General features: G+C 40.2%; 1 protein-coding gene across 1 annotated transcript; it reads left to right on the forward strand.

The window, feature by feature from the left end:
* Positions 1-10,297: 10,297 nt before the first annotated feature.
* Positions 10,298-220,802, forward strand: LOC147230343 (mannosyl-oligosaccharide 1,2-alpha-mannosidase IA). Its single transcript, XM_086153671.1, has 12 exons — positions 10,298-11,895; positions 97,351-97,447; positions 126,404-126,519; positions 150,555-150,635; positions 191,916-192,010; positions 196,590-196,713; positions 197,646-197,739; positions 199,198-199,313; positions 203,911-204,130; positions 217,567-217,739; positions 218,659-218,774; positions 219,394-220,802. Exons 1-12 carry the CDS (start codon positions 11,341-11,343, stop codon positions 219,533-219,535), a joined length of 1,929 nt encoding a protein of 642 aa, XP_086009797.1. The 5' UTR covers positions 10,298-11,340; the 3' UTR covers positions 219,536-220,802.
* Positions 220,803-248,516: the final 27,714 nt, after the last annotated feature.

Consider the following 248,516-nt stretch of genomic DNA (forward strand, 5'->3'; position numbering starts at 1 on the left):
ACATGAGAGCAGGGAGCATGATCTAACTTCCTGGTGGAAGAAGACAAGCTTTGGCTTCTTTCTCATTGGGCTTGTGAGCCAGGACTGCATCACTGGACCTGTAACATGTGCAGCCAAACCAGGAAGGAGGTCCATCCATCCTTCTGGTGCAAACTGACACCGGAGACAAAGCCATGAAAGCAAACATTTCTGGATGCAGGAAGAAGAGAGAGCCTGATGAGGAAGCTTCCCCTCGGCAGGAAGGAAAACCAAAATCATCCGCCAGGCCCAAGTCATAAAAGTGCCACTTTCCAGCTGCAATCTGGCCAGAAAACATGAGGGAGTACCTGGCGATCCAGAAAACATAAACAGACTCAACCCAGTTCCTATTACAAGTGAGTTTTGATATGATTGGATTGACTGACTTGGTGTGTGTTTTAGGACGATGAATTGAAGCCACAATGTCGAGTTTGTCTTATTTGATGATACGTTTGGCCACAAGGGAGAGCCAGTGTGAAGCTTTGCTGAGCACATGGCGTCACAGGTGCATTTTAGAAGTAAGGGAAGCAAACCGATAACACCAAGGATTTGTAAAAATATGCTGTGTTTTTCCTCACTGAAACCATTTGGTCTTAAATGAGAATTTCCATATTTTTTTCTGTGTTGTGAGACATGTGAAGTATTCATATCATAAATAATAATGCTATAAAATATCACAGAGCTATAAAGTGCAACTTTCTGTTTTGCCCACAAAGGGAAGTGCTGCAAACTGATTCAGACCATATACACACTGTAATAGATTTCTGACAACTCGAGAAACACATCTTCAGTGCTGGGCAATTTTATCCTGTGCCACGGTTCTAAAATGCTGAGGTCATAACCCCAAGAATAGGAAATACTGTTGCTGTACGCGTGAGCACGATGTACGTGCAATGTTTGACATCCAGAAGACCCTGTGTTATTGTCTTGTCTGTTTGCATTGTGTTTGATACAAAATCACACAATTGGTGCCTCTGTTCCCAGCTTGACCCGTTAACCTTCTTTTATGTGTTGCGTGTGCTCCATCTAAAATACAAGTCTCTATCTTTACTGGCACTCAGTCAAGAACAACTTCATTTTACATTTAACATATGAGGAATATAATTTCTGGCTTCAATTACAAGAATTGTCGCTGGCTATACATGCATATATATATGTATGTGTATATATATATATATATATATATATATATATAAATTGTTTTTTTTTTTCATTTCAATCATTTAGCTGATACTCATCCATTAGGATTAACAATCAACAGTGAAATAAGCAGAATTACCATAATTAGAGTGCAAACAGTTATTTAGTACAGAGTGTCAGTGCCTCAGTCCATCAAATATTAAATAATTTACATGATATTGGCTGAAGTGATGTGTTGTATGACATATATTTGAAACAAGTACCGTACGTGATGCAACGTTATCCATTCATTAATAATCTACGTTTAGGACTCAGGGTACTTAGACAAAATTTAGATCACTAAATGGGGTGTGAGTTTGCAAAAAATCTCCAGAGGAGATTGAAAATATACCATGAATCAGACAGGGAAAGCACTTTGGTACCAAAATCCACACAAAAAAAAAACAACTAGTTGAATTTTATATTGAACCCTGTCAAAAGACAGATGAGCTTTTGCATCTTGTCGATCGCTATGGTTTGTCTTGTAGTCTCTTTTTGCAACTTCAGCAGCCGGAAGTAAGACATTCAATGGCCTTATATGAAGATTAAGTGTCCCAAGTGGAGAAAGCTGGGCATAAAATGAGCTATTCCCACTTGATGTGGGTGAAGTTCCCTTAATAAGTGTTTTATTGTTATGTTTTATTGTTTGTGTTATTACGGTGTCAACAGTTTCATAGGCGCAGGGAACATCTTTGTGATTTAGAAACACGAGGCAGTGATTTCAGAACCTGGGAAGGGAAAGAAAAGCATTGCAGACAGTTTATAGAAGCATATATTAGAGGGTTTCTGGATATAATAATTATTCAGATCACAGATGGCTTAAGCTCCTCTAATGGTAGTAGATCTTAATTTTTATGAGCATTGCAGAGACGCTTGAAACTCAGTCTCAGTGTTTAAACACACTGTGGGGACCAGGACTTAATGTTCTGCAAAAGACCTTGAATTCTATTATTGTCATCTTGTCGTGACTTCAGACAAGCACAAATGTTCCCGGTCGCTTCCAATAGTTTGTCATCTTTACACTTATGCTTGGTTTTTGAATGTTATCCTCAGTACTATTTATTCATTTTGATAAAAAAACAACAAAGGTGATATTGTTTTATTCATTTTATTTATTTATTCATTCATTCATTTTTCTATCCAACATGAAAATACTCTCATTAAAAGGTTTGTCCACGTTGCCCTGAATACACTAAGCTAATGAGGGGTTTCTGCCACTGATCTGAAGAACTCAAAAATAAGGTCAGCAGTGACAGCCAGTGGTGCAGTGGTTAGTACTCCAGCCCCCAGTTCAGTTCCAACAGGGGTTATTACTTTGTGGAGTTTTGATGCTCTCTCTGTGTCTGTTTGGATTCCCTCCGGGTCCTACGGCTGCTTCCCACGGTCCAAAAACATGCAGTAGGTCATTGGAGACCCTAAATTGCCCAGACGTGTAAATAAGAGGGTGAATGGTTGTTCGTTTCTATATGACACATGACTGGTTGTGTGTCTGTATGACATGTGATTGGAGACTGAATGGTTACTCAGCAATATGACGTGTGAATGAATAATTGGATAAGCAGTATTGACAATGCATGACTGATGGACATCATATCGATATAATACTTCTCTTAACAATGTAAGTTACATTTTTCCAATCAAAATAAGACCAGACATTGTGAACTAGAATGCAGATGAAAAATGAAGTTGAGGTAGCAAGCACACATTACAAAGCTGATAAGGACACACAACTTCCTCACAGTTTAAGTGCACTCGATCAATTCAAGTGGTTGTCGCTGACCTGTGGCTGCAATTCTCCAACCGGCCAGTAGGTGGCGCTGTGACGCCACAAACCTCCGCAACTTGCTCTCCACGCTGACTAATCTTTTCACTTGCAATTCCAGTACAGCAACACCTTGTTGACTGAAAGCATCCTGGCATGTTTAATCAGTGTGTTGGGGAGGGAGTCTCGGTTTCGCTGCTTTCATTCCATCAGCTTAATGGTGTGTTTGCTATTGCATCCACTCTCATTTACATGGCCCATATACCCCATTCTAATGTATGCTAAATTACTATGTTTAGGCAATAAAAAAACCCTACTGAAATACTGCATCACTGTTCCTTGCAAATGGATACTCTGATTTTATGTGTTTGGAAAATATTTTGTCGCACAATGAGAAACTGTTTTTATAATGAATGCGGTCATGTCGAGATGTGTAAAAACAGCAGTCTGTCCTCCTGTCCGGGAAGGCAAAAGGCCAATTTAACTTCCACGGGGCAGTAATGTGGTGATGATCGGTCCGTGTGTTTCTCTTTACACTGAGGTGACAATTAAGCAGTGTAACATACGGCTTTGGTCCCCACGTCTGCGGTGGCATACGCTCACCATAAACCAATTAAAGTGTTGCGTTGCTGTAATCACATTACATTTGTCGAAGACACAGAGACGTATAAATGTTTTGCTCTGAATTCACTAATCACATTTCAGCTACTAGTCGAACAACGATGCGGTTACTGGCATGAGAACAGTTGGACACATAAAGGAAAACCAAACGTGCGCTTCATGAGCACTAATTGTTGACATTATCCTCTTTATTACATTCATTTCATATGTTTATATGTACTAATACTTTAATGTCAAATATACATCCATTTTTTTTAAATATTGAAGACTGTTCTTGCAGTTACACTTCCTTGCCAATGTCACCTGCTCTTGAGATCTTTTTTATCTCCTATGCACGGTGACGCAGCGGTTGACGCTCACACCTCACAGCAAGAGGGTCCGTGATTGGATTCTAACAGGACGCCTTCTGTGCGGTGTTTGCACGTTCTTCCTGTGTTTTTTTGGGGTTTTCCTCCAGTTTCCTCCCACAGTCCAAAAACATGCAGTGGGTCAATTAAAGACCCAACATTGGCAAGCTGTGTGAATGAGAGAGTGTGAATGCTTGTTTGTCTCAATACGCGGCCCTGTGATCGACAGGCAATCGGTCCAGGTTGTATCCCGCCTCACATCCAGTGACAGCTGGTTTAGCTCCAGTCCTCCATGACCCTGAGTGCAGGATAAGCAATACAGATAATGAATCTGAAGTCTCTCCAGACAGATGGTTTTGCAGTGAAAACATTCAAATATATATATATATATATATATATATATATATATATATATATATATGTGTGTGTGTGGGTGTGTTTGTGTGCGCATGTATATATATATATATATATATATATACATACAGGACTGTCTCAGAAAATTAGAATATTGTGATAGTGAAGTGTGAAGTTCTTTTTCTTCTTTAATGCAATTAAAAAAACAAAAATGACTTTTTCATGATATTCTAATATTTTGAGATAGGATTTTTGAGTTTTCTTAAGATGTAAGCCATAGTCAGCAATATTAGAATAATAAAAGGCTTGCAATATTTCAGTTGATTTGTAATGAATCCAGAATGTATGTATTTTTGTTTTTGGAATTGCATGACAGACAATATAAAACTTCATCATAATATCACAATATTCTAATTTTCTGAGATAGTCCTGTGTGTATTTTTTTTCCACCCACCGGGATTAAGCAGGTAAAATTATATAATACAGTATTTGTAAAATACTAGCCAGAATGAAAGGTAAGGTGAAGAAGACGGTGGTGAGACCGGCTATGCTGTCCTGTTTAGAGACCGTGTCACCAAGGGAAAAGACGGGTGGGAAAGTTGGAGGTCGCAGAGATGAAGATATTGAACTTCCCCTTTGGAGGGAGAAGGATGAACAGGATCGGGAATGAGTCCATCAGAGGGACAGCATGTTAGATGTTCTGAAGATAAAATCAGACTGAGATGGGTCGGACAGTGGAGGGATGGTGGGAAAGATCTGGGTTGAAGGATGCTTAGGTAAGGATGGCCGGGAAGAAGGCCAAGAGGAGCTTTATAGACGGAGTGAAGGAAGACATAAAGTTAGTTGGTGTGAGAGAAGAGGGTGCTGAGGAGAGGGTCAGATGGAGAAAGATGATTGGCTGTGGCGACCCCTGAGGGGAGCAGGTGAAAGAAGAGGATTTGTAAAATATCGCTCTTTTTGCAAGTAACAAGCCTGATGCCTGGAGGATGTTTCAAAATAAAAGCACACTACCTACAGCTTTAACATCCTGTCCTAGAATCGGTCAAAAAGCTGTCTGCGGTCTGTAGTATATCTTGACATGGTGGATTTCACACTTGACACATTAGGATAAGCACCTCATCATGTGAAGTTTTCCTTGACTATGTAGGCTCAGCATCATGCATTTTGGTGCCCCGTGATTCTCATAGTCAGCAAAAAAAATTGCAGCGGTGCTTTAAGAAACAAATGGTGGCCAGAGTGACATTATCAATCCGGACACGCAGCGCCAGCCAATACATCTCTGCCTGCTGTTTGATGTATTGGAATAAGCAGAACACAGAGATGGACTTTTTCATTGGCATCTTATTTAATGAATAAAACATCAGGGACTGGATGGGACAGAATTGAATTTTTGAATACAAGAGCAGAAAATTGTTATGGACAACGAGAAGTATTTCAGTTGGTGACAGCAGTGTTTTAAATGTTTTTTTTTTTTCCTGCAAACTTAAGGAGGGAATCACTGTTTGTCGGATTATAATTGTCAGGTTGAGACTGCCTCTTGTCAGTGCAACACAACGTCTTATATTTGGGCTCACTCTCTGATCATTACCACATGCCGATTTCAGTGTGGGAGGAAAAAAGGGCACAAAATAATCGATTCGACAACCTAATGCATTCCGTCTGTAGAAATGTTTCCACAGCTGATAAACTCCAAGTTAGTCTGACAATAAATCTGGGCTAATGGATGCATCCTTATTATCTACATACAGACAACTTTGCATGCCGCGCCACATCTCTCCACTCCATAAATTATTACAGTATACGTTTGTACATGAAGGATCAGAACGGTGGTGTGTACAGCACCAGCGAGTGATGCCGAGGCTGCATTATTAATAGCCGACCCACTGAGGCCAGGCGACGCTGGGGGAAAATGAATGTCACGATCACAACTACGCCTGTTTTTCAGTATTCGGAAATGTTGTGATATTGGAAAATCACATCAGACACATGAATCGGCTGCAACCTTCAAACTTTCCCGCATACATTTCAGATTTTCAAGCGTGTATCAGTTTATTCAAGGTAATTTCTTGCTTGATCCCGGTAAATCTTGATGTCAATATATATTTGATGCTGTTTTAATTGCTATTTTTCTAAAAAGTAATTACCCGGCAATTCACTGATGGCATTTTTTGCAAATTGAGGGGGAAAAATGACTGGCAAGTTGGTAATTAGAATAAGCAAAGCAAAAGCAATTTTTATTCAGAAGACCCTGATCTGCATCTGCACTTAGACGGTCAAATTATGTGAACGAGGGCAGCACGGCGGTGCTTCTGACTCAAAGCAAGAAAGTCCCTGGCTCGATTCCGACAGGAGGGCCTTTCTGTGTTAAGTTCTCCTGCATGTTTTCTTTGTGTCTGTGTGGGTTTCCCTTCGGAATCTGCAGTTCCCTCCACTGTCCAAAAGGATGCAGAAGGTTCACTGAACACCCTAAATTGAGACTGAATGGAAAACATGAATGGTTGTAGAGTGAATGTAGACGCACGCAACACATAGCGTGCAGGATGAGCAGTATATGGAATGAATCAATGTCATCGAGTTTGGCTATTATTATAATATTTGCCTGCATGGTTGCTCTCTAGATTCTCTATCTTCCTCCCACAGTCCACAAAGCAAGCAGAAGATTCATTGAATCGTATAATTCATTTGCACTTGTGAATGGTGGTATGTCCGCCAATTTCGGTAATTGACAGGTGGCCAGTCTGGGTAAAATCTTGTCTCTTAACCAGCGTTAGCTGGAACTGACTGCAGTTCTCCTTCTAACACCATGCGCAGGATAAGTATTGGATTGAATTAATGAATATTACAGGCTATTCATTGTATTCATATATCGTCCAGCTAAACATCCCACGTGACAACTCTGCTTTGCTCTCGTACATCAAATATAGACGGCCGGCGTATGAGCGGTGAAAGGGAAAGTATGCAAAGAAGGTCTTTAGAGGAGCAATTTGTCAACAGAAACCATTAATTCCAGGTGACAAATGCCTGAGCTTGGACTTCCTGCATTCGTGTTGGTAGTGCCGAGACTATAGTGGCTCACTCATCTATCCTGCTGATAAACTGGCTGTCAGTGGGCTCGCGGTTCCATACGAGCTCGCGGACTGGACCCATAACCCGGCCTTCCCCGGAACTACTGTCTTGATGTGTCTGCAGAGTTCTTTCGACGAAACACCCGTTGCTCGTTTTGTGCCGATGGAATTGGCATCAACATATGAATAATGCACGAGCAGTAATGTGTCTGTAACCGGCTGTGTTAATTTATGCTCATCTTCAGAAGACGCACACATGCAGATCCAAATCTCTCTGCATCCAGATGCCGAAGCGTCACAGAGACCCTCTCACTGTCTCCCAACTGTCCTTTTCCAAGTTAAAAAGTTCAAAATGCTCTATAAATGTTCTTGCTCCCAGAAATACTCTTGGATCATAAAATGAGAATTCAACAGTTTTCTCCCTCTGCCTCTCTGTTCCTTAAATTACGGACAGTCAGTCTGACGATTGAAGCGAAGGCAGGAGACGTTCTGTGAGAGCAATTCAAAATTACATTAAAATTGTCTCTCCTTTCCCTAAGCATCAGAACACAGGGACGCTTTACCGGTGGTCCTCATTTAACAATGGGGTCACGTTCCAAGGTGTCTGTCGTTAAGCGAGTTCGTCGTCAAGCGAAACACCGTTACTACCGTACAGTATTTGCGTACATATCGGCCATTTGTACCATGATATTTTACTTTTTTTTTCTTTAATGTTTATATTTGCATGACGATATGCACGTACAGCGAATTCCGCGTGTATTTTGATATTCTCGTAAAGCCCATCCTAACTCCAAGTCATCGTTATCCGAGTACGTCATTAAATGAGGACCAACTGTAATGTTCTTTTTGGCTGGAAAGAATAAAAAGCCGGTTTCTGAGGAAATGATAGTTTTCGCATCAGAGAGAGAAGAAGCGAGGCTGCGGGCAGGAAGATGCGCTCCAGGTTCATCAAGAGTTCATCAGACATCTCTGACATTGTCAGGAATGTCAATAGGATTGATGTTCGGCATCCGCTGCCAGGAAACACAAGGGAAACTTTTGGCCAGGAGAGTGGCGATAACCCAGGGTGTCTCCCAGGACAAGCAGCAGCCTTTAGACAATGGTTGGGGGGCAATTAAAGCGCTAAATTTGAAGTGATGAGACCTTTTTTCCTCATTTGTGCTCTTGGTCACATTAGATAGTGCTGTGCAGGCTATTCACTAATGGCTACCTCCTGCTTCCATCCATCTTATTTAAAGTGTGCATTTACGATATTCAACCATTATGGAAACTAACTTTTCCAAAGTTTTGCTAATCACTCAGGGTCGCTCCAACGTTAAACCTGAAGCATCGCCATGTTTGAGACGTGTCCTCATACGAGGACAAATTGATTTCTACCGTTCACTTTTGTTTTGATTTCCCTGTTCTAATAGGTTTGGTGCCCTCTAGTGGCAATAAATGCAAGTGATGCCAGCAAGAGGTCAATGACTGCAGCAAATGCTGCCACTCAAGTGGATGAGATAGAAAGTTGAATTTTTTTTAGTTTGGTTAAGGCCCTGCTGATTTTCTTTTTTTTTTTTTTTTTTTTTTGATTTTTTTTGGGGCATTATTTCTGGCATTATTAAGGAAACAATTGTTAAGTTTTTTTTCCTTTACTACAATAATTACCTGCCAGTTTTAGCGTTCGTAGTGGTCAGTTTTTCTTCCTTTTCTCGAGCTGTAACACCAGTCTCTAAGAGAAGATTGTGATCTTTGTGATCTATGAGAAAACATCCCGTGATGACAGACTCAGGGACTCAACATGCTGAGCCTGGAGCGGTGTTGCTTCACTTGAATGGAAATCATCACGACTGTTAGTTTTGTTGGCAGATCAACGGTCCTCTGCGAGACAATTCTCTGTTTCCCACAGTGAAGATACGCAAGTGATCTGAGCGGTCGAGGAAATGCAGTCGCTGGTTCCGTTTTATAGAAAGCGAAGTGTGAAGCTATGGCCTGAGGAGGCACATGAAAAATGAACTAGTATTAGGTAACGCCGTGCTGCATGACAGGACTTTTAAACAGTGTCCAGATTTAATTTGCTAATAATATAGCTACATCAGGGCTTTTGACTTTGACCTTTTAAAAACCCCAACTCGGAATTTTTGTGCCTAACAGGATCATATTAGTGTACAATCAATACTTCTATATTGATAGGAGAATGTTTTATATCTTATACTGGTGTGTGGTACCTTTTCAGTTTCACGGCAGCGAATATTAACACCTGTTTAACCCTCTTTGGGTCTTTGTCTTGATGAAGGGTGGCGTTTCCACTACTTTCACAGCTTCAAAGATCTATGAGTAAATATTTTCATGCAGTGGGAAGGATAAACAGGATGCATATTGTGCTCCCTGGTAGGGGTGGGGTGTCACACTGACCCTGAAGGACGACCTATATTAAAATTAAAATCACATTTAAAAAATCTTACTGCCCTCCATGAAAGGGTCCATTGGAGCCACCCAGTGCCTGACCGTCTCTAGCTGCGCCCCTGCGGACAAAGTAGTGTGATGATCTTCATTTTCCTTCAAAAGAATGTTCGGGTCATTTTATTCTTTTGCACGCTCATATCTTTCTTCGTCACGCTTTCAGTGGATTAAACAAGCGCTTTTTATTTTTTTTTTTTCATTTTTTTTCCACCCCCCCCCCCCCCCATCCCCCGTCGGGGGGATGCTTTTTCTAACCATTCAGACCCTCTGCTTTGTCCGCGGGCTCAGCCGGATTAACCGTGTTTCGATAAGCCGCTGTGAATATCCATCAAGAAATCCCGACCAGCCAACTGGATTGTCGAGTAGGGGTCCCCCACCCCACCCCCAGATCCTGCACTATATGTTGCCTCTCTTCTGCCCTTCTTCTCTCGTTGAACGCAAGCGGACGTCCGCAGCGGAGCGACACCAAGTGCGCACCGCGAGGCGGCGGCGGGTACCGGCGCGGCGGCGTATCTTGTTTTTTTTTTAATTTTTTTTTTATGTGCATGTGTGTGTATGCGTGTGCGTGTGTGTGTGGAACCGGGTGAAGGATTAGTTCATTGTTTTTATTTATTTTTTTTTAAGGATCGGATAACTTCGCACGGGACGCGCAGCCTCCTTTCCCCTCCATGCCGCACGCCGATCGGTGCTTTCTCCCGGCGCATTGACGCCAGAGAGGAGGAGGAGGGAGGAAGAGGACGCGTTTGACAGATCGGCGACATGAAAACACACGCGTCCGGAAGCTTCGTGGACGAGACGCCGCCGCGACACGACTTGTGATTTTATTTTATTTTTAAAATCTATATCAATTCAACGCCATTTCCAGCGCGGGATTCGCCCTCGACACAACGTGGCTCGACGAGGGGAAGCGGGAAGAAGATGCTCCTCTAAGGGGAAGGGGAGGGTGGAAGGGGGGGGGTGGACGGTTACTGGCGTTTCCCTGCGCGTCTCTGGAGGATGAATCCACGCGCAACTTTTGCACGCCGACTGACCGCAGGACGTCACGCATCGCTCGCGTGATAGTGGATTCTCGCCGATCGCCCCCCCACCCACCCACCCCCCTCCAGTCAACGGCGGTGCCAACCGCCACCACTCCCCCACCCCTCCCCCCTCCTCTTCCACACGGTTCCCACTTAAAACCACCGCAGATCCCGCGTGGATCCCGCAGTCTTATTGATGCCAGCGATCGCGTTATGTAAATAGAGCCGTAGGCTGCGAAGCCAAACCGTAGCTGGAGGCCCAACCTCCGCGTACGCGCACCCAATCGATGGCCGGATAAAGACTTCTGCTGCTCGCAACTGGAGGAGGAGGTGTTTGTGTGTGTGAGAGAGAGAGAGCGTGCGTGTGAGTACGCACGCGTGTTTTCGGTCATATGTTTGTTTTTTACACACTCCGGACGTAAAAGGAGCGGTGGTTGGGGGGGTGGGGGGGTTGATCGCAGGAGCGCAAACCCCCCGCCGCGGAGACTTGGAGACATTACTGTCAGGCTTGAGGGACCAGAAGAAAAGTTTCAATGGTTTTCCGAAAGTTGCCCGGTGTGTCGGCATCGGGGATGGGTCTGCGCCTGTCCCAGAAATTCGTCTTTCTCCTCTTCCTCTCCGGTCTGGTGACGCTGTGCTTCGGGGCCCTTTTCTTTTTGCCCGACTCGGTGCGACTCAAGCGCATTTTCCTGTCCAAGACGGAGACGCAGCCCGTCACGGTCGGCTCCGGGTCCGAGAACGATGCCCGGGAGCATCTGAAGCGGCCTAAGGAGCAGGACCACCGGCGGGGCATGACCTCCGCCAAGGGGGAGACCAGCACCAAGCTGAAGACCCTCAGCCGCAAACCGCCGGTCTCTCGCGAAGAGACGGAGGAGCGTCTCCCCGCGGGGAGAGCGCAGGAGGTCGACCCGGTCAGGTCGAAGACGGAGCCCGCTTCGGAAAGATCCACCTCGCCCGTCCGCGGGGCCAACTCGGATACTTTGTTGTTCACCAAGTTCAAGAGACGCGTCCCCAAACCGCCGCTTGGGATGGACAACGGCAAGCCCGGCGACCCGAGGACCGACGAGCGGCGGGAGAAAGTCAAAGAGGTGAGGATCACATTCAGAATAATACACTGCTCAAAAAAATAAAGGGAACACTTAAAAAACACATCCTAGATCTAAATGAATGAAATATTCTTATGAAATACTTTGCTCTTTACACAGTTGAATGTGCTGACAACAAAATCACACAAAAATGATCAATGGAAATCAAATGTATTAACCAATGGAGGTCTGGATTAGGAATCACACTCAAAATTAAAGTGTAAAAAGAAACTCCAGGCTGATCCAACTTTGATGTAATGTCCTTAAAACAAGTCAAAATGAATCTGTGTTGCTTCCTGAGTGGACACGATGATTTCACAGAAGTGTGATTGACTTGGAGTTACATTGTGTTGTTCAAGTGTTCCCTTTATTTTTTGAGCAGTATATATTCATTTCTCAGGATGAAATTCCTCTTTGCTCTGCAGCGGCTTCAACCCAGAAAGCATAGATAAAACAATGCAAGGATTAATATGAAAAGAAACAATAATAAAAATGTGAAAATATTTTTTACTTATTTAGTATGCCTTGCGGGGAATTTCTCTGCATTTTACCCATCATGGATGAACCATGAGCTGTAAAAAAATATATAAGAAAAAGTATAGAAAAGTATACACAAAGTACAATTCCGTGGTATTGCACTATTAGTGTTTGGTTGTTGCACTGAAAGAAATGACTGCACATAATGAGTCCAACAACAGCCGACTGACTCAGAGTCTGACACTCATTATACAGTTTGATGGCCACAGGCAGGAAGGAGCAGCCTGGTGCTGGAAGAACCCCTGCATCTGACCAGCAAGTTATAGAATGAGTTGTACAGAACCCAAGATGACTTTAACTTTGAAGTTTTCTCCTTATGCGACGCCACCATCAGAGAGTCCGGCTTCACTCTCACACCGTCACTAGTCTGTTTGCATCCGCTATCGGGGGCTGATAGGACGAGGCCCCTCTTGTAGCCGTGGCACGTTTACTTCTGTAGACAGGAGGTGCAATCATGGAGATCAGCTGTAATGTGCTTGTGATAAACCACTGGGGTCCAAAAGTGCAAACCAGGAAGTTTATCCTCTGCAACAGTGGCTGTGAGACCTGGTTCAGTTTCCTTCTCCGCTTGGTCACACATCTCACATCACTTCTGTTTTCCTCACAGTGCAGCCCCTGAAGCTGTGGTTGATTAATTGCGTCTACTATTGCACAACTCTGAGAATTTTTGAGCTGTCAAAACATGAGCAAACACAACAGAAATAGCATCCTGTCATGTTCAGACATAAAATTAAAAAAAACAAAAAAAAAACCAAAACAAAAGCGGCACGTTTGAAAGGAGTTATTACATTTCCAACGAGGAATTTGATATGTCAGGCAAGACAGGAAATATCTAGAGGCAATAATTTTCATTCAAATGCAGGATGTCTCCGTATAAAAATAACTTGAACATATATGTATGTGTGTATGTATATATATATATATATATATATATATATATATATATATATATATATATATATATATATATATTTTTTTTTTTTTACATTTTTTTTTCTTCTTTTTCTGAAATATATTTAACAGACTAAATGTAAAAGGGTGGCACAGTGGTTACAGCCTCCACCAAACAACAAGAACGTTTCTGGTTTAATTTTGATAGCGGGCATACAGTATCTGTGCAAAGGTTTGCATGTTCTCCCGTGCGTCTGTGAGCGTTTCCTCTGGGTTCTCTGGTTCACGCCCACAGTCCAAAAACATGCAGGGGTCTCCCACTGGAGACCCTCAATTGTCTGGACCTGTGGATGAGAGAGTGAATGGTTGACAGCTTAGATAAGGTCCAGCCTCCGCCCTTTACCGTGATTGCAGGATATGCGGTATAGATATGAAGGAATGTGAAAATGTCGCTTTTACTTTTTATGACGTAATCTTGATAGCCTAAAACAAACATATGCCCTCAAGCGTGTTCATTATCAGAACGTCACAAGACTGCGGCTGATGAACTTGTTTCAGATCCACAGGAGGGATGCAGCTTTATCGCCCGTGCAGGCTGCTGAATTGCTACTCCTCCAACTTACTGCACCCCCATTATCCTAACCCAGTTAGTCGAAGTGCACGAACACTTTGGGCCAGGATCTCTGCAATCTGTGTGTCAGGCTTTGTTGAGCCCTGTGGGTTCAATAAAGGCTCCGGAGTGTGAGCGTCACTGGATCGCACATCTGTACCCACTCAAGGCAGAGCGAGGAGGGTGAGGGAGGAGGGAGATATAGGAGGCAGGCCAGCTAATGGCCAGATGAGTTTAGGCCGCGTGACATGGATAAAGTCTCCCCCGTTTGCCGCTTCCAGCATCCTGTCACCCTCTCAAGCTGCTCACATGCCTTTCATATCTAGAGGTGACGTGCAACATGATCTAACAGAGGTGTCAGTGGATGGAGTGGGTCTCTTTTTGCCCGAGTGAACTGAGCTCCTGACTCATAATTCTGATGCTCTTTCATATAAATGTCAATGTGACTTTGCCCGCCTGGTTCGTCATGCAGAGCCGTGCAAAGTTCCCTGCCTTTGGGGTCAGCCGTCTGAGGAAAAGCTATTTTCCACTGCGCCCTCCAAAGCTAATTATTGTTGCAGAATACTAATTGCCTTTTTTTTTTTTTTTTTTTAAGATGTTGTTGCTCAGATACTCCGCCTACTTACAGAGCACGCTCCAGTGTGTGTCCACAGTAGAGCATGTGTTTTTGTAGTTTGTCATCATTGTTGCTACAGTTTCCACCATCTCAAGTATGCTGGCAGCATTCCAGATGGCTTCTTTTTTTTCTTTCCTAGAGGCGCACATTCATGCTGCCAGCGCAGGCTTGACACATTGCAAGCCTATGATTGTCCAGGTTTTTCTCATCGCAAACATTTGACATTTGCTTTTGCTGTGATGCACGTTTCTGGAAGCACGCAACACCGCGCAACACCGCGCAGAATATAATTTGAGTTTCCAGTCCGTCCCTTAAAACATAAACAAATCCTCTTTTTTTTTTTTTTTTCTCATCACGAGGGAATGCGGAGAACCAGTAACACCCTTGAAAGAATGAAAGTCCAGCATGCTGAGGGTTTAAGTGCATAAACTATGTGGAGCGTTTTTCTCCACAAGCAATTCCAATTTGACCTTCATAAATTGAGAAAATGACTCTGTGTTGCAACAGCTTGATAGCATCATCGACTATTGATCGTGTGTTTTACATATTAATCAATCTTAACATTTCAATTCTATATCGGTGCAACATTCATGGCTGTTGTCTTTATATTTTGTTAATTCCCTTTCGGTTGTATCTTTGCAGCAACTTCCCCAGTAGCCCGTGTTGTGGCACTCACAGGTCTGTTGTATGAAAACAGTGTTTTTTTTTTTTTTTTCCCAATGAGAGGGAATGCGGGGAAAGGTTTGGCCCCCCCAAAGCTAACAGGAATGGTCTGGTTCAGCCCACTGAGTGCCTCAATGCCCAAACTGTGAATGGGGACCGTTTTTCTCAACCGCCAACAACAACACACAAAAAAAAACAGCACCCCACGTTCTTTGTGTGTGCGTGCGTGTGTGTATGTGTGTGTGTGTGCCGGGTGCCAAGACGGTGAAAAAGGGGACAATGTCTGCCTGATCACACAAGGCAAGTGTTTGAGGGTAGCCCGCCCTAGCCAGGGGGCTCCTAGGGATGCCAGTGAACGTTGCCAAAGGCTAAGGTGCTGTTTACCGGTTAAAGCACGTTCCACTGGTGGGCAGGTCGCTCCCTCAGGAGTCATCAGCACCAAGATTAGTGATTCTCAGTCGTTCTCCCGATTGTAATCCCGTGATGTCATTGTTCAGTGAACTGTCCGCCTGGCTACGTCGTTGGCTATTTGGCTCCGAACGCACACGAGGCCAGACACCGGGGATCACACCACAAAAATGTGTGCCTGGGGCTACAGGACTATGTCCTTTTCTGCATGCACACTCTGTTTGTGCTATCCTTTTTTTTTATATATTATTCTTTTGGAGTAGGGAAAGGTTAAACCTCAGAGTGGGGATGAAAAATGCCTGCGGAGGAGCAGAACTGTCGTACATTCGAACGCACCCAGGGAACTATGGAAATTTCTCACACCTCAAAAGAGAAGTGTGTGTGAAAGCGTTTCAAAAAGCTACAGATTTGTGGTCTTCCTCATCCCCTGAATGTTTACCAGATCTGTGTCTTGAGTTAAACTGCAGTATAACAGAACTCCTAATATATGATGTTTTGACAGAAGAGGAGATGGAGCTTTCCAAGTGACGGAACCTGTGTCAGAGGAGCAATACAAATCTTTAGGGCTTCTTTGTCCCTTGTGCGTGAGGTCACTGACTGTGTGAGTGTTTGCACTGCCTTATCTGGATGACAAAGTGCTTAGGTCTGGTTTCAGGGTCTGACCATTGGAAAACTTGTGACTATTTTACGTGTGCGTAGAGCTGGGCAAGACTGATGATTGTTGAACTTCATGTAATTTTGTTGTCTTTTTCTATGCTACACAGTTTCACTTGTTATTTAGGTCTTTTGAAAATATTTAAAAAGCACGAGAAAGTGATTTCACTGATTAGTTTGATCGGAATTGAATATTTGCCAGGTGGGATATTCAGCTTTCAAAGCTACATTTTGCTGTGATAAACAAAGAGAACACAGGTCTATCAGATAAGCTGGTTGTCCTGGAGGACATTGCTTGTTTTCAGATGTAAAGAAATGGCATATTAAGGGAATATAGTAAAAATTTCAATAATATTGAATTGTGGTCCAATTCTAGTAATAATATTGTGTAATTGAGCCGCCTGCTTCTCTTTATAGTGAAATAAAAATACTTTCCTTCTTGCACAATATGATCGTGAGGGGAATATCTAGGCGGTACTATGGCAACTGATTTCCCACACAAAGCAGGAGAGTCAGGTGAGCTCATGGCTGGACCTGAAATCCCAGAGTAACCATAATAACCAGAGAGCTGGATGTCTGTCTGAATAAAATGCTGCCATTTAGCCGGCGCCTTCTGGATGACTCTAAGCACTGTGACCTCCTTTTACCCTCATTCCCCTGCTGCCTCCTGCTGCAAACCAGGTGTGCCAAACAAACTTCAGCCAAAGCCAGGAAAATGGCCACACGCTGAGCGGGGAAAATGAAACGGAAGATGGGCAAGGAAGTCTTAAGAAAAGGCTTAAACCCTCCCCGTGCTCCCGCTGAGCTTGGACATTTGTGCTTTTCCTGTCCTCTGTGGATGCTGTGCAAATGTCACAGGCTGATGTTTGGAATGAGCCCAGCGTTGGATTTGATGTGTTTATGCGGAGGAGTGAGCTGCCTGGCAGGCTTGGATATTGATGTATTTTGTAAGTCAATGGCAGCTGTAGTCGGTGTTATCAACCCGTTGCAACTGAAGTCCATTGATGACCAGTCCAAAGGATATTGATACAGATGTGTTTCCTCAGATGACTGTGTCATTTGCATTTGCACGGGGGGGATTTACCTCAGGCTGTGGAGTTATTAAAAATCATAGATCACATGTTGGGTTAATTTCAGCTTAATATCAATACAAAGAGCCTGGATAATAGTGCTTTTTTGATAGGGAAGGGGTTGTTACATTGATATTAAAGCTCTTATTCAACATATAATTATGCGGTGACAATGGGCTGCACCAGATGACAAATGAATGTCAAAGACTTCAGACAGGCATTTCACTTTTGTTGGAAATGAAAAATGGTAGTTGTTAAAAATCGAGTGTTTGACTGAACATCATGAAAATATGAAATCCACAGACGTGAAGCAGTCATGTTGTGGAGACGATGACATTAGGACAAGATTGGATTTGACAAGTTCAACATCAGTCGACATGAGACCTTGGCATCACAATCTGCATCCAACCAAACCAACAATGTTGAGAATTGAATCCACCCTCCGATTGGAGGGACGCTCGCTCTACCGACTGAACCACAGCCGTCAATTTGTCCCCTGGTTGTAGTCCTCTTATTGAAATTGTTGTCCAATCGCTATCTTTAGTTTCTCTCCAACACTGACTCTAACCTGCCATTATTTTAGTAGCTCTTCATCTGAAAAGAGAAACATACTTGCGTCCCTTTTGCTCTCGGATGGAATAAAACATAAACTCTAATAGAACATGACGTAGTTATATCCGAGAAAACCCATCGAATAGTAAAAATAATGTGCCATGAAAGGATTTTGTGTCGTGTATTAACAAAGTGGAATGTGTTATGGGGTAGATAAAAACACAAAGGGATCTATTTATACAATAACAAATTTCACCCTGCAAGGTCTTAATCCACAACGTGGTTGTTTTCGTTTGTTGAAACTCTACTGGGTTTTTGCACCTGCTTTCAAAGCCATGTAGGACATGAAATTAATCAAGCTCAAAATAAGATTACCCAACTCATGTTTAAATTTGACAATTTTACACATTCTTATCACTATATATATTTATATATCTGGATTTCAACTTTCAATGAAGATCAATGATCTGGGTGTTGCCTCAGCAAAGGAACCTTAGTTTTATTATGCATTTTTCGGATGGTACTTTTGCATTTGCAGTTTATCATTCAGTGTTTTTCAGAGTTCTTTGTAATATCTGATAGACTGTACTTCATTTTTACTTGGCCCTGTTCTTTTAAACTTCGCTGAACTCGATTGCCCAATGAGCATTGACAAAGACAAATACAAATGTGGTGCAAATACAGCAAAATGTTTTTTCCCAGCTGAGTTTGCTTTAAAGCTTAGCTTAGCAGAGGTTGATGGTGGGAGTTAATCTACTTTATGTGTGCAAAAGAATAAACATCGATGTTGTCTGAGGTTGGTTTATTTCAAAACGGTGGAATTGTTCAATATCTATAACCAGACTAAATACGCCTATGTTGTAAAGCTGATGCAGCAGAAAGTGGAATGTACCCTATATCCTTAAAATTCAGAAGGTTAAAGACAAAGATGCTGGGGTTTCAGCTGCAGCTGTACCACGGAAATGTGTCGCGCTGTAACACAGTAAGAGTGCAGTAGCGAAGCTTATTCTAAGAGCCTATTAAGCCATACAGTACCGGGTCTTTTCCCTGAGGCTACGACTGCAGGAAGTAGGTGATCGTGTGAAATGGAGAGAGGAAAAGGAAACGTGTGAGTAAAAAAGAAGAGATGTTTGCTCACATCCTTTTTGCATTCATGGCAGTTTTCTTTTTACTGCATGGTCTTTGCGTGAGCACAAGTTTCAGGATAAGTGACTACTGTGGCAGGATTTATTGAGGTTTAAAGGTGCAACTCATTTTCAATACACTTTGGCCAATTTGTAGATGCATATCTGTTTCTTCTGGCCTCTTTTTATGCCTTGGGTGTGTGTGTGTGTGTGTGTGTGTGTGTGTGTGTGTGTCAGAGAGAGAAGTGGAAGAATAATATGATACCACGAATGAATAAAGCACCTTAAACGCCCTCTTGTCTTGAGAGACCACTAAGATCTCTTCAAAAATTAACAGCAGTTGAGTCGAAGCATGTGAGCCTCGTCGTGAATTGCTTTGTATGACGTGGCCTTGTTGGAAGATTGCAGTTGGGTTCCCTTGCTGTCCGATAAAAAACAGATTTTCTGTGAAGCGCTCATCTTTTAGCACTCACATCTTCTTTCAATCCATTGATTTGGGCCTTGCAGGTCTGTTTGTTTTCTTGTTCCTGTCCAAGAACCCCCCCCCCCCCCCCCCCCTTTACTGTTTACCCAAACTGCAGGGTTACGTCAGTAGCATGTAAGGGGAAGGAAGTCATGTCTTAGATCCTATTTGATCCGCCCTCTTTTCAAAGCATAGGTGAGAGCACAGCTTTGTGTCTTTTCTGAAAATAAATTGTCTTTCTTCTCATATTTCTTAGCTATATTCTCAGAAAGCTCCTTCCGCCCCCCCAAGACTATAGCATTTTCCCGCTGTGCAATACATTCCAAGAAAGACCATTTATCTTTAGTTAGTGGTGCTGGCTGACATAATGGGGTCATTGTGTATTACCTATTAATCCTAGTTTCTCAATGCTTGTGATTTCTGCTAAAATGCGCATTTATTTCAACAGGCACACAGCGTTGTTCTGGCGCATCCTCGGATTTTACTTATGTCTGTGAAAGGGACTTACCTTTTTCAGTTGGGCCTTAAATACATGGAGACCCATGGTCCCGATCCAAGGGGCCACACTGATCTGTTGCTCAGCCCACTGCTGGCAAAAAAATGGTATTGCTGTCTTCTAGTATCTACTCGTATGACTACATCAAGTATTAAATAATTCAACGACTGAAAACTGGTCAGACTACTTCTCAGTTATAAGGCAATTTCACAACAAAGCGTTTTTTTTTTTTTGTCATGTCATTTATTGTGCATCTAAAATGTTATAAAATAAGTCTAACTGACAAGGAACTTGATTTCACTTAATGGTTGGATAAGACAATTTTTACATTTTCTCCGTGTCTCGAAGGTATTTTACTTTGACGCGATGGAAATATTACTTGTGTTTAGAGACTTTTGCAACACCTAGCGCCCAATGTTTCTCAACCACCTAAATCTACCTTGTCGCCTTCATCTCACATGTCATCTATTCTCTCAACAAAACATGGATATAATTCAAACCTTTATTAAAAATAGGCAAGTACCTCCCAGCACTGGCTGATCTCAGCCAATCTGACACCATCTCCTGGGAACTCTTGGTTTTTAGTCAGGAAGGCATATGGGAGTTTTATTCCTCAAAAGTCATTCTAGGACAAATTCCACCGTCCGTCCCTCTAATATCCCAGATTACAGCTACATACGAGGAATCCATCCTTCATGCCAAGAATTTCTTCTCACTCGGGAAACACGTTGCTATAACTTCAGTGGGAATTCTAAGCATTATTGAGTTGATTTTTCACGGAATTCCCAAGTTTGACAGATTTAAAAGCACAGAGAGGGAAAACAAGGAGCCTGAAACATATCATGCCTTTACAAAAACAGCATTAACTCTTTTGTCATCTTTGGATTTGGCGTTTTTATAGTAGAAATGTGAACACGCATCTCCACAGAAGCAGTCACTCGGTCACACGTGGACCCAGTCAGACAGTTTGTGTCGCCGGTTTGTCCTTTTGAAAAGTTCAGGACAAAAGATTTGTGCCAATGTAAAAGCAGCCAAGCTCCCAGTCCTGGCAAGCTTTTTCAACTTGTCTGTATCTATGTTTGTCTGCGCTTTAGATGAAGAAAGGGGTGACGATGAGAGGTCCACGGGTGGCCTTGTTTGCTTCGGGCCCTGCTTGACATCCATTGCTAGGAGCCGCGTGAAACCCCCCCCCACACTCAACAAATAGGAAAAGAGCGGCGGAGGCTGGCCTAGATGTGACCGGCAGACAATCTCAGCCCCCAGCTGAGTTCCAGCCCCCTGCTTTTTTGCCTGCCTAATTGGTCAGAAAAAAAGAAAACATGCATGGCTGTGCTCGCTGGGTAGTGGCAAGGCATTAAAGTGGGCAGGGGGGGGGGAACTGGCACTTCCCTATATATCTTCCTCACCGCTTCGCATTTGTTTTTTAGCGGTTTGCGTCGAGATTTTTCCGTCTCTGCTCTAACTACCTCGCGTCTTCCTCTTTCTCTCTCCCTGGTTACTGGCGAGGTTCGGCCTCGGGCGTGTTTAGTGTCGCTGCCCTGCCAACTATCCCTCTTCTGCATCATCGGGCAGCCAGTGAGAGCTGCTGGGCTGCAGATTGGTCCGTCTGTGTTATTATCATGTTGTGACATGGTTTTTCTCTACTTTCAAGATGGCTGAATAATGTTGTTAAGCATTTGACCTACAACTGAGTCAAATGCCCAGCAGACATCATCTTTTATGGTCTTGTCTTTGTTCGCCAGGGTTGCCCCCACCCGACTACAGATCCTTATGGATCGCTATCTTCGTAATTTTTACGGTCACCACAGTGGAATCCAGTGTCCTGTGGTTTGAAAGGAAAGTGTGTTTAATGACTGATTTTCTCCTCCTTCGACATCACCGGGAAAGTAGCCATTAATTAGCTGAATGCTCGCAAGACCGTTTCATTCGGATTTGGGAGTATCTGCTCATTATAAGAACAATGACATTCCCAATCAGATTGGCCAAAGCATTATTCTGTGCTCATTAGTGAGCCGTATGGATTGTCTGATTTCCGGTACGGTTGCATGACCGGTTGCTTGAATAATGCTAATTTTTTTCCGGTTGCTTCAGTCACTGAAAAAGCCAGATGAACAAAAAAAAAAAAAGGTGGTTTGTTCGCCTAGTGATGGATTTAATGAGTAAAAAGGAATCTGCGAGTGCGATTGAAGATCGAATGGTTTGGTGATTCTTAATTAATTCAATGTGACGGTTACAAACCAAAACAGGATGGGGGTTTATATAGACCAGCAAGGAACTTTTTGCTCGTCATAGCATTTCATCCCTCTCCAGAATAAACACAATGTTGAAAACCTCTCAAAAAGCTTAATATACCAAGTGCCGGTCTTTGGCAAACAACACTCACAAACACCATTTACACAGTGTTATGATTGACTACAGGTTTTTTATGATTTATATTGCTGAAATATGTTGACTCCATTACTTTACAAGATGTTGCTTAAAAGGTCACTACAAATGAATGAAAACAATGATTTATATCAAACACTCAACTTTTGATGCATTTGTTAGTTTAACTAAATTCATTCAAATTCAAGGTTGTTTTTTTTTCAATTCAGTGTAAAGTGTAATTTACATTCCAGTCAGTGCACATATGTAAGTTTTAACAAGTAAACTAAGTGAACAGCTTCTGTTTACAGTTCCAATCAATCACTGAAAAAAAAATTGCCTCGCTAATAAAACCAGCCTGTAGAAAACAGGCAATTGAAATCTATCAAATCGTAATCTAAACTTGTAAACTCAAATATAATTCAGCAGTACAATAGTGCCCACAGCGGGTGTATAGAATTATATTTCCAATGATTTTATTCATTTGGGTTGACTGATATTGCCCAGATATTTAAATCCCAATTCTTCATAATACATATTTCTCAAGTTCTCTTGTGCTGTTTATTATGGTTTGTTTGTTTGTTTTTCTCTGTCAGAAAACTGCTTACCATTGTTTTGCATAGCGCTATGCAGAAGCCCCTGACAGTGGATGTTACTTTAAACTGGGAAAAAAAACATTGCGTCCAATTTCATGTTCTTCCACATCAGTAATATCCTGTCGTACCCTTCTCTATTTATACTGATTCAGTGGGTGGCATGTAACCATTTCCTTCACTGCCTGTCAAGAATAAACTTTTATCATGACTTAGCAATATTGGCAGACAAGATTAGAGAAGTGCAAACAATTGCGAACGGAGATTTGACACGATTGCATTTTGCTGAACATTCTATATTTTGGAGAAAACAACCATGACCTTTTTTAACTTTGTGTACAGAGGATCTTGGCTGGAGAGTCCGGTAATTTGCGGACACATCCTACAGAGCAGGCCTTTTTCCTTTTTTTTTGGGACAGTACTATACCTACATGATTGCGGACGAACCAAAGTAAAAGTAGAGGTGTTCGGGGGTCCAAGTTTAAGACTTCCAGGTATGAACCCCTCGAAAACCTGCTGACACATTCCTGGTGGCTACAGGGGGTCCGGATAACGACTTATAAGCAAGTCATCGTAAGCAGGAAAAAACACACGGAGTAACTTGGATTCTGGAAACATTTACTGGGAGCCATTTTCCTTTCATATTATATTGATAATCCACCCACTGGAAACATTATAAACGGGTCAGTCGCAAGCAAATTACATTAATTTCTCTCTGCAATGAATGACAAGCTCTCAGGAAGTCAGTCATCCAGTCAATCAGCGCACGCAAAGTAGTAGTGCAGACTGTATCATTCGAGAGACCAGTCAGTTTTTATCTTCTTCCCCGGTGTTCAAACCGGGGGCTCCTCTGAGTCATGCAAATGATCTAATTACAGATTTTATGTGCTAACCATACTGAGAGCATGATCTGTCTCTGAGTTAATTTGGCCCACCATTAGAGAGGAAAGCTACTGGAAAAAAAAGAACCCCTCCCCACCCTCAGACATTGTGGTGCTGGTCATCAGCTCTGCGAAATGATGTCCTCTGTGGTCTCCTGGACACGGAGAGCGCCACGGAAATAAGGATGTGTGTGTTTTAATGACATCCCTGGATGATTTCTGTCAAGGATGGCGGCTTTTACCTGCACTTGAAAATTACAGCATCAGCAAAGGACAGTAAGACAGCAGTTTGTCCAATTTATCATCAATATTTATAATGGCAGTTCATTTGAAAATGAAAATGAGGCGATTTCCGCAATATCCCTGATTGGACAGTTATTACCGATTTGATATGGCAGCGTTTCTAAGAACTCTGAGCTTTTGATGCCTAGTTAAAATTCACCACCTATTTTGATCTCTACTTGATTCTATTCTGGTCTGCTACACATCTCTAAATCCTTTTGGCTTAAAATTGAACAGGGATCGCAAGAGTCTTAAATATAATGCAGTCGGTGCAGTTACTGTTTCACTCCCCGTGAAAGAGTTAAATTGGTTTGTGAAATACTACATGTGAAATACTTTGCATTTAAAGTGTCTTAAGACCTCTCTTGAAAAGAAAGAAATCTTGGTTAGGTTCAGGCAGGTCTTGAGTCAAGTTGAAAACACTACGAAGCATCTGTGAGGAGCCGCATGGAGCAGATGACAAAAGTCCAAAGAAAAGCTGTATAGTACCTCACACAGTCCATCATGCTAAAATATGGGTTGCTCTTTGGCTGGTACTTCTGCGTTGAGCTGAAAGCTGTGAATTCTGGTCTTGCGTGCTAAGCGAACCATGACATTAATACCCAAGAGGTGGTCCGGTGATATCAGACAATTAAACCCGCGGATGGAATATCACCTCCCATTCTCACTCAAAAAAAAAAAAAACATAATCAATTTATCCTTCATAACGTCCAGTATTAAGAATGGCCTATTTTTGATATTTTTTATAAACATAACAATAAGAATAAGAATAAGGACAACTTTATTTATCCCGAAGGAAATTGTTGTGCCAGAGTTTCAAGTAAAACATAACAATAATAAATAATAGTAGGATCTGCCTTTGGATAGAGAAAGTCATAAAATTTGCTGTTTGTGTTGTGTGTGTTTGTGAGTGACATTGGGGTAACAGTAAAAGTCTAATTCCTACTGTATTATCCAAATGAAATGGATTGATTAATTCTGCAGCGGCCATAGGCTTAAGAGTCCGGCTCAGCTGAATGATGCAAAGGAGGGTGAAGCAGGTGTACATAATTTAGTGGGCATTTTTTTGTGCATATGTGTGTGTTAATGCATGTACATGTGTTATTTTTGCCACAGTTTGCTTTGGGTGCTCTGAGTCAGGTTTGCACGTCTATATGTATTGGATGTAAAATGTATTGGTTCCTCTCACACAGCTTATATTCTTACCTCATTACATCCTTTCCCCCCATTTTCAGCTGTAAATTAATTCTAAAATTGCCCTTAAATCTCCTTTTAAATAAGTATTTTGCAACGGTGACCCTTCGTTCAGCTCCTTGTTTGCTCTTTGTTGGTTTAATCAAGGTCAGTATTCGTCTACGATGGCCAATCTGCAGATTGTCTATAACGCTCAATTCATTGTTTATCTGTGAAGAAAAGTATCTCCTGTGTTGACAGTTAAATTGGCCAAAAAAAAAAAAATCCTCCCCCAAATTGGCCAGAACAATAAATCGGGTATTATCCCCCAACCTCAGGGCTGAATGAAGACATCACAAAAAGATTGAAAAAGGAACATTAAATATTGAAACCCGAGTTCCTACAAATGCACATACATTGGAAACATAAATGTTTAACTCACCTTCTGAAACTTTGGAATACCTTGTATTATGTATTTATGAGGACGAATGGTGAGTCTGTCCTGATGGACCTGCGTCCATTTCTGCTTGATCTTTGTCAGTGTTTGTGCTTGTCAAAAAGCATTATTGCTTTTTCCTGATAAGATGTTACCCTCTAAGTGCTTTTTCTGTGTGACAGTTGGGTTTTCTCAGCAGGACCATCGTCTCCTGCGTCCATAATTGAATCACATGGAGAGAGATTTATTCCCAGGGCAAAGGACACAGGAATTACTATTTAGTATCTTGCAGGAATCCCGATGGCAAACGGATAACCTGGGCATTTTTCAAATTCAAACTCCAAAGTTGATAGAAAGACAGCTTATATCGAAAGGGGAAAAGATGCAACGTAAAATTGCTGTATTTTAATTAAAAAAGGGAGATTGGGGGGTGATACTGTTCTGACTGGAAAGAGGACGTAATTGTTTTCGGTAATCCACAGAGTAGCTTGGCTCACTGGTTGCAAAAACTTTAATTGACTTTCTAATTTGAGACGAAACTTATCTGATTGTGGCCTGTGTGACGTGAGGTTGGGTGACCTTTGAATGCCGAAACATGCAATGCATACATTATGGAAATCTGTGACCATCCCATTTTAGGAGTCAAACAATGATCGATATCCCAACATCCTTTTTTCTCCCCTTCTTAAAGTAATTTCTCCTAATTTAAAATCGACTAATAAGCAGTTGCAGGATATTTCACGGAGGATAAGCCTCAAGATTTAACCTTGAATCTTTGAATCCTCAAAAGAAAACAAAGATAATGCATAAAACAATGAAGACATCCCTCTTGAATGTATGAAGGCGTGCATTATCATACATTATCAAATGTACATCAAAATCCCAACATTCCCCTTCTGTTCATTCACAAATTATATTAATATAGAACTATTTTCAAAAGTTTGTATCATGTTGGGCACATGATATCTAGCGCCTCCCACAAAGTCAGTGTCCAGTCTTTGCATCACAGGACCATCCATGGTTCTATACCTTCTGTCCGTATATACTTGATAAGAGGTTCTATTTGTGAGGTATCAAAGAATATTTGTAATCCTACCTCTTTAAAGACAGATATTTTTTTTTTCCATGCTTCTATACCTTCTGTCCGTATATGCTTAATTTGAGGTTCTATTTATGAGGTCACAAAGAATATTTGTAATCCTACCTCTTTAAAGACAGATATTCATTTTTTTAGTAGGTCATGTTCCATTGTTGATGTGCATTAAAGAGATTTCAATATTTATTGGAATCAGGGATCAGGAAAGAAAGGTCACTGGAAACAGGGCTTCGCTATGACACAATCAAGTGTAAATGTTCATAATGTAAAGTCTGATTAGTTCTTCTGTGAAGAACTGAGAAGAAAAGAAAGCTGTAAAGCTGAAAAGCAAAAGCTGTAAATGTTAAACACTTAAATCCCATTTAATTCATCATGAGAGCGGCGTTTATAATACGGAAGCTCATCTGTGTCCTGTATTCCTTCCAGATGCTGGCCGAGGTTCGGTTGCACGTGTTTCTTTTCTGCTTCATTCTCAAACAACGCCTTCCAGCAGCGCGATCCCACACACAAGGGTCTGTTTTCCAGGGGGAGGGGGCTGACTTAATCTTGCGGGGAAGTTTAACACATAAGTGAACTTACAATGCTAGCAGATCCAAAACGGCCAACAAGGCAGAAAAGCCTCAGCTAAAACTAAACAGAGGGCTCTTGTTAGAAGCAGGCTGACACAGGCTGGCTGGGCTGGCGATGCGGGAGCTGGCACAGGGAAAGATAACACCTTCCTTATTAATGCAAAATTGTCTTTTCTATGTGTTGGCACCAAAAACCAGCCTGGCAACCGCATGGCAGCTGGTTTAGTTTTATAGTCTGTTGACCAAAACTAACATGAGAGATAAAACTGACCCTGAGATAAAACTTGAAACTTGATCAATAGGAGGGTTTAAGACACAATTTGCCTTTAGTCGTCCCACAGTGGGGAAATTTCAGTGTTTCCTAATAATCTATTGGGGTCTGGTTGACCCTCTCACCCAATGTCAGATGGGATAGACACCCCCTATCGAAAATTGCGAATAATATTTGACACGCCAAATTTCTGAAATAAAAGGAACTCAGAATTGGATGAGAATACTGAAGTGTGTGCCTCTCCGCAGCTGGATACAATAATCACAAGCAACTTATCTGTCCCATTCAAAGCACATAATTTGGCTTTTCTAAGCCAATGACAATGTCTGATATTGGATTACATGGTAATTGCTAATGCTAACACGCATGTACAAACAAATTTCTGGAAGCTGATTCTTAATTTTATATTGAAATTTCAATAGTTTGAAAGAAAGCAGCTTCATTGTGTTTACAGGCTGATAATGTGAGTGTTTCACGCTGATTTTGACAAATAAAATGTTTCATCGTATCACACTTCGACATCCAGATCCTTTCGATGTCAAATGAACTCACAGCCATTCATATGCATCGAAACCCCTTTCATTCATATGGAAGGTAATGATTTAACATTACGTTCAAAGTAAATTCGGTTTAATTTTCATAACACTGGACATATATGTGACAGTAGACCTTCTGCTCTGAAGATTTACATTTTAGAGAACCATTCATGATTTTTGCCTTTTTCATATTCTTATTGCTGTTTCCCAGTGTTCTCCCCACTGCAAAACTAGTTTTTTTTTATGTGCTCTGAATTTTTGTCATTTTTCCATTTTTCCACTTGTTTATCACGCTGTTGGACATCTCTTCTTTGCTTTAACTTTTATTTCTTTTATTCAAGGTTGTTATCATACATCATAGATTATTTTTAGACGGGAACAGTGTGAACTCTGGGCACTGCAGTAAAAAAGCTTAGAGCTCAGTCAATTTTGCCTCAGAACACAATGGATATTTATATACTATTCGTTTGTGCCACTTTTGGACACTTGAAACTTCCTCCTTATGTAGAGGTTATCTTTGTGTTCTCAATTTGGGTGATTCATCTGTCCTTCCGTTCTTGTGTTCTGCAGATATTTGTTTTGAGCTCAAATGAAGATTAATTGTGTGAATGAAGGGCAAATACAGTTTTCTGGTAGTAAAGCTCCTATCCAGCCCCTCCCGTCCTTCAGTGGATTAACTCATTGTTTGTAGTGTGCTGAAGATCCTGTGTTGTTGTGATACTCTACTTTTGCCTGCCATGAATATGATCATTTTCTTTCATGCCTGGTTGAATGCCATCATCCTGCCCTGTAAAACAGATGGATGCTTTTGCAAGCAGTGCTCCTGTAAGGACACACTGTACGCTTTGCAGGTTATAGGCCCTGCTAACTCATTCAGCAACATTAGAATCTGTATTTGAATCATTTTCGGCCTGCCTGCCTGCTCGGTTTCCACTGATGACAAAGACCGTATCTGTGATTCCGCTTCAGCCATCAAAAATATATAACAGAGATCAGAAGAGGATGTTGTTGTGAAGGGTTAGCAGGGTGTGTGTTGCGGCATGCTCTGGCCTGCCAAAGTATGAAGTTCTTGGTGAATATCCTCTCCTCGCCAAACATGGACATAAGGTCGTGCAGTTCAAATTTCTTGCACAGCAAGCCAAGATGGCGACACCCAAAAGCTCAACATTTGGAATGAAAATGAATGCACACATATGTGTGTCATACCAGGAACCATTTTTTTTGTTGCTCTTTTCATCATGCTATAAGTGTACTTTGCCTGCCAATGGGATCCATCTTAATCTTCATTTCAAGTTCACTGGGGATATCAGTGATTAACCAATAAGTGCTCAGTAAATCCAAACTTTGGGGAAAAGGGTAAAAATAAGACTTGATGACAAGTGCTTGTCATCAGTTTTGCATCTAGATTTTATCGTCATATCTAATGTTGTGGTCTGAACATTTCAACCCACAGGAGGTCTCAACTAGTACAAACTGCTGTTTTGTGTTGGCTCAGTCTTTATGTTCTTTATGTATCAACATGCGATCATATTGAAAGGACATATTAAGTTGTATAATCAAACCGGCTGCAAAGTTAAGATGCAACCAAGAGAATCTCAATGGAGACAAAGTTACGCTGATTTCCAACTAAACCACTTAAACCAAGGCTGCTTTTCACTTCAAGACATTCAATGTTGAAATACTATTCAACAAAGAGCAGTATCAACAAAACAAAGATGCTTTTGTTGATAATGCTAAAATCCATGCTGTCCAATGTAATATGATAAACACATTTTGTGCTCTGGTTCTTGAAGTGAAGTTAGAATTCGCTCCATTCTTGCAGGAGGACATGTATTCAGGAACTGTTTTTTCTTTATTTTAATGCTGTGTGCCCTGCCATCTACTCTTGTTTTATGATGCCCCCTCCTTCCTTGCATTGGTAACGTTGTCACTGAATCATCCCCTTTTTCATACACTAGCACTTGGGCATGCATGGTGATGTGCAGTCGCCTCAGGGTACCTCAGGTGTATATTCCACTGACATGTATTTGCATAAACAGCCCTGTCCTTTAATGCTCTTTACACCGTGAAAGCTGCGCCGTTTTTTTCCACTCTTTTATGAGCTCATCTGTCATGTGACTTGGGTGTAACAATTTGGTATGCACAGCACCCTGCTATTACAAGTGAGCTGTTTCTCTGCACAGTCACACACACAAGGGCTGATGAAGTTCATTAGCACCCTCCCTCTTTCTAACTCATAAATACTTGTGGCTTGTGGATGTCCTTTTTCTGCTTGACCTACCATCATGTAGATAATATCTTCATTTTCAGCTTCTCTTTTTTTTTTTTTTTTTTACCAATACATTACCGTGAAACCAAGTGGTTGTCTCGCAGTTTCAACCCTCCTCATGCCTTGCTCTACATTTGCTGGTAATTACAAGGGTATCCAGAGCAGATTTGTATCCTGCTGTGTCTAATCTCAGATCTCATTTCATTGTGTTACATGCAATAGATTTTAGTGACTCATCTCCATAAGCTATACAGACATCAGAGTCTTGGCAGCCCTCAGACAACCCCAGAGTGACAGATAAAGCTTCCCTTGCAAAATGGATGAGCATCTGGAAACACAAAAAAGATACATGTTTTTTTTTTCCAGTTCTGAAGCTGGAAACAGGAAGTTGAGTCAGCAGCGACAGCGTTTCCCCCCGAGATCAACATTATCAGTGTCAGCTGTCATCCTCTGTTCATTCAGATGAACCGGGGTCAGAGGTCGCCTCACATGTATCTACACTAACAAAATAAACACTCAAAGGTACAGGAATATCCTGGATCCTGTTATTGAGACTGCGAAGGTCTAAGGGAGCAGATCCTGGAAAATGTGCTTTCAGCACTTTAGAGTTACAGTACCTGCCCCTGGCGGTTTAGAGTAACTGCCTTATTTCATTGGGTAAAACACAGAGAAAACATTTGAGATAAAGGAGTCCTGTGCCTTTTAAGCCAATGGCAAACTTGTAAGTTCCTCCTTTTTACCCTTTTTTTTATCATTCACACCCTTTCCTCAGTTACTCACTCTACTTAGTGTCTCTGACGGGAGATCTTATGAGTCCCTTTGCCAACTTGGCGCTTGATAGTCGAACACAACACTGTGTGTAAGTTAGTTCAAATTACTGATATATTATATGTCAAAAACATCAGCCAGATAAATTTACTGTCCACTATGAGTCAGATACTGTGGAGTTTTTTATTTTTCAGTATTTGTTCTTTTATTTATGTCAAACAAAGTTCACGGATTTACTACAGTAAAAATATCAGGAGACTCATTTTGAAAATGCTGGCCTGCCAAAGAAAACTGCATAGTTTTGTGTTTATTCAAGTCTGCGGAGAAATTCAACACTTTGGTGACGAAAGATGAACATGGTCTCTTCGTCTGAGGTTGTATTTTAAGTTGTCCTTGCGGGTTTTCAGGTTTGGACTAGAAAACGGTGATCCAACCCAATGTGTTAACTTGACTTTATTCCCTGGCTTGATTTGGAAAAGATGGTTTTGAGTCCGACACGCTTAGGTTTATTTCTAGCACGACTTCAGCTCTAAAAGTGCATGATACCGTTCACTGCTCACACTTACAGTTAGACACAGATGTTTTCTGCGGGCGGCATGAAAGCAGGTGCTTATCTATTTTTACGCAGCCACAGCCACACACACAGGAAGACATTTACATTGCAAAAAATCTGAAACATGGATTGGCGGTTTGTGTGTTTGTGTGTGTGCGTTTGTGTGTGTGTTATATGATAACTTCTCATACCCGGAGGTCAAACTGTATTGTTTGTATTTTTTTTCTTTCTTCTTTTTTCGTTACACATGGTGTCACCCGAGAGATCTCCCGTTGATAAGTATGCAAAGTATACAAAGTGAAAAAAGAAGAAAATCCATGCTTTCGGGTTTCATTGGATGAATATATTCAACACAAAGGCCATACATTTGCATTTCACTTTTTCAGATCAGTCGACACTGAATATTTGAAAAAATAGTTTGTGGAAAATGACTCAGCAAAAGTGTCTAACCTTTATTTTCCATTAAACTTCTTCGCAAATCACACAGATATCCACTGGCCCCCATAGTACCTTTGACAAAAATGCTGCTGCGGGGTCTTGAGAGAAAAGGCCATGCTAGAAAATCGCTGTGGAAATCAATAAGGCAATTTTCTGTCAGGTCAGCGGCTGCCTCTCAGGTTGTTTACACTAAGGGGGCAGGAGCAGCGCCAGAGATGGCTGGTGGCAGGGGCCACATGCTGGTAGACATATTGCCTTGCTTACCTAGTCCCTTTTCGAACACTTTGATCATGACAAACAACTTCTGCTATGTAGGAGAACAGTCAGCAGATAAGCCTCGCCTCACATACACATCAGTGTCTTATCCAGTCCCTTTTTAAAGGTCAGCCAGAATAAATATCCTCTCCATGTGGCAATGACTAGCCTCCAGAGAACCTTGCTTTTGTTTAATATGCATTTTAACTCGTCCTGTTGTGTGTAATCTAAACAAGTATTTAAACAAGGCACTGCTTTTGGATCACAGAACACTTAGCAGAAATGATGGTCTTGATTGATGACAGTGGTTTTAATTCACTGTGTAAGAGTTAGATCCAGTCTGCACTTTCTGGGATGTCCATCGCCATGGGGACCCTCTGACCATATGACTGATTTTCTAATTAGGAACTTTATAGCCTGTTACATTTGGGAATATTGAAATTTAAAATCAGCTGACGTTCAAACATGCATCTTTAGATTCATCTCTTTCCTTCAAGTCTATGTTGCTGTATACACAGTAATAATGCAAATTATTATCATAATTATTTAATTAATATGTTTTTGTATCTTGTCCATTTTTGCTTTTATATCAACAGGCATTATTTTCCATTAATCAGGCAAGGCAATGGAAAGCGACTTATACACACATCCTTAGTAATTTCAGTGACCAAATTACCACAACAGCGTAACATTGGTGGGCATATTCAAAAATGTTTAAATCTCTGGTTGCATTATATGTTTACTCCCAACACCTTAAATTTGAGTATTTTCAGATTTTGTTAACCCATCTGTTGGAAAGACAGGTGTTGCATTATATTGGTAGAATTGAAAAATTATTTTTATTGTCCCAAAACAAACAAATAAATAAATAAATAAATCAGCGTTAAATGGCCTTATAATGTCATGTTATTAATGCCAAGATTTGGATGTTGGAGAAATATTTAGGTTTGGTGGTAAACTACATAATTTTTTAAACAATGCAACATCCCCATTGGCTGTTGTCAGTGTGGAAACCAAATGACTAATATTATGTGTCCTGATATTGATGCCAAAGCCTACGTTCAACCAAACATCATTTCAACACATTTCTGGTTTCCAGTCGGCATTGTGAAAATATTGTGTGAGCAGTAGCTGGTTACTTCCTCAATGAAATACTACGCAATACACATTTTACACAAGAGAAAACCCATAATAACCTGCCTTTGAGAGACATTTGCACACACTTGTAATGAACTAATATAACACTATGAACAGATAAAGAACATCTGGCAAAGCGGAGGTCGGAGAGGCAAATCTTATCAACACAAATGTACTCTGACCTACAAATCCCTCTGCATGATGTTTTGACTTAGGTTTTTTTTCAGGACTCTGAACTCGTAGTCCCAGCTGGTCGCGGTGGAGTTTTCACGTTCTGAATTGTACCGCCGAAATATTACAGCATTTTGGATTATACTCGCACAAGCCCCTTCCCTGTGCAAGGCTGGTTGGGAAGATTTATGCACTCAACCTCTATTTAGAAAACCCAAGAGTATTAACAACAGTAAATAAATGGCAGGTTATCTTTTTCATGGAAGTCAAACATAAAGATGTGAATTTTTCATAATAGGTCTAACATGCAAATGAGGCATATACACCTCACTTGTGCCTTCAGGTTCACCACTAAAGATGATTCATGGTGCCTTGCAGACTCCGCTAGTATTCACAATGACATAGAGATGCTCAGGCTAATCAGCACATTAATTTCTTCCTTCTCAATCTGCAGACATTTTCCTCTGTGGAGTTATTGCTGCTCTTTTGTGATGCAATTGAACGGTGCACACAGAGATGAATGTGTGCGTTGTGTTTACCAAACGATAAGTAGGCCAAACAAGTATTTAGGCAACGATTAGGATCTCAAAATGTATTTGTGATGCATTGCAGTGACTGGAAGCTTATCTTAATGTAAACCTTACTTTGAGCCTGCTAGATGAACTTTGAATTTACTTTGAATTTAAGTCCCAATACAGCGCTGCGTCTTCTTCAATCACTGAGATCCCTCCTCTGTTTCACCCTGAAGCTGGTAGCTGATGAGATTCGGAAAATTCACTTTGAGAATTTATGGTATCTTGGGCCAAGACAGAGGCAAACGCAAGGAGTCAGAAAGGGTCAGGGCAGGGTTAACGTTGGAGCTATGATGAAGCCACCAGATTATATGCTTTGAATTTTAATCTGTAATTTTTTTAGCCAGTTTACTCATTGCTTTCAGATTTTTAGATAATTTGAATTCTATCTTGCAAACTTTCAGGTAACCTTGTGCTGATTTTTGTTATTTCTTCATGATTTGTACATAGTTGCGTCCTTATTTCCCTTCTTTTCATGAATTTTAGTTTATTTTTATTGAAGCAAAGTGTTGTTTATGTCATCGATCAAACAAAAAATATATCACAATTCTTTTCAATGTTAAAAAACAATCAGGATGTGATTTCATCTTTAGGCGCTATTTTGATTTCTTAGGCATCAGCCCTTGCTGGTTTGCCCGACCGAGGTATTTATTCCAAGCAGTGCATAGCTTGTGTTTACAAAATCAAGTCTAAAAATAGAACATGCAAATTCATAAGCTCATGAATAACACTCACTGAGTTGTAGTCTGCATTCCCATATATATGTATATATATATATATATATACATATATATATATATATTTTAATTCTGTATCTGCTTTTCCTTTTTTCCTGCTTGTGTTTTTTTTCCAAGTATGACAATCAAATGTAAAATTAATTAAGATACCTTACTAATACTGATATTTGATTCATAATAATGTAGATCGTCAGTCTTGCACTTATCTGTTGTAAAGTTATTGAAACAGTGAGTGTTTCCTTTTAATATTAATGTTTTTCTTTGAATTAGTAGGCTTTCACACAGTGCCAAGGGAAATGCAGGGGTTTCTGTTGTTTAAGATGATGAAACGAACAGCAAAATGCTTAATTATATTACAATACCATAGGCTGTGACATCAAAAAGGAGACAAAAGTGTTAGTACCAGTTTCTTCCCGCTAGAGGTATTTCCATACATTGATTTCTTATCCTTAAATAAAATGATCTAATTTTTGATTCTCTTTTAAATGGATTTAAGATTTTGAATTTTTGAAAGACATGTTGCTTTAGTACATCCATTGCTGTATTTTTATTTTAGGAGACGTAAAAGACGAGTGATGAAGGATAGTCATGCATGTGCAGGGAGATTCAAAACAAAACAGAAAATAGTGATTTGGACCAAAAGTAACTACTTAAAACCTTTATATATATTTTTTTTATAGTTTGAACATGTTCCAGCATCCGCTCCTGATGCTCCAAGCTCATTGTCACACAGATTCAAACTGCATTCTTTTTACAAAGAACCGGTACCGTGATCTTTGTAGATTTTACTTGGAATTCATTTGACAGGTTGGGGTATTCAAGTTGAGTGAACTTTTTTAATCAGTGGATTTCATTGCAAAATGTCTGTAGTTGCAGACAGTTGTGTTGTCCTTCCTGTTGCCATTTCTGCAATAAGCTTCGGTGTTTGCTATTTGTTGTTTGTTTTGTCAGCAGGATTAACGAAAATACCGCTAGACAGATCTTCAAACCGCATTGGATGGGGCCAGAGGGAAATCACGGGCAGAGAAAGAACTCACGTAATCATATACTGTAAATGGTTCCTCCAAAAACCTGACAACATATTTCAAATTTCAACGCCTAATAATACTTATCGAAACCATAGTGCCGTAAGATTCCTTGTATTTGTCCAGACAATAGACGGTGGGGTTGACGAACTGCAGTGTTTTCCTAATCCTGGCTCAATAGAAGTGAGACAGAGCAGGCAAACTACTTTTAATACACAAGTCATCTTTCTGGGACGGGAAGATAAATAGACTCCTATTTGGAGAAGGAGCCATGAAAGGGACTTCAGCGGATAAAATAACATTTGTTAGTCAACACAAGTGGTCAGGGGTTGACAAACAGGCAGCGATACTGAACTTCTCTCGAAAGGCAGCGATTCTTTTCTGTAGTGCAGAGACGTCTCTGGCTGTCAGGGATGTGACGGGGGAGATGGCACACTCGGGGTCTGTCAGATGTTGAAGCCTCGTCACCCCTCGCAGCCACTCCTCCGGTTAGGAAACGTGGGCGGAGAGATGAAGATGGCCTTTGTCTCGGTGTGTAATGGGGTGGGAGGAGACTTACATAGCATATACCTCCAAAACAAAAGGGGCTAAGAGGTCTCTGTGCTGCCATGACACCTAAAAGGGTGAATGACAACGAAGTTGTTAGAGCAGTGGATTGTGGGAAATACTGTGGGATCTTTTCAGGGCTTCTTGTAAATGGGGATCTTTGTCATAGCTGAAGTCACACTCATTCAGTGTCGGCATTGTCGGCAGTGAATGGGCAGAGAGGGGCCAGGTTCGGTGTTTTGGGGGGACTTCTCGAGAGTTACATCACCGCCTCTTTGTCTCCTCGCCCGCTGAGCACCAATTAGCCCGCCACCGTCTGCTACTGGAGAAGGCCTTTATGTTCTGCGGCTGAGCAGCAGCGGGCCGTTGTCTTCGTGTTCACTCAACATAACGGCCAAGAGGGGAAACGAGCTACAGAAGCCGTTTGTAATGAGCCGCACGTTCTCATGGCTTGCCGGCGTGACATGAATTGACGTCTTGTGGGCAACTTTTTTTTTTTTTTAATTCCAATTAAATTGCAACCCCTGGAGGTTCAGGGGATACTTCTATACATGTACCATCTATGAATACACATCAGTAAAAATAAACGTCTACTTCAGAGAGAGAAAACCATATGGACCTCGCCATTTGATATACTTGGCTCCTAGTCACGTCTTATTTTAGATAATCTAGGGAATTCTTGAACGAACATTTAAAATGGCGCCTCCGGCAAGACTCTGAAGGATGTGACACTGTGAAAGCCGAGTGGCCTGGAGATGGCGATGCAGAAAAAATTGTTTGAGCTTTCCTCGATCCTTTAAATACCTGCGCCCTGTGTGCAGGAAGGGACCAAATGTTACAACTATTTGGTGATAGAAGCTTCTCTTTCCAACCTCTGCGGGAGGTCGACTGCGACACCTGTATTTGTTTTGTCTCAAGAGCGGCATTACGCTTTGCTTCCTCATTGGCTTTCACCTCAGATCCATTACTGTGGAGAGGCTTTCTGCTGTGGACAAAGAAAAGGCCATTCCACTGAGTGACTGTCTCATTTTGCCGTGCTGTAATTGGCTGTTTTTTTTTTTTTTTTCCCTTTGCTCGGGGCCTTGAAAACTGCTCTGAAATTGAGGCTCAATGGCCTTGTGCTGCTCCCAAACTGTGAATCATTTACAGTGTTCAAAGTTAACCTATTAACCTTGTTTTTCCATGATCAAACCTCTGATAAAATGTCGACCCGGTGGCTGGAAAGAAGGTCACAGTAAATCCAGTTGGCCTTTTTTTCTTTTTTTTTTTTTTTTTTTTGTTGATCATCCAGTCACCGTAATTTCCGGGCTACTGAGCGCACCTGAATATAAGCCATGCCGGCTAGAAATAATAATAGTAATAATAATTTATAATCATTTATCCTTTATTGAACCCCATGGGGAAATTCGGTCTCTGCAATTAATGCTTTTTTCTGAACAAATGCTTTTTTTCCGAACAGTGCCTGTAACACAGCCGATGAAAAAGATAAATAATAAATAACACAAGGAAAAATCTATCCATCCATTCATTTTCAATCCCCGCCTACTCCAGCTGATCGCTATCTTCTTCTTCCTCCTGTGCACTGAAACCATTAAAGCTGTCTTCTTCAGTGTTTCTTCAGAAGCTCGTTAGCTCTGAAAAATCCATAAATTGTACGCATCATTGTTTAAGCCGCAGTATTCGAAGCATGTGAAAAAAGTAGTGGCTTATAAAATGGTCGTTTCCCTCAATACACTAAAGTACATGATGGAACTTTAATTTCTTTTAACAGAAAGGTTCTATATATATATATATATATATATATATATATATATATATATATATACTTCCTGCTGTAGATAAAGCAACAGAGGTTTGCCACTTCCAAAGGTTCTGGCAAAGTTAAATTAATAGTATCATTCTTTATTATAATATTGGGAACCAATTGACTTTTTTTGGTTGGAGGGGAAAAAAAATAAAACAGTTACTCAAAGTCATCTTTAAAACTTAAATGGACACTGGAATTGGAACAACATAAGCCATAAGAATGGGTATAGAATTCGTGGTTAATTGAAATTGATTATTGCAGAATATTTAATATTATTGATGAACGGTGTCACTGCAGCTGAAACGTATACGTTTTTGCAGGTTGTGAATTTAGATTGGCAGTAAGATAAATGCATTTGTTTTTCATCGCCAACATTTTGCTCTGTCAATAAAGCAGCCTATTGCTAGAGTCTGCGCGTCTATTCAATCTCATTCCGACACCTCCGGTTACTTCGTGTAGACTCTGTCTTAACCACCACTTCACCTTAATATCCTTTTTCTGTTCCACTTCTTACCTCAGGTGCTCGCGGGCCCGTGTTTGTTACCTCAGTAAAGTGCTCCGATGATTGGCAGTTTATTATAGGCCTTGATTCTCTCAGACAAGCCTATCAGTGAATTGACACAGTGATTTTATATTGCGATCTAGGGACTTTTCCCAGATGATTTTTTTGTATAATATGCAGCATTCAACAGGCCGTCTGACCCCCTTTGTTAGAAGTAGGAGTAAAGTTTTATGTAGGAAAAAATGCTGGCTGGGTGAGAGTGCAGAGGAAAGCAATTATTGCTTTTACTTTGCAATTTTTGAGGAATTACTGTGAGATTTCGGGTGAATTTCTTCCTCATTTTAAGTAAAGTTCTAGCTAATTTTTAAATCATTTCTGTCAGATATTGTGGGATTTCGCTACATTTTTATTTAAATGTTTTTTTCAATGTAGTTTTAAAATACTTTTTAGATGATGTCTTCTTCAATTATGAGTGATGGATCGTTAACATTAGAATGAAAAAAACCTCAGCAATAAGAAAAATACAAGTGCTGTCAGCCAGTGACTCCCGTCTGAATATATGAGGTTGAACAGTGTCTGGTTTACTCTGCTGTGTGTGATAATGTTATACTTTCCCGTTAAACTATCCCTATGCAGCTTCCTCTCTGAACCGTGCAGTAAGGCTGCTTTCTGCTCTCCCAGCATGCGTCGTACACCACGGCACACAGCTCGCTAATTAAGAAGTGGATGTTTTCCTCCTGGGCCTGAACGTGTACGTTTGCATCTGTGAGTGTGCGTCTGTGCGTGCGTATTAGGGCTTCTGGGTGAGCTGGAGAAGAATGTGTCAGCCTACTGAACCAGATATGGAGGCAGATGAGTCTGTGCTGGTTGAAATAGAATCTGGCAAGCAATTTCTGCTTCTTTTTTTGTGTAATATATAGAATACTAGATGTAGATCTTAAAGCAGCAATGTTGCTGGAGTTGTGGAGCCGGTGTTGATATTAAAATTTGGGAGTGAAACTTTATCAATATACCAAATAAATAGAAATGTGGTTATTTGTTATAGCTAATATGTTTTGAAAGTACACCAGTACTTCCAGTTGTTGTTCCATTGGTCATATTTGTAGTAATCAACACATCCTGAAACATCTCATCTTCTCTCAGTAGAAATAAATTCAATGTTTATATATCAGCCGCTATTTATGGTTGTATCTTTGAAAGATTGCTATGAGCTGATAAAATCCTTCCGGACACAACAGCAACAAATGGAATCCTCCCATTGAGATTCATGACGGAAGAAACCTAAAAAGTTAGCCTGAATTTGAATTAGCTGAAGTCTAATTGCCATCAGATGGATGAAATTATGGCATCAGTCGTCGTGGCTTCCTTGTATCTATGGTAACCAATCAACTCTCCGGTCGTAGTTCACTTTGTTTTTGTCTTCTATAATATTGAATTCAGTATCAAAGAATATCAAACCTTGAAGTCTTTGGTTACAGGGTACCACGATGAGTTTTGTAAAATTAAAGTGGTCATCTATTTCCCATGTGTCGTCTTTGACAGATTTAATCAGGATTGTGACAGCGGTTTTCAATCATCAGTTTTGATTTGATTTCTTGGGAACAGCCTTCCATCTAGATCAGGGGTGGGCAATTATTTTGGCTGGCTGGCTACATTTCTTATTTAATTTTTCTGCTCAGGCCAACTAGCTATCAAGTAAATTGAACAAAATGAAAATTGCAGATTAAATGTTTTGGCATTTTGTTTCAGCTTTAAAATCATTCACAATCATATAAATCTGCCGACATTATTTTGTATGTAATCATCCATACAAAATTAAACAAAAGAGAAAAAATAAGGAGTTTCTAAATTCAATATTGATTGAAAATACTTCGTAAAATATTTCAAGAAAATAGTTTATAAAAGAAAAACTGGCCGGATGTGGTCTGCGGGCCGTAAAATGCCCAGGTCTGATCCAGATCAACACAATAGCTTTCATTAGAAGCGAAACGCGCACTTCCTTCAACGTATGTTTTAACAGTTCTAATACCACTAAATATAGCCTGTCAGCTATAACAGCCAATAAATTAGGCTTGCCTCCACCCACACATATACATTTTTCAGTATTCCATTAGTCCAATTAGCCGCGGCCTGCAGCTTCTCCGGTTGTTTCTGAGAGTGTGTCTTGCTTGGTTGCACCTCTGCACACAAAGCGTGACAAATGAGAGAGGCCTTTCCCTCATTACCTGAACTGTAATCACTGTGTCACCTGATAAGAAAACACATGGCATGCTCATATTGACAACATTAACAGTCTATCAACTGACTGCACAGGCACTGTGAGGCTGAACAAAGGGCTGATGCAATTGATTGCTGCAATTTTCCCCTTTCAAAGATATTTGGGGCTATTAGTTCCGCAGATAGGCCGAGAGAGGTGGCCTTGGATAAGATTAACGCAGTGCTGATGGGATAAAAATGCACATTGTTTTAGGGATTGCATGCAAATCAACACAAATATCCCATGCTAAGCGTTGTGATTTATCAGACAGCAGGGTTTAATTGACAGCTGTGTTGACAGTATCAGTTCGCAGCGAGGGGTCGTCTCTCCCCTCCGAGTTCGGTTTCCCAATGGGACCCTGGGGCTGTGGTGAGACTAGAGCAACACAGACAAAACTGCTCCGGGTGCAGTTCATTGCTCCTGTCGGTGTTTTTGCTGCAGTTTGATTAAGCACAGTAATGACCCTGAAGAATAGGCATGAGGGAGTGAATGTGTGTTTATAAAGGAGTTTGTATCAGGGTTCCCGAAAAGCACTAGAAGAAACCTTTTCAGATTTGACCTTAGCAAAAATATATTTTATGAGGATTCATTCAAGTTGCTTTGTGATTAAGTTTCTGAGCATTTCCAGTAATGCCTTGGGGTAAGAGTTTTACAAATAAAAATGAAAAAAAAACTTTTGTGTGAAAGACCACCTGAGTCATCAATCTTTTGGAATGTCCAGCCCGGAGTTACCATGGGAAATTTATATGACTGTGCAAGTAACTCTTTCTGTGAAAGTAAAACCGAATCTTCCAACATACTTCACTTCTCTCTGGTGTCAAACCACCAGGTGATTAAAAAAATGACACGTGTAACGTTCCTTAATTCCAAACTGTGTTTGTAATTTTGATCAATCGACATCTGTGTACTTCTTTTTTGGTCCATTTTAGTGATTCTTCTGCTCACAAGCTTCACTATTAAGTTGTCTGCTGGAGTCTCAACCCGTCACAGCGATTAGTCATGCAGGCAGATGTGGTCGCCAGGCCGTGTTGCATAATTTGGCCCAGATGTAGGTGGAGACTTTTCCACCAAATGCTGGCCTGGAAGCAGCAAGTTCCCTGATCGTACACCAGTATTGTTTGTCCTCAGAATGCATAAAAAGTATAAAAAGATTTTACCTAAAAAAATGATTGCATGTCAGAATGGCTGAGAGCTGAGAGACTCGGCTGAAGTGATGCCTGCATCATGTTTGGCCCTTTCATTTCCTGGAGGTCAAACTCACTTACATGTTTTGCAAAAGCTTCTCGAAGCTTGTTTATACTTGTTCCTGCTGTCTCTTTCTTTCCAGTGATGCATTGAGCTTGTCAAACACTGGGGGGGGGACACGCAGTGGGAGGGAAATAGAAGAGATGGCTCAGATAACCCCCGAGTGCAATTCACAGCTTGTCCAGAATTGTAAAACAAGTTAATAAAAAGAGAAAAGTTCTGTCTTTGACATTTTAATTTTTGAATATTTTGTCCCTCCGCCTCTGCTGCAAAACCATTTTCTTCTTCTCTTCCTGTATTTCAAGCAAACCCTACACGACAAGTACAAAATGCAGGGGAGCGTGAATGTCTACTGGTGATTGAATGGTGTTTGGTTGTGGAGACCAAAGTTACCTGTCATAGTACTTCATGTCACCATTGCATATACCAAAGCTCCTTGGGAAGATGTGCCATCAACATCTTCCACATCCAATTATCATTGTTGACAGTTTTTGTCCTGAAACTTTCCTCCATTTGCAGTTTTCACCTCTGGCATGCATGATTGAACACAACCTTGTCCATTGTTTTCCTAATTTGTTGACATGTCACGGTCACTTGTCAGCACATGTTAGGTACAGAAGGGTACAGAAATATACAATGTGTTTTAGAAACTGATGCAAAAGTTGTGATGTAAGAAGTGGATAGAGGGGATGATTCATGGGGCAGAAAAGGACAATTGAGGACAATTGAACCGTCGCAGCCTGGATGATAAATCCAGTCCCGTGGATTGAGTAGCATCCAGCCTTTGGAAATAAACTCGTATCCAAATCACGCCTCACTATTTTCCACACCTTGGAATTGCCGACCAGAGCCCCAGATTTTGGGGAAATGGGCAATAAAATGTCCATCCATCCATCTTCTGCCGCTTATCCTGCACTCAGGGCTGTGGGGGATGCTGGAGCCTATCCCAGCCTATCATCGGGTGAGAGGCGGGGTACACTTTGGACTGGTCGCCAGTCAATTGCAGGGCCACATATACAGTAGAGACAAACAATCATTCACTCACTCATTCAGGGCAATTTTCCCAACTTTTTCCAACTAACTTGCTTGTTTTTGGACTTCGGGACACAGACAGACATGGGGAGAACATGCAAACTCTACACAGAAAGGAATGGTCGGAATTGCACAAGGGTCCTTTGTGTTGTGAGCTGAAGTGCTGACCACTGCGCCGCCTGCAAAAAATAAAAATAAAATAACAGTAACACATTGCAGACATCAAGAGCCAACAACAAGGCAAGAGGACAACTTTAGGACAAAGAGCTGTTTTTTCTGTTTTGTGCACAGACCCCTCATACACCTTGAAAATAACAGCTATCAAGGGTCAACTGTCATGGTGAATGGGAACAGGAAATGAGCAGTGGACTTTACCTTTTGTTGAATTTCCAGTTTTACTGCTTGTGTCCTTCAAATTACCAGAGCAACCTGTGCTGGCAGCACCATGATACTAGATTCAACTTCTGTCGCGTTCAGTCGAAACGCAAGCCAACACTATCATTGCACTTTGAGTGTCAACTAAGGTTGATAGATTTATGTTCTAGCGCCAAAAACACCTGAGGAGGTTGTACAGTAATGGAGAATATTACCTATTAAAGGATGAACTATGAACATCTATGTAACTCATTGAGTAAAGACACAAATAGTTTCTAATTCTTGGACAGGGCCTAATTCCTGAACATTTTGCACAAAGAAGAGTGTCTGTTTCCCAAATAGATGCAGATACCTTCTTGAGAAATTTGCAAAATGCCAAATGGCCTGCTCAGATAGAGTACACCTATATACCTTGTGGATGGACTTGATGCTCATGAAACACCATCAGTCCACCAACATGCTGTCATCCGTGCCTTGGATGCATTGGTGTCATTCCTGTCAGATTCCTTAAGTGACCATAGACAGTAGCTTGATACATTTAGCTGAATAAGCTAGAGTTTGGAAATAAAGTTAACTTTGAACCATTAACCAGATAGTTTTGTATTTTGGACACCTTTATTTAGGCTCCGCTCTGGAGGGGTTCACTATTGGTTTTTATTGGCTGAGGAAAATGTTAATCGTCTGAATATTGTACAGTAGTAAAACAAAAACTTCACCAAGAAATGAGGAAATATAATAATGAAAAAGCAATTTCTTGTTTGAAGGAGAGTCTTAGTTTTTGTACTTTTGTACTGAAACTGCATCACAAACTAAAGTGCAGGTCTCTGGAGGTTAACAGTCCGCTCCGAAAAGGGCGTTTTTTTTTTTTTCTTTATTCACTCTTACTGGTTTCACCCAACATATAAGGGCAGCCTCACTTCACTCCTCAGCTTCCTCAACATAGAGATTGATCCCTTACATATGGCCCATTGGTTTCATTAGAGTCTGCAAAACTTGTCATTTACTTAACTAGCCCTTCAACCTTGATGGTTCAAAGATAAAGCACATGATAATTCCAATGTGCAGATTCTCTCATCCGGCATCAAGTTCTAAATTACTATTTGGACCTTTACCACTAATTTTCCTCCTATGGGAAAAATCTGAGGTCACAAAGATCGGCCTCTCCTGAGCTACTGATTATCATTTCCGTCACTTGTTTGTCCTACCTCGCAGCTTCAGCTGTCAATGTCCTTGAGGTAGTGAGCTACCTGATCATCTTTAGTGTCAGATCATTTAACAGTGACAGCAAAGCTATTAGCCCACCACAGCATAGCTAACTTGATAATCCAGCACTTTGTCTAAGGAAATTTCAGAATGCAAAGAGTTTGTTTTCCGGTGCTGTAGGATGGAATCTAAAATGCTGTGGTTGGGACATCACATGATCTTTTCTTCAAGGTCCAATGGTAAGGAGTAGATTGACTCAGAAACTCCTCCACACCAGAACCTTAATTTGCCTCAGACCTCGTCTGGATCAGATATTTAGACGATGAGATAAGGTGAAATGTCTTCAGGAAGAGACACTAAGTCTATTAACCTTGATAAGATTGGGCAGGGATTGACCATGACCTGGATGATTGTTTCTTTCAATTTCCTACATTGCAGTTATACCAGAGGCCTTCAATATCATTCAACTTCATTAAAACAGCCTTACCGGAAGTATCAGTACTTTTGAGAAGCTGCCCATACCCTTTGACTTTGTTTTATTGTAATCTTAGGACATCAAACATTAAAGTTTAATTTCTACAGCTCGGAAGAGATATAAACCGGTAGTCTCCACAAAGGGTGTTAGATTTCATCAAGGGACGCAAGGTAGGGAGTGACCTCTGAGGCGGCTGACCCTTGACTCACTACCGTGTGACTACAAACATTGCCCTGGACCTCCTGAGACTGAAGCCTTTCTTTGTTATGCTCTTTACATTGAACACCAAGCACTGTTTCTGAGCAGAGAGCTTTTTTTTTCACTATTTCCATAAATTGCAACAAGTCTATTTAGCTGCACTACGAAAATGCCACCATTCCAAGTAATTGTGATGGATTCCTTGCCTCATAAGCAACGCCCTGAACAAATGCTTTATAATTAGAAGTGTTGGTGTCGAAAATGTTGCTTTAAAAAAAACAAAAAAACATAGATTTGTAATTCAAATAAACTAAACATATAGGCATTGAACTGTTTTTCTGGGATCTGCTGCAGTGTGATACCATCTATTTATTGCACCTTCTTTTGCTACCATAAGCAGTCAATGACAAAAAAGAAAAAAAAAACAGGAAAAACTCATATTTGAGTATTATTCAGTGTTCAGTACAATTTCATATACATTTTAAGCAATGGAGAAATCAAATGTACTTTCCCAATGTAAGGACTGGGTCAAAGCAGAAAAATGGGCAAAATCAAACAATCAGGTATTTTGTTCATTCTCCCATCTTAGATTTCCTGAATGTGGAGGGATTACTTGCAAAGGTTCTTTCAGCGGTTCAGTTTTAATTGTTTGTGTACATTTTTCTGACTGAGTATTTATCTGTCATACACACTCTAAGGAAATGTGATTCCCTTTGCAAGGACATTCTTACTTTTTTTTCCGCAGTGAGTACCTGATAGTATAACACGATGTTAGTATCATTAATGACACATGGGTATTGTAAGGAATCATGGGAGTTGGAGTCAGAGTGTTTCATCCACTTAACCTCAACAAAACGCCCTCATCCCCCCTAAACTTAATGTAGTATTTTGAAATAAGATTTGGCAATATGATGTGAAATTGAACACAGCTCATCAGAGAAACCATGACAAAATTGTTTGACATTTTCAGGATGTACAGTAGTTTGTGTTGTGATTTTTTTTTTTTTTTTTTTTTTTGGCAGTGTTTGATGAAAAGATTGCTGTCACTTTGTGCCCCAGATATACAGCTACTGCAAGCAGACGATTATCTCATCTGAGCATGAAGTACAGAAATTTGCCCTGGCTCTGTTCCAAAAGCTACAAAATCCACTTAGGAGCAATTGCCTAATTAACACATTATTTCTTAAGCCAGTAAAAATAAAACTGAAGTTTCTAGATGGGGTATGTGCTTTTTCACTGAGGGAAAAAATGTCACAGATAACCAATAACCCACCAAACAGAATAATTAACTCTTAAAGAAACAGGATATGTCTTAAGCGCTGGTTTGATGCATCCATGCATGCATGCTTGCATACACACACACACACACACACACACACCCAGTGTTTCTGTTAAGCTAACTTGCTGCTGGCTGTGGCTATGTAATTTAGCTAACAAACATGAGAGTGGTATTGATCTTCTGTTCCAAGTTCGTTTCCCAACTTGTCATTTAATTTCTCTTTTAAATCACTTCTCCAAAATCACAAATGTTACTGCTAAGAAACATTTAACCAGGATAAAAGAGTGTGTTTTTTCCTCATCACCTTTCTCTCTCGTCCAAATTCCATAAGTTTGACCTTCTGGCAAGAAGGTAAAAGTGCGAGGTATCGAGCTGCATTCTCTTTGTCTCTCAGTGCAGGCAGTCATGCTCGCCATGTTATTGGACAGTGGTGTGCAGAGGCCGGTCATGTGACCCCCCCCCAGTAATGACAGTAGGAGTCATACTGCCTGTCCCTCTGGCGTCCGTCAAGCCCTCAAGGGGCAGTGCGAGTCCCTACTGCTGTTCAGCCATTAACTCAAGTGGGCAAGCAGACCTCCCGCTCATCTCGCAGCATTAATGGCATAATGGAGGTCATGGTTGGGGTTAATTTTGTGTGCATGGTGGCAGATTGTTGGTATTGCGGGAGCATATGTGCTGCATGACTTGCTTGTGTGTTCACCCTGCGCTCTATCTAGTGGACACACTTTTTGGGACCATTGCCAGGGATAAATTAAGACCAAGATGGTTCCATATTACCCAGTGATCTGGACTCCCATTATTTTTACAATGAGTATTATCTGCAATACTGTATTATCAGAATCATAAGTAAGCTCGTATGATACTACACATTTGAGAGGTGAAGGCAAGTCATACTGGATACTTGGTCAGAGAGCCCGATTCTGAATCTCGTTTAAAAAAGAAAACAATGCGATAATCCCACTTTCTGCCTATGAAGACTGCTATTATTGTATGCATTGCAAAACATTTGCAATCAAGGATGATTATTAGTTTTCATATTAATTCAGGTCCTGCTTATTCCCAATAGGTGGGGATACATACATAACAAAAAAAGGCTGGGGTCTTGGCAAGTTAAGCGAGTGGCAAGTTATTGATTAGAAACACATCATCCGACTGTCGGATAGTAGTTTGGTACAGATTTGTAGTGTGAACTTTTGATCTAGTGACTACGTTGCAGCACAAATCCAATTTGAGTCTGACACATGAAAGACTTACGACACACAATGATAAAAAAAAAAGAAACTTTGTTAAAGTAGGAAAGTGAGCAGTGTATTTGATGGTGTTATAAATCCAGGTCAGTAAGTAGAAGAGTTGCATCACTTTACCACCTCAATTTTCTCATTTCAGACTCCAACTTTCTTCTCCTTGAGACCCAAACTATCCGAAGAAATTAGTATTGGTGCAGTCTTGGATTGTATACGATTCAAATGGGTTTCAATGTTGGAAAACAAAAGACCCCCAATTAGCCATTGGGGCTAATGCCTGGGTTTTTGGGCAACCAAATAAGCCTGTTGGTTCAGCCAAGTTGGGATTTCAGTTGGGGTTCGTTGTGTGTTGTTGAACCCTCCAAATGCGTCTGCGGGTAGATGCGTGTCAACCTGTCTTGGTCTAAGCACAGAGTCATTAATATGAAGCTGAAAGCTTGTATCGGAGTTCACCTCCTCTGTTCAGTGATGACTCCACTAGTTTGACAAAGATGACTTCTTTGACTTTTCTCCCAAACCATCTGACTCCTTTAGCCAGAATGTGGACGATGCTATCTTCGGAGAAATGACACTTACTTTGAAATCTAAATGGACGGGGTATCAAGGGAGGCACATTACCCTTTCTTTCACATGCAGAGTGTCATCTTTCTTGCCATACAACACCATTTCCCCCTTTGGGATCTCAGTCACATTGGACGGACAGTCTGTAGGTGGAGGGTCAGAGGTGTCAGATTTGATTATGATACGGATGAGAGGGGAGAGAGACAGCGAGGGCTTTTCTAAAGGTTATCAGCTGGAGTCAGGGTGATTATCCTGCTTCAGCAGTTTTTTGAGGAAGTCTCGGAAAGGATTATCTTTTGGCAGCACTGAATTAAGCATTTTTGTTAATCTGTCTCAGTCGCTTTGTAAATGCAGCCAAGCATATCCAGTGTCTGGAGCTGCGGAGTATATGGAATATAAATATTGGAATTTGCAATTGATTTTGGAATTCAATTCAGCAATAAATCAACAAATCGTTGCAAAATTGTTTGCTAACTGTTTAATGGCTCACTGACCTTCAGATGATGCATTTCACTTCCTAAGTAATTGCTTGATTATTGGTAACTAATTTGTCTGAAATATCATTACTTTCAACCCCACTAACTTATCCTCAATGTCTATGTTCCATCAAATAATTTCTTAATATCTTTAGATAGATATTTTTCTTAATTTATGGAAAATGACTTGCTAATGTGAATGGTATTTCTTAATATTATTCATGAATTTTTTTGCAGCAAATTTTCCTTTTTTTTTTTTTTTTATTGTTACTTGCTGTTAACATTTTGATAAATATAACCGTAGGTTGGTTTTTCAGATTGATAGGAATGAAGGCTGAAAATGTGTTTTTAGAATGGCATGCCGTTTATTCTCCCTGTGTATCTATGCAAACATTTTGATCATGGTAATGAGATGCAAATCCTGGATCTGTCGGTAACCGTATCACCATACTGGTTATGCTCTGGGATGGGAGGAACAGTTTGCGTGAAGCACACTTTCACCCAGTGTGTTTCCTCCCACTGTCATAAAGTGCCCCTCTCCTGCAGTATATTCAGCTGATGGATACAATCCTGACTTTATGGCCTCTTGTGCCATCTGCAATGGGGCCGACATGGTTGGTTTCCTGCATTTGGAGGGAGTTCGTTGAGGCAGATGGATTGACTTGTGTATCGATAACTCTCTCTTCTTGTCAGGGGGAGGATGTTTTACGACCGCATGAGGGTGGGATGCTGAGCTTAGAGAGGAGAGGGCTTGCCCTGGCAGGTTTAATGTCTGCATAGGATGAGGAGCAGACTTTGGAAAATGAACCCAACAATGGGGGATTGAAGCCCATTTTTCTCAATCAGTACATTTTAAAAGCTGCTTTGATTTAAAGGCACGTGACCAATCCAGGAAGCAACTGGGTTTTTTCTCCAAACATTTAATATTTCTCTGAAATGTCTTTTTTGAAACAGACTCACTGATCTGGCTTCTACCAATACATATTGTAAATTATTTAAATTCTTTATTTAAGGTCAGATTTGTCAATTTTCTGCTTATAAAATAGATTAAACTGTGTCGCTTCCCCATTAACTTTGAAAAGAGCAAAATGTATGAACTGAAAAGGAGAGTTTTTTGTTTGATGCAGAGTGATGGATCGTCAAAAGAAAAACAAACAATAAATAGAAAAAAAGTAAACCTCATAGACATTTCAAGTCTGAATTAGGATTGCAAATGTATCACTTTTTCAATATCACAGACATAATTGGATATTTGTCCCCTTCCATGTACACTCCAAGCTGGTGTTTTTTCCTCTCATGTCAAAGTTGTCTCATTAAAGTAGTCTGAAAGTGAGCCTTTTGATCCTGATAAATATAAAGAAAGAAAGAAAAACTCAATGTCATAAAGTGACAAGGTGTAAAGGAACAACCTTGTTTATTATTAAACTGGCTCAAGCCATAGTCAATTTTCTCCAGTGTAAACAATGAAGTCCTGGCTCTAACATCGGCCCCTGACCGCACTGTGAATTGTGTCAGGTCTCCTTGGGGCGGCTTATTAATGGATGCTGTGGAAGATGCTGCAACCAGTATACTGCTCCCGGGCTTTTCATTTGTTTGAAAATCTTAATGGTCCTATTGGGTCAATTAGTGCCTTTTTCCATTGAGGTGCTCTGTAACTCATGATTTAGCCAGCCTTCATTAGATTATTGGGATTTTTAATTGGCTTTGTTACTTTGTGATCTACATGTGCAATCATGCCTGAGTGTGTGAGAATTTGCTTGTTCAAATTTGTAAGTTTCTCAACTCTTTCCTATTAATCTTACTTATTGTTTTCTGTTTCACCTAATCAATTCCCACTCAAACTTAAGATTTGTAGAAACACCTTGAGGTCAGCAGTTTCTCTTTGACAGGATGTAGATGGTTTTCTCTGTTCAAACAGAATAATCTGAAACACACACATATACTATATATATGTATATATGTAAAAATATGTGTGCGCGTGTGTGTAATTTTATATATATGTAGGTGTAAGAATCATAGAAACACAGGACGAGATGTAAAACTGTCCATTGTGCTAGTAGATGGTATACACTTACATGAGGTATGTATTGAGAGCATAATGGGAAGCTATGGGAAAAGATATTGATTTTGGTTTTGGAGTCAATTTCTAGCCAATATTACTTTTTATTGGGGGGGGGGGACAAGAATTAGCAGGGAAAAGTGACAAATAAAGCTAAGCACAGCTACAAATAAACAATTAAAAAAGAAACAAACAAAAAAAAATTATACTGCAATTTTGCTGAATAACCTTAAACTAAAGAAACTCCAAAGGTTTGTCATGGACACAGGGTTAGAGTAAACAGTTAAATAGATACAGAGCTGTGTCTTATCTGTTAAGATTAATATTAAGCACTATTTGTTGATATTGTCCAATAATTACATTTTTATGTTTCTAGTGTTTTTAGTAGAAAGTAAAACATATTTTCAACTTTTATGGAAAACCTAAGCAGCCGTAGGATAAGGAATATGAGCCATGTTTAAATTTCTGTGCAAACTTAAGTAATGTTTGGGGTCAAAGGTCATGGCCTATTTTGACCTGAGGCATTTTAACATTTGATCTACTCAGTTTCCTTTGGATTGTTAGAGTCTATGATTTGGGCGGTTGGGTTTTATCTTTTCACACTGTCAGCTATGTATCTCATATTAAACCTTGCCTTTTGTTTTGAACATCATTTACATTGCTACTTTTGATGGGTCTCAGTTTCAAAGAAATCTGTGACTTTTTTTCAAGATGGAACTGGAAGATGCCAGCCTGTCCCAAAAGCTCTTATCTTATTCTTGGCTGCTGTGTTTCACCTGCCTTGAAACACTATGTCAAATTTAAGGACACTCTGATTCAAATTTGATAGCCCAAGGTGAAAAAAGAAAAGAAAAAAGTCAAGGCTATTTGACTTCACAGGAGCGTTGTAAAAATAAAAAAATGCCAAAAAACCCTCTTCTCTGATGGAGGACTGTGCGCAATGTGGGAGAACAGTCTAATCTGACCCTCGTGTCTTCAGTTTAGCTTTATTTTTATTTAATTGATCTTAGTCCTTCCCCTTCGGCTTCTCCATGAATGTTAAGCAGGACGAGTTGCCCGCAGTCTGTGCTCAGCCAACATGTTGCCATGAAATCACTCCATGTGATTTTATTCACTAATTTGAGGGAAAAATAATACAGAATTAAACAGACAGTTTTGTTATTCTTCAAAGACATAAATCTGAATGAAATATTTTTAAAAATGTTTTAAAATAGTTTACTCAACAAAAGACTTCTGTCTTCTTGGATCTGGTACTTTATTTATATTTGTAGCAGGTGGTAGTAGTAGGTGGTACAAAAAAAAGTAGTCAAGTCAGAAGATTAATTCACATACCAGACATTTCAGTTTTATTTTAATTCATTTATAGATGTTATTTCATTTTTATTATAATCATGATCTATTTATTTTCATATTTGTGATTTTAATAAATCATAGTATTAAACTCTTTAAAAAAGTGTTAATTGATATTTTTACCAATAAGTATTAAAAATAGGTCGAACACCATCTATGTTGGATCTGATGAGAACTTTTAAATTATGCAAATATATAGATACTTTCCCTTTTTGTTTTTAAGACTGAAACGCATACCATTGGACACTGCAATAGAAATTATAGACTTGTTTTTTTTTTTTTTTTGTTTTGTTTTTTTAAATGTTTTTTGAACCCATGTCAGTCAGTGTTGGTAGTCTCTGGATTTATTTACATGAGCATGGGAAATTTTCCACTCAATATTATTTTAACTTTTCCAGCATAAAGCGCAATAGTCCTTTTTTCCCCCCAAAGTGCTTTTAAGGTTGTTACTCATGATGGAGGAGGAGCACATACTCTGGATAAACAGTTCTGGAAACCACAGGAATTTAGTTTTTTGGTTTGCTCTTGGAAAAAGCCATTTCCTGTGATCTTTATTTACAACTTGAATTATACATCCTTGCTTAATTCCTACACAACATAAGTTAACACAGTGTGTTGCCCATTTGACAGAGGTTGTCTAAAACAATTTGTATTGAAATGGTCTTCAAGGGCTATGTATTAAGCTGTTTTCTGTGGATGGATTGCGATCAGAGACGGCTGTGTGTGTGTGTGTGTGTGTGTGTGTGTGTGTGTGTGAGTGAGATATGTTGCTCGTGGAGCAATCGTGTCATGCCTAAGGGCCGTGTTTATCTCATCTTTCTTTAGCAGATAGTCAATGCGAGACTAACATCAGGCACCAGCCAACGTGTTGCTTTGGGAAAGATGACATAGATATTGTTTCAGGATGGTCTGCCAGGTTTCCTGTGTCAATCGCATCTCCTGAAGGAGGAAAAATGAAGGACACACCCAGATGATACATGCTGCTGTGGCCTTTGTAACCCGTCACACGATAAAAGAGCACAGGACAGCCGTGAAGACCTTCACATGTCCACACTTAAACAATTCTGGTTCGTCTGAGGTAAAAAGAAGCTTGAGGACAATGACACGGGTCATGGTGGTCACCACAGCGGGGGAGATTGTTATTGCAGGGGATCCAGACAAAGTAATCCATCATGGTGTGTAGCGCAGGAGCTCTATTTTTCTTTTAGATGGTTTAAAGGCTGGTGTGTGTTGGTATGTGTGTGTGTGTGCGCGCGTGTGCGTTTGTGTGTTGCAAATCAGTGGGCCAAATGAGATTAAGCCAATTCAAAAAGAGCTCATTTATAGTGTGTAAACTCCCACTCGCCTCCTTCACACCCCAGAGCAGCGTAGGCTTCCCATATTCATTTCGAGGAAAAAAAAAAGACAGCGGGTTGAGAATTACCACACTTTTTGAGTTATTGTATAAAACACTCTCATTTGATCTCCTCCCCCTTTTCTATGTCTTTTCTTTAAACGTGCCTTGAAGTAACAGCTTAGGAAATCACAAAAAGGGGGGTTTCCTTTTGTTACAGCAAGTAGATGTGTTCTTCTCTTGAATGTTTGTGAGATAAGTCAGCGGCAGCAGGAATCACACTGTAACGCTTTGGGAAGGTTATATTTCGGTTTGCAGAGGATTTCATGTCCCAGGGAGGGGAAATGTGATGCAGAGGTGAAAGTGCAGCTCAGCGCCCGGCGCAGGACCCGCTGTTCTGACATTTCAACTAACAAGGGTTAGTGCAGCAGGCTAGAAGGGAGGAGGGCAGTCATGCATGTTCGCATCTCATATCCCATCTTCGAGCCTTGCATTCCAGCAAAACAAACATCTAGTGAGAGCCATAGAGGTACCTGACCTCAATTGAGTTCCTGTTTTTGTTTTATTTATATATGAATGCATACTTATAGTAATCCCTCTTTTATCTTTGAGTAAACATTGTTTTTTGACATATCATTCCCTAAGGCTGGCTTCCATATTTTTGCCTGTAAAATCCTACGTTGGCATTTTTATATTAAACAGTGATTGATAATTTTAATCCGACACAAATCCATGTACATTCTTTTTGAAAACAGTCCTTCACTTACCAGGTCAAACAGGTGCCATTAATACAGGTAACGTGTGGGGGACAGAGGAGCTTCTTAAAGAAGTTACAGGTCTGTGAGAGCCAGAAATCTTGCTTGTGTGTTGGTGAGCCAATACTTATTTTACAGAGGAATCTACCAATTAATTCATTAAAAATTCATAAAAAATCCTACAATGTGATTTCTTGGACTCTTTCCCCCCATTCTGTCTCTCACAGTTGAAGTGTACCTATGATGAGAATTACAGGCCTCTCTCATCTTTCTAAGTGGGAGACACACACACACACACACACACACACACACACACACACAGACACACACACACACACATATATATATATATATATATATATATATATATATATACGCATATATATCCGTGTGTGTATGCGTGTCTGTATATACACAGATATATGTGAGTGTGTGTGTATTTGTGTACACAAACACAAATATTAGCAATCCACCAATTTTCCATTACATATATCAAAAAGGAAGATATTCAAAAGAAAGATACAAACAATTTAGCAATAATTAATTTTCCCATTATAATATATATACACATATATATATGTGTTTGTGTATATGTGTGTGTGTATACACACATTTTATATAGATATTTGTGTGTATATATGTGTGTGAAAGAGAGATGTTTGAAAAAAAAAAAAAATTTATGTATGTATAAAATCCTCAGCAGTCTACAGAAATGAGAAGGAAAGTATCAGAAAATCTTGACCCCGCCCCAAAACAAAACTGTTATTAATGATACCTTTTAACCTTGCATGTATGCATTGCATCGTGGCAAAATTATATATGGAATAAACACCCTGTGAATATATTTTTTCTTCCCTACAGACTAGTTTTATTCAGCATATATCTTATATTTGTCCTGTAGCCAACTTTGTGTGTGATGGATGGCAGCAAACTCTGAGTTTAATGAGGAGCACATAAAGGAGCCAAATATGAATCGGGGGATCTTTTTTCAGCAAACAGAAATGTATTGAGAGACATCTGGCCATCATTCAGAGGTTATATGCTTGTCATCCGTGCCCCTGTTGGCTTAAGAAATAACCTGGGTTGCTCTGCATGCTTTCTCAGTGCTTTGCTTGACTGTATATTCTACAAGAACAAACAGCTCTGATATGAGTTGAATACTGATTACACTGGAGGCAAATGAGAGCATCTGCCTGTGTTTGTATTTGGGGATTATGGGCGAGACAAAAAACAGCCACAAGAAGGACGAAGATTAAAAACGAGAGACAAAATAAGTATTCTGTAAGTAAGTAATACGATTGGATGATGTGATGGCAATTTTTATTGCAAATTCAAAGTTTGAAATGTTGTTTAGCTGTTAATAACTATCAGTCATGAGAAATGTGTGAAGGGAATGATAATTTTGACAGTTTTATCAGTCTCTGAAATGCAGAGCATCAATGATGCATTGATGTCTGAGGAAGCTGCTACCACCAGTCATTTCCAGATGTAGCTTGCGAGCACTTCACTAGATGCCTTTGAGCTAATCCGTTGGCCGTGCGTGCACGCTCTGAAAAATCAGCGAGAACAAAATTGCCTTCAAGTCCACAACAATCAAGTTACAAATTAGCAAAAAATGTAACAAGAAAGTATTTAGCTTTATTTTTTTTTCAGAATTAAAAACAAAAATTCAGGAACACAACTGATTAGCGGCCTGAAATTTTTTCCTTAAATAAGAAAACAGGAAGAGTTTACCCTCAAAATTATTCAAAAAAAAAAAATCCTTAAAGGTATCTCTTAAAACTGGAAAATAACTTTCTTCACTCCAATGTATCTGAGAATTTGACCTAATATTCTCGAAGGTAGGCCAGCATGTTGGCACAGTGGTTCTACCTCGCCGCAAGAAGGTCCCTGTTTTTTTACTTACACAGGGGCTCTTTCTGTGTTGAGTTTGCACATTCTCTCCATGTTTGCATCGGTTTCTTCCAGATTCTCTGGTTCAAAAACTTGCACTGGAAACCCTAAAATGCCCAGAAGCGTGTGCCCCTCCCCGACTTGGATAAGCATTATAGATAATGAGTGACTGAATGAATACTTTAAGGGAAAATCATGAAGCTATAGTTATTTGTTTTGTTGGGCATGGTGCAGACATGACGCCTTCAGGAGCATCCTCAAGAGGTGGTTTCGTCTGATGCACATAGGTTATAAAAAATATGCTGCCTTCTGAAAACAATAAAGAAGACTTTAGTTGAAAAGAGGAGCAGTGTTTTATATCTCACATGCCGGCTTAATTAAGATTGCGCTTCCGTATTAGTCCTTGTCAATGCAATTTCACACTTCCATAACTCACAGCATCCCAGGACAAAACAAAAGACCCGAGGCTGAATAATCAATGACATGCTAATTAATACTATATCAACAAAGCTGCTGTGATGTGTTTATGGGATGGCTTTAATAAACCTTACTGAGGATATATGTACTTCTCATCACAACCACTCACCAACGTGAAACACGTCTGCAGGGATGTATTATTTTGATGTTGGACTCAAGTGGCATTTGCTTTTAAGGAAATTAATAAAATGTTTTTTTTCTCTCTCTTTTCTCTCTTACCATTTGCCACTGCTGCCGTCGCCTCCCTGCTGCGGTTTCAACAGGTAATGTATACATTTCTTTTTCTTTTATTGCTGTCATCTCATTCCAAGTTCTGGGCTGTGAGTCTCTCTGTCGAAGATTGCCGTAATGTTTGTCTATTGCAGGTGTGACCCCAGCAAAGCTCAAAAAAATCTATAGATTCTACATAATCTCTTGCTTTTCTGCTGTGTGTAAAGTCTTTCCCTGCTTCCCCGGCAGGAAAATGCATGTGAAATAGAGTAGGATGCATGTGGGGGAAAAAAAAAAAAAAAAGTAAAAGTGACTTTGAAAGCAGAAGCCTCGGCTGCAAGACCAGCCAGAATAATATTTTGGTATTATCATTTCGAAGTGTCAGTTCGGGGAGGGGGATCTGACTCTAGCAGAATCCCGTTGTCATTTGAGTTGGAGACGAGCTCTTGGTTTGTGAGGGGCTCAGTGAGAACGAATAACCTCGCTTTAATCCTTGAGTGCCATCTGGTATGTGTATCTCTGTGTATGAATGTGTGTGTTGGTGTGTGTACAGGAACGAGGATGCCACACTGTCCTCATTCACAACTGTCAATATTTCAAATCTCCTGGCGGCTTTTCGCGCCAGCTTGCTCCCGCTGTTTGATGTTTCCCTCCCCCCTTCTCTTCCCCTCTCCTCCTCTGACATTTTATAATCCGCCTATTTTATTGTCTTAGACCATTGAGATTTTAAGTTACCCTCCTCTCATTCCACTTGCTTCTCCTGACAGCAAACCCTCTTTACCTAGGCAGGTTTCTGTAGTGCGAGGCGTAATACTGATGCACATAGTGGTACAGTCATTCAGCTCCTTTTTTTTTTTTTTTTTTTTTTTTTTTTTCTTAAATCCAAAACACGTAATCTCCCAGCCTGCCAAGGAACCGATCCCCTGTCAGACCAAATTTTTTGTCTGGTTTCTCTGTAAATCCATGGTCCCTGAAATCATGATCAAATGCCATGCGTGAGTTGGCAGGTATTCACCTTAAACCGAGGTGAATACCTGTGGAAAAAATAAGCCACACGACTATCCAAGGAATTCCCCCAAAAATATTCTTATCGAAATTTCCTCAGAAATGAGCAATGACTAAACAAGAAAAGGAAGGCATGACTAATAATGAGGAAGGCACAGCTTCAAAAAGCCTATAAAAATTATCAAGAAATCAACAAGAATTGATCTGATTATATTGTTAAAAAAGGGAAAACCGAGGCTATAAAGAGTAGGGCTAAATGGAGAAGGTTGATTTGCTATGGTGACCCCTGAAGGAAAGTAGATGGAAGGAAAAGATTTTGTTAAAAATAACCTCAACCTCAGCAGCCTTAGCATTTAACTTTCCATTATTTGTGTACCATCATTTAAAATGTACCTTGACACAGCTAGGATACAGTTAAAGGCAAAGGTTTCCTAATAAATGCTAAATGACCTCAATTTCAAGAGCGCTTTCACATCATCTTGCAGCTTCAGAGTGCTTTACACAGGAAAGCATTCACCCGTTCTCACTCTCTCTCTCTCACACACACACACACACACACACACACACACACACACACACACACACACACACACGGCGGCAGAGCTGCCATTAAAGGTGCTAACCAGGCCAACAGGAGCAACTTGGGTTCAGTGTCTTGCCCAAGGACACTTGGACACAGACAGGATCAAACTGCCAACCATCCGATTTGAGGGACGTCTCTCCACTGAACTCAACCCCACTGAACCCCCCAGTATTGCGTAATGATATATTTCCAAGTCCGGCAATGTGGTTTCTGCATAGTTGTCTACTCTCTCATCCAGTGTGTGTTGAAAAATGTATTTACAAAAAATAAACATTAAATTACATTTTCTGTCCATCAGGTGTTGATTGGATTTGGGATGTGTTAAAGGACACAACGCAGCGTACAAACAGCTGCCTGCCAGACTTTATTTCCATCGGCCCACCGTGTGTCTGTGAATCAGCTGAGCCAGGGACACGGCTGCTGCTCTCTGCAGGTTATTTAGAGGTTACACTTTAACACAACTGATGCGTATCTTTGCTTTTATATCTCTCCATGCATTTCCCTGGCTTATGGTTTATTGCATCATGAGGGTCCCCCTGAGCCCGCTAGATGCTAGGAATGTCAAAATGTGACAGACCCTTTCGCCCCATTTCACTTGATAGCGCTGGTTACGAATGCGTCGTAAAGCATTTGTGCGACCGGGATGTCTGCGTGTCCGAATAAGCCAGGCTGGTTTGCACAGTGGTCGTGTCTTTACAATGAAAACATAGCCAGTAGTTGCTGTTTGCCTTGATCAAGTGTACAGATGAAGAGTAGAGATTATGAACTGATTAATTTGCAGGGGAAGATTTCGAGGAGGGGCGGCGAAGGAGAAGGCACTGGTTGTGAGCTAAGCATCTGGGATTATCCAGATTTAATGGAGGGAATAAAGCATCCTATGTGTGGCAATCAGCTTTCTGTCCACACAGATTTCCGTCACATTGACGTGTTCATCTGGTATCAGTCTGAATAAACAGAATCCTGTCCTCCTCTGTTTTGAGTTTGACATTGTCTCTACTGTCTTTACATGGAAGGAAAGGGGATTCCCCATCCGCAACAAACCGCTAAAGGCCATTGCACTGCCTGGACCACGTTATTTTAAGTTTACATGAATGTGAAGGAATTAATATGAAAATATCTTCCTTTGAAAATACATCATCATATTGATGTGCTTTTCCTATCTCATTACAGTCTGTCTATGCAGAATTTATATTGTTTTTCGACTTCTTTGGTTTCAAAATAGAGCCAAAAAAATCTTCGCTCCTTTATGACAATTCGAGTAGCTGAGCAGCAAACTTGATGAAATTGGTCCAAGTCTCAAGCGTTCTCGCTGTGCTGAGGAGCCGCTTGGAAGATACATAAGGAAAGCCCAGGGACTCAATTGCATCATTTGACACTTAGAAGCTTTTCATTAAAAAAAGACTGCCTCTGCAGCTTGTTCTACGATAAACACATTGGACCCAATCAAGAATTGTTCAGTTATCAGGCCATGAGCCTGACGCCTCATCTGATATTCAGATTAATGTATTTCATGTTTTTTATCCAGAATGATGGAGGCTCTGGCACAGCATGGGTTACAATATCAATGCGAATGGTGAAAAAGATAAATAAAAAAAAATAAATATATAAATAAATATGAACATGTATATAATATATATATATATATATATATATATATATATACAAATATAAATAAATAAATAAATAGAGAAATGATAATAAAATTGGAAAGTATAAAAAGTACAAGGTATTGAGTGTGTTCAACATTTCACAAAAGAATCGCCCTCAGCTCACCAATCACATTATCACGGGACTCATTTTAGTTGGCGCCACCATTAGTGTACTGCAGTTTTCAACAAAAAATTGCAATTTGGTACCAGAAAAAAACTGTTGCTGTCCGTTTTTTTTATTATTTTAATACTTTGATAATCATCTCTGAAAAGTTACCTCCAAAATAAAATTATCTCAAAATGTATGGATCTATTCATGTGTGCTGAAGCACACTGAATCCATCAGTCAAGGGGACAGGGGTGCTCCTACCGATGGTGACTTTGCGCTACAAACTCTAAACATTGGTTACTCAACGGGACAATTTCTGTGATGAATGGCCTGAGTCTGGGTGGTCGAGCGTTAATAAGCAAAAACATCTTGCTGACCTTATTCTTTAGAGACATACTGCTGTGAAAGTTAATCAATATGTGTTGGTTCAGATGGTTTCCTCACCGCTCAGCTCTGTGCGTTGCGTGTCCTAAGGCTTGTGAACAGCAGGTGGGTAGTTTGTGTTCGAATGTTTGCCTCTAGGTAGTTGTGGGTTTGCGTCTGTGTGTCTCTTTAATTCTGTGCTTGTCTCGTGAGTGTTTGCATTTATTTTGTAAATTCATGTTCTTGTGCATGTGTGTGTGTTTGAGTAAACCCACTCGCAGACAAGCTCACACATGCATGAGTACATGCGTACAAGCATGACCTTGCAGTCATGTAGTCAAAGGAGGAACAAAGAATTCAAAGCAGTCCATTGTTTTAAGAGTCCTTGAAACTATAGCGTTAATGCCCTCGCAGCTCAGCTGTGAAAACATTTAGATGCGGTGTGCTCTGTTAAGTTTAAGGCAATATATTTTTCTAAGAAACATCTTATCACAGATAAAACTTGATTCTTTCTTTTTTGTTCTTTGTAAATTCCTTTAGAACATGCATATTTTGTTGACAATTTGTCAATTTAAAAAATCTCCAATAAATCACCTCAACGTTAGCAGCAGATGACTACAGCTATCTGCTACTAAGTATGAAATATGCCTCAAAGCATTATCCTAAGCTCACAAGCCAAATCTCCAATAGAAATTATTAAGAAATATCCTTACTTTATTAAATCTGGTTAAAATTGTAATGAATGTACATCAGCAAACAGGCCAAAGGCAAAACTGACCAAAGCATTGCAAGAAATATTGCCCAGAATTGCCTTGAGTGTCTTTCAGTGATTCAAATGGAACATCTAATTTCTTCCTGACATTTCCAACCTATTTGCCTTGGTAATGACTTGGTCTAAGCATGGAGCTATCAGTGTGTTTGGAAGAGTGAGATATGGTGTCTCAGCTGCTCTCAGCAGAGTTGTGGACACCTAACAGCTGGTTTGCGAGGAAGGTGCAGGCGGAATTTCCCAGGTGTTTCTCTGTTTCCGCAGTGATCGACCTGCTGAGGCGGTCTGCAATTAACTTCAGGCATCATTCTCTTTGTTTCACTTTATCTTGATGACTTTGCTTTGTCAACACCAACACCTTAAGGAGCCAGCATGGCGGTTGTGTTCTTGTCAAACGGGATTGTGATTGTGCGACCGTAGGTATCTGCTGGTTGTCGTCTCCTTTTCACAGGTTTTTCAGCTCAGGTTATGGAAGCGCCGCTCATTTATTTCTCCATTTGCTCCATTGGCATTGCAGATGTAACCAGTACCATAAACCATTTGATTCATAAAACAAAACCAAAAAGGTGCAATAGTACGAGACCGCCTATGTAAGAATGAACAGAGTGAAAGAATTACAGTCCCCTAAACCGCTGAATCATAGAATCAATCTTCGAATCCACTGGGAAGGATAATTTTTCAATTTCAACCCTCTTGTTCTTGTCTCTGAAACAGACACAGCATGTCAGAGAGGAAATACTGTCGTTTCTGAGCGGGTAAACATCACCCAAGTGATTGCACCGCCTCCCTCTCTGTTGTGTACTAATTCTGTTCTGATAGCAATCGCGTCGCCGTTCAGCTCAGTGAAACAAGTCTACCTCATAAAAGGAGCCTGGTTTGGGGTCATTATCAAATTTCCCATTGAGAAAATGAACGTGATTTTTACCTCCAGAACCAAAGTGGGCGTCACAGTTTTATCTCTTGTACAGCTTCTCCATGGATCTATTCAATAATTAAATTATGAGTTCTGAAAATTAAATTATGTCGTCTCTAAGGTGTGAGAAGCTTCGATGACTTCCTCGTTCTTTATGCCTCTTGCTGTTGTCACTAACAACAATGAAGGCATTTTCAGGATCGCGGCTCGGCCCCCGCCCTGCCTTCTCATCACCCCTATCAATCTGATAAGTCATATCTCCACCGCTGCTCTCTCTCAAAGAATAGTGCTGCATTTGACTTCACAGCACTTGGTCCCTCCAGATCTTCTTCTCAAAAAAGATTTTAATCTTTTGGAAATTTGTATCCAGGCAGGGGGGGGACTTGCTGCCCCTCACCATGGCTGATTAAGAGAATTGAGATAGTGTGTTGTATTTAATGAGTGATATTGTTATCCGGATGTGTCTTATCGGATCCCCATGGAGCGCTTCTTTGCTGGTTCAGCTGAAGAGACAAGTAATAGCTGACAACTGCTGAAGAAAGTCATACCTGAGCAGATTTCACACTGTTCTCTGGGGCTTTTTTCCCTATATATGTTGTGTTTGTGAGTCCCAGTTTACTTTAAGGTTTTTAATTGGTTAGTGTCACCGTTATAAATGCAGTATTGGTGTTGTCTCATTAGGCTGGGCCTGCATATCCTCGCATTCGTGGCATACACGCCGGGACATTTTCATTGGAGTGCCCGTCTTATTGTGTTCGAGAAAACACTAAGGTTAGATGGCGTTAAATGGCAGCCTCACAATTTCCCAGGAAAAAGCCCTTTTCCATTTGTGCCAAAAGAAACCTTATTGCTTAATAGTCACTTAGACAATTGATCTGTTTTCTTGATCCAGTCTATTGAACTTTTTTGGCTTTTTTACAATGGACCCACTTTGGAGGAGAAAGTAGTTTTGTCCGTTATTGTGTTTATTATTATCACTGATGTGAAATGAGCTTATCGGTTCGCGATTCGTCTCAATCCAGTCAGGAAACTGTCTGTATGGAGTTTGCATGTTCATCCTGGGTCTGCCTTGTGTCCTCCCACAGTCCAAAAACATGCAGTTGGAGACCTGAAATTGTCCTTTTAGGAAAAGACTCCATAAACCCTGCTACCCTGAGTGAAGGATAATGAATGTAGATAATGGTGTCGATGTGGTTATACATGAATGAATGAAGTTTGCATTATTATTTGATAGCATGAGTAATGCATGAGTCCCAGGATATACTTGAGTGTTTTTTGTTGTTGGAATGCGTATTTAATGACTTCTGTTATATACCCAGTTTTCTTGTCATTTTGCGTTTAATCTTACGTCACCTTGATACCCAGTACAATCATTCATGTCTTAGCAGATTTCCCAACGTACCCCAGCTCCTTTCCACTAATGTTTGGCTTCAGTTGGAGAGCAGCGAAGAATTGATTTCCTGTTTGAGATAACAGTGCTTACTGGAAAGTAGTGCAGGGTCCCATAAGGGCTGACAAATTTTGTGGTACTGATAGCGATCGTGCATTTCCAGCCAGCATCAGCGGCAGCCCTGCGGATCAGCAGCTTGAAATTCTCCCATTGAAACTGATCGCACACACAAAAAAAGGAGAAGTACGCTCTAAACAGTAGCTCGCTTGTTGCTGTTCTGTATGAAGAGACTCTATAACGGAGGGCAAGGTTCATCGCTGCTGTGGTTCTCGGCGTGTCTGCCGACAGTGGAGGAGGAAATAATGCTGCAGACTGGAGATACATCAGGGTTGAGGTAGAGAACCAATGAGCTCCAGTCAATAACAGGTTTGGCTTGATGGGTGGGCCGTGTATTTGTGTTGGTGTGTGCGACACATATGTCATCAAATGTGATTGGGAAAAAAACACCAACATAGGGTGTGTGTATGTGTGTGTCACGATGAAAGATGATGGCGTGTGTGAACTCTGAGATTTGCTGTGGAAAAATCAATGCTGTGATTGAATGACCGACTGCCATCTCTCCCTTCTGAGGTGAAATTACTGAGGTGGAATAGCCATGTTACTCCAGGTCATAAATTCCAATCTTTTAGTGACAGCGATGGTGACAGAGACCAATAGAGCTTGCTGGTGATGTTTCAGCTTTAGCCTGGCATCCACAAGTTTCAATTAAATCTTGCTCAATTTTAGACTCATGACCCTTTGATTGATAAAAACCGTCACAAGTTTTTTTGAGTAGTTTTATGAGGAAATAATGGCTCCCCCGCCATTCTGAATAGATGAGATATTGCATGAACTAACTAAGATAGCATATTGCACAGTACCGTTTGGAAAGAGCATGTTTCAAACGATACATGGTGGCTGATTTGATGAACCTTGTTTTTGTGGAGACTTAGAAACCTTTCAGGAGATGAATAAATTCAACATTAGTCAGCTTGTGTAATAATTTCATCGAAGAGCTATTTCTCACTTTTGGGTTGTTGGAACGGAGGATGAGATTGAAATGCCCACCTACGGTATATTTCAATCATTTTTCTTCAAATCATATATAGCTGACCACTACCCTAGGTTCCCAATTGGGCATCATCTGATCAAGAGCTATCGCCCCTCAAACTAATTTTCACTCTGTTCCTCAGGGTATTGGTGTCCCCCACACTGAGAGCTTTATGAAACGGTATAAAGACTTGCCGACCTTGGTGGACAAAGTTAATTTTCTTGGATGCGCTCAGTCTGTTGCCTCTGTGGTACATTGTCGCTGTGTTCTAGAAGAATTTATTTTAAATGCATCTTTTTAAAAAAGTCAGAAAAGCTTTTGTTTTTCAGAAAGACACTTAATAGATCAACTTTGCTGAGATAAATTGTAACTTGTTCTGAGAAAAAACACCTCAGTGCAGTCCATTGCTCTTCTTTCATTGGAGAAATCCTGTCTTTCTCTGATAGCATTGACAGCGAGAACTCTGAATCTCATTGCAAGCTGCAGTCATTATTCAAGTCACTTCCACTGGTGCCTTTTACTGGCGTCTCTCCTAAAACCAACTCTAATTGGCTTAACCCCTTCTAGAGTACTTCAAGCCCAATCAGATGGGTTCTTACTTAATATTACAATACACCTGCAAGGACACAATTCATAGTTGACCTAAAATAAATTGATCTAAAAACTTGTGATTCATCTGATGAAATGCACCAAATATTAAAATGAATACAGAGTGCAAGGATTAGAGATTGAACATTATTGATCAATTTTGCCAGGGGAAGAAAAACCATCCCCCTTGAAAAAACACAACGTCCTTGTTCCGCTACTTTTAGTGTGAATATTAGTTTTTCGCGTGTTGTTTTTGTGAATATATTGGATTTCCCCATTTCATCCAGTTTTGTCTCAGGGTCCGTGGCTTGAACCCCATCAGGGGTTCCTGCTAGGAATCCATCACTATTTATTTTCTGCATATTAAAGCTATTATTGTATCGTGTCCGCTAGAAACCATGTAACTGTTCGTGCTTCTTTTATCATTTGTCATTTTTGTAGTCGCAGACTTAAAACGGAAGTCGGAAGGAAAGCTGAAGTCTTACTCGTCACAGCACTCTTCGTTCATCTCAGTCGTTAAGTGTGAAGTGGTAATTTTATGTTTTCGCACAGTCATCGATCATTCTTTTCCTCATCTTGAGCTTATGACAATATCAAATGTGTTTGATATTATCGCAAGTCTTTCGGTCTTTACGGTTATGTAACACAATAAACAACCAGTGGTATAGGCAGCAGAGATGGTATTTATTTAAGGTATGAATGAATCGTAATAACGAGGAACATCTTGATCAGTGTGGACCGTCTAGAAAGAGGAGTGGATGTTGGAGCTGTGGGTAGAACAGCCCGGCTTGTTCATTTTCAACTCTCCAATGTATGACGACCGAATGGAGAAGGAAAAGCAATTGGACTGAAATAGCAGAGGCTCTGCAAATACCTGCTGAAAACTTTGCATGGTGGAAATGCTGTAAGAAACTAGTAGTATTCTTCCACAAGTCTTTTCCAAGGCTTTTCAAAGTCTTGAGATGTAAGATCCAAAGTCCTTTTAAAATGTCTGAGACTGAAAACTCTAAAAACTAGTCTTCAGTTGTGAGCTGGTGTGAAACGATAGTTTTACACAGGTCTTTTCCAAATATTTTCAGTCTTTAGCTGTATGGGTGGCCTAAGAGATCATTGTGTCTGTCCTGCCAAACCCTCACATCCCTGGCACCGTATCACTTTATCCACTTTATAAACTTTATTTTTATGCCGCTATAGTCTATTTATTGCACAGTGTGCATATAATGTCTCAATATTTTTTAGATACTGCTATAACTTTCATCCCACAATACACACACTATATCTGTCTTTTTAAATTTTTGTTTCCTCTTTCCATCCATGCCTGAAGCTGGGAGTTTCTATGAAAATGTAATTATATTTACATAATGAGAGTTTTGAGTCTCCCCGTCTCTATCACACTCTTGCTTTCTATCTATCTGTCCTTGCCGCTCGCTTTCTCCCCGTCCACCCCAACCATTCGAGACAGAAGTACGCCCGCATTGAGCTTGGATCCGTCTCAAGGTTTCTGCCCGGTAAAAGGCAGTGTTCCCTCACCAATGTCGCAAACACCTGCTCTTGGGGGAATAGTGGGCTTCTGGAAATAATTTTCAAAAGTGTGGCCCAGACCTGCTTTAAATGCAAAGTATCATGACAACTGTGTTGCGATAAATAAAATCGGACTTGACTTGACGTTTCCGCATAGAAAGCCCCTACTGTCCTCTGGATATCAGAACCCTATAAGGAATCGGAGAATGCCACCAGTCTGTTGTAGGGCTACTAATCACAGGCATCACATTTACATTTACATTACTGCATTTTTATTCACAGTGATGATAGACGATGGGGCCCGAATGGAATGAAAGATGGAGCTAATGTATTTTACTTAGAGGCAGAAAGCGGAGTGCGGTCAATACAGTCTGGAGGCCTTTTTACGTTGTGAAAATAAATGAGCTGCATGTAAAACCTCCCGTCGGTAAAGAGCTTGACGTCAAAAAGCACCGGAGAAGAAATATAATATTCTGTTTGTCCTTGGCTGATGAACGACACGTGTTTTTACTGGTGGACATTGTTTTAGTGCTCATAATGCTTGACCGAACCCCTGCGTACATGACAAGTATCATCCATGTCAGATAAAAGCCCCCGCTTCCAGTTAGATGAGTAACTGACAGCAGCGGGCTTGTGGGGAATTATTGCTCAGGGAGGTTTGCTGTTTCCTGCCCTCGTCGTTATTGGGACGGGTCATCTGAAGGTCATGCAGACCAGGATCAGGCGGAAACCATAAAGTAATTCACAGACTTTTGATTGTACATAGTAAATTGATAAGCAATAACTCACAGCAAAATCACTTTTTTTTTTTTTTTTTTTTTTTTTTTTTACAATTTCATATAAAAGCTTGTGAAAATGTTATATCACCCAGTCGGAATGGAAGTCATATATGACAGTAGGACTTCTTGTCGAAATGTTCTTGTCTCGGCAACTGGACTTGAATTTGTTCATTTGAAGACGTTTCATCCCTCATTCGTGAGGCCTCTTCTGTTTAATGACCTATGTGGAGTTTCTCAATATAACTGCCATGTTTTTGGGCGGGTCTAGATTATGGTGGGTTGTTATGTAGGTGTAAGAGTTGATCAGCAGAAACTAGGTGTAAAGTGGGTTGTTATGCTATTGAGTGTGTCGTATGTTGGAACAAAAGAGCAATTTATCGGGATTACCTGGATTGGAACGTGAAAAGGTCAAGTCAAACAAAGTAGTGAAACCTGTTGGATCACATGAACTAAGGCTCATGTGGACGTTGTCGGGGGCTTGTTCTGTTGGTGGGTCTTTCCTAGTTGTTTTGAGGGTGCAGGTAGGCCTGGTCTGTGTGTGCAAATCCGTCTTTGTATTGACCCCAGTAGGACTTTGTAGGTTAGTGAAAAATTGTGTCTGAGGTACTTGGGTTGAGGGTTAGGGGTTCGTGTTTGAAAAAAAAAACAACTGTCTGCTTTAGTGGCCCGAATCTAGTCCCGATTATAGTTTGAACGTGTCTGAATCATCATCTACAAGTATTGTTGTGCTGCATGTAGACCATAATTCTGATATGGCGTCTGTCCCGTAACCTTGCATTTTATTTATTTTTTTCAATCATCCTTTCAATCTTGCCCTTTGCCACTTTACAACCAGGTCATGTAAAGTCACTTTAGCGACTCTTATGTTATAAAGGTCTTTTAATGCCTTAGAAAGAAACCCTCTGCTCCTTGTCTCCTCCTCTCCATAAAGAGTGGCGAAGAGACATAAGGCTGATCGCAAGTCAGCACTCAGTCACAGGGTTGTATGTCACGGCTGTGGACGAGTGCAAGAGGGCAGAGCTGTGACCACAATAAGCAGTAAAGATGAATTGTGTTGTGGATGCCGGCATTAAATTTGCTGGTTTTATGGGTCTGTGGGGGCTGCTTTTCTGAGCTGGGGTGGTTTTTAATCATTCTCGTGGTGGAAGTAGAGCCATATATGAGTGTATGTTTATATATACATATAAATATATGGCTGTCTTTAAAATGCCATGGTAGTAGCCAAATCAGCATTGCTATCCGTCCACTGAAGTCACAAATTCACTTTGAATTAACTTTGAAAATCCACTTCTGCCATCTCCTACAACAGGGTGCATAGTTCAATATACATCGATATACTTGTGTTGAAAACAATATCATAACATACTCCCATACATAAATTATTTGGGGCCTTGTGCATTACTGCAATGACAGAAGTGAGGAGTGTCATAATAATCTAAACCTTTTAGATTTTCGTCGGGGAGCATCACATTTCAACTTCCCTGCACAAATACATTACTAATCCCCCAACATAGTGAGTAATTTAATTTATTTAATTTAAAAGCTAATTACTGCCTGATCTCAAGCTTTTCCATCCGTCCAAGTGTCGTTAAAGTCTTGCGTAATAACTCAAGTGTCGACTCACATCGAGATTATTTTTGCTGCTGTCATCATGTGGAATTGGCCAGTGGTAATCTAAGATGGAGGTGTGTGTTTATGTTTACTATGTGTGTGTGCGTAGATTCAGCTGAGTCTCATTGCATATGATTTTTGAGCTGCAATGGCTCATTCTAGGAAGAAACGTGTGTGTGTGTGTGTGTGTGTGTGTGTGTGTGTGTGTGTGTGTGTGTGTGTGTGTGTGTATGTCACTCCCTTCTCTTTTTATTCCTCCCATCTTCACAGCTGCTCAATGATTTGTCTTTATTTGTCTGCTCTGGCTTGTTACAGTCTAAACCACTTTCTATCCTTTGTTTTTAAGAGCATAAGAGTTATGTATGTCTTTGTTTCATTCAATTGTAAAGGCCTCCTCTGATAGCCGTACTTCAGTGTCCAACTTTCATCTTTGTTGACCAACAAAATAGTCAGAACTGAAGCCAAATTCTATCCGGGGAGAAAACTGTCTCTGACATTGGGGATTTTTCAGTATCAGTGTGAAATACTCCACAAGTTCCCTTTGCAGTTCTCAGCCTCCTTTGTTTGATATGTGGAAGAGTGGGGAAGGGCGATAAGGAGTAATATACAGTGGACATACTATAGAACTACCAAAATCAGAGCACTTCATAGAACAGCCCCTTTATTCTACAGGTTCTTATTAATGAAAGGATACTATTTACTCATAAATTCAGGGCTTTTTGACATGGGTCTGATTTAAGAGAGTATGAACCTCCGATATTTATATTATTGATATTGTTTTACTGTCAGCATCAAATAGCCGTGATAGATGTCATCAGATGTCATTGAGGTTTAGTTTGGAATAAAAATTCTGCTTAATGTTCAGATTCAGTGTTGAATGTAAAATAGATTAAAAAAAAAAAAACAACTTAAAGATGGTTACATTGTCATTTTGCTTGGTCTTTGAAATGAAAGAGAGGCTGAATTTGGCAAGTTAGCAACACAACACATCAGCAGCACAATATTGACCGCTGATATCAATGTCCTAATGTATGGAAGAATGGTCTGTATCCTATTGTGACCTATATGAGGTCTCACAATCCGTTGATTTATATGACAACAACCTCTAGATTCATAAAAAAAATTGGAATAAACTGTTCGTATATTACCTCTTTTGCTGTTTCTATCACTTTCTCCGGTTCCCCTTGTTATGCTGTCATCTGCGGCCACCCCCTCTCCTCTCACTTCCCCTTTTGTTCCAGAATCAAGAAAAACCCCACTACTTATCCAAGCAAGAAGAAAACGATCAGTCAGGAATGTTCATAATTGCGCGTCTCTGTCTTCCTGCTTGTGGGGCAGCCAGGGAAAAATGATTTAACTACTAGGGACTACAGCCGGCTCGTCTCGGGCTTTCGTCAATATGTTCTCCTCTGTGAGATCAATGCTAAGTTCATCTGGCCTCCCGGCCAAAGTGGCCTAATGGGAATCTTGACGCTCCCACTCGAGCCAAGGAGGGGGAGCGGAATGAGCAGCTCAAGGCAGAGGTCACAGCAGCTCAGATATTAACCTTGTGAATCTCCTCAGTGTCAAAAAAGTGCCCTCAGTTTCCCCAAAACAAAATATATTATTTTTTCCCGTCTTCAGTTACACTGGATAATGTAATTTTGAGGGAGACTGTTAGATTGTACTTATCAAAAGAGCCCTTACTTCCTTTGGCTGTCTCTCATTTTTCATTTGCAGCTTCCAGTGACAGGAACCAGCTGCAACAGAATACAAAGTTCAGATCGTGTGTAATGTTGTGCTACTTTTTAAAATATCAAACTACATGTCATTGGTAGAAAATTGTATAAACTTGATTCATCACCATACACAGGTGGTCCTCACTTAACAACAGGGTTAGATTCCCAGAGGTCTGTCAAGTGAAAAAAAACTGTTGTTTCTGCCGTACTACCGTGCAGAATCTGCATACATATCGGCCATTTGTAGCGTGTATTTCACCTTTTTTTGTCCTTTAATGCATGGTTCCCCAAACTTTGTCCTGTGAGGGCCAAATAACTTTTCCCTTCTCTGACGGGGGGCCGGGTCAGTTTGTAACAAAAAGTGTGACGATCGCAGAGGTGTTTAAACATAAACATTTATTGTTTTCCAGAAAGCCACACGTTACCGAAAATGAATCCTTTCTGGGATTTTGACAGGAAAAAAAAAAAAAAAAATCAGAAAATAAATAATAACATTCTTAATAAAAATAAATAAGACCTTTTAGGAAATAAATAATGATCAAAAAACCCCTTTAAAGTTTTCCTAAAAAAGATCAAGGAACATTAACTTTTTGTAGACACAACTGTTTGCAGTTCTCTCATATCAAATTGGCTGTGAAAAGCAGAAAGCAAGAATGCTATGAAACCCAATTGATACCAACACAGCACATTTCACGACCAGGATTGTTATAGAAATGATTTTATCCCAGTAGATTTCATTATGATTATATTTGTATTATTATTTGCATTATGATTATAAAATCATAATGTGTCTCTGGTATTGTTCAGGGGCCGGGAAAGATGTGGAGGAGGGCCGTATCTGACCCCCGGGCCGTAGTTTGGGGACCACTGCTTTAATTTTACATTTGCATGAATATAGGCCAATTATAAGTGCAGGTAAGCGCTTAAAATACATGCTTGCTCACAACTCCGCTGCCAGCGCATTCGGAGTGTATTTTAATATTATCCCAAAGCCCGCCATAACTCAGAGTTTTATGTTGTCCTTGTCATCAATGTAAATGAGAACCGTTTCTTAATTGACCTACCTAGTTTAATAAGGGTTAAATAAAAAATAAAATAAACTAAATAAATAAATAAACTACCCAAAGATAACCAAACACAGCGATGCATTAAATGGCAATTGCTGAATTGCTAAACAGACAAAAAAAAGTAGCTGTCATTAGGGTTTTTGTTGCTTCAGGTTCCCTTTGTAAATAGACTGCAAAAGTGATTGATTTTTCTTGTAATTAATGTGCTTCTAAAATACAATTGGCGTTCTGAGATAAGAAAACAATCTGGTTCTATTAGCCTAAAGTAATTAATGGGGCTGGGTGAAATTGTGAAAAATGTATGTTGTGATATTTGCTTACGCATAGAGACTCGTCTGAGACGCATAGTGTGTTTCGTAAAATGTTGAATTGAAAGACATTCTTGGCTGATTATGTCATTCAATGCAAATACTTTTATAATTTTATGCTAATTTTGCTGATTGGAAACACTAACAAAGTGATGGATTACATTGTCCTATGATACTGGAATTGATCAAATTAATGTACCGAGGAAAATAAAGTGATTTGGAAGTGGGAAGACCTAAAACAAACAAAAAACAAACAAAAAAAACGCGATCAATATGATACCAAAGTTAGCCAGCATGTGATATGTATTTGATTGGGGCACAGCTGCAGTCACTAACTGATTAATAACAAACTACTGAGTCTTTCTATTGATAATTCTGGTTGTAAAGGCATTGTTTCAGAAATTTGTAACATGTGCTGTGCTGGGCCTCCTGAAGGTGAGACAGAAGGAGCAGCAGCAACGGGACGACCCGTTGTTTCAACTGTAATTATATCGTAATAAATGGATCAAATAGATCAGTGTGCTCATTAGATTCCTGCCACAAAAATAAAAGCAAGCCGCTTTTAAATTGGTTAATTTGCATCAGTTGTAGAAGATGATCAATAAAATGGGGCGAAAAATCAGAAGATTTTCACATAATGTAACAAATTTACATACAGAATGTTTTGAACACTCAAGTTTTGAAATGTAAGACAAGAATAATTGAAAACACAAAACATTTGCTCAACCTTGTTCATCTTATTTTTCTATTCCACTAGAGGTGGAGTTTAGAAATAGGAAAAAAAAACAAAAAAAAAAAAAACTGCTGGGTTCTTTGCCATTCTATTTCTTGGAGTCCAGACAATATATCAGACTGCTGCTCATCTCAACACCTCAACAAATGAATCTGAAGTTGACGGATTGGAAAACGTGAATGCATTGCTCAGACATATGTAGCCTGCAGGCTGAAACCACCCAGTGAGTCGTCCCGTACGAGGCCTTTTCTTTTCACCTCTTATCAGTCAGTGAACATTGCAATTTAGTGAGCTGAGATTCTGTTTTTGATAAAAGACTCACCGCTGGCAGAAAAATTACAGGGTTGAAATGTGTCTGCGTTGAAGCTGGACGCTTGCTGATTTTTTTTCGCGGGTGGGGGTGTGTGTACAAGATGCATTTGTATTCAAATGGATTTAAGGACTACATTTTGAGACATTCATTTATGCTCCTCTTCTTTTGCACCCAGTGCAGATAGCGGTTTTATAATTTCCATCGCATACATTCCCGGCAGGAGACAAGGGACTTGACAGAGTACTTATTTATCAGACTCTTATTTACAATCTCTGATGGACTGTGTTGCTTGTGAGTCAGCTACCTGAAGCTTTCACCGCCTCTCTCAGCCTGCCGAGTAAATAATAGAGCCAGAGACACCTGCCTCGAACCACCGCCAAGCAGATTAATAACAAGCTCTCCCTCCTCCTCGCCGCCATCTGCTTTAGTGGCTTTTCTCACATTTCCAATCAGACACGTACTTTCTACCCCTCTCTTTGTTTTCTCTGTGTCGTCCTCGCTGTAGACAGGCATTTACACACACACACACACAACACACACACAACATAGTAATAACTAAAAGCCCTGAGGGTATGATCACAAGTCTTTCTGGGACTTATCAGCATTTTGCAGAAACAAAGACACAGGAGGGAAAGATCATTCCAAACACAGCATGATGGATAGGTCTGCACGCGCTCAGAAAAATATCAGAATCCACATTATCCTTTGACTGGAGAAGATAGTTGTGGTGAAAAGTGTGTCATTTATCCCGCTCCTAAGGCTTTAAGCCCTGAATGGCCTAAACATGGTTATGGTTCCTCAATGAGCTTGCCAGAGCCATTGTCCATCTGCAGCTGAAGCCACACAGATGGCAGATGGCAAGTTACAGGCCTCTGCTGGCCTCCTTATGTAGACAAATACAACTCTCAGAATGAAAATGTATTTTGCCTTTCTTAGCGCGAGTCAGAAGACGCTGCGGATGATGGCGGACGAGATGGAGAGAGCGTTTTAATGCAAGTGGTAAAGCCAGGGAGACAAGACTGTGACATTTGATGTTTCCAGTCATTAAGGGATGAGATGGTTCTCCGGTATAAAATAAGGCGACTCAGTTTATTTGACTTCAATGGCTTCCTTGCCATAGATTCTCCGTAACGGCCATAAAAAGCCGAGGCATTTCTGGGGAAGCTCACTCATTTCCTCTTGCTCCCAGGACACATTTTAGGGGTTAAAGTGGATTGGAGCTCAGGCGCAGAAAGTTTTAACACCATTTTACTGGCTGCCGAGCTCAAGGGACATCAAATGTGGCGAACATTCTCTCTCTCTCTCTCTCTCTCTCTCTCTCTCGCTCTCTCTCTCTCTCTCTTCACTACCTCCTTTTTTTCAGGCAGGCTGATTTTATTTGTGTTTTTTTTTTTTTTTTTAATGGAAATGTGTTTAATCTCATTGAATATCCCAAAGCCGCTGTCTTCCTTATTCTACCTTAGGTCCTTATGCTACCGTGGGTGCTTACATTATCCTGGGTTGTTTTATGTGCGCTTTTCATTTTCAGAGTTTTCTATAAACAAGTTTACATTCCCCTTTGGTTTGAGGAAAAAGAGGCTTATTTGTTTTTTTTTTTGGTTTTGAAAAGAGATCGAGAAGCAGAGGGAGAGATGGAGAGGAGATATCAGCTAGCAGAAATGGTCTTTCCACCACGTAGAGGAGTAACAATAAACATTTAGATTTTATTCAATTGCTCCAGATGTACTATTCAGTTCATCTATTGCTGGATTTACTATTTATGCTGATTTTAACATTTCAAGAAATTTTAATTTTTTAAACTTTTTCTCTAGTATCAATATTTTATTGAGAGGTCATTTGAAGCAAATAATTTCTTATATGCACCTTTTGCCCTGCTCAACTTTAGTGGCTAAAGGCAGCTCAATTTCTGCAATTTCTCAGCAAAACTCTGCAATTTCTCACCAGATTATACTGGATTTTTCTCTGACTGGGCCTCAGACTTACCCATGGGTCAAAATGTCATAGTGACATCAGTGACAACACTCTTAGTTCCTAGTTCTATGTGACTTGAAGATTTACAGTTTTTCCTCTGCCCGCTCTTCTAGCCCTGTCGGTCTCAAACTCACCTGTTTTGTCTGCTCTCGTCAGTTCAACTCTTTGGACTTTAGGCTCACTCTGTAACTCCTTCACTCAACCGTTCAGTCTATGCCAGTGGTCTACTCCTGTCCATTTGTACTGTCAACCTTTAAAAGACATTGTCGGACTGTAGTGGCGGCTAGATGAATTTAGCAGATTTAAATTTCTTGATGCTTCATGCATATCGATCTCAAATACATTCACTGTCCCTCCTCTGTACTGCATCTCTATCCATCTCTGCACTCCTGTCTTTGCCTCAGGGCAACAGTTTTTAAACCGGACACCATCTCTTGCCTCACCACTGTCTTCTACCACCTTTCCTTTTTATTCTGGCTGATACACACATGACCTTCTCTGCACCTGTTCCAACCTGCATGCACACATGTCGACCCCAACTCCAAAATCTCAATTTCTCTGGACTGTAAACCTCAGATACTTAAAAACCTCTACACCCTGTAACCTCACTGTTCTACTGTGTTCCCTTTTATTCTCACACATGTATTCCATTTTTCTGAGGCTAACCTTCTCTCTAGCTGAAAAAAAAAGTTCTACTTTTGTTTTATCGTGTCACAGGAGCAAAGAGAAATTATCTTTCAGCCTTAAACCTCATACTTTCTTCTCATCTTTGTGAGGAGCTAGCAACAGATGTTTGTGCGCTGTCCTTGCGGGCAGCACTCTGAAAAATTTCATCAATTCTAAATTGGGCTTAATTCGGTGCGTTATTGGCTTTTATGTCTTGGTTATTTTTGCCAATTGTTTTCTTCCTGGAGGGTCTATCTTAAAAAACAAACAAACAAAAAAACCCTCTCATCCTCTCAAGATGATTTTAAGCATTATCTTGTTGGAGAGGAATCCATTTCTGTGCTGTAACGGGCTTGCAGTCAGGACAGTTTTTGCCGTCTAAAGTCAACTCTCCACTTTCTGTCTTGTGTTGACAATCCATCCCTTAAACCCGGGATTTTTTCACACATCAAGCATGCCGTGACTTGCCCTCCTTCTCCCTCCACTGCTGCGAGCCTGTTGAAGTGCCTTTACCCATCATGCTACTGCAAGGCAACACCTGGTTCCTCTCATTTCAGGTGCGTAATTCAGTGCAAGTACACATAGAGGAAGGCTCAGAGATTTAACATTTGTCAACATGAGGGTTGAAAAAGTTAACAGATAGTGACCTGTATTTCTGGCGAGTGACATTATTGCTTTGCATCATTAGTGGTAGAACATTAATTCTTAATTCCTCCAAATCACCCTTCCATTTACTGCTGTATAATGCTGACGCAGGGACTTGTTCCCTGTGACCTTTCACCCCCTACACCCTTCCAATACTTTCCGAGATCCTCCCAGGACTTGAGGGTAATAGCTGTTATCTGCGGTTGCCTGGAGGTGCAGGTCTCACAGAAAAGAAGACAGGCTAATCCCCGAGCTCCAGATCTGTGTTTATGATAGAGTTCGAGTGCCACACTTGGCTGCTGTTGTTTCCGCTGATGTTGGCCTCCACCTGAACACCAGAGTGACTTGTTGCTTGTGTTCCCACTTGCTCCCTTTGTTTACAGGATTATTTAGCATATATGTTTATGTGCGTGTGTACATTTATATATGTGTATGTATGTATATGTGTTTATAAAAATGTATGTAACATTTCTCTTGGAATTTTACATATTCAATGAAAAAATGACGCATCTTTGCAACAGTTGGTATAATTAGAAAAAAAAATCTATAAATATTATGAAATGATGAGGAATGAGTTTTACGACTCCTGTAAAAAAAGTGAATTCTATAAAAGCATTTAGATCTTTGTTTTTCCCACAAGGACTTTTCCATCATCTTTCAGAATTAAAGTTTTTCTTTCATGGGAGAAAAAAAAACACAGACGGTGACAGTATCTTGTCTAATGTGTTGAATTTTGTGTGGACAGAAGCTTATTTAAGAGTATCGATACATGGTGGGGTCATGTGCTTTGGTTCAATGTGTGAGCTGGATTGCCTTCCTGCTGATCTGTTGTTAATTTCAAGTCGTCCCCCCTCCCCCACGTTACTTTTGATTACCAACCCGATGTGCGGATCAATAACTTCACACATCTGTATGAGTGTCACATGATCAGAGCACTTCTAGCTCCCTGCTCCCTCATGATCTGAGGGTTGTCCGTAATGCAGGATTTTATTTTACAAGGAAGGAAAAAGTTCCTCTTTCTATTTCCTCCAGTTTCAGTTTTCAAAAAAAAAATGCTGCACGTGCAAGTGATTGATAGCGCACTGCGGGCTTAAAAAAAGCTTTTAATGCATTCTGATCACATGGATGATATTTTGTCCTTTTTTTCCTCGAGGAGAACTTCTGCGCTGTGGCTGCAGCTGGACTGTGGTCAGCGCTGAAAATTAGTTAAACCATCTGTAATTTCTGGATTATTCAGCGCACCTGAATATGAGCTGCACCAGCTAAAAATGAATACAGAAATAAATATATGTGTACATATGTAGGCCGCACTTGTCTATAAGCTGCAGGTGTCCATGTTGTAATTGGTTCAATGTGACGAGGCTAAATGTTTTGGTGGCATGAAGCTCGTTAGCCTGAAAATATCCATAAATTAGCCACATCATTGTTTAAGCTGCAGTGTTCTAAGTGTGTGGAAAAAATATCGGTTTATAGTCTGGAAATTATGGTACCTCTTTTTGAATTCTTATTATACCAAACTACATTATGTGACATATTGCCCATGTGTTTAAGCAAATCATGTCATTGCACATTTTATGTTTTTTCTTCCTGAACAATTTCTTTCTTTGATCAGATGAATGTGGTTGTAATAGTAGTAGTAGTTGGATTATTTTAATAACCACTGAAAAGTCGTAGGGCTGCTGGAGTTTATCCCAGCTCTTATTGGGCGAGAGGCAGCTTTCCCACTGGACTGGAGAGACGCACAACTCTTCATTCTGTCATTCACAACTCTCTAATTGAGGGTTTCCAATAAACCTCCTACATGTTTTTGGACTGTGGGAGGAAACACGAGAACCTGGAGGAATCCAACGCAGACACAGGGAGCAGATGCAAACTTCACACAGAAATGCCCCCATCGGAACAGGACCAGGGACCTTCTTGCTGTGCTGTGCTGTAATAATTTATAATTTATTAATCCCTCGTGGAGGAAATTCCTTCTCTGCATTTAACCCATCATGGATGAACCATGAGCAGTTGGCTGCCGTCTATCAGCGCCAGGGGAGCAGTTTTGGGTTCAGTGTTTTGCTCAACAACACAAGCCGGGAATATTTGGTTCCATGGACAATCGCTTTAATTCCTGCGCAGACACATTCTTTTGGAAGTTTAACAAGTGACACAAATAAAACAGTATGAAATTGCATTATATTGATGCACTGAGAATTGTACTGAGAAATTTCTAGACGTTCTGCATGATAGAAAACTTTATTGAAGATACTGACTCTTGTTTTCATGAAACATAACAGGTGGTGCAAAAACCAATACTGGCAGTTTCTGACATGCTTTTTAAATGTTGTGCGCGTTACAAACTTTATGATGCAATCTACTCTTGTTTTTGTAGGTTGTATTTTGTCATCCATTCAGTTCAAATGTAATTTGTTTTGGTTCCCCCCATATGTTGTTGTTGCCAAGATGATATATTGGTCATTTGTAGAGAAAAATTAGTTAAGTTGTTAAAGTGGTGAAATCTCCCGCTCTGATAGTGGTCATATATGAGTTGGGAAAGAAAGTTTTTGCCATGAGTGTATGGAAGGAAGACCGATTGGTTTTATGTGAGATAATTCCATGTGCTGTAATACTCATACTTTGCCATTAGATCACCCTCTCTTTAACACACAAAAACACACACGAGCGCCACTGATAGTCCTGCGCCACTGATAGCTTTTTTATTTCCAACAAGCTACCCAGTTATTACTGTTGTGACATAGTTCATTCTTAAATGTTTGACTCACAGGAAGAGGGGGAGGCTGTGGGGATGATGCTCTTCCTGTTACCCGTCCTCTCTTCTCTTCACCTCCTTCTTCATCTCCCTCTCCTCATCCTCTGTCCTACACCTCTTGACTCTACCGCTATGCACTACTCCCCTTCAACCATCCCCTCTCCATCTTCCTCTCCTCACCTTTCCTTCTCCTTCACCTCCTCCCCTCACTCTCTTTAATCCACCCCCCTGTTCCTTCACCCAGCTCCCATCTCCTCTTCTGCTTTCCCGCTTTTCATCTCCTTCAACCATTACGCCTCTTGTCCTTTCTTTTTTTTTTTTTACCCTCCTGCCTCCACCCCTTTTCTCTTCACCTTCTCCCCCCTTTCCTCAACATTCATCCCCTATCCCCTCATCCATCTGTCTCTCATCTGCTGCACCCTTTCCTCCTTCCCCGCCTCTCCTCCCTTCTCCTTTGGCATCGTTCAGATATTAATCGGCAGCTATACATTCAAGGACTTGTGCTGTTCCTGCACCGTTCCCAGTTATTTCTGTGCTACTAGAAAATCCAGAAAGCACCATTGATGTGTTAATGTGGCTGATATCCTCTCTAAAGCTAGGGCTCCCATCGTTTTTAATTGAAGATATTTGGGGATTTACCGGTTGAAGCCGGGGAGTTGCAGGCTCCGCTATGTGTGGCAGTGACAGGGTATAAGGAAGTACTCGCTTTATTGTTGGGGCATTTGCTCCTCTCTCCGAGTTGGGAATTCATTAAAGTGAGAGAATAGGGCTGTCAAACACTCCCGGCAAGGTGACTGATGTCCCTTGCCACCTCAGAGGGGGAGCGGGGAGAATATATATCACATGTGTCAACCTGTGGCTCAGCAAAAAATGTTTCTTGCATTTTAAATGAAAGTAATGATGAAATAAGGAAATGTTATTCTGCTTATCCGGACACATGGAATCTGCAGGCCCACTTATTGATTTTCATGCCCGCTAATGGAAATCAGAGTTTCATACTTTACATGAAGTGCTTCATTTATCATCCATGATTTGTATAAGGACAGACAAATTCACTTTGGATTGGCTGTTGCTGTTCACAGAGCAAATGCCCGACTAGTACATAACGGAATACAAGTATAAATAAATAACCTAATTATTTTATACTTTAAGCCGATATCATAACTGGATGAGCAGTGACATCAGTTAATATCCATTTGTCCTTAAAAGTAGCATTGAAGCGATTAGAAAACCGGTAAGCTGCAAAATTCTAAAATAAACCCTGCACCCAAATGAACACTTTTTATTTGAAATGAAAGGAAGTAGAATTTTTATTTGCATGGCTCAGATTCCAAGCCTTGACATTATAAGGACCATGTGGAGCTAAAATTGAAAAGAGTAAAAATAAAATGGAAGAGAAGAGTATTTCAAAGTTTCCAAGCCTGTGTTGCAGGGTCAAAGTAAAATATAATGACAATGCAACACAATCAGCAATTACTGACTTTGTAGCAAGATACACAAATCACACTACGGCAAAAGCAGCTGAAACCGTTTCTCTAAAATGCCCTCAAAATATTTGCTCACTGGATGATCACCGTAAACAAATAAAAAAAAAGTGTAATCTGCTATCATTCGGATCACAAAGAGAAAAGTTGGATCAGAAATTGAGCCAGAGGCTTTTTAATTTGCAATTTAAACATTTAAAGAGGAAAGAAAGGAGTTGTTACACTGACTCTACAAAAATGAGTCTTTTCCAGAGAAGTGAGACGGAGTACGTTACATTTTGATTGCCTCGCTCCATAATGAAATTTGTGATCATGATAATCTTTTTAAATGATTAACATTTACTTTTTTGGGGGGCATCATCGTTGCTAGCAGGAAAAAAAAAAATATATATATTTGTCGACAACATGGATCTATAGCTGCTTCCTTGTTGTAAACATTCATAATTAAAGACTGGATGACAGGATGAACATATCTGACACAGTAAACTGCCTTTTTGGGATGACTCCTCTCCCCAATAGTATTCAAAACAAAATGATACCTGCTTGTATAATTTTTAATAAATCAATTCCGTTCAGATGTGTACCTTTAGGGCAGATCATATTTCAAATTAAGATGCTTTTTCATTTGAGATGCTTTGTTTCCAAGGCAAGGTCAAAAGCCACCTAACAATGCAGTCAAAAGCAAAGGTCCTGTTTTCGATGTACTGCTGAATGTATTGTGGATACGTTTATCTACTGTATGGTGAGTTGATATGATAATTACAGTGACAGGTTCGATAATTTACCTGTGTCCATTATTTTATGTAAATGTGATGTTTGGCAGGTCATGAAAGTATTCGAAATACCAAGACATTTCTTTCTGACCAAAAGTGTAGATTTTATTCTGGAATTAATCTGAATGGGGGAGAAGATCAGTGATACTGCATAAAAAGTTGTCACTTTTTCTGAAAGTATGTCTTTTCATTGAAGTGAAATTCACCTCAACTTACCTCCACAAATCTATTAACAGTACGCTCTCTCTTTCCCTTTTGTCCCTGGTGCATTTGAGCGACACTTGTCCTACTTCCTAATAATGCGTAATAAAATATACAGTAGCAACAGGAATACCTGTAAATGGGCCATGAGGCCTGGTTGGAGTTTTATAAAATACCGCTCGGTGACAATGACAGAACCCATGGGTTTGTTTCTAACAAGCAGAACTCAATCATTGTCAGAAACCTTGTGGGAGATGGTGAGGTCTTGCAAGGGGTTCCTGTCCTCTAGCTGGATTCCTCTGGATGTCCTTGTCATCCCTTTCATTTCCCTGCTTTCTAATAAAACTGTGATCACTTTGTGTAACATTCCCCCCACCCAATACAGGAATGCAATATGTTCTTTCAAAAGTTTCAGTTACACTGAGTCGCTCTGCTGCCTGAGATATCGCCAACTTTCCTTGCGGGGTTCGAGCCAGTTCAGTGACGCGGGAAAACTTAAAAGAAGTGTTTGAGCGTTGACTTCAGAGCTCTTGTGCCAACAAACATATCTTTGGAAAATAATACTCTCAGTACATGAGAGAAAGAGCACCTCAGTTAAATCAGGTGGTAAACAAGTGTTTCACTCAAGTCGCTCCAGTAATCAGTCAGCGCTCAGAGGTATTGTTAGCATTTGTTAGATCTAAACTCCATCACTGCTTACAGAGAGTCCTTAGAATAGAGACAAGGATGTCGTCTTGTTCCCCTGGCAAACCCCACTTTACCGATATGTTTATAAAAGCTTACCAGTGGCAGCAACTGTAAGGTTTCCTCAGCTAATGCTAAACCCTCAACCTTAATTTTTACTGAACCTATTCGAAACCCATGCTTACCATTCTACATAATACATATGTCATTGTAATATTACAAGAGGCTTTGCAAAAAATAACAGTTTGCATACTTTCCTATACCTCTAATGTAATACCTGATAAATAACATCATTGACAGTTGGATTCAATATAAGAAGACTGACCAAGGGTACTAGTGCAATGCTAATGCTACAATGCTAACGTAATGTTTTTGTCTTTAGACAGAGGCTTTCGTTATTTGGATCATTTGATTATTCATTTATCTATTTTGGGTCAGTTTAACGTGGCGAGTTTCTCAGCCCTTGTTTTTTAGCAAAGTGTGTAGAGTTCAGCTGCACAGTGCTTTCTATCTGTTAGACAAAGTCATTTGTGGGGAAAATCCCTGGGCCGCTTGATTTTGGATCTGCTGCTGCAGCTTTTTATCAACTTGATGAAGTTGTGCCATTTGCTGCGTGTTTTATTTTGAAAGTGTAAAGTTACTGATTACTTCTAGCAGGACAAAGCTGAGAGCCGCTCCTGTTTGAAATACTGTATGTCACTTCTGGCAGAATGATGAATGTTGCCAGAGGCCTGAGAGACAGAACTGGGTATTGAAAATAATTGTGTAACACGTGTGCTTTTCCTGTTCCAACAAGTCACAATGTGAGTGATGAAATCAGCTAACCAACAATTGGTTAATTGAGGAATCAGCCACCATCCCACCCACTGTGTTTATGTCTACAAACCTCACCATTTTTTAAGTCAGCTGTGGTGCAAACACCCCATACTCAACCCATCACATTCCTCCCCTCTTTTTGTAAGGTTGTATTTCTGAATCTGCAAGCCTGCCGCGGTTTGGTTTTGGCTGTCGGTGGGAGAATATCAGCTCACTGTGCTGCATTTGCCTCCCAGAAGGTCATCTTAGGGTTCACACAGCAAGCACTGTTCGCACATACTGATGCCAGAGGACCAGAGAGTCATCCAAACAAGGCGAGAACCTGATTTGATTAGACGTTTGCCAATTTCTATTCCAATTCTGATTTGCCTGAATACAATTTAATCCCACTGTAGGGTCCACTCAAAGCTCCCATCATCTGTCTCTTCCCTAATTATCTCCAGTAGTCTCTGCTGGGGCCATTTAGATGTGTTAATACTCCAGATCCATCTACCCAACAATTTAAGACCCCTGTTTAGGCATTTCATTGAGCTCCTTATGGCGATTCTCTTAAAGCTGGCATGAATCTTTCATGGCGCTTTGGAGCTTTCAACCCACCGGTGGGAAAAACTTTAGCACAGACCGTATATATTGTCAAATGATGGGCTTTGAGCAGTGAGGACAGCTGCAACGGAGTCAGTGGGACCCTGTAAGCATATTGTAGCGTGATGACAGTGTTCGACAAGAAGAGAGGTGCTGATAACCTGCACTGAAGTCATACTTACCTTCCAATGAGTAACTGACTCGTACTGTTTGTCACTCAAACATGCTTTCATATAATGAGACCCAGTTATAAAGGTATATACAGTCAATAATTTCTGAAAAAATCTGAGTTTATTTCTGAAAGTGGAATTTTTATTTGAAAAATTCCACTTTCAACATTTAGATATGTTTGGTATTTATAAATCAATATATTTTATTGTATCCTCAGTGTTAACTTTTGACAACTACATCTAAAAACTACCAGAACTGTATCTTATCCACAAAGACAAGACTAGACAGTTAAAATATTTTTGTTACCTTAACTTATTAATCTATTTTAGCATTCTTAATTTCAGTGATATTTTCTTGATATACACATACAGTGGCGAGAACAAGTATTTGATACACTGCTGATTTTTCAGCTTTTCCCACTTGCAAAGCATGTAGAGGTCTGTAATTTTTATCATAGGTATTCTTGAACTGTGAGTGATGGAATCCAAAACAAAAATCCAGAAAAAAACATTGGATGTCTAAGAAATTATTTGGATTTTATTGCGTGACTTAAGTATTTGATCACCTACCAACGAATAGGAATTGCGGCTCTCACAAACCTTTTAGTTCTTCTTTAAGAAGCCCTCCTGTTCTTCACTCATTACCTGTATTAACTGCACCAGTTTGTACTCCTTACTTGTATAATTGATACCTCTCCACACACTCCGTCGGACAAACTCCAACCTTTCCACAATGGCCAAGACCAAAGAGCTGCGTAAGGACATCTGGGATAAAATTGTAGACCTGCACAAGGCTGGGATGGGCTACTGGACACCCACATCAAGCAGCTTGGTTAGAAGGCAACAACTCTTTGATACAATTATTGGAAAGTGGAAGAAGTTCAAGATGACCGTCAATCTCCCTCGGTCTGGGGCTCCATGCAAGATCTCTCCTCACAGGGCATCAATGATCATGAAGAAGGTGAGGATCAGCCGAGAACTACACGGCTGGACCTGGTCAATGACCTGAAGAGAGCTGGGACCACAATTTCAAAGAAACCATCAGTAACACACTACGCCATCATGTATTAAATCCTGGAGCGCACACAAGGTCCTTCTACTCAAGCCACAAAATATGCAAGCCAGTTTGAAGTTTGCCAATGACCATCTGGATGTTCCAGAAGAGGAATTGAAGAAGGTCATGTGGTCTGATGACACAAAAATATAGCTTTTTAGTCTAAACTCCACTCGCCGTGTTTGGAGGAAGAAGGAGAATGAGTATAACTCCAAGAACACCATCCCGACCCAAGAGGTAGAAACATCATTCTTTAGGGAAGCTTTTCTGCAAAGGGGACAGGACACCTGCACCATATTGCACCAACAACCTCCTTGTCTCAGTAAGAGCCTTGAAGATGGGTCATGGCTTTTTCTACCAGCATGACAACAACCCCAAACACACAGCCAGGGCAACTAAGGAATGGCTCCGTAAGAAGTATCTCAAGGTCCTGGAGTGGCCTAGCTAGTCTCCAGACCTGAACCTAAAAGAAAATCTTTGGAGGGAGCTGAAAGTCCATATTGCCTAGCAACTGCCCCTGAAGGATCTGGTGAAGATCTGTATGGAGGAGTTGGCCGAAATCCCTGCTGCGATGTGTGCAAACCTGGCCAAGAGCTACAGGACGCTACAGGAAAGTATTGATCTCTGTAATCGCCAACAAAGCTTTCTGTACCAAATATTAAGTTCTGTTTTTCTGATGCATAAAATACTTTTGTCATGTAATATAAAGCAAATTAATTACTTAAAAATCATACAGTGTGTTTTTCTGTAGTTTTTGTTTTCGATTCCATCACTCACAGTTGAAGAGTACCTATGATAAAAATATCAGATCTCTACATGCTTTGCAAGTGGGATAAGCGGAAAAATCAACAGTTTATCAAATACTTGTTCTCCCCATTGTATAAACTCCATTAATCTTATTAATCTAGGGTTGTAACATAATCCACTCCATCCAAGACACAATTTTCAATGCCGTAGACTTGATTTAATTTATTATATTTTGAATGTTTCATTTTTGACTTTAATAAATGTTACTCATGACAGAACTTTCTCATACTTTTCATAATTTCTCCCGCTCGCTGTTTCCTCTCTCTGACTTGCCTGTCACTCTGGATTTTTGCTTTGTTTTCCGACTCCCTGCAATCCAGCTGACTCAGGATGAGCTCGCCGTGGCCTTCAGAGACCTGCAGAGTTCTGTCACTACTCACCTTAAATGTGGTTTTAATGGGTAGGAAATAGCTCCGCTCTGTCGAAGGTTTAGCGCTGGAAGTGGGAGCAAATGGGAAGAGGTAAAGGGGGGAGTTCAGGGGTAATGCTTGCGTACAGGGGGGGGAGCTGATTCTGTGTTTTTTCTGCCAAAGGTTCCTTCATTTTCAGGTGATGACACAGCACCTCATTAAGGCAGCTGTGTCTGGGGACTGCCATGCCAGCATGCTGGGTGATTTATTATCAGGGACCCAACCGAACCCTTTGCAGATTCAGGGTAGGTTTCGGTCTTGGAACCAGAGAGAACAACTGCATTACAAAACACTTTGGGTGAGAACATGTCTGTGGGGCTTTGAGGCGTGCTTAATATCTGTTTACGAGAATAATATAATATTAATATGTGTGTGAATGAGAAAAACCCAGGTGGGACGGTGTGGCTAGAGGAAGCGGAGATCAAGAGGTTGAGGGGCTTCAAGTACTTAGGGTCAACAGCCCAAAGCAACGGAGAGTGTGGAATAGATCTTAAGAAACGGGTTCAAGCAGGTTGGAACAGGTGGAGAAAAATGTCAGGGGTACTATGCGATCGAAGACTATCAGCAAGAATGAAAGGAAAGGTGTACCAGACAGTGGTGAGACCAGTGATGCTGTATGGCCTAGAAGCAGTTACAATGACAAAAAGACGGGAGGCAGAGCTAGGGGTCGCAGAGATGAAGATGCTAAGGTGTCTTTGGGAGTGACCAGGATGGATAGGATCAGGAATGAGTTTGTGGGAGGAACAACATGTTAAACGTTTTGGAGAGAAGGTCAGAGAAAGCCAGACTGAGATAGTTTGGTCATGTACAGAGGAGGGATAGTGGGTATATTGGTAGACGTCTGCTGGAATTGCAGGATGTATGCTATGGATGCAGTGAGGGAGGATATGAAGGTAGTGTGTGTCAGAGAGGAGGATGCAGGGAACAGGGTTAGATGGAAAAGGTTGATTCGCTGTGACCCCCCCGAAGGGAAAAGCCGAAAGGAGAAGACGAAGAAGGAATCAGTAGTCTCTTGGAATACAACTTTTGTGATAATTGCATTGAGTCAAGCCCCTTTCTCCATCTTGTCCGATGTTCTTCATATAGGATCAATACTACCACATAATTTCCATAATTACTTTATAGTTTGGACATTTTACATACATATTTTGATGAGAAATCTTCAAAATATAATGATATGGGGTCTCTGAACTGGAAATCCAGATGTACTCCATAATGAAGCTTTTTGAGTCTGTGTGTGCAACTGAGGATTTGCTCGAACGGCTGGTAGATGTTTCTTGTCGCAGCCACTTCGATCTGGTACGACTGTCAATTTTGAGCTGCAGAGTGAGTGAGGAACATTGTTTCTAATTGGCTGCCTCTCTCAGTTATGGTGCAAGAGTTCCCAAACTACAAGAACCATTAAATGCTAGCGTCAGCCCACAGAGTGTATTGCACCATTAGATGGATCAGATATTCTCCTATTGCAATTGTTGCATAAGAAGAAGAAACTGATAGGCGTCCTCTGTTTATGGACCAGTATGTTGACACTTCCCCTATGGGTTGTTGACTTGACTGCAGTGCCAAACTGCTGGAACTGAATTTCGAGGTTTGTATTTCTAAGTTAACATATTGGAGCCATTATGTCCATCTGTTGTTGTTATTGTCATTACTGTCCTCGTTTGTAGCACAGCAATGTGACAAACATGAAGGGTTTAGGGTGACTTTTATATACGATGAGCAATCCCATGATAACAGTCAATTTCAATTAGCATGTTGATCCTCTCTACGGGTGTTAAAAAAGAGATTAATCAAATTATATAGAAAATAAATTTGATCTTTAAGTATGCAAAATCTAAATAGATAAAAAACATTCTGCATAAATGACTTGAAACTGGTTCAAAACAAAATAAAAAAAACAAAGGTGTTTGATGCATGCCTCTTGTTGTTGTTTTTCAGAGTTGAAATTAGATAAAATGCTGCTTGAACAAGTGCATTCACATATAAAAAGAACACCGGATATCTCCCATACATTTTCTTTTTATAAAACATTATCTTGGAAATGAGCTTTTGTGTGTGTGCACGCATGTGTGCACGATGTCTCAGCACAGTCCTTTGAAGAAAAAGCCACAGAACGTGGTGCTATCGGGGGTACGATGACTGTAGCCTTGCCTTAAGCAGAAGATCTGCTCTAATTAGTTGGCCACAAAAATGTACTCCATCTAATCCACCTCTCCTGGGCCACTGAGTCCAAGCCCAGCTGCCAAGACCCTGTTTACAATGAAGTGTAGTGATCTTCACTGGTGGAGGCGCCTGTTCCAACCTACACTGTCTGCTAATTAACTATCAGCAAGGAATGTCTGATCTCAGGGCCGCCTATCGCTGCTACTTCATGTGTAATTTCATTGAGTAAATCAATTTCCGGTGAAGGAAATATTCTGCTTGCGCAGAGATACATTCACCTGTGCTGTTCATCAACACTATTGAACCTCAGCTTCAAAAAACCTCTGAGAATCCATTCTGGAATTGGTTTTGGAAAGAGAAACCATTTAATATCAATCAGCAGAGCCACAGGAAGCAACGCCTCCATAAGTTTGTTCATGAGAGAAAAACTGCACTTATAATATTTGGTGGTAGTCTGTAGTGGGGTCTCAGTACTGCTAATTTCTCAGTTATTGCAGAATGTCATTAGATATACTATAACTTGGATTTATCTCACATCTAAAATTTGGTTTTACACTTCCCCCTCTGGCAACATCTCATTATTCCATCTTTTCCGATGAGACAGAGCGTTTTATGCAGACCCTGCTTGTTATCCATGCTTTTAATGTCGTTGCCACGGAGAATCCTCAGCCCGTATTTTTTTGCTGTCCCAGGTGTTTCTCTGCTTCAATACCATTTGTTAAAATGTTAAGAAAAAAAAAAAAGTTGTTGAAGCTGCATTAATCTAATTTTAGCTGTTAATGAAATCTGGTCAAATGTCCTCTGTCTCGTTGAGCAGGGACCAGAACATTAACATTCACCTCATCTCACCCCAGAACAAACCCTGAACACAAAAACGCACAAAGTAAACCGCATCCCCAGTTGACCAAAGTGGTCAAACCCAAAATTGGGTTTGAAATGACACTTATAAAGAAGCTTAAAATCTTGGTTCTGTGAACATGGTGATGTTATTGTTTTTGTTTGTCATTTTACTATCTCACCTTTATTATAATTAGCTGTTATCACTTGTTTTGGGCTACAATACCGTTGGAAATGTATGCCCAAGTAAAAGTGCAATATAATAATTCTGGTGACATCAGTGAGCAGTTAAATTCCTGCTAGCAGGTACTATTTATTTTTTTCATAAACCACCTCAGCCTGCCAATTTAGATTCACCGGTTTACTCTCTCACTTGTGAATTGATGCTGTCAATTACACAACTGACAGCTGAAATTCGATTTGACTGGACCCAGTGATCTACCCGTGCGAAGCCCTGCCCACCAACATAAACCATCTCTCGAAATAGACGCCGTTGGAAGTCGAACCAAACCTCGAGGTTCCTGCTCACACCTGGAATTGGCTGTGGATGTTCTAGACAATCTTCTGAGTCGGGTTTGTGCGAGGCAAAAAGATTCTATAACTGAGTACCGGTAATTCCCGGGCTTCCTGTCAGCTTGCAGATCAAACAGCCCATTCCTCCCTGATTCAACCGTGATTCAACCGTGAGTCACTGGTTTTCTTATTAGCCCTCTGTCAGTGAGCTATAATTGTGCACCTGGGAAAGCTCATGTTGGCAGATGTGGAGGCTGTTAGTGTTGATCCAACAGAGTCAGACATGCAGAGAGTACTTGGTCATAACCTTGAGTTTTGAAATCACTTTTCGAAAAGAAAAAAAAAAAGAAGGGGGCACTGTGAACTTCCTGCACAACTGGTAGATGCATGCAGGTGAATGTTGATGATACAGCATTAATGCAAAACATTTTTCATTAAGGAATGTGATATTCAAACACTTCCCTCAGATTAATGTCAGAGAAAAGAGAAAAAAAAAAATCAAGTAATTTTTCGATTGCTGTAGAATCAGAACTTCCTTTGTTCATTTTTCTGTTAGTTAAATATCACCGGGGCTGTGAAATGTCTTTTTATCTTGAGGGGTTTTTAGTAGTGGTTTGAGTTATTAAATTGTAAGTGTAATCACTGATGCATCTGCTCGTGTCACTTTAATGCTGTGGCTGATGGACCATCGTGCAGTTAGCGATCATGATTTCTACCCTGCAGTCTCGGTATTAGCACGCTACATCACCAGTCAATCCCCGATTCATTTTAATCACCGACTCTCTGTTCATTTATTGATATTTTCGACCCAACAAGCAGCCAATTAGTTTAACCATAGAAGTCCCAAACATTCATCCATTTCTTCCCCGGGAGAAGCAGCTGTGGGGTGGCATGCTTTGCTGAAACTGCAGATATTGATTGGTGCTTCAACTCGAAATCTCACGCCATGACATGCACAAGAGCGAAACAAAAATAGAAGAGAAGTATAGGTTTCCCATCATATTGTATGAACCTCCTTGCTCCTGGTATCACATCTCCTTCGGTTCTAGAACCACATTTCCTGTCATTTTCTCTGCAGACTTTGAGGGAAAAAAATGTATTCTGAGCCTGGAACCAAGACAACTGCTTGATGGAAATGTCTGATTTAATCAGGCGAATTTCTTTTGACTTCAGGACCGGGATGAATGTGATTGTTGGTCTATACTTGAATGGCAAGCATGTTTCATCAGGGCCTCAAAACAGGGATAGTGGGGTTTGATGTTATTGAATCTATTTGAAAGTTTTATCACTACAGTCAACTGCACTCAACTTTGCAGACCACTAAGAAACAGAGCATTGTATGCACAGTATCACAGTGAGTGAAATCCCATCAAAACCATTGAATCATATACTGAGATCCTTGTCAAGGTTTTTCAAAAATTATATATATTATATTATAAATGTTTATGACTGTTTATAAAATAGTCGACTCTGCTGTTTTCTTCTATAACTTACTTTAGATCAAGAATGAGTGTGATGACATACATAAGGTGTCATTCACTTCAGCGGCATTCAACGTTGGTGCGATGTGATGAAGTAAAAAAACAAGACAATGGAAATACATCATTAACAGAACACCTACTGTACGTACGGCAACAAAGTCTTATTTGGACATCTACAGCACAGCATAAGTAAATGCATGTCAAAAATGAAGTCAGCACTTGCTCCTGTGAATGATGACAATAAATTAGAATAGCAAAACCAAAAATGATAACTGTAATGTAATAGTAATAAATAACATCAACAGCAACAACAACAGTAATAAGAATCTTCGTTGCCACAGTGATCATCTTTCACCATCTAACCCTATTCTCCGCATCCTCTTCTTTCATACCAATATCTCAACCAATATATTCACTATCCCTCCTTTGTACTTGTCCAAACCATCTCAGTCTGGCCTCTCTGACCTTATCTTCCAAACAACTTAACATTTTCTGTCCCTCTGAAGGACTAATTCCTGATCCAATCCATCCTCGTCACTCCCAGTGAGAACCTCAATATCTTCATCTCTGCTACCTTCAGCTCTGGTCCCTGTCTTTTCGTTAATCCCACTGTCTTCAAACCATACTGCATCGCTAGCCTCACCTCTGTCTTGTATATCTTTTCTTTAAATCCTCCACTACCTGTAGCCTAACCCTTCTACTTGGGTCCCTCCCATTCACATGCATGTATTTTGTCTTGCTGCCGTGACCCTGCACCTCTCTCCCCCACCTCTCTATATTTTTCTCCACCTGCTCTCTGCTCCCACTGCAGATCACAATGTCATCTGCAAGAGTCATGGTCCGTAGAGATTTCTGTCTATTCTCATCTCTCGGCTTGTCAATCCCCACTGCAAATAAGAGGGGGCTCAGAACTGATCCATGCATAATAATAATAATAATAATAATAACAATGAAAATTGCCCCGAATGAGTGGGTGAGTAGGTGAATGGTTGTCTGTCTGTATATGTGACTCTGTGATTGACTGGCGATCAGTCCAGGGTCCACTGATCACTCCACTGATCCCTGCATGATAATAATAATAATAATAATAATAATAATAATGAAAATTGCCTGAAATAGTGAGTGAGTGAATGGTTATCTGTCTGTATATGTGGCCCTGCGATCGACTGGCAGCCAGGTTGTACCCCGCCTCTCGCCTGAGGACAGCAGGGATAGGCTCCAGCATCCCTCGTGACCCTGAGTGCAGGATAAGCAGCAGAAGATGGATAATGATAATAACTGTAGGCCTGAGAAATTATTACTTCTAAAGTGATTGCATGTTCTATGAAAATGGAGTACACACAGCATTTGATACCAATCTTAGGTAAATATATCATCATGTTGTGTTTAACTGTTAAGGGCTGATGGGAATCAGCCTCTTCTTCATTGCTTATTAATACTTTACGGCTGCAAAAAATGAGTTTGAGCCGCTTTAATGGTTTTAATGGCATTTTTCTGAAGTCGCACTTTTTTAGTACTCAAAGCCCCTGTGGTTGATATTCTAGTTTGGTGTTTCACTGTCCTTCGAAGTAACAGTGAGCCAGAGGTTCCAACATTTATCATGTCTGAGTTTTCTGTGAATACCGTTCTCCTATTACTTTTGTTTTTCTTTTCAAGCCTTTGAGGACGGAGATGGGCCATTATGATGGAAAATGGAGTATGATTCAAGGAGATATTTGCTGATTTTCATTCATAGAAGCAAGCATTCATTGTTCTTTCACTACTATGTGTATGAATTGATAATTGAGTATGGATCCCTCCCCCCAACACACACACTGATCTTTTGCGATTGCTAGTAAATGGGAACTAGCTGAGAGAACTGCTCTCTTACTCCCAAAATATAGTTAAAGAAAACAAATGCTGCAATGCTACAGCTTGTAGACACTGGTGACTCACCTGTCAATAGATCTCAGCCCTGTGGCCCTTAGTCTTTGTTTTCTGACATTTTGAACAGCATACATCTGAGAAGTGGCTTGATCCTTGTCCTTTGAGGTATATAATGAGGTTTTTTTTTGTGATGGTTAGAGGATTTCCAGGTATATCTCCTGTCAGAGTTAATCTGCTATATGCTGCATTCTCCAGGCTGCAGCAGATTACCATAAGGCAAGAGTCTTATGTGGAACTGATGGGACAGATGACATTGTGAAGCCAGAGGACAGGAGAATCTGTCAGGGGAAATGACTCCTGGATTCACTGATGTGAATTTCACTTCGCCTTTCACCTGTCGTCTCATGACGGCCGATCATTCACAGACAATTGGAAATCAGGATCAGCCAGGACTCGTATTCTACTCAGGTTTGATTGTAGAGTAGGTTTCCAAGAGCAGGTTTTTGGCAATTTGTTGTCTATTTTAGTTTCTTTGACTGACTGCATGTGTACACTTTCAAAATGCTCCCATGTCAGATGTGTATTAACACTTTAACACCAACTTACAGCATAAGAAAATTAGTTAATTTGAAATGTTTGGCTGCTGAACTATAAGAGAAAGTAATTTTGAGATGCGAAAAACAGAGACAACAAGGAGCTGGCATTTCCACTGGAAGGTTATCAAACACCACATTCACATTAGATTTAGTTTGACATTTGAACGAGCCTAAAACACGATTATTTGACACCTGTCTTTTCCCTGCTTTGTGACACAGAGCTCATCCGAGTGTTGATTCACCTGAACCACTGGGTGTAAAGAATGCATGACTTTCTGGTTTAGAGTTATAATATTTTTTTCCTTTAACCAACAAGATAACTTTAGAGTGGTTTAGTAATGTTTAATAAATTCCCTAAAGACATTATTTTTTTGACTTAAACTGTCATGACTTACAGTATTTAATACATTCAGTAGCAGCCAACACACAAAGTACTTATGATTTGTAAGTATTATAAACACAAAAGAATAAAGAATGTCCAAAATTAAAGTAAAAAGGTTTCCAACCTTTTTAGTTCCACAGATCACTTTCATTGTGGACAACATTTTTCGACCCGGAGGGGCATGTGAAACGCATGGTGCGATGAACCTGTTTAAGAGTAAGAATAAGAATAAGAATAATATGTTAATATAATAATAATATTATAATATAATAATACGTTTTAGTACTACTCTTGGTATTTTCTTTCAAATGCATCTTTTTGCTGGCAATCCAAGACCCTTCTGGTGTCTCATCATTGGCTCTTTCTCCGGTGACATTTCTTTGCAGGCCATTTTGCGGAGGGTTTGCTGGTTGACTTACTTGCCAAAACAAACTTTTACTGAGTCAAGTGCAGCAGCGAGGCACATGCTGAGGTGGCAGGCTTAGAAGACTCATGTAAACAAAATACATTTAATATTTAACCAACCTTATTCTTTCTTTGCATCATTCTTCTTTCCAGACGTGTGAATGAGGGATTGAATAGTTGTTGGTCACTATCTGACATTTTAGCAGTTGTATGTCTCCATATGTGGCTCAGTGAACCCCGCAACTCGCCCACTGACAGCTAGTTATGTGCTCCAGCGTCCCTGTAAGAGGTTTAGATAATCAACAAATGAGCAGTGAATGAGCAACATTTTTGTTGCTGTGAAGATGCAGATGAAAATAGAACATTCAAAGACCGGGCCTACTGCTTAAAGCAAGGAGTAATAAGATGCAAATCTGCAGATTTTGAAACATGGTTTGGATGTTTAGTGCTGTTGTGGGGTGTTAAGCGCTGTCGGCTACATCCTCGCTGTCATGTCCCAGGCGATATCTGAATATCGCTTCTCCGCAAACCTTGATCAATAACCTCATTATTTCAGTGTGAAGAACATTAGCAAATGCAAATAACACTGTTACACTTGTGAAAAGAAAACTGACCTCTTTCACCAACTGACTAATCTCATCCCTTTTCATGAAAGTGCTGTTCGTTGCATGCTGTTGATTTTCTTGTACCTGCACAATTCCAAGTCCAAGTGTTGCAGTTATCCTTGTTTAGGGATCATAATGACAGCTTTGAGTGCTGCTGGCCTCAACGACTGTTGGCAGACTGTCTGTGGTCACAAAGTTTTATCGTAAACTAAATAATGTGATTTCTAAAGCGAAAGTCTGGTTGCATAAATTAACTAATTTTCTAAATTCGCTCCATTGAACATGCCGATTATTTGCGTTTGATAAATTCTCTTTTTCCTCAAATAAGGCTTTTATATTAGTTGCTGCCATTATACCGTTCCCAGTTGCTTGTTACCATGGAAACGCGTCACTAATCATTATTTTGTGCTTCTTCTGCTTGAGAGTATTTTTGAGTTTCTTCAAAATCCAGCAAGAAAGTACAAAAGAAGAAAAAAAACAAGGTCTATACTATTAGTTTTCTCCAGGTTCAGGGTTTTGTTTTTTTTTGTGTAGATTTTAAAATCAAAACAGAAGGTTACATCTGAACTGTCTATTGGTATAATTTGGAGAGAGTGGAAAGAGAGAGAACTGACAGGTCAGGGCAAATGAACAAGTGCATTGTCTCATTTTGCAACATCTCAATAACATCCCGTTGGTGATATTTATGTAATTAAATTTATTCCTTCAATGTCAATTCAATAAAAACCTTATATACAACTCGTCTGCAAACAACCTTTGAAACAAAGATCTGGCGTCTCGGTGACAGTGGTGTTGATTATTCTAATTTTTTAAAACCAATATATCAAAAGGATCTCTTTTCATGCAGTTCAGATCCTTCCCTCATTGAGAGATTTTTGAAGCTCATTACACTAAATATTCCAATATGTGAATTAGTGTTAATCACTCTTCTTCTATTTTAATCTTTAGGTTTTGTCAGTTTATTGAGACTGAATTTTCTTTAAGAGTTAATAATGTTTTCTTTTTAGACACACGCACAGTCGGCATTTTGAACACGGCATGCAATTTAGTCATTAAGTTTTTTTTTTTTCCCCCAACCAGCTAAATTGCAGAAAGGAACCACAGATCTGCCTGGAGTGCCAACTGTCTGTTTTTGAGTCTTGGATATTCATAGAATTATTTGATAAACACAAACCAACATTGCCTGTAGCCATGCTACAATAATTGCAAGTGTGTGTTGCTGCAGGCAAAGATGCATTTTTGGGATCCCCTACTGAAAATATACACTTGACATTTCTCTTCTCCGTCTGGCTCTCCCTGTATGTCTGTATCAGTTGTTACTTTGTGGTTTTACAAATCAAAATTCACATCTCCAATAGTTACTCCTGAAAACTGCCACAGATATTTTGTTTCATAAAGTTCAGGAGGAAAGAGTCCAAACGTCAGTCACGTGGATTTGATCGTGGTAGGCCGTATTTATCCAGACCTGATCAATAAGCAATTATTCCCATTGCTGTAAGCCATTTAAATCTGATGACGTGTTTGCGTGTGGAAAATAGCGGGCATGATGTCTATTTACTGACTGACGTGGCTGCTGCTTATGTTTGTTTGTCGCAGATGATGAAGTTTGCCTGGGACAATTACAAGCAGTACGCCTGGGGCAAGAACGAGCTGCGACCTTTGACCAGAAACGGGCACATCGGCAACATGTTCGGTAGGTGTTCACTCGAGGCTCACAAGGTCAGAAAGGTCATTTTTCATAATGAATGGTACATTTTCCTACATTTCGGAATAACTGTTGGACATTCCAGCAGTTATAGTATTTTGAGCTTTATTTTTCAAATGTTGGGAATGTATTAATTGATTTAATCGACAGAGGGCTCAATACATATTAATCAGCATTCACATAAATCGGGTGCTTTATGTAACAACTGGGTTTCAGACATCATGTAGACACAGAAAGCACATAAATCTGATCTATACTGGTACAATCTAGTCAGTATGAAATAACACATTTTAGGTGACACATAAATGTATCCATGTGAGTGACGGGAAATGTATCACACTATGTATGGATTTCACCTCATATTCTTACATCCTTAGCAAACCTCAGATGACATTTACAGGCCAAGTGCTAGATTTCACCCACAATGCCATCTGTCACACACAGGAAACAGGCAGAAGTCAAATGAAAATTGCTTATCATAACCCCAATGGAATACAACTGCTGCTGCACTCAATCCTGCCAGTTGACTTTTAAAATCTTCTTGTTAACAACATATTGTTTGTCAAGCCATTTTTAACTGATAACAAATTCACTTTTTTTTTTTTTTTTTTGTCACAAATACCTAGACCTTTGTTTTAACGCCAGATCACCAGATGCCTGATCATTTCAGGGGCAGCTTCATGATTAAAGGTTGTATTTTGTTAAGATAATTTGTTATTGGCAGTAGTAGACCTTTTTCTGTGCTTGCCAAGTGCATTTTACAGGATTTGAAAAACAGAAAAGTATGATCATGTTTTATTGTGTTTTTTTTTTTGATAGATTTTGCTACAGTTCCTGAAGTTACTGAACCAGACCGAAAGTAACAATGACATTAGACACACCTCTATTTTATTCATTTATTTATTTAGTCATTCTGTATTTTATTTTTATTTAAAGACAATCAATCAGCAGGTGTATACTGCATATTATAAAAACACAAGATAATCAAATAACCATACATTCATAAGAGCTTCATCAATCCAGGTGATCATCAACGAAGTTGTCGAACGTTCTCTTAAATCAGAATCAGAAATACTTTATTGATCCAGGAGGAAACCGATTAATCCCCCGGTAATACCAAGTCTTGTCAGGTTTCAGACTTTTCTGTAGTTCGTTCAAGGCAAAAAGGACCAGCAAATATGCCTTTTTTTCCCAATTGAGTTCCGACTCTTGGAACAGACAGTGAAAGAACATCCTGGGAACAGGGTTGAGGATCTGAGGCTCCTCTCACTGATAAAGGTGAGAAGGTAGGCGGGAAGAAGGCCGAGAATAGCTTTCCACATAAATATCTGCCACAGCTCTAGTCATGACCAAGAGGACCATCCGGCATGCTCATGGAGTTCTCAGTAATGAGGTACAGATCTTGAGTTGATGTTGAACCTCGGTGCACCAATAATGCAATATCGAGAACATGCAAACTCTAATATGGGGCCTGCATGTATAGAGCATTCCGCTCGTCCAAGAACTACGTAAAAAGTAGTATCAACCAGCCTCTTTTTTGGACTGAAAAGAAAGGCTGAATTGAATCCTGGATTAAAAATAGTTTCAGCTTTGACCTATTCATCAAGTAATGTTGGGTAAAAAATAGTTATTTATTTGCTTTTTGTTTGCTCACCTGGGCTTTCATTTATCTGTGGCTTTTTTTGCGTTCACGATGTGTTAAATTCTGAAATACGAGAAATGAAACACATCTGGCCTTCGACGTATTGTCAGGTGCCGGTTCAGAGAGTAGAGTTGTCCAATGAATTTGGAATTTGTTGAGTTATTTTGCACTACATTGGAGAATTTTTCTTTCATAAATAAAAGGATCCGTTTGTCCATTTTTTTTCACTTTTCATTCTGTCCTATGATTTTGGGTACGTTATTGACCCCTGTGGATCTGTCACAGAGAAAAGTTTTAGCACATTTTATTCTTGCAAAACTTGGGTTAAGATGGAATGACAGCAGACATGGCAGCCCAGCGGGAAACAACAGAAAAGTTCAAATTTAAAGTGAAAAATGAGCGGAAAGTGTCTTACCTGATCTACTTTGTTAAAGGGATGGTGTTTGAAGCTCTCCGACAGAGAGGTTATACCCGTGAGCTTGTGTCACCATGTATCTTTGTTAACTGTTAGAACACGGTGTCGTCGCTGTGGTTCCTCCAGCCCCTAATTGGAGGCAGATCCGAGGGGGTCCTTGGATGGACCAGTAGTGCATATCGGTCAGTGCACGGCATTGTGGGGAATCCCACCATGAAGGACTTAACATCAGCAGATGAGCTGTTCCTTTGACCAGAAAGCGTAGCTGAGTTATTACTATTTAGGTGGTGATGATAGGATAGTGTAAGGTTTTATCAAATCGTCGTCTTGCTCCCTTTGTATGTTGTTACATTCTCATCTTTGCATGTGGCGAATACCAATCAAATCAAAATCTGGACTGAAGATAGTCCATAATATATAGCTATTTATAGATCGGCAGATAATCAGCAAAGAGTACCAGAACCAAATATAAAGTGGCTTATTGTTGCTGGCTAAGTGTATGTGAATGCATGTGTGTTATGCTTTAATTTGTAATAAAGTGCTATTTGTACTGCGCTGGGTCTCACGTTGAAGACTTTCCAAATAATGATCCTCTTGGGGGGCTAAAGGTTTCCCACAATGCACAGCTTCTCCGTGCTAATTGCCATCTTTCACTGTACGTTGCAGCCTCTACTTAGCCGTGAACTTTAAGGCAGATCCAACTGATGTGCTCACGTAAAAAAAAAAAACTGGGATACACACTGTGAGTGTGAGGGCGCCAGCTTCTACCCAATTTATAATTTATTAAGCAAATATACGTTGTTAATGTATTGCTGGTGTCATCCTCCTTCTCCTTGCTTGTCTTTGTTTGCCTTACATTGCATAAGCAGGGATGGTGGGACTCAGGATAGGGTGAGTGAGAAAGGGCAGGCACGAGCAAGTTAATGTCACATTCTGGTGGGTGGTGCGGGAAGCCAGGTATGAAATTGGATGCTGTGTTCTTTAATTTAATCCCGAGCATAAACAGAGATGCATTGAGATAGGATGTGCAGTTAGTGTTTTCTTATGAAGCTTGTCAGTACGCTGAGTCATCACAATTTCAGAATTCCATGAAAGCATCACGCGGATCGGCAGGACCGGCAGGACCGGCGGTGCTCGAGCCTTCCATGGTGCACTTTCAGTCTCATCTCCCTCTGTCTTTTCCTTAACCCTGTTTCTTTTTAGTGCCACTGTAATCCCCCTCTGCTCTGCTCTGCTTTTTTATGACCCCAAAGGCTGTAAATGCCTCATTATCCGTTTTTTCTTTGGGTTTTTTTTTTTCTTGAATCCGGTGTAGATGTTCTCTACGTCATTTAAAATGCAGCATATTTTAAGAGGTTATTAAAAGCATGTCACCAGGGGCAATTAGAACAGTGGGTTACTTATATTACTTTTAACAATTTCTCCTCATTTTATAATCACATGAAAGTTCTTACACTGAAATATGTGCACACATGCATATATGTGTACAATTATTAGGCAAATTATTATTTTGCCCATATCATCATTTCATCCATAATTTCCAATTCCAAGTTTTATAAACTTGAATGCTTATTGGATTTATTGTATATGAGGTGATGTGTATTTGTGTAATGAGGGAGGGTGTGGCCTAAGGAGATCAACACCCTCTATCTAGGTGTGCATAATTATTAGGCAGATTCTTTTCAGGAAAAATGGGCCAAAAGAGAGTTTTAAGTGACTCTGGAAAGTTAACATTATAAAAAGGCGTTCAGAGGGATGCAGCAGTCTTGAAACTTCAAACTTTTTATTAAAAATACTCAACAGGGTCACAAGAAATGTTTCGAGAAGAAAAGACACAAATTAACTGCCAAAGATTTGAGAAGAAACAAACATGAATTTACCGGGAACCTATTATCCTCCAGTGCTGCCATATTCCACAACTGCAACCCACCTGGAGTGCCAACAAGTACGAGGTGTTCAGTTCTCAGAGATATGGCCAAGGTAAGAAAGGCTTAAACCCGACCACCGGTCAAGACACATAAGTTGAAACATGAAGAATGGGCCAAGAAATATCTGAAGACAGATTTTCCAAAGGTTTTGTGGACCGATAAGATGAGAGCGACTCTTGATGGAGCAGATGGATGGGCCTGTGGTTGGATCAGTTACAGACACAGAGCTCCACTTTGACTCAAATGCCAGCAAGGTGGAGGTGAGGTGCTGGTATGGGCAGGTACTATTAAAGATGAGCTACTTGGACCTTTTAAGAGTGAAAATTGACTCAAAATCAACTCTCAGACCTACTGGTAATTTTTAGAAGACACTTTCTTCAAGCAGGGGTGAAGGAAAAAGTCTGCATCTTTAAAGAGAGCTTTGATTTTTATGCAAAACAACGCTCCATCACATGCATGAAAGTACTCCACTGCATGGCTGGCCAGTAAAGGCCTTAAAGATGAAAAACTAATGACACGACCCCCTTCATCACCTGACTTAAACCCTATTGAGAACTTTTGGGTCCTTCTTAAGCAGGATATTTACAGTGAAAGTAAACTGTACACCTCTCAGCTGCACAAAAAGTTGATTCTGACCAGATCAAGAAACTGACTGACTCTGTGAAAGGAAGGCTTGTGACTGTTAATGAAAAGACGGGTGGCTATATTGGTCACTGAGGGTTTTTTTTTTTGAAATTTCAGAAATGTTTATTCGTAAGTTTTTTAGTTTGTTTATTATTCTCAATTTAACAGGTGAAAATAAACAAGTGAGTTGGTAAAATGTTTGTTTTGCATAATAATTTTGCACACTAATAGTTGCCTAATAATAGCGTACCTATAAATATTCTCTTAAGAAAGCTAAAACTCCACTTTTACTACGAAATGTTGAGGTTTGAGGGTTTATTAACATTTTGGATTTACCAACAGTACTGTAGTTGTACAGTAACAAAATGAATCCTCAGATATACAACTTTCCTAATAATTGTGCATGCGGTGTACATAAACACTGTATAGATGTATTTACTGTAAAAAAAAAACATGTATTTACATTTACATACTTTACCCATATATCTAGACCTTTATTTGTATATATGCACACATGTACATACATATATATTTTTTACCTTAATTTTTTATTTACATATTGCCACTTCCCTTCTGCTTCCGTTCAATTACAATCTGTATGGATGTTCAAGCAAACTATTTTTCAAATTCACAAAAGTCCAGAGTACAGTATAATCAAGGTCATATTCTACATTAAAGGGCTGTCACCCGTGGCGTCATCCTCAGTATTTCCAAATGCTGAAAGTACACATGGTCAGGGAAACACAATTTTTTCTCAGTGAATGAAAAGTATCAAACTGGGTGAAAAAAATCTGTCATTTGGGACCCAGATCAAAAAATGATTTAAAAATATTGATTAATAAATTAAATACTCAAGTTAACAATGTGTATTAATTGTTCAACTGTTATAGAAATATGTGAATCGTCATCGTGTAATCTATGTACTTTATTTTGTATTTATGCATTCGTTCTTACTCTTATTCACCAACCATTGTGCAAGCTCTCTCGTTCTCTCTATACATATATATACATATGTGTGTGTGTGTGTTTTTTTTTGTGTGTATACTATTCTTTAATGACTTCTGTCTCTGCCATGGAGGTTTTGTCCTTGTCACAGTTGGATTTAATCATCTTACATGCCTTGAATTAACATCTTTCTGTGAGTAAACAGCGATGGAGTGGTTAGCACTCCTGCCTCACAGCTAAAAGGTCGCTGGTTGGATTCTAACAGGAGGCCCTTCCTGTGCGGAGTAAACATCTTCTCACCTCTTTCTCTGAGGTTTCTTCTGCGTTCATATAGTGGTTCACTGGAGACCCTGAATTTCCCAGCGGCAGAAATGAGAGAGTGAATGATTATTTGTTTCTATATGATGTATGAATGACAGTAAATGGTTTTACGTTTCTATATGTGGCTCTATGATCAACTGGTGACTAGTCAAGGGTGAATTTTGCTCTCACCCAATGACAGTTGGGTGAGCCTGCAGCCCTGCTGTGACCCTGAATGTAGGATAAGTGGTATAGATAATAAATGAATGGATGAATGAATTACAGTGAATCTCCTCCATTCTGCCTTGATGTTGACCTGTGGTAAAAATGGTAATTGCAAACTACTCACCAGTATCATTCATCGACTTAAGCTGTCATTCAACAAGGTTTTTTTTAAGAGATTTCCACTTCTAGATATCAACAGCAACTCCAGCTTATCAATAATTCTTGTGTTATAAGAGTTAAATGTGTCAAATATAAAGTCAGAATATGATGTGATAGTACTCAAAGCTTGACAATGAGAAATTCCTGATGATTATAAACATTATTGTTTAATCAGATTCCACTTAAATATCATTTTCATCTCAATTTATTTTTCAATGCTATGTTTTACAAGCATATTTAATTTTACCTTCACTTATATCGTAGTTCAATCAAAGTGCCCAGATATTTTGAGACTTATACCAGAAAAATTAATAGGAGTGTGTGATGGACAATATTACAACTTGGGATGTGGTCTCCCAGCTACTCGCTCCCAGCAACATAACCGTAGAAAAATAAAAACAACAATTATCCCCTGTAATCGAATATTGCTGTACAGTATGTCGCCTTAGCAGAGGTTTGTGCCCTCACTTGTAATTTAGATTCATCCCTTCGAAGCATTTCCTCAACATTTACTTTGTAAAATTCATAAGTACACAGCATGGAAGGTCGAACCAAGAGCTGGATTCATTGTGCCGTTGGCTCTCAGCAATAATAAATCACACTACAGGAGGTGCTCATTGCTATCAAACACTGGCATGGCTTTGTGAAATTACTTCCAATTAGGGGTCAGAATGCAGCTTTTCTCTACAAATGAAGCAAAGAGATTATAGAGCAGAGAAAAAAAAGGACCAGACAAGGATTAGAGCGGCTCTTCACAGCCCGAGCAATTAATCGAAATGCAATAAAAAATCTGCCACTGCAATTTTTAAATCACAGGAAGGAGCAGTGCTTAAAAGAGGTAAAAAGCATGTCGTAAATTTCTTACATTTTGAGGAATTATTTCTTCTCCTCAGTCCTCTCTTTTAGTACGACATACTGGTGCAGGGATGAATTCAATCAATAGAAAACAAGCATATTAAAGCAAATGTGTTCAATTTTCTTCTGTTTTTAAAATAGTCTGGCCCTTATGACGAGATTACATTGAGTAGAATGCTTGTGATAGTATAAGTTGGCGTAGCGACGTCCATTTCCTCTCCTTCCCTTCAAAGCTACATTTTGCACTCTTTCATTCATCCACGATCTGAACCGCTTGTCTAGCAGTCAGGATCCTCTGTGGGTTGGGCGTTCAACCATTCACCCTCACATCCACATGTCTGGGCAATGCAGGGTCACTAGTTGACCTTCTATACTGTATGTTTCTTCGATTGTGGGAGGAAACCGGTGAACCCAGAGGAAACACGGGGAAGAACACGCAAACCTCTTGGAATTGAACCAGAGACCTTCTTGCTGTGAGCTGGAAGCACCGCCATGCCTCCCATATCTTGCACTTATTACTCTATAAATGTAAATGCTATTACATTTCCACTTCCTCCCATTGATCATTGATGAAACAGTTGGTTTGGACCAATTGATAAAAAAACAAAACACGTGAGTGTGTGTATGTATGTGTATATATAGAGAGAGCAAAATGTTATGCCTTCCTGGGGAAACAGGGATTCAAAAGGTTACGAGGATTTTATTTGGTTTGTAAAATTGAGACAAACGACAGGGACAGAGGAGTGAGTCGCACCATTTTGTGACTGGAGATATTATGTTGCTTCTTGGGCTCCAGGGCTGTTGAGAAAGCCCTAACCCCTTCTGAGGGTTTGAACTGTTTAAAACGAGTGTGGGAAAGATGCAAAGTTATTTTAGGGACACCAGACTTAGCGAGTCTTAGCCCACGGCTCTCTGAATTATTTTGATGTTTGGCTACCCGAGTTCTTGTGCCCTAGTTTTGTGGTGGAGAGCATTAACGAAAATTATCAGAAGTGACAGTTCTGCGTTTCCAGCTTATCTCCGAGCGAACCCAGCTCAGCCCCAAGTCTTGCACTGAAATCATAATGATGTTAAACACAAATGAGGCATTATCATCCTGAAGAGGCTCCAAATGGGGATAAATGTACTTTACACTCAGGATCGACCAACGGACAATGCTGATTCGGAAAGATCCATTTTGAAAATCCCCACTCCAGGCCGGAAAATCACGATAAGCAAAATTACACCTCATATTTGATTCCCTGTGTTCCTGAACCATAATTATAATCACACTGATGCAATAATTGTGTTGCTGGCTTAGATAGCTTACTGAAAATCTAGTTGATAGCTTTCCGTTAAAAACGAGGTTGGCGCCCTTAAGGGGCAGGTCGCCTTAGATGATCAAGAAAACCAAAACTTAAAATTCACCGCCGTGTAATGAGAAGCAAATCAGGGGTGGGATGGGATGTAATTGTTTTAGCACTCTCGAAGTTCAGTTCAGAGTTTACTTACTTCTAAAAGGATAAAGGGCCCTGGCTTGGATAAATCCGAAAAATGGATCCTCTCAAAGTCGACTCTGTCTACTCTTGTAATTGCAGATCTGTTTCCTGCTCTTTTTTTGACAAGAACAAAGTTTTGAAAGGATATTCAACAGCCCCAAACCATGAACTCTTGTAAAGTGAGAGGATCTTTTTCTGTCTTTTCTTCTTGAAATGGTGTTTTTAGATCAAGGATGGCGAAATCCTCTTTATCTCTTTATAAACAGTCACCGACCCAGTGATCATGGTTCCTTTTGCTTGCTGTATTGAATTCCAGCACAGTGAAGTTTTCACAGTATGTCAACCCACAAAAAGAAGTTTTTACTGTTAGACACAATCCTCAGGAGAATGCTGACTGATGTTTACCAGGCTGGTGCTCATAGAATCCATCTTAATGACCTGCTATTTCGTGCTGGTTGGATGAGAAAAAAGTCCCAAATGCTCTCAAATTTGACATAAAAAAGAAATAGGGATGCAAACAAAACCGATAAAGACCAGGAAACCTACTAGGGTCCTTAGGTTCAAAACTTTTGTGCTAATTTGTTTTCTTGCCCTGAAGTTATTCTTCACCTAATCTTTAGTCCTATATCTGAAATTATAATGTTCTGAATCACAGTAGGTTGTGCGTTTTTTCGGTCCTGATCAGATGCAGACTTGGACCAACAGTAACAAAATTTGAATTGGAGATTCAGCAAAACACCATCAGGACTGTTTCTTTATTCAGTAATAAAGAATATGTGATGTGGGATGGCAAACTGACATTAACAGAATATCAGGGTCTGAATTTCCTGTTCTTCCTTTCCTGCTCTCTCTAACTGAAGTCAATCAGTCTCTGACTAACACTTCCTGCAGCAGTGGCAGATGGCGCGAGATAACAGCGCCATTAGTGACTTCTAGGCACCATATTTAAGGGGTCGTTCAAACAAAACAGTAAGAAAATCATAATTCCAAATTGCCTTAATACTGCTGGCAGCCGTGATTTTCTCCTTTTGTGGTTTGACAAACTGGACAATGGCCCTCTCACACAGTGAAAGCTTTCTTAAACACTGAAATCACAGCACCACTGATAAGGCATAATCGTCGGTGTCCACAGAATTGTTGAATTAAAGGATTTACAGTGACTTTATTTAAAAGTTTTTTTTTTAGCCCAAGGGCGAGGAAGTCACATTTGATGACTGTGCATGGGACCGTTTGCAGGCAGGCAACCTCTGCAAGGTGAGGCCTGTGGATTGGTTCTGCAAAGAGGCTTTTGTCCTTTTATTTTCTTTGATTTTATCTTTGCAATTGTTTCCACCCGGATGTGGACACAAATACCGAGGAAAACTTCAATGAAAATCCCATTCCGCTCGTGGAACTAGACCGTTATTGCCCTTTCACACTTGTAGCTGGAAGCCGGCGAGGCTTTGTCGGATGTGATATGTGGAGGTGGGGCGAGCAGGAGGCGCTGACATGGCCCGGGTGCTAAGCTGATATGTTTCAAAGTGTCTTTCTTACGTTTCCTTGGCCCTCCTTTTTTGAATTGTGTTTTTGTGAGTAGGGGTTTATTTGCTGAAGTCACTTGGCAATAAACTCATTAAAGTGATCAATTCAAACACCGCAGCTGGGGCTCCCATAAAGGCAGCACTGCGAATATTTAATCCGCAATAATATGGACTTTGAAATCCAGAGATGCTCGTTGGAAGACTTCAACATCTGCTTTCACACAAAAACCAGAACCGTATTGCGTCTTGACATCTGCAGCTTTACATCAAAAAGCAAATAATTTAAAATGATCTTATTTAACCTTGAAAGCATCTATCAGGACTGGAAACATTGACCAAAGAAGCATTTTAAAACCAGACAGACACTCATTGCTGACCAAATAAATCTCAGTACCTGTTTGAGCGAGACAAGGTAAATACAGGAAAAACCCTGAGGCACTTTGCAATCACCGTGGCAGCTTCCGACGACCTCTTATTTTCCTTCTTTTACCATGACCAACACATAACTGCTTCTTATTTGAGCCCCTGCGCACTACATCCCTTTCGCCACCCGTTCTGAAGTGAGAAACCATCCCCTCCCAGAGCCCAAAGAAAGGATTTAAGAGTTGTTCATCCTACTGTGAACAACCTCATTATGTGGGTCACTAACTGAAGCATAGGACATATGAAATGCCAAAACCAAAGTCCAACAGATGGCAGGGACGGGGGCTTGTGACTGTGCTGAGAAGAGGAGACGTTATATTAGGTGTCCACAGTCACTCCACAGATTTTTCGTCAACATTAATATCCTGTGGCTCTTTCAGGGCTCGACATCATGCTGCTATTCACAATTGCCGTTGAGCTCTAAACAAATGAGGCCTCTTTCACCGCAGGAAGGGACGTTATGTTTCTCTGCCCCAACAGTTGTACTAGATCCTGTGCAAACCAAGCTTTTGCCACCGTATATTTCATTCTACTCTGCTTAGATTTGACCTCGGATATTCAGCTCAGACTCCAAATTGCCAGTAATGTTTTGAATAAGATACAAGTTATGTTGTAACCATTCATTTTAGCAATTGATAACTGATTATTAGAAAGAACCTGTTCGAGGGGATGGGGACTTCATCATATGAACCCCCTTCAAGTGGTTCAAACATGGCACTATAGAGGTTCACGGGGAAATATAAAAGTTTAATACAATAAAACAAACCCTTTGCACTCATGAGGACATCGCAGATTTAGGATAGATTCAAAATACAGGAGGTAATTCTTTCCTCCATCTTCTCCAGCTCTGTCCTGAATTGGTTTCCCAAGAGGTGCAATTAAAGAGCAGCAGGTCACTGCATTTTTTTCCCCGCTCTCTGAGCGGCTTCTGGAATGTTAAATGAGAAAACTTCTAATGACACGGACTGAACCCTTGACCCTCTCTCTTATGGCACATCTCGGGAGAGTTTAAAACCTGAAGCATTTATTACACAATTCTGAGGATCTTCAAGCGATCTAAAGCACTGCCAGGTGCTGTCTGAGCATAGGGGGGTTTGGTTTGAAAGCTTGATTCAACTCAGATCAATGACCTACATGATGGAGCCCTGGATATTTATTATTCAGTCATCTCTTGCTGGAGATTGAATTGAAAGGCAGGATAAATGTTTTATGGAGTAAATATGGAGTATCAAGGGTTTCACAGCCCTTTTAAAGTGCTCGGGGATTTTTCCCAATTTACCCGTCCATATATCATTATTATAATCGTACAGCGAACGAAGGTTTGATGGAGCTCCTGCTGAGACTGCTGACACGAACATTCTTAAAGACCGTGCTGCTTGCAAACAATTCAGGAAGGGCTGTCGGACACACGCGCATCCACGTGCATTGGACCCGGTCAGCATACACATGCTGACCGTAGAGTTAGTGCACATTCACCAATGTAATCAAGAGACTTTGTCAGTAAAAACTCCAAACAAACAAACAAAAAAGCACATGCATACCTGTATACGTTCATGTGTACATAGTGTACCCATATATGTGAAGAATCAAACTTTGAAATTGCACCCATTCTGTGAATCTATTTTTTTTTCCATTTAATTCACAAAGTGAGGAATCTTACATCTGATTTATTGATCACATCTCAAAATGTTTGTATGTTTCTGTCAAAAAATTCTGAAGTTTTTTGGAGAACTCTCAAAATATTTATTTATGTTTTTATTTTAACTTTTAAAAGGATAAAAAAATGGGGTATACGAAGTATAACTCCCAGGCAAAGGGGTAGGGCAGACCTTGGCAACCTGTGACTCTTTGCCCGGTTTTATGCAGCTTTTACATTCATATCGAAGTTTGTGTTTTTTTTAATGTGCTTGTTGGCTTCGCTTGAGTTTAATACTGTATTTTCGTCAAATGCGCAAATGCATCGATCCATTTAATGCTGAGACGGACTGTTTGAAAGTTCCACAGATGAGGCTGCAGCTGAGTTGGAGATGATTAATCTTTGTGAGAAAGACCAACTGAAACCTGCTCTAAAGGAAGGGACCATAGAGTTCTGGAAAAGTCTGCCAATGAAAAAATACTTTAATTTCAAACGGGCTGCGCTTAAGATACTGTCAATGTTTGGGTCAACATATGTCAGGGAGTCTGTGTTTTCCACACTTAAACACATGAAATCAAAGAATTGAATTGTTCTGACTGACAACCATGTGAAAGAATTGGTTCAAGTTGCAACGATGGAATACAAGCTAGATTTGAAGAGGATTGTTTAAGGCAAGGAATGCCAGAAGTCCCAAGAAGTAACATTCATATTAAAAGAAAAACACGGTTTTTAATTATCATATTTATGTTTGTGGACTTGGTTGAACTGGGAGTTTGTCTGTGTGAGACAGTGTACACAAGTTATATTGTTGAAAAGACCGGCCAGTGGTCTTACTACTGTAGAAGTCAATTTCTGTCACTATCATGTTGGTGTGTGACATTTTCAATAAATTTGGCTTAGCAAAGGTATTTTTGTGTGAAGAAGGGATGGAGTTATGTTCATGTGTGCCGATGCGTATGATGCGGCTGCAGCAACAGAGTAAAACATGTAACTCTTGGTCTCAGACCGGTTGGCCACCCCTGGGCTAGGGCATTAAAAATAATAAACAAGAATATTTTTTCACTTATTAGTGCTATTCAAATTTACTGTAAATACCATTTGTACTTCACCTAATTTCTTTTATTTTAGGTTTGGCTCATGGCTACAACTCTAATTCCTTAAAAACGTAATTGCTCTCGCTGAGGTCAGTATCAACTTAATTTTTCACAATTTCTGCCTCAACTCATTTCATAAGGCTCGTGTAAACAAAGTTCGCAGTTCTTAAATGAACTCAGTTTTTCAAAATGCTCAACAAAAAAGAATGAACAATAGGTTTATCAAAGAAGAGAGAAACCTATTTATTAAAATAAATTAAACCCGTAGCCACTTCCAACGACATTTGCCCACAGTCCTCTCCACCTTTTGCTTTATAATAGACAGTTTATTTCCTCTCGCTCTCTGTTTCCTCCCACATGGCCTGGCGCCTGGTCATGAATTGTAGGGAGAATGGGGGAGGGAGTCGAAACATCCTTTGCCATTAGGGTTAAAGGAAGGGCCACGTAAACGGCACCTATCGCTGCCTGTCACATTAGAGGTGCAGACAGAATGAAGGGTGGTTACCATACGCCCACTTTCCATTTCCACCCCATCCGTTTCTATATCCCATGGGCTCCATCATTGTGTGGAAGAAATCATCTGTCTCCATGGCAACCACAATCGGGCGACAAATCACTATCTGTCCCAATTTGAGAGTGTGTCCCAAACCTCCTCTCAGTATCACCTTTTTTTTTTCCCCTTTGCCCAGTCAGTCCTAAAACCAAAAGATCTTAAAGAAATAAGTCATTTATTGATGGGAATTAATCTGCACACCACACTTTTCTACAATTTTGTATTTTGGTTTACTTATGAAGAGATCAACATATAAATTGGAAAGAAATATATATGTATATATATATATATATATATATAAAACATTGATTGCCGCAATAAATTCCATGCTGCGTATTCCCAATTCTGTGATTGTATTTTTGTAACATCTGTTTTTTTAAAGGGTGCATTGTTTGTAATGATGAGATGTGTCCAGGAGGATTTCTTATCTTTGTCTTCAGTAGTTTTGTTTATCCATATCTATAATATACAGATCCCAACATGGATTGTTTTCTAAGTGGGCCAATTCCTGCTATCATTGATCTCATCTGACTTTGACTGATGATGGGATGTCCAGGCTCTACAAATGCAAAGGCTTCCTTGCACAAAGACACAAACAAGTCCCTTAACCGCACAGCTATCAGTTCCAATCATTTGATGCCATTTTAAAGCAATATATTTGCACCACATTCTCAATTCATGTTTTGATTTTTGTTAACACGTTTTGCGTGTGGCTAACTTTATGTACAGTATGTAATCGTTTTTTTGGCTGTAGAGTTTATTGTCTAAAGAAGCTTGATCAATGCATAAGTGAAAGAGGTTGGGACACTTACTGAACTCAAAGTCTGTTGGCTTCCTTTGCTGCAAACTGAAAGTCCTTTTTCCCCCCACCGGTGATTTCATTACTAGTGATTTCATGACCAAACTATTCTTTATCCATCCAGCCATCCATCTATCCATCTTTTCAACAGGTTGGTCGCAGCAGAAACAGCCCAAGTAGAGAAAACCAGACTTCCCGCTTTGACCGGTAACTTCCCTTATGAAGCCGAAGAAAAACACAGATGTATCATAAACTTTTGAAAATTGTGCTGCAAGACATAGTGAAGATCCTGGCAATGTTTTTGTTTCAGCATTGGGTTGAAAAAGACCTAGAAGAAGTCTCCACAGATGCACATGCACTGCCTATACCTGCTGCCTTTCTCACTGCTTTGGTTTGCTTTAAGCGAACAATGCCATTAATACCCAAACAAAGCAAGGGATGTCCATCTTGGATTTATCAATATTTAGGGCACAATTAGGCAGCACAAAACAAAAAGTCTAGTTGTATCTGGGAGGTCACTAAGATCTTAGTGGTGCCCACAGGCACCATTCTTTGGCTTTAAAATCCAATGATGAAGATGGAGCCATTTTTCTTTCTAAAGGCAGGACTAGATATACATTGACCCATTATGTATCTTTCCCTTTGTAAAAGTTTGTTCTCCCATTCATCGGCCCCAGCTGCATTCTCTACATTTTGTCCGTAACACCATCCGCATGTTGTGCCTTAGTAGAAACTTTGTTTGACATTATATTATCTATCAACGGCTTGCCCATTACTGCTTTGAAATCCCTTTGTTGTATCTAAAATGTATTATTTCATCCTTGATAAATTGGGCATTTGAGCTAGATGTATTGATATCCCCCCTGCATGCATTTCTGACATAAAACATCGATGAGAATGAGGTGAAAGTGAGGTCTCAGTGACCTTGACTAACAAAATGTAATTAGTTCATCCTGGACTCCAACTGGACATTTGTGCGGGCCTAGAAGAGATTTCCTCAAGGGATTCACAGGGGGATTTGGCTGATGAACCATATCTTTAATGTTAATTAAACTTTTATCACCTCATTAATACGTCAGTAGTAAAAGATGGAAGGGATGTTTCGCAGCGACAATGGTTGTGGTCGAGGAGTTCAGGTGCAGCCAGATGAGAAACTTTATGTGACCAAGAACTCCAGGGGTGGACATTCTATCGCAGCCGTTCTCCCCTGCCTTATCTGTTCGGATTGTATGTGCATAAAATGACTTGGTTTTTTAAAGAAGGAAAACGTTTAGATGACCGCAAAGCTACAAAGAGCATCGCCTTTCCATTGTACCGGGGATTTTGTAGTGGCCTGCTGTGAGGCTTTTCCTTGATGATTGTTTTGATGCGTATAAAGGCTCTGACATGATGTAGCTCATGTCCTTCTGCATAAAAATGTAATTTTATAGCAGTACGAGTTACAACAGAATAAAAAGAAATGGGTCTCTTTTTTTTTATTATTGTAACTGGCAAATTTATACCATTCCCTGATTAGAGTAAGTTCCTCTCAGGGGGCATGAGCTCATCAACAGGCCTCAGCTGAGGGATTAGAGCCAAGAAGATGAAAAACTAGATGCAAAATGTACGATGAAACCGAGATTATAAGGGATTGTACTGTTTTACCGTACCAATTCAATCACAGGCCAGTGGATACAAGGTTAGGGGTAAGATTGTCTTCATCTGGTTGGAATTGTGGCTCAGAACCCTGCGCTTTTTTTTCCTCAATGACATCCGGGGCTGCTAAGATCCTTTAATGCAGTCTTTATGTAATCTGTGATCACCGATCAGTCTGCCCATGACGTCGGAGGGAGTCGCTCTCGTAATGACGTCACGGTAACCTGAGATATTCCATTTGCTCTGTAGTAATCAGAGTTTGGCAGTTTTAATCATGAGCCCGTCCAGCAAAGCTCTTAAGCTTGTGGTGGTTTTAGGAACTATTAATACACAGTACTTTTTTTAACGTTGCCTTATTGCACCCAGCCTCTCACAAAACTACACATCCTTTGCACACTCACTCATCAGACCTACAATCCCCCCTGTCCCCAATGTTCATATCAAAATTTGCCTTTTTTTTCCACCAGCTTATAAACTCCCTCATATTGAGTTTTTTTTTTCATCACAGAAAGCCATTTTTCAATATCAGAATATTAATCGTCTGGATATTTGTAATTCTTTTTGCAAACAGGTTAGAGTGTTTTTTTTTTTTTTTTTTTCTGGCACAGGCGTTGTACCAATCGCATTTATACATACTTGTGTCTGTCTGCTTGGACTTTTTTTTTTTTGTTTGTTTCAAACATCCTCCATTGACAGCTATGAGCATAAGACACATCTCTGAGACTGTAGCAAAGACCTCTGTCAGATTAGCAGCAGTTTATTGACCTTTGCGTCTGCTCCTAAGCTTATATTCTCGTGCACCTTCGCCCCGTATTCCCTTTATTTTTGTGTCATCCTGTACTATGCGACCAGAAAATAGTATTCTCCCTCCGTGGCCAGTGATGCATGGTAAATCACTGCAAGGTGTGTCTCACATTTTCTGTTTGCTCACATCAGAATCTGGTGGTGACTGGAGGGAGGGGTGGGGGGCACGACAGATGAATAAGTCAAATTGCGTGAAATGAATTTCTTTTATTGCTGCATGCCGTTGTGTGCCCCTGCTCAGGTAGCAAAAAACTTCACATCGAGTTTGACAGTCTGGGCAGCATTTTAAAGATATGTGTGTGTTTGTGTGTGTGTGTGTGTGTGTGTGTGGGGTTCTTAAAAACGGCTCTTGGCATCTTGGAAACAGTACGCGGTCACACTGCCGTAAACTGAGTAATGGATGCAAAAGAAATTGATGTTGAATAATCTGGACACCGATTTCAGTTAGCTCATTTTATACTTGAATATATTATATGTGTATTCCACCCCTAAAAGGGAGTGAAATTGCAGTGGAGCAAGCTGTTTAATATTCAGATGAATGTTCTCTAAATGGGCTTTTCTTGATGAAAGAAATCTACTTTTTTTCTGCATTTTTTTTCTTAAAAAGAAACACCCTCCTGTCAGGAGTGTTCAGTTAAATGTTTGAGGCTCTCTCTGCAAATTGTGCTATTCTTTGCAAAATCACTCATAAATTATATCACTATGATCTCGCTCTTTCACTTTGCTTTAAATGCCTGTCTGCAATACGTTTCTTTTTATTTTTTTTTAAACCTTATCAAACGGTAGAAATTTCCTACTTTACATTATTTTTAGGCAGACCTATAGTTCATCATTTGACTCACTGTAGTCGAGTCTCCTTATCAAGCAATCAGAACTTTCAGCTTTGGCTCTTGCGCCCAATCAGGAATGCTGGGTTGACAAAGCATCAGATGTGTGATAGCCCCCCATGTCCCCCCTTCTCCTGTTGCATTGGAGTGTCTGATCAATGCGAGCAAGGCTTTTGGGAGAGGGAGGATGTGAAGGGGGTTCGATAACACTGTGTGCGGCGTGTAATCTCATCTTTGGGGCTGTCATATCAGACAGGGCCGTTGCGCTGACACGCCACACTTTCCCACGGTGGCAAATGAAATTCCTGCAATTAGATAGGAGTGCAGCTCTCTGAGTCCTTTCGAATAAAGTGTGAATTGTGTATATCATACATTTGTTGGTGATTTGATTTGATGCATGTCAAACTGTTTTAGTGCCTTTTAAAGATTTGACACTTCAATCATTGAGTTCACAATGTAACCCGTTTCTTTATTACATCAATTTGGAGGACTTCGTGAGGAGTGAATGACTAAAAAGACTAAAATCAGTTCTTCTTAAAACCTCTCACGATAAAATTAATTGACGCGGCAAAAACAAAGGGTCACTATTCTCAGCCCTTTCTGTGGGAAGCTTCGGCTCAGCTACCTCCTCCTCCTCTTCCTCTGCAGGCCCATAATGGAACAAATTTATTTCATCTCAGGCTCTAATGTGCCATGATCTATCAATCCTCTGTTCCCTCCTGTCTTGCCAAGTAAGCACGATCTCACTCGAAGGCAAAAAAACACCATTAGAAGTGTTTTTGCCATTCCACATAGTGCTCACCGCTGGGTTGAAAACAGAGCTCATACATATATTTTTTAGATAATTTAGAGATTAATTAAACTGATGAAGATAATGAAATGTAAATGAACACTGCAGAGCAGCTTTTAAGGTAAAATGCATTGATTGCGGTTTTAATGGACAATTCCAATACTCTTGAAAGGTCTGACCTTCAAGGAATATAACCTTACCTCAGTGTAATCAATAGGGTTCCAGTTCATTGATGGAACAAATCTCAAAATTAAATGAAGTTTACTGGATAGAGAAACAGAATCGAGGCTGTCTTTTTTTTTTTTCTTTTAAGCCAACTGGGGTAACACACCGAATAGATATTGATGACATTTACTAACGTGACATATTACCCTAGTTGATCGGCTCTGCTTTGGCTTGCAAGGCACCTAAGGCTCTCACCATTCATTTTAGTGATGTTGGGACATTAAATCGAGAAATAAACACAGTAAAAGTCAGTAATACATGCATATTATTAAAAGTATCCACTCCTTTACAGACACTTTTTAGTATACACCTTTGAAAAATAGTTACCTGGATACGCCTAATATAGCTGTGTGCAAAGTTTAGCGTGTTTTTGAAGGTTGGTGTCGGGTATCTGAATAAGTTTGTATTTTGGTGGCATTTCTTCCCTGGACATACATATGAAACCACATAGTTTGCAGTTTGTCAAGTACTATAATGAGGATATGCTAACCTTCAAACAGTGACAGAAAGGATATATGAAGGAGCCTGAAAACAGGAAAAGCCTGATTGTGGCCGAACCATGAAACTCCAAAAGCAATGTCACTTTTTGGAGCCCCAAAAGAATTTCTTTAAACAGCCTTTTTATGAAACCCCTGAACCTTTGAAATATCCTGATTTAATGGTTTTTATACAGGTGAATTGAGGCTCCGCCTCCCATATGGTTTTACAATTCTTTTACATTCCATGATTTGTCCATAAGTTGTATCCCTTCTGGCTGATTTGCGTTTTTGGTTGTAAATTAAGGGAACATTGCACCGGTTGCTTTTAGACGGATCACCGGTCCCTTGTCAGGACCAAGTGAGATGAAAACCATCCGATCCCGGTCACCGGGTTATTGACTGCCTCATCCTTGCAATTAAATGAACTCTGTGTTGAGCTTGGTTTCTGGGCCAGAACAGAATCAATTTGAAATTGTAATAACAAAAGACAGGGGGGGGTTGAAATGGATTCTTGAAGGTTGTTAATTACGATGTTCCACTTGAGTTCAAAGCAGGTCGCAAATGAGCGGTCCAGTTGTGTTTGTTTGTTTGTGGATTGTGCTGTGTTGCCAAGAACTGAGAGATTAGCTCCTGAATCTTTTGCTGCTCTTCTCTGAATAAGGGCGCTACATCACTGTCATACATACACACACTCACTCACACACACACACACACACCAGAGCATATTCTTTAAGTAGGATCAGTTTTTCTTAGATGGATCTCTTAGAAACAGACATCATGAGACAGCTCCTAACACTTGCAGAGTCTTTGATTTAAATATCATTCATTCAGTTTCTATACTGCTTATCCCGGACTCAGGATGGTGGGAGCTGTCATTGGGTTTACCTTGGTCACCAATCAATCGTACTAACATAACCAACCATTCGCTCTCTCCTTTATGCGTCTTAGCAATTCACAGTTCCTAATAAACTGTGATTAGATTTTTTTTGGACATAGGGAGGAACCCAGAAGAAACGCGACATGGAAAAGTCCCCCCTTTAGGAATCGAACCAGGGACATTCTTGCTGTGACACGAAAACATTTACCAAAACACCGCCGTTCCTCCCTCATTTAAATATCTTTTTTTGTAAAAAAAAAAAAAAAAAGACAAAGGGATTCTTTAATAAAGTTTTTCACAATTTCCATCTGGGCTAAATCAACATTTGGGGGAAGTGATCAATCCTATAGTGAACAGTAGTATGGACTTCATTGTTAGTCTCCTCAGAGTCGATTGGAGAAAGTGAAGTATATTGCTGTCTCGTTTTGTCCATTGTAAAGAGAACAAATTGCAGGGTTCTCGGGTGATCGACTCAAACATGTCTAATGAGCACAATGCATGTAACCCTGCTCTGTGCAGCTTTACCATGGTAATCAGGTGGATTAGCTCCTGCCCACTTAAATCTAGCTGCAAATCAAATGCAGGTCGTAATGTAAGGATTTTATATGTGCAGCTGCAGAAGAACCTCTTTGCACTTTACACTCACGGTCAGACTGGCTTAACTTTGCACACTCCTCAAGATGCTGCAGGCGGAAATGTGTGTTTGTATTCCCGAATTTCCACTACAGGGATCAATGTAATGTTATGTAATCTTATATATATATGCATATATATATATATATGTGTGTGTGTGTGTGTGTGTGTGTGTGTGTGTGTGTGTGTGTGTGTGTGTGTATAAACATGCTTGCATGTATGTATAAATAGGTACACATGTATATGTGTGTTTTCATTAATTAATTTAATCAAATTAGATTTTCATGATCTTTAACCCCAAAATTTTGTGTTTCAATTCACTAGACTTGGTATTACACTCGGCTCTACAATGAAGTCATTCCTCTCCCTTTTGTCATAACAAAACTAAATTGAAGCAATGAAACGCAGCGTATCAAATAAATAAATGGATAAATAAATGAAGAAATCAGGCTGACAAAACAAATGCAAATGTTTTAGACGGATCAAAGATGTTTCCTAGTAATTCAAGAAAAGCACGGAATCTCACTGAAGGAGGCCTCAGCGTTGCAGGCATGCTGTTAAAATAACTGCATTGCAATAAAAGTTTTTAAAACACTGTGCGGTCACCAGATGGCATGCTATCTGACCATTTGCGCCGCAATATCAGATTGCATCTTAAAGCAGAGACAACATGAAAACAATAAATTTTAGTTTCCTCCCACTCATATGATATTTTTGGTTACTGTCTAAAGTTAATATGACATTGTTAATATGACAAAACTGTATTTAAATCAAATAGTATTCCTCCCCCCTTTAGTCTCTACATCTAATATTTTGGCTCTGTAGGTTTTTTTTCGTTGAATCAGAAAGTAGGAAGTGTCTCATTGGCGGTGGCTGATTATTTTGGAAATAAAAACAAGTGGGACAGCTGTAAATAAGATAGCAGGGCTTTTCAAGGGGGGGGGGGGAATTAACATGTGAAAACACATGGAAACCTTTACGTTTTCACATGGATTTTGCTGTATTTTGTTACTTGAAGAAGTCTTGAATTGCTATTTGCTTTTAGATGTGTTGCTCCATTGTTACAATGTATGTTAATAATGCTATAATTTTATAATTTTCAATTTAAAATGATAGAGTTTAGTTAAAACTATGAAATACATCAATTCTTATCCACTCCGACTTTCTAAACAAATTTTGCCCAACTTTTGAGAACAGATTTTTAGACAATAACCATAAGACATCTCACTATTTACATACACAAACTTACATTATAAGCAGCAATCAAACATCAGACCATAGTAGCTATCAGGGACCGCAGGGGACTAGAGCTTTTCCACTTTTTGCCCAAGCTCTACAATTTCTCTGAGTGTTTGTCATCATGAATCAACACATTTCAAACCATGTTGCCCAGCAGTGTGACATTAATTATGAACACCTTTCCCCCCGAATCTTGGTCACAAGCCGCATTTGCATTGGACATATGGTACCTTCATCTGTCCCCGGGATGGAATATGTGATATTGATGGAGCTTTCGGGCTCACCGAGGGGGTTCAACGAGCAGCCAGTCTCCAACCCTTAAAAAAAAAAAAATCATGTCATGTTTACTTTCAGTAGATATTTGAAAATCATCTGCTTGTCCCAACATCTTTAGATTAATGTATGGAATGCCTGAAATCAATTAATTCAAGTGTTCATTTGTTTTGTGACTGCAAATAAATCACAAACTAATAGGTCGGTATCTGAGGGCCTGATAAAGGAAACGCTAGGACATTAAATAAACTCTACACAAGGTTTCTGCCGATTTACTTGCAGATCCTGTAGTTCTAACAAGTTCCTCAAGTCAGCGCATAAAAGGGTTTTGTCTAATGGAAGTACTGGTGTGTTAAGAATTGGCCTATAATTCTTTACCTTTCTCCCCGGGCTACCCCTGAAGGAGGAGCATGTAGACGTTATTCCCGCCTGTCAGGGGTCTCTTTAAACTGATGATAGTGGCATTTCTCACTCTCTCTTCTCTACCTCCCCTCCTTGATCTGCTAGGTAACACTACTTAATCCCACAGCCCCCCCCCCCCCCCCCCCCCCCCCCCCCGACCCACTTCCCTCTCCCCTCACTTCTTTGCTGGTGCCCCTCCATCAGAGGTCCTCTCAGCAACAGAACCTTCTCCGTAGAGCTCTTTATCCGCCAGGTTTAGCGAGTGGCCTGAATTGCAAACAGTTAGGTACGGTGAACATCAAAAAGGGCACGTCGACTCTCCTGGTCTGGCTCTTCGCTGCCAGATGAAATTAATGCCAACAAGATGCTCAGCCTGTGATAATTGGATGGCAGCGTGCACCAGTGACAGGACTTTGTAGTTAGCATGACTTTACCTATATGCATCTTTCATCACTAATGACCTCAACCAGTTGACTTATTGATCATGTGTTTAATTCTTCAATTTTCACTGTGGCTCTCAAACGGGAATATGAGATATACATCACAACTATTGGACATCTCCCAGGGGTCTCTTAAAGCACTCCATCACCAAGATGTGATTATTCACATCTGGTTGGCCGTGCGGCATCTGTAATGTAAATTCATTAGAATCTACAGTGAGCATCGTGTGGAATTGTGGAACATTGGTGTTTATTTAGCTTGCGCTTTGCCAGCACACATAGGTTAAAGAAAATTAGTGCAGAAATGTTGCCTTTGAACCTTCCCCTGAGGAGGGAGAAGAAGAGGAAGAGGCTTGTACTGACGCACACACTCACAAACCCACACACACACACACACACACATGCACCAGGATCTAGAGCATCTTTGTGTGTACAATTAGAGCAGTGGGGGAAAAAAAGTGCGCAGGAGAGTGTACCCAGCAGCGTCATGTACACACACACACACACACACACACACACACACACACACACACACGCACGTGCAGTCACTGCTGAGTGATTGATCAAGTGGGTGCAAGTTGTCTGATGAAACCCCGCTTTGATCAATGCCGACTGGTGTGTGTGACAGACATGGTCAATGAACGTCAAGTGGGCGACAGCTCCTGAACATGAATGTGAAAACACACACTCACTCAGTCACTCACTTGCTTTAATGACCCACATACGTAACTGGATTCATCTGAGGATTAAGCATGAAATGAATTAATTGAAAAAATAAATAAATGTGTACTTGGGTTGGAAAATGGATTTAACACTCGAGAATAACAGTTTAGTTACACTTGCCTTTCTGGACCTCATCTACTTTATGCAACATGGTTATGTTTAAATGTAATCATGTTTCCAGGGGTATGATGTGGAGTGAGTCACACTGATGACTCAGATCAGTCACCCCTCTGTTTTTCATTATTTGTTTACAACAGGAGCTAATGGTTACAACAAGAAGTTGATAAGGTGATTAGTGGAATAGCTTTTGGTTATCACAGGGTTGGTACACAGGGAACGAGCAGTTTGAGGTCAACTCTTGGCTCCACAATTGAATATTTATACGAAAAAGGAATGCATAAGCTGCAGAACTGAAATTAAAGCCAGACTCTTAACTAATAGAGTCAGTGGGATGAAGCAGGGTCCAGATGGTTGGAGATCCTGCCCCCTAACCAATTGTCTCAGGAATTTCCTCATGAAGTGACTAAACATGGATTGTGGCAAGTTGACGGTCATAACTTACCAAAGCGATGCGTTCCTCCTCTGTGTTTCGACTAACTTGATGCACAACGGAAAACAGATGCCCGAAGAGCTTGCAACCTAAATTCAATTTTCCCAAGTAAACAGGCTTCCAATGTGAAGAATCATGATAAGGAGTTTGCGTTGGTCTGCTAAAAAGGCATTTGTGCTCTGAGTTCTTGTGTCTCGCAGACTCATGCAGTCCAGAATGGAATACTTCGTGAAATAATGTAAGGTAAATGAAACCTAAGCACAATTTGATGTACTTGTCATTCATTATTCATTCATCCATTATCCATACTGCTAATCTTGCACTCAGAGTTGCGGGGGTGCTGGAGCCCAGCTGTCATTGAGCAAGTGCTGGAATTCACCCTGGACCGGTCGTCAGTTGATCGCAGGGCCACGTATAGAGACATGCAACCATTCACTCGGTCATTTCCATTTCTGTTGGAGGAAACTGGGGAACCTGTATGGAACGACATGCAAACTCCACACAGAAAGGCCCCCTGATGGGAATGAACTAGGGACCTTCTTGCTGTGAGGTGGCAGCACTAACTACCGTGACACTAAAATGCAATTTATGTACTTGTCATTACCTGTAACAAAAAAAAAAGTCCCTAGGTTTGTCAGTGTGCACAGGTTTTCACTCTTTACAAATATTCCGCACCCTGGGAGAATCCCTTGGTGGTTTTTTGATTTGCAGCAAAGGCCAGCAGGAATAAATAAGGTGTTTGACCATGGAAGCTGAAGGAATATGCTATGATGGATTGATCTGCTCTGTCCATCCACAGAGTCAATCAGTCATCTTTGCTCCAGTGCTTAATTTTCCACACCCAGCATCTTTGCCTGCTGCCACCAAGAGCAACCTCTGGGCTTAGATGACTGGAGGGCATTACATATTTGATTACATCTCCCTCTCGGGTGTCACCTCACGATTTGTCATTTATCGAACAGACCAAAAATCATTCTTGCAAATAACAAAGGCATAGTCTAGATCAACATTTAGGTTCATATGATTTGTCGTCGATAGTGTGCCTACTTTGACTGAGTGATCTGATCCCGGCAGATGGTCATGTGGACAACATGTGCCCTGCTTCAGGCTAACTATCCTTCACTGATCATATGAAATGTCAACCAGGGAACTGTTAAGCTGCATTCATAAACCAAGTCTGGATGCCTGGTTTCCATTTATCACCTAAAATTAACTTTTGGTCTTTTCCCTGGCTTTCATATTTTTCCCCAAGACATTATGTATGCAAAGATGAAGTGAAACAAAGCTTCAGCCACTAACAGAGGAGAACTTGTGGAAGCCAAAAGCCAAATTATTTAATTAAAACTGTTGCGCAACCAGAATCAAAAAAGAACATCTGAGCTTAGATGACAGATATGAGATTCATATCTGATTTATTGGCACATAAGGATTAGCCTTGAAACGTATCTGAAACAATCTGTTTTCTCTTATTGGTACTTCATGATTTTTATCTCTGTCAAATGGGAAGAAGATTGTGGCCGGGTCACTTCGACCTCGAACCCTATATCAAAAGGTTCGGTGTTTCTGTCACTGTGAAGGATTTTGTCAGTGTGCTCTTGGGGAAATGCCAGTGAAAATATGGTAACTTTGACCCTATTGATGGATTTTTATTAATTCATTCATCGTGTATATAATTTAACTTGTACTCAGGGTCGCAGGAGCCTATCCCATCTGTCATTGCACAAGTGACAAATAATTAATGTATGAGCAATTTAGGGTCTTCATAGAACATACTGCATTTGGTGAACATGCAAACTCCTCACAGGAAGGGCCCCTCTCGAAGGCTGAAGCATTAACCTTTGCGCTACCCTGCTGATGAAAGCAAGAAATTCATTCCCATGCGAAGAAACCGTTGCCTAGTAGATTTTAATGAATATGATATGTCAGTTTCTGATAGGAGAAATAGATCTATATTTATAGCAGCCTTCATTCAATTTGGCAATGACCTCTGTACTAAGTCCTTGTTGCCACCATGGCTGAACCCATCGGCTAATCCATTGCGCCCTGATGAGAAGGTGAAAGGTCAACAGTTGTCAGTGCTCTGTTTTAATCTCCCTCGGTTCAGGTTTAGTTGGTAATGTAGATGAGATAGTAGCTTGTGGGATTTTTGGGATTCCCTGAGTAGAAGTTGTTCTGTTGGAGCAACTAACTATTACTGTAAAATATTGACTCTGCACAATTCATGGCTTTGAGAGAAAAAAAAAACATAGCTTTTCGAATTTTAGGGTGTTTAAAATCTGTGCTTTAAGCTTTGGTTTGTGATCCATATCAAAGATAACTATGTCTTTCAAAAGACAGTGATTAAAATGAAAAAAAACCAACGCAGCCATCTTTTGGAAGAGTTATTTTTAATCTCCCAGTTATCACGGGAACAGGCTCCTGTTCAGGTCAGGCTGTGCTCCCTGTGTGTGTCAGGCCCAAAGGTATGATTAAAATGTGTGCTTTTGGGCGAATTTTAACAGCAGTTTCTCATAAAGACCGAAAACTTTGATGTGGCAGGTTGCCGCGTGGTTGCATCACATCGATTTCAGACATCTACTCCGGGTGCAGTTATTCTCAGGGATGAATATTTTTTCATCATCTCTCTCATTTAACCAGGTCAGTTTCCTCAGGATTGCATTTTTTCCCCTGAGTTATGTATAATATGAGAATCCAGATCATCTTTTTGTTTCTTTTGTCACCGTTTCTTGAGATTAAACTCCCAAACTGTCATTTTGTCCTTTGACTCTAACATTAATACTTTGAGGATAATGTTTATCTCTCCTCCATGTCGATCTGACTGAGCCTCAATCGTATTTGGTCGTATGAGAATCAGGATCCTTATGATCTCCCAAGAAAGAATTCATACCACTTTTATTTCTCCATTAGTATGTGAATGGAAATGAAATGCTATGACTGAGACTCCAAAAAGCACACTCGTAAATAAAAGTACCTTATACCCACAGCCCTGAATTTAAAATTTGCTCCATTTCCAGGGACAAGCTTGTTGGAGTGTTATTGTAGCATTTGTGAATGTTTGCATCAGTGTAACTTCTCAGTCTTTGTTGATGACTCTCGAATGTGAATGTAACTGTCAGTGTTATTAATCAGAACATGAGGGAGCTGAGCAATGATCCTTGAATCTGCCTTCCAGCTAAAATTATACATACCGACTTGCGTAATATTTATTACATACTTGACAGACTGTGAAGGTTTAACACGTGAATTATGTTTCCAAGTTCACTTATTTAATCAAGGAAAACTACAAAACCTCATTATTATGCGGTAATCTAGATTTGCAGAAAAAGCAGACAAAACAGACATATACATTACATAACTTTTTTTAATAAATAACGTACTTAAATCCTTAAACATTGTGAGTTTATTGACCGTTGACCCTTTGCCATTGTCAAACTCAATATTAAGTTAACTACTGCTTTACACTTCTATTGTATAAGAGAACATTTTCAAGCTGATTATCTGAATATTGGATTAACAAGGCAACACTTTCATGTGTGTTGTCCCACCAAGAGCCGACAGAACTGCTTCTTTACTCCGTCTCTGCAACTTTGCATGGAATGAGGACGTTGTCAAAAGATATTCTTCCTTATGGTGTTTTAATGAGGGGTGTTGTCTAACCTAGGGGGGTCCAGCATCCCATAGATGACCCCAAAGGCCATATTACCGTGTGAGTCATGGTGTCCTATGGAGAGGGACACTGTCCACCATACTCACTCGTCTCATAGAATGAACGTCTGAAAAGCTTTTAATAAGTTTATCTGCAGTCTGAAATATCCTTCAGGAATCTTCCTTATGCATACACACCTTACACTCAAAACACATATACAGGACACAGACACCAACAATACACAAAGAGTGCACACACAAACACACACTCACAAGACACATGGACTTTGCATTCAATTTATCGAGCAGATTGAGGAACAGTTGATTTTACGGTCTACTTATCCTCTATTATTAAGTTTGACACATTTCCCACCCACTTCAAAAGACACAAAGCCTATTTCAATCCCCAGTTTGTAGTCAGTGATTTTCCGTTTCTTAACTAATTACATAATAGATATACACATTTTCGTGTTGCTCCTGGTTGTATGAATTGATGTGAAATCCTTGTTATTCTCACACGCTTGTTCTATAATCACACTCACTCATATTCAATTGTCCGCTGTTTACTTTTTTCTTATTTATTTTGTTCTTTTTGTGTCTGGCCTTTGTCATTACATTTTTTCCCACACTGGTTAATACATTTTCTGAAAAGGCAAAGAATTTTTACTTTGGGCAGGTTAGGAAAGGTGCTACTGACATTAAGTTTGGGAAAGATTTGATCTTAAAGTATATCATCTACATCATTTTTTCCTCAATGACCTCATCTCTGAGCAACTTTTAAAATAATCCTCTTTTGCTTTTTCCAGGTGGCCTGAGGGGAGCATCTATCATTGATTCACTGGACACCCTGTACATTATGGGATTGTTGGATGAATATAATGATGCAAAGGAATGGGTGAAGACCAACCTCGACCTCAGCTCGGTAAGACATTCTAAATTTCTTTGCTTGTTTTGAGATTCTTCACTTGAATCATCCTGGTCGAGTCTTATCCAGACAGCATTCTTTCACAGTTTAAGCAGGGGCCTACGGTGATTTTAAGCAAATCCGGTGTCCTCTATTGGCTGGTGTGCTATTACAGTAGCCTTGTGCCCATTGAGACGCTCTTCAAAGCTCTTGACATTTCAGTAGGAATCAATAGTTTCCTGTGTGGCCAGTGGCTATGCTGTGTCATTGTTCTATGGGGTATTTCATTCCTCTTTTGAGCATTCCCATGGGACAGAAAATTAGATAAGAAAGGAGGTAGAAGGGAGTTGAAGGGATGTTTAACTTTGAAAAATTGAGAGAGAGTAGAGGCCGTCCGAAGCCATGGCCTTTTCATTGAGCAATCCTGTAATGATGGGGTCAGGAACAACTGGGCTCTGCAGGGCCTTATATCACGCTGGAACTGAGGGTGAGACAAATAGAGTGGCAACTAGGGCAGAGTTTGTTTGTTGTGCTGTTAAGTCAAGTGACAGTTTGTCCACACTGTGAGAACTGAGTCAGTTGTAGGTGACAGAGTTGCTTGTTTTAACAGAATTGAATATGTTATCATGATTTGTCAGGGGTGGATATGTCTTGTGCCAAATTTGGTTCTCACACTCAATATAAGGGATGCAAAATATGTATATTTTTTCAGATTGATATCAACCGTGCCAACTTGTTTAGCCAATTACCCACATATTCATTGGATTTTAACATGCTCTGATGCCAACTTTGTTATTGTGTGAACTGGCAGACCGGCAAAAAGTAGAGTGTTCTATCCAGGTTCAGGCTCTTACACACTACGCCTGGAAATGGAACGTACTTTACCATCCTCCTACTAACAACTGTATTGCAGTCACTGGAGTTGCTTGTAATTCATTCATACATTATCTGTATGGCTTATTCTGCACTTAGGTGGTGCTGGAGCCTTTCCTGGCTGTCAATGGGTTAGAGGCGGGGTAAAACCTGGATGGGTTGCGAGTCAGTCACTAGAAATTGATGACTTCCATTTCCTGGCAAAGGTCCACAGAAACATGGCTGCGTCTGATATAGCGTGTCAACTTCCGCGTATCTGGACGCTGCATTGTTAGAATAACATGGAACAACAACTGTGAATTATTTCTAGAAACATAAACATTACCTACATTGGATTAATGATGTAATTTATTCTAATTCTGGAGCATATTCATCACTTGCTTGTCGTGATACCCCATTAACCGACTTCCCATTAAAATCAGGATGTATGTTTTCAGACGCATCCCTATGGTGAAAGATCACCCCGAAATACCAGTGTGACACACAAACCCACAAATAGTCTCCTTTTGTCAGTCCCTGCAGCCAGATAGTCCTGGTGAATGCAGGTGATTATTAACTTGGAGAGGTGCTGGAGCTGGAGCTGCCTCATCGCGTGAGTGGCGACCGGAGACAGCCAGTAATGGTTGCCACTGTCAGCAATCATAAAGGCAACAAATCCAGATTAACACTTCACACTGCACTTTGTCACGAGTGTGATCTGCCACTATCCATCAACCTCAGTCCTCTTCCTCCTCACTGCTCGTCCCAGTAGTCATGACAGCCAAGCAGCTAATCCTTTTCCTCTTGGACAATTGGACTTCCCACTGTCAATATATGTTAATTCCTCTACCATCCTGATATATTAGATGCCAAAAATAATGTACTTAATTTAATGTCCCAGAGGGATATATATATATATCTTGTCCTGCTAGATTTGATTGTATGACTAAATGAGAAGTGTAATGAAGATATCTGGGTGATGGTTAAATGTGAGTGCAAGCCATCTGGCCAGAAATCTTTTTTAGACAATAAAATAGATACATTCTCCTTTTTTTTGGCGTGTTTTGGCCAGTGTCTGAAATAAACTGTGGCAAGCCAGCCTTACAAGGGACAAAGCGAAAAATCATCCACTGGCCAAAAATCAGTCAGCACATTGTGTCATAGACATACCCGTTTCGGTTCATCCAACCGAGGGAATGAGGCACTGACTTCAAACATGGTGAGCAGGATCAAATTTTGAAAGGCTTATTATCAAAATGTGCTGTTCACTGGTTAATCTTGTCAAATCAGAGTAAAAGTTAGGATATTGGAAGCAACATTTTTTTGTTTGTTTGTCACATGCTCACATAGAACTCGTGACCCTGCATTTAGCACGTTAATGATGTGGCTGTTTCTACAAATGTATTTCCAATTGTTTTTGCTAAAAGGACCTTTTAGTTCAGACATATATCCACAACAGTACTTGTAAGCTGTCCAAGATCAGATTGCCAAATTGTAAAAAAGTACCGTCCAAAATCTTGGCATGAATTACATTTGGACCATTATTCTTGCTCTTTTTGCCAAACTGGCAGATTAAATCTCTGACTGATCTGTAAAGTTCTTGCACCAAAACGGCATGTCTCTTGTACACGGAGATGAGTTGTTTTCTAGATGCCAGATAACTGCAGCTGCTGAGAGTATGTTTAGCCCTTGACAAATATTTGAGTCAAAGCACGACATAATTTTAGAACTGAGCAATTTATCAAATTTAGCCAGTTGTATGCCTGCCAGGGGCAAAAGAGATAGAAAAGGAAAGAAAACAAAGAGACAACAACTATCAATTCTGACTGTCTCTTGCACTTTGGAGTTGATCATCCCATCACACGTAACGACTCTTGTTGTTAAAACACTGATTAAGGAAATGTATTTGGTACCAAACAAAGGATAGGGGAGGATATGAAGGTAGTTGGTGTGAGAGAGGAAGATACAGAGAATAGGGTTAGATGGAGAAAGTTGACTCGCTGTCGAAAAGAAGAAGCCGAAAGAAGAAGTAGAAGAAGAAGAAGGTTTGGTACCAAACAAAGTTCTCGCTCCCAGGGCTGTGATGAGAAAGTGATGTTGTTGTATTCTCACAGACGTGGTTGGTAGTCCTCACAGCTTTCTCGACATGCCATCCAGGCAGAACTTTTTTTTATGTCATGCGTGAGAACTCATGTGTGGTTGGTCAGAAATTTGAAGTGGAAGTGAAAGGATGAAGTATGAAAATCCATGTAACTTAGTCCTATCACCTCTTTGTAGCGACTTGACAATCACATTAAACACAGTGGACTGACCACCAACATGACACTGCCATTGTTACCATGCTCTTGTTTCATCCGATTCCCCCAATGCTTAGCCTTTGTGGGCAGGGGTCTTTTCCAGGAGTTCTGTAGTAAAGTTTTTCTCTAACTATCAAATATCATTCTCAAAAAAACTTTTTTTCTTGATCTTGTAGTCCTGTGGGCAAGAACAAATTTCTTGCTTCTCATAGTGTATGTAGAGGCCTTGAAGTAGTTGTCAGGCACATTTGCCCGTATAGGCAATGAAGTTTTCACTAGATGAATTTAAACCATTTTTGTCTGTGAACAGTGTAGATACATTTTAACTGCACACACATTATCTCTGTAGACAGTAGGAACACGTTCAAATGTCACTATTCATGTTCAGCTGTTAAGATTTCGTGCATCATGGTGACGTGAATACACTCGCATCATGTAGCAGACAAACATCGGCCTGCTGCTCATTACGATCGTGTTTTACAGGATGAAACTTCTAGAGAACTCTCATTGCTTCATAAGATGACTCGAGATGTCAAAGTGCTGACAAGGAATGTAGTGAGACAGAAACAGGAGATGTATTTTGACCTGCTGATCCATTCAGTTTCTATCACAGATGAAGAAATCGTCCCTGCTTTGTTCCTGCTTCCTTCTTCATCATTTGTCATTTTCTGTATTTTCCCGGAAAGCTGTTGTTGCATGAAGCTTGAACAAGCACTCGACAGTGTTATCGCTGAGGTTCTGAAGTCTGACAAAGACTTTACAAGCATGACGCCTGTCCTTGTGTGTGGGCGGAATAGGGTACTATATCCAAATATTCCAGGTAGTGTACCAGAATTTCAATTCGGCTGGACCGGTGACTTTTGGCATTTTTTGTTTTTACACTTTTATTCGACACACATGGCGGTCACACTAAGATAGAAAATTCTGATATACAAAATATCGTGGAATGTAACTTGTCATAATTGTTCTTATGGGACTTTAATTTTATTTACATCTGGCATAGCCAGTGACCTCCAGGAAAGGCTCGATTACGACAATAAACAGTGTAGTGAGGACTGGAGAGACAGTGGACTGTTTACAGAGATGGCAAGCAGGGCAGCGAGAGGTTAGCATCCCAAGCTGCAGTGCCCGCGAGGGAGCATCCATATAAGCTACAGAAAGCCCTGTGGAAAGATACCCCCGGGGTGCCCGAGATGGTGGGATTTTCTGGCAAGAAACATAAGCGATGGATTATCGAGATGAGAGTAACCTGTTGGTGTGGCAAAAGCTGCAAGAACCTGAAGGGTCTGAAGATCCACCAGACCAAAATGGGCTGGATAAGGAGTAAGCAAGCTGAGCAACGCACAGCGGCAGTGCTTAATACTGCCCCTGGTGAGATGGAGGAGGAGCTGGACCCGGAGTCAACCCAAAGTGTACAGAACCTCCAAGCTCTGCCTGCTGCACCCAGCAAACCATCAGAACATTGCAGGGTCCTGTGGCCTGCTCCACACATGGAGATTGAATGGCGCCGGTTTGACGAAGATGGTGATGCTGCCCTGAAAGCATCACCAAAGGGAGGAGTGGACCAGCAGCTCCAAACAATGTGTAGCTTCGTTATTAGCATCAGGGTGGAGTGATTTGCCACCAAGCTGCCAAAAGCCAAGTTCACAGCTAGGCCAAACCGGCGTGAGAACAAGATCGAAGCGCCTAGGAAAGACCTGAAGACCCTTAAGCAGCGCTACAAAAAGGCAAGTAGAGAAGAAAGACCTGACCCGTCTGAGGTCTGAGACATTCTCAGAAAGAAGCTCATCTCCCTATGTTGTCCTGAGTGGCACAGGAGGAAGAGCAGAGAGCGGGCTCGCAAACGCTCTGCCTTTGTAGCGAATCCTTTTGGGTTTACTATGAAGCTGCAAGGGCAGAAGCGGAGCGGGACTCTCATGTGCTCAGAAGATGACATCAACCCACAGCTCTGTGACACGTACAGTGACAGGCAAAGGGAGGAAGACCTTGGGCCCTGCGGAGAAATAATTAAACCACTCGCACCCTCCAGCCAATTCAACACCAAGGAGCCCACACTGGCAGAAGTCAGGAATACAGTGAGGGCTGCACGGACCATCATCAGGGTAGTATGGCGGAGGGGCAGGGTAGCCAAGCAGTAGAGGCATGCCGAAGGTGTCTGGATACCAAAGGAGGAAAATTAAAGAGACATCACTCGGTTTCGAACGATCATGCTGCTCAGCGGGCAATTATTCTGAAAGGTGGATGACATGATGAAACAGAAGGAATGCACCATGGAGCTTAATCCAGCTGTGATAAATAAATAAATAAATAATTTGTCCTTTATTAATCCCCGTGAGGAAATTCATTCACTGCAATTAACCCATCATAGATGAACCATGAGCAGTGATTTTGAAATGCAGCATGACTGGGCTAAAGGTGGGGTTCACCCTGGACCAATCACCAGTAGACCACAGGGCCACATCCAACCACTGATTCTCATTCAACCTCCTGCATGGTTTTAGACTGTGGAAGGATACCGGAGAGCTGTGAGGAAACCCGCTCAGGTACGGCTTTAATATGCTAACTCCATACAGAGAAGCCCCCTGCCAGATTGAACCAAGGACCTTCTTACAAACTACTTTGCTATCCTGCCACTATGTGTCTGCGTCTTTGTCTTTATGTCTACCTGCTGAGCCAAAACAATCTGCACGCTGAGATTCAGGGTTCGGGTAATCATTTATATGTGACTAGTCCCATAAAAGATTAAACCCTATTCCATTTAAAGAGTAAGTTACCATGTCACAGACGATTTAAATGGAAAATGTTTTGTGTTTTTCTCCTTTCATTAATTTAAAGACTATTATTTTTCTGTACAATTCCAGCTATCATACAATCCAACTTGATGCACTGACTACTGCACTTTGCACTTCTCCTGCTGGTATGCAGAGAAATTCAGATTAGTTCAGCTTTTCCCTTCATGTCTAAAAAAACAAACTATGTGAAAGGTTAGCGGTGCTAGTGTTGCATATTTAACACCTGTGATCAGTGGCCCTTACTTTAAGCAATGACGGGTCACAGCTCCAAAATGGAAAATATAGAGGAGAAAGTTTCATGGCATGATATTTAGGAGGAGAGAAGTGTGAGGAAATAAATTAATGTCTGTGTGTGTGTGTTTGTGTGTGTGTTTGTGTGTGTGTGTGTTTGTGTTTGTGTGTGTTTGTGTGCTTTTTGACCTTTAAACAAAGTGTCAACATAATTCTTAATGGGTGAATTATTTTGTTGATGGCTGAATGGCTAACCCAGTTCTTTGAGAGGACAAAAACCTCACCATCTGTTTTATCAACTCCATTATCCATTTTATTCCTTTGTCGGGTTTGATTGTAATAGTCTGCAACGTGTTTTTCAGGCTCAATAACCATCAGATGAAAAAATTAAAAAAATTGTATAAAACAAAAAAAGATAAAATTAAGTATTACAAATTCAATGTGATTTTTTTTTTCAACTGTGCTATAAAAGATATCATGTGGAGGCCACGGGGTGAATATTATGTTGTTGCTGTAAATAGATTTAAGACTCATCCTTTGGATGTGCTGATAATTCCCAAAATACCCCTTCAGCGTATCTAGCTGTATTTACAGGTTGTAGCTCCTGATTCATGACAGTAAGAGAGATGTCTGAGTCCAAACCAGGACAGCGAAGTGACAGGATAATTAGCACTCAGGCCCATAATTTCACATCTCACAAGAAATGCGGGCAAGAGTGTAAAATCCTGTGGGAGTTGTTTGGAGACTCAAGAAAAAAAAACAAAAAAAAAACAAAAAAATACGCCTATGTTTTCCAGCCCACGGGCAGGTTTCAAGACAAGATGCGCAGGAAAGTAGAGCAGAATGAAACTGACGTTGACATGGTCCCTCAGATCTTCTACCGATTACGTCGAGAAGGTGACACTAAGATGTGCAGACTTGCTATTTGTACAAATTCAGTAAGACTTTCATCTGGTGTTGATGCTCAAGGAGATGAGGATCTGAATATTATTCTGTCAGTGTTTTCAAACTGACGAATGTTGTTTCCAGTTATTTCAGTTCCTCTAATACAAAGAAAGTCCCGGCGATGTTCAACATGTTGAATGTCTCTGCTGCACTCACATTGTCAGTGTGTTTTGGAGAGACTTTCCATTTCAGTTGTTGGAAAATCATATATTCATTTATGGAGTAAATGAAATGAATGTGGAACTGCCTTTGAGGCAAAATACTGTATATTCAAAACCTCCTATACATATATATTAGAGACAAATATGTAAATCAATTGCTTTGTGTGTGTGTGTGTGTGTGTGTGTGTGTGTGTGTGTGTGTGTGTGTGTAAATATACGATACCATATGTAATTCAATGTGTAGGCTCAAAATGAACAGTAGAACTGAACAATAACAAAAGCCCGTGGCTCAGCTTGTAGAGTGGGCTTCCGTCCAGTCAGAAGGATGGCAGTGCGGTTCCTGGCTCCAGCTGTAAGCATGCAGAAGTGTCCTTGGGCAAGACACTGAGCCCAGATTTGCTCTGGGTGGCCTGGTTAGCACCTTGCCTCACAGCTCCACCGCCATCGAGCGCAAAAAGGGTATATACATCTCATCAGTATTGTGAGAAATGATATTATCACTAATTTTTTTGAAATTCTCTATTACCATTTTCGTTTGAAAATAGATCTTGTAACTAATTTTTAGTAGTTAATTGTATTTGTTAATGCATTTTATTGGGCACAGATATGTTTCTGAATGTCATAACTGTGAGTCAGTTTGGTATATAATGGTTTTGAAGGGTATCATCCAAATTCACGGCTCAACTTCATTGTATGTTTGCAGCTAAACTGTTAACATGCAAAATTAAATGAATGGATATACAAAGAAACTCAGAGCTCATTTATTCTCAGACCGGAGGGGAAAACAACATATTTGCTTTGTACTGTGGAGTGACAGTCCCATCTGATAACAAACATCGGAGTACCTAAAAGCTATTATATAGAGGGATGCACTGTCAGTATAGGAAATAAAGTTTTTTGCTCACATGGAAAGTGAGCTGTCAGTGCAAACAACAATGGCAGAATTTTCAGCAGGATGGAAGACACGGCTGACGTGCAGACAGACTTTATCAATAATAAGGTGGATACCCAAATGCTCATTGCTCGGACAATTATATTTCTGCTCATATCATGACTAAGACAGGGAAACTGGCAGTAGAAGCCAAAGAGTTATCGTGCTTCCAATATAATAGCATAGGGTTTGGGCCAGGAAATAGCAGGTCAGTGGGGAATGAGGGTGGAGCAGCACAGGGATCCGGGCAAATGATGCGAAGCGTCGTTTACTGGAGGCATAACAGAGGAAAGCAGAGTGAACTGCAGGCAAGAGGAAGAGGGATTTGTGTCGAGTTGAGCTGCTACAGAATAAAGAGGCCAAAGAAAGGCTGGGCAGACTTTGCAGATAGTGTGATCTGGCAAGGTGTGTGTGGCAAAAGTTCAGTGTTTGATTACCGGTAGGGGATGCAGCTGTCGGGCTCTACTTACCCTCTGGTGCAAGTGCATGCACACTTGCACACACAAAATGCTCTCTCACAGATGATTGCGACATTTATGCTGCATATTTATCACTGGATAATGCTTGCGTACAGAGGAATCTGTATATCATATACGACAACAGTTATATATGATGTTGTATATACAGTATACAGATACAAATACAGATGTATTTGCTAAATGAACATTCACTTCACAGTAAGAAACAGTTCTTAAGTTTTCTTTGTAAGCTCTGATCAGCAAAATGAACCAATTTTCTCGGTGGTGTCCATGATGTTACTCCACTATGACCTTTAGGCATGGGAACACACTGCTGTGTGTTGCTTCTGCAAGACACAAATTCTGGTGAGAGGAAATGTTTGGTGGATCAGCTCTGATCATCATGGTTGTCGATAGCAAATGAGTAACTAGTCAACAATAACATTTTGCCCTATGTCGTGAGGATTTTTCCAATGTTCTTCTTATTGCTTTGTAATAAGAGCATAAACGGTGAACCCCGGAGAGGTGACAGAAGAAAAAATAGTCAATTTAAGTCAATCATTTTCTTTTCAAGTCTGAAATGATTTTTTTCAATCAATTATTTTTTCATCATTTTATGTGATCCTCCATGAGCATCATAAGTTGTTTTGATTAAGTTTCTGAGAATCTTGATGGTCGGGTTGCAAGATGGAACCCCCTCCCCCAACCCTGAGTGCAGCATAACGGATTTAGATCTAAATGAATGAATCTTGATGATTAAGATTCAGTAACCGATAATAAAGTAATTTCTAAACTTTTGTAGACAGTTTAATTCAACCTCATATTTGATCATTTTATACCACAGGATTTATCGGAGTCTGAACCTTTTTATGAAGATTTAAATGTTAAATATTAATAAGTTTATATATATATATGTATATATATATACATATATATATATATACAATTTTATGCATAATGCAATTATGCAATATCAGAGTTATTGGTTGCTTTAGTAATCCACATTCCTGCATGCGGGTTCTTTTCTCACAAATCAGTTCAAGCACTGATGAACCAAGTAGTTTTTAATATCCAGTTCCAGCAGTCCATTATATTAATAAGCTGCATCTTTAAATCACACTTGCCTCGAGACCAACTTCAGTCCCCAGGCAGTGTGAATATTGGTGTCCATGTGTGTTCTAAAAACTCTATTTTAAATTGGTAAAGCGTTGTGTTTCTGAGTTCACTGTCAGTATCAGACATCAATTGATTTTAAACTTCATTGGTTCTTTGTGATATTGTTATTGTACTGCTTACTGTTCAGCACTGACTGAGCAAAACTGCTACTCTGGACAAACATGTCCTCCAGATGCAGCTGCCTGCTACTTTCAGCACAGAAGACTTCAAAAAGCTAGCCTGACTAACTTTGTGAGGCAGCTGTAATTGCTAAATGTTTCCCTCAGGATTTGTTGAAGATCATAACAAAACCATCCTCAACTTCAAGAACAACCGTGAAATATGTTTTACTTAACATTAATCTTGGCATGTATTCACAAAACCTCAACAGAGGAGCTGATTTATGTACAATTTGGCACACTTCGGGCAAATTAAAAAAGATACAAATAGTTTGAAGGGGCCAACATATGGGATAAGATAAGATAACTTTATTTATCCCCATAGGGGAAATTCCTTTGTCGCACCAGCGTGACAGTTATAATGTCAAAAAAAGGAAACTAAAGATGAATATAAGAAGGCAGAAGATAGCAGGACATCCACAAATAAAAACAGCAGCAGCCATTAAAGATGGTCCAGGTTCAGTCCCACCATCGAGCAGGCTTTCCTCACTATCTGATTGAGCCTATTGACCTCACCAGTCCTGGCACCGCCCCACCAGCACACTTTACCAAAGAAGAGTGCGCTGGCTACCATAGACTGGTAGAAGGTGAAGAGGAGCCGGCGACAGACGCCAAATGACCTCAGTCTCCTCAGGAAGAACATCTTGCTCTAATCCTTCCTGTAGAGTGCATCAGTGTTGTGTGACCAGTCCAATTTATTGCTCATGCGGACCCCAAGGTACTTGTAGGAGTCCACTATCCCCACCTCTTCCCGCTGGATGTCGATTTGTACCAGTCTCCTTCAATTCTTCCGGAAGTCCACAACCACCTTCTTGGTCTTGATCTGTTGAGTAGGAGTTGTTTCCTGTTGCGCCACTTAACAAAACTCACAACCAGACCTCTGTACTCCTCATTGTCATCGTTGATGCATCCAACGATGGAAGAGTCATTGGAGAACTTCTGTGTATCATTGGAGAACGGCTGTGTGTGGAAGTTCCTGGTGGGAGAGGGGGGGTAGGACTAGTAGTGGCCATGACTGTGCTCAGGGGGGAGGGATGGTGTGGTGGAGGAGGGGGGGTGGCCTTGGCAATTTGGAATAAGCAGGGTAAAGGGGTGAAGGTAGCGGTTGCGTCTGGGTTTGTGGAGATGGTGAGACGGGGCTGTTCGTAAAAGCTGCAGCTGGTGGGCACGAGGAGGGGGATCTTAGGAGGCAAGGTGTTGATGCGAGGGAGCAGAGCCTACAGCAGAGGTGTGAGAGGATGAAGAGGAGGGGAATGGGAGCCCAGAGCTCACTGAGGTGTGAAACCTGTTGAAGAAAAGGTTGAGCTCTGCAGCAAAATAGGGCCACCTTTGGCTGCAGGTGAGATTTTCCTACAGCCTGTCATCTTCCTCACCTCCTTCCAAACCTCTCTTGTTTACTCTGCTCCATCTTGGGCTCAAGTTTCTCCCTATAGTTGAGTTTTGCAGTTTCAGTTTCCTTCTCGGCTCCTTCTGGAAAGCCCTGAGGGTCTGGTGGTCCTTAACCATGAAGGCTCTCTTCTTCCCCCACGTATGACCTCCTGTCTGCGCCAAACGAAAGCCAACTTGCTCCCAGTCATGAGGTTGATGAAAGGAAACCAGCTCCGGGGAAAGAATTTGCGGCGAGGTCAGGCTGAACCGATGGTCTTTCTCAGGATGCCAGAAGCCAAAGGACATTCTGCATGGGCGTTTCATAATCAAGGCATCTATTATTATGTATAAGTACCGGCAAGTTTTTGCATCATTCATGCACATTGTCCTCTGGGCCTCATTTGGCACAGAGGCGGCTGCTGACACAAGAATCTGCAAAAGGTAGAATTGGCAGGTTCACAGCCTCTGATTTACATCCCTGGGTCACCGGGTGAAATATAGCCTGCCCTTTGCTGTTTGTTGGTTGATTGTATTTGTGGAAATTGAGTTAAAACAACGGTCAGTATCGTATTTTACAATAAATGTCTGGCAGCATCCTCTACTTTGTTATAATTTGAGAAAGGGTGAAACGAGTAGAAAATATTAAATGCATGCATGCGGCCATTGGTGCTTTATATTCAAGGTAGGCTGAGTGAAAATAATCACTTATAAAGATGAACCAGAGGCTCATTTGGGATACACTTAGCAAAATGAATATACAATTCAGAGGCATATAATAATCTAGCATGTTCTAGAGAAAAATTACTTGACATCGACCTACAGTGCGTGACCTCGCAAATTATTCCTTCATGTAATGAAGCGGAAAAGTAATGGATCGGTTTTAGATCAGAATGGTCAGATAACCATAACAATCCAATCTTTAAATAGTAGCTTCCTCATCAGCAGCTTATCATATTTGGGTAAAAATGTAGATGGAGGTCAAAACATGAATGCAATTTAAAAAACCCATGTTCAACCTATATAAGGAGATGGATTTTATTGTCTCGTGCACTCAACCACTCATTTTAACACTGATCTGTCAACAAAGTTACATAGAAATGAGGTCAAGAAATCACAGTTGAACTTAATTGCACAGAACCCAAAAGCATATATTATTTTAGTTTTCTCTCCATGGCTCAAAATGATGACCCGAACTGTGCAATTCATCGAATTTATTTTCCCTCTTGCTCAACTTAGGTTGTTTTTAACTGGCTGGCTCAGTCCCACCAGTTTTGGTTGTCGAGACATATGTAGTGGCGGCTTTCAGAGAAAACACTTCAATGCAACACAGTGTGCACTTCCTGCCTGTTACTGCATTGCAAATAAGCTCGAGGGATTTCTGCTGAGCAAAATAAAGCAGCTGCAGGAGCCACACATTTCCCTCCAGAGTTAGTGGCCAGAACAACAGCCGTTCATTGTCAAGTTCTTCTCTCCAAGCTGAAGTGATGCAAGGACAAGGGAGGCTTCAAGTGATTGCAATAAATGCATGAATTAGCATTTATTAGCATTTTTTATAACCTTATTTATTCATTGATTTATTATCTATAGCACTTATATACACGGTTGTGATGGTGCTGGAGCCTATCCCACCGGTCAGTGGGTGAGAGGCAGGATTCATCCCAGATCCACATTGATCCAATCATACAATCTTTCACTCTCTTGTTCTCGTGTCGTGTAGACATACAAAAATTCAGTCTCTCATTCACATGTGTGAACAATTTAGTTTCTCCAATGATTCACTGCACATTTTGGACTATGGGAGGAAACCCACGCTGACATATGAAAAACATGCAGACTCCACACAGAAAGGCCCCCCCTGCTGAAACTGTACCAAAGACTTTCTTGCTGTGAGGCGGAAACGCGAACCGTTGCACATAACCTTATTTAATTGGTGGGTTTTTATTAATTTACCTTCCTTCCTACTTATTTGACAGTGAAGGAGCCACCAAGTGAACTCTACTACTGTCTACTGCTCTGACATTGAGGCCAAATACAGTGCGCAGGTTTTTCACAAAGACACTTGTCACAGCAGACAAGATGGAACGATGGAATATAGGTGAATAACAATGTGTGTCAGAGCAAGACAGTGTCCCAGAGGATCTAAGTTTTATCACTGAGGACTTGGTTGGGGGTTGCTGCATCCCCTGGAGAAAGAAGGTACCTGCACGCAAAGCACCACTGTGTGTGTATGTACTGCATGCCTAGAGAACATTAAAAGCTGCAAAAAAGCTCTGAAAATAGATGCACACAGGCAAATATTCTCTGCTCTGCTGCCTCAAGGATGAGGCCAGGCATTGGAAGAGGTGACGGGGGTGTAATTCAGCTATAATACATCATCCTGTCAGTATATGATTAATGATTCACAAGGCTCTGATGCATTTAGTGGACATTTTTATTATTACACCAAATTTGTTTTACGCCTTCATTTAAGATACATTCCATAAGATGCAAATAATGAAAGACGTCAAATTACATCAAACCCCAGAGAGATTCAAACCATCGGTTGATCTAAATAATATTCTGTTCCGATCGTTCGGGGTTTTATTAGTTTGAAATGGGATCAAATATTCCACTCTGAGCTCATGAAAAAGCAACAAGCAAAATGGCAAGGATGCAGCAGCAGGAATGAAATGAAAGAGTAGAAATGTGCTTGTTGATAACAAAGTCTATAAAAATGCTGTTTGAAAAGAAAAAAAAAATCAACAATCAGAGGATGTCACTTCCCATTTAAATTAATGTGCCATATAAAGGCTTTTGAAATAAGGGACGTTTATTGCAGAGAAATTAAAAATAACAGCTCACGCTTGTTCAAACAACGACAAATCTCAAGCAGAATATAAAAGGCGGTATTGCAAATATACTGTTACCTTGGATATATCAAATAGCGCCTCTGTTCTAAAACATTGTTATATCTGTGTGATTACTAATGGTGCTGTCCAAGTCTACTATCTGTTCAACGAGCCCTGCTACCCTCGAGCCGCCACCTTATCATGGATTTGCATGTCCCAGTGATCCCCAGGAGCTGTCTTCTCGGGGGCTTTATACCCCTGGCAAGGTCACCTAAGGGATACAGATCCTGGGTGAGGGACCAGACAAAATATGGCTCAATTAGACCCAAACGAGGAAAAAAAAAAGATGAATGGACCTGGTGGGTGCGATGTGAGCTGGGTGGCAGCCGGAGCGAGGGACCTTGGCGGTTCAATCCATGGCTGCAGAAGCTGTGTCTAGGAACATGGAATGTTAACATCTCTTGGGAGGAGGGAGCCAGATGAGAGGGTAGCCACCTTCTACCTTTGGGTTGCAGGACGGGTTCTGACTGTTGTGTGTGCCTTTGCACCCAACAGCAGTTCAGACCACCAAGCCTTTTTGGGGTCCCTAAAGGGGCGGCATTGCACAGGAGGGAGAGCAACAATCGTCTGTGCAACCGAACATTCCTGGTTCGATTCCCGGCTCCTCGAAGTTGTGTCGAAGTGTTGTTGAGCAAGACACTGAACCCCTAACTGGTTCCTTGCCGCTTGTCGACAGCATGCTGTCTGCTCATGGTTCATCCATGATGGGTCAATTGTAGAGAACGATTTTCCCCGCGGGGATTAATAAAGGAGATAGGATTATAGGGGGGCTGCTAGAGAGCACTGCTGTTGAGGACTCCCTTGTCCCTACTGGGGGACTTTAACGCTCATAACGGCGGCAAAAGTGACACCTGGAAAGGCAAGATTGGGAGTACACTGACAACACTGTGTATGGTGGAGATGGTGGGCTACTTACGTCGACCCAGGATGTTGTGGATCAGTGGAAGGAATACTTCCAAGGTCTCTTCAATCCTGATGAAGCAGAGTCGTGGGACTCTGGGTTGGAAGTCTCCTATTTCCAGGGCTTTCCCAACCTTTTTTGCACCATGGAGGCCTTTAAAATGTGGCGTATAAATACATAGTTATATTAATATATAAATATTTTCTGCTTTTTTCTTACAAAATACTCCAAAGGCATGCTTTTTAATGCAGGATGCTTGGCCTCCATGTGACTAAGCAGTTTTGAAGGTTTCATTGTCTCATTGGAGAGCCAGTCGGTGCATATTCTGCGGAGTGGGCTTGGTGCTTGGGAATCATCTGTCGTGATAAATACATATTTTAAGTAGGTTTCCTCATCTTGTTTGTTAAATGCAGCATTCTTTTTTCTTAGTGGTCATGGCCACGTCTTCCGTCTCCTCCCTGGGCCTTTAACCCTTTGCAAAGAAACCTTCCAAAGACATTTTTTATTCATTTTGCAAAATGTGGGTTTAATATTAATGTGAATGTATCACAGGACCGAGATAAGCAGCTTGACATGCATCAAGAGTGAGTCATAAATGGATGTAATGGAGAGAATTCTGCCTTTTTTCAAAATAAAACATTGTTCAGACTCGGATAAAAGATAAAACAGAAAAAATGTAAGTTATTTATTCTTTCTGTGTGGCCCAGTATCAAACGACCCATGGACCGGTACCTGTCCACACCTGGGGGGTTGGGGACTGCTGCCGAAGGGAATCCTGATGGGGAGCTGCTCCGGGGGTAGGGGGTGCCGGATCTTGTATTACGGGCTCTACGGCCCCCGTATGATATTGCCAGACATGGTCCGTACTGCCGTTGACTTGTTTCCGTTGAGGGTTTGACTCTGCCAGGGCTGAATTTGTCAACGATTCTGTTCATCGCTTTTATGGACAGAATTTCTAGGCGCAGTCAGGGTAGGGGATCTGGTTTTGTGACCTCAGGATTTGGTCTCTGCTTTTTCAGATGATGTGGTTCTGTTTGCTTCATCAGAACATGATCTCCGGCTCTCGCTGGAGCAGATTGCAGACGAATATGAAGTGGTCAAGTAAGCATCAGCACCTCCAAATCCAAGAACGTGGTTCTCACCAAGTGAAGGGGGGGGCTGAGCCAAAAGGCGAACCTCTTAATTTACCTGTCGATCTACATTCCTACCCTCACTTATGATTGCGAGCTGTAGGTCCAAGCGGCTGAATTTAGCTTTTTCCGCAGGATATTAGGCTCTCCCTTAGAGATAGGGTGAGGGGCTCGGCCTCCTGGGAAGAGCTCAGAGTAGAGTCGCTACTCCTCCATGTGGAGAGGAGTCAGATGAGGTGGCTCAGGTATCTGCTTAGGATACCTCCTGAACGCCTCCCTGGTGAGGTGTTCTGGGAACTGGAGGGACTATGTCTTTAGGCTGGCCTGGGAACGCCTCGGGATCCCCCTGGAAGAGCTGGACCAAATAGCTGGGGAGAGGGATGTCTGGGCGTATATGCTTTGGCTGCTGGCCCTGCGACACAATCCCGGATAAGTGGTACACAGGGGTTGGATGGATGGATGGAAGTCGATAATGCTCTTACAAGAGCTGCCTTATTGTAATGTTCATCATCATCTCTGGAGGTGGATAATATATGTAATATAATATAACGGACACTTGATGATCAGCCTCTTGTAGACAGGGCTTTTATGATTGACAGTTTCTCTGTTCCACAACTCCCAAAATGAGATGGGTGTTTTTTGATATAGACACTCAATGTTTTTTTTTCGCAGAGCCATGGGAGGAGTACTGTGCCTGATTTAACACAGAGGGGAAAAAACAATAAATGTCGGTTTGGTTTGCACAGTCTTAGAAGCCTGTGGGAATCTTTTAGCTCCTTGAAGAGTTCTGCAAGTTCTCATCTAAGCGCATTATTGGCTGATGCCAGGCTTATTGTGGCGAGATCTAATTGGTGCTTGTGTTGATTTCTCCATGTTAATTAGTGACATTGGGTAAAATCTGTGGTAAACACAGATCTGCTTGAAAACCTTCTTGATTACAGGCCCCGACCCGGTAAGTCATTTGTTCCATCGGCATAAAAAACGCAGGTTCGGAACGAAACCTGGATCACGCCAGCCGTTGAGAGTCAGCAGCCCCATTACAATGATGCCTCTTCATTAGCCGTTAATCACTCAATTATAGCCCGAGCAGGACTCGCTGGGCAGCGGCCTTGTCAGCTCCTTGGTGCTCGCACAGCTCCCATGCCAATCAGGCTTGTGTCCCAGGAAAAAAAGAAATCTGGGCAGGGCATAACAACCGTCTCTGCTGCATTTATTGGAGTTCTCCTCTGTCCGCTGCACCTCAAGCAGCTTTGTATGGTGCCACTGAAGCGGAACACCTACAAGCTTCGGCAGCCTTGCCCAGTGAATCATCGTACTCATTATTTACTCAGATTTTCTATACTTGCTCCTTCTGGCCGACCGTTTATTAGGCAGAGCAATTAAGTTGTTAATTACTCCCAGCAAGAAAAAATGTTTTTACTTCTGCATTTTTGTCTATTTGATATTTTAGCAGGAAGGTTGAAAAACGTGCAATTTCAATGGAACTTGCTAAAATGGGTGAGCAACTTAGACTAAAAGTAACGTAAAAATATTTTAATTTTGCCCATTAAATGTTCGTTTTGGTCGTAATTGTGGTACTTTGGAAGGCAAATGTTTTGTTGAGTGCTTTTTTTAAGGGCCGTCGATTAAAAGAAAACAAATAGTCTCCTCCAGAATAATCTCCTCCACTGCCTACCAAATGATGTCATGGCAATCACCTGATCAATATACACCATTTCTTGTGTGATCAGTCAACTCCATTTATCCACAATGCTTTATTCAGACACAGTGAAACCCATTATCAAAGTCCTTGCTCCTCCTTGCTCCATGCCAAAGTGTCCTCGGGTGAGACACTGAACCTTAAGATGCTCCCAAAGGCGTGGATAGCACCTTACACAACGGCTCTCCCCCCCATTGCTGTGTCAATGGGTTGATTTGCGATCAAGTGCAAAATGCCACAGTACAAGTGGAGGTCACTTATACAGTGTTAATGACCTCCAACACAGCCTCTCTGTGAGCCCGCTTGTGGTTAAAAATAAATAAATGAAAGCAATCACCATAAAAACAACATGAAATCAAAAGTGAAAACCGGCCAAATACAGAAGCTAGGTTTACCCAAAGTATACAATAAAATCTCCATTTGAGGATGCTGTCTCCCAAAGCATGATGTACAAAGGTAGGGATTGAAATTATTCAGGTTATACCGGGCAAGCAGGGAGTGATTCAAGGAAAAAAATGCGTAAAAAGAAAAAAAGTTTATTCTCAAGGTTAAAAAACATGTTAAAAAACAACCAAATGGCCAAAGAAAGACTGGCTGACTTATCTAATTGACTTAAATGTTGGATAATTCACTATCTATATGGTTCCAATTGATCAACATGTTCTGTGTCACTTAATAGCATATGATTAATTGTACGAGTGCAAACAATATCTTACTTCTTTTGTTGAACAAATGTTATCTAGAAAAAATATTGTTTTTGGGCTGACGGTAACAGCAGCTGTCACTGTGCTACCAGACACTGTATTTCCATTGAATCGGTGTTGCTTCTTAAGTTCAAGAGCGAGTCTTCAACTCAAGATGTGGCACGCTTTACCACCATGCAGGTTGATCTGAGACCAAAGCAGTTGCAAAAGTGTCCTTTCAGATCAGCGACTCGAACATCTTGTCTTCCCTTTTCTCCTTCCTCCTCCAACAGTTCTTCTGGAAAAGCACTTTTGGAGGTTTTGGTAATTAAGAAACAGATGAACCATCCACCATCACTCTGATAGTGGCAGCAATGCATAAATGTCCTCTGCTTGTGGTTATTGACAATGTGCACGTTCATATGCGCGAGCCAGACGAGTGACGAAGGGCTGACAGGAGCTGCTAGGGGGGCGTGAAAGATGTTCTGTATGTACACAAGTCACACTCTAAGGGTGCTGACATCTTAGAAGACATTTCATGAGACAAGATGCCAAATGTTCTCAAATTTGACCGCATGTTATTTTCACAGGTGTTGTTAAAAGAATGGTTTCATTTTAATTCGGGGGTATTTTAATATCTAAAGAACGATAGAAAAGTTTTAAATGAAATTGATGCTTTTGGTATTCGGCAAAATCCAAATGGTTGCAAAATAATGTTAAATTCATTGTCATGTATAGATCACTCTTTTGAATTTGAAAAGATTATAATGTGTCAACAAGAGGCACTTGGTATCTGGTTATAATGTAGTATGATTTTTTTTTTAAATGTTTCATTTTTTTCCCTGGTTGAAGAAGAGGTATGGGATATTGTGATCTCTGCATGGAACAGCCCTGCATTTGCTCGTTATCCGACTGAACTTGGAAGATAATTGGATCTATTTTCATTTGTACTTGAATATTTTCAGCCATACCCGCTTTTTATGTTCCCAAAAAATCACGAGAGTGAAGTACCTGAAACTGATTGCATTTCAAGGCAACTCTAAGTTGGGGAAATGGCAAAAATGTCTCCCCTTTGTAAAGATGCCGCTAAACTACTGCTGTGACAGCAGTTAAAGTCATTTTAATCAGTTTAGAGCCACTTCAATGACAGCAGCCATTAACTTTCAATGTTTTTTACACAGAATCATGGTCGAACCATCTTTTTTATCACTACTAAAGAAGATGAAGCAAGCGGGACAGAATGTCAACACCCTTTTTGTGTGGTCTTTCAGTGGCCGGCTCATATTTACTGCCCTCTTCAATAGTTGCCATGCTTCCCACTGATTTCTTTTCTCAACTGAAAGCTGCCGCCAATTCGCCGAATCAATTTGGATGACGCAGAAACAAATCCAAGAAAGCCAGTCAAAATGGGTTCTTAAGAGGTTTTTTAATCTCGAGTAACCAGCCGCAGCTCGTTGTCTCCATTGCCGGGATGACTCCTCCGTGGTTCTGGCTTGACAACGACCCAAAAGCTTCACTCTATATACCGTTGGAATTTTCAAGACTGCTACTTCCAACTTACTTATTGGAAAAATCCAATTCCGTCTGAATTCTTTCCCTTGTTTGTCATTTCACATCAAAACCAATTGAGGTCAAACTGAAATTCCACGCTGGAGCATAAATGATGCAGCACCCGTCCCACATCTGGTTAAGCCTGCGCCTACCGGGGCAGGACCTGCATGTTTTCTGTATCCGCTGCACTTAAATGAGACCCCTTGTTTTCTTTTGCCTCTCACTGCCTTTTGATAGCGTAAGCGGTGGTTGTCATGGGAGATATGTACAGTCAAGTCACATCCAAGTATTAAGAGTAACCTCAAGGAGGTGTGCCCTGACAATGAAGAAGTGTTGTTTGCACGCTGCGGGGTGATGCAGGCTTGTTCTGGCACCACACTTTCCCCCCCTAGTCATTCTTCATAGTGTGTCTGCACTCACATTGCAGTCATGTAGGTTCACAAATAAAATCCAGAAACCACAGAATACAATAGAATAGAAGAAATACTTTTAATGATCCCAGGGTGGGGATTTCTTGTGTAACTTGTGACAAGGAAGAAAAAAAACAACATAACTATCACATTGAAAACACTAGAGATACATAGAAATTTAGACTAATCTAGACTTGTGTTTGGTGTTATAGAGTCTAAATGTGCGTGGTGGAAAGATCCCCTGTTTAATGTCCAACAGGAGTGTTATCCTGGCTGGAGTGGCAGTGAAGACGGGTAGGGATAAAACTGTTAAACCCGAGTGTGACTCCCTTTACCGTAACCCAGCAGACCTAGCAGTTATGTGTTTTAATACACCTCGAGGAACTCTAGCACCTTTAACTGCTCAATTCAGCACTTTTTTTGTACACCAGATGTTTTCATCCACTCCCAATAGCACAGGCCTACCAGCTTTGATAAAAAAAATCCCTCCAAGGCTGTCCTTGGCTTAATAAAATAAAATAAAATAATGGTAAGCTGGGAAATATTATTAAGACTGAACCAGTTCCATTGTGACCCTGCGATCTAGGTCAGTTGAAACCTAGACTGAAACGATTCCCCTCTGCCATCTGTAGCAGTCTGTCAAAATACATGCATACATGCAGTCTGTCAAAATACATGCACGTATTTCTATCTCAGAAGGCTTTAACACGGTTCTAATCGTCTTTCTTTCTCGCTTGTTTGAAAACATTTCTATCAGCTCAGCTGCAGGTTGTAGCATTTGCTGTCTTCTCAATGCTCCCGATTTTGTATTTTTAGCTGAGAAAAATCTGAACCGTGGCTTCTTTTGCCACATTCTAAAAAAAACATCCATCACAGTCAAAGACAAAAATCAAATAATTTACAAAACACATTTTGTAACCAACTGCCCCTGTCCTAAATGCATTTGAAATATTGAAGCTGAATGCTTGCAGAATGATTTAACAGGCTCTTATTAAGCAAATGTCTAAATAGCAAAACCTTTGTCAGCAATACTTGTCCTTTGTCAGTGTATCTCATGCCCACCTGACAGAGTGCCGCCATCAGCTGTGATAAATAGGCACTCCATCCTAATAGCTGCCATTACTGCACAGGCCACTCTATCCAGGGTTGGCAGGACAGCTGAGCCCACTGCCATGCCGCAGGCCTCCATGCTTTGTCACAGGAAATGTCAGTTCCTCTGATGCCAGTGACGCTTCCAGCGCTTTTGTTGGTTTGACACCCTATTGTTGTTGTTGTTGTATGATCAAGGTGATCCTATGACACATAAGACTTACAATACTTTGGGGTGAAATGCCTCAGACAAAGGGTCGGACTGATAAGTGTATGAAACCTGCCAGTAAAACACATGCTAATCGCTACAAATATTGTAGAAATAATAAGGGGGAAAGAGTTCATATTCATTCTGCAATCATTTTATTTTTTTGATGAGCATCTTTCCCTGAAAATGCTGACATTTCCTTCCCTCTTCTCACCTGTTTTAAACTGGGGAACATGAGAAATATGTTTAATATCTGCACTTTATATTTGTACTCCTGAGCTGAGGGTTGGGAAACCCTTGATGGTTTTTAATGGAAGCTTTACTGGACTTGGTGAAATTAAATCCATTTCTCTTTTTTAAGTAAAGGACTGTCAAGTAATGGATACATTCATATTTATTTATTTATAATTTTGTGAGTTTTATTTTTTACTTTATTTATATTTTTGACCAGTTTGAAATAACTTTTATTTTTTTTAATTTATTGTTTTTTAGAAATTGTCTTCAAGAAATTGACCGATATCAAGGAACAGTTCCCAGTGATTCTCATCTCCTCTGAGCACAGCTAATTGTCCTCCCTGGTCTCCAGTTATAAATCCCTTGAGATAGCAATTATTCTGTCAATGGGGCTAACAATAAGTGACAGTCTTTGCCCGACCCCTCAACATGGTCTAAAGCATTACAGCCAATAATTTTCGGGACTTTTATTTTACTTTAATTGATAAAGCATGCCAAAATATCAGCATTGGAATGTGTTGGTTTAATTTCATCTAATATTAATCATGTCCTTTAAGAGCTAACTAATAAGTTCAAACAGGTATTTATTGAATTGCTAAAGACTGGTTATTAAAATTAAATGGAAAAGGGATAATGATGTAATAATGAGAAGATGTTGCAGATCTATTTACTGATGGAAAGCATATAAACTTTCTGTTAACACAAGTGTTCAAATGCTGAGTGAGAACATTATCAGAGAAGTTTAATGCTGCTATTTTGTGGTCTGTAAGTTCATGAAAATCAAACCCCGAATGCCAAAAAAATCAAAACAAACAGCAGACATTGTTAAAAAAAACACAGCTAAACAGCGGGAGGGGGTCTCATGAATTTAACCAAAGCCCCCAAATCTTCAATAATCCATAGAGCTGTGAAGTTGTAAGAGACACTCAGACAAAAGAGGGAACAAAACGCTTGGGAACAAGATTATAGGGCTATGACTCTACGGCCTCAATCTTTGAGAAGTCTTGCTGAAGCAGATGAATTCTGTGGAGAGGAAATTTCCATTACAGCATTCTCAAAAAGAGAGAGCAAGGGTCCTAGGAAACTGGGGGTTCTCAGCAGTTCACTTGGTCCCGCTGTGGCGCAAGCTCTTCAAGAGACAAGCTCCGGTTTCAAAATCCACTGAATCATATGAAGCAAAACAGGCAGATGTAAAATAGGCGTTGGTCTTCAGGATGCCGGTATTTGATGTGGACAGATTACAACATGCAGTATAAGCCAAACCTTCCTTTGACAAAAAGTTCCCATTAAATGACAACAGAAACTGATCTTTTCTATTATCATGCAGCTCCATGGAACCATGGGACCTGTCCGTCTTGCTTATGTTCATTCTTAATGGGCGATGTTTCTTATCCGTCAGTGGGAATAAGAAATGAGAAATAAATAAAATGCACACACATTCAACACAATAGCAGAAGTATTAAATGTGGGATTCTGGCTGAATGGGATGGAAGCGGAGACACATTTTACTGGTGTCAAATGAGGTGATGAATTGCGGGTTAGGGGGAAAGGCTCAGTCAGAAGTTGAGCAAGACACTGAATCCCTAGTTGCTCCCGATGGCCTGGTTAGCGCCGTGCACGACAGCTCTGTCGCCAGCAGTGTGTGAAGGGATGTATGCTATTTAGTATCATCAAGGTGTGAAAAGACTCCATTAGTGGAGTGCATTTACCATTTTATCCCAAAATTCTAACCCTCAGGCATCCAGGTCAACTTCACATTGGAATGCATGGAATTTTGCATCATAATCATCCAAACGATTAAATGTATTCTTGGATAATACAGAGGTAGATTAAAATGAGTATCATTTTTCTGCTCTTCCATGACAACTGTGTTTCTCCCTTGTTTGAACAGAATGGTGAAGCATCGCTGTTTGAGGTGAACATCCGTTACGTTGGCGGATTGCTGTCGGCGTTCTACCTGACAGGAGACGAGGTAAGAATAATCCTTCTATTCCACTGAGATCCACCGCTTCCTTTATTGCTAACCAGTTTGCAGTGTGATTGACTGAATGCACTCACTCCGGCTACATCAGTGCATTTGTTTTTTATTGAGTCTTTGCGCCGTCCTCGTAGAACAGACTTGTTAGTAATTTTGATCATTCGTGTCTAACAGCCGGTGCGTTGCAAAGTCCACATGCTTGGAATGAGCCATATGTCAACCTGCTCAGACCCAAACTTCAATATGTCCTTGTTATTTATATCAGTATTTTCATTATACTTTTTTTAAATCCATGGAGAACATTACAGTTTTAGCCTTCTCAAAGTCCTCAACTATTTCTAAATTCAGAAAATATGTTTATGTGTCAAATTTGGCATTATTTTTTTTATTTTGTGGGGGGGAGCGGTTTAAAGGAATGAAAAATAAACAAGAATAGTAATGATGAATTTTCAAATACATCAACTTATATACCAGTGGTATCTAAAACTGATGCTGCCTCTTTTAGTCGAAAATCCAAATATATTGATATGGAATCAGTCCGTTTAGCTTTATTCGTTAAAGCATGATCATGGAAAAATTCCCTAATAAAAAAAACAAAAAAACAAATTCAATTGGCTTAAAGAGGCATTTTCTTAAATTATTAGATCAAATTCACTTTAATTAGAATAATGTATTTGAATTACAGTACTTCATGTGTGAGACTGAAAAGTGTCAGAAAAGTTATGTCTTGTAAAGGCCTTGGGTGTTTAAAATGTTGTCTCCGTTAATCATTTGGCCGTTGCACGTATCCACGACTTTGTGAATGTGACCTTTTACAGCTTTTCATTTGTACTTTTAATTGTTCCCTCGAGAAATACCGAGTTCTTGAGCTTTCAGTATCTGCTGTGAGCCCGTTGCCATGTCGATGTGTTAATGTGGAATGTTTTGGAAAAGAAAAGTTTTCTTCCCATCTTTTGTGCTATTTTTCCATCTCAATCATTTCCCTAGAGATAGAGAATTTGGGCTTTATCTCCCAGAGATGTCCCCCCTTTTCCCCTCAAATAGCTTGGATTTTCGCCACAGCAGTTATTCAAAATAATCCAAGGACCACTTTCAAATTTCTTTCTGAAAGTATGAAGACATTTCTGCTCCAGTCCACTGTATCGCATAGGAGATCTGAACATTTCTTCAATTGAGACCCATTTTTAAATGTTTAAGCAGACATAACAAAAGGCATGTGATAAAGACTTATAGGTTTTTTTTTTCCTGCAAGAAAATCATGACTGAATATGATTATCTAAGTTATCGACTTTTTTCAGCCAGTCTTGCTCCTGCCCAAGAAGCCCCCAGTGCACAAACACAGATAATGGACTTTGTCACACAGTTGAACTCATGCAATATCTGCATATCCATGCGATCTGTGGTGATTTGGAGTTGAGGTAGAGAAACATTTAGTTTTAATTTAGTTCAGGTTATTCAGGCGGTGTATGTGGTGTAATGGTATCATTGTTATTATTATTATTATTATTACCAGTGCTTCCGGACATGAGACTTTCCATTTAGCAACCATTTTCCCCAAACAAACTGCATATGACAGTGCAATGGTCCTTTGGTTTTGTGATAATTGCAAAAAGTTACATTTCCATGTACTATAACTATTATAATTTTTTTTTTCAAACTGCTTTATATTTTATAGTTATAAACCTACTGTTCATCCCATAAGATGTTAGTTGGGGTCTCAGGAAGTTGGCATTCGTGATAACATTTGAGGTCCTGCAAAGGAGCGTAAAGGCCGGTAGTTGAAAGGGACTGCATCCGGGTGTGATGTTGTGAAACTTTGCCCTGCCAGAAAAAAAAAAAATGCTGGACGGCACAATGTCAGTGACACCCACACATCACAAACTGTCCAGTTCATTATCAGGGTGTTGTGAATTTGCTGGAGGTCAGTGTCTCATAATGAGCATCTGCCTGCAGCAGCCTCCTGGAGAGAACACACACCCTGCTGCACAGGCTGAATCTTTGCAGAAGTAATAGATGGAATTTCCAGTGGCATCTGAACTCAACTCTATTTAATGGACATTGATTTACACAACAAGCTAGCCGAAGGGAGAGCGGCATAAAAATCATCCATGAACCGAACAGGATATATAGTTAACTCCATTATTCCGCTTTTGTATGCCATAATGCCATGCAGAAAATATCCATCTTTATTCACTGGGTAGGTGTCCATTTTTAGCATCGTTAATAACATTCACTAATGTCAGAATCACAGAGTGCACAAAGAGGAAATTGAGCTTTTTTTTTCTTTTCTGTGAAGTTTGCTCGCATTGTCGCATCACCTGAAGACTTCAGAAAAGAGGTCCTGTGACTGCTGTCCTCCGTCTCTCTTTATTCACACGTTTGAGGCATCTTTTGTTTCGTTGTTTCGGACGATCTCGCTGTGACAGTCTGTCATCTTGGTCCAAAGATGGATCATACACTCCTAGTTTCCTGACAGACATATCAATACTCTTTACTCCAGCACAGTGATCCATTATATGAGTCATTTGTGTACTTTCTGTGAAGGATCCTGAGAGCAGGATTTATAGCAGCTAGTTTCCCCCCCCCCGTGACTGCGGCCTCGTTCCCGGTACTTTTTCCTTGTGCTGTGCTGCAAAGTTTCTCTCTTCCACTACGTCGTGATTTTGGCCAAACGATAAAACCGAGAGATTGAAAAGTTGCTGCAGCTAAACAGAATCAGGGAGGTTACTATTTGATGTACCATTATGGGATTGTGTGTGTGCGCGCGCGTGCGTGCGTGCGTGTGTGTGGCATTAAGTGAAAAACAGCATTGAAGTTCATCAGCAGCCACTATGTGCAGCAAATACATTTTTCTGCCTCCAGGACACCTTAACCTTTTCACTCAAAGCAAAGTTGTCTTAGGATTTTTATATGAATTACTGTTTTTGTGTTTATATATATTTATATTGTAATTTATATTTGAGTTGAAAGGACCAATATAAACTCACTAAACTAAAAAAAATAGTAATAATAACATCTTGCAACCCTGTGACCTTATATGAGGATATTTCATTTTAAATTCCCCACCTAATTCTTGACTATTGAAATTTAAGTCTGATCCAGATTCTGACTGTGGAGTGGGCCAAATTCAGAAATTGTGTTAGTTCTAATTTACTTCTCTATTTGATAAACCAACAAAGGTTTACCTTTTTGAGGATTTGGATATAAATGACTAATTTTGATGTAACATCAACAGTTATAGGTTGGCCAACCTATTTCCAGAGCACAGCAGCAACAAATTCTAAATGTTGGGAATTTCAACACATAAACCTGATTTCTTAGTTGTCACTTCTCTCTTTTAACATTGAATAACTTCCTAAATACATCTTAAACATGATTAGTATTTTTTTTAAGTAAAATGAAATCAATCTCCCCCTTTTGGAAATATTTTTCATAGAAAATGATTAATTTCTCTCCTTTTTTTTTGACCAGCCAATTTCAGACATAAAGGAGAAAATAGATAAAGCACACCCTATAAAAGCTCAGGTCAGGGAGACATGTCTCCGAGGAATTATCGAAAAAAGGAGCGCCATGTTTTTGAGAAAGCTGCCCGGTAGTTTGTCACCTCAAGGTAGATGCAGAGGTTTGTAACGAATACGCAAAATCTGGTTTTGGTTCATATTCTTTGATGATGGGTGTGTGAACTAGAGCTTTGGGAAAGAAGATGTATCTTTAACAAAGGAGCTCTCAAGTCATCCATATGGTGCCTCTGTTTTAACAGAATCACAACACATATCTGCCACATTTACGACAATTGGTGACAAAGCCCTCCAACCCCTTCATGTGTTTGAGTGTGTAATTCATTATTGCATTAACATAAAGCATCAATCCTGCATTCCATCATAAATAAAGTGATTAAATTCAACCTTTAGAAAAAGGTCAATAAAATGGTCGGTAGTTATTGACAAGAGTGGTATTAAACGTGTGGCATCTGAGTCGCTCAGCCTTTTCGGCAAGCTGCAGGGGCGTTTTACCCCGAATTCTCTCAGTAGGGTTGAAAGAAGTTCAAGTTGGAGATGGGACTCCATCAGGTATCAGCTCTGAGACCCTTCTTGTTTGCATTGGTGATGGACAGGCTGACAGATGAGGTTAGACAGGAATCTCCACGGAACATATTTGCAGATGACATTGTGATCAATAGTGAGAGCAGAGAACAGGTTGAGGAGAATCTAGAGAGATGGAGGTATGTGCTAGAAAGGAGAGGAATGAAAGTTAGTCGCAGCAAGACAGAGTAGATGCGTGTGAATGAGAGGAACTCAGATGGAATGGTGAGGCTACAGGGAGTGGAGATCAAGAAGTTGGAGGATTTCAGGTTCTTGAGGTCAACAGTCCATGGGAGATATGTACAGTCAAGTCTGTGAGTGTCGAAAAGAGGTGAAGAGACTTCCAGGCAGGAGGTCTAGAGGAAGAGCAAAGAGAAGATTTATGGATGCAGTGAGAGAGGATATGAAGGAAGTCGGTGTGAGATAGGAGGATACAGAGAATAGGGTTAGATTGAGAAGGTTGTTTCGCTGTGGCGACCACTGAAGGGAAAAGCCGAAAGGCAAAGAAGAAGAAAGAATTTACGGATGTTATGTATCTAATTAAAAGTAAAAAAAAAACAGCTCTGCATAACATCTTTCTGTGTAAATATCTCATGTCACAACATGGACACGTGCCTACATTTATACACATATCTGTATATATTCATTTCGCCAGTGTGGCTTATTCAGGTGCGCTCAACAGTCCAGAAAGTACAGTATTGTAGACATTACTTTCTCTAATATGTGTTAAGGGTCGTAGTCTTTGGAGTGTGTGTGTGTGTGTGTGTTTGTTAGCACTGTCAGGGCAATTAAGACAACAAGATCATCATTCATTGATCTGACTCTTGGGGAATTAAACAATCTGCATTTCTACTTTAAGCTTGCTTAGACCATTTCTTAATATGTGAAAGTTATAGTTTTGCCTTAGGATAAATAAAAAGTTTCTTCAAAAACAATCGGCTGCAATTCAATATCGCTGATAATCATAATAAAAGTTATTGTTAGGTGCACCTCACACAAAGTCTAGGAATTGGAATCATAAATAAATATCCTGTTTATCCTAGAACCTCACGTAGGCACAGATTTGTTTTCAGCTCACTTGCAAGATCTTTTCTTTTCAGTATTTAAATGAGACACGTTAAAAAAAAAACACTGCAGCAAGCGGTTCCCTTTTTTGTTTTGTTTTTTCCTGACCATCCTGCCTTTCCAGCTGCAGCATTGAAATCCCAAAAATGTCTAAACGTTCTAAGAAAAGCGCTCCGAGACAGTCAATCATGCGGAGTCTGAGAAAAATTCTGTACTTGCCGTTTCTATAGTTGAGAGAATGTTGGCGAAGGAGAGGAGCGTTTGTGGTGGGTCTATCCTGAACTAAACTATATATAATGGAAAAGTAATTGTCGCATCAAGAGCTACTTTGCAAGAGTAAATTATTCAACTCCAAATGGTCCTGACAGGCTTTGTGCATCCGCTCATTGTATTGATGTCTGAGACGGATTGTATCACACAACAACAGACAGAGCGTGGCACTGTGCCATCATGAAGTTCACTGTGATGGCAAACTCCTCCTGGGTAAATAATATGCCATTATATATCCCATTATGTGTGCGTGCGTGCGTGCGTGTTTGCATGTGTGCGTGCGTGCGTGCGTGTGTGTGTGTGTGTGTGTGTATATATATATATATATATATATATATATATTAATGGACAGCAGATGCCTTGCGTGATGCTGTGTGAATAGGAGCGATGAGAGCTTACCGACACATGGCTGCAAAGAAAGGTTTTTAAGAACCAAGGATGAAAAAAGCAGACATGTAACAAATGTTCCAGTTCATTATCTGCATACTGGTGTTGCTGCAGGTCAGTGCATCTCCATAATGAGCATCTGACAATTTCAATGTCTCCTTGGAATGGTCCGCATAGCTTAATTAGATGTGTGTTTGGCTTTTCTCAACTGTTCCTGAATATCCTATGCAAGATCTTTGTATGAACTATCAATTCATATGTTTGTGTTTTCGGATCCTTCTATGTATTGAATGTGTCCCTTGTTTAAATACCATAATAGAACGTGTGTTTTTGATCAAACCCGACCTACATTTCTTCGCCGCCTGCCTGCTTTACATCGTTGCGGTCCCGTGTGTGTTGCATACGTTTCCTGTGTTCATTCATATTCGCACATTTGCGTGTGATAGCAAGGCCTAACGGTGTCATCCCTTTTCGTTTTTAGGAACAGAATGAACAATTGAAAGGGGGGTTATGTGCTCATGCAATCAGCCTTGTATGAAAAGCGCATGTTGGATGAAGAAGCTGCAGGGCGGGTCGTTCATATGCACATCAGTCAGGGGTATAACGGAGTCAGATAGGGGTGAGGAGAGGTAAAAAATGTGTGTTCACGCTGTATGCCAATGAGTTTGAATGCATTTGGAGATTATGCATGGATGGGCATTTAGCCCTCCTTATGGCCTAACCTTGACTCCCCATCACATACCCCCCCACACACACTTACACATACACACACACACACACACACAAAATATATCATATGTGGTCCATCCATTAGAGGACTGGGGGGTCTTTGTTATCCAAAATGAGGATGTCTTTTTTTTTTTTTGCAAAACCTTGGCCATTTTAATATTCAAGGAGGAGAAATTAAAGGAGACATTAAACCAAGGGGATTTTAAAAAGCGTATCACAAACTAATGCTGAGTTCCTGGGCGTTTAAAGGGGTTTGCTTTCCTTGAACAAGCAAAAGGAGTTACCTGATACAGTTTTCTAATTAAAGTACACTTTTCATTGAATTAGAATTAAATATCCTTTGCAAAGCCCATGGGAAAGGGAAGGGCCACCATGTTGGTTTCAGTAAGAGGTCTGCATTTGGGGAGTCCAAGAAGATCCTCCAATCAGCTGCAGCCCTGATGTGCTCTGAGAAGCAAACATGTACCATGAATGGCATCACCCTGGTGTCTCACTCCTCCAGCCTAAAGCCAGATTCATTATCATAATGCAGCTTTCATCAAGATTTTTAGCCTTAGCATTTTTTGGTCTCAAATGTTATAAGTCACTTCTCAGCATCCAACTTAACTTAGAAACTTTAATTGGTTCTTATTTATTCCACTTTGTCTGGAACCAGGGTGTTTCTTTTAGATCAACTAAGATGAATATCGTATTCATAACTTTATTGATCCCCATAGGGGAAATTCCTTTGTCACAGCAGTGTAACAGTTATAATGTCAAAAAAAAAGAAAATAAATATGAATATAAAAATAAATAGAGACAGAAGACAGAAAGACATCCATGAATAAATATACAGCAGCAACAACAATGCAGGAGGTTTTCCAGAGTTCAGGCACCTTCAGCAACCTCAGAGAAACCTATTGAAGAAAAGGTTCAGCTCCACAGCAAAATCAGGGCCACCTTTGGCTCCAGTTGTGGTTTTCCCACTGCCTGTCATCTCTCTGGTTTTTTCTCTGCTCCATCTTGGACTCAGGTTTCTCCTTATAGTTGAGTTTTGCCTCCCCCAGTTTCCTCCTCAGCTCCTTCTGGACAGCACTGAAGGTCTGGTGATCCTTAGCCATGAAGGCTCTCTTCTTCCTATTAAGGAGGCTTTTGATTTTCTTGTTGATCCATGGGTTGTTGCTATTGAAACAACTGACCTTTTTTAATGGGACTATGTTCTCCGCACAGAATTTCATGTAGTCTGTTATGCAACGAGAGAGGCCCTCGATGTCGTCACCAAAGTCCATCAAAAGGCTCAAGTTGGTGGAAATCGAAGCACTCCTGCAATGCCTCCTCGGTGGCTTTGGACCAGATCTTCACAGACCTGGTGCTGCCCACCTGCCGCTTCCCCACTGGTGTGTATAGGCACTGCCAGGCGTATCAGGTTGTAGTCTGAGTTGCCCAGAGGGGAGAGAGGGGAAGAGCTGTATGCATCCCTCACCTTGGCATACAGGAGGTCCGGGGTTTTATTCCCTCTTGTTGCACAGTCTATGTATTGAGGGAAGGTGGAGAGAACAGGAGTGCAGGGGACGTGGTTAGAGTCCCCGCTGATCAGGATGAGAGTGCTGGGGTGGTGCGTCTGCAGGTCCATGATCGCTGAGTCGATGACATCACCGGCGCTGGCTGCGGTTGCAGACAGAGGAACATAGACAAGGACCAGGAGGGAGTGTGAAAACTCACACGGGAGGTAATAGGGCGAAGTCCCACCACCATGAGCGCCACATTGGGGGTGCACACAGAGACCTTCACGGTGATATGACCAAGGCTGCACCAATTCTTGTTAACATCGACGGCAAGTCCTCCCCGCTTCTTGCCGCTCTGCTTCCCCCAACCCGTGCGTATCAGCATGGGGTGGGAGGATCAGTGGCGCTGTACGGTATGGTCACCTGTAGCCAGGTCTCTGAGAAGCACAGCATGCTACATTCCCTGTAGACATGCTGGCTGTTGACGAAGTCTGCCAGTTCATCGGATTTGTTGTTAATCAATCATCTGTGAACTCAAAGCAGACCTTTGGTCTAAGGGTTAATAAATCATATACAAGAAAGCTGTATGAACTTGGGTACTTAGTGATACTGACCTTGTGTTTTGGGATGGATGGATTTCCATCAACAGCTTGTATTAAGGCAATCATTTTCAGTAAATTTGCGGGTTTCTTAGAAAAAAAAAAAAGCCCCTTAACAGGCTTTGATGAATTGACTCGGGGTAGAACTACATTATATTGTATGTACTTTGTGAAGTTAAGGAAAAATTCGATTGGATATCATTCAAAAATAACGTTCCTACACCATTACGTATACTCACACAGTATTCAAAATTTTTTGGATTGTAACATTTATTCACCATCTGGATAAATTGGTAATGCACATGCCCCATTGCTGTGGGCATTATCATGATAATACAAACTGATAAACAGACTATTCATTGTAGTTATTATTTTGCAAGGTAAGTTGTTTACTCTCTCCATGTAGTTCATTATTTTCCACTCATGAAAAGAAAAAGACCAATGGGGATGGGGAAGAAAGACACGGCGATGGGAAGGAGAGAAAAGACAACAGTGTGAACAGAGAACATAACAAGAGATGATGGTGAAAGCCGAATGAGCAGGAAATAAGAAAATGAGGCCGAGCAGAATGTTAATGGCTGGGTGAAAAAGAGAGAGGAGCGAGGAGGCGTCAGAAAAGAATATTCTCAGCAGAATGTTGTCATGTGAACAAATAGAGGCTGTTGAGTTACTTTTTTGAATAAAAACGATAAGTCCAACAGCCCCCACCCTCCATCACTGCCAAATACCAATAAAATGTTTCTGTCTTAATTTTCTGTTCATTTACATTTACCCTTGAACAGAATAATCAGTATGATGACCCTTTGTTCCTTCATGAATGTGAAAACAGTGCCATCATATCTACTTATTTCATAAAAAGATGATATCAAATTATATAACACTGCATAACCTTAGAGCAGCTTATTATGTTTATCTAACATTGATTCATTCAGCTGTACATTTTTAGGATCCAGTTGAGTTTTTTTTCTTGAAACCATATTTCTTTCATTTTGAATGACTAAAGTTAATTAATTATTGTCAATTTCTCAGTATACATATTAATGCAATGACTGGGGTTTTCCCTCTCTTCTACGATATTTCTTGTTTTTGAATAGTGGTGATGGACAGATGTTTCTGTTTGGTTTCTTAACATGAGACATTGCTCAAAAAATGCCAACATCCCTTTTAACATCTATTAAACCGTCTGCAATGCGGAGGAAACCTTCGATATTATTTGCAGCGTGAGGCCACTTCTTGGTCTGAATGACCTTTACGGGCTTCTTGAATAATATCATGTGGGACAAATTGATATTTATAACGCAGGTAATGCCAACCAGCATGCTTATAAGCTTCAGTCATTACGTGATATACGGAATAATGAGATAAGGATCCCTCCCTGTAAAAGTGATTACAGATTGCTTTTATCAGCTTTTCGTCTTGCTTCTGTCACCAATATTTTTTTTAATTCCTATTTTATTTATTTTACTATCCTAACTACACCAGAGTTTGTTAGACCTCTTTGTCTTTGTAGGTACAATGACTTTATTCTTGTTTGTTACAGTAAATAGAGTGTAACAGGGTATAAAACTGTTTTGGTCACCATTACGTAGTACTAAGTCAGTATTGCTGTGGTGGTGCAATCGAAATTATCGAGGACTTTTTTAATGTTCAATACTTTTAGCTTTTTTTAAGTTCATGTGAGATTTGCTTGCAGTGTTAAACTACTAATAAGAACATTTTAACAGAATCACTAAGTAAATGCATCAAAAGATTAATAGTTTCATTGGAATATGCTGACTTTGGCCGACTTTAAGAACAAATTTTGCCATTTGCTAATCCAAATAATAGAACAGAGAATCAAGTGTACAAAGGTGCAATGCAGGGTCCTCATATAAAGATTTAAGATTGTAGGTAATAAGATGACTAATTCCGGCCATCCAATAATGAGCCCTTTCATTCAAATTGTAAAGTGTACACAGTCCCATGTTTCAAATTCAAAGTGCTCTTTGTCTGAATAATAATATATAATGGTACATAATCATTTTCCATCAGAACGGAAGCACCTGGGAATTCATTTTTTTTTTCGTATGTTTGTTTTTCATTAGCTCTGAATGAGCTCTTTATTTTTCCACCAGGAGACTCTTAGCTTGGCCAAAGACTGTATAGCTCTCAGTGCTTGTACCTTGAAATACTGAAATATACAAATTTTCACAATTCCAGCCCTGCTGCAGCACCTGAGGGAGACTTCAGCTCTGCTGGGGAATTTTAAAATGTATTTATTTATTTTGATTTTTTTTTCACTCGAAGGCCATATCTGCAGTATGAACACAGCTCAAGTGACCCAATTCCCTTTGTCTCTGTCATGCGAGGTCTCATTCACGTATTGAAATAGATCTCATATGAATCTGGAATAGAAAGATGTCTCTGTAATCCAAGCTGGTTCATTATAAATTCTCTCAATATTAGTCTGATGTCATTAGAATGATGTAACATTTGCCGAAGAGAACCAATAAAACGTAATGGAGCTATAGAGATGCTCAGAAAGCAATTGATTGTATTATTGGGCTCTTGCCCACATTTTGAGAAATTTGTCGACCATTTCTTTGTTTTCATGTCAACGTTGGGTTTTTCCCCACTGGCAGCCAAATCTTCGTATTTAGCTGTCACCGTACATGTAAGTGACAAGATATTAGATATTGAGGCTTCAAACGGGGGTCACTTTTAAAGTAAGATCAAAAAAAGCCAGGCATAGGCAATGATTTGGACCAGACATCCTGACCTAGAATGCGTATTTCACCTTAAACACGATGTAGAAACACAGCATCTTCTTTCCTGACCAGTTGGGGTAGAAACACAGAGATAGAAAGCAAATGCATGCTTAAGATGGGGGTATGAAGGTAGGGAGGAACAGGCACTTTCTCTTACCAGTAATAGCTGTCGTGATAACAGTTACATAGCCAGAGCTGATATGATGCAATAATAGCTGTAATATTAATAAAAAAATTAATAAGGAACGCCTGGCAGGACCACTGCAGTTGATCAAGCCACGCCCCCTGGAAACCTGCAAAATAAGAGAGTCCAGGGACTCGGGAATTGATATGACGTGACCATTGCGGAATGAAGATGGGACGTAAATACAGCTTGGATAGGCAGAGGGGAAGGAATGAGAGACGTGCAGCAGGGGATACCAGCTTCTGCAGAGTAAGCCTATGGCAGCATAACAAGGGGCTAAAGGAAAAGTTTTAAGTCTATTGTTAAACAAAGAGAGGGTGCTCGCCTCCTAGATTGAGATAGGAAGATGGTTTCACAGGAGAGGAGCTGAGGAACTGAGGGCTGAAACAGTGTTCTAAGTTTAATCAGTTAATTCTGCAGCCTGCTGCTCGGGTTTAGCATTGCTGCTCAGGTTTGATGGTGAATATACTATGTATATTTCAGGTTCTAATTTACCGCTTTATTGTCATCACCACCAACAGCTGTAGCTCCCAGCTGCAGGGCTGCCATCCTCCTCCTCACTGCATCCACAAGTCCCTGTGGAGAGTGTTGTGTTGCAGGGGAGATAAATGTATGCCAGGTGACTTTTTTTTTTTTTCAAAGTGCAGTCTATTACTGTATACAGGGAACGAATTGAATTAATCTGAGCCTCAGTGGTCCGGTGAGCAGTGATATCCATCAGACAGTGAGCGGATCCGTTTTCAGACCTCCTTCAGGGAGAGACAGGGATATACTCTGCTGCTGGTGAAGGGAATAGTGCCACTCCCTCCCCCCCGTCCCTTCTTTTGCAAACGGCAAGTTGAGAAGCAATGAGCAAAACAGCTTGATGCCTGGTGCATACGAAGGCCATGTGAATGTTGGGGTCGTGCTCGTGGGTTGTGGGGTACCAGAATATCCAAATCAACTAGTCAATCGATAATCAGTTCTGGAATTATCATAGCTTTTAGCCTGGAATCATCTGTAGTAAACTAGACCCCTATATGCAAATAAGCCTGAATTCATCCCCTTGTTCCTGTGTCATGTACCGATACGTGTATGTCCTGCTGTTTGTGCAACTGCCGCCACATTTTTATTGGTTCGTATCCTTTTGTCGGGGCCTGAAAAGTGGCCTTTGAAGCAATTTCTTTTCCACACATCAAAGTGGATCATCACATCCTCATAGTAACCATGCAGTGCAGTCTTGTCCCCTCGCAGGCTTAGCCACAAAAAGAAAAGCTCCCCATCCCATACCTCCATCCTGCTCTGTGTTCAAATCCGTAATCCTTTGTGCGTTTCGAAACACCCTGCACTCCACTCATATCTTCAGCGCTCTTAAGAGACATTGGATATGAACAATGTATCCTCACAAGCAGCTTGCTAGTCTTGACTCATGGCTTCTTCAGATATTGTATGCAATATATCATGTGGCTTATTTTACATTTGTTTAGGTTTTATAACAGCCTGCTAATATAATTTCAGCAACGCATTTAACTCGACAATAACCCGCAACCTTGTTTGTAAGGCCTTCAGTCAAGCTGGGCATCTGAGGCTTGAATTATTTTTAGATTAAAATGTGACAATTTTTACATTTTATAACAAGCCTTTTTTTGATCCTATATATTTTTCCCTTTTGTTGTGTTCCTACCATCTTCAATCTTCTTGCCTCCTTCCACTACAAGCTATCCAATTTGTACTTTTAGTACACCATAAATGAGCTTGGCCACCCGCCCAAATGAGCCCTAGCACAAAAAAAGTTGACTCCAGACACAGATGAAACCTCTTTTTTTTTTTTTTTTTTCTTTTTCCACCAGTTCTTCCCGTCACAAATCAGGCAGCAAAAGACAATGATATAAAACCCAGGACATTATACTTGACATAATGATATCAGCTTCATGGCAATCAGGTCTTTTTCAGTTAATCCTACAGTTGCTCATAATATTATGATAATAATCATAATAATACATGCTATTTAAGGCACTTTACTTGACACTCCAAAGACATACATAGAAAGAAACAATAAAAATAAAACAATAAAAGTGATATAGTGGTAAAAATAAAAGGAACAGAGCAGGTGGCATCAGATGGAATAGGCCGCTTTAAACAGATAAATATATATATCTGTTTGTAGACATGTATATTTAGCAGACCTGGAACACTGGAACAGAGCCTTTAAAATGTTTTCAAGCAACACAACATTGTTGAAACCTTGAACGGATCCCAGCTCAATGTGGTGGCCCTCTGTCTCGACCGGTTTGGGATAGAAAGTTACGATTATCTCATACTAATTAGGGCTGACAGGCACATGGTAATTATATGAAATTATGACATAGGAACATTATAATATACAGTATATAACAATGGTAGGTGCCCAGTGAGACATTGCAGTAGATTAAGACAAGCCCACTGGAAACCTGCGAGAGGGTTATACAATAAAATCTGTGTGCACTTTATACTCTGTTTGTTTGTCTATGATGCGCTTTATTGTTAATGTGCACTCTTATTTTCTTTTAATGCGATGTCAAGGTGGGAAAGTGAGAAACGTATTCTGGATTCCTCTATATGTGTAGTACACGTGGAGAAATTGACAATAAAGCTGACATGGTTTTGGCTTTTTTGACATTGATTTTGACTTGAAAATAAAAATTAAAAGAAAATACACATCTTGAACAGAGGGGACACAAGCAAAGTCCTTGTATCGAAAATGCACTCGGAAAATGGGAAAATGCATTTTAATCTCTCCGAAGTTATGGTTTCGTCGAAGACAACAAGACGTTTGATTAAGTAAAAGGTACTTATTGTCTCACTTTGCAATTCAGGGTTATTTAAAGGGGCTTTTTACAGTGAAAGTATTGACCTCGATGTCTTGGGCTGCGGTCAATGCCTTCCTGGAAAAAACTGATTAAGTTTGGACTTGAGCTCATCTGCTACAGAAGAGGTTTCAAGATACAAATAGACGATTTTCCTTCATGTCAGAAGAGAACAGTTATTAACATTCGACCACCAACCGTGATTTTGATTAGAATTGCGCTTGTTTTATTTGCAGGTGAGATGTAAACGATTTGTGTCACGAAAGACCCAAACACTTCCCCCTCTATGATAAATACTCGTGTTGTCCGATGTCGGGTCTGTTGTTTTCTTCAGGCTGTATGGAATTTACAAAACATAGAAGATTTGAGTTGATAGCATTTACCTTTAAGCCTGACAAACACGCTGTGGTTTGTTGTGCCGAGAGATTAGTTTAAATTCAGGTAGCGTTGGCCATAACTGCTTTTTATTCAGGGGAAGGTCATGTGGGTGTTGCTCTGTCAAAACATGAGCTAGAGTGACAAACACGAGTTCTGGTGTGAGTTTGCACACGCAAAACATTACATCTGCACGTTGAATACGATGTCCATCTCTGCAGAAACATCAACACAATCTCTCAAAGATTTGTCTTGTGGGCGCAGCGGCGGTGAGCCGAGAACCAACAGCAGAAATTGTTCGTTGCGTTGATTTGAAATGGACGTTGGGTCAAGAGGAAAACTGTGATGAGGCGTGAGAATAATATGAAACGCGGTCCAATTTTGTCAGAAGCAAAGCCTGTCTTATTGAACTCCCTTTTTAGCAGATCAATGTCATCCGCAGCTCAGCAAAGCGCCACAGCATATAATTGGGGGTGTGTTCTCGTGGAGTTGTAGCAGCCATTTATTAAGCATTTGAACAGCCACGCTTTAATTCTGAGACAGGTTAGAAAGCCTACTTGTGCTAATCAATGAGGTGATGAATAATGAAAGAAATCTTCCACATTTGCAACATGGAGATAATCAATTATTTATCAGCCTTACTTTTTCCCTTGAGTCACTGCTGCTTCTGTATAAATTATTAGTGTAACATCTTTACTCCGGCCTTCTTGAGGTTTATATGTTTAACAGCAATTGGAACGTGGATGCACAAACATGTTTGGTGGATGCGGAAGGTTGGCGGTTCGATCCCCCGCCTCCTTCTGTCTGCATGCAGAAGTGTCCTGGGGAAAGACGATGAACCCGGAGTTGCTTCCAGTGGTCTGGTTTCCAGCGCCATGCGCCGCCAGCACTGGTGTGTGATTGTGTGTACATGAATGAGTGAATGCAGTCGAGCATAAACCACAATGCAAGTGGAGACCATTTAACACACGTATTTACACAAACGAAGCCCCAGCTGTAGTGGCCATTGATATATATGTGTGTGTGTGTGTGTGTGTGTGTGTGTGTATACAGTATAACACAATTAGCTAATGGGCAGGCCTCTTAGCAGGCATGAGATTTTGAAGTACTCCCCTCGGAGCTGATGATAGGAAAAGATAAATGGCCGCCAGGGTTGGGCCTGCTGCTCCCCGCTCTTACTCACCAACAAATAGCCCCTTCCTGACTTAAATGTATCATTATGGCTGCAGAGCGTGTCCTTTTGCTGGCTGTGTGGGTAATGGAGCTGGATCTTGCTGCTGCAATGCCCTTCAGCTGTCAATCACAAGGACACGGCTAGGCCGCACCTTACATGTGATGATTTGAATTGTAGTTTATTGAAGATGATTTTCATTTTTCAGAGTTTTTATAATGACTTGCAGCTGTATGATCAACTCATCTATATTTTCTCTTTATGTATATTTCTATATAGCCATTATGTTCCCTAGAGCTATTATTGTCATCATTTTGGTTTTAGCAATTCTCCTAGTATTCTGAATGTGTTGCTTTACATCCCCGCCCCTTTTCTGTGTTTTCTCGGACTGGTGCTACTGTTCGCTGCACACAAAGTAAGATTGCCGGGGGATAAAAGCAGCGGCTCACAAACTCCACCGCAGGTACTTATGCTCCAGTGCGGGTATGAGAAAAGAGAGGATGCAAACAAAGTGTCCCCGCCAGGCTTGTGTGTGACTGTGTGTTCTCAGCACGTCTTTGACCAGAAGAGTCCATATATTTTCTTGTTTGGTGACAAACTCTCTCCAGATTTCTCACTCCGACTTTGGAGGTCAAACTGAGTACATTGCCGATCAGATCAGTGTGTCCAGCAAGCGAAGCAGAACAAATCTTTTCCCACAACTCTCTTTATTTATTTTTTACTTTTTTCTTTTTTTTTTATGCTGGGGGTTTCTATAGACTCTATATAGTTACCATTTTTGTTATACTATCTCCAATCTAAGCCCCAGGTTTCACAAAGCTTTATACGAGCCAACTGCTCTTACATTAGCACCCTTTATCAAAGAAAGCTTCCCTCTGTACCCTGATAAGTTATAATCGCATTAACCAGTATGTAAATGAACTATTGTTGCTCCCTAGCTCCTTTTTATCCACTAATGTGAATCTCATTGTTGTTGTTTTTTAACCTCACTTGCCCACCGCTGCAGTGCAGTCCACTGGGATTAGGGGATAAGATTAAAAGAATTGCCTTGCCTACCGCGATCCCCTGTGATTGATTGCTCTCATCCGTCTGGCAGTTGGAAATATGATTCCTACTGTGAATTCATCCACTTGATTTGAGACCCCGCACCAAATACTTTAATGGGTACGATACAATTGGACTAAGTGAGCAGCAAAAAGCAGAAGAGCAGAGAGATGACTGATGTTCGTGCTGCTGCTGATGACACCCAACTGATGTTGTTTGGTGTGAGATCGTTTTATAACTCTAGATGTTCTTGTCAAATTTAGGAGACACAATGTACCTCAAATAGAAAATGTCCCTGTGCTATGTTCCTTTTGATAGCCTCAGACTTTGTAAATGATGTCAGTAATAATGTCTGAATTCAGTGTCTGCTGGTTCAGAGGAACTGTGCAAACAGGATACGCTTCTAGATTCCAAGTGTACAACACATTTGTTCTTTTGCTGGCCTTTAAGCTTCTCATGTACTGCAGCTGCACCCAGTTAAAGCACTTCGATACAGTCCTGGTTTTAAGCTGCTCTTCTTGATGTTCTAAGGCTTCATTTATACTCTAGATGTTTATACCCAGTTCATTTTTTTTTTTCCTTTTAATGGCCTGCTTACATCTAATTTGAATCAGACTTACTTTATATGTCACATATGCATGTATCTTGAAACTTCCCTTTAAAAAGGCAAAAATGTGCAGTTTTGCAGAAAGATTACAGTTAAATAATACTGAAGATCTCGGCAAAAACCTGATGATTTTTGTCTTTTACATAATACCTGAACTCTGACACGGAAAGGCAGCTCAAGGTCCATTTAGATCAGGGGTGTGCAAACTACAGGCCACGGGCTTCATCCGGCCCGTTGGTCTTTTTAATCTGGCCCGCCAATGATTGGTACAGAATTCATCCTTGATGTGAATGATTGGATGATTGGATCAATGAATATGGGAGCTCAAACAGGAGATTATTTCATATTTGGAACTTCTTGAGAACACTTTTCATACTGTGACACAAGTGAATGAGCTGGAGGTGAAGCTACAAGGGAAAAACAGGTTTGTGCGTGAAATGTAAGCAAACATCAGAGCCTTCAAAACCAAGCTGGTTTTATTTTCAAAGCAAATGGCAGACAAGTCTGATATGTACTGTAATCAAATGTGTTTTTTTTATATGTATCGTATCTTGTGGTGACCTAGCCCGTCTGTCAAATTTTCAAAGTCAATGCGGCCCCTGAGCCTAAAAGTTCCCACCCATGATTTAGACAATCGCTGTATTAGTGAAACTTGCAAATCTTTAGAATTTCATAACATGCTACTTTATACCTCTTTTGTCTGAGAATCATCTTCAAATCATCGCTGATCAGCTCCAAGTCAAACTACATTGATAAATCCAGGTCTATTCCTTTCAGGATCAACATGCCAGCCTACTGTCTCACACTGCAGGTAACCAACCCTTTTCTAGTTGCCAGATTCCAGGGTTTGTGGTGTGTGTGTGTGTGTGTGTGTGGGGGGGGCAGCAATATTTTGTTGGTTCTGTTCCACATCAAGCTGCATCCTCTACTGTCAGGGGAGAGAGCAGCCAGCCGTTTGCTGCCCAATTGGCAATGGATCAAATTGGTAGCCTTCCTTTGCAAGTGTTCAGCCAACAAAGCAGTTGCTCCAAATTCTTCTAAGGTTGTGTTCAAGCAGACTAGCTGGGCTTGGGCCAGTTCACCTCTACTCGACCCGTGTGGCAACCCTGACTGCCGTCCTATGTTTGAGGCGCCCAAACTTCATAAACATTCATTAGTCAAGGACATAAATTAGTCTGGATTCTTGGCTGCGGAGCATTATACAGACCATTCCATTCTTTGTGACAGGAGAGGGTTGTGTCAGTTTGGCTATACGAAACTCCAACCTAAAGCTTTTAAAACTTCAAAAAACTTCTGAAAAACCTAAGCCTTTCTGAATTTTGTTAATTCTTGAGTTATTCCGAAGATGGTTCAATGTTTTTTGTTTGTTTTTCTTTTTCTGGGTATCATCTCATTATAGACAGTTGTTATGTATTCTGTTTAGAATTTCATACAATACTTGATGACTATGCAGTAATTCTTTGTTTTTCAAGTTTTTCTTGTAGCCCAACTCTTAGTGCCTATACTGTCAATACACTAATAAGCATATATCATTGTCGTCATCTCAGACAGCTGCTACAGTTCACATGCAAATAATCAATTTTTCCTATTATTCTCACATATTTTCTTTTACTGAGTCCTTCATTTTTCTCTGGCATCTTGATGTGTGTCACACTCCTATGTCAAACAATATCTTGACCCCTTGGAGCCACTCAGTATAAGCTGTTTTTTTTCCGCTGAGAGTTAAGATGCTTGCAAATGACATGTTGGTTAGGAAGGGAAATGAGAGCACGAGTAATTTGCTTTTCGTTGTGTGATTTTGCAACTTCTTCTGTGGTCCTGTCTCTTCATGTGCACGGCTATCAGACTGCATCATGCTCCCTGAGTCTTTGGTGACGCAGAGTCGAAGATGAACTCTGACGTTACAAAGAGGATTTTATGTATTCACAATCACCGAGAGCTCTCGGATAGTGAAGGCATCACTCTGACATGGATAGAAAGAGGATTATGGTGCATTCTGACAGTCACAGGTGAAAAGAGTTTGATGGATTGGCTAATATGCATGCAGGCTTAAGCCACCGTCCTGGCCCTTTTCCCGAGTGGAGAGGCATGTATTAAGTTAGGTATTAACTCAAATCGAAGCGAAGAAATGGTCTTGTCTCAGTAGTTGCACAACTGAAAGGTGCTTTATCACCAGTCACAGTAACCTTGTGGTACATTTCACATTCAGTAGTTACAAATGCAGTATGGATATGCCAACGCTCAGTTTGAGGCACAGGGGAGTAACACTGACAAGACAGTATATAAGCTAAATCTACACAAGCAGATGAGACATCAAACATTTACTGTCACTGAGTGTGACTCATCCATTCATGCACATCCAGTGCATTCAAAATGTTTACGAAAGCAGCTTGCAAGGGCTGAAATCGTTTTCATTTTACTGTTGATTACTAGATGTTGTTGTAGCATAGGATTTATGAAAGAAGTTCTACCCAAAGTAAGTTGGCGAAATTTCAAATGACTGAACCACCACATTAGAACTTTTGCAAGTATGTTTTTCCTGATTTTTTTTTTAGCAGCATTATTTATTTTGGATTTCAATCTTAGGGTTATTCTTTGCTTAGAGTAAGTTAATTCCTTGCTTGTTGCAGGGATTGTTTTCGTAATTGCTGGTAATTTTGTTGGGTGCTTTTGTTAATTTTTTTCTACTCATTTAAGACAAATTGGATACTATACTCCCAGACATTATCTTTCTCTATCCTGTTCTTTTTCTTTCTAACCGTGTAAACATTTTTCAAGTGATTTTCAAGTTATTTCATATCAAAATAGACACTGGCTTAACATCTAACTTAAAAGTTGATTGAAACACATTGAATCATCAGACTTCAATCAATCAAAAACATTATCAACAGACGGTATGAAAAATCTCAAATCTCTAGTCAGCAACACTTCTTTTTCTTGGCCAGCTGGATATGCCTGATTGACAGTTGCTGGCAGACTACCTGCCACAAGTTGGAGTGTAGATTCTCTATAGAATCACCAGGTGGCCTGAAAAAAAAAAAAAAAAACAACCAAACAAAACTCTGATTTCTAGTTGTCCCTCTCTGCAACTGCTAGCTGTGTGACCGTACAGATTAGCCTCTTCATGTCTGTTGGACACCACTTCACAAGGGAAGCCGCGGGCTTGTTTAGATGATGCAAATCAATAAAGAAGAACAGATCACATCTTATCGTCCTCTTCGGCTCATGCTTTGGGTTTTGCGTTCTCTGTGGGACTGATTAGCTCGGGGAGGATCAGCAGACGCCATCAGGCTCAGACAAAGGCTGATAGAAGCCACTCCATCATTAATCCATCAGTGATCCAGGCCATAAAAAAACTCTTGTTTCTTCAACGTGTACCCCCCCAGATACTTACATACTAGTTAATTTGATATCATTGGAATAATTTGTTTTACATTACTAACACAACAGGTTGCTCAATACTGTCCTCTTAAAATCATTTATTTATTCCCCCCCAAACATGTTACATTCATCACCATAAATTTTCAACAAGTTTGCTTTACTGCTTAAGTTGATGGACATGAGCCGGGACATTATATGCGCAATCAGAAAGAGCTCGGCCACTGTGATCGGTCCATCGAGATTTATTCCCTCAAGTTTGCTGTTAAACAAGCAATGCCTCAAATCAAAATTATGTACAAGACAAGTTTATAGAGAAAAATAAATAAATATATACCGGTATGTGTATATATAGACATCAAAACACAAGTTTAATTCTCCTGACTCTGTCTATTCCATCACACATCGAGTATCTCTGACTACATTACATACGAATGCACACGCTTGTGGATACCATGGTGGATGGGTACTGGCACAAGTTTGTGGCTCGAGATGGAGGATGTCACTCAGACGTTCCCATTAGGTTAGAAATGATGAGTTCAATGAGCAGGTCAAATGCTAAAGTTAATCCATCACTAACATTTTCAATCAGCAAACCCATGATCTGTCGGGTCATCACATGACACAAGGATGGACAGAGATGCAATGCTGTTTATTTTAAACCCCAACTCAGCAGCTGCAGTAGGAATTATTATGGATGTAACTGCATCCATATATTTCCATAATTCATCCAAATCACAATAAATTATGAAGATTCTGTTTCTAAAATGATATAAAGTATAATTGCGATTTTCAAATGACAGTTAAACTGAGTATAGAGTCGAGCATCTCTCCTACCCTCTCCTCTCTATAGCCATGGTCTACCTGTATCCATGGCAACCTGAAGGCAGAGCACTATGTGAGATGAAAGGAATTCAAAACCGTGAGATGAAGTGCATTTGTTTTGATGTCGTCACAAAAGACGAAGATAATGAAGGTGACCACCGAATCCACAAAGACCCCAGGCTCATTTTCTTCCTGCTCGATGCTGCAACATTTTATAAAGTGCCTAACATCAAAACTGAATCCATCAGTCTGCTAGAGATCAGATTTCTTTCGCACTTTGGAGACACAATTTCCTATTCCGTTACAGATTTCTTTAGAGAAGATATGTATGAACTACAGACAGACTCCAAAATGTGTGTTGGATAAACAAAATGGTCTCCAACATACTGATGATCGGTCTCATTTTCGGCTACATCCCAAGTCCAAGTGATCGGGATAAACCTAATCTGCATTTTTCGTCGCCTCTGAAAACCAGCAAAATTATGTTTGAGCGGCAATTCACACTCTCATTGGTCCAGTAATAGCCAGTTAAATGGTTCCAAACCATTTCAACTAGTTCTCCGGAAGGCACAAGACTACCTGCTCATGGATTTTGGGTTATACAGTACAGAAGGGCAACTCATTTTTTTTTTAATGATCACTTTTCCATCACATGTATTGTTTATTTTTGCAAAATTCAACAAACGGTTCAAAAAAAGACCCGATAGTTTCTGAGGAAAAAACAAAATTGGCTGTTGAGTCAGTTATCTGCAATAAATCATATTGATTTAACTACTTACTATAACCGTTTACAGACAACTGGTTCGTTTTAAACCAGTTTTAATCTTTTATTTATTAAAAATAGATACTATTACTCTTGTTTTTCATTGGATTTCTGATTGTTCTCGTTCTTATTTTACTTACCAGTTTTTAGAATTTCAAATTAATTTGAATTTAAATTAGGTTGGTTTTTTTTTCTTTGTCATAATTATTGTTTAAACATAATCATTTGTAATACAGGTTGTTTTTTTTTTTTCTCTTATCCACATACAAAAACATGAAGAATAAAAGAGAACATGTATAAATGGCTGTTAAAAAGTCAAAGAGTGGAATGTGTGATCATTGTTTTAACCGGTGTGGCAGATCCCAGGAGCGTCATTGCTCAGCTCCCCGTCCATCTGCTTCCCCATCATCGCAGCCTTAAAGTGATTCCAGCATGCCTCGATTCTCCGTGGCCAATTCCCCCTACTGTTTCTACTCCCATTGAGCTCATTTGCCACCCATTCCCATTTTATCATCCAAGCTGTTTTCGGAGACCAAGATTGGACCGGTTCCACCGAGAATGACATTTCATTACGGCCAAGAATGGAAAAAATACGCGGTGACCTCCACTCACATCTCCGCTCCTCCAACAGGTCACCATTTCCTTGTGATTTTTTTTTCCTCTTCCACCTCGGCAAAGTGTTTCTATTTTTCCCCACTGTCACATGATCTTGGCTGCACAAGCAGCTCTCAAAATAATATCAATCAAAGATAATCAGCCATCTTGCTTTGGAAGTTGCATGTAAATTTGAACAGTAATGTAGCCCATCTTAGTTTGAGTTTGTCCCTGACTCTGACTGCATTGATCAGTATAACTAGCCTTGTAGCTCATGGGGGGTTTGGGGTCAGGGGAAGGGGCTGTCTTGTTCTGCCTTGAAACCACAGAAGCTGTCTGGATGCAGCAAAAGGCAGGGAGTGAGCAGGCAGGTCGCCAGCATAGCGGGGCTGGAAAATGCTTTCTTTTCTTGCCAAACATTGTCTTGGCACTCCCTGTATTCTTACTTCTTGCCATGGGAGCGAGGACACGCAATCAGATAGCGCATCGAACGACACAAAAAGCTGTGCAATGTCCCTCCAACTCAGGCTGTTTTGATACCGCCCCCATTTTTTTTCTTTGGTAACCTGCCCCCCTGAAATGATAGAGTTGGCAATATTTAGCTGCTGCACCACCTCAGTTAGTATAATAAAATAAGGAGACAGAAGGAAAGAAACATCAGGTCACCTGATGTCGCATTTATGTCTCTGGTCAGATCACAGTTTTGAATTTGAAATGGTTTTGTATTAATTCAACCTCTTGTTCCAGCGAGTTCTCATTTTGAGGGCGTTCCGACTCGAGTTCTTCACAGCTTATTCCACTCGACCTTGAATTATTGCCCTGGTACGAGGAGAATTTGAAGCATATCACATCACAAGAGGCAAAGATAATCTTCTTCTGCCTCCATCTAACCCTCTCCTCTGCATCCTCTTCTCTCACACCAGCTTGCGTCCTTTTTCTCTCCATCCATAAATCTCTCTGTTCTTCCTCTTTGCCTCCTGCATAGACAAAAATATAGAATGCAAAGTATGCTAAATCCAGTAAAGTAATCTATAAGGGCTGTATTTTTCTAAGTATTGCAGGGAAAAATAATCTGTATTCATTGAATGTAATATGATATCAACATTTATAATTGCAGCAAGATTTTTTACAAATTATTCGATAATTCCATACCAAGCTAAACATACATCTGTCATTTCATCATCAACTTTCACAAATTTTACATTGGTTATAACAATGTCTTATATTTCTCATCGCCGAGCACAGTCACTCAGTTCTCTTTGATTTTTTTTTTTAATTTAAAAAAGAGAACCATTTGTGTCAGTGCATGCGTGGGTCTGCAAATGGACTGAAATTTGAAGAGCATTAAAGAAAAAAAAGAAAAAAGAATTATCAGGGATATTTAATTTGCACTCTGATACAGTCCCTGCCATTCAGATCACTTTAATAGCATCCACAGGTGGCATCTCCTCCCAACACAGCCAGTTAAATTCACCTGACTAATGGCCTCTGTTGTGTTTTTTTACCCTGACTTGTTTGTAAAGTGTAAAGGGAGCAGTCACAGTGTCTTTAATTGTATTGTTTGATGCAACTTCAAATTGTTCAAATCAGTGGTTTGTGGAAAAGAGAGAGAGAGAGAGAGAGAGAGGGATGACAAAAACAGCTGCAGTGAGATGGCTGCCAAGCAGGAAGATGCCCTCGTAGCGTGACACTTCCCCCTGCCTCATGGATGACACAGCGCTGCCGTCGACCGAAGATCTGGCTTTTTTTCTGTCACATATATACCCACCAAGACAGGTGAGCCCGTCCCACATGGAACCACTCAGAAATAAGACACGCGGCGTCAGGTAGTGCTGCAAAGAAAGAATTGGAAGAAACGTTAAGTCTCCTGTGTGGATGTCACCGTGGCAGGAGTGACAGGTCGCCCTCCTCAGAGACGCCTCAGCTCTGCTATTGTCACCGCTTTGGACAGGGCGAGTCCTCTCAGGCTTTTCAAATTAATACATGCTGACCAACGGCGTGCTCCTGCACACAGAGGGGGACAGGTGGCTTATTCAGCCTGACAGGATCTAGGTCTTGTTTGAAGAAAGCTGGAGACACGTGCCCTGGCCTGGACATTAACGGCATCGGTCTGCATGACAGCCTCTTTGCTGACTTTGCCTTGGAGAGGTGGAGTAACTACAGATACACTTTTGCTGCACGACAGACAGGCTCTTATGATGGCGAAGGCCAAATTTACCATCTTATATGGTGTTTGCATTGTTACTACAAACTGCAGCACAGTTAGCAATGCAGTGTTGCTTCTAGTTGACATCTCAAGACATCAAAATATTCACTTTGTCCAACATAAACTCACATGGGATCATTACAACATCAAGATGAAACCTTATACTTCATTTTCCTTGACTTTTACATTTTGTCCTCACATGCAGAGATTTTAAATGTTTACCAGTGGAAGCAAAATTAAACAACACCAAACCATGTAAATCCATATTAAACATGAGAGGATGTACTCTTAATTCACAAATGTCAAAAAAAAACAACTAAATGTATTTATTTATTCAAGAAGTTTAATGTTCAAAGAAACTGATTATTCTCATTAGGATTATTATTCATTAACACGCAGTACAAAATGTTACCGTCCCTTTTGCCACAATCCAAGGCATTATCAGTATTATTATCATTATTATTATTATTATTATTGTGTCTAAAATATTTTTGTTATTTATAATAACTTTATTATTATCATTATTATCAAGGTCCTTTTTATGCTAGATAGCTGGTAGTGATTGAAAATACATAGCAATCTGTTGCGCTCAGGGAATCATTATTTCTGGAAGATATCATATAATATATGAATCTCCTTCTTCTTCTTTCGGCTTTTGAATACTTTCTGTAAATCATGTTGAAGTGTTGAGTGTTAGGTCTTCTAATGCAGGTACATCAGTGACCATGGAAAATTGATTAAGTAAACAGCCTGCTAGTTTCTGTCCAACTTACCATGTTCTATTAAAATATGGAAGAAAAACAGGAAGAATTGGGAAAATAGGTGGGATCTGACTCATGCACAGCCGGCCTATCGCTATGATCTGCAGCTGCCTCCCATTCGGTTGGTGAATTCATGACCACCTGCTGGTCTGCATGTCTGCTGTGTGATAGGATACTGTTGCAATTCCTCTTAAGTATCACAAATCTGCATAGAGTAATGAGTAAAAGTGATAATTCCAGATAGAGGTTGTGTTACCTTTGAGTCCATACCCTCTTTGTGTTTCATCGACTTCAGCTCACCATAGCCATTGTGTTTCAGTTTGGGCGCTCCAAATTATTTGTGTTTCAGAGAAAGCTATTGATCTTGTCCCTTTCAGTCCATTCAAATGCGTAAACAAATGATTTCGCTTTATGAATCAAACATTTCTTTGAATCTGAATGCGTGAGACATTGAGCATGCACAGATGCACACTAATGAACTGTCTTCACATCAACTGTCCGTCTTCTGCTGGCGAACGCAAGTTCTGCATGAACTTTTGATGCTCTCATCAATATTGGATGGGATTTCTTTAAGTCCCTGTCAAGTCCGAATCAGTAATATAATCAGTCATATCAACTATATCTAGACGACATCCCCTGCAGAACATAAGTGTGGTTCATATGTTGATATTGTGCTGAGTTGAGGTTGTGGCATCAATGTCAGCCAATTTAGTGCCAACCTTGTGATTAAGATAATAGTACAGGTGATGATGTTTTTTTTTTTTTGTTTGTTTTTCATCCGGGGTAACCAACTTAATCATCCACTGAACATTTTTTTTTTTTTTTTTTTTATATTTACCTGTTAATCTGTTATATTATCTTTTAAGATGGGAACTCATATTTAACTTAAAACCCTGGTTTTCATGATCAACTAAAACACTGTGTCTTTGTGATGTAATAATATTTGTTTGGTTTTTTTGTTACTTTAAATTAACCGGTATTTGAGGCTGCTGTTCGGCAGATAGTTCTGCATTACAAGTAGCTGAAATTAGTCCAAATGTTACATATTTAATGCTGTTTAAAAACTCAATACATCAGCCTTTATGGCGCTTTTTTTTTTGTATTAAATCCAAAATAAGTCGCATTGGTCAAGCAGTGATCAATTGTTTTTTTTCACAACAACATCCACAATGTGCATCTTAATATAAAAATTTGAAAATGGTTTGATAGAATATAAAAATAGGTCTTTGTTTATTATTTTGTTAATAAACAAGTAACCAAAATTTACATAGATGTCTGACTGTATAACAGTTACATTAGATATTAAGTTTTTTTTATTTCTATTCCCCTTCCATTAAATCCATCACTGTACTCTGACCTTCTGTAATCCCTGCTCAGTCAGGACCAGCAGTGACAAGGTGTTTTGGCTTCCCGTGATTTTTATATATTGCCTTCATCTCCTCCTGTCGCTCCTCTCCTCATGGTCTCCCTCTTTATCTCAGCACTTGGTCTGCAGTAAACTTTAATTAGCATCAAAGGGCCGAGGCCCATGCAATATCTATGAGCTGTGACATTTGTGGCAGGGCAGGAATCCCTCCTCCCAACCCCAGGCCTCACACATCTGGGGAATATCAGACACCATCCCTGTGACTCACCATGTTGTAAGAATATTCTGCAGCCGGAAGACATTCCAGCTCTTGTTACCAGGTCAGAACTCTAAGCACCCTCCTTACGAAGAAGAGTGTCAGAATGATTCATGGTTATTTATGTGGCTGCTCGTGCCGGTAGCAATATTTTTCAGCTGATACAGAGGAATTTCTTTTTCTTTCCTGGTTATTGGTTTTGCACAATTTCTTTGGCGTGTCCATTTTTCTTGCTACATCCAAAGGCTCATGCACCACTAGTTACCAGAGGACAGAATCAACACGGCCCTAAGGAGAAGCTAGACAAAGCTGTATTGGCATGTTCCAGGAGAAATGGCCAAGAGCCTGTGACTACAGTTTGTGTTAATCTCAGGTGGGAAACGCTAGAGGCTGGGTGCCTTTGAGCCCAGCTGTTCTTTGGCTCTGCCTCAGTGGCCTCAATGTCGATATCCCATCACTGTCAACACAGAGCTTTTTCTGGAGTAGTCAAACTTCTTTGCAGGACTGGCAAGACACATTTAAAGTACGTATTATTAAGATTGCGTTGGAACTGCGGGGGATTTCTGTGTCAATAAAAGCCGACTAGAATTTTACAGAAGGCATGCAGCTTGGCATGGTGTTTCATTTATGAAATGTAATGCAGTATTGATATTTTTTTTTAAAGATGAGCGTCCTTCTTTCCCCCTCCCATTGCATTCTGCATCTGGGTCTTTTTTAGCAGGGCTTGTGCAAATCTGCAGAGCTTCAACATTATTGTTCCTCAAAACTAATTGTGCGACCACACACAGCAATCCTTGACAGCAGGGTTTTGAGCTCAGTTTTATCAGAATCAGCTTTATTGCCCAAGTATGTTTACACGTAAAGGGATTTGGCTCTGGTTGGGTTACACTTCACATTGGCATGACGATAAATAAAGAACATTGTACACAGTACAGAATACAGAGTGCAATGCAACTTGATAATCGAGTAATAATACATTACATTGAGTGGTTAGTGAGGTAGTGCAAAGAGATAAATTAATGTATTTACACAACAGTATATTATTTACAACAGGTACACATATGTAAAGTGTTGTGGGGTATGTATGTATAATTTAATTATGTATCCTTTATTTATCCCTCATGGGGAAATTGGTTCTCTGCATTTAACCCATCATGGATGAACCACGAGCAGTTGTCTGCCGTACATCAGTGCCAAAGGAGCAGTTAGGGGTTCGGCGTCTTGCACATGAACACTTTACACACTCAGAGGAGCCGGGAATCGAACTAGAAATGTTCAGTTCCAAAGACGATTGCATTTTCTCCTGCGCCACACCAACCCTCTGTTTAGTCGAATAATGGCTTGTGCAAAAAAGCTGCTCTATGTCTGGGACCTTTATCTTTGTATCTTAGACCGTCGTATCATTCAGTCATTTGATAATTAGAAAAGTTTCTGATATTTTCCTACTTTACCTTACAGCTCATTTACTAGAACCTGCTTTGAAACTTCCTCTTCTGTAGTTGTTTTGTGTACATTCTTGTATACATCTACAGTCATCTCTTCTTAGGTTACTCCGTTTGTGAAATCCTAGCAAAAATCATGGTGGATGGATGGATTAACAAGGGTGTACAAATATTACACAATTAACATAACAGGAAAAAAAACAGCAGATTGGATTAGTTGAAGCCCCTCACCAATACACACAAACGTACGTGTACACACACACACACATGCAGCAGAATAGAATCACAGCATTTTCCTGCCAGTTGACACACAAGACAGATGAAGCAAAAGTGAAAATACCACTACTGCTGCATCCATGGCAACAGCATGTACACAGCAACAGGAAGCTTGCCAGGGCCGTTCAGGGACAGGAAACGGTTTGCCATCTCGGCAGGCCCCCGAGGATGACGCTGTAATGGATTGAGTTTGCCTCTGAAAGATGGAGATGATCCATTATGTTATTTGTGATGGATTGAGAGGGACTGAATGGGTGGCCTCCATCCTGAGACCTGCACCCCATGCACAATGGGACCGCCGGCATCTTGGGTTGCGGATACAGAAATGTATGACAGACGGGTCCGGGGATTCTGTGTTTGTTAAACAGCTGCTGATTCGAACTGCCAGGCGAATCTGTGTTTGTATTGTTTACAGTGTGAATGAGACAGTTGCCACAAATGTAATAATTACATTCCTGCATCAATGCCTTCCAGGGATTCAACAACGAATATCAGCAAATGTCTTCATTATTTTTAAGTAATTTCTTGCCTCATTTTGGCATTGCCATGGCCCTTTTTTAAGAGGAAAAAAGCGAGAGTATAATACAATTTATGTAATACAAATCAGACATTAGATCATGTTGGTGATGCATCTGATAATACATAAAATTTTATCATGCATAATATACAAAAAGTTGGTGCCCCGAGTTGCAAAAGTCTTATGTAATCCATCCCTTTTGATGAGAAAAGAGCATAATCACCAAGCACCAATTGAGCCTGTAAAGAAAAGCCAATACAGCTTAACACAGTGGCAGGCTGGGCGCTGGAGATAACCACCACTTAGACCCACAGCATTTCCCTGCTTTTCCTGGAAAATTGAAATGGGTTAAGACACTCCAGAATTTCATTTTCACAAGTTTTTTGTCTCTTTTAATGGCACAACATCATTTTATAATTATAGACATTTAATCATCAAGCCCCAGAGAGCCATTGAATGGACATTGTTGAAACAGATTCCTTTTTTTTTTTTTCCATAGAAGCACACAAAGACTTTGCATCCCGCAAAACAGTTGGAGATGCTAACAATACATGGACTTGTAATTTCCTCAGAGTCTGTTTTTTATCAGTTTCATACAGGGAGTGGAAGTAGAAACAAAGGTGCTTCTGCTGCAGAGATTCATCTCCAGACATTAAGCCAGACAGTTTGTGTGTCTTCTTTTTGGGGGGCTTGGGCGCGAATAGAAGATTGCTCGGCCCGCTCCCCCAGACAAGGCGGGGCGCAAGGTTGAGATGGGAAGGCGGGGGTCTTGTCGGTGGTCGCACTCGGCCCAGACATTCACCGTATGAAACGAAAACAGACGCTTCTTCCATTAGTCCTTTTTGAAATGAAAGGGATGGCGTCTTGGTTAGTGCTTCCACCTTACAGCAAGAAAGTCACTGGTTTGATTCCAGCATGCGGCCTTTCAGTAGCACCGCTGGAGACATTGCATTGCCTAGATGGGTGAATGAGAACATGAATGGTTATTTATCTATTGATAAATAAATATCCCTGCGATTGACTGGCGACGGTGAATCCTGCCTCTTACCAAATGACAGCTGTGATAGGTTCCAGCAACCCCGCACTCTTGACTGCTTGATAAGCAGCATAAAAAATGAATGAGTGAAAAAATGACTTTAAAACAATTTTCTTTCTTTCTTTCTTTCTTCAAAAGATAGTAATACATTTCATTCAAAAATCCTATAAATATTAGCTTTAACTGGCTTTTTAAGAAACATGCTTAAAAGTGAGCTTAAGCCAGCTCAGAGATAAGATAGCTTAAGATAGCTTAATTGTTGCTCAGTAATTATCCATAAGTCCTCAAGAGATGAGACATCAGTCCAATACTTTCCCATTTACAGACCAAAGGGACTAGTATTGTAAGCTTTTAAAAACATAAATTGACAAAATGATTTTGGTATTTCAACAGTTATTAAATGGCATCTGAGATGTTTTTCATATCAGTTTCATTATTTGATCTGCCTCAAAAGTAAAGTCCAGGCGGCCCTGGACCAGAGGCAGTTGTTATTCAAGTTCTTTCAGTGATGCCTGACGACTGAAGGAAACAACAAAAACAAACGTGTCCTGGAGGTGCTTGAATTCCCTCCCTGTGTGCAGGATCAGCTTGGAATGTAACATAAATCTGTTGTTGAGCGTCCTACAATCAGAAACCAGCGTGAATTTAATAAAACGTAATAGACGGGAATTTATTCATTTTTTTAATCTATTTATATTTGTCTCAAAATCAGCCTGACTGCCCTTCCTATTGGCTGTGACTTTGACATCGGGGCAGCTTGAAGCTGCTGCGCAAATAGAAACACGGACACTTTATATGACGTGTTGTCGCAAAAGAGAACAAACGGCATCACCTCCGCCGGGATGACCATGATAAAGATGCAGTGACAGCTCGCCCGGCCATCAGAAGCTGCTCACTGTCGGCCGGTGAGGCATATCTACAAGAAAACGCAGAACAATCTGATCTCCTCACCAAGTCGCACCTTTATCTTCCGTGCTGCGCCCCTTTCAGCACGCTCAACCCATTCTCACGAATGCTCCTTTGTCATGGTGATCTAGTTTATCTGGTTTCAGGTGTAAGCTGTGTACTTCATCCTTCACCTACGTTCTGAGATATATTTATTTTTTTACATTTAAGAAGTTGAATACCAACAGAGCAAGTTAAATTATTACTTATAGGTAGTAAATATCAAGATATTTCCAAAGCAGTCATCAATATGTGTTAGGGCTTTGGCCATCTCTTCTCTGGACTGGAGCTCTTGAGCTCTTCTGTCTGGCTGAGGACGGCAGAGAGCCAGCTGTCCTTGCCTGGCCTGCCCGACACTCAGACACTCGTCCCCAGTGACATTCTGAATCCTGTTGTCCTCCGATGTCCTTCCTCACCCTCAGTAACAAGCAGGCACCTGGAGCTGAGTGGTCATACAGGACATGACAGAAGGATGTTTTACCAGACAGGTTCTCCCTGAGTTTGTGGACAAAAGTTTGCAGTTTTTTTGTTTCTGTTTTTTTTACATATGGAGTCATGTTTTTCATGAATCCCTTCTTGAGAAACGGATTCAAATAAGTTTTTGGAATGATCTAAACATTTTTTTATTCTTTCAGGAAAATAAGATTAAAGAGCATTTTTCCCATCGCTTGTAGAAACTCCCCCTTGATTACATTAATTTCAAAAACTCATGTGTCTGCAGGTTGTTAAAACGTTCCCCCAGACTCATATAACGAGCATGTCTAGAGGAACAACACCTTCCCTGGTTAATTCTGTCAGCAGAGAACTGCACTTCCAACATCTCCCGAACGTACTCAAACATTACTTGCACGTATGTTCTTCATACAAATGCTTAGAAAATTGTCAATATACTCTCAATAACTTACCCATTAATTTCTATCTATAAAAATAATATCCATCTCCTTCTGCACACAATATCAAATATATTAACCTTCATTTATCTTTCATAAGAAAGTTTTTATATGTTCATTGTTCTATTTTTGTATGGATAGCTTCTGTCCATATTCTTACTGTGCTCTGAGCCATTGCGTTGAAATTTCATTTTGATGTAAATTTCAAAGGACAAAGTCTGTGTAAACTGTCCAAGTCGAAGCTATATATATTCATTCCTATGCTAATAGCACTCTGTTTACTTTGTTTATGCTACCTCAGTATGTACCTGCCTGCCAAGACAAGTTAATTACCATCTGGGATTACCTACCTACCTACTTATCCCTCCATCCATCCATCCGTCCACATTTGACACGGATCACATCTACCAATAGGGTCTTAAGTTGAGGGAAATAGGTAACAACATGAGTCAATAAGATGATGATTAATATCACTATTTCAATAAGTGCTAAAGAATTACATTAATAATAATTGTTGTTAAATTGGTAATATGCGCTTGGAATTATTTGGCAACAACTCAATTTAATGAGACTATCATTAAAGCACTGATTAAGAGTTTGATATTTAGATTTTAACGTTATTAAACCTTTATCGTGTTTATAGTTTGCCCTAAAATTAAACCACACTTTTTTATTTTACGCTGCAAATGCACTTAATGCCTGTTTAAAATGCCATTTGTGTTCCATTTGATCAAAACGATAACAGTACATTGTAGAAACTGTGCAGATATTTCAAACGAAACTAAAAAGCTAAAATATGCATGGCAAGGTGAGATTTTAAAAAGGATTTCAAACAAGGTGAAGGAGATTTTAAGGTGACTGATTTATTTCATATTTTATGAAGAGAAAAAATTGAAAAATATCAACGTTCCTTGGCAATACAGCTGTTTCTGGGACTTTGTGATCAAGCAGCCTACGAGTGTTTGTTTTCCAGGCCGCTCCAGTCTTTGGCTAGCGCTTCCATCTCGCCGCCACGTTTGCTTTCCATCGAGCCCTCATGTGTAATTTATCGGATCAGCCTTAGTATGTTGGCCCGGCTTTCAGGCAGAGCCACGCCGTGTAAATTATGCAGAGTACTTTTTTTTTTTTTTCGCCTGGGGGCGGGGGGGCTGCAGACGGTAGTCCAGACGTCCACGTCACACACTGCTGATCAGATCGAGGCATCTGGTCGACACCCAGCTCCGTGCCATAAAGGGACATTTCAAGGAATGACTTTGAATATTCAACATGGAATCCACATGGCTCTAGATACTCAGATTACAATCAATAGTTTCAAATGTCTAGTGAATACAGATGTTTTTGTTTACATAAATGTCTTGTGATGTGTCCAAGTACAGCTGTGACATTCAAATTTCATTCAAATCAACCTTGCTGTCAATTTTTTTTACTACCAATTATCAGTTTTGTACTTATTGACCTATACTATTGATTCATCCATCCATTCATTCATGATCAGAACTGACGGTTACCCTGCAGTCAGGGTCACAGGGAGGTGAGGGCTGGGTCACTAAGCGAGAGGCAGGGTTCACCATGGACGGGTCAGCGGTCGATCACAGAACCACATATAGAGACATTCAGCCATTCTCTTGCTCATTCACTCATCTGAGCAATTTAGGGTCATGCAGTGGTTAGCGCTTCCAGCTCACAGCAAGAAGGTCCCTCGTTGGATTCCGACAGCGAGGGGCTTTCTGTGTGGAGTTGTGAAAACTTAATAGCTGGAGGAAATTAAAAATACATCATAACACGAAAGCCCAGCTCACAGTGAGTGCATTCAAGGATGGAGTGGGTTTTTAACAATAACTTTAATCCCTAATTATGTGCACATTGTTCAGCAATTTAGATCATGTTTGGGTTGCAGCCCGGAATCTGCGCGACAGAAAAGACCACAGAGTTGATGAAACCTGAGCTTCCCGCCTGTGAATGCGCATTCCAGCGTGTTAGCAACCAAACTTTCATTTGTTTTTCACCAACAAAGTCAAGCGACCCTGACACCTCTTGGCTTTTAGCTGTTTAATATACTTTCTATGGATCTATTTCTTCCCCAGCTCAGGACAAAAAGGAAGAAAAAAGTGATGAGGAAACTGCTGTGGATTCGCCTGCTGGGGGGAGACAGTGACAGATCTGTGTTCACATGCTGCCAAAAAGATTTATTTTTTTTAATCTGAAGTAGGTTTTTTTTCCCCACTGCCAGGCAACATCAGAAGGATGATTTTTTTTTTTACATTTTTTTTTTTACATTTCACATTGAACCAAGGAAGAAACATCAAATAAACTTTTCTCACAAATGGCAAACTGGCTGCAAAAGAATGAACAAGCATAAAGACAACATCGTGGACGCTTTGAAAAAAGCTGAAGGACAGAATCAGTAGAATGAATGTCCTCCTAATATGTTTCCGTCACATCGTTTCATCTGAGTAATGTAAAGAACGCGACAGGGATCACTTCTTGTTTCAAAGGACAATGTTATTACTGAGCGACAGACTGATCTTTTCACTCGTTGCTAAAACACTCTCGTGAACAGCCTCACAGATTGTGGTTTTTATCCCGACGCTGTCACCTTGACAGCCGTCTGAGAGGACAGGGGAATGTGACCTGGACACGGAGAACACGCTAACCTTCTTCTTCCCACTGGCAACAGTCCATGAAACCACAAAATGAACTCACTCTGAAGACTACATTTTGTGGTTACGATCAACCGAAGGTCAGATTAGAACTGTCAGTGGTCGACGCTTCTGTATAACAGACAAAGCGTCCCTGGTTCTATTCCAATAGCAAGACCTTTCCGTGTGAATTTTGCAATTTGTCTGCATGGGTTTCCTCCGCGTTTTCCGTTTTTTCCCTACAGTCCAAAAGAATGCAGTAGGTTCATTTGACATCCTAAATTTCCCAAATGTGTGAATGAGAGAATCATTGCACTGCCTTGGGTTAAACCCTGACCCCCACCCAATTTCAATGGGCTCCTTTTACCCTGACCGATGGATATATGATAAGAATGAATGAATGAGTGTGCAAATATATGCATTGAAACTATTTTTTTTTTAAAATCCTATAACACTACCAACAGAAACTACTTAATTGAAATCCCCCAAATAAATAAGCATACCGGTAATTAGAAATTTAGATATGCATGTATGCATGTGTGATACATACATATATTGTATATACTGTACATAAGATAAGAATCCCAATTGGGGATGTTCGAGTGCCACAGCTGCTAAGGGCAAGGGGACAGGTATCAAAAGGGATTAAAAAGGACAGACAAAAACAAATAAAATTATAGAAATATATAAAAACTGCTACACAAGATCAGGAATGTTATACATATGCAAGTCATTCATCACATAAATCTTAGAAATTGTTATATATAGCTGTTCGATTATTGTTAGATATATTGTTGTATGTATTCCTTCGGGAAGCATTCCTTTGTTTCGTATTGATGTCTTGGTTGTCCTGGTGTTGGTGGTTTCATACTTGTCTCACAGTTCGAGCTATTACTTGGTCGTCTTAGTTTCTTATCATTGGATTTCTGTTTCCCTTTTATCCTCATATGAAAAATGGTGCTCGAGACCTTGCTAGTCAGCCAGTTGAGTCAAGACAGACATGAAGCAAAGTTCCATCATAATTTGCCTGAAATTTTAATTTCAGGGTCTGAAAAAAAATGATGCTGATGCTTCACTCCCACTTTTATTACAAAGGTTTTTTCACTCTCTGGATCCAAATCCTAGGATCCAAGGACTGCGCACACCAAGGGAAAGGTTAAAAAAATGTCTGCCGATAAACTGAAGAGATTTCTTTCCCTTAATGATTTTTGGGAATTTTTGTATTTGTAGAAATTTAATATATCTGTAGTTTTACAATATTTTTGTCATAGGGTTGTTTTATTGGGGAATAGATTATCATTATTTATCAATTTATGTTATAAATATGTATTATATATGTATGCATGACATATATAATTAATTTAAAGTTTTCATCTTGTAAAGCTCTTGGGTAAAAGTGATCATATGAATATGCAAAAAGCATTTTGAAACAACTTAAAGAAATTAGGTTATTTATATTTGTTTTTATTTTGTAATGACTTAAACTCTTCCTACTCCATGCTACCTGACTTCTACTTTTGACTGTGGGATTTGTGTTTTTAACACACAAAATCTTCTCAAAACATGCACTTAACTATTCCCATTCTTAGAGCCGTAGTTGACAGGACGCTGACTGCCAAACTATATGGACGAGCGAAAAGGCCCATTTGTGGTGTCTCTTGTTCCCCGAGGCAAAGGCTGAGAGGTTTTACTGGTAAACAAAAGTGGCAGAGCGAGAAGAGTCTCTCTTACCGTGTTTGCTGTGGGAGAGAAGACGCTCCGGTAGGCAGGAGCTGATAGAAAAGCCATTTGTGTCTGGCCCTCCTCTCCGCTGTCTCACATGGCTGAGACGAGGAAGAAAGAGACCCATCTGCTGTCACATCTGATTGTCGCCACCGGCCTGTGTTCCTCCCTTTGCAGTGGTGTGTGGAAGAAAAAAAAAATGCCATCTTGCTCGGAGTGACGCGGCAGACCCTCAGCCCCGGCCCTGAGGATGGATTTATGAACGTTGGCCTTCATCTTGCTCCTCTTTTATGCAAAGTTAATCAGTAGCCCGGTGGGGTTTTGGGGGAGGGTGGTGGACTCCACTGTAATTAATCATGTAATTTTCGAAACAAGCAAACAAGAAAAGGCTGCAACATAATCAGCTCCTCCTGGTTCCTGCTCCTCCATCACCACCTTGTTTTCACTCCTCCGTGGCTGCTGTGTTTATCATTCCCTCGGAAGAATGACAAGATTGTTTGTGAAATGTTTAAGATTGATTTCCAAAATTGGATGTTTCTCTCTATTTTTTTTTTAATGAAACAGCATAACTACAAATCCTACTTTATTGCCCAACCATGGACTCAGCCTTCAACACTGGTCTGAAAATTCGGGGTGATTCAAGATCACCATGAATATAACTCTTATACTCTTACTCTCGCCATGACTATAACTCTCTGTGTTAGCGAGACCACTTTGAAATGTGCGTGCGTGCGTGTGTGCGTGTCACACACCAACAGCATCGGTACAAAGCAGCCGATGAGGGGAGATGAGAGCAAGCGGAGGGTCACTGGAGCTTTCATTGATAAAACTCACAAGGGAGCTCATCACACACTGAAACATATACGCTGTGCACACGTCACACACGCACACACACACGCACCATACAGCCACACTGCACGCAGAGGCAGAGGCTTTTCTGTTCCGCTGTGAAAGAGTAAAGTAAAATGCCTCCTTTGGCGTTTCGTGCCTCACTTTGTAGCACGAACCAACACCAGAATCTGTTCTCCGAAGTTCTGTAGCTAATACCAGAGCTAAAGGTTTTAGCTTTGATTCAAAAGTGTGTGTGTGTGTGTGTGGGTGTGTGCGTGTGCGTGTGTGTGTGGACTCCCATTCGAGTCATTCATTAATACATCTACTCTTCCATGCACTCAAGCTACCCATACATTAGAAGGCTTTGAAAAGATTTGGAAAAGACTCGTGGAAAACTATCACAAGACCTCACATCTAATAACAATTTTTTAATAATAGTTTATCCTTTATTAACCTCTTGTGGGGAAATTTGTTCTCTGCCATTAATCGATCATGGATGACCCATGAGCAGTAGGCTCATGCCGTCCACCAGCACAAGGGGAACAGTTAGGGTTCAGTGTCTTGCTCAACAACTCATCGACACACTAGGAGGAGCGGGGAATCGAACCAGGAATGTTCGGCTTCAAACTGAACACTCCGGCTTAGCAGAAGTCTCAGCCTACAGGCTGGGCTGAGACTGAGATTTCACAAAGACTAAATCCTACAGGATCACTATTTACAATACTACATCTCTCAGTAATTTTTCCCCACCACGCAATGTTACTGGGTATTTGCAGAGCCTCTGCTATTTTAGTCCATCGCTTTTCCTTACACACTTGGTCGTGATCCATTGGAGAGTTGATGTCGTACAAGCTGAGCTGTTCTGCCCACAGCTCCGCCATCTGCTCGTCTTTCTGGACAGTCCATATTGATCAGCTCCCCCTTAGCCTTTCAGTTGATCCATACCTCAAAGAAATACCATCTCTGCCCGATTGTTTGTCTACAATCTTTCCTGTTTCCGGTTTTGTTCGAGCTCATCTACTGGTTGTTGATTGTGTTACGTCAAAAGACTGAAAGACATGCAATAATATCGAATATGTCTAATATTATCGTAAGCCTAAAACGAGGAAAATACTGATAGACAGCTCAGATTACCATCTTATACTTAAGGTCTGAGATTACGGGAGCATGCTGTGACTTTACTTCAGTAAAACTCCTAAAATGTCATTCTATAATTTCTTTTAGTCTGCAACCATGAAAATTGTGGTGTTGGGTTTTGCTTGTTTTGTAGCTGTTGGCTGCTGCTAGTTTTTCCATATTTTTTTGCACAATATTTATCTTTTTCATTTTGTTGATTTCTATGTTTTCCATTACTTTGTTCGCTACTGTTTCTAACCAATAGTCATTACCTAACTAGCTCTACTGCACTGTCCACTTTGTGCTGTGTCAATTAAAATTTAGAGACTATTAAAAGCACATTCTATTATATATATATATATATATATATATACATATATTCATGTTCTTCTATATCACCCCATCCTGAATCAAACTGTAGTGAAGAGCCCCTTTCAAAATAAAAGTTCTAGAGAGGATTGAAAGAGGACTGAAACCTGTGAAATAATATTACTTTGGAGCAGGATGAAGATTCTGCAAGTGCGTCGAAATAGATATTTATTCTGAATTTCTTTTTTTTTTTTGTAATTACTGCCTCACTGATGCAGCACAGTGTCAACCAGTCAGCAGCATTGTGATATAAGTGGAAAGAACAAGAGACTAGAGTGGAGATTGTCTTGAATGCCCTCTGCTTAAAAAAGCTTTAAAGCATCTCAATAAATACAAAATGAGCAACGATTGAATTTATTTCTTCCACCCCGTTTGAAAATTACGGCACTCGATCACAATGACGCAGTTTGTACTTTTAATTGAACATCGGTTTATCAATGGCCTGACTTTTGGACCAATCTGCAGCCCCTTGCTCTTTAGAGAGTGTGTTTGTGTTTGATTCAATATGTGCAGAGCTGTAAATATCAAACACATTTGCGAAACACCGGTAACGATGATTCATGCTGAGGATCTTGTGGAGGATTTGACAGGGCAATGCAGCCCCCAGCTGTTAGATTATGTGTGTTGGATTTTTCCAAATGGTGTTTTATGCAATGGCGCAATTAAAAGATCCCTGCAAATTACAAATCGGTATGAATGTGTTGCAACAGTAAAAGCTGCGGGATGTCACTTTGCTTCTGTTCTTTTTCAAGAAGTACATTTTTCAGACATTCATTCAGAACCATGACACCAGCATCCATCTGTCTTTCATTCCAGAGAAGCTCTTTGAAAATTGCCATTTTAACCACACGAAACGTTCGTTAATGAGAATGACCGTTTGAGCAAAACTTTTTCAAACTGTAACGTCTCGCACTAGAATGCATTTGAAAATGAGTAAATATCAGATTGATCCTTTAAAACATACTACACAATGTTATATGTATGTTACAAGTGCTAAAGTAAAATAACTTTAACTGGGACAAGTACTTCTTGTCCTGATTTCAATGATTAGAGCATAAATGCTTATTTCTACTAAATGCATTGTGGGAATTTATTGAACGTGGATAATAAAATGTTTATAACAAATGCTTGCGTGTGGTAAAACTCCTCCGAGGAGATGATGATCTGTGATCCCTTCGTGTCGGCTGTTGAAAAATTCCCCAGTTTTTTTGCTGAGTCACTGCCACTTTCTCAGGATCTCCTTTCCGACTCTCCAGCTCTCCTTTATCTCCATGCAGCTGGTTTTGTATCTTTCACTTTCTTCACAACAAACACATTCTGTTTCTTTTAATTCTTTTTTCTGCCACTCGACCCCTTTTTGTCTCTCCAAAACTCCTTTTCTTCATCTCCCTCTGCCATCCTCCTTCCCGCCCGCGGACGAAGATTCTGTGATTGATAATCCGGCAAAATAAGATTTCCCCGCGACTCTGCCTCAGCCTTGGCCTAAGACAGGCTGGCCGTTGAAATATGTCCCGACTGAAATGGACTATCGTGAATTACATGCACGCAATTTCTTTTAATCCTGCTGGGCACCTGTACCGGGATTTACAATTCACATAATTAGCTTTAGGGGGAAATCTTGGAGCAATGTCTGCTGAGCTTTGGATTTTAGTCGGTCACATTGGTTCTGGAAATGATAAGCAATAAACTAATAATATTCACACATCTCAACTGTGTAATTTGAATATATAAGCTTTTTTTCTAAGTCTCCTTTTTTCTGCATTGTCATTGCAGCTGTTCAAGAACAAAGCACTGGAGCTCGGAGAGAAGCTGCTTCCCGCCTTCAATACGCCGACAGGAATCCCCAGAGGGGTCATCAACCTGGGGAGGTGAGTCTCAAGCAGGCTGTCGTTGCCCCTGATCAGACGAGACATTCTGCACACACTCGTTCACACCCCGAAGCCAATGCTTGGTTTGGAGAAAAAAAAACCCTCTTCTTCATAATTCTGAAAAAAATATTAAATTCAAGAATCCTCTAATCGAGCGTCTATGTAAAATAATCAGAAGTGACCTATTTAAACCAATTCTATTTATTTGAAAATCAGATGGAATTTACTCTTGAATGTGTAAATTATTGCACAAACAAATTTTTTGATTTGTATATGTGTGAGTAGTAGGGGTCAGTTGACATGGGTACCTTCACTTCAGCGTTTTAACCTGGCACATATGATTGGTTCTTCAGAACCACTAAATTAGGCATCTCATGACAGATTGATATGTTAAAACACTCAGCAGAAGTTAAACACAGTGAATATAATCGATGTGATTTTTTTTTTCTCCAAAAATAAATTAATCAGTACAAATGATCTTTTAAATGTTCCTTTTTTTTTTGTATTTTATTTAATTATTTCGTTATTTGTAGCCCATTAGATTCACTATTTAACTGAGCTGAAACAATTGAGCTTTATAGGGACAATGACATTTGATGAGACTTAATAAACATTTTTTTAGAATCACATGAATAATATTTGCATTCTTAAAATTGACTTAATCTGTTCTGAATCATTAACCGCCTAATGTCAAGGCTTAACTGACACAGTGCCTCAAAAGAAAACGATAGGCTCCTGTGTTGAGAGCAAGCAGATTTGCAGGACGGTGAACTAAGAATAAACATTCGAGTGGCAATCACAGGTTTGTGTTTCCCGAACATTAAACTTCACCAGCCATCGACCAGGGATTCAAATACAGTGCAATTCAGAAATATAGAGATTTTTTGGTCAAAAGTACTGCTTTATATCTTGTCTATTGGTAGATCAACTAACAGTAGAAAAAGACATTCATTCAAATTTGGCAGGTATTTTGTTGAGATTCATTCATTTTAAAGCAACCGCTGTATCCAGGGGCATTTTAGTTTCTAAAGGCAAAGAGAAAGAGGTGATTTAGACTACAGGTTACTAATGATATATTCTTTATTATATCAAATCCAACAACTTGAAAGACACTTTAACTTTTTTTAGATCATTTCCTGCGAATTTGTAGCTTCTATATTTGTGATGACAAGTATAAGTTTTCAGCTTATTTTTAAATTTTCAAACCTATGTTAAATAGGTTTTACCATTTTTTAGGAATCAGAATTCATTAATTCTTTACCTGATTTTGAAGGATTTTAGGCTCACTGATTTCCAGATGATTGATGTCAAATTTAGCTCATTCTTAACTTATTTTACTTGATTTATTAACAGCTTTCATGGCTAATTTTTCCCCTTTAATTTCAGGCAAATGTAAGCATAACATGTTTTCATTATATGAAATCAAGAGCCAATTTACCAAAAAAATTAAACAAATGGTATGACTATTTAAGAAATCAAATTAAAGCATGAAATTATGTTTTTCACACAATAACAGTATTTAGTAATACAGGATCCAGGATTCATCACCACAGTTCTCTGTTAACCCTAATTTTGATGATTATAGTCTTTGCAAAAATGAAAAAGACTAGATAAAACGTAAAAATATACACTGTCTGGCATCTATTTAATTCACCTGCTTCCATATACCCAGGCAGCCACCTGGTTAAATGCCGCATTATTTAATAACCTTCTGCACTTCATTTCCATGACATGGCCGCCCTGAGCTTCTGGCGCAGATGGCAAGGAGGAACCAGGCTGCCCGTAGTTTGGTCATGTGGGGTGATAGGATCTTGAAAAAAATTGAAATACACTCACACACACTCAACAACTGAGTATGTGGAAATATCTAGTCCCTCCAAACTCCACCTGCAGCCCATTTGTGGGCAGTTTTTTTTTCTCGATACTGCATTATCATATGTTCTGTGTCGTATTTTGACTCCTCTCCGCAACACTAAGCACATCCACTCTCATGTCATTGCATGGTTGGACGTACTCTCACGCTGAGTCTCTTTTATTTAGTGAGTGTATGAAACTCTTAACCTCAATAGTCCTTTTTATTCCATTTTTTTCTTCTGTTCCTTTTAGGTTTATTTTCACACAGCATTGAAAACTCCTGTGATTTGTTCTTGTTACTCCTGTCTCACTGTGTATGGTGATGCTCGCACAGTTTGACAGAAGGGGGCGTTTTGCATAGAAAAGTCTGTTTATTCTGCTCTTTACACTTACTGAAGTACATTGTTGACAGGTGAAACCTTTTAGTGTCCTTGAGACACGTGTGTGAAAATGTTTGCAAATATATGAATTTTTTTTTCCATGAGGAACAATTTGGGATTATGATTTTATCTTATCCATTTATTTATTTTTTATTTCATTTTATTTTAATTCTATTTTATTGCATCATCACAAAGCTTGACCAAATGCAAATGGAACCAAACCATTTACTGTCCCTACAGTAAAGTTGGGCCATGTTTCATTGTTTTACATTACGTCATCTTATTATGTCATCATATTATGTCATCATATTATGTGATTCATATTATGTCATTTCTATCACTCACTTAAAGGGTGAGCGATAGAAATGAAAGAACAGATCTTTCTTGATCCACCTTTAAGAGTGAGGTTAAACATTTTGGGAAATTGTGTTTGCAGTGATCCTGGCATTCAGATGTAGATAAAAAGATGTTTTTTTTTTTCCTCTCTATCAATAATTGCTAATAATATACAAGCATCTTTAAATCCAATCCACATTTGTATAATCATTCACCATCTTAATAGGGAATTTGTAATTTTCATAGTAAATACAGCTGGAACTATTTTCTTGTCAAATTGCCAGGCTCACTGATGATGTCATACAGGTCTCAGTCAATAGATGTTTTGCTGAAATAGGATGGAAATGATCGATTTTCAAAACATCCCATGTAATGGCATCGTGGATCTGGTTCTTTTAAAAATGTGACATCTGTATTTTCACATTCAAGTTGAATTTCCACGAAGCCCTGGCCAATAATGAGAAAATCCCAAAAATTATCATGACAAATCCCATAAATGATGACCGTTTTACAGTCATTCAGTTTAATACTTAATCGTACATCGATAGTACAAGTCGTATTCAGGGTTTTATTAATTTTCTGCAGCCCATCATACATGTTATAGGATACAGATTTCCATGACATTTGACATCCTATTTCATGCTTGATTGCCATGGAATAGCTGACATATAAATGGCTACGAGCCACTGCCGCTGCCATCCTGCACCCACCTCCGATCTTCTTCAAAAAGCATGACCCCTCCCCCAACATTTAATGGCTGCTGTCTCCTGAGCAGTTTTCATCGGCGTCCCCAGCCACCATCTTTCTCTTCTTAAGAAATGTCAGCCCAAGCCATGACGAGATGTCCGGTCTCGCACACGGCCCCGTGGGTTTGTGGATGGGTTTGTGTTCATGCACAACAAGATTTTCCTGAGTGACTTTAGAAAAAAAGTTGTATTTATGAGACCCACAACAGGTAAAGTGATGCAGAAAAGACATCAACAACCTGAAAGAGTTTTCATTGAATTATTTCAGCTTATTTTACTTGTCGGCTCTCACTGGCACGAACCTGTAAAAGGAAAAAAAAAAAGAGGGAAATCTACAATTTTTTTTTTTGCTGGAAAGAGATTAGATGCTGTGATTTGTATGGGTTTTATAAAAAAAAAAAAAACATAACGGCATTTCTTTTTGTGTCTCTGTCCTAAAGATCTCACGGTGTCCTGTGATCCTCTCTGAGCCCTGTGCTGTGAGGCGTGGGGTTCCACAGGGTTCTGTTCTGGGTCTGCTGCTGCTGTTTTTTGACTTTTCATAGCATCACGGAGCAAGATTATGTGCTCATTACAAATCAACTCTCTATGCAGACAATCTGCAGTCTTATAATGCCATGAACCAAGGATGGATCAAACACAATCGTATGTGTCTGAATGTCAACTGAGCTCCCAAGTTGTCTTTGTCCAAGGTCTGAAATTGACACCGATACTTCGGCGAGAGGACCTTTTCTTTTCCTGCACCAACACTGTGGTTGACATGAGGCACGCCTGCTTTGTTGACTCTTTACAGTAATTCTGAAAACCAACTTGTCTACCGCTTGACAGGAGTCCTGTATGGAGTTTGCATGTTCTCCCTCGTTGCTTTCCTCTGGGTTCTCCAGTTTCCTCCCATAGCCCAAAAACATGGAGGAGGTTCAATAGTTGCTTCTAACTTCATTAAGTTCCTCACTCCTCAACAGCTTGAATAAGTCAATTGAATGTGTGTCTGTTTACCCTTGTTATCTGTACATCACTTTGATGGAAAGTGCTACATATGTATATCTGTTCGCTTTTTGAGATTTCTCAAAGTAAACATTTGGATTCATTTAATCTAGGATGAAGTAATCCTGAGTGTCGCAGGCCTCCATCATAACCACCTGTGCCATTGTTCACATATGCTGTCGATACTTGATGGCTTTTATTTCACTGTGGTGTTGTAAAAGGGGTTGGAGAAATCCAGCTGTGGAACTGAGTCGTGCTCGGCTGTGCTCTCTGTTGCAGTGGCACCAGCTGGAGTTGGGGCTGGGCGTCAGCTGGGAGCAGCATATTGGCCGAGTTTGGGACCCTCCACCTGGAATTTGTCCATCTGACCGAACTCTCCAACAATCCCATCTACAAAGAGAAGGTGCTGTTGCTTGACTAAACAACTGTTCATGATGTTGAGTCGTTCATGATGTTTGAGCAATTCATGGATATCATATATTGAATATTATCTGATTATAACACCGCAATAGGGAATTTCTTCCCTCAGCCGCAGGGAATCTTCAATCTTTGTAGTTACTGCAAATAGTTAAGACAATTCATATTTCATTATATTTCTTATTCTTCCTCCTTTCTACTATTATCTATTACTGTTTTTTTTTTAACTTGAAACTCTGGCACAACAATTTCCTTTGGGATTAATAAAGTTGTTCTCATCTCATCTCAATACATTTTGTTGGTGTCACAATTGTGATGTGTAACTTTATAGATACAGATCATTCCTGTGTTTTTATTCTGTTTTTTTTGTCTCGAACATTATATGACAGCACTGTTTTCATCTTCTTCTTTCGGCTTTTCCCGTCAGGGGTTGCCACAGCAAGTCAACTTTCTCCATCTAACCCTATTCTCTGTATCCTCCTCTTGTTTTCATAATGTCACAAAATGCTGCGAGAACACTAACATAAAATGGTGTAAAAAAGTGATGGCAAGAATTAACAGTAAAATTAGAATTAATTTTATTATGACCTAAAAGTCATAAGAAAGATATTGTCTATGTAATAACAAGAAAATGCCTACATATCAGCTGAATGTACACTAAAAGTGGAATAAACCATCTCTTCACTTACATTTACCTGAATACTTTTATGTATCATCAGTCTGATAATGATGTTTGCTCACTTAATGACACAGAGCAATATTAAAGATGGGACTTCTGAATACTGGGATTTGAAACCTTTTCCAGTCTTAATTTTTGACTTCCTGATGTCTTCCAAATGCTTTCTGCCAGTTGGAAGGAGGAGATGATGCATATGACACTATAAACCTCTATAGATATTTGTATTCTGCTGTTTGCAGGTGATGAACATCAGGAAACTGTTGAACAAAATAGAAAAGCCCCATGGCCTCTATCCCAACTTCCTCAGTCCAGTCAGCGGCAACTGGGTCCAACGTAAGTGTGAACTTCTCTGCATCGCTACTCCGTGCGAGACACCCTTGAACCTGCCAGGGCGACATGCGCCCCAAGCCTCACTATAATGCCGATCAGAAAGTGCGTCTTGAAGTTAATTCAAATTCTGTTCAACAGTGGTTGGACTGCAAAGAGGGTTGTTGGCTCTGAACCTTATCGTGCATATGAAATGAACATATGAAATATCAGAGAAATTCAGAAAATGAATTTTGTGTTCCTTTATCACAATGTTAAGCGGCAAATTTTACTCCACATACAGTTTTATGGAGTAGAATTCTTCCTTTCCCGCAGCTTCAATTTCTAATAATTTATCATGGCTTTGCTAATTTTGGACAGTTGTACGAAATTGATTAGAGGAAGAACTTAATAGTGCAAAAAGCATTTTTTAGGTCCAACACCCCACCGTCTATTTCCATCTCCAACCAGAAGATATTCCGAAAATTCCCATTCTCAAATACCCTTTTTGGACTGCGTGTCCTTTCCACTTTTCATTTCCAAACTTTGTCTTATTAATGCGTTGTCCTCGATTCCCGCTTCAAACTTGGTGTGTCCAAAACGTCACAGTGCATCAAGTTCATTTTACATCTCTGCTCATTGTCCTCCCCTCAGACCAGGAGTCACCTGAAGTGTCAGAGCTCATAGCTGCTCGCCCGTGTCAGCCAGCCATCCATCAGTTTCTTCTCATTTCTAATATAAAGCTCGTAGGCAGCAGTGACAGGCTGGCTCCCCTTGCTCTCGGTTATTAAAATGATAATGAATTCAATTACTTCAGGAAATTGGATCTTTCCGATTTACCTGAAAAGAGCTGAAAATAATCGGGGGATAAGAGGAGGCTGAGACAGACAAGTTAGTAATTTTTCAAGATTACAAAGGCTAATTGTTGTGGGTGAGCGTGAACTGAAGCACAACTGTATGTTATTCAACAATAAGAGGAAAGAAGTGCCCCCCCCACCCCAGCACCGCACACCCAACCCTGAGAGGGACCCCTGATGCAGCAGCTGAATGTAATCCTATCCCTTTCAGAATCTGAAATAAGAACTATCAATTTCTCCATAAACGCTGGTTGAAGCCCCCTAATTCTAGATTCAGAGTATTTGCAAATGTCCCTCCACAGTTTGCAACAGGATTAGATCCATAGTACCGATATATATGGAGTGTCCTGGGTGATATTCCATATTTGAGTATTTTGCTGTGATCAAAATGATTCAAGTGAAATGGAACAATAAATCCAAGATTGATTTAGCGAATTGTTACAGTTAAGAATTGGACAATTTCAATACTATAAGTAATAACATTATAAGAAACCCAAGACCTATATGAATGAATGCTGACTTATTTATGTAGTAAATGCCTATATTTCGGCACCGTACCACCTTCAAGTAATGTGAATTAATTTCCAAAAAATGACTGAGAAATCTCTCCCTCCTCATCCCTTCTCAGATCATGTCTCCATCGGTGGCCTCGGGGACAGTTTCTACGAGTATCTGATAAAGTCCTATCTGATGTCAGACAAGACGGACGAAGACGCAAAGAAGATGTACTACAGCGCACTGGAGGTATGGAAATGATCCTCTTACATTAGTCGCCCACATTTATTCAGGGAAAGATACTTCAGATGAAATGCTAATGGCACTGATCATTTACATAAACCTTTAATCAAACACAGAATACAAATAAAAGGAGAACAGTGTCTGCTGACAACAAGGGGACGTTGTGAATTTATTTTCTGGAAAGAATCCGCGTTCATCTTGTTTTGAGGAGATCCATGAACACGATGGCGTTGGCTTTCTCTAATGCAAAATCCAATTATTCCTCATCTCTGACGAAACCTGCTCAAGGGCCACATGAGAATTTGAAAAATATATATATATTTTTTTTTTTTCTCATCAAGGCTGTAATAAGCCCTGTGGCTGTGGTGGAGGAAGGTCGCCATCCTTCCAGCCTCCACCTCCTTCATGTAAGCAGCCGGTGTGAATGAACACAAACCAATACTGAAGAGGATAAGATACCTCAAACGCTGCCCTTAATTTCACATCGCAACTGTGATTATCCTGAATTGGATATAAAGGACTCAACTTAAATTCATTCAAAAAGGAATAAAATGTTGAGCATTTTATTTTCACTTCTCTCAGTTTTGTTTAAATTTGTCTTGTTGATCATGAATTAAAAATAAAGGAGTAACGAGTACAGTCTTCTAAAAGGGATTATGGATTTATTTTACAGTAGAACAACAAGTATAAATATATTTATTTCAAAGCCTGACGGTCTCGCAGTGTTTATGTGCGATAAAGACAGCTAACTCTTCATCTTTCAGTCATCACAGTGTTTCTCACTGATGTTGCAACACAGAGTTCTAAATGCGAAAATGGTGAACAAAACTTCTCCTTTCAGCTTTTCCCCTCAGGGGTCGTCACAGCAAATCAACCTTCTCCATCTAACCCTATTCTCTGCGTTCTCCTCTCTCACTATCCTCCTCTGTACATGACCAACCCATCTCAGTCTGGCTTCTGTGACCTTCTCTCCAAAACATCTAACATGACGCCATTCCTCTGATAGACTCATTCCTGAGCCTATCCATCCTGGTCACTCCCAAAGAGAACCTTAGCATCTTCATCTCTGCGACCTCTAGCTCTGCCTGCTGTCTTTTCATCATTGTAATTGTTCATCGCCGGTCTCACCACTCTCTTGTACACCTTTCCTTTCATCCTAGCTGATAGTCTTCTATCGCATCGTTCCCCTGACACTTTTCTCCACCCATTCCAACCTGCTTGAACCCGTCTCTTCACCTCTTTTCCACTCCCTCCGCTGCTCTGGACTGTTGACCCCCAAGTACCTGAAATACTCTGTCTTGTTGCGATATTGATATATTACAATTTTAAATTATAGATGTAGATGTTTTTTTTCTTTCCTTTTCTTCAATAGCAAGATCAGATCGGGTCTTTTTCTTTCACTGCTGCTAGGTTGAAAAAACCCACATGTGATAGTAACAAGTCGCAAATAAACAAAGTATGGGGGAAAAAAATTGAAAAACAAAATGTCCTCAAATTGGGACAAAAGGTCTGGAGTGGTTTTAAACAGCTTTTAGATGCGTCATCGCCACCTTCTGACAACAGCGATGCACTGCTGCAAGAAGATTCACCTGAAGAACTGTCTTAAAATATCAACTTCCTATATTATAATGATGAATCAAATGTATAAAAAAAGCATTAAGACTTTTAATCATCTGGCACAGATATTTTTTTTGAGATATGGCACTTTTATTTCAATGAAGTTGCTAACCATACAGTAAAGTACGGAGTTAAGAGATATATTGTTTCTGGGTAAGAAAAACACACTTGCACAAAAAGAATTAAATCGAACTGCTGACCAATTATACGTCATTCAAACCCTTTGTGTTTAGACATAAAAGTGCGGCAGAGTCAATCGAAATGCAACGAACAGCTTGGGCAGACACCGGCACAGAGCTGGAATTATTTTATTCAGAGCACCACGAGCTGAAGCAGCGTACTTGTTACAGATGTTCTCAGTGGACAGGTCGTAAGGGACATGCAGGAAAGTAAGAAGGAAGATGATATCAAAAAAAAAAAGAGGCCAGGTTCTTGGTGTTGCGTAATGGTATTCGATGGCAAGTGAACTACATCTATCCACAGACTGGAAGTTAAAATGAGAGCACTGACACTCCCGCTAAGTGTTTGTGTACACGAGCACGCACTCATAAAAATAAACTGGAGATAATGTCAGAGAAATAGCACATTCCCTCAGGCTGCAATTACAGGAGCAGACAAAAAAAAGAAAACTGAGACTGCAATTGAGGTTTCCTCAGTTCTCAAAAGGGTCAAACCCGAGGCGTAACTACTAATTACAGATATTGCCCCTCCTCCCGTGAATCAGTATTTGAAAGACCTGGCACTCCCTTGATAGCGCGTTACTTTTCCAGCTATACATTTATAAGTAAATCAAAGGTGAAGGCACTGCACGACTCGTCATGTTTAACAGCAGATTATTACCGGTAATTAAAAACAGAATATAAAATAACACATTTTTCCACTCAGGCTGCCGATGAGCTGGAACACATCAGTCTTCGCCGGGAATAGCTCTGTTCTTCATCAGAATATGGAATATTAGACTATCATATCATTTACATTATTTTTGGTGGTCTGCTTACAACTAGTTGTGAAATAGATCCTTATCTAAAATCTATGCTGACACGTTCCTCAAACTTGGACGACAGTGTGTCCCAGGTGGAAAGAGCGATTATCTTTGAATCAAATGTTCCCAGTTTGATTCCCAAGCTCCTCTGAGCCTGTCGAAGTATTGGTGAGCCGGATACCGAACCCCTAACTTCTGTGTATTAGAATAATTCATCTAAAAACAAGAAAAGTAGTTTGGCTAAAAAAAAAAAGTTAATACCTTGGAAAATGTAAATTCTATGCAGATGACAGTGAAATAATGCAAAATCAGATCTGTGAATGTCTGATTACATGTTTTTTTTGTATTTGAAATTATCTCTTGAACTGTCACACATCAAAGCAGCTCAAAACAAATTTTGAATTGGTGAAACCAGGAAGTCTTCAGTGTTTTAAATCCTGTAGGTTTACACTGTGCTAACTCTATCATAGCTTTCACAATAACTCTGTACTTCCATAAACTGTTGCTATTTTCCCTGCAACAGATTTTGCATTGTGAAGCTTTATTCCAAAATGGGTTCTCCTCTGATTATTTAAAATCATTGCTGATCAAAATTAGGTCAAACTTCTTTGACATATGCAAGTTAAGGCAGGTTTAGTCTCCTGTCCTGGATATCTAGTGAACATAGCATTTCAATGTTTACATTTTACAACAAATTTCAATGTATCGACCAATTCCACAAATTTTGCATCAGAAAGACATAGGGAAGAAGTTAGATTTTTTTTATGGATTAATTACAAGACAAACATTAAATTAGAATTGACTTTGAAACAGTAATGTCAATTGAGTCATGATTTACATTTGGAGATTTCGCAGGCATCAGATCAACTTGAAATCAACACACTTACCGAATATATATATATATACATATATATATATATATATATATATATATATATATATATATATATATATATATATCGCAAGTGTCCAGACACTTGGCTTAAAGCCTGCCTTCAAGCAAATATCAAAACAACAAAGCAGGAGAGAACAGAAATAACCATCAGTTTCAATAGTTTGAGCCACATGAAACTTCTTATCCGTGATACAAACAAATAGATGAAAGAAAACAGATCACATCAGCAGCTGAATGCAGACTGATCTGGTGGAAACTGGGCGTCAGATATCTTGCCAAGGGTTTTTCTACAATACTAGCCTCTATCTCAACACGTCACCATGAGGGTGCTGCAAGGACAAAACACATTCTGCACCCTGATGCATAAATTCTAAATTCCCATAAAAACATGTGCTCGCCTGCTCCGGGTGTTTATTACAAACACTTCATGTAGAGGGGCCATGTGCACACACAGACATCCTTTATATTTACGCATATATTCGGCTGCATAGCAGTGATGTGGCAGAAAATTACATGCAGAGTTTTAATCTCAGTGTTATAATTTCAGCGCATATTTTATTTAAATATAGCAACAGAAGTATTTTCAAAGTCACTAAATAACCAAAACAATATTTCAGCTTCTTTTTTCAAACAAATTCAGTAGCTGATTGGGCCTGAGACTGAGAGCAAAGTGCAGACCCTGTTATTTATCAGCACTTTGTAGAGTTTCCCCACTGATTGTCACAAATGCGCTCTTCAGTGCAAAATAAGAAGTAAGCCAGGCAGAAGAGATGAAAGAGAGACGAGGTAGAAACAGAATACATAACAAAGAGAAAATGAGAGAATGATCAGATGCTCAGAAGTGTTGGCCAGCTGTATTTTGTCTTTCATATCCTATGTTTTATCTTAAAAAAAAAAACTCCTGATAAGACCTTCCAAGTTGTTTTTTTTCTCCTATATATGTCCAAAACCCAGATATGCGATTACAAATTGCTGAGCCATAAAACAAATCTGTTTACTGTAGACTTGCCGTTCAAGACTTTGTCCACATCCAGATTACATGCACTTTTTTGGTATAATTTTTATTTACATGAGGTAAAAATTAAAATAACCGTGTTGTAACTCTGCAGGCAATTGAAGCCAACCTGGTGCAGAAATCTCCTGGGGGTCTCACCTACATGGCCGAGTGGAGGGGAGGTATTCTGGATCACAAGATGGGTCACCTGGCTTGCTTCTCTGGGGGCATGATCGGCATCGGAGCTGATGACGGAGCTCCTGAAAAGAGGCAGCATTACCTGGATCTGGCGGCTGAGATCACACACACGTGCCACGAGAGCTATGCCCGCTCAGGTGAGTGGAGTCATGATAGGTCCCAGTTCAAAATTTTTTCATTTGTGACGCTTGGTCAGTTTGGGCTTGTTGGTTGTATTATTCATTTTATTATCGTTGAAGGAATTGGCCAAACATGAGATCTGGCCTTCTTGCTACGATAGCAGACAGATGTGTTTTGCGTCATAGAACTGGAAAACCATAGAAGAATCTATAGCCTTCTGATTAACTGCACAATGACCGGTAGTCTGTTGTTTCCTGTTACCCTTCCTTAGACCAAAGTTATCAGATACTTAATTTGGGAGCAAATACAGCCATAATAGGACACAGTGATGAAACATCAGGCCTCAGTCAGTGGATGTTTAACCAGTGTAGAGAATTTGTCAAATTAAGCTCAGTGTCATTTTGGAGAATTTATGAATTGCTATGACATTGCAACATTCATTGCTATGAACTACGAATTAAAAAAAACAAACAAAGAGACCCAATTGCATGTTCTCCTCCCTGTGTGATTGTCATCAGAGAAAAGAAAAGCGCATTTATTAAGACAAACATAAGAACTAGAGATGTGTCATTTTTTAAGTTTGAAAAACACAATCCATAATGTGATAGTTAGTGGACAATCAGGTAACTATGTTTTCAGTAAAACCTAGTCTAGAAAGTTTTTGGACAGAAACAATTTCGTAAATCTAAAGTCTTCCTCTTCTTCTTTCGGCTTTTCCCTTCAGGGGTCGCTACAGCGAAGCAACCTTCTCCATCTAACCCTATTCTCTGTATCGTCGTCTCTAACACCAACTACCTTCATATCCTCTCACTATGTCCATAAATCTTCTCTTTGGTCTTCCTCTAGACCTCCTGCCTGGCAGCTGCAATTCCAGCATCCGTCTACCAATATATTCACTCTCCCTCCTCTGCACATGACCAAGCCATCTCAGTCTGGCTTCTCTGACCTTCTCTCCAAAACATCTAACATGTGCTGTTCCTTTGATAGACTCCTTCCTGATCCTATCCATCCTGTTCATTCCCAAAGAGAACCTTAGCATCTTCATCTCTGCAACCTCTAGCTCTGCCTGCTTAATTTTTCATCATTGTAACTGTGTCTAGGCCATTCAGCATTGCAGGTGTCACCACTGTCTTTTACACTTTCCCTTTCATTCTGGCTGATAGTCTTCTATCGCATTGTTCCCCTGTCACTTTTCTCCACCCATTCCAACCTGCTTGACCCTCAAGTACCTGAAATACTCTGTCTTGCTGGGTCTAACCTTCATTCCGCTCCTTTCCAGAGCATAACTCCATGTCTCAGAAAATCATGGTCCATGGAGATTCCTGTCTAACCTCATCTGTCAGCCTGTCCATCACCACTGCAAACAAGAAGGGGCTTAGAACTGATACCTGATTGAGTCCCACCTCCACCTTGAATTTCTCTGTTACCCCTACAGCACACCTCACTACTGTCTCACAGCTAGCATACATGTCCTGCACCAGTTTAACATACTTCAGAATCCGGGGTTTGTCCGAGTGGGTGAGGGCGGTGTGGCACAGGAGGTAGTGCGGTTGTCTCTGGAGCCAAACATTCCTGGTTTGATTCCTGGCTCCTCCTAGTGTGTTGAAGTGTTGCTGCGCAAGACACTGAACCCCTAACTGCTCCCCTGGCTCTGGTTGACGGCATGCCTACCGCTCATGGTTAATCCTTGATGGGTTAATTGCAGAGAACGAATTTCCCCACGGGGATAAATAAAGGATAAATTATTAAATTATTATTCTCTGCCACCCAGACTTCCTACAATACCAGAGTTCCTCTCTTGGCACCCTGTCATATGCTTTTTCTAGGTCTACGAAAACGCAATGCAGCTCCCTCTGGCCTTCTCTCTACTTCTCTATTAGCATCCTCAAAGCAAATACTGCATTTGTAGTACTCTTTCTAGGCATGGAGCCATACTGCTGTTCACTAATGTTGATTTCTGCTCTTAGTCTAGTTTCCACAACTCTTTCCCTTAACTTCATTGTATGGCTCATCAATTTTATCCCTCTACAGTTTACGCAATTCTGCACATCCCCCTGATTCTTAAAAATGGGCACTGTCACACTTAGTCTCCATTCCTCAGGCACCTTCTCACTCTCACTCTCCTGTTGAACAATCTAGTCAGGGACTCTACCTCTGCTTCTCCTAGACGCTTACACGCCTCCACAGGTATATCATCAGGGCCAACTGCTTTTCCTCTCTTCATCCTCTTCAATGCCTTCCTCACTTCACCTTTACTAATCTCTGCTAATTTGTGGGACACAATGGTCACCTCATCTGCTCTTGCCTCTCTTTCATTTTCCCCATTCATCAGCTCTTCAAAGTACTCTTTCCATCTTCCCATCACTCTTCTAGCATCTGTCAATACATTAATCACCTGCTGTAAATCCATCTCTATCTCTTTGTTTTGCCAACCTGTATAGATCATACTCTCCCTCCTTACTGTCCTTACTCCTTACTGAGCATACAAGTCATTATTCGCCCTTCGTTTTGCCTTTGTTACCTCAATTCTTTACCTTACGCTGTATCTCCCTGTACTCTTGTCTGTTCTCTTCAGTCCCCTCAGTGTCCCACGTCTTTGCTAACCGCTTTCTCTGGATATACTCCTGCACTTCCCCATTCTACCACCAAGTCTCCTTATCTACTTTTCTTCCAGAGGATACACCAAGTACTCTCCTACCTGTCTCCTTAATAACATTAGCTGTTGTTGTCTTGTCATCTGGAAGCTCTCCCTGACCACCCAGAGCCTTTCAACTCCTCCCTGAAAACCATACAACACTCCTCCCTTTTCAGCTTTGACCACTTTGTCCTCTGTGATGGCCTTATCCTTGTGATCTTCCTTGTCACCAGTCACCCTCAAAACCACCATCCTATGCTAACTGGCTACACTCTCACCTAAAACTACTTGGCAGTCATTGATCTCTTGCAGGTCACCTCATCTATACAAGATGTGGTCTACCTGCGTGCTCCTACCCCCACTTCTTATAAGTTACCCTATGTTCCTGTCTTTTCTGGAAAAAAAGTGTTCACTACAGCTATTTCCATGCTTTTTGCAAAGTCTGCCACCATCTGTCCCTCTGTGTTCCTATCCTGTATATCAAATCTGCCCATCACTTCTTCATCCCCTCTACTGCCTGCACCAACATGCCCATTGAAGTCTGCACAAATTACCACTCTCTCATCTCAGGGGATATTCGGCATCGCTTCATCGAACCCATTCCAGAACTTTTCCTTCTCCTCTAGCTCACATACCACCTGCAGGGACTAGCCACTAACAACATTGAGTTTCACACCTTCAATATCCATTTCAGACTCATAAGTCTATCTGACATTCTTTTCACCTCCAGAACATTCTTTACAAACTCCTTCTTCAAGACTTCTCCTACTCCATTTCTCATCCTGTCAGTACCATGATAGTACAACTTGAAGTCAGTTCCTAAGGCCTTACTACCTTTCCACCTGGTCTCCTGGACACACAGTATATCCACATTTTTCCTCTGCATCATCTCAACCAGCTCTCTACCTTTTCCTATCGTAGTCCCGGAGTCCCTACTCTCAGTCCAAGACTCCTTTCCTTTGCCTTTCCTCTTCTCTCTATGCTTCCAAACACACCCTCCTCATCTCCTTCTTAAACCCATAGTAGCCCTATTTAAACGGGTACCCTGTAGGTCATCATTACCAATGGCTGTTGTTGTTAACTTGGGCCTCGACCGAACATTAGGTTTATTTCGCATGTTTGGTTTTGGCAAATGTTACGCTGGATGCCCTTCCTCAGGCAACCCTCTGCATTTATCCGGACTTCGGACCAACTCAGGGAGACACTGGCCCATGCAACCCCGAGGCTGGCTCAGGGAGACACTGGCCTGTGCCGCCCTGAGGCTGCCTTTTAGTAAATCTGAAGTAAAGCTTCATATCATTACAATTCAAACCTTTTAAGACCATCATCCCTTGTGTGGAATGTTAATTGTTATTAGGCTTTATCTGTTTGGATCATTTATATGGATGGATGGATGGGTGGATGGGTGGATGGGTGGATGGATGGATGGATGGATGGATGGATGGATGGATGGATGGATGGATGGATGGATGGATGGATATGAATTGGCATGTATGCATGTTTAGTATATATAGTATATATACAGCGTAACTGAGAAAGCATGTATGTTTGTAAGCATTTATCTGTCTATCCATGTCTGTATTCATTTAAATCATATTTAAGTATACATGTGTATGTATATATGTATGTATGTATGTATGTATGTATGTATGTATGAATTAATGTATGTATGTATGAATGATTGTATGTGAGTTTGCATGTGTGAATTTTTGTATGTACGCTCAGTTTTGGAACTGAAAGTTTCCGGTTCATTTCCCGAGCTCCTCCTAGCCCCTTGTAATGTATAATAATATAAATTAACAAAAATACTGTATTGTTCCACGAGGGCTCCACAGTGTGTCTGATTATGAAACCCCACAAGGCCCTCAGAGTCAGGAAGCCAAGTGTCCGGAAGGGTGATATTGTAAATTAAAAACAGACTTAGCATTTTAATTCTGCTCTGACTCAGTTCTTAGTGGCCTCACCTCCAAAGAGAGACGTCTGACCTGATAAGATAACTAAAAATGTTTGCATTTTCTCTGATAACGACTGTGAAAATCACAACCCTTGTGCTGTTTGAAACAGAGAACAGCAGTAAGGAGGTGAGAATGAAACCCCATTAGACCGAAACTACGGTTCACACTATAAATGAGGGAGTGTAAAGGAGCTGATATGTTTGCACTTTTATAAAATGAAAGTAATCTTCAGCCAAAAGTAAGATAGAGTAGGAAAATAACCAAAACTCGCTTCCACGTTCCCCTGTAAATCACAAATCACTAAAAATATCCAGGAGGCCAGGGGGGCATTTTCTTACCATCTAATCCATGCATCACCAAAAGTATAAAGCTAAAAATCACCAATAAAGACAAAACAACAAAGAAGATATCAGTGTAAATCTGGAAATAAGATAGTCAGTTTAAGATATCTAGAAATGTCTTCTCTGCCCATTTGTGAATAGCTGTGAGGATTCCTCCTCCTTTGCGTCTCCTCTAAAGCCTTTGTGACTCATCCAATAACAGCCTCCTTACTACGCCTGGAATACAGTAGTTTTGATCTGCAGCCCCAGCAGGCTATTCACTCCCCCACCAGGTTTCTCTCCAGTCATTAAAGGGACTGGATGGGGCTCTGCAGCTCCTAGATTAACTTCCTGCAGGAGAGGAAAGATTCGCTCTTGTGTGTGCGCTAAGTGGATGCTATTTAGCCACGTCTTAAATACTGATACCAAAACGGCTTCTATGGGCAAGGAGGTTTGGAAAGTGGCAATCTCAAAGGAAAAGCTCTGCTGGATTTAAAGAAATTCTGATACTGCTTTACTTCCTCTTCTTTAAATGCTTCTTTACTTGGGAGGAGTAAAGTGTAGCTGTGCATTTTTAGTTTATGCAATATCAGCAATGCAAGTAATACTCTCTGAGGCATCAATTTAGAATTTAGGACATGTAATGTTCACAAGTCTCATTCTCATCTGAGCGGTACTGTATCTTCTTCAAGATCAAGTATTCTAACAGCAGCCCGGGACCTCGTCGACCATCACTATGTCCAGTTGGTTAGCCGTCACCAGTTGTCCCGTCACAACCTGTAAGTCTACGGGACAGGATCTTGGCTCTGTCTTTCTGGCTCACCTTGGAGGTGGCCACCCTTGATCCTGGGACCTCTAGCCCGTACAGAGATATGGTACAGAGATACTTGGTATGATGCTAGCCATCTTGTCAGGATGCTCCATATATGCCTTTCCTGCCAGCATCTTACACCCTGCTGTTGTGTGCTGGATATTCTCACTGGTATCTTTGCACAGCCCGCACCCAGGGTCTTGTCTGGTGCGGTAAATGACCGCATTGATCCATCTTGGATTGTGTGACCACATCGTTAATGCCTCTGTCTGCTGCTGTCTTTTAGTCTGGCCTTTTCCAGCAAATCGTATGTCTCACAATGCCAGCCCCTCTTTCAAGCCACTGATGGCAAACACCATGCAGGGGCTTGTCTGTCTTTGAAAACCCTCCTGGTTTCTTCTTAGTGTAATTCTGTTGCTGGAGGCTTTCACTTAGCAGATGATCATTGGGGCCATCTTCTTGATGTACTCTCCAAGGCTTGTTGGTTCTTCCTGAATACTGGATAGCAGCTGCCTGTTTTCCACTTAGTGTATAGCCTCAGGGTGTTAGACTTAGGGTAAAACTCTCTATGTATTGTGAGGAGCTTCCTTGTCTTTATATCAGTGGCTTCCACTTCTTCCAGTTGCAGGATATTACATCAGCCGGCCATCTGATAATTTACAGGGCATTTGATTAATATATATTGATATATATGCCAGTAAATTTGGTTGTATCGCAAAGATTTAAGATAAGATAAGATAGGATAAGATAACATAAGATAACATAAGATAAGATAAACTTTATAGATCCCCATAGGACGATCAATAGCAGTGTAACAGTCTTGATAAATATGAATAGACAGGAAATTAAAAAAAAACAAAGACATCCACAAATACATAGTGAACATCAAGGATATGAATGAACAGAATGAAAAAAATACTTAACAGGTGAAAATAGACAACCAAAACTAAACAGAAATACATACAGAGAGAGTGACAATAGCAATGACAATAATTAAATCAATAAACAAAAATAGGCATGATGCCAGTGGACTGAGACCAACAAGGATAAAAATAAGACAACAGAGTGAGGGCAGGGGTGAGGTAGTGAATTGGGTGATGTAGTGAGGTTGGTAGCACAGATGCACCTTCGGGTGGTCAGAGTTGTGTGCTGTCCAGACTGCTGTTGTACAGTCTGATGGTTGTGGGCACAAAGAAGTGTCTGAAGCGTTAAGCTCTGTGCTGGGGTGGGACGAACCATTGGCTTAAAGAGCTGCCCTGCTCTGACCCTTCCTGTAGAGTGTGTCAGTGTTGTGTGTCTAGTCCAGTTTATTGTTAATGTGAACCCCAAGGCACTTGTAGGAGTCCACTTTCTCCACCTCCTCATCCTTTATGATTGGAACCTGTCTCCTTCAATTCTTCTGGATGTCCATAACCACCTCCCTGGTCTTTGAGATGTTGAGTAGGAGGTGGTTCTGGTTGCTCTCAGTGTCATCATTGATGCATCCAACAATGGCAGAGTCATTGGAGCACTTCTGGAGGTGGCAGGAGTTGGAGTTCGAGGTGAAGAGGGTGAAGAGGAATGGAGACAGGACAGTACCTTGGGGCACTACTGTGCTACACGCCACAGCCTCTGAGACATAGCCATCCACCCTGGGATCCAGGCAGTGATGTCAGTGTGAAGTTGCGTACTCAGCAGCTTGTCCTTAAGAAGGCTGGGTTGGACGCTGTTGAAGACACTGAAGAAGTTAAAGGTGACTGTGCTTCCTGTACCCTCCAGATGGGATAGGCCTGTATGACTAAGGAATATGATTGCATCCTCCACACCCATGTGCTGCCTATATGCAAACTGCAGAGGGTCAAGGGAAGCAGATAGCCGGTCTTTTAGGTGCTGGAGTACAAGCCTGTCAAATGACTTCATGGCATGTGATTGTTGAAGCTTCCGGTGGGCAGGGGGAGGGGGGACTGGTGGTGACCATTCAAAAATTCAAGATTCAAAGTGTTCATTGTCACATGTACAGTGTAGAAACGTGTTTCCCTGTAAAATTTCTACTTTGCGCTCTGCAGTGCATTGGGATATGCGCTGGTAGAAGAATGTAAACATTGTTATTAATATGATTATAGATATGAATGTGCATATTGCAATAGAACAGTCAGTAGAATACAGTGCATTACAACCAAGTGCAGCTTGGTGTGCAACTCACAAAGTGCAGGTGCAAGGATTAGTGCAATTTGAGTGCGAATTAAATGGCAACAAATTGGGGGGGGGGGGGCTGCTGGTGGGCTGGGGGATGAGACTGGGGAGGCTGTGTGTGGAAGTTCCTTGTGGGCAGGGGGAGGCAGTGCTAGTAGTGCCTGTGCTCGGGGGGGATGGGATGGCGTGGTGGAGGTCCATTAGCGTGTGTGTGTGTGTGTGTGGAGGGGGTGGGGGGGGTCCATGGCAGCTGCTGATGTGTGCGGCAAAGAGGGCAGGTAGTGGTTGCATCCGGGTTTGAGGAGATGTTGAGGCAGGGTGAGCAGGGGCTGTCATTAGAAGCTGCTTCTACTGGGCAGGACAGGGAGGGGGGGGGCAAGGTGTTAATGGGGTGGGGGGGTGACAGAGCCTACAGTAGAGGTGTGAGGAGGTAGGGAGGAGGGGGATGGGAGACCAGAGCTCACTGGGGTGTGAAACCTATTAAAGAAAAGGTTCAGTTCCGTGGCAAATTCAGGGCCACCTTTGGCTCCAGGTGTGGTTTTCCTCCACACCCTGCCAACTTCCTCACCTCTCTCCAAACCTCCTTTTGTTTGCTCTGCTCCGTCTTGGACTCAATCGTCTTATAGTTGAGTATTTGTCTCCCTCAGTTTCCTCCTCAGCTCCTTCTGGACAGCCCTGAGGGTCTGGTGGTCCTTAACCATGAAGGCTCTCTTCTTCCTTTTAAGGAGGCCTTTGGCGTCATTGTTCATCCATGGCTTGTTGTTATTGAAACCTTTTAGGATGGGCCTATGTTGTCCTTGCAGGACTTGATGTAGTATGTTATGCAACGGGTGAGGCCCTCGATGTCGTCACCAAAGTAATATTCAATAAGGCTCCAGTCGGTGGCATCGAAGCACTCCTGCAATGCCTCCTCTGTGGGTTTGGACCAGATCTTCATAGACCTGGTGCTGGCCACCTGCCGCTTCACCAGTGGTGTGTCAGCAGTGATCAGGAGTACCAGGTTGTGGTCTGAGTTGCCCAGAGGGGGGAGAGGGAAAGAGTTGTATGCATCCCTCACATTTGCATACAGGAGGTCCAGGGTTTTATTCCCTCTCGTTGCACAGTCTATGTATCGGGTGAAAGTGGGGAGAACGGGAGTGAGGAGGACGTGGCTGAAGTCCCCACTGATCAGGATGAGAGTGCTGGGGCAGCGCTTGTGCAGGTCCACGATCGCCGAGTGGATGACACCACCGGCTGCGGTTGCAGACGGAGGAATGTACACGAGCACCAGTATGGAGTGTGAAAACTCACATGGAAGGTGGAAGGGGCGAAGTCCTACCCCCACATTGGTGGTGCACAAAGAGACCTTCAAAGTGATATGACCGGGGCTGCACCATTTCCTATTAATGTATACGGCAAGCCCTCCTTCTCTCTTCTTGCAGCTTTGCCTCCCCTGGTCCGCGGATCAGCGCCAAGCCAGGCAGATCAATAGTCCTGTCCTGGATGTTCACCTGTAGCCAGGTCTCTGAGAAGCACAGCATGCTATATTCCATGTAGACATGCTGGTTGTCAACGAGGGTTGCCAGTTTGTCAGATTTGTTGGCAGGCGATCTTACGTTCCCCATGATGACCGAGGGGAGGAAGGGCATCTCCTGTCTCTCTCAGTCTTCCCTCACTTTTGTCTCGGCTTTCCTCCCCCAGCGGGTGCTCCGCTGTCGCTCTTCTGGGATGTGCACAGCGGGGAGTCCGGCTCCTTTCCTTAGATGGAGAACTTCCTCTCGTGTGTATTTATAATTTTTCTTCTCTGTCGTTGGGGGAACACTGTGGCAAGGAACACAGTGCACTGGAGAAATAGTGTATAGTCCCATCCACAAAAGAGGCGTGAATAGGTAAATAAATAAGTCCAGAAAGTAAAGAGATAGGGGTAAAAATAGTAGCTGCTGTGACAAGCTGCCGTCTTCCAGCACCATCTTGAGAAAAAACACACACACACATATATATATATATATATATATATATAAATCTGATGTGTAAACAAATGCCTTGCAAGAATATTTTTCTGACCTTATGAGAGGTGAGATTTATGGCACACTGATCGATCTGCTCAAACTTTAATTTGTGTGAGACAAAATGTATGCAGACTTTTTGTTTTTCGAATTACAATTAATGCACCATATTTTCCATTGGAGTTTCGAATTAAAAAAACAATGTTTAATCTTCTATTTTCGGCCATTAAAGGGTGAGTTTTATCTTTTAAATTTCCCAAACCGAGTCTATAAATCAGTGGGTGCGGCCAACCATGTGCACGGACAGGGACAGTAAGCACTGGGCAGCTGAGGTACCTGTTACAGGACAATGAGATGCAGGGAAAGACAAATAAGACGAATTTTATTCCAGAGGAAAATGCTGAAGTTCGGCAAAATTTTGCTATATTATCACTCAAACCATTATAACTTAAATAATGGAAGTGCATTTTTTCACCATAAATCAATGTCATTTAGCAGTGAGCAGGCATCATACAGCAGGTAAAAGGCTATTAGCATTAGCATTGGACTTCAGGTTCAATTGTATCATGCAGGAAGGACTTTCTGAATTTGGTTGCACCCTCAGGTCACTTCAGAATAGATTTGCTCAGAGACAGCTGATGATTCAAGTTAGAGCCATTGTGACAAACTTTGCCGCACACATTACAAAAGCATGAATTCAAAGTTGTGATACCGTTTATCCTGTCTGCAGGGTTACAGGGCAGCTGGATCAAACAGAATTGTTCTGCCTCGTTTCCAACAACAGTGACATTTATTGGATTTATCTTAATATTTTCATATCTATATGTTTTCCTGATTGCCAAAAGATATAAGCAGATAAATTACCAGGTTTAGGCCAATTTGATTCGTTTTAAGTAAGGCCTCTCATTCCATTCTCAAACATATTGAACTGAATACCAGTATGTTCTTGCTCGGAAGGGAACAGAACATTACCTTCCTGGTTTAGAACGGTATGCCTTAAGTTGAAATTTGAGGGGTTGTTATACCTTAAATTTCATAATATAAATATGGAATTGGTGAATGGAATATCTTTGTAACTTTTATCTTTTGTAACATAATTTCTTTTTAAACACTGAGAAGACCTCCAGTCACTGTTCCAGTGGTATTTACTTGCAACAGTCAAGAGCATCCTACTGAAACCTGGACCAACACTGTAACAAAGATACAGCAAAAATTATGAATGAATAAAATGTGCATGCTGTTAATTTCTATATTGAATAATATTCAATTAAAATCAGACGTAAATGCTTCAATTTCCAAAGTGCAAATGTTGTTTGTGCAGTAGTCTGCAGGTCTTGGAGGGTGGCGAGGGTGGCTGGAGCCAGTCTCAGCCTATGTGGCCACCCTGGATTATATAGGGCCCCACCTGCATCCATTCATATCTTGGGCCAATATTGAGTCGTCAGTCCACCTAAACACGAGTCTTTTTTCAGTGGGAGGAAGCCGGAGGACCCAAGCAGAACCTGCGCAAACAGGGGGAGAACATGTAAACCCCCCCCCCAAAAAAAAAGTCCAATATGAGGTTTGAATCCAGGACCTTTGACCTATGAGGTGGCAGCCTCACAAAATACTGCACCACTGTGTCATCCTCCATGTTTCAGCTGGCATATTTGGCATCTGCACGACAGGGTTTTCACAGAATATATGCATACGTTTTTTTTTTTTTTATATAAATATCCATCACAAACACAACCCGACTGATACAATCACTCAAACATGGGGGGTCATAACCCACACACACACACATAATTGAGCAAACATCTCATTGTTTAGCAACACCATTCTGAAATAACTCTATAAGCAAAACAAATATGCTTTTATCCATCCATCCATCTTCCATCCATCTTATCTTCCATTCAGGGTCATGGGGGATGCTGGAGCCTATCCCAGCTGTCATTGGGCTACACCCGAGACTGGTAGCCAGTCAATCGCAGGGCCACTTATATAACCAAACAACGATTGACTCACTTGCTCATTCGCGGCAATTCTCCCAATTTTTTCCAATTAATCTGCTGCATGTTTTTTGACTGTGGGAGGAAACCGTAGAACCCGCAGGAAACCCATGCAGACACGGGAGAACGTGCAAACTCCACACAGAAAGGTCGGAATATAACCAGGGTCCCTGACAATATAAAAACATTGGAATCCTTTCAAAAATTGGAAGAGTTCATAGCATGTCATCAATTCATGAAAATGTAACGAATGAAAAGATCAGAAATCAATATTTGGTGTGACCACCCTTTGCCTTAAAAGCAGCATCAATTCTCCAAGGTACACCAGCACAATTTTTGAAGGCGCTCCACCGGCCGGCAATTCCCAAAAATCTTAAGGATCAAAACCAAAGATATTCTGTGGACGTAGGCGTCTTCAACTCCTTCGGTATCTTCACATGATCCCAGGCAGGCTGTATGATGTTGAGGTCTTGTGGGGGCCTCCCTGTCACAGGACTGTATTGCCTGATTGCAGGAGACAAAGCTATGACTCAATGCTGCACCAAAAAATAAAATATATTTATTTCATTTATATTCAGCTTTTAGAACCCTGCATTTCAGCCTTGTGTGTCCCCCATGCCGCCATGTCTTTTGGGGATTAATTCATCTGCGAGATGACATTTGGAAAACACTTGAAATGATTTTGACATAGCTATATTCTATTCAATTTTATTTTATTTTTTTCCTAATGGATTGCTTTCTAGATTAATCCAGACTCACCTGCAAATTGTGCTCGACAAGGTGTGCAATCCATCTGATTCAGATTGTGGAAAAATCGATTGTGTTGTCTGCGCTGCTACTTCTCCATGGGTCTCTCCGAGCTTTAGCATCAGGATCTCGAAGAATCACTCAGTTCAAACGAGGCCAGCAGGAAGGAAATAAACAGCCTCCAGTAGCTTTTTCCTAATCAGATGGTCCTTAAAAACCTTTCGAAAGAAGTGGAGAATGAATAAATTATTAGAAGGAGTGGCATGTTGATGGTGGCACTGTGGTGAATTTATCTACTTTTTTGAGGAAAACTACACATAGTCGTGTGAATTAACATGTCTGTAAAGGCAATAGGTACAACCTGGGCCATAGGTAACTCCTAAGTTACCTATTTCCCATGTTCTTAAATCCCCTTTTGTCAAGTAACTGCTGTGGCATCTTGCAAAACCAACCAAACTTCAGGACTAAATAAGATTTCTCCCCATCAAAGGGGAGAAATCTCCCTCAGAAATAATTTAATTTCCAACCTCAAGGCATCTTGTTGATTTTGCATATGATTTATCATGGTAAATACATATTTACACACTTATCCTCTCCCTCAACATACGGAGGTACAATTAATTGAATTTCACATGCACTTTATTGGCATACGTCAAAAGGCATTCATAATTCACAATATTGTCAAAACATGTATGTTTATGAAATGCCAATTAGGTCGCGTATTACACATACACACTTATTTTGTGTTACATGAATCGTCCTTCAGCTTTGCCTCAAGTCTTTTTGTACACCCAACATCGCATGGGAATCGCCATTTTGTATTGCTGTTTTCTGCAGACACCAAACTTGGACCGGAAGCCTTCAGATTTGACAGCGGTGCTGAAGCCACAGCGACCAGACTGAGTGACAGATATTACATCCTGAGGCCCGAGGTCATTGAGAGCTACATGTACATGTGGAGACTGACCCATGACCCCAAGTATAGAGACTGGGGCTGGGAGGCCGTAGAGGTAAGACACCACACATGCTGTTTGATTCCAGATTTTTTTTTTTTCCCGTACAGCTAATAGTAAAAACAACACTCCGCACCATCTGGAATTTGTGATTAATTATTTCTGCCTGTATTCTTCAGAGAACAGGCAGGCTTTAGCAGGAGAACCAAACACTATGAAGACCAAAATCCTCAGTCTGTCATGCACAGTGCTGGCAACTTTCCTCTCTGTTCAAATACGCAGTAGCACTTAATCCTATAAGCAAGAATACATGAGGTAAAACAGTCCAAAGTCATTTGATATTTTGTAAATCTGTGCTCACCTCTTACGTCAGAGCCCTTTTACACTCTTAATTAGTCTCTCCCACCATTCCTTATATTCCGTGGCACAGCACATTAGCTTTCAACGAGGCCAGTGGTGAAGGTTGAGTAAAGAGCGCCATTATTAATGAGGAAATAGACGGGACATTCGCCAAATTAAAGTGTCGATGGTTAGTATGATAGATTTGGTATTAATTTAGTGCGCAGAGAGGTGGGGAGATCAGGCGGAGTGCTTTGACGGGCCTTTAATTATCAGGAGCAAAGGCTGAAGGCGGTGCACACACTCCTCTTCATGAACATTCAGCATTAACATGTCAGGGCCTTTGTTAATTAGCATGTAGAAACCAGCGCTTTATAGCAGAAGTATGAAACGTGCGAATACGCTGAGCTAGCCCCTCTCCATTAGCCCCCTGTCAGGTATTAACTTTAGTTGTGCAGTAAGCCAAAAAGGCTGGATAGGTCTCATTCTTTATTCTGTCTTTACAGTATTGAATGTATTCTTCATTCGGTTCGTGCCATGAAGCTCCCCCTTTGTGTGTGCGTGTGTGTGTGTGTGTGTGTGTGTGTGTGTGCGTGCGTGCGTGCGTGCGTGTGTGTGTCCGTGCGTGTCCTTTCAGGCCCTTGAGCGGCATTGCAGGGTGGAGTCCGGCTTCTCAGGGATCCGCGACGTTTACACCCCGACAGTCAGCTACGATAACATGCAGCAGAGCTTCTTCCTATCAGAAACACTCAAGTGAGTAGCGTCAGCCGGGGTATGACCGGGGATGTAGTATAGAAAAAGGGAGAGAAGAGATATGATGAGAAAACCTAAGACAGTAATTCTGTCAACTGAGATCTGGATCTCGTTTTGTTTTGTTTTGTTTTGTTTTTTTGTTACCGATTTGGCTTCACTGTGGACAGCAAAATAAAAATTTAATTGTACAGGGAAATATGTTTCCATACTGCGCATATGGAATTAAACACTATAAATCTTGAACGTTACATAAAGTGTTTCGATCTTGGAACCAACAGCTGATTATGAAAAACCTTTTGCACATTACCCCCCCATCCTTGGCATCAGTTTCCGACATTTGGTAATGAGAAATACCTAAGAGACTTACTGCTATCGCCAATAGACATTGCGCCCAACGTTAATTAATTTGTCATATCTACGCTTTAGCTGCTATCCAAGCGTCCTTTATTGCACAGAATGCAAATGTGACAGACAGGCTAATGACAAAATCCTTATTCCTGATTAGTCCGTCAGTAGTTAATGGTTGAAAGTCAAAAATGTTGAGGATATGGATTTGATCTCCAAAGGCGCTCCCAACATTAATGAGGCTTCAAATGAATGCTGTGTTTTGTTTGCTCAGGTATCTGTATCTGCTCTTCTCTGATGATGACCTTCTCCCCCTGGAGGACTGGGTCTTCAACACCGAAGCTCATCCTTTGCCCGTCATCCGCAAGAGCTCCCTGCAGGACGTAGACACACAAGATAAGACAGTCTCAGAATAAGACCGAGTCCCAGTGTTTGACACACATTGGCCCAATTCAATGCAGGTTCAGGGTCTTTTTTTCAAGAGTGTCCTTTCGGACTCTCGTTTCCTTTCCAGTAAAGGATTTGTGATTTTACGCTGTGATTGTATATCCTTGGGGCCAGGGTTACTTCCTACTGGCAATTCTTTTTGTTGTGGACAATCAAGATAAACATGACTTTCATGAAAAGAGCACCTTTTTCTTTCCTTCTTTCCTCTGTGAGGAAACCAGTATAACTTGCAGACCCAAATGTATGGGGAGGAGGTTTGAACTATGGGCCATGTTGTTAAAGAGAAACTTCTAGAAAACCACTTGACTTTTGCTCTTTTGTTGTTCTGTTAATCCTGAGTGATGATTGATTCCCCCCCGCCCCCCGAAACCATGTCAGTGCATCATTTCCTTTGTAAGTTCACTTTCTGACCAAAGGTTTCTTTGCATTTCCCCTTTTTAACAAATATACGTTGGTGACATTTGGCCAATAGTAAATTTTACCATGACTCCGTTGTAACGATAAATGTATAGACAAACGTGAAATGTCGATTCTCAAATCGCCTCCAAAACCGATGTTGATGTCATGTTTCTTGATGAAACAAGCACGAATTAGCATTTTTTTCAAGTTAGGGAGGCGACCGGAGAGCGGCAGTGTCTTATGCATCCAGGGACCATTTGAAAAAATAAAAGTCGACTTCTGTGTGTGATCAGGATGATGCTTTTTTGGTCCCATCAGCCTTTTTAAGACGACAGTTAGCAACGGCGTTCCGTCGGTCCTGTGACTGATGAATTTCCGGTCCAGGTTCTCTCCGACCGTCATGTGAATCTATACAGCTGCCGATACGGATCTTCCGGGCTGTAACCTGAGAGTTTTCATTCCCACCACCATTCTTTTTCATCACCACTGTCTCGCGCGGTCGGTCGCGTGTGAATGTGCTGTACATAAAGATGAAGAAGTGAGTGACCTCCCCCTCCCACCCTGTAAGAGCTTGTCTTGAATTTATTTTGTGATTTTATTTTATTTTTTCTAAAACTTCAGTGGTTCTTTTTTCTGAGTTTTCTTTTAATTTGCTTCCCTCAGGTGTTTCTGTAAAAAACAAAGAAAAAAAACAAAAACTAAAAGATCAGATTCAAGTTCAAGTTTAGCTTTTGCTGATATTATTGTATTACTTATTCTTACTGTTTGATTTAAATTTCATTGTTGAGTATTTTCAAATACTGATAAAAAGATCTGTGCAGCTTTGTACATTTAAGACAATTGTTATGTCATTTTTTTATTGGTCTTGTTTGTCTACTTCTATCCAAAAAAGTGAATTTCCTCCTCAACGTGATATTATTTTGAACAGTTTTACTATTTAATAGGCAAAAGAGGAGGTTTGAGTGAAGGAGCGACATTCAACTCAACAATTGTCATTTTAGATATAATTAAAGATAGACATCTCAGGGTTGTGAAATCTCAGCAAATATGACTAAAAAGTGAATTATTGTTTTGAACCAACAAAGTGAATTCTAATATCGTCCTGAGATGATTCATCTGTTCTGCTGTTGCCCGAGCCTTATTTTTAAGTTATTTGACGTTTCCTCTGAATACAACACCTCGCCTCATTGTTATGACAACAGCATCCTCCTTTATTTTTTTCAAATGACGTGGATTCACACACATTGATCTTCCTGTCACCGGTGAAATTCCAAAGCACAGCCGTCAGGAAGATTTAAAAGGGACCAAAATTACAACAATCTGCACATTATTCAGCAAGATCACCAAGTTCCTGAGACAGACGCTGTACAACACCAGGTTGAACACCTGCTTCTGTACGATAAAAGACCTTGAATTTGCAAACACTGGAAGTTTCCAATAGCTGTTGAGGGAAATTTAATGAGACCTTTGTTGTTTTGGCCTGAACCCATTCCACTGATTTTTGCCCTCAGTACATCAGACATTAACACGGCAAATTAATTTCCTCAGACAACCGGCTACAAGCGGTGCCAGTCCTATGGAAAGGTGCAGCATGACACGAAGGAAGGCGGTTACCCTGGCAACTGGACAAATCCCCGGGCCAGAAATTTAATTTCAATTTCTCAAAAACCACAAAAATCCTTAAGTTTGGAGACAAGCAACACGCTATCTAATGATGCTGAGGAGCTTTGTAAACGATCATAAACACACCGATGTGACTAGAGACTTAGTTAGAGACACAAAAAAATTGCATCTTAAAATGCTAAAAATTTTAGCACTCAAAAGCCGCTGCAAAAACTTCAACGTCTTTAGGTAGTTTTCTCCAATAAAGTGTTGGTTGGAGTGAATTTGGTCCTTTGCATTCATTTTGCCACCAGCACGAGCAGGGATAAGCAGGGACTCGGTTGAAAAACAACACAATGTCAATTTTAGCATCAAAGCTCGAAATGGACGACTTATTCTCAACCGCAACGACACAGTCCAGAAGAAATGGGAACAGGATATAAATCCGCCCATCAGTTGGTCTGATTGCTCCGAGGGGATATGCTTTTCATTTAAATGCACTTGAATCACAGTGAAGGACAAGTACTGCAAATAATCTCCTACTCACTAAAAGCCCCTGACAAGTAGGGCCTGATTTTTCGAGGTCGTTTAGGTCAGTAAGACCATCTTCACACATCTCTTGCTCCATATTTGAGAGAGCAAAGAGAAAGAAGAGCAAGTTTTAGTTAGTTTGAAAATACAAGCAGTGAATGTTGAGCACAATAGCTATTTCCTATCAGTCAGGTGCTGCAGTAATACAACTGTTCTGAGAAGATCTGCAATGAGTAGTTGTCAATTTGTGAATGAGCTGCCAGTTGATTTAAACTGTATGTGAGAGCACAATTTAAGAATTCTGATTCCGGCTAATCGTGTTCTTTCCACAGCAGTGAGTGAAATACTGTTTGTTTGTATCAGGGCCATTTGAGGACCTCCTTTCTTACTTTTAGTCAGAAACAGAGAAAATGTTCCCTCTTTTCAGACTTTTCATTGAGCTATTGGAAAAAAATAAATAAATAAATACTGAAAGTAATTGCCACAGCCCAATTGTCAAAATAACTTAAACTATCAACTATCTGGAGTTCTATTTCAAACTCCAATCTAGTAGATGGTGTTTACAGAACCTCCATCATCGATCCACAGATTGTTAGCTCAACTCCAGTGTAATGGAAGACACAACATTGTCATTTTGCTCCAGATACTGTATTTGCAAATGTAAATTATTTTGGCTGCTATAAGTGTGAGTTAAAGATCTATTATCATGTTCGAACACACGCTCACACAAAAAAAAAGTTGTGGATGATTTTGTGTCTTGGGTCTTTGTCACTGTAAACTTTAGCTCACCTTCAGGCAGAAAGAAGGTCAGCTGGAGTGTTTTTCTCCACAAAACACCTCCAGTATTGCATAAGAAACCCTGTGCTGCAGCTTCGTACTGCAGTCTAGAAGATCATTTTATGGCCACCTCCAGGGCTCCGTCTGCCGCGGTGCAGAGGGACTGTAAGTACTTGACATCATGCAAACTAGCAATAGAATTGTTCTTCTTTTTTTTTTATTCGGATAATGTAATCTTTTAAAAGTTTTTTTAACTTGAGTAATGTAAATGCATTTTCCCCCAATCTATGACTGCTAACCTCTTTAATATCAGATAAATATTTTCAGCTCTTGAAATCTTTTTTGAGTTCCATAAAAGATATAAAGAGCAAATGATTTGATTTTTCACCAAATTTTAATTGAAAATACTTAACATATTCAGACGTTTAAACCAAATTTCAATTGTGCTCATTGATTGGATCTAAATGATTTAATTTACCTGTTTATAGCTCATTGACTGCTGTAGCCGTCCGAGATACTTGGCCGTGAAGGTCTAAGATTTCTTCACATTTGTTCATTGCTGATTGTTGTTGTTTTTCCAGCAGCCCTGGGATATAATATTTTCCTTGCCATTTAGAAAAGGATCAAAAGCAACAGGATGGACCGTATTCAGAGCATAAAAATCACAGCACACTCGTCACTATTGTATTTTCCTTCTCAATCTATGACTTTGAGGAAATCAAAGGTCTAATGCTAAATCCCTTCAATGGCTTTGGGGACAATAACAACTTTGAACACAGCTCAAGAAAACAAACAAGTCGACATATCTGTCTATATGACAAAGAGACTTTACATCAAAAACTGCGAGAGTTGAAAGGTAATGAGCTCATAAGTCAGGATGTGTCATATTTTTAGCTGCAGAATACCTTTGTCTCTTTTTTCTACACCTGTCAAATCCTGACTTTCTTAAATTTCAGTGCCCCCACTGCCATCCCTCACACTTCTCGTCAGCAGTGGGTTTTTTTTTTTCACACAGTAATTCTATCTTTTTTTCTCAGCGGACTGGGATTGTGTACATAAAAATGGTTCATTTATTATCTATGACCACAGTGATACTGAGGATGTCTTGATTTTAACCCAATCCAACAGTCCGAATCCAAAATATTTTTGCAATTATACCTTGTATCACAGATGCCCTACTTTTATTTTCGAGCATGTTGTCAAGATCTATAAAAATGGCCTCCAAAAACACGCTGAAAATCAAGTACAACTGGGATGGAATTCTGACAGGAAGGTGCTTCCCTCCTACACAATTACAATTTACAGACAGATGGATGGGAGGCTGCGGGAATGTTATGTCTTTTCGTGAGGGAAGCACTTCATTAGCTGGAATTGCCTTTCTAAAACTGAGCCTCACTAGAAGTGGAAGATCAAATACGTGATCAGAGTAAAATGAGTATCAGCACAAATAAATATCTAAAATATAACAAAGTTGCCCTCTCCCAGCATACTGATATTTTGCATCATGAAATTTCTACTTTTTTTGTGACTTGTTACATCTGCTATGATACTTTCAGATGTAAGGGGAAATTAATGAGGAGCCCACTCATTAACCTCCCAACAACCAAACTCTTGTTTGGTACACATTTTAAATGTCACTTTGCTAATTGGGCTTATTGAGACCAGAAAAGTATAAAAAAAACTAGGCATTATCCTTTGGCAAGATGTAGTTTTTGAGAAAAATTACAGCAGCTCTGAATTTCAATTCGGACATCTACCTCCGGCTATTGCATCAGCAGTCTGCCTCTTCCCAATGCCATCTAACACAGATTATTGACACAAGTCCTAAACACTCTTATGCTTATGTTACATCAAAAAAATTGAATTACATCCAATCACACGACATTGCCTTTCTCAGAAAAAATGCAACGAGAACTATGTTCTTGACAAAAACCTACAGAGCAGGTACAAAATTTTGAGAACAAATGTCTGGCTTGAAACAGCAGCGAGGTTCTGCTATGGAACACAAATTACATTTTTTTTTTTTTTTCTTCAGAGCCGCCCGCTGTGTCAAGCCATGTTCTGTCTCTGAACAGGCATCTAGAAATTGGATCTATACTGGATTAATGTGACAACTGATCATCTGAATGCACTCACCCAGCTGATAGTAAGGGTACACTTTTTTCTGTTATTCCATTTTCATATCAGTAAGACTTTAATGTGATTAAATAACTAGATTTTGATTTTGTGGAATAACTAAAAAGGGTCATGCCGTCATTTAATACTCGGGATGGGATTCATGTAATGCTGGGCGACTCCTGTCTGTGTCAAAACAGCCTCAGCTATTCTTCGGTTCCAACTCCAGTCAGGCCCCAGTTGCTGCCCCGACACATCGTCAGTGCCCAGAAGGGTCTATAACTGCATAATCAGCTGCTATTGTCTCCAAAAATAATATGAGCGCAGCTGTTCGCAGCAGCAAGGGTTACCCTCTCAGCACATACTTAAGTATAACCACACCACAGTGCACTGGCTTGTTAGATTTGACAACTTTGCACTTTGACCTTTTTTTTCCTCTGAAGGTTACCTGCAGAGTATAAATACAATGTATTTGTGGATTCATTCGATTCTGCCTGTAAGCAACTTAACACTTCGGCGGTGAGGATGAGAGGTTGAAGTTTTGAAGGCCTCTGGTTTCACCAATCATGGTTATGAACCAAAATCCAGCTTTTTTTCTTGCAGGAGGATAATTACTTCAGAGTAATTTAATTTTAGTTTTGTTTAATTCTGGGGGCGAACCTCTCAGCATTCTTCTTATCATTGAGGGTCTTGATGTCAGAATAACCTACATTCAAATTGATTGTGAACAAGTAAAGACAAAAAACTAAAAAGTAACCTATGACAATGTTTTTCCATGAAAAAAAAACAAAAGAAAAAACAAAACAGAATTTTATTATGAGACGCCCGTACTTAGCCAAAAAATATATATATATTCATTGCAGAATTTCTGCTGCCCTTGGATAAATGCCAAAGTTTTGTCTTGGGTTATAACCACTCGCTCATCAACAATTTGGTCCAGACAACATTTGAAATCAGATGTTTTCAAACCATGCATGATGGATAGAGGGAAGGAAACTAACTCAGGCTGTTATAGGACGTTAGTAGCAGGGCATACACTTCAACTGCAGGAGTTCTATGTATTGTATTTCATGAAGGGGGGGGGGGGGGACTAGCTTTAATGAAAAGTATTTTGTTTATTTGCTAATTCTGTTTGCAGTCTTGAGTTGACAGATCAGCCCGCGCAGCCATGTCTTGGTCGAATGCGAACATCAGAAGCGGGTATAATCAGAGGCCCGATAGTTAACACAATCCAGCTGCAGGCTTTTGTCGTTTTAGCTCCATCCTCCAATGGCAAATAAAGTCTTGATTATTTGGATGATAAAAATAATCAAGATTGTCTTTCTAAATTGAATGATTCAAATAACTATAAATTAGAAACAATTGTCATTGTCCTATAACATCCTTTAACGTCCTTTAACAACTGTCTGATTTTTAACCCTGACCACACCACAGCGCCCCCTGTAGGTTTAAAGTGAGGTTATGGGATTAAGGCTAAATATCCTTGCTCAAATAATTCCTGGTAAGCTTTGTTTCCATTTGTAAGTTATCAATGTGTTCAAGATTGACACCAATACGACAAAAACATAGTTTATAACATAGTTATAAACTTAAAGCTGTCTTATCCACTGGTAAATGGGTCTGACACCATTGTACATCAATTTCTTTTTGCCTTTTACTTTTCCAACCAGTCAAAAAAATAAGCCTCTGTGTAGACAGATTTTGCCAAAGATCAGGGATGTATAAGTTGTATATAGCCACTCCAGGACTCTGGGTCAGATAAGATAAATTTGCACCTTCCACCCAAAGCAGAGCAGCTACTTTTTATTTATAGATGGTAAGTACTAAAAGAAAAAATTCACAAGCGTTAATCAATAGTTAATCCCTTTTTAACAGATATGCCAGTTGTTGGAATAAAATTGATGCATTTCTATAAATTGAGGATCATTCAGGGGTGAAAAAAAGGTTATGGTTAATATTCGCCGACATCGTGACGACCCAGGAAAAATACAGGTGTTATAAACCTCCAGTCATTCTGTCGTGACTCATCCTCGATGTGAATCAAGTGATTTAATGTTCAAAGCTTTGAGGAGCGTGATGATTCAGTGCTCCAACGATCCTGATGAAAGCTAAGGTTAATTGTTATAGTTTTCTCTGTCATAAATATTCATTTGGCTTGATGGGCTATTGTGCATGTGTGTGACACACCTTACACTGCAGGGATTTATGGCATTAAAGATGTCATGGATTGTTAGGACCTCTATGTTTTCTTTAAAAAAAAAAAAAAAACAACCCTAAACATATATTTTTATTGTTCAATAGATGTACTTTCTTGACACAAGTTCAGTAATTAACCCTCACCAAATCATTTTTCCGTTAGTTTTATTGCAGAATTGTTTTGTCCCCATATGTTCAATTCTATCCACAGTTTGAGATTACAAATGGTGAATAATGTTCAATTTTCATGTTTGAATAATTTGTGTCTGAAAACCACGCAGGGTTAATGCACTTCAACTCAGACACATTGCACGCTGATGAACCAAGAGCACCTGAAGAAATTACCATCACTTTGAGAGCCCACGTTCAGTATGTGCACGAGTGCAAAAATTCTCAGCCAGCTGTTCACGTCAGATGAAGAAAAAGCAGCGACTGCGGACCATCGAGCCCGGTCTGTGTTGTGTTGTGGATGTGACTGCTTTTCTGCCTTGTGTATTGTTAAGCTGATGAAGCAACTGCTTTTAGTGAGGTTTCGTCAGTTGCAAGGTTTTAACATCCAATGTTTGCACAGGGAAAATCTCCATCCCAGTTTTTTTTTTTTTTTTTTTTTTTTTTACGTGATTAGCCTTCAGCTTCCATGTGGAGGACACATGCCAGTGACTGACAGGATTCAAAATATATTCTACAGTTTTAAGAGGGAATTACTTTGTGTGCATTGCTATCTGTAATAAAGTTTAAGAATATTTTTAAGCTCTATGATTTGTCACATAACACAAGGACAGCTATTGCCTGTTTCTTAGAGACAGCTTTATTTCTCCGGTTGCCAATTGTATGGTGATTCTCAAAAGACAAAATGGGATTTTTTAAGCGAATCCCGTTTGGTGTTTGGAAAATCCATATTGATGATTTACACAGAAGTGGAATTGTAAGCTTTAGGAATCTTTATAGATGGTGACCATCTGTAGCACATTTGTCAAAAATAGAGAATTCGCTGTAAGGTAGTGTTAAAAATGAAAGCTTATCTTTGTTTAATATCCACACAGCTTTTGTTATGCAAGCACATCGTGTTGGAACCAGAGACAGAAGGCATGGCCACATTGTCAGCATTTACCGTTCATGAAGTGTTTGGTGTAGTTGATCATGTTTTTTGTCACTGAATGTGACAGGAGATCAAGGAGATACACTTGGTTGCAGATTTAGTTGAGATCTGTTCCCATCTGTATAAATATCAACAAAACTTCCAAGATACACAGTGAACCCGGGTTTATTTAGTCAAACACGGTGTTGTTTTACATTCATAACATTGTAAGAACAGGGGTGTCTTAGCTTTTGTGTTTGAGTGAGCAGTTGGTATTTGTCCATTTTTTTTTTTTTGTAGGATTTGAAGAAACTTGAAAAAACAAAGTTTCATGTGTTTGGTTCTTGCAAAGACTGCTTTGTTGCTGCTGTAAAGGGTCTTTGTTATGAGTGGCACTCAAGCCGTTTATGGCAGGGAACAGCGCTTCCCAAGTTCGTTTGTAATGTAGCGACTACTCTACTGAAACACAAGTTTACATCTTACAGTCGATTGTTTAAGAGAAGACGCTAATAAGCAATGTTGCATGCTGTTATCTGGAAAAATAATCTAAAAATTAGTAAGATTGCATAGTAAAAGAAAAAAACATTATTGCCCGGTGCCCGTTCAAGCCCTTAAAAAGTGCACATAATAGCCAAAGATTGAAAAGTGACCCTTAAGTAGTGCAGAGGACTTGACTGTATCTCAAGGAGGCCCCATACCTAATAGTGTGTTCATCTTTGCTAGTGCATTTGTTTTACATAATTCACTCGCAATCCAGTTGCCATTGTACTCCGGACAACCCAATACATCCATTTACAACAAGTCACAGGTGGCCTGTGGGAACCACAGTCTTCACTTGCAGCCAGAGGGGCTACTAACATTAACTCAAAGTTCACAGCAGCTGCCTGATTTTAAGGCAGCGTGTTCTTCAGAGAGCTCAGGACTATCTGTTGTAATTAACTCATCCTAAGCATCCTCTAAATAGACATTATAGGAATTTAATGTTGCTATAATTGCTTGATTTTAATCAAAACAGCGTGATTGTACAAGGGCAGTTGGCTCTCCGTTTCAAAGCACAGCTGCAGTTTCATGCGTTGTATGATTTAATTATGGTTCCATTTCGACCCACGGCAGCCAGAGGGTTGATTTCCAGAGAAGGATAGAGCTTCCATTTCTAATGCTGTCTGCTTGCTTCATTGCAGGATTTGCTTGGTGGCAGAATTACCTTGAAAAGGCAAACTTTCTATTCCAATGAGGTACATTTCGCATAAAATTCAAGTCATTAGCAGTTTACCGAAGCAAATATGTTGCTGTTGCTTTCACTGGTTGTTGCTATAATTTTATTGCTCTAGCCTGAAATTGAAATGATCTCCGTTAAAGACTACATTATTATTAATTTTGTACAATTCAGAATAAGATTAAAAATAAATGTAAACATACAATTTAGCTTGGCAGAAGAAGAAATTAACTTAAGTGTCCTTCAAGCAAGATGAGCTTAGATTACAAATTAATAGAAGCAGCGAAGGTGCCTCTTAATCAGTTTCTTTGCAAAGGCAGATGGTGATTATCAGACTTAAACATAGGTTGATGAATAAGTTGGGGGCGCCAGTCTTCACATGAGGTACAACCCAAGCCATCAGTTCATGTAAAACTTCATCTCAGTTATCTCGACTGGAAAACAGATGGTTGTCATTCTTACGACAAATGTTTCCATCACGACCAGAGCTTGTTGCAACACAGCACGATATTAAGACGTTATTGATCTCCACATACAAGGCAGATGAATAACGGCATTAGTATTATAATTGAAATAATGGCAAAGAAGGATCAATACACGAATACAAAAGGCCTGTCTCGTGTTTATCCATCCAGTTAAACAACACGACTGCACTCAATAAGCTGGTGCAAACTTTTGAGTTCTTTACGGTAGGGATGCATCATCCCAAGGGACAACTGAGTCTATTTTCACTAAATATCGCAATCTGAGAAAAATAACCACTATAATAAGAATTAGACATGCGGGTAAACCGATGATTGCAATGTATTTGAAGAGGTTTGGGTTTTTTTGACTGCATGAGTCGTGTAGGTCATTATCTCGCCACCCACACAATGTACATGTCTAATTATCCCTGTTACCGCTGCAATGACGCTGCAAGGTTGTGTATAATGCAGGAAGACGGGGGGAAAAAAACTGCGCGTCTGTGTTTCAGAAAATGAAATTATTTTGATGACTATCAGCCCGCACTCACATCTTGCTAATTGTCCATGAAGTAATTTTCATAAATAATGGGTGCTGTTTTTTGCAGGGGCTCCATCTATCACATGGGAGTAATCAAATGGATACGATGACGTTGACTGATGAAACCCAGGGGCCTATATTGGAGTAGACAAACAGCAAAGCAAGAGCAATTCGCAAGCCTATAACAGCTCAACAGCTTCATCTGGAGCCTCGGAATGGAGAGTAATGTTTTCTGACAGATTCTGATTTGCATTTATGCCCAACCTGGAACACAAAGAAACACTGATAAAGTGTGACTTATTAAAAACCATTAATCACAAAGAAAAAAAAACAATCCTCCCTAGCTTTATTTGTGCAAATTTGACACCTGGACAGTGATTTTGACTCTATTTATCTGCTCCAGTGTGCAAGCAGCGGATGGAAACCGCTGAGCTGAACATGAAGACCAACCACGGGTTTGTGGTGTTTGTCTGAGCAACTGCTCAGCTTGTTAAATCTCCAATATCCACGAGACGTACCGCTCCATCAGTTTGCTTCACTTATTTGTAAGTACACTATGTGTCTTTGCATCTGACTCAATACTTATGTATTATGTCATAATAATTAAGTATTATTAAGTGCTTAAGTATTATTTAAGTATAAGTAAACATCATTAAAGAATGCAGGAGGCCTTCTTGGTATAAATATGCATGCATACTGTAGTGCATCCTCTACTTTTCCTGTCAGCTCCTTCCTTCAGGGGCCACCACAGCAAAACAACCTCTATCTAACCCTATACTCTGTATCCTCTTCTCACACAAACTAGATTCATGTCCTCATACATATACTGTTGTACATATTTGATCAAATTTATTTTAGTTATGAAATATACCCAATAGCTTTACAAAGCATGAGTACATGCTGTGAATAAATTGGCAAAGGTTTGACTTAAAAATATTCCCAGGGGCTATGCATAATCTGTGAATGGGCAAATTTACTGGTGTTAAAAATTGTTTCAAGAGAGTCCATCACTAATTTTCTTGTGTTTTTGCCTCCCGGACTGCCATGGCTTCTCTGTAGTTCTGTCTGATGCAACATAATGTCTGTCCTTGTCAAGCATTTTTATTGGCTGCATCAATGTAGATGAAGTTTGGGGGGTATGGGGGGTGAAATTGTTACTACTCTGGGAACCAAGGGGATCTTGTATTTGAGATTTTTCAGATTCAGAATCAGATTGCATATGATTTGTTCTGTTGATGTCTGGCTTATTTAATCTGAGGCTCATTCAGCACTGATTTCTGATTTTAATATAGTAAAGAAGAGAACGCATTGCATTGGTGATATCTGAATTCAAAGAGGACAGGTAACCACAGTTACGCAGTTCTGCTTCATGCTCAACATTCTTAAATGTAAAAAATCTTCAGGCTGCTATGTTTAAAGCTAAACAAAACCAACCAGATCTGAAGGTCTGATTTGTGCTACATCTTCATATCCTTGTGTTTACAGTATTAACTTATCACTGTAGTGTCCAAAACTCAGATTCTGCTGCACTTGGTTTAGATTAAAAAAAAACAGAATAAACAAAACAAAACAATATAGTGTCTACTATGTTCTTCTCAAACGATGTATTACATTGAAAAAGTAGTCATAATTGATTTGTATAATTTGAAAGATAAATTAGTGTTGAATCTTCAAGAAACTTTGCATTGCCCTACAAGTAAAACACTTACCATTAGTCAGGGGAATTGTCGGGTGGCTCAAATTAGACAACAATCGAGATGAAAAGAACCTTAGTGGAGTGGGTGGAAATAGTTCCTCTACTCAGCGACAAGTTTGATTGACCATTGATTGACTGGGAGTTAATCTGATAATGTTTTCTTTGGATGTTCCTGGTTGAGGGCAGGTTTGTCATTGCTCATTGACAGTAAAGTGCAAGGGGCCAGGTTGTGAGAGTCAAAGCTCAAACACACACAATCAATAAGTGTGCAAAAGCCTGATTTTGCTCTACCACTATTACACAAGGTAGCAATTTGTAATCAGATGTCTGGAAAAAAAAGAAATCTAGCTCAGATGAACTAAAAAGATTTATTTTAATGCCATTCAAACTACCAAATATAATGTGTTGGTAATCTGTGATCATACTCATGACAGAGGTCTAATTGTATTTTGGGGCGAAAATTCTCAAAAGGCACCACTTCACAATTGTAAAAATAAATGACAGGGGTAGATTTCGGTCACCTGCATTTTTCCATTCTCCAAGTGTTGCTCATATGGTCTTTTATTGTAATTTGCCAAATTAGAATTCTAAAAAACAAATCCCAAATTCATGATGGGTAAGTTCCCTCAAGTTTTCAGTGAGGTCGCACAACACGGTGCTGAATATTTACTACCATGTATTTATACCTATATACCATATATGCATACCTATACACATATGTATAGGTACACCATATACCTATACATGAATAATGGAAGACAAAGCCAAACAGGTCTCAGGAATAGATGCCCCAATCATATCATATTTAAGACCTCAAACAATTCTTACTTGGCTGGAAGGAGCATCAAGAACTAAAGGAGTATAAATGAACACCTTGCAGGAGATGGTTGCCATTGGCTACTTAAAAAAAAAAAACATTGTAAATCAAGTTAAAAAGAAAAAATCACAGTACAACCTAAATGTCGAGACACTCGGTCACCCAGTCATGTTTATTTACTGAGAAGCATGTACTGAAAGGAATTTGCATCCACAGACTGCAAAGGCAGATTGTAAGGCCGGGGTACCCGACTGAAGCTTCTTGTTAAATTTAGCTGCAGCGGAACAAGACATTCTCATCAAATGTGAAAGCGATTTCATAAAGCCAACATTCAACTCTTGCAAAATGTGGCTGTGTGCCCAAATTAGAGATCAGATTTGGAACACCAGCTCCCTCACAGCCAGCCATCAAGTGCAGGCATTGCACACTGTAACTTCAGTCATGTTATACAAGAGTTTTAACACAGACTGTTCTTAAATCCCTTTGTTTAAAAACATCTAATGCACCTTCAAGGCCCCGTCAGTCCTGCTCATATGTAAATACTAAGCAAAGAACACGACAAAGTTTAACTTTTTTATCTGATAACTTTGAAGAGCAGTTGGTGGTAATTTGCTGACTTTGAACATGAACCTTTTCTGTGGCTGGTGGAGAGGGAAAGTATTACAGGTGTTGTCTGACAAATGCAATAAGGAGCATGTCATGTTGAAAGATGTAAGCTGCCTTGGCAGATGAATTGGAAAGATCTAATCATTTAATAATTCTCTGTTCATCTGTTGGTTGGTTTAACTTTAAGACTACTCTGCATAACAAGGATAGTAAAAAGTGTCACATTTAGTTAGTATAAATTTATTACATATAAAAGATATTTCTTCTTGGGGGATCAATTACCCTATTCGGCTTAAGACTATTTTTTCATTCAGGCGGTAAATATCCTCCATAAATGTACGGTTACCAGCTCTTTTGTAATCTATCATAGTTTTAAAAGTCAACCTTTTGGTACACTTGTTGGACAAGAAGATGAATGGGATATCCAGGACTTTTTTTTTTAATCAAGAGTGTTAATTTACTTTCTCTGTTAAACCAACTTCCTCTTAAACTCTTGCAGTATCATTCAGTGTTAGACATTATCAACATTTCCCAGAATGACTTTCCACAATCCAAGAAGAGAGATACATTAAAGAAGCATCTCATTTTTTTTCTTTAATATCTCACACAACCTCCACACTCTGTGGCCTGGATATCAGTTGATGCCTACGATCCTTAATGTCATTTCAGATTTCTTAAAAGCTACTCTGAGTAGTTTCAAGTAAGACCAAGTAAGGGAAGCATTGATGAAAACTGAGGTATTAATAAATAGACTGCATTTGGTTGTACTTTGCATTAGTATATCACTGAAAGGCCGTCACTGATCACATCCACGCCATAGAATGTGTAAGTCAGTGAATTTGATCTGATGAGATCATGATAAAAATATGGATCGGGGATTGTTATTTTATGTTTGCTTTGTGAGTTGTATTATTCCTGACTCTATATGTTGTTATTTTATGTGTACAAGAACGATGAAACTCAATGGGAGTTTCACAAAAAAACAGATTTTTAATGTCCATAGGAGGGAAAGACTGGTTTCATTACATTATTGCAGTTGTTTTCAAGAACTTAGAATATGAATTGAAGGGTAAAATGGAATGGGATATTGAGTAAAGGGGAGCTTTTTTCATATGTATAATACAATATCAATCAAAATAACAGTTTTGATTATCCGGTGTCAATATAATATTTGCTTCCAATCTTAAATATATTGTTATATGGAACAGGGCATTTATTGTAATAATAGACTGATTTATGGAGAAAACAGCCATTTATTGTCATCCAAAAAAAATTATCTGCAATATGAGACATGACAGCATAAGAGACTTGTCTCAGTGATATTTTGTGTCCGTGTGACAGCAGATACCAAAGGTATGTTAATTATTAATTCTGGATTTACAGTATTGCATCGACTCTCCATACCTCAATTTAACACAAGATTACAAGAACAGAGAAGCATTGTGCAAATGCACACAGAAGCACACAACTGAATTTTATACCTCTGAAGATTAAAAACAAAACAGATAATAAAAAGTTGGACAACTTTTCATTTCCTCCGTGAAAAAAAAAAAAAAAGGGGGAAAAATATGTAGTCATTGTAGCCTGCGGTGCTCTTTGGCAGGTTTCGCAATTGTCTGCAGCATCAAAGGCTGCTCAAAGTTTGGCATTCCAGCCCCTGCAGCAACATCACTGCATCTTCAAGGCATCTGCAAGCAAAAAGCGAACCCTCCTGAACGGACAAATCAAACAAAGGAAATAGTTTGTCAGTACTTTCATGGTTCGGAAACTATTTGAATTGTCAAGGCTTAATGCAGTGTCAGTCTTTATCAATAGCTATGATTTAAAAATGTATTTAAGTCTCAACATTACAAAAGAGTTTCTTCATAATAAGGAAGGATAAACTCATTCAGCAAGAGGGTTTATGTCAAAGAAATGCCATTTCAAGCAGTCACAGCAAAGCACAACCAGTATGACACCAAGAGAGCTCGTATGAAAACCCCTTAATGTGCTTTAAGTGTATTAACGAACCTTGAGCCGCAGACGTTCTCTCAAAGTTTAAAAAAAAAAAAAAAAAAAACCTAAAGCAAGAGCCGTATGGCTCTGTGTCCAGCAGCAACAGTGAAGTTGAAATTAATGATCATGTAAAGATAATAAATAATTTGTCCATATCAGCTAGTGATTTTCACAACGATATCAAGATAGGCTCATAGTCGAGAATCCTATCCAGCATTTCAGTCACATCACATTCATCGCATACTTGCAGACAGAAACTTCATATAGAAAATTGGATCTAGAAAAACACAACAATATTTTCCAACAGTTAGGATTCAAATGCGAGATAACAATTACATCAGAGACAGCAACCTCTTGAATCCATGCACTAGAGGAACCAGAAATATAGCGCAGGTGTGGAATCTTTCCATCAATCTTTGAGTATAATTGAAGGCAACATTCCTCTTTGGGGGGTAATCTCCCCGAAAATATATACTCCATCTGTGTTTTACAGCTGCTTATTTCTCGGTCTTTGGAAGCTAAAACCATTTGCTCTGCCACTTGATTTTTCCCGTATCCCGCTGTCACATTCAAGCTTGCTTGCACACGCGCCCAACCATTGCCATAGTATTTCTGTTCTGACCAGTTTTCCCAAGGAACCTGGCTGCGTTTATCAGATTCATAAAATCTGGCTATCAAACATATTTCCCAGTTTTTACAAAACACTCAAACTGCATCTTTTTCCTTATAAGGACTTCTGCTGCCATGGCTTACTCTGCTGAGGGATATCCCTTCCCATGATGCCTCGTTGTTCCTCCCACTCTTCCTATCCCATCTGCATTTATGCCCCTTCATTAATGCATGATTGCAGCCTCGTATCTTCTCCAGAGTCCCCGGGCGCTCTCATTTCGCAAGAACTTAGGGGGCGTACCCCTAAATATGACTTGACTTGACTTAAAGTGACAATAACAATAGCTGTTACTTCATAAGTGCTTAGTTCAAGATTTGCAAGTACATCAAGTATGTATTTTTAAATATCTGAGATCAGTGCTCAAAGTCGTCATATGTTCTACTGTGAACCAGTGGTGGAATTAGTTTACCATGTAAAGTATGTATGCCTGATAATTGATAAAAATCTGAATATCAAAGAAGATGCTGTATTTGCCCAGAGGCTCTTTTGTTGGACTGACTGCATCTGAGAGAACTTCATGAGTAAGAAGTTATGCAACACTAGACGGTTATTTTCCACATCTTCGCTGGCCGTTTCAAATGAGAAACATGCATATGTTAAATACTTGATGGCCTGTTTAAAAATGCAATAGGATAAATCTTTCCAAAGAATGTCACGAATCACCGTCTTCTTAAAGTGTAAATTCCCAAGGCCGGAATATGTCAAACTGCAGTATCTGTTGAGCTAAACTAGCTTCACTTAAATAAAGCACAGCACCAATTAGACATGACAGAGAAAAATAAAATCCAACTGAAAGCAAAGAACTACTTTGAATGGATCTAGGAATAATTTAGTGGTTTGTGCATTACAGTTGTAATGGGTGTTTCTATAATTAATGCACAGTATTTATAGAATGTTACTTAAGGATTATTAATTTATCGTGGAATATGTCATTTATGTTCATATAGTAGCATTTTGGTTGGACAGTTTTTATATCCTCCATTATATGGTATGCAACAAGTTGGAATGATGTGCATTGTTCTCCTGCTTGCAATTGTCACTTTTCACCTGTTTTCCCAAATCTGTTTAAAAATATTCATTTGCGTGGATCCTTCTATGGAGCTGTTTAAAATACAACAGATAGTGATTTCAGGTCTTCCAGAGTCAAGAGGCTCATTAGATACTTTTTCAAACATCAGGAGCTGTGAATGCAACTCAGTTTTAATTATGACCTCCAGTCATCAATCATACAGTTAGGACAACCAAGTTTTGTCACAAAGCACAGAGAGTCCTACTAATGTGTCAAAATCACTTTTTTTTTCAATTTTCAATTTCTTGCTAATGCTAATGCTAACTAGCATTAGCATTAGCATTCTGCTTCAATAGATTTATTAACGTGTTTATTCATTCAATTTCAAAAGCTAACAGCTCATTTGTGTAATATCAAATCTGGCCATGGAAATTTATATCATTGTGCAAAATCTGGATAAAACTGATAGAGAGGTTAACCAGATACTTCTTCTGAGTGTGGGCGGATTCCACCGAATCTATCAATTACAGAGTAACGAAAGTGTCACTTGATTTGCAGACGGAAAGAACGGCAACGGCTTTCTTGGCCTCGAGGGGTTGTTGCTCTCTGTCCTTTTGAGGAACTGGCACCGCCACGATTTTCGCTTGCGAGGGAACAGTAAGCCTTAACTAATATGCGGTGAAGAAATCACCACATTTCCATATGATTGATTAAATTTGTCTGTACGAAACAAATTTCCCCGAGGTGGCTCTTGTTAAAAACTGCCTGTGTGGAAATGGTGATATAGTGAGCTGCAAAAAAAGGGACACGCTGATACATCTGAAGTCTGGAAAATATAAACTAATCACAGAGGCCCCACAGCTCTATTCTTCATCCTATTACTCATAAACCTCCCAGTTTCCCCAGCTGCCTGTTTTCCACAGATAATAAGGAAGCTGAGCATTTTTCTCAGCATTGTGAGTCTCTCCTGTTGCCAAAGCAGAGGTTGCTTTTTAGACATTTCCCTATTCTTTGCGGGGGAAATGTGATGTACTGGATGCATTTAATAAAAAGAGGCAAACTAATTAGCTTTTGCTCAGAGAGTAGGCCAACTCCGCAGAGATACTCCATTTCTATAGCTTTGATGTGATGATTCAGCCCAGCTGGGTGCAACTGACAAATGTCAAGGACACGCATCTGTTTCGTTCGTCTCGCTTTTTAATGAACTCTTAAATCCCCAAATCAGACGGATAACGTCACTTTTTCTGCTCCATTGATTGAGAGCAACTATTATTTCCAAGAGAGGGTGGCAGTAAGTGGGAGGTGAGTCGGCCTCGTAAGAAGCAGCGGGATTTCTGGTTTATATCTTGTCCTCGACGGCGCTGTTTGCACTGTCAGAGCAGCGAAACAAAACTAGTTTCAAGCGCTCTGATTGGACGTTAAATCTGCTGCAAACTGCCCACTTTATCCGACAAAAAAGATGCTATTTGCACGATGACCACTTTATTATAGGAGCTGCTTCTTCGGTACCAAGTCCATGCCTGCTTTATGACGTGCAATCATGAAATATCAGTAAGTCAATCCACAATGCTAAAAGTTACAATTGGTTAGGGTTTGGTTGGGTGAAAGATAACAGTCAAGAGAGTAAGCTAATGGATTTGCAGGGAAATTGTTATTGCCTCCCAGGAATCTGTAGAGAACTATGACAAATGTTTAATAGACAGAAAAAATTGTGGATTTCTAAAGCCTTTTAAATTACATCTTAAGAATCAAGAATGCCTGGGATTTTGGAGACCCGGATACTATCAGCCAGCCAGTATGGAGGCAACTTATTTTTCTTGATCGCTAATTTCAGTTTTTCAATAGAAGGTTGTTTTTCCTGAAACTCCAGTCGTGGGGCTTTTTTTTCCTTTTTTTTTTTTTTTTTGTTTGAAAGGTTGCGCTGACCCCTGATCAGCATGGAGGGAGGAGATCATGACTGAATTTTTATTTTTGGGTGAACTACTGTTATTACCCCTGAGAAACTTTTTAACAGCTTTTTAACAAGCGGTAATCATGCAGGCAAAAAAGTAAATAATAATAGAAATAAGAATTTACAAAGGATTAAGAATTATACTTTTCCTATTCAACTCACATTGGAAATGTTTTTTTTAATGTCTGATCAAAAGGCATCTAAAGCCCTGGATGAGAAACTAATTTTATTTTTCAGAATAGACACATATTAGTCATTGGCAAATTAATTGAAGGGAATCAAATGTTAGTGAGCGCATTTTTGCTTTTGCATAAATCCACTATCTCCCTCTCTCTGTCTCTCCACTGCTAAAAGTTACATAATTGGAGCATGAAAAATTCGACCATTCCTCCCCGGGTCTTATCTCCTCACTGTCCATAAATCAGATCCCACTGGGTCCATGTTAACATGGTTCAATTTTCACCAGCTGGGCAAAGGTTTGGTAACAGAACATTGGAATGGGGACTATGGAATTCAGGAAACGTTGGCATGAGACCCCGAAAGAGACTTAAACACATTATGTAGTGCGTTGTGGGTAACGTTTAAACTTGCTAATATAAATAATGACATTTCACCAACTCAATTGTCAATATGCAATTATATGCAAAACAAAAAACAGATAAATACATAAACCGACGCTCTCCAAGGTGCTTTCCATGTAGAATTTAAAGTTTAAATAGTCAATTTCAATGCAATAACTTAGTTGTTTGTCGTTTTTGTCTTTGTTTTAAATAACATCCTTTGAGAAAATGGCTGCGTAGATGAGCTTACAGAGAGCCGAGCCAGACCGGGGCACCATTTGGTCCACAGCTCATCCTGCTGTGACACCACCATCCGAGGGCTTAATGAGCCCGGAAGAGCCTTGCTGATGCAAACCATAGGCAGACTTTGCGCCCAGTCATATCGTCAGTTTGTCAAACCCAAGCACGGCTTACCTGCTCCACAGAGGCAGGGAAACCTGTCCACTACATTGATTTGGTCTGGAGCCCTGTCTGACAGGAATACAACCACACAAACACACTCTTAAAAGACACTGACCACACAACCTCAGTGTGTCTCTGTGTTACAATACATCATAAATACTCAAATAGGTATGTATGATGAGAAAAATCGAATGTGACAGAAAATGCTCACACATGACTGAGCCGAATGCCAGCAAATAGTTGCATAGTTTAACTTTTGAAATGAGCACGTACCACCGTTAACTCCCGATACCCTCTCAAATTCTTTCGGCATCTATTTTGAAACTCAAGCAATTGAGTTCAGTTCATTTTTTTTTTTTTTCAAAATTCATATTTTCAAAAAGGGACTTAGAGTAACAGTCGAATCACGAGTGCACTTTGGAGGCAATTTACGTCTCTAACTCCCGTTGAAATAGTCACTTTCCATTTGTGGGGTGAAGATCAATAGTGTGCGTAGCTCATGTTGTGCCCCGCAGTGCTTTGGTGGCGCTGTCTTGTCGTAGAGGCAGTTCCAGCCGCTGACTCAGAGACCATTGATGGTGGGTGAGATCCTATGATGAGGGGACTTTTAAAAAACTGCAGAGCTTTCCCAAAGGACCCGAGCACGAGGTCTTTCAAAGTACTCTGATGCTGCCGTCCTTTAGACTTGGCAAGCCGGCGGGAGTTCGAGTTCTATGCGTGCGGTTATTAAAAGGGAATTTTTTTTTTTTACTTCACAATAAGAAAAGGAAAGCCCTGCTGTTATATCAGATCCCACTGATGTTTTAAATATGTTCATTACAGACTGTAATTGTCAATGTGTTGTTAATGTCAACCACAGGGACTCAGAAAATGGGAAGAAATCTTACTTGCTATTATACACACATTTATATCTAAAAACATCAAACACTGTATAATTATCTGGAGGAAAATACATCATTTTCTACTTTGAAATAAAACTAGCAAAATAGAGGAGAGGTTTGTCTTAATGAAATCATTTGCAAAGAGATAATCCATTTAGAACCAAATTGTGATTCTTTTTGTTGAATACCAAAATTTGTATTATTACGGAATGTTTTTACAGCATAATCTGTGCATGACAGAAATAAAAAACACAAAGTGTTATTTTCAGCAGAAATTGGCAGAAGGAACATCCTGAACATTTTAATGTGGAACAACAGCAATATTTTGTCTCCTCTTGAAAATTAGAAAGCAAGCTGGATATCATTTAAACCAAACACAATCAACAGTAACAGCATACAACGCTTCACTCTGGGTTAGAAAAAAATAGAATAATAGAAATAGAATAATGGAACATTTTGATTTCCTCCATGGTGGAGAAAGGAACTTGAATCTTTCATAGAGAAATCACTTAGTACATTTTTGTGTTTGCTCTTTAACCAAACCTGTATGAATAGAAGGGATAACACTTACCTGTTCTGCACAGCAAATTGCATCAATAAAATAACAGCATCAAAATCAGACACTAAATATTTAATATTGTATCATCATTATTATTATTGTTGTGATTATTTCTTTATGAAATCAACATAGCAAGGCAATGTCTTTCATTTTGCAGTTAAGTAGCTTAGAAATGTTGTTGTCCATCAGCGTTGTGCCAGAGTACATGTGAATGTAGCATGATATTTAGCCGTTTGTCCTGTGCCTGAATTTGAAATTTTGTTGTGTGGATTTGGGCCAAAAAAAGAAATTGCTTTGACACTTGTGTTTTGTTAAGAGCTGATATAGCTGCTCAGTGTGCAACATTGTGCCCCGTAAAAGACCCCCATTCCCATTTTTCTGCCACAACTAACTTTTCAACAATGAATATATGAGCAGCCGAGTCTCAGCGTGAACTCCCTCGCTGAATTCTGTGGACGCTACCTTGGTTCTCACTCAAACTGTGAGGAAATTAGATGTTTGACTGAGGAGGAAACCTTGTCAAAATGTCAGTATACTTGCACCTTGTCAAATTACTGAATTAACCATATGCTTCAGAATTCACCTGTGACTTTAGCTGCTTTGCCCCGTTTGTCAGCTATCACACAGGCCTCTCCATGCCACTGGGAAATAAATACATTTTAGGAAAAGCAATTTTACCGCATAAGTGTGTAACTCTCTATCTGCTCACACTCGTTCCAAACAGAATGACCGCCAACCTAAAGTCGGACTTGAGCTGCAAGTCCATTGGATGGACCCTTCTGCTCTGACGCTGCTTTTCCCCATCAGCAATTAGGAGGGGGCAACAAACTGTGCACTTCTGACAGAAGGTCTAAAGTCACGGCAAAACTTAATTTTCTGTGTTGAGCTTGAGGCTTATTCTTACCTCAGGGCTTGTGGGTCCGCATTGATTCACAGTTATCCAAAAGTAAATTGAAATCAAGAGGACAAATTAGGGGTGCTGTAAAAACTTTCACAGTGATCAGAACAGATACTATATTAATTCTTATTAAAAAAAATCCTGGAAACAACACATGAAAGTTATATCTGAAGTAGATACATTATTGACTTACACTTCCACATTTCAATCAATTATCACACACAGTCGCTGCACCCAAAAATAAAGCCTCAAACCGAAAGGCAGCTGCACCGAATTCAAACTACACTGATCAGGGTGACTTTGCAATTTCGCATTGTCTCTCAGAACAACCAGACAGTCAATTTATTTTTTTAATGACACTCGTTCATCAAACACCGGGGATGTTTATTGATGCTTCCCCATTCGATCTATCTTTGACCGTTTTTTTTTTTCCCCCCCTCATGGCAGTGGCCTGTTATGCCCCATGTTTGCAACTAGCTAATGAGCAGCATTTGTGCCTGCTGCTTCCTTCAACCTCCTCGACCCGCCACTGTTTTATTCTCTCCGTTAGTCAGCTCACATAACGTTTCCGTCAGGAATCGTGAAAAACTGTGTTGCAGGAGCTGCACGGAGGTGAGCTTTTGGTCTGCGCCTCTTTCCAACTGAGACTGTAATTAACTAGCACTGATTGAGCCATCAAACCCACTCGACATGTGCTCCTAATCATTTGAATTCCACAGACAAGTCGACGTGAAACGCCAGGCGCGCTGCTGTTCGGCTGATGACAGCTGGGCCGTTGCCTCTATCTTCACTTTAGTTTGTGGGAATATTCCAGAGCGGCGGCTTTGCTGTCTCCGTGAGCCCGGGTAAAAGGTGCATGGAGACAACTACATCGACGGATAGGCAGAAGTTCAGGAACACAAACATGAACTCACATACAATCCGAGGCGTTTAATCCAAGCGGCTTTATTAGCAATAACTCTGATGATCTCCCGTAAGCCAGGCTCAGTGTGAGGCATATTACACAATCCATATGGAGGGCTCCCAGTTGGGGCCAATTATTAGAGCTCAGAAAAGATTCTTCAAAGGCATTGTAACAACCCACAAGAGTTCATTCTCAACCCAGGGCTCATCTGGGGTCTGATGTGGACTGTTAATATTTCCTCCTGGTTAATTATACATAGAACAAGCTGTACACCGGGCCCTACAAGAATAACACCCCAGCTTTTGGACCTCATCAATTGGTTTAAAAAGTCTAGATCAGGGGTTTCTGACTCGCAGCCCGTGTGCCAATAGCGGCCCTCGAAACAATATTTTGTGGCCCCCCAGCCTGAAATCAAATCTTTGTGTTAGTGCGGTGCGCGTATTTTCTCACATGCATCTGGGGGTTTTATACAGTGAGTTTAAAAAAAAAAAAAAAAAAAAAAAACGGCAAGGAAAAAATGAAAAGGAACTTTGCAATGTATTTTTTGCTTCAAAATTATTATTTTCTATTTTTTTGATGAAAAAACGTCCAATGACATTGTTAAAACAGTCTTTTCTTATTTCTATAAAAAGCACAAAATCAATAGCAAAAAAAAAAGCAAAATTAAAAAGATTGATTTAATAACCAGAATAGCCCCCATCAGCCTTGTAAACATTATACTTCCTCTATACATGCAACGAATCAATTTTCTAATTTTTAATATTAATTCATCATGTATTTTTTTAGAGGAACAGTTCATTACATATAAAGATTTTTATACTTTACCTGTTTACCTCCTTTACACTGAAACAACAGAAAAATTTGGACTTAGTGTTACTTCTAGGTAATGATTTTACTGGTCCAGCCCCCTTGACATCAAATTAAGCTGTATGTGGAATAATATTCTCAATGTTTCAGATCTTGACGCCTTAAAATTTGCATAATTTAGGTATTGCTTTGCAATGGGCATTGACCAGGGCTGTTTGCAATGTCTGTAGCATTACTTAAGTACATGAAATGACAAATTGAATCATGATAGGCATCGACCGACATTGTTAGACTTTAATAACATCCAGGGCTAGAATTAAGGCTTTGAACCATTGGCGGCTTAAGTCGTCTCAGGCTCGCACTGCTGACCTGATGTTACCTGCCTTTTGGAATATTAGGCTGTGAGTCTTACAGAAAAAGTCAGAGAAAGTTGGGCAGGACTTCGAATGGTCTTTAAACAACCTGCTTCCTAGTATCACCGATCAACTCACAGCTGGGGACTCGGTATTTTTGTGTATATGTGTTTGTAATATCATGCGACTTGAGCCACATTAATATGTGCAATTGAAAAAACCCGCCTTCATAGAGGTCCCCTAAGAACACACCAAAAGTGACACCAAAATTATCTGAATTGAGCAATAATTATTCTTAGATTCAAAGGGAGCCCTTGGAAGGACAAAGCTCAGCGTAAAATGTTAATTCTATATTTTTTTCATGGTTTTTGTCTGATCATCGATCAGTTAAGGTCTTCTATGTTTACAGAGAGCTTGTTACTAAATCCCTTACAGCAAGTAATGAGAGGATGGCCGTGTAGTTTACATCACCGAATCATTTTGCAGTCATGCTGAGCTTATTCCAAACTTAGTTCCACCACTTGCTGCATTAATGACCAGCGTGTTGATCCATTGCTTGTGGTAGGTTATAATATTAAAATAGTATGCATTGTATTTCTATCCCTAAATGCACAATTTAATGTTTTTGACACAGTGTTATTACTTGACTATATGGTTACTCAAAGTCATACAGTATTTGAAGGGCAAAATGTTTATAGTGTAGTAAGGGCACAAGAACCAATTATAGAGGGAGATTGGAAAAATGACATAAACCGCCAAATAAATGTGAAAAAGAAAAAGAAAAAAAGTCACCTAATATCATCCAAAAACAATTATCCAAATCTCATTGGTCAAATCCAACCAAGCAAATAAAAAAAAAACTGAAAAAGACTCAGCGTGTCCCCATTTACAAGCAGTGATGCGGTATTTCCAACACATGATCTGTGTCGTTAGCAAGTGAGGACACACAAATGAAGGCACGCTTAAGATTCCAGGCATTGTTTGGAAAATAGCCTGGAATGAAACCAGAGGATGAAATGAATGCTGGTTGGCATCTCGCTCCAGCTTATCAGATAACAACAAAAGGCAGCAATGCATGGGGGAGTCTGTCAGTGGGAAGTTGCCGTCTTGAAGCTCCGAGAGACGAGAGCAAAGGGATGAAGCAAATTCACAGCAAATGTATTTGATGGAGGATGAAAGAATGCCAGGGATTCCTTGGAGGTCCAGGCATCAAATTGCTTTAGTTGTCGGTGTACCAGCAGGTGTCAGCAAACAAGTCACTAACTAGGGCACATACCAAACCACCATTTGCATGAATTATTTACAATAAACCTGATGATTTTGCTGAGCACAAACTGGAGCATGAAAAAGTTTTGCATCCCACTGTTGACTGATTCATATGCGGTGTGATCTCTCTCATCTTGGTTCTTGCCCTTGGTAATCAGTTTGGCTCGAAAAACCCTCATGGACATGCAGATTTGCTGAAGGACTGGAGATTAAACTGTCATTTGCATTTTCCTTCGACATGAGAGATCAGATGTTGTGGTGTATTATCTGCTCCACTAAACGAAAGTGTGTGTAACAGTGTGTGAGAATGGCTAACCATCCCATATATGTAAATCAGTATCAAGAAAGCCTCCAATAAAAGGCGTATAAATGTCAAAAATAACACTTCTGCGCATAACTTGATAAGGAGGTGTTTTTGGAGACACTTACAGGATGAAGCTCAATTACCTTACTCAAATAGAGTTTCAGAAAAGAGCAGTTTTACATTTTAATAGGTCTTTGTCTCGTGTGTAATTCCTTGTGACAGATTATATTTCTGAAACGACAATCTCAAAACAAACCCCATTTGGCTGCTAATTTTTCTTCCCATAAATCTTATCCCTGCCTCAAGCCATGCACGTCTGTATTCACACTGACGGAGGAAAAAAAAGTTATTGTCGAAAACAATATGCTGATAATACCTCATGTAGGATTGGAAAATAAAGTCATTAGCGTGAAAACCCCTCACAGACTCTTACTGAACCCCCAACACACACACACAGACGCACACACAGACATTGCAACCGCAACAAAACTACATAGAAATATCTATATCAAGTATGCACTCCTAAAATAATGGTCCATAGACTATAGTGCACATGCATTTGTCCATTTCCTATCAGTCAATGTTATTGAAATTATCAATGATCTGGGTATTATATCAGACATCAGTTAAAATTAGTTTCCAAAATTGATAGGTGTAAGCAGCACCTCAACACTTTGCCAAGAGATTGTTGCGGATATCTGATCAATGTGTGTTATCATCCCGGAACACATTTTAGAACTCTTTTTTTTTTTATCTGTTTTTGGCTGCATTACCAGTACACGGACCTCTCGTGCGACAATAGCTAAAAGTTCATTTGAAGAATGTTTCGGTCTCCATTTCTCTTGGATAGGTAAACAATACAACCTGGCCCAGTAGTCCTCAGTCCTCACACATCTAATGATATACGCAATTAAGATGTAATTTCCTCACCAGCCACTAAAAAGAATCTCCTAGCTGGGTTCAAGTCAAGATTCACCCACTTTTCTAGAACTTCCCCATAAATGCTAAACAAAAAGGGCTGGCGCTTTTCGGTTTCATTGCATTTCAGTTGTGCTTCACTTAATGGGTCCAACATCACATTATTGTCGCAAAGAATTGACCGATGTAGATGTAGAAACCATACGTCCACGACACATTTCTGCAGTGTTAAGTCCCTACTGGCAAATACAGTTTTACTGTTTTTAATCGCTATTTTATCGCTAAAAACTTGTTTCAAAGTGGATTGATTTTGATGAAGAAATGAATTGTAGAGCAGAAGCGTTCTTGTTTTGAATTACATCTTCTTTGGAGGGAAGCTCCAAGGCTGTGTTTACTCTTGATGATTATTTTTTATTTGTTTGCCAAGTCTATATTTTACCTGCTTTAAAAACATTTAAGTTTTGCATAGCAATCTTAATTTACATGTCTGACAATAAAAAAAGGGTATTCATGTTCAGCCAAAATAAGACTAGAGCTGCAGTAAGATCACAGAGGCTGTGAGCTTTACATCATTAGGATGCAGAACTCACACACTTTTATTGGCATGTGGTAGAAGATCTTAGAGAAGCTGATATCTGATACCTTGTCAGATATCAGCTTTCTATCTGATTGATTCCTACATTTGGCCTGTAACAGATTTGAGAGGATCTGGTTTACGGGTGCATTTTCCCTGCATCGTGGTATCTGCCCATCTGTGTTAACATTGAGGAATATGAACTATGTCAGATAAAGTCATAAAAAGGTTCTGAAGCAAGTCGAGTTTTTCAACACTAACCCATTTATTCACCATTTACCAGTGAAATCTGGCCGCTGCCTGTATTATATGCTATTTTATTCGATCCTTAATGGTATTCACTCATTCCTTGTTAAATAGCTGAGAATAGCTTAGAATAAAAAAAATGTTCATTTATATGCATGAGAACTGTTATACTGTCTTACACAGAATAATAAGAAAATAAAGATAAGCATTCGTGTATGACTGGCAAACGATTGCAATGCCTTGTCTTTAGAGGTGGCTTTTTCATGCTTGCGAAATTTATTCAAAGAATATTACAACTGTACACTCACAACTCTCAATTTAATTTTTATGCCGTCACCTGTCTGCAAAAAGGCTCTACATCAGTTTTACAGCTTGACGCTGCTGCAAGAAAATCTGACAAAAGTGGCAGCTGACAGGTGAAGACAACGTTGGGCTGCCATCAGCGCCATAGAGATGGAGGACTAGCCATATTCATAATACTCAAGCAATACAGCCAGTGGTAATTATTAATTGTCAATCAAAGTGATTGATGCCAGAGTACAGTATGCCTCGTTGGACAGGGTGTCCATTTTCATATAATGTCAAATCCATTTGCATCTGCGTTCATCCTGTGCCTTG

This window comes from Fistularia commersonii, chromosome 10 (assembly GCF_037954325.1).
Source record: "Fistularia commersonii isolate RoL2024-O1a breed Wild chromosome 10, RoL_Fcom_v1.0, whole genome shotgun sequence".
Lineage (NCBI taxonomy): Eukaryota > Metazoa > Chordata > Actinopteri > Syngnathiformes > Fistulariidae > Fistularia > Fistularia commersonii.

Excerpts from the sequence above, each read along its gene's own strand:
- LOC147230343 (XM_086153671.1), top strand. The coding sequence starts at position 11,341 with ATGGTTTTCCGAAAGTTGCCCGGTGTGTCGGCATCGGGGATGGGTCTG. Across the intron at positions 97,448-126,403 it reads GCACATCGGCAACATGTTCG|GTGGCCTGAGGGGAGCATCT; the intron begins GTAGGTGTTCAC and ends TGCTTTTTCCAG. Across the intron at positions 217,740-218,658 it reads GGGGCTGGGAGGCCGTAGAG|GCCCTTGAGCGGCATTGCAG; the intron begins GTAAGACACCAC and ends GTGTCCTTTCAG.